This window comes from Ochotona curzoniae, unplaced genomic scaffold, assembly GCF_017591425.1.
Source record: "Ochotona curzoniae isolate NIBS_2020 unplaced genomic scaffold, NIBS_Ocur_1.0 contig_64, whole genome shotgun sequence".
In the NCBI taxonomy this organism is placed as follows: Eukaryota; Metazoa; Chordata; class Mammalia; order Lagomorpha; family Ochotonidae; genus Ochotona; species Ochotona curzoniae.
The window spans coordinates 49,443,818-49,732,175 of record NW_024466502.1 but is presented as its reverse complement, the minus strand read 5'-3'; the positions used below and the strand labels follow the sequence as shown (position 1 = coordinate 49,732,175).

General features: G+C 39.3%; 2 protein-coding genes across 2 annotated transcripts; one reads left to right on the top strand and one right to left on the bottom strand.

The window, feature by feature from the left end:
* Window positions 1-112,658: 112,658 nt before the first annotated feature.
* On the top strand, window positions 112,659-256,293 carry FREM2 (FRAS1 related extracellular matrix 2). The gene is made up of 24 exons (XM_040991061.1): window positions 112,659-117,837; window positions 120,812-120,901; window positions 175,800-175,946; window positions 181,259-181,489; window positions 189,279-189,404; window positions 191,241-191,492; window positions 223,925-224,074; window positions 226,382-226,591; window positions 228,024-228,221; window positions 229,222-229,386; window positions 229,982-230,164; window positions 233,246-233,376; window positions 235,625-235,783; window positions 237,695-237,998; window positions 239,049-239,180; window positions 241,492-241,823; window positions 247,422-247,614; window positions 249,077-249,181; window positions 250,516-250,643; window positions 250,748-250,882; window positions 251,570-251,696; window positions 252,472-252,659; window positions 252,862-253,008; window positions 255,793-256,293. The coding sequence occupies exons 1-24, from the start codon at window positions 112,659-112,661 to the stop codon at window positions 256,291-256,293; spliced, it is 9,513 nt and encodes a 3,170-aa protein (XP_040846995.1).
* Window positions 256,294-266,828: 10,535 nt separating this feature from the next.
* On the bottom strand, window positions 266,829-285,730 carry STOML3 (stomatin like 3). The gene is made up of 7 exons (XM_040991060.1): window positions 285,679-285,730; window positions 277,543-277,646; window positions 277,390-277,462; window positions 272,113-272,195; window positions 270,411-270,614; window positions 268,577-268,711; window positions 266,829-267,053 (listed from the first exon to the last, which is right to left on the bottom strand). The coding sequence occupies exons 1-7, from the start codon at window positions 285,728-285,730 to the stop codon at window positions 266,829-266,831; spliced, it is 876 nt and encodes a 291-aa protein (XP_040846994.1).
* Window positions 285,731-288,358: the final 2,628 nt, after the last annotated feature.

The window sequence follows — 288,358 nt, the reverse complement described above, 5'->3', positions numbered from 1 at the left end:
CTCTTTAGTTTTAATCTCATATTGTTCATCTTAGACAGTGCTGTCTAAACTAGAAACATCCCAAGATTCCCAATGTTATTTACTCTGTACAGAAAATTTTGCCTGTTGTATCTCCTGATTATCTCCACTGCAGCACAGAATGCCTCTTTAAGATCAGTTAGGATGGCTGAATGCAGGATGATAAAAATCCTCTTATAGTTATTTGATATTTGCCAATAACTGTGATAGGAGCCACGACTTGGAAATGCAAGTGTTATTTGAACACTGCCAACCTAGTGGCTCCAGTCATCAATCACTGAGCAGATAAGAACTCAGTCTTTTCTGGAAAATAAGTTCAATTTCTCGGGAAAGAGAAATGATGTTCTAGGCAAGTAACAAGGGTATTTATTTTGAACCCTGATTAAATGAACAGAAGCTCCAAATACAAGTGCAGTGCAAAATTAAGACTAAGAGTACAAGAAAACACTTCAATTCTGCTTATAAGGGAACCAGTTAAACCGTCTTGCATTGCTAAGGAAGAATCCCAGACAAAAAGCATACTGCACACTTCTTGACAGATGCAACACTGTGAACAAGGGGATGAATACACTGAGGGGTATGTACTGGGAAAAGAAAGTACACACTTCTCTGAGATTCCTCCTTAAGAATCCACAGAGAGGGCCTGGCACAATAGTTTAGCAGCTAAAGTCCTCAACTTCAACTCACCAGGATCCCATATGGACACTGGTTCTAGTCCTGGCCGAACCACTTCCCATCCAATTCCATGCTTGTGGCCTGGGAAAGCAGTCAAGCATGGCCCAACGCCTTGGGACCCTGCTCCCATGTGGGAGACCTGGAAGAGCTCCTGGCTTCTGGCTTCAAATTGGCTCAACTCTGGCCATTGTGGCCACTTGGGGATTGAATTATCGGATGGAAGATCTTGCTCTCTGTCTCTCCTCCTCTCTGTATATCTTCCTTTCCAATTAAAAAAAAAAAAAAAGAAAGAATCCACAGAGAACGATAACTTTGTATTACTATAGTATTCATTATTTTTCCCTGTATTTATCTCTATTCTTTGTTTCTCCTCTCTCTCCCCCTTCCTCCCTTCTTTTCATCCTTGCTTTCTTTCTTTTATTTTCTTTATCTATTTGTGTGCTTGTTTGCAGAAAACACAATGTTAATAGAATCTACATACACCAATGAGAACTATGTTTATTATTATACTTAATTTATTTTTTTAAATTGTATATAATCATGGGGGATATTGATATGAACATTACTATTTCAATCAAACAATAATTGAAAAGAAAATGCTTGTTCATTAATATTTCTTTTATCTCATTCTTATGTGTATATGTTGACCATTGTTGACCACTGTTTTCTTGTTTAAGGATCTCTCCTCTCAGCTCTGCTCAGGAACTTGTTTTAAGCTCACTTACGAGTCCAATGCAGAAATTTGTATTGTAGAATCCCATCCAACATTAGCCGCCCATTTGAATCATGGCTTGCCTAAGTTTTGTTGCTTGGTGCTTGGAGCAGTATCTCTTTTGACAAGTTGGGGTTGTTTAGGCTGATCTTCATTTTTCAATTCACTATAATTCAATATCCTAGAATGAAAAAAAAAAAGAGTAACTAGAAATTCCTTTGTTGAGAAGCACCACTTCAACATGACAAGTATATTATCAAATGAGTTATGGTCTAGCAACAGAGTTTGACTTTGATTGATGTAGTGGAAAAAAACAAACATTTTACAGAATCAACAGAGCTGTAGAATCATGCTTTAATGTTACACACCCAGAAACCATGGCCTGATTTGTACACATACCTGAGCTGGTGAGAAAATAGCTTTACCCTGGAACATTATGTGCTATGGTTTCCACTGTGGACTAGGCTCTTCCTTGGAGAACATAGATTTAGAGCTGTTTCATTGGGCCCAGGGACCCAATTCCCAAAATGTCACAATTTCAATGCCCATTAATAAGATGGAGAAATAAGCATGTGGCATTTCTAGCTAGCATAAAGTTTATTCTGGACCTGGCACAATAGCCCAGTGGCTGAAAATCCTCACCTTGCATCAATTGGGATCACCTACGGGTGCTAGTTCATATTTGGCTGTTCCACTTCTCTTCCAGGTCCTTGTTTGAGGCCTGGGAAAGCAGTAGAGGATGACCCAAAGCCTTGAGACCCTGTTCACACATGGGAGACCCGGAAGAAGCCGCTGGCTTCTGGATTGAAGCGGCTCAACTTCCGTTTTTGTGACCACCTGGGGAGTGAATCGTCCAATGAAAGACTTTTCTTTTAATCTCCTCCTTTCTGTAAATCTCCCTTTCCAATAAATAAATAATAGATAAATAAATGAATGAAACTTTTTAAAAAAATAGTTGATTCTGCTTCCTCTAACACACAGAGGAACTCACAATATTATTCTACAAATACGCAGAAGATTCATAGACGGAGCAGCCAACACAATGACAAATGTCTACAATGGAATCTGAGCCAAAAACTGCCAACAGTCACTGCCAGGCTACCAAGATCCTCAAGTAGCCTAAATACACATTGGTATTTATCCAAGTCTATTGCCAGCTTCTCATTTTTCACATGTGCACATCCACTACAAAGAAAATAAAGTCATCTTTGCTTTTACTAGACTCCAAAGAGTTCATTAATCTAAATGCTGAATTAGTCCATAAAAAAAAACAGAAGCAATGTAATTAACCTTCAAAGTATTTTCTGAATTTCTCCTACCTAAGTTTTTGTTTCTGATTGCAGTTTTCTTTTGCCAATTTTGACAAATAAATGCTGAATTCAACACACTGTGCTCTTATATCATTAGGGAGGATTTTATTACTATTGGAATAAAGTAAAAATAAGTATGGAAAGTTCAAACTTATGAAATACATGATATTTTTTAGTCTTGGAAGCTTAAGATATGTAAATAAATTTATATAGCTTTTGTATAGTCAGAGCTTAATACATACAAATCATTAAGAGTTTTAATTTTACATACACACAAAATTTCATAGGTAGAATGCAGAATTGCAAATACAAATAAAATGGAAACACAATTACATCCATTTTCCTCTTACTTTAAATATTCACATTGCACCTGTTCATATATTAAATAGCATACAAGTGGGTGACCATTTGATTTGTTTTATTTTCTTTAGGGAATATCATCTTTCTCCTTTGAGTTATTTCAAACAAACCAAATACTTAAAATAAATCTGATTACTACCAATGCCTGAAATTGTTGCTTCACAATGGGACACCAGCACACTCTGTTGGACACACGGAATAGTGAATGTGGTCTCCAAAGCAATGTTTTAATGTTGTTTAATTCTTCTGTTTATTAACAAGTCATTCCTTTTCCATTTTCTTTAGAGACTAAAATAGTAGTCACAGAGAAAAAGAAACATTAAAATCATGGCCACTTTACACATGATCCCATTTTTTAAATCAGCATCTGCTATTTTTAAAACAAGCAAATTATGGATGCAAAAATGGCTGAGCAACACTAGGAGAAGAACCTGTGATATTGAGAGAAGTCAAATATTTTGATGATAAAAGACAGGAAAGAGTCCCATGATTGAAACCAAAGATTAGGGTCACTTTTGTTTACTTACATCTGCTCATCATTTCTTTTGTTGCCTTCTATAGAATGTTTCTAAGCCCCTTTGCTTGTATATAAACTGTAGTGTTACTGAAGGCAATAATAAAATGACACTTAGTACCTGCAATATGTTGAATTCTTTTCTAAGGGCTTGAAATATATGATCCATATAATATCCAAAACAACCTTATTATAATTATAACTACTTTTTTCCACTTTACCAAGGAAGAAACTGAAAAGCCAAGACTATTTATGTATGTACATGTATGTATAGATACACATGCAAACATCATGCAAGTTTATGATGGAGCCACGGTTCAAACACATGACATGTGACCCGAGAAGTCTTCCTCTCATCATATATCACGGAATAGTTCTGTGATAAACACATTTCATTACAATATTGATCAGAGAGCAAGGGCTCCCCAGCAAGCTTTGGACCTTTAAAATACTGGTGATCGAGACAGAAAGACTGTATCTGATTGTCTGTGGCTGATGTTTATTAACCAAAACTTGCAATTATTTCCCTTATTCTCTGATACTATATCAAACTAACATCCCTTTAATGATCCACAGATATGGCGTAGTCTGTGATGACCACACTGTCTCTATGGGAACTAAGTATACGGCATATTTTATGTAGACCACATGAGAGCCATACACAGATTTTTCATAAAACGTGTTTTCTCCGAACTTGTCTAAAGTTCTTCACTTGCATGAATATAATAAAATGGTCTTTAGTCTCATTTTCTCATTTAATAGAAGCAGCAAAACAGTTGATAGTGTCATATTTAAAAAGAAGGAAAGGCATTATTTTTGTATTTTTCATAGTAAGCAACCTCCAATTCAGCATCAGCACAGAATGAGATGCACTGATTCATCAATATTGTGAAAATGATTTCTTCTCTTTTTTGGGAAAAGCATAATTAAAGAGAGAGAGTGACAGATAGACAGACAGACAGAGAGCAAAAGATCTCCCACCTTGCTTTACTCCCTAAAGGGCCAGAATGGTTTGAGCTGAGCCAGGCTGAAGACAGGATTCTGGATTTCATCTACATCTGTTGCATGCACATCAAGAGCCCAGGCGCTTGAGTCATTGTCCTTCCAGGCACATTTAACGCAGAGCTAGACTGGAAGTGGGACAGCCAGAATTTGACAGCATTCCTATGAGGTGCTGCCATTCCACATGGCAGCTTAATTTTCTATGCCACACCACCAGTCCCTCTTTGGCTCTTTCCTTCTTAAATATGTATGTATGTATGTATTTGGCTAAGTTAGAGACATTTTCAGAGAGAGAAAGAGACAGAGACAAGAGAGAGAACTTTCACCTGCTGGTTCACTTTCTAAACGGCCACCACAGCCTGTGTGGGCCACACAAAAGCTGGGAGCCTGGAACGCCATCTGAGGTTCCCACATAGGTGTGAGAGAGGCTTTGAAACTTGGTCCATGTTGCTGCTTTCCCAGACACTTATCAGAGAGTCGGGTTGGAAGCAGGGTGGTTAGGACGCAGCCTAGCATTCTGTTATGCAATGTCAGCAACACAAAGGATGATTTAAACCACTATATCATAAGGCTAGCCACAAGTATGAGCATTATTTAATGAAAAACTTGCTTCTTATACAGCTTTCATTCCTGTATCATTAGAGCCAAAATGATTATGATTGGACTGATGAGTGTATGTTTGTAGTACTGTACACATATAGATTATCAGTGATGGTTTAATCCATAAACTTTCTGAATCCATGAACCTATTGAAATGCTTTCAATAAAAAAGGTACAAATGGGTCAAGAATCAGCAGAAAAGTAATTATGTAACAGACATGTTTTCATGTGACTATAGTATGACTAAGACTAAATATAAAGTATTGATTTATTTTTGTAACATATTTTGGTTAGAATTATTAAGAAACATGTTGAAGCAGCATTTCCAGATGACGAGAAAGTAGTATCTATGGTTTAAACACAAACTCAGTTACAATTATCATTTTTGCCTTTATTTGCGAGAGAAGATTAATTTCATGTAAGTATAATGATGAAATGTCTTCCAGGCCTATTCTCATGTCCAGTCCTATAGTTGCCAAATTGGAATCAGTATTATTCAAAATACAGATAAGTAGTTGCACAAGCTAATCAATACCATGATTGGAAGAGTTTTAAAGCAGCAAACATCTTAAGACTCATTCATCCTTCAGAAAGCTCTTGGTGGTTCTATGGTTTGGAAACAATCTGTAATTAGTGAAGTAGTTAATTTGAATGTTGCGTATTTCCTCTTTTCCCGATTAAAAATAAAGGACTTTGCATGATTTTATTTAGGTCATGGCAGATACAACAAATCAAACTATTGCTTCTGGTGTTATTATTGGAGAAAAATATATGGAGAATATACAAAAATAACAGCTTAACACAAACTCAGGGAAGTAGTTTCTTCTCAGGTACAGACAAAGGGAGAGGCATGTGTCATGAAGAAACACAGAGGGCTCTGAAATACGGCACTGTCTGTTCCAGATGGACCTGAAGATGCGCATTTTATCGCATTACTCTAAATACACATTTTGTATCCTTTATTCCTGTATGGTAGTTCACAGTGAATTAAATTTTGTATACTTTCATAAGTTTCCAAATGAGCTATTTGATAATTATATTATGCTAATTCTTTCTCCCGTTGGCACAAGATATGCTTTAAATCTATTGACATTTTAGGCTTTGTTTAATTAGGATTAAGTTCTGCTTGAAATAAAATGAGAAACAAACCACAAATAACAACGAATGGAGGAAAAAGAAAGCAAGAGTTGGAAGCTACAAAATACTTTTATTCACATTCCATTGACCACATCTTGGTCACATGACCATATGTTCCTGCAAAGAAGGTATTTCATTTTCTATGGACTCTTTAAGTATCCTCTTTAAGATTCTCTTTAAGATTCAAACTGAATCTACTAATACTGTGTTGTCAAATCTTCAGTTAAGTTTTGCTTACAAACTCTCACGCTTGGATACTTCAGTGTCCTTCTAATGACAGATTCGGAGATTTCTAGTCTGAATGCTAACATGCTTTGTCTATTGTGAACAGTGCTGTTATAAACATAATGATACAGCTATCTCTCTGACACTCTCATGTTGAATTCAGCTAAAGAAGTTTTGGTGGGTGCTTATCAAAGTGTGTGTCACTACATCCGTATTTTGTGATTTCACATCTCCCCCCAAGATAAGCCCCTACATGGATGGTTTCAACCTGAAAATGTTGTCTACAGCCTCAAGGGGTGACAAAGCTGCTCAGCACTTCACCAAGTGCTTTAAGAGTAAATTGTAGCCTGCTTCTTGAGTCGAGTGGCTTGGATTCAAATCCTAGCTGTTTCCGTTAGGAATTTGGTGGACTTCATTTACCTGTCATTGCTTCTCTAAGTATTGCTCCATGAGTAAATTTGTAGAGCTGATGTATAGAACCAGGCAATATTTGTAAAGTGCTTTGTATGTGCCAAGTGCTTACAAATACGTACCATATGACATATGATGACACATAATGGGTTTCAACATACAGGCATCAAGTTGATATTTTAAGGAGAGAATGCAGTAGAGCTATTGGAAATTGAAAATGGCCCTGCCAAATTGTTAAATAGGAGAAAAAGAGTGATTGCAATGCTAATTAATTTATTGAAAACTAATACTGCACTGTTTATTCTTTGCTCCAATCTTTATATATATATATATATTTATTTTTATTGGAAAGTCAGATGTACAGAGAGGAGGATCTTCCATCCGATGATTCACTCCCCAAGTGGCCATAACAGCCGAAGCTGAGCCAATCTGAGGCCAGGAGCCAGGAACTTCTTTCCAGGTCTCCCACGCAGGTGCAGGATCCTAAGACTTTGGCCACCCTCAACTGCTTTCCCAGGCCACAAGCAGGGAGCTCGATGGGAAGTGAAGCTGCTGGGATTAGAACCGGCGCCCATATGGGATCCCAGGCATGCAATGCGAGGACCTTAACCACTACACTATCACGCTGGGCCCTGCTCCATTCTTGATGATTCTGATCACCAGTTCTAACAGAAGGCCTTAGAGAGAGAGAGAGAGAGAGAGAGAGAGAGAAGGCCTTAGATCTAAACATAGTGCTTAGTTTCCTGCGTGGCAACACATGATCAACTTGGAAATGCCTGGATCAGAACATTTTTATCAACAATCAGTATTCTGGCTCTACTACACCCTTTATATTTTCTCTTTCCCACTGCCTTTCCATGTTATCTGACTACTAGCTGTTCTCACATCCATCAATCCTTCATTTATTGTGAGTTTGCATGAAACATAACTTCTACTTATATATTATCTTTCCCCCAACTGCCCGTTCCACAGGTAAAATCCTGTCAATTCTTCCAGCCCTTCCTGCATGTCTTCTGCAACCCCCACCTCACTTTGTTTGGTTGTTTTTCAGCCCTTACTATACTGTGAGTGCTTCAATGGCAACGGCTTACTCATTTTCCCCAATATCCAGCTCACTCCTCACACAAAGTGATACTAAAGGAAAAAATTCAATGATAGAGAAAAGTCAAATTGCTTAAAGAAAAGTAAGATGTATGCAAGTTATTTTCATAAAAGGTCTGAACCATGAGAATAAAATGATAAATAAAGGTGAATGTTACAGAAACTTGGGGAAAAGAGAAGCAAATGTTGCTCTATTAGCACATGAGGAAAACCAAGACGTTTCACACAGAGACACACCATGGAACACCACAAAGGAACTAGGATAATTCTTCTCCCATAAATTTGTCATGAAAATGGGAAAACAAAATCAGTTGGACTCAATTAAGGAATGAAATCAAGACATTTATAAAAGTCTAGAAATGAAAAAAATCATGTAAATCTAAGTTAGCATAAGCAAGGATAAAAAGGATAAGTGTCTTGAAGAGGTGAGATAAGCTTTTGATATCAAAAACGGCAGTGTTTGCACAGAATAGAGGAAAAACAGATGGTTTTCTAGATGTGTGAAGTAGGGGGAGGAGAATGGAGCCTGACATGTTAGAAACTGCTGACAAAAAGCCCGAGTTTGTGTGGTAGGAAGTGTGGGAATCATGGTGGATCAGTAGGTTACGCCAGATTATAATGAAGCTTTTGAGTTAACTATCTGCCAAGTAAACTTTGAGATTTTTATGGTAACTGAATCAAATGATTGATTGGTGAAGGGAAGAAAAACATTGTGTTGATTAAATGTTGACCATTATAATTTTCAGTGCAGCAGCTGCTACTGAAATTGCAGTAATTCAAAATGAAAAATAGACACTGTTGTTTAAAATAGCTTGGACTATTTGGAACCCTGTCGCATGAGTTTATGCTGTGTAGTTTTGCTAAGAACATGATGGGGTGCATGTTCCTTTTTTTCATTTCATCATAATGACTGCTCAATGAGTGGATAATTCAAACTGAACAACAATCTCACAGTTACGGTTTAGTGTGGGTTGTACAAAGTAGCCGAAACATTTTTCAAAGATATGAAAATTCCTTCCAACTACCTAATTACAATTTTCCCATAAAATGATATTTGAAACACATATATAGCCTAAATTATTCATCTGACTATAACAGTATATTTAGTATTAACTTATTATTTAACTTGTATTGTTTATAGTTAATTTCTGAAAAAAAAATTAAACCCTATAGTTTGACAATTTTTACCATTAAAATAAATATTTGCAAATTCAAACATGTTCACAGAAATCACTGAGGTCAGAATAGTGTACAAATATAATTTACAGTTAAATTTTACAGTTAAACTCATCTTCACTGTGTTATGTAAGCAATTTATCTCAGTACATTGTATAAATTTGTTTGGGATTCATATCTATGATGAGAACTAAATAGTTGAACCCCAGCATGAATGTGCTGTGAATGCTTGTTTATGTTTACCCACCATGCTCAGTACCTGTACCTTAAGTTAGGGCATTTTGTCCAACATTAATGAGCTTTGAATCCTTGTTAATTATCAACCCATCACACTCAGTACCTGGTACTATGTGTTAGAAAAATGATGGAGGTAGTTGAACTGAAATGAATTAGAGACCAAGGGGGGAGAATTGAAAGCAAAGTACGGAGCTGTAAGAGAAATGGGCTGACACTGTGGTACAGTGGGTTACACTACTTTCTGCAGTATTAGCATTTCATATGGGCACCAGTTCTGCTGTCCCACTCCCCATCCAGCTCCCTGATAATGGTCTGGAAAACAAAGGAATGTGGTTCAAATGCTTTGGCCTTTGCATACCCAAGGGAAAAATACCTGGATCCTGACTTTAGCCTGTCCCATCCCTCTTCATTATGGTCATTTAGGGAATGAACCAGTGGATGGAAGATAATCTCTCTCTCTCTCTTTCTCTCTCCACTTTCTCTTTTCCTCTGTCTTCCTAAATCTCCCTTACAAAGAATAAATTAATGCTTTAAAAATGTAAATGAATACAAAGAGTAGACAGTATGGGGAATGGAAGAAATAAAAATAAGCAATCACTTTAGTGCTGAATATATAGCACTATATATAGAGTGACCTACAAGTGACATAGTCCCAAACAAGGTTAGTTAGAGTGAAAAGGGAGCTTTGGTTACCATAAAGAAAGAATGGCAGAGGCTTCACAGACTAGCAGGTTGCTATAGCAACTGTGGCTTATCAAAAGCAAATTGCCCATTGTCTCTGCCAGTGACCAATGGAGGTTTGCAGAGGGTCAAAAATGTATTAACATTCTGGAAAATCTGTTCTTTTGTTGCAGAAAAGTGATCATCAAGTGAATACCATAAACAGGGTAAAGATTTGCACCACAGCAAGACCTCATCTATTCAAATGTTAATGGCCCAGAAATAAGAGAGTTTTAAATAAAAGTGAGTTATTAACCATTCCACATTCGAAGAAAACAGTTATTTAACAGAATGCTGAAATGCTGAAATGCATTTCCTTGTTTTAAGACAAAATAAAAGCTGTGTAACTTATGATGTGATAATTTAAGTTGCTTAGAAAGTTAGCACTGCACACATTAAGAAAAATGTTCATATTAACCTTGTTATTATTATCTTCATGTGAAAGCAGGTAACTTAATATCATGATGGGCATGAGTTCTGGAAACTATGTGTGCATTGTGTTTCAAATTTTTTATGTATTTATGATATTTACTTGAAAGGCAGACATGCACACAGAACAAGAGGGAGGACAAGAAGAGGAGAAAAGGAAGAGGAAGAAGAGAAGGGGAGGGAGAGGAAGAAAGAGAGATGGGGGGGCATCATCGTCTTGCTGGATCACTTCCTAAATGCCTGCAGTAGTTCAGGCTTGGCCAGGCCAGTTCCAGAGCGAGAAACCAACTATGTTGTCTCTTACTTGAGCAACAAGAGCCCGGTCACTGCTTCACCACAGCCACCCAGAGTGCGTATTAGTAGGAACTGAACTGGGGACAGAGACTGGACTTCAACTGAGGCACTTCAGCAAGGCAGGCAGCCATCCCAACTGGCTGCCTAACCCCTACGACAAATGCTCACTCTATTTTCTTGCACCTAAACTCTTTCAGTCCTATGAGCTCAGGGAAAATTACCCAACTTTCCTACAATTCAATTTCCTCACTTTTCAAGTGGAAAGCAGGGACAGCATTGGGAAATTGCCTTTCAAATAAATAAAAATAGTAATTGTAAAAAATTGTTTTAATGGGAAATAATAACTGTACTTACATCCAAGAGCTTCTGTGTAGCTTAAGTGCACTGGAACTTGTATCTGGATCAGTGTCTGGCAGAAAGGGAAGATTAAACAAGCGTTCCTGAAGTTGCCAGCAAATGTAAACGTTTTTGTCGGTTTCCTCCTGCAGTTTGATATCTCCATTTTTGTTGGTCTTTTTTAGTAACTTAAAAATCCAAATTTGCTTTTATACTCTTCCTAGGCTTTTGGATCTGAAGGCAGCACCTAGAAAGATAAAATGCTGACTTAAAACATTGCTCATATTTCTACTTTGTTCTAGGTTCTTTCAGAAGCATTATCTCATTTAATTCTCAAAAAAATTGTATGTTAAGCTCTACAGATGAGAAAGGGGGAATAACTCAGTGTTAAAACTGGAACTAAAATTCATGAGTCATTAACTCTAAACATTAATAGTCTTTATTATGACATGAAATGTTTAGGCAGTTTGGAATAAATAACAGTCATTAGAAAATTCATAGTCATTGATCATAATAATGTAATTATTATCACTTTATTATTGTCAAACTCATATTTTTAGTAGTTCACATTTTCTACACACTTTAATATAGTATACAACAAATCATGAACTTGTTATGTCCCTCAAGGGTGAGTCCTCTTCAAGCTGAGGGCTAATTCATGGTTGATTATCTAATTACTGATGTGTTCAAAGGTGTGGTTTATAGACTAACCTATTAACTTAAGAGCCCCCTACAGTGTTTAAATAGGCCTAATTCTCTATCATGATCTGTCATTAGCTTTTTTTAGACTATAGCACAGTAACTCTTTATTATATGCAAAAATTTTTAAGATTTATTTATTCCTTTCCAAGGCAGAGTTGCAGAGAGAGCATGTGAGAGCTTCCATGGTCTGGTTCAACCCCTGATGGCAGCAATAGCCGGAGCTGGGCTGGTCTGAAGCCAACAGCCAGAAGTTTCTTCTGGGTAACCCATGCCTTATCAGTACAGACACCCTAGCCCTTGAACCATTTGTTTGCCCAGATACATGAGCAGAGAACTGGGTTGGAAGTGGGGCAGCTGGGAGTGTAACTTACATGCCTGAGACTCAGGAGGCAGCTTTAGCTGCTATGGTGCCCACCGCTACACACATTCTTTGAAACATTTTACAACTAGTAACTTGGGTAGATTTTGAGATGATAGTAAGATTCTTTTCTTCCCATTAGGCAAGGGAAACACTAAAAATGTTTTCACAAAGTTGATGCATAGCCCAAACTTACAAATTCATCATACATGTGATTAAAAAGTAGATTCCTTCATGGAGTTAAGCTAAGTAAGGTACATGATTCATCATTGCGTTTTTTCATTCTCATTGAATTCAGATTTAATACAATTGAACACATGTGTTATTTTCTAGTTGATTCTCAGTTCAATGTTTTGCCAAACTTCATGACAACTGCTTAGAAGCGATAGTTCTAATCTCAAAGTTAAAAGGGAAAATATACATTTGCAGATAGCAGTGAAAGAAATTAATTGCTACTATTAGTCACTCCTCAAGGACCAAGCAAAAAATGGAACTGACTTTAGATACAAAGGAAAAGGTAAAATGATATTTCATTTTATCACTGCCATGTGTTACAATGCAAGCTAAGGAATTAGAATGACATTGCAGAGAATATACAAGGATATCATAGCATGTCAGATGATTCATCATTTTCATATCTTAACTTACAAAATATCCAACTAAGATTTTTTTTACAAATTCATTATAACGGTTACCTATTTCCTGTTCATATTATCTGAATATGTTCTTAAATTGGAAGCAATGTGTCATCAACTTTTTACAGCCAAATATAACAGCAACTTCGAAAAACAGTAATTAGTCTTTTGAACTCATGTCAACCAATGTATTACTCAATGTACATAGGTTTGTGTTTTACCTATCATTCTGTAAAACTGAACCATCTTTTAGTACCCTTAAAAATGATCTATTTGCCATAAGAAGAGATGGTGAGTATGTTTTGGAAAAATAATAGAAAAACGAGTAAACTAGTATCTAGATTCATGGCTTAGTTATTATTTTATGCCATGAAATGCCATCAAGTATGTGACACTAGGAACTTTTCTTTAAAATGATTTTTTGGGGATATTCAGTGCAAATTTAGTATTACCTCTTTATATAGTAAAATATAGAAATACTTGTAAGCAAAGAGGGGAAAGCTATAAACATAGTTAAAATAGTCAGCCTGAACAGAAGTTATGTGACTTCAACCATGACAGTATTTTTTTCTTAAGAGGAAATGTGCTTCGGAAAGGAGTTTTAATTTGTTTCCAGGTGAAATGGTTTTTAACAAAGGGAATATTAAGTGTGCAAGAGATTTCCCCTTGTCCCTCCATCATTGTCATGCTACTGCTCTGTATGCTGCTTTGTGCCCTGGAGTGAGGGAGAGGGCGAACTCTGTGAAGTACAAAGACTCTGTTTGACTCCAACTTGGGTTGGGCCCTTGAACAATCTTATTAGGACACACACACTAGAATCAGATGAAGTATCTGCAAATTGGATAACCCTTGCCAGGCTGCAGGTGAGCAGTGTTTGTGTCACACTGGTAAAAGACAGATCACCTGTATGGCAGCTCTCCTTTTTGACTTCCAACTATATTTAAAGGAATAGCAACATCTTCTCAGGTCTTTTTTCTCTGTATGTGATTTTATTTTTAACATTGTTCACATAGTTGAAAGGGCTGCAAGCTCATGTGGGAGGGGCTCAAGATATGGAGAAAAGTGTGTGGGACAGATGTTTCATTTTTTTTCTCCTGTATCCAAAGGGAGGGAAGAGAAGTGGGGCACTCCTTGCTGGCTATCAAATTATAGCAGCACCCAGGGATGGGTGATGGCCATGTGATGATTCTTTAGAGACCCCGATGTGGGGAAGGGTATTCCAAGGGTGTCATTTGAGTGATTTTTGATAGTTCTGAGACACTGCCAGCTTCATTGCACCACGCTTTATTGGCTGTACATCTTAGTACACATTAGCTCATCCACGGACCCAGGAGCATGTTCCAAAACTTAGCCAGGAGAGTGGTCAAGCCTTTTCTGTTTTCCATACTCTGACGAGGCACTCAACATCCTCTGCTGGCCTGGATGAGCTGGCTGTCATTTATTTCACATGCATTTAGGCATGTTCTTTATTGCACAGTCAATCATCAGCAAGTAAGGAAGGCCAGGCCTGACACCTGCACTCCAATGTCAGACCACATTTATTGAGATTTTCCCTGTGGCCAGAGTTACAGTCCAGCTATCTAACTGGGGAGTCTCTCAAGAAACCTTACCAGTGAAAGCTACAGCTTAGTAGTGGGAGGGCCCATAGTTTCTCTCTCAGGCCTGCTCCCAGCCTAGGTTCTTGATTTGCCCAGGAGTATTGTGCTCCAACCTAACTCACCCCCAGTGCTGGAACTTGCCAGTGAGTGTTGTGGTCTAGCCCAGCTGGCTCTCATTCATTCTGATCCTCATGTGTACTACCAGGTGTAACAGTGTAGGCCAGCCCAGCCCAGCTCAGTCCCAGCTCTAATGTTCACCAATAGAAGCAGCAACCCAACAAGTTCCCCTACCAGGTCTGCTCCCAGTCCCTGGTCTTGCACATGCCAGAGAGTGCAAAGAACCCAGTCTGTGATGACCCACCCCCAGTCCCAGCTCTTGCCAACTGGTGCAGCAGTCTAGTCCAGTCTGACTCACCCCTAGTTCTCATGTTGTGGTCCTCACCACTACAATGGTGGTATTGTGATCCAGCCCAGCCTGTCCTGTACCCCATTCTGGCTCTACATTGTGCCATTATATGCTGTGGGCAAGCTCTACTCAGCCCAACTCCAGAACCAGATCACACATATGCTGATGGGCACTGCAGCTTTTCATGGACTAACCTGCCTCCAGCCCCCGCTGTTGTGCTCCCCAGTGGGAGCTATGCCCTACCAGGTCTAGGATCTTGGTGGGTGCTGCAAACTTCCTTGGCATGGTTTTCCCTCAGTGCTGGCTTTGCATGTGCCAGCAGGTTCTGTAGCTTGGCCCAGTCCAGCCTCCTTCTAGCTCTGACTGCCATGAATGTCAGACGGGTTCCTATCAGGTAAGTTCCATGGTCCAGCCTAGCTCAGCTTATCACCACTCCCAGCTCTACATGTAAAAATGTGGATACTGCAGTCCCATAGAGGTAAGCCTACAAGTCCCCCACAGAATCTGCTCCCAGATATGGTCCTTCCACGTTCCTGTGGGTGATATAGCCCAGCCGGGTATGGCCCAACCCCTGTTCCAACACTCAACAGGTAGGTGCTGTGGCCTCGCCCAGGCAGGCATGCCCCCTAGCCTCAGCTTTTGCATGCACCAGTGAGTAGTGGGCAATGCTATTTAGCCCAGCCCCAGTCTCCTACATGATGGATGCCTTGGCCTGACCTAGATATGCCTTCTGGTTCCCCTCTATAAACCAATCCATCTCAGCCCCCTTACCTACCTGAAAATGTGGTGACCTGGTCTGTGGAAACCCCAGAATTCATTCTTTGTTCAAACATTCCCTCAGCCTTTTCCACTCCAGTATGACCCTGGACCCCTTTTCCTGAGGCAATCTGCAGCCACCTCTTGGGGAGTGGCATGCTGTATCCTGGCCTGATGGTCCCTGCCTTCCTCACATATCTTTCAAAAAACCAATAGAATAAGCATCTATGGTGGCACACTGTTATAGTTAGCACAAATTTGGCATTAACTAGGCCCACAATATGTGCTAGCTATTGGCTGCTTCTTTTCTGTCAGCAGTGTAACTCTTGACTAGGTACAAGGCAACTTGGGCAGTTGCCTGCAGCTGGAGTCCTTCTGGGTCAGAAACTAATTTCTGTTAGATTTTGGATGATAAAGGGCTTCTTACTGCTGCAAATCCTGAGATGTGTCATCCCTAACCGGCTTCCTCAGCATAGCACACACCGGGTAAACAATTTATTTGTCAACTTATCCTTAATGATTGTGTTTATCTTGCTTATGACAAGCACATGGAACAAATGAATGAGTTGCCATTACTTCTGAGCCCATTTGAACTAAAAACAGAATTTAAAATATGTATGCACATATTTACACACATACCTATATATACTCAGGAGAGTGTGACTATAATCCCACAGTATCACTACTTATACAGTCTAAATTTCCCATATTTGGGGAAAATGTTGTAAGCAGCATGTAATAAAGAAATCAAAAGTCTCTAGAGCTGTTCAGATGTTTTTGCTTGCTCCTAGATCATAGACCATTTCATCATGTTGCATATGGTTGGCAAATTGATGAGAATTTAGTGTTATATTTAAAGTTGGTGGCTTAAAGCTCACCCTGCGAGAAGAGAAATATGGTTCCACAATCCAGTAACTTAAGTCAAGAAAAAGAAATGTAGATGATTATGTGGAACTTCAGTCCAAGAATGACGCCGTTCTCTTTATTCTCCTTTGGGGTGCTTTCTGATCAGATTATTTCCTATTTCTATCTATTTCAAGTATTCTGATACCACCTTTCCCCCAAGTTTTAAGCACATTATTTGCTTAACACATCATCTTTTAAACAACAGCAAAATTTATACTAAAAAATTTGAGGGCTTTCATCCATATGTTGATGTTCACATAGATATCAAAGAATTTTACTTTCAGATCAATAGCAGCTAAGTGTCAAATACAGTATAGTTCAAGCTCTGGAGAGACAAAATTTTGTTCTTCAGTCTATTTATGTTCTTTTGTTCTTTTTTTTTTTTTTTTGCATTTGAGAGGTGGAGAGACAGAGCTGGCTCCCCAGATTCTCAAAGTAATCCCTGATGGAGGCCAAAGTCAGGAGCCAGGAATAAATCCTGGAATCCTTTGTAGTGGCAGGTAGTCAGGCACCTGAGCAATAACCACTGCCTCACAGGGTGTGTGTTGGCAGAGCGCTGGAGTCAGGAATGAAGCCAGGTGTTACAGCTGGACACGCCAGTGAGGGATGCAGCATTCTGCGTGCCGTGACCTCATCCAAGCACTCTGAGACAATATGCAGCCTCTAAGGAGCGGGCTTGCAGCAGGTGTCATCCATATGTGACAGTTACTGACCAAGTACTCTAAAAAGGCTTCTACCACTGCGTGAATAATGTAAAATATTACACAACTTGTTATTACTTGTTATTTTGTTATTGTACCACTTACTTCATTTGTAGATACTCATTCCAAAAGATAATGTTTCAAAATTGCATTTGTGTGGTTTTTTTTTTTTTTATTTTTCTCTTTGGGTTCTCAGGAGATAACCTACACAAGCAGCATTTGAAGTAATAATTCTTTTTCTAAATCAACCCACAAGATTTTACTGAGCTCCATCTTTTACAAGAGGGTGACAAATATTTTCATAAGACTACATGTTCAATGAGCAGATCTAGGCTGAATTACCTGAGATGTGCTATTTGACCGTGTGTGGGTGCTTGTTGATTTGTGCAGCTGATATCTGTGGAGACCTCCTGTCTGTCCACCACATGCCAGAACTTTCAGAACAAAGAGAACCTTTGTAGGGTGCATTCACTGAAGAGCTGAACGACCAGCAGGACAGGCTGAGGTATGAGTGGTAACAGCGGTCCAGCTTGAACACAACTGCTACCACATTTACATAAACACTGCAAATCTTAGTGCTTGGCATCCCACCACTTGAGAGCAGGACCTGCTGCTTTCTCTCAAGGAGTCCTAGCAATGGCAAATAGCTTTTTGTTACCCTACCACCTCTGTCTTTGCTCCTCAACTTACATCATCCCATAGGGTTTCAGGTTCCATTGTTTACACTTACTCCTTCTTAAGGCTCCAGTAGACTGTGTCGCTGTCATTATTCTGTCTTGGGGATCCAGAGCTGGTTTCATAGATATGTGACCAACACAGCTAACACAGGGTCCATTTTCTTTGGCATCCATACCTTTGTTCAATGCTCCGTGGTCAACATCTTGAATTGTTCAAATTATTTTTGAATTTATGGTCTGTAATACAACCCAATAGAACAAAGAAATGTGAAGCAGGGACTAGTAGCCTCAGCCCACATCATCTCAGCTCCAAGGTGCTGACTCCTGTGCCACTTTGTCACTGCGTGCAAATAGCTCTGGGCAGCCTGCCTCGATCTGTAGCCATATATATTGCTCTGCCTTTTCTGCTTGCCTGTCCCCTGCAACAACCACAGTGGACAAAATCACATCAGTAAGGAGAGGCCTTCATCCTCCTGTTGCCCTCTGCCCTATGGGTAACCATTGTAAGGGTCGCTGAGTCTCTTGCATATATCTGGTAATGTCCGGAACAGGCGTGAGTTGCTAATCATCATGTCCTTGGGATGTTCCAGCCACAGCACATTAGAAGTGAACAAACTTCTGTTCTATACCTGATCCAGGTATAGAATGTACAGCAGTTACTGGTCCATTATTTATTAATAAGTACATTTGTAGTTAATGTTGAGATATAGTGGTTCATTCTATGTTGTGTTCATTATGTCTTTGGTTTTAAGGGTTTATTGGCTTATTTAAAAGGCAGTTACAGAGAAAGAGCGAGAGGGAGACAGAAAGGGGGAAGGAAGGAGGGAGAGAGGGAAAGAGAAAGCGAGGAAGAGAGAAAAAATGAGAGAGAAACTTCTGTCCTCTGACTTACTCCCCAAATGACCACAATGCCAGGAGCCAGAAACTCCATCCAGGTATCCCATGAGGGTGGCAGGACACAAGTAAAGGTCTTATCTGTTGATGCTTTCCCAGGTACATTAGCTGCGAGCTGGATGGAACACAGGGAAGCTGGGTGAGACTCCAACCAACACTAACATAAGGGATGCCAGTGTCACGTTGGTTTAACCTTCTACATCACAGCACTGGGCACCTAGCATGCATTTCACATTAAAGATTTATTTATTTTTATTAGAAAGAGAGAAGGAAATATAGGGGAAAAGGTCTTCCATCTGCTGGTTCACTCCCCAAGCGATCACAATGGCCGGAACTAAGTCGATCCGAAGCCAGAAGCCCAGAGACCTTTCTGGGTCTTCCATGTGGATGCAGGGTCCCAAGTTTTGGGGCCATCCTTGACTGCTTTCCCAGGCCACAAACAGGGAGCTGGATGGGAAGCAGGGCCGCCGGGATTAGAACCAGTGCCCATATGAGATCCTGTCACATACAAGGTGAGGACTTTAGCCGCTAGGCTACAACACCAGGCCCAAGTTCTTCGATTTCTCTACAAAGCTTGATAGTCACATCCTTTCACTGGTTAATAATATTCCGTAACTCAGATGTACCATATTTATGTACTTATTGAAGAATTTCTTGATTGCCTCTGATTTTTAGGTGTTTAAAAATAGGGATCAAGGGAGAGTATTCGGCTTGGTGATTAAGATGTGGCTGGGAACACCTGCTTCCCATATCATAACACATATGTTCGAGTCTCAGCTCACTTCCAATTCTAACTTTGGAAGCAGCAGGTGATTAACTGAAAGAAGTTGGATCCCTGCCACTCACATGGAAGATTCAGATGGATTTTTTGGTGGAGCTCAGGTGTTTGGAGAGTGTTGTAAGGGAAAAAAATTACATATATACACACACATATATGTAATCATATGTTATATGTTGTATGTTGTATATATAATATGTGTGTACATACATACATGTAATTATATGTAAATATATATATTTAATTTGAGAAAATTATAAAGTGCTGTAAACATATGTGTTCAGGGGTTTTACGTTTTGTTTTTTTAATTCAGTGGGTAAACAAGAACACACCACTGGCTAGTGTGTTAAGACAGCATTTAACTTTTTGTAAGGATCTGCCGATCTAGCTTCCAGAGTACCATTGCACCTCCTCACTCGCAGTAGATGAGAATCGCTGTGGCTCTGCATGCTTTAACGAGCTTGGCACTGACAGTTTTTCAGATTCTAACATAACAGGTGAATAGCGGCATTTCATTATGGTTTCACTTGTCACACGTTCCCCACTACCATTAATGATGTCTTTTTGCATGCTTACCTGCCAGCTGATATTGTCTTTAACAAAGATAAGATCTGCCTATTTTAAAATTTGGGTTGCTTGTTTTTCTAATTCTTGGGCTTTAGGAAGAATTCTTTGTAAATTTTGGATAGAAACAACTGTTTATGAAGATTTTCTCCCAGTCTGTGGTTTGTCTTGTCATTCTCTTAGCAGTCTCATTTACAGCATGAATTTTTTAACAATTCCCCAACATCTTGCGTTTTCTTTCTTAAACTGTTTCTGTTGTTATGTTTTAAAAATCCACTATGAAGGAAGGATTATTTAGATTTTATCCATCAGTTCTGTTGTTTATATTTAGATCTATGATCTATAACTTATTTTGAGATTTTGTATGTATATGTGTGTATGTATGTGTGTGTGTGTGCTTATGTTTGCATAAAGATAGCCAATTGGCCTTACCTCTTTTGCCGAAGACTATACTTTATTGGCTTAATTCTCTTTGTTCTTTTGTCAAAAATCAGTTGAAATGATTTGTGTAGGCTCATTTCCGGAGTCAATGTTCTGTTGTGTTGATCTAGTATTTAGTCAATAGTAAATATGATACTATTCATTTTGCTGCTGCTTGATAACAATTCTTAAAGTCAGAAAGCATCTGTCCTCAAACTCTGTTCTTCCCTTCAACCTTGAGTTGCCGTGTCTGGAGACAATGCCAACATTTTAGGGGAGCTTATAATCATTTCTTATAGGCCAGTGTCAGTGAGCAGAAATAGCATTGTAAAAAATTGTAGACCCCCAACAACATTGAGGATGCAAGTATTCCATCATAACATGAGTTGAGGTTTCGTGTAGCATTTCCTCTCTGGTCTTTCTACTTTTACATATTTTGGTCTCTTTATCAATTGCTATTGTATTTCTAACATTTGTGCTTTATCCAATATGAACTCTTAGTTTCCAGGCTCCCAAGAGACAAATTACCAGTGGTTTGATGCTTTGCTCCATACTGTTTTTGTTTTTGTTTTTTTGTTTTTGGTTTTTTTTTTTTTTTGGTATCCTACCCTCTTGATTGGGAGAATAGTTTAGATCTATAAATTCTCTACTATCTGACTTTACATTTTTGAACCTCGTTGACACTTTGGGCAGGATCATCTCTCTTGTGCTGGCTCCTGTGCTCTCCAGGATATTTAGCAGCATTCTGCAACACCATCCACGTGGTGCTTGTTGCAATCTCCCCACCACCTCAAGAACTGTCTACAGACATGACCAAATGTCCTGTGGGGAGTCAGACAGTGATTATCACATCATTGAGACTTGAAGTAGCTCATGCAGGACGCACTATTATTTTAGCAATAGTGTTGCTGGACTATAACAGGCATTGCTCACTTCCCACTGTTGCCCGTGAGGCTATCCTCATTACCAAAGGGCAAGAGATTACTCAGTTCCAAATACCTATATTAGATCTTTTGGGAAGATATTATTTATTTTACTCAAAAGTCAGAATTACACTCACCAAATGGATGTCACAGCCAAAGCTGGACCAGTCCAAAGCTAGGAACCAGAAGGTGCTTCCAGGTCTGCCACGTGTGTTCAAAGCTCTAAGGTCTTGATTCATCCACTGTTACCCTCTATGGATAAACAGGGAGCTGGGTTGGAAATGGAGCAGCCAGGATTTGAACCATTGCCCATATGGGATGCCAGAGACAAAGGCAAAGGATTAGCCTGCTACGTCACCATGCCAGTCCCAGATTATTTTTTAAAGATTTATTTTCTTTTTATTGGAAAAGCAGATTTATAGAAAGAAGGAGAAGCAAAGAGAAAGATCTTCCATTCTCTGATCCATTCCCCAAATTTCTACAATGGCCAGAACTGAGCCATACTGAACCCAGAAACTGGGAGCCAGGAGTTTCTTCTGGGTCTCCCAAGATACTGGCAGGTCCCAAAGCTTTGGGCAATCCTCCACTGCTTTCCCAAGCCACAAGCAGGCAGCTGGATGTGAAGCTGAATAGTGAAGATGCAAACCGGTGCCCACATAGGATGCCTGTACTTGCAGGTAGAGGGTTAGCCAGTTGAGCCATAGAGCCAATTCTCCAGATGATTTTTAAATGAAAAGATGTCCATCTTGAGACCATCTTAGGTCTTTGCAACAGGCACCATTGAAGACGGGTTGACCCCAGTTTTATTAGACTGAGGTTTACTTTTAGGAGTTTCTCAGCTATGAGCCATCAGTAGCTACCATTCCTGCCACCTGGAGAAATGAATGCTTCACTCTGTCCACCAACACACCCCTGAAAGGATTAGAAGATAAAACCTTGCAAACAGTTACTCAGAGGAGTTGGCAAATGACTTAATTTCTGCTGTTAAAGAGAACCTGAAATGCCATGACATCCAGTGACCATCAATTAAGTTGACAAATGACGACTGAGTGCCAGACATGACCCTGAATGCTGAGCAGTGCACTTGCCCTTGAGGAGTAAAGCAGGTTTATGATAACAGAAATTAACCCCATGAGCAAGAATCACAATGAGGTGTCATGCCATGAAATGCATCTTACATCACTGATGGTTTATTTTTACACATACTACCGATGAAAAGAAGCAAGTAAATGTGACTCAGATCAGTGCTTCTCCAGGGTTTTGTATGACTGTTATGACAGTCTGTGGGTTTGTTGATCGCGTTCATGGGTGAACATAACAATATCTCTGGTGTATTGCTTGATTGATTTGTTTACTTACAGAAAAATCAAGTTTCACTAACAGTTCATCCTCTCAATAGGTCTGTAAGGTTTCTTTGTTCTCTGTCAGTTATTTGACGTGTTCAGTGATGGGGTATAAAGACGAATTCGGTTAAGAGCATCCACAGCAGTGGTGGTGACTATTAAAGCATTTCCCACTGAAAAGGTTTGACGACATCTTGAAATTCCTTCAGTATCCAAGCAAGCAAGCTGTTGTTCAGGAAAGGATTTATTAAATGTTTCAGGGTATGTTTTAAAGAGCAAATAATGAAATATTATTAGCCAAACTCTAAATATATGGCAGTGGTTCTTAATGAGCTGTGATCTTTCCAATGTCTACACATATTTTCTTTTGAGGATTTGTTCACTTCAGTCACAGAGCCAGAAGAAAAAACAGAGAGGAAAAGAGAGAAAGTGACATAGAGAGGAAGAATGAAAAAAGAGAAAGAAATCATCTATCTGCTGACTCACTCCCCAAATGCCCACAACAGCTGGGTCTGGGCTAGGCCAAAACCGGAACCTAAATCTTGCACATGCGTTGCAGAGATTCATCATCATCTGTTGCCTTCCAGGCACATTGGCAGGAAAATGGATCAAGAAACAGAGACAATATGAGATGTGGGTAATAGCTTAACCATCTGTACACACAGGTCATCCCATGGGAATACTTTTTTATTGGACTGAGTTGGGATTGTTTAGCAGGGTTCATAGTATCCAGTAGGTAGCAGCCAGAGAGGCTCCTGAACAATTTACAATGCCCAAGTTGGTCCTTCACACCAAGGAAATGCAGTTCCTCACAACACAATATTAGTAGTGCTAAGATTAAGAAGCTTCATTATAAATGCTGCTGAACACTGAAACTGGATCCACCTGCCTGACATGCAGAAGACCAACTGCTGACATCAAGTTGGTGGAAAAAAGAGGTCTTTATTGCAAAGCACAGAGCCAGGAAGCTACTGCTTTATTTCCAAGGATTCCCAAGAAGTTAGGCATACAGATTGAAATTGGGGCTGGAAGTATGTGATCAGCTCTTGTCAAAATTCCTGAGTGGGCATTAAAGCATGATTGGTTAATGATGCTGTGCTCTTTAAGAGAATTTAAGATGGTCATGTGGGCTCTAGTTGGTCTGGGTTACATGATGTGGCAGTATCATTCTGCCCAGATCTGATATTTCCCTCCCCAAGTCCCTCCAGGATAATACAGCTGGCCAATGAGATTCCTCTAAGTCCGCCTGGATCACACTCTTATGTCAAGGACACCTTGTGGTAGGGGTAGCAGCTGGGTCTGGGTCCTGCTTTTACATTACGGGGCTTCATCTTACAAAAGGACAATACTGTGTACTGAGCAAGTTGATCACTTTTGAGTTCTTTATGAAAATTCAATATAGTATACTTATTCCCTCCAGACTCACGGAGTATAATAATCATATCACAGATGTTTAACGAATATTTAACCTAAATATTTTAAAGATAAATGCTAGAGTTAAAACAAAAGCAAGTATGATTTTTAAAATGTATTCAGGCCATCTTCATAACTTTCTCAGGCACATTAATAGAGGGATGGATCAGAAGTGGAGCAGCTGGTACTCTGATTGGTATTCATATGGAATGATGAATACCACAGGTAGCACCTTAATCTGTGGCATCACAATGCCAGCCTCTCGTGCATTCTCTCATAATAATAATTAATCATGATCCCCAAGTGACAGCCCAATAGCTAAATCCTCACCTTACTAAGTGTTGGGGTCCTATGTGGGTGTCAGTTCATGTCCCAGCTGCTCTGCTTGCCATTCAGCTTCTTTCTTGTGGCCTAGGAAGGCAGTAGAGAATGGCCCAAAACCTTGGGACCCTGCACACACGTAAGAGATCTGGAGGAAGCTCCTGGCTCCTGGCTTCGGATCTATCAATTGTGACTGCTTGGAGAGTGAACCAGAGAATGCAAGATCTTTCTCTCTGTCTCTCCTTCTCTCTGTATATCTGTCTTTCCAATTAAAAATATAATAAATCCTTAAAAAATAATAATTAAACCTCTGTGAGACTCAGTCTTATTTCCTTCCCACTTGCATATCTAGCTCCTAATTAGGACTCAATTGGCACCTGGAGTTTCAGGTAGCAGTCACATCTTTACAAACTACTAAGGAATGAAGTCAATCTGCCCTCGGAAATCTGAGATCTATGAGACAACCATGACTTCCAGATTCTAGCCTTGCCTTTCTCCACTTGTGATTGGTACATGGGACCCTGAGGCACTAAGAACTGTCCTGTATGCACACTCTTGGCAGTGCTAAAGGATTGCCTCTTTCTGTGCACCTTGGCTTTCAGTCCTGTCTATCTCTGTGGTCAGTTATCATCCATGATACAAAGACAGCACTGGAACTGAAGTCTGCTCTTGATCCTAGTTTCGAGATGGATGGTCTTTACATTCATTTTACAACTGCTTTTTCCAGAATTAGAGTCAATCTCTGACTACTGTTGACAGCATAACAGTTCTTGACACATTAAAGACCTTCCAAGTTGCTGACTAGTGGCCACTGTCTAAATTTAGAAAACCTCTTCCACTTACGACTGTCTTTTTCCAATCATATTGAAGTCATCTCCACAGGAGAGAAGACGTCCTTCTCTACAGTAGTACATCTGGAATATAACTGGTTAAGAATATGTTACCACCCTTGGTCTTTGACCGATTGCTACCCTTTTTTACTTTCCAGTTTTAAGTTAGCCATGGTCCTGTTCCACCTTTGTTCTGCCAAAGAGTTGGACTCTGGCTGTCTGACACTCCTGTGTTAAGTGTGAGCAGCCACTATGATCTTGCCTATGAGTCATACAGAAATAAGTCGCTGCTTGCAATTCAAAATAAATGTTTAACAGGATGTTTTTAATGAACATCTAAAGAACTAGTAATTAATTTAATCACAGACATTTCTTTGGCTGTTGCAATTGGAGCATTAACACTGAAAGACCTCAGGTACATATACTGGTTTAGAGGGAACAGAGCTTTCTCTAACCAGAGGTCCCAAATTTGACACTAGGACTGTAGAGATTTGACCAAATATTATGAAACCTTTTACATTAAATAACACACCATTGAAGAATGTCAATTAAAAAATAAGGAATCGATTAACAGTTATGTGGATAAAACATCAGTTAAGTAAGTGCAAATGGCAGAAATGGTAAAAAAGAGTGTGGAACTCTCCATACTAAGCTTATAGCACAAATAGAAATAAGCAAGAAAAGAAATATTTCTTACTCCCAAATCGTATACTGAATGGATGAAGAGATTTGTAGCTAAAGCTCTAAAGTGGAGCAATACAACAGGGATTATACTTTAACACCATGACTTAATATAAGATAAAGATTGGAATGTCCATGAATACTCTTTTGGAAAGATCTTGATCTAATTATCCAGATCAGCATGTGAAGATTAACCAATGATATTTACAACTGGTATGTCTTCTTTTTGCTACAGAATTTGCAAGGATTTTTGAGAATCAGGTTGTGACAACAGAATTTTAAAGTGTGACTTAGAGAGTCTAAGATCACTCTATATGTCAACCGATCTTTAAAATGAAGATCACAAGCAGGAAATAGGGTTATCTTTCTGCAAAGATCCAGGGATTTTTAAATAAAATATATATCACACAAAAATGATTATCACATAATGAATCTAGTCTTTAAGGATTCGGCAGCGAAGGTTTACTTCAGCTTAAAATTACAGATCTCATGTGAAATCATTTGCATGTGCATATAGTTGATGCATTACTTTATTTGTTTTTGTAAATACATAATTCAGCCTAGCATATAGTTCTGCATGAAGAGACAATTTCCAAGTGAGGAATGAAGAGGCTGAATTCTCCCTTCAAGTCTGAAGATCATTCTCTTTCCACTGATTTACCTTAATAACTGTGATGTGGCCTGCAACACCGCGGGTACCCAGAACTGATTTGCTGAGAATGGACTGGTATGACTTTACAATCCTTGTCATCACCTCATCCTTTCCCCTCTTATCAAAATAGCCATCAGAAACAGAATAAGGGGTTTTGTCAGTGTGGAAACTGGCAAAGGGTGATATTTACTATAAAGGAAGGTATTTCTGCTAAGATGGTACTGTTGACACTAGAGAGAAAAAAAAATAGGAAGCTGAACTAACCCTGTAGGAAAGCATAGCCTGCTAATAAGTAAACAGATGATCGCCCTATGGCTTTGAATGGTTTGGACTGGAAAGGACTCTTCAGTCAGAAGCATGTCTTCTTTTGTTTTTGACTTTGCTTTTGCTATTTCCATCTATCTCTGTGAAAAATATCAAATTCCAAAGATCACTCATCTGGACAAAACATGGAGTCACATTTTATTAAAGACTTATTTATATTGGAAAGTCAGATATGTATAGCGAGTAGAAGAGACAGTGAGAAATATCTTCCATCTGATGGTTCACTCCCCAAGTGACTGCAGCAACTGGTGCTGTGCCAATCTGAAGCCAGGAGCCAGAAACTTCCTCTAGGTCTCTCTCACGGGTGCAGGATCCCAAAGCATTGGGCTGTCCTCAACTGCTTTCACAAGTAGGGAGCTGGATGGGAAATGGAGCTGCCGGGATTAGAACCGGCACCTATATGGGATCCCAGAGCGTTCAAGGCGAGGACTTCAGCCTCTAGGCCCAACAAATTTTATAAATGTGCTAAAATAAATTTATAGAGAACTGTGCAGGATCTAAATAGAGTTATCTATACAAATTTATTAGAACACACCAAAAAAAGACTGGCACATGAATACATATACTGTAACATGGAAGCAGAACTAATTTAAGACATTCAAAATTAATATTGCGGTGCTAGCATTTGGCACACTTAAGGTGGAACTCAGGATAACTGTATCTCACAGTGCCTAAATTCACACTTCACCTCTTCTCCCTGTTTCAGCTTCCTTCCAAGGCACAGCCTGGGGGGCAGCAAGTGATGGCTGTGGCAGATATCTGTAGATGGAATGAGCAAGTAGGAAATCTCTATCTCTCTGTCTCTGCCTCTATTCTAACTTTCAAATAAAAACGTAAATATAACTTAAAAATAAATTGTAAGGATCTATTCATTATTATTTTCCATGCACTAAAGTGTTTCAACAGCTAGGATAAAATAGTTCAATCTGATTGCAAGAAATTCTGAAACAGGAGGCAGGAGGAATGCCCCAGGAACAAAGATATAAACAGAATCAATGTATTTACATATAAAATCAAACAAGTCTAGAGGCAGACAGGTAAGAGTTGGCAAGGTCACTCACACCATTGTATCATCAAAACCTGAAACTTTGCCCACAGATGTTCTCAGCATGTGACTTCTAGTTTCAGGCTATGTCACAGTCTAACATATTTTCAGGGATATCATCCATCACTTCCACACTGCAGACTGGAAGAAAAAGAGAAAGAAAAATGAGCAAAAAATATGGTTTTCCTTCAATGAGTAGTTTGCTTCGATCTCCTGGAAGGCTGATAGAGTAACCAGAGCCTCTCGTATGATCACATTTCACAGCAGGGGAGCTGGAAAATTCCATTTTAATGGTAATTTGGCTAAAAATTAAAATTGTGCTCCCAAGTATGATGACCTCTAGCCTCTAATGAATAAGAGGAAGTTAGAATATAATCAAGGTTGCATTTTATATTAATAGAGAAATAGATTTTTCCCCAAGATGATGATAGGAAAATAGTAACTGTTCAGAAAATCCTAAATTTAATCTCTTCAAGGTACACACAAAATTTCAAATTGTTTATCAAAACCTTTAAGCTGTTACTTTTCTGATGAAATAAAATGCTTGATTGAAAATATTTCTTAGGATTTATTTATTTGAAAGTCAATGTTTCAGAGAAGGACAAAGAGAGAGCTCGCCCATCTGTTGATTCACTCTCCAGATGGCCACAACGGCCAGTGATAAGCCAGGTGGAAGCCAGGAGCCAGGATGTTCGTCTGGTTTTCAACATGGGTGGGAGAGATGCAAACACTTTAGCCATTTGCTGCTCATAGAGACAACTTTTTAAACTTTTTATATTTTATTTGAAATACAGAATGATCCTAAATAATAAAAAAAATTTAAAAAGAATTACAGAGTGACAGAGAGAGAGAGAAACTGATGTTAGGAGCCAGGAACTCCACTTCAACCTCCCACAAGAATGACAAAAATGCACATAATTGACCCTGTCAGCTGCATTAGCAAGAAATTTTTATCAGAATTGAGTAGCTGATAATCAAACCAGAACTCTGATGTAGGATGCTGTCATTCCAAGCCATGCTGCATCAATAAAGTATTTGAAAACATAAAATAGGACGCCAAGATGTGCCAAGATGAACTAGTGAAATCATGAACAGAGATTTACAACTTGTGTTTTTCTATGTATGTACATATCTGTATATTTATATTTAAGTAAAAGTATCATGCATATAATACATATGTATGTATGTAAATAAATGGGTATGATATTTATCCATAAACATATGTGTGAGTATATATGCATAAAATTTACAAATATAAATGTATACTACCCACATATGCACATATACTATATGTATAAACACACACATTTTCAAATGAATCATAATGTGCATGGTTCAAATAATGTGGATGAAAAATATCCGAAATTGGGTCCAGCGCCATAGACTAGTGTCTAAAACCTTGCCTTACATTCTCCAGGATCCCATTTGGGCACCAGTTCACATCCTGGCTATTCCACTTCCCATCCAGCGCCCTGCCTGTGGCCTGGGAAAGCAGTGGAGAATGGCCCAAAGCCTTGGGACCCTGCACCTGCACGGGAGACCTGGAGGAGACTCCTGGCTTCTGCTCAGCTTGGCTTTGGTCATTGTGGCCACTTGGGGAGTAAACCAGCAGATGGATGATGATGATTCTTTCTGTTTCCATTTCTATATATCTGCCTTTCCAGTGAAAATAAATCTTTGAAAATATTTCAGAAACCATATCTAACACAAAAAGCATGATGTGAAGATAACACCAATGTTTTCAAAAGCTACAAAAACAAACACAAATGCGAAAGACATAGCAAAATGCTATGTTACAACAAACTATCAAATCCTTCTAAAGTTTCACAGAGCAGATAAATGTCTCTATGCTGTGCAGAAATGTAATCAATTGTGTGATCCACAAAATCCATCCGATAAGAACAAACTCTTGAAGAGTGGACAGAAATTTCAAACTCAGGTCCTGATATACATAAGTCATGCAATATAATGCATGACAATTCTAATAACACGCACACAACCAAAACAAGCCTGCTCCCTCTCTGTCTGTGTAAACCAGTGTAATCTTGGTGATATGAAATCCAATCAAAGTTGTTGGACAGAAAGTCACAGCAATTCTGTCCAGCTCTGCAGTGGTCTGCTTTGCTGAATAAACCAAAGGCAAGACTGAGAATTGCACTAGCAAGGGTTTTCACAACGTAATCTTCTGGAAGATCTTGGGTCCCAGCTGGAAAGCAATTGGCTTCTAACCTATAGAGTTCTACATTAGATTTGCTTTAAAACAAGCTTTATTGTAAAAACTATAAGCTTTTTAGAAGATAACTTTAGAAGCATGTGTGTTTTACTTATTCTTCAGTCTTTCATAAACACTGATTAGATTAAGCAAAAGCATCTTGAACGTCAAATGCCATGAAAATTGGCGTAAGTAAAACTATCATAGATCGCTGCTTAAGCTTCAGTTACATCTCTCAACAGCCAGAAGAGCTGGGAATAATATTTAATATCTTTCCCAAAGCTTGAATAGCCTAAGAAAGACATGTACCTAACAAGAAAGCTATCCGGGCAAGGCTCGTAGTGGGAGAGCATCCACAGGCAGGTCATGATTGCTTTCAAATATTGTTGTGATCTGAACTAATGTTAATAGTAAGATACTATGATGCCTCTAAACTGTAAGTTCATTATATAATGCTGCAGTAAGCTTAGTAAATTATGGCTCCTAAGACACTCACACTCTGGGAAAGAAGGGAGGTATTCAAAGCATTTCTATGAGCCTACCAGATACCAGGGAATGTGTTAACCTGCCCTACCATTTTTCATAATAAAATGAGAATAGAACAAAGAAATGCTATTGTGATAGTGGCAAGAGAATAGGGAATCTGAGATATTCGCAATCACTCATACAATCACTTACTCAAAAACATTGTAGGCATACATGATAAAGGGAATTAAAGTAGTTTTTGTGAAAAGCTAAACTTCATCATCACATGCGTAACTGCAGTAAATTTAAAAACTGACAAGTAGAAAGAGCACTGTTTCTTAGAACAAGGGCCATACACAATAATCAAATCTCAAGATGTCAAGTTCACTAACATAATTTACATTTTTATAGTCTATGTTTGCTACCAATCAGAGCAAATATGTTTGTCTTTTGTGGCCTGGTTTATTCCACTAAGCATAATCACCTCTTGGAGCATCTATTTTGTTGTGAAAGAATGGATTTCATTATTTTCTATGATCAAGCAGTATTCCATATACACACATAGATCACATTTTCTATCCAGTTAACAGATGATGGACATCTGGAAATATAGGGGTAAAGATAAGTCGTTCATATGCTGATTTCATTTCCTTCAGGTAGATTCCCAGAGACGTTGGGTCAATGGTAGATTTGCTTTCAGATTTCTGACCAATGTCCATATTGTCTTTCACATTTCTACCAATAGTGTGTTAGGGCAACTTTTTCTCCATATTATTGCCAAAATTTTTTTTAAATGATAGCCATTCTGCCTGGAGTGAGATAAAACTCTACTGTGGTTTTGATTCACACTTCACCAAAGGCTGGTGATCATGAACAACTTTTCCTGTGTCTGTTGTATTTCATCCTTCAAATAATAATGATGATAAAAAAAAATCTGTTCATCTCTTAGCACATTTCTTAATTGAGTTGTTTTCATCTTGTCGAGTTTCTTGGACTCTGCATATATTCTGCATATTAATCCACCTTTAAATTCATCATGTGCAAATATTCTCTCTCTTCTTCTGTCAGTCGCCTCTTCATTGAGTACTTTCTTTGCTGCAGAGCAGCCTCTTAGCTTGATATAACATGTTTGTCTAGTTTTGCTTTTATTACCTTTGCTTTTGGAGTCTTATCCAGGAAATCTGGCATTTTCAAATGTCTGGCAATGTTTTCCTTTGATTTTTCCTATAGCAATCTGACGATTTCAGGTTTTAGATCTAAATCCTTGATTCAATGTGAATTAATTCTTAAATAGATAATAAAGCAAGGGACTTGTTACATACTCCTGTATGTGGTGATCCAGTTTCCAAGGGAATTTTAGCTCACTTGCAAAAGATGATCTGGTTGTAGATACCTGGATAAATTTCTGGAGTTTCTAAACTGTTCAATTATTCTGCATGTCTACTTTTGTACCCATGGTGCTCCCATAATCTGGTATTATGATGCCTCTTGCTTTATATTTTTGTTAAAAGCTATTTTACCTATTCAGAGACTTTTTAAGGGTCATTTATTCCAGATGTGAAAAATTGTCCTTGATATTATGTTTGGGATCACCTTGAATCCTTGAATTGCTTTGGGTAATATGGACATTTTGCTATTAATCCTTCCAATTCATAAACATGAAATATTTTTAAGTTATGTCTTTTATTTTCTTCTTTAATGTTTCATATTTCTCATTGTAACAATTCTTCACATCCTTCATTAAATTTATCCCTTTCAAGTTGGGCCTGGTGCAGTGGCCTAGCAGCTAAAATTCTTGCCTTGAACATGCCAGGATTCCGTATGGGTATCTGCTTGTAGCCTGGGAAAGCAGTCGAACATGGCCCAAAGCCTTGGGACCCTGCATCCCCGTGGGCTTCTGGCTTTGGATTGGCTCCACTGGGGGAGTAGTTGTGGAGGGGGGAAATTCCAGTGCCTATAAAACTGTGTCACATAATGCAATGTAATCAATAAAAAAAATGTACATATAAAAAAAAATGAACATCCTTGTCTCCTGCCAGCTATCAGTGGAAATACTTCCAACTTCACCCCATTCAATATGATGTTTGTGTGTTTGTCATAATTTGCCTTGCTTAAGTTGAGGTGTGTCTCTACTATACCCAATTTTCTTAAGGACTTTTATGATCAGAAGTTATTATTTTTTATCAAATGTTTTCTCCACATCTATTGAGATAATCATATGGTTACTATTTATCAATTTGTTAATGTGATGTATCATGTTTCTCGGTTTCCATGTGTTGAATGATCCCTGCGTATTAGGGACAAATCCCATTTAGCAAAGTGGATGATGTTTTTGATGTATTATTGAACATAATTTGTTATGGCTTTGTTGGTGATTTTTGGAGCTACGTGAATCGGGACTATTGATCTGCAGTTCTTATTGTTTTATCCTTTTCTGGTTTGGGAATTAAGACAGTGGTGACCTCACAGAAATATTTACTAATTTCTATTAGAAAGTAAGATATACAGAGAGGAGGAGATACAGAAGGAAAGATTTTCCTTTGGCTGGTTCACTCCTTAACTGGTTGCAACAGCTTGAACTGAACCAATCTGAAGCCTTCACTGCTGACTTTACTACAAAACAACCATCTAGAATAGTCAAGGGTCCCCAAACGTGTTACAGAAAAGTACTGTCAAAAAAAAAAGAAACGTATCGGGAGATTAGATCTTGTTAATGTTATTCTCTGACTACATGAGAAATTCCAGTTTTAGAATTTTTACCTTCTACATATCAAACATCAGACATAAAATATCCCATTACTATACAAATTTTATCATTATAATATTGCTAACTTAGTTGTGTTCCTCATTTCTAAGTTAACATATGGACTGAGGTACAGTATAGAGAGAATATATTATAGTGCCCAAGCACATGATTTGGAGCTGATTTGTAAGAGGCTAATGTTAAATCTCAATAGTTTATAAACTAGAACCTCAATGCCTATCCCCAGAAATGCAGCAATATTTAATAGAATTACATTAAAAGCATTTGACTTACGCATGAGCCACACTTTGCATGGTGAGAACCTGACGGATCTATAGGGAACCATACACTTGTCTCCTAAGAAAGTGTAGTCTGAAAGAGATATACCATTTGATCTAGCCATCTCACTTTTGCAAATACATCCAAACAAAATGAAATTAGCATATAAGAGAATCACCTGTAACCCCACGTTTGCAACAATGCAAATTCTCAGCAGCTAAGATAGGAAATCAACCCAGATGCCCATCAACTGATGACTGGACGAATATGTGTATATGTACACTATGAAATACTACTTAACCATAGGGAAGAAATCTTGTCTGTTGCAATTGAATAGATGTGGCTGAAAACCATTGTTTTTAGTAAAATAAGCCAGTCACTGAAACAACATATGTCATGTTTTCTCTGATTTGTAACAAATAATTCACAGAGCACCAAAAAAAAAAAAAAAACAAGTAATGTTCATTAGCAAAAATAAAATTGTGGGACTTGATTATTGTTTGTAGGTTGTGTCTATACTCATGAGGAATAGGAATAGTACGATTTCCTTTTATTTTCTTGTACTTGCTATATCTTAATATCGTTATCTATTAGAGTGTTAAGCTTGTACTTGTAAAACAAATTATAAAAAAGGGGGTGAGACAAAGGAGAAGAGGGTAGCAAGGAATCTCTATGTTTCCAAATGTAAATACAGTAAAATATGTGAAATCCATTTATTTTATACAAATAAAATTACTACTAATAAAAAAGAAGTTGTAGTCTAAAAATAAGAAAGAAAGGAAATATAGCTTGAGAGTTTCAAGAAGCATTGAGATGACTTAGGCATCGTTAAATCCTAAAGATATGCAAATTCTCAATGTGGAGTGCAAAATGGGAACTACTAAAAATATTTCTGAGTAATAATACAAAAATTTGAAAGCATTTTTAGATAATGAAAGCCTTAGAAAGTGTATTCAGTGCTTTTCACAATGCTATGTGGGTTAATGGGAAATTATGTCAGTTTCTTTACTTCTGTATATGTGTACCAACGTAGTACTGAGTAGTGTGTGTCAGTGACGACTCTATCCTGTGTGAGGGAAATAATTATAAATTTATTAAATGAATGCAGAGCTTTCACTAAATTCTATAAGGACAGGTTATGCACCTTGAGCTAGATGGTTGCCTGTAATGCTGGCATTCCATGTCAGAACACCAGTTGCAATCCAGAGGCTTAGCTTCATTCAGTTTCTTGATAATATGTCTGGGAATGCTGAAGAGGAAGTTTCGAGTTACCCCATGGAGGAGACATGGTTGGCACACCATTCTATTAGCTTCAACCCAGGCCAGCTCTGGAGTTGTAGTCATTTGACGAATGAACACGTTGATTAAAAAGAAAAGTTTTCTCTCACCCTCTCTGCCTCCCTGTCTCTCCCTGTCTCTCCCTTTCTCTGCCTTTCAAATATCTGCATGAATCTTTAAAAACTGACAATAAATGTAAAAATTCTATTACCTAGCAATGCAGCTGCCTCGCAGTTTGAGCCACATGAATCATTTTCAACAAACCTAATTTTAACTCACTCGCAAATTTTGTTGATAGATTAGATCAGGTAAAACCTATAGCATGCGTATCTATGCATATATGCACTTTTGCACCCTCTAAATCATTGAGTTTTATAATGTGAGGTGAAAGTAGCATTTCCACACCAATCCTCAATTAAATTGAATTTCTTTATTTTTTTTTGTTTGTTTTTTGTGTGTAAACCAGTGTGCTTACTGCATTTGTGTTTGGCTGAGATAAATCTTTCACAAAATGTAGTATATTTCAGTCACTTTATGGGACTAGAACTTAGGGATGTTAGTTCATCATGTGTAATTAACATCTGTTCATCTTGGAACTGGAGCCCGTTCATTAAGTGTGAAGATTCACAAAGTACATAGAAGTTTAAGGAAAATAAAATGAGATTGGCTTATTTCACTTAAGTCTAATGAACTCCCATTGCATCCATCTTGCTACAAAAGACAAGATTTTATTCATTTTTATGGCTGAGTCCCAAGAAGACAATATGTTTTCCCTGATTTGTGATAAATAATATGCTGAGTGCAAAAAAAAGAGGTAATATATATAAATGGAATTCATATTTTAAGATTTAATTATTATTTATAGTCTTTGTCTATACCCTGGAGAAGCAGCATTTTTTAATTTAATAATTGTTGAATTATTGATTTAGTGGAGGAATAAGTTTGTGATTATAAGAAAAATGGAAAGTATGCCATTTTAAAAATTAATATGAAAAGAAGGATAGAGAATGGGAACTGGGTAGGGAGTAAGGATAGGGTATAAAGTACAGAACTATATACATGAAATGTGTGAAATTCGCTCCTTTATATAAACAGATTTTCATAAAAAGAAGTGAAATATCTCTAGCTTTTATACTGAAGACATAGTGCCATCTGGTGGGAGAAAGAAATGCTGGGGAAAATACAAAGCACAAGATCCTCATAGACTGATGACAGTGAGGCAAAAAACCAAAGGTCGATGTAAAAAACAGAAAGAAAATGTTGATTCCCAACCTTCCAGTTTTACTTTGTTAATGAGACCACAAAGTCACAGAAAGAGTTAATTTACTGCAGAAATATCTCAAGTCATGCAGTAATGACGGTATCTTAAATGCACAAAATGATCTTAATCACCACACTTTATCTCATTCATTTCCCTTCATCTGTTTTTCTCTACAATTCATAAGCACCTGCTAGTCACTGTTTCAAAAGCTGAGGAGCCAGCTATGAATAAAGCAGGGTACCTACTTAATGCCCTGAAATATTCAATCAGGTGGAATGACATGGAGTATTAGCCAAATGTACTATGAATTTAAAATGTCGGAAAAAAAATAAACAGGTTGGGACTCCTGGGTGTTTGTTGGAGGGTGGAGAGGAGACATGTAAAGTGGCAGAGGAGGACCTCTCTGAGAAACAGAAGAGCCATGACTCAAACTGACACTCTGATGTGGGACGCGGGCACTGCAGGGTGTGGTTTAGCAAACTGCTGCACCATAGCGTCATCCCCTAGAGGGTATATTTTTTAAAGATGTATCCATTTAAAAGAGTTACAGAGAAAGAAGGAGAGAAAGAGAAATGTCGTTCACTTCCAGATGGCCACAATGACAATGGACCAGGAAGACAGCAAAAGATTCTTTCAGTCTCCCATGTGGTTGACAGCGACCCAAATACTTAGACAATCTTCTACTAACTTCCCGGGCTAATAATAGGGAAATAAGTTGTAAATGGAGTACCCAGGTAGTCCTGCAGGGCCAGGGTCACTTGGCCTAGACCTTGGACCTGCATGCTTGGTGGATGCCTGGTCTGTGACCCCCGGGGATGGGGAGCCTGGTGAGAACTGGTGCTCCTCAATGGAAAAGACAAAGCAATGGATGGCAGGCCATGCTGACATGAAAGATGTGGCAGCCCACTAGGGCTGCAGATGACATCTGATACCAGAGCAGAGGAAGGAGGGGAGAACAAATTGGACAACTACCTCAGCCAAATGATGACAGCAAAAATCTGGGCGAATGGAGACTGTAAGGTTGACTATGTCAGCCAATGGACATTGGAAGAGCTTCCTCAACCTTTGATAGGTGAGATCGACAGCATTTCAGAACTATTGAAACCACAAGGGCTGAACCCTCAGAGTGTGTACCACATCAGGACCGTGGGTTTGACACTGGGTGGCCATGCCCCATCCTGCGTGATGAGGCAGTTGGGAGGCTGGGTAAGGCTTCTCCCTTTATCTCCCCCTTTCCTCAAGAAACAGGAAGAAGCAATATTTTGAAATAATGATCAAACTCTCTTTTCCTTAACCCTCTATCCTTCTCACCTTGATTAACTGTGTAAACATCATCTAAAATTAGAATTTTTTAAAAAGGAGCACACAGGACATGAATTAGCACTCGTGTAGGATTCCAATATCACAGACAGCAAATTAACCCACTGCATCATGACACTAGCTCCAAGAGGACTTTCAAAAACAGATTAGCATCAAGGGTCTGCATTCCAAAACCTACTAACAATGCCTCCTAGCATGGATGTGGGAATAAAGCTACCCTAGTCCACTCTTGGTCAGAGTGTGGTCTAGAGCATTCATTGTGGAAGTCAGTATGAAGAGTGCTAAGACAACTGAAAATGTATCTACCCTGTGATCCAGCCATCCCACTCCTAGGAATATATGCAAAGGAAGTGAAATCTGCGTATAAGTCACCTGCAATCCTATATTTACACAGCAACACAAGTCACATGAACAAAAACATAGAAAAAGATTGTCCTGCCATTGTTCATACCTACCATGACAGGATACACTTAAATAGCAGAATGATGGACTTACAACTGTTTATGAAGGACTATACTACTGTAATGATATAAGGGAAATCAGTGGGGAAAAGGGGCATGGGGGGAGAGAAATCTTGGATCACAGGTACAGTGAACAATAATCAATCTTCCCGTTTAAAACAGCTCTGCAGGCCATCAGTGACGCAACAATATCTACTAATGAATGTGATAGAATACTACCCAGCCATAGAAAAGATAAAGTCCTCTTCTTTAAAGCAAAATGGTGCAACTGGAAAACATGATGCTTAGTGAAGGGAACCAATCCCAAAAATATATGTATATAAGTTTTCCTGGTATGTAGTAGGTGATACAGAATGTAACAAATGGATAAGAATGAAACTTGTATCTTATGCTTTGATTATTATGTAAAGCCCTTGTCTATAATCCTGTGAAAGAGTGATATTTCTACTCTCTTGTTTTTACACATTATGGTTAGTGGTGCCTTGGCCTATCATTTTAAAGTCAATTGGAAGTATGTTGTTGGAAGCATTAAAAAAAAAATGAAACAGAAACAAAGACGGAAAGAAATTTGATATATGGTTATCTTAGAATTGTCTGTGAAATACGTGAAGTTCTGTATTTTTAATTGTAAAATTTCATTACAAAGTTGAGGAGGTTACAACCCATGTGGGCCTCCAAGTAGGAGAGAGCCTGTCCTACTTGCCATCCTTTGATGTGGCACCTGTCTTCTGCATGCTTAGATGAGCTTGCTGTCTTGTATTTTGTATTCATCTGGATATGCATGCATTCTTGTATGAGGTTCAGCAACTGAGGTGACCCAGATCTTCAACATGTACTCTGGGGGCAGATCACGTGTTTATGTGATTTCCTCTGAGGTCAGGGGTTAAACACAGTAGTCTAGTTGGGGAGCCTCCTAAGAAACCTCACTTGGATTGTGCTCAGACCTTGCTTATGTGCTCAGACCTTGCTGGTGTAGGGTCAGAACAACGTGTTAAGCTTGCAACACCCACTTTTCACATGGAAGTGCTTGGGATTAGACTCCCACCTCCACCTCTGTCCCATGGGTTTCTATCATCCCAGAAGAAGACTCAGATTGTGGTCCAGCACCCTGGCTTCAGCCTGGCCCATTCTTCAAAATCACAAGCTTTGGGGTGGACCAGAAACAATACCAGTACTTACTTTTTACCTCTTACATTTTTTCTCTTAATGAGAATTTTAATAATATATATTGAATTTTGTCATGACTATAAAGAGATATAACAGAATATAACATGAAAGACATTTTTAAAGAAATTAAATATGGGGGACATGTGTTTAACCTAGCAGTTAAACACCTGTTGGGACACCTGCATCCTATTTGCAAGGGCCTTGGCTCAAATTAGGGCGCTATATTCAGGAGTGAGCCAGCAGATGGAAGATATCTCTCTTTTTTTCTCTCAAACTCTCTCTTCCCAGCTCACTCCTTTCCTTTCTTTCTCCATGTCTCTGAAATAAGTTAAAAAGAATACCTTAAAAAAAAGGTTACCTATGGATAAGAAAATAAATATATAGATGGAATTTGTAGTAAGATTTTGCTGGAATGCACTTCATGTGGGACTTGCACTCAGTGATTTGAGACTTATTCCCAACTTCAAAGCCCTGATGTTGGAAGACGGCTAAGTGAATTAACCTCAGTTTTGCAAATGTGATGCACTGCCTTCAGTCATGGTCATCTGTGTGAGGACTGTGCTCTTCAAAGGAACCGGAAGCACAGAGAGGCTTCAGATATCATCACTCACCACAAAGATAATGATGCCTTGGCAAGGCTGTGTCATTTGATCACTAGTTCTTTCATAGTGCCGTTAAGTATCTCTTTGGCCAAGTGTCTGGCTAAGCAATGTGTAATTCAAATCTCCAGCGAGATTGGGCAGGAATGAACACTGACTGATCAGAGCAGTGCAGAATGAGAAAGTGAAGCACCTTAGACGGCCATTTGCTTCCACCTCCTATGAAACACACTGCGTGTGAGGCTCATTTGGGTTACTGCTGCTGCATGTCCTACAGCCAAAGTCAGGAAGTAGCAGGTTTCTATTCATGATGTGATCACTGTTGGTGATCTTTCCCAACAGAAAACTGATCATGTTTAAAATATGTCAGAATAAAATAAGAACAACAATGACATTAGAGAACTCTGTGGGGAAGGAAAACATTACAGAATACTTCCAATGTATCAGCATCTTTAGACAGACACTTATTTTGAGTTTTTGCAATATCCTATTCATTAAGTACCAGTGCACTGCCTTCATAGGTGAGAAAACTGAGACCCAAGGAAGTCACAAGCCTTTTGTTTCAAGATTCATGTTTTAAAAGTTCCGAAAGTCAAGATTTGAATTCCAGTCCTCAATAAAAACACATATCTACTTATTTGTGGCCTTAATATTTCTAAGTCTTAGAAATCATTTTTTCTTAATCTAACTACTCTTTTGTCTTCTTTCCATTTCTTTTCTCCATACACTTTTTAAATCCTTAAGAAGAATAATTCTGCACTGCATACATCCCAGTATTTTGGCCATCACCCGCACATAATTCTAAATTCTGAATTTCTGTTCCCAAATCTGCACACATTATCTTATGATAAGAATTCAATTTCCAAAAATTAAACCCGTGTTTCAGGGAAATCATTATGGTTCAAATTGACTCCAAGCAAAGAAAAACTGTTGGAATCTATACAAGCTTTCCTTGTTTGAATGATCAAAGAGATGGGAGGCATGAGATGGAGTGCTTAAGCCACTTTGGGGGTTAGGCATGAATTCAACCCCTGGCTTCTCTGAGTTCCAGTTTCCTGCTAATGCAGACCCTTCATGGTGGGCCAACAGATTAAGCCACTCTGCAATCAACAACACCTCCCATAGCGTAGCACAGCAGCTCTACTTCTTATCCAGCTCCCTATTAAAGAGTCTGGAAAAGCAGAGCAAGATATCCCAATCCTTGGGCCCCTGCCATGTACATGGAGGACAAAAGAGTTCTAGACTCCTGCCTTTGACTTGCCCCTGTCTTGACCATTGCGGCCATTTAGGGAATGATTTTGAACACGGAAGATCCCTTTCAATCAAGTTAGAATCTCAGAGCACTCAGTTGCTTCACTGGCCTGCAACGTTCCCCAACTATCTTTCTCTAACGCCATCCACAGATGTTTGTGAAATCCCAATGACCATTCTTCAGGTTACTAGAAGCAGCAAAATCATCCCAGCACCTGTTCTGAGAGGTCGGCATCTCCTTGCTACCCAGTCATCTTTCCCACACATGCATTTTTCTTTTCATTTATTTACTTACCTACATGAACAATACATGTTGGACATCTGTTCTTTCCCTAACCCTCACTTCACTAGATGGTCTCAACCAGATGGTCAAGGAAAATGGAATTCTTTTTTTTTTAAGTAAGATTTATTTTGTTATAGTTTTAACTGGAAAGTCAGATATACAGAGAGGAGAGACAGAGAAGAAGATCTTCCATCTGCTGATTTACTCCCCAAGTAGTCCTAATGGCTGGTGCTGCGTTGATCTGAAGCCAGGAGCCTGGAGCCTCTTCCAGTCTCCCACACGGATGCAAGGTCCCAAGGCTTTGACTCATCCTCGACTGCTTTCCCATATCCTAAGCAGGGAGCTGGATGGGAAGCGGGGCCACCATGATTAGAACTGGGACAAACTGGGTACTGTTGTGTGCAAGGCGAGAGCTTTAGCCACTAAGCTACCATACTTGTTTTTCGTGTTATTTCCTCAAGGTCTTGTGTGATCCCACATTCTCTCTGTCCTGCACGATCAACTTAAAGCACAAACTGAGGAAGAGGATGCGACAGCCCTTTAAAGCCATCGGTTTTGCCTTTCCCAGGGCCTTCTGACCTCCCCACCTTTGTAACACAATTTCAGTTTGTTTCTCCCCAGTACCTTCCCTTCTTACTCCTATCTCTGAAGGTCCGCTCACAACCATCACCTCTAGAAATCTTCGTTTTGCCATAACCCTGATACACTGCAGTGTTTCCTGTATATGAGGAACTCCCTGGAGTTAATAGTTATGAGGAAAACAAGAAATATCTTCAGTAAAACATCTAGAAATGAGCTGCCCGATGCAGTTGATTCTGGAGTTGACATCTTTTCTTACACACCCCACTCAAAGTGTCCTTGATATTCTCTTTACCCAAAAGTTACTTCAAGTTACATGCACTAACACTTCAAGATGTTCACGAAATGTGACTTTACAGATATTTTTATGCAACAAATGGAAATTCTTGCAGTTTTCTCATATTATATATTACCTATGAACTTCTTAGAGATATCTTATACTTAATGCTCAGGCATTAAATACTTGCTCTCCTCAACATAGAGTTTTGTAGGCACCTACTGTAATTTCAAAGTGGTTTAGTTTGTCGTAATACCATCAGCCGATAAGAAAATGTCAATCTAGACTGGAGATCTATTGTGATAATAAATCCTGGTTTAATTCAAGTTTTATCTCAAGTTTATAGAAGTCAATTACAAAATATCACAAATGTTGTCATCAGTCAAGGGTTGCACAAGGACAAATGCATAGGACAATGGAGCAAAAGGAAAATTCTATCATCCAAGTTCATACAGACAGTATATTAGTTTTCTAGTGCTTCTATAATGAACATGCACAGACCGAGTCATAACTCAGTCTCCTGGAGAATCCAACCACATGCAGGGCTACCATTCTCTTGGGTAGAAGCACTGTGGAAAGACACACTTCCTTAGTCCTCAGCACTAATATGCCTTCTTCACTATTTAAAGCAAGTAACATGGCATGTCTCTGATCTTTTTCCCATGATTATGCCGATGTTGCCGACTACAGCCAAATAAGGTTCTAAGGTTTTAAGAAATCACACACTAGGTGTATCCATTCAGATCCCTTGACACGGTCTTTTATTATGCATAATGGTAAGATCACAACACACTAGTTAAAAGATGGAATGCTTAGCAAATGGTATTATATCAACTATATGATCTTAAAAGAGATAAATTATATCTAAATCTCATACCTTTCATAAGAATACAATTTTTTACATTTATTTTTATTTGAAAGACTAATTTATAGAGAGAAGGAGAAGCAGAAAGATCTTCGGTCGGCTGGTTCAGTTCCCCACAAATGGCTGCAATAGCCAGAGTTGAGCTGATTCAGAGCCTAGAACCTCTTCTGGGTCTCCCACATATACACAGGGTCCCAAAGTTTTGGGTCATCCTCAATTGCTTTCCAAGGCCACAAGCAGGGAGCTGGACTGGAAGTGGAGCTGCCAGGATACAAGCCAGTGCCCATAATGGGATGATGGCTCTTGAATCTGGATTTTTAGCCAAATGAGCCATGAAGCGGTCCCTGGCTTTATTTGATAATTCTACAGGTTAAAATGCAAAATCATACGCATTCAAATCTGAAGACATAAAAAGATTGATCAACTTGATAGTGTCATGAAGGATCAAAACTCAAAAAAAAAATTAAGAGAATATAGGGAAAGACCTCGAGCATAACAGGTTAAGGCCACCACATTGAATAGACATTGAGAGAGAATATGTGTTTATTATGTTATTTCATTTTTTGAAAATTTTTATGGTAAACGTTTGTGACAAAAAGACAATCTCAAGGATTCCAATCAAAATAAACTTAAGTCACACTTGAAGAGTTTGGCTGGCTAAGATGCTAGCACCCCGTCTCAGCCTTAGCTTTGACTTCAGATGCTGGCTGCCATTTCTAGCTTCCCTGCAATGCCCACCCTAGAGGCAGAAGGTCAAACACTTTGGAGCCTGGTATCTACGTGGGAAACTTGGATGCTGTTCCAAACTCCAGGACCAGTGTCCAACTGTTGTGGGCATGTCAGAACAAATCAACGGATTGGAGCTTCTTCTGCCTCTCTCTCCCTTAGTTTCTTTCTTCATATGAAAATTACAGAGTTTAGCAGATATGGCTTTTCTGGCCAATAAAAAACCCAACTTGCCAGGAGTTTGGCTTTTAGAAATCTAATACTTTAAGGAATACTTAGTATCATCTTGTTCCATCATATATTTTATTTCTGTTTCACTTGCATACACCTTCATGATGAGAACAATCATAAAATCCAGCTTGAACAAGAAATTATTCACTGTAGTTAAAAAAAAAATGGATATCATTTTTTTAAAAAAACCAACATAAACCACGATTATTTTTACAATGTTTTCAATCGTTGTATGACAACTTTCACAGGCTCAAGAATGACGTTTCTAGAAGATAAATTAAGCAGCTCAAAGTGCAGGAACTTGATGTCTAAACCTTTGAACAGTTGCTGGATTTCAACTTAAGCAGTTTGCTTAACCTGCATGACCCAGACTCCTCTCACTCTAATAAAAGTAACATAAGGGCCTTCTGGAAGAATGATCACCCAGATTATTCTAAAGCATCATTTCACATCTTCGCTGTGCATTTGTTATGCGAATAAGACGGATGCCTCCCAAAGCACATACTACAACAGCCGTATAGATGGGAAAGGAACCTAGCTTATTTATTACTTGAAGATTTGAGAGTTTATACAATGAGAAGTAAGTTTAAATAAGTTTAATCTGAAGTTGCTTCATTCTATGAAAAGTGTATAACTAATGTAATCATTACATGAGTAAGCTCCTTCATCTTCGTGATCTGAAAATAATACTTACTTGTATGGACTTTGCATTAGTGACAAAATGCCTTATTGGATTTATGAGGCAAGATTTTTGTCATCATATTTCTGGATGATTTCTTTCCTCAGGTCAATTTTTATGGCTTCAAGGAAGGCATGGCCTTTATCAAAGTCTCCTTGTTTAACAGAATCTGGCAGTACCAGCTTCTCCAAAGGTGTCAAGATGAGGTCAACTCCCAAGATAATAACATAACACAAAACTCAAACAAAATTCCTTTTGTTTTGCATTACTCTCCTTTTTGAAGGTTCCTAAATTATGAGCATAGTTTCAAACAAGAAATACATTCAAAAACATACTTGCACTAGTAGCATATTCTGAAGTCCTAGGAGGATGTATAGGGAGTAATTTCTTATCATGAATTAGCAATATATATCAGAATATATTTCTAATATTCTGAACACATAGTTCATTCCACATTAAAAGTAAACTAAAAGCCACTGGCTAGAGTTGTTAGTTAGATCAGCGTTAGCCTCACCAAATAAATCATTGACTATTGTTAAAACACTGCAAAGTTTAAGAAATATGGAGAAATTAAAGACATGAAACATCTTTCTGGAAGCCTCAGACTAAATGTTTCAACAGTTTCTAGACATTTCTTTATAAAACAGTAGAGTGCCCATAACTGTAAATCAGCTATGGACCCTGCCGCCCAGATGTTTATGTCTTATAAAAGTGAAAAGGCCAATTGCAAAATAGCTATAGAGCTGAGATAGCTAAGGTAAATGCTTAAGAAAGATATTAAAGTATGTTGTGAGAATCTGGAAAACTTAAGGAGAAAGAAGTTCCACATGGATGGATCTCAAACACAAACTGTACCTTTGTTTCCTTTCCTCAAACATTTATTCACTGATTTGCTAAAACAAACAAAAAGAATAACATTTGGCTGGCACTTGCCTGTATTATGATAAAACAGTGAATAAAACGCAACCCCTGATGACAAACTTGCTCTCATAGCATGTGCATTGTTAATATATGGCACTGCATGGATCACTTTCATCAAGTATAGAACCTCACTGTCATCTTTGATTCTTTTCTAATGTTCATTTGGATCCCCAGATCCAGTCAATTTCACATGGCACATTGGCACACTGCAAAGTCAGATACTTGTTAATCTTCACTGTACCTGTACTGTCTCCCATTATGGCACTAGCCCCGTCAGGATCCATGCACACTGCCAAACAAAAAACAAAACAAACAAACAAAAACCAGATTCAATGAAGAGTTTGGGCCTTTCCAGTTAGCAAACAGTCCTAGATGATAAATGTCTCAAAAAAAATTGTGATGGTCATATACTGATGATCAGACGCAATACCCCACCGCCCACCTCATTTCCTGAATCCTACAAAGGCTCCAGCCACTATTGACTACTCTGTTTTCTGGAATACACCCTGAACTTCCCTGTGGTGATCAGAGAAGTTGTTCTTCACAGATTACCTTTTCTCTGCCTTTCCTCCTTCAAAGTTATATTTGATTCTTCAAGTGCAACTTCTTGTGTAAGCATTCTTCAATTTTTCTTGTCATAATTATTACTCGATTCCTCTGCATAGTCACAGTTGTTCCATTATAGCACTCTTACGTACATTGTGATTTTTACATGACCATATCAAACACTTTGAAAAGTACCTTCACAAATAGCTGATATTGACAACTGTGATGTAAGAAGCCAGGTAAGGTCACGAGATTTCTGCCTAAATAGCCACTCCACATGCACCATTTTCCTTAGATGATGGAACTCAACCCTTTGAGTGAACTCAAGGAGACAAAAGTAAACTATGGGCATTGGATTAAATCTGCCTTCCTCATACTTTTAGCCCCAGGTGGAAAAAAAACTGTGCTATTTTTTTTCTATTTCTGAAACAAATTAGCAAAGGTATTCTACAGTTCTGATGCCCTTATTTCAGACAACCCAAGACCTTGACTTGAAAATATCCCCACTGAAGGGGAAACATGGTTTTTCTAAAAAATTTTTTCATTTATCACAATAAAAGATCTTCAACTCAAAAATCGTAGTTTATAAAAATTTATTCAACTTGGAAGTCATGGTGATAAACAATTCTAAGTGTTTAGCTGCTGATTTCAAATAATTCATAATTTTTGCTAAAGTATGCTTTCTAAATACTTTTTTATTTTTCAATCTTAATAGCCAGTTTGACACTAAGAGTCCTTCAATAAATACCCACAATTTAGCAGAAAATCAGAAGGAAGGAAAAATATGAACAGCCTTTGTATGGCATGAATTATTGAAGACTCTGTAGCCTGCGGGGATAAGCTCCTGGCCTGAGCTTTCTGATCTATTCAGTAAGATTTCAGACCAAAATCATTGCCAGAGTTACTTCACACTCTTCACACTGGGAAAATAAAAAGATGTCTTATGATATATTAATAAATGGCACTGGCACTCGAGTTCTCACTTTCATGATCAAAACACAATTTTCCCACTCCCATTCTGCTCTATCTGACAGAATCCAGATTTAGAGCAAGAAGTATTACACTACCTTCTTCCTCCTTCCAGCAAAATTAAAGAAATACAATGCATCAAAACATTTGACTGCTTAATATCTTCCACTCACATTTTAATGTCCCCTCTGATGTTGGAAGAAAAGCAGACGATTCTGCACCCGAAACCAAGAGTGGAGCCTGTATGTTTATGTTTCTACTCTCACCATGGCCCCATGTGATCACTTCACCTGAATTTGTTGGCTGCTTCTAAACTAGCAGTTCCTCCTTGTCAAAAAATAATGTCTGCAGGCCAATGCTATGGCATTTTGGATAGAACATCTGCCTATAGCACAGGCATCCCATATATATGCCAATTCAAGTCTCTACTAATTGATTTTCAATCTAGCTCCCTATGAATGGCTTGGGCAAAGCTGTAAAAATGGCCCAAGTAGTTTGGACCCTGCCACTTACCCGGCAGATCTGGATGAAACCCCTGGATTCCATCTGTCTCAGCTCTGCTGTTCGCAACCATTTGGAGACTGAGTCAAATATTTGGAAACTTCTCTCTCTCTCCCCCAGCCCTCTTTCTTCTGACTCTCCATCTCTTTCTGTAACTGTGACATTCCAATTGATAAGTCAATCTTTTTTTTTTAAGAGGGGAATGTCATTAAACTAATACTTGTATTGGAAAAGGAGCAATTTTAACTTTCTTCACATGCTCATAATATTTGTAATTCCAATAACTTCATGTTACATTAAAAGTTATTTTTAAAATAATTAAAAATAAAGCTAACAGATGAACAATATTTGTTCAATGTCTGATAATGATGAATGCATTTCACTACAGATGTGTCCAAACAATAATGTTATTCTTCTGACAGAGTTCTAACTTACTCATGAATTAATTTAGCATTATGTTCTACACAAAAGGCTTATTAAGTTCAGATTAAAAAGATATGAAAAGGAAGACAAAACACTATTCCTGATCTCATGAAGCTTCTGATAAAAGAATGACAAGAATCTTGACTTTTTTTTAAAGACTTATTTTTATTGGGAGGACAGATTACAGAGAGAGAAAGAGAGCGAAAGATCTTCCATTTGCTGGTGTACTCCTCAAGTGGCTGCAACAGCCAGAGTTGAGCCAACCTAAGCCAGGAGCAAAGAGCTTCCTTTGGGTTTCCCATGCAAATGCTGAGTCCCAAGGCCTTGGGACATCCTCCACTGCTTTCATAGATCGCAAATAGGGAGCTGGACAGGAAGTTGAGCAGCCAGGATGCCAACCAGCACCCTTATCAGATCCCAGCACATTCAAGGAGAGAATTTAGCCACTGATTCACATCGTTGGGCACGCTCATGTAATTTTCATTAACACTTGCAGTGAAGGACAAGGAAAGAGGTTGAATGAACACATGATACCTTTGTAGAGTTTGCAGTAAAGGGTGAATTAGATGGCTTAATTTAGTGAAGACATGTTTGCAATATTTGTCCTTCTTCACAGTGGTAGATGAAGCACAGCGATATGGTGGGAACATCAGAATTCTAGACTTGGGATTCTAACCGTGATGCGTCTTCACATCAAAGTGTGCACAGTGATCGTCACAACACACACACACACACACACTCACACACACACACATCATATTTAACTCTCCAAACAATTCTAGGAAAGCAAACTTAGCTTTATTTTTGAAAAAATAAGTTCAGAGACTTTAAATAACGATCCAGTGTAAGACAGAAATTCGTAGCATAACCAAATTTTGAACTCTAACTCCCGCATGCGTACATGGGTCTGGCAATGCTGCATCTGCTGCAAGCACTGGGCAGAGAATTCAAATTCATGAATGAATGTACCAACCACCACTTTCCCCTCAGCCACTTGTACGACCGATTCCAACACACTGGGCTCCCTTTTTTGCTGTACCTCCCACTTTGGAAATTGTTAGCTGTTCTCTTTGCCTCCCACACAGACCCACATAGACACTACCCTGCATTGTAGTTGTTGCTTTAGGCCATTGGACCACGTAACTCTCCACAAGACTTGCACCAGGAAGCCCATAGCTTTGAGCTGATGCCCTCAACTCGTAGAAACTTATTCCAGTGCTCCAACCCTATTTCCTGAATCCTGTGCATTCAAATCCTTTCCTAGTCTTAAGAAAGGCTAACCCATTTGTGTCTCATAAAACAAACGATCTACTGACTACCCTGTCCTACTTTATGATGCTTTGTGAAAACTATCTGAGCTCCAGTATTCTATGCTGAATGGATTTCAGGATTGGAAAATAAAACATTTCCTCTTGTAACAAAGTCTCATTTTTGTAAATCAAAGACACTTGTTTTTAGACTACGTTTTTTTCCTAAGATCTCAGAAAACTGTACTTACTTTAAGACTCAATTTCTTCTTTGTCAAGGGTTTTCTGGAAGAATGAATGCACCATTTTCACAGAACAAGGATACAGGATCCTTCAGAGACAAAAAGGAGTAACTCAGAAAATAATGGTGTTATTTGGATATTACCAAAAAAAAAAACTTGTCTGATATTCTGACTTTTTCTTTGATTTCTTTAAATGTAATTCAGCATTCTAAAGATAAAACTCAAATGTATTAAAGGTAATTTTGTTTTTTGTTTCATCTGGTTTGAAAAGTCATAAAAACTAGGACTATCTAAAGTAATAACTGCTTGGCATTATCTCATAACCTTTGGTACAATTTTGGAGTTGATATGAAAAAATATAAGTTTAAGGATGAAGAAGCCATGATAGATCCCAAAATATCTCAATTTAGGTCATGGGAAGCTATAAGGTGTTTTTTTTTTTCATGTAATTTTAATCTTCTTAAAGTTCAAGATAAAGTTAAATTACAAGGCTTAGGCCTTTAGCAAGAATTATATAGGCATGCCAGTTAAGCTCACTCTATAAAACATCCCCAGTTCTATCTGTATAGTCATTAGCTAAGCCATTAAAGATCCGTATCTCACTTTTCAAAAAGCTGTTTAGAAGAATTTATGTTCTTCTAAAGTTGAGGTGGTGGTTGCAAATAACTAGATACACAAATAGTAAAAACTGTTAAATTGTACTATTAAATGGGTAAATTGTGTGATGTGTGATCACATATGCTTTAGAAATATTTGATATGTCTGATATTACATTTTGAAATATCGTCTACTATTCAGGAATTTAGTTTTTTTACTCTACTGCTCTTCAAACCATTACTGTATTTTTTTTTTGCAAATATGTTCCATATAATAGGCACTTATTCTTTCAGTCATATTTGATACCTGCTCTACATCAAAATGGAATTACAGTCATGAATAAAACAGATAAAATCTCTCGGCCAATGGAATGTGCATGTAGTGAAGGATGGAAGTGAGCAAATAAGTAAGGAAATATATTGCAGCACAGATAATCACTGCAGCCTTAGACCTGGGCAGTCAGCTTCCTGCCCTGGGTTCAAAGTTTTATAGCTACCCTTCCTCTTTCCTAACTGACCATGCTCCTCCTGTCATGCAGGTAGTTGAAATATGTCCTTGTGTGCAGCTCTCAGGATCACCCGTGCGTTTCTACAGCAGGGAGCACACATCGTGAGGACGCAAGTCTCAAGTTTTCCTCCGTTCTCAACTCCTGTAAAATTTTGTGCTTTTGAATGATTTTTGTTGGCTCGAGCAGTGTATTTGTCTGCAGGGGTAAAAGTGAATGTGTAGAAGAAAGGAAGAAAGGGAGGCGCCAGAGGAAGGAGGCAAGAAAGCACTATTGTATCCTTACCATTTTTTCTATGCACTACACGGAATCTGTTCTCTGTATTATTATAACCTTAGCACAAGAACTCATGAGGAAAAGAAGCTTTAGAAACCATATATTGTGAAAAAAGAAACTTATTCATGTATATGAAATTTTGCACCGAATAAACTTATGTTTTAATTGTAAGAAACACACACACACACACACACACACACACGCAAACTTATAGAAAAACCACACCAATGAAAATTATTGTTGCCATGGCTACACAAATGATTTTTTGTGGTAGAGTTTCAAATGATTTTTGTCCTGCAAAACAGACAACCCTAAGCTCCTCTTTTAAAAAAGATCTGTTTATTTAAAGGGCAGAGTCACAGAGAAAAACAGAGAAACTAAAGCGAAAGATTTTTTTAAAAGATTTATTTATTTTTATTGAAAAGTCAGATATATAAAGAGGAAGAGAGTCAGAGAGGAAGATCTTCCATCCAATGATTCACTCCATAAATGAGCGCAACAGCCAGTGCTGTGCCGATCCAAAGCCAGGATTCAGGAACTTCTTCCAGGTCTCACACATAGGTGCAGGGTGGGTTCCCTGGCTTTGGGCCGTCCTCCACTGCTTTCCCAGGCCACAAGCAGGAAGCTGGATTGGAAGTGGAGCTGCCGGGATTAGAACCGGCGACCACATGGGATCCCTGGCGCGCTCAAGTCGAGAACTCTAGCCGCTAGGCCACGCCGCTGAGCCCAGCAAAAGATATTTTAACCACTGAATCACACTCCAAATGGCCTCAACTGCCAGGGTTGGAGCAAGCAAAGCCAGAAACTTCATCTGGTCTCCAAAGTGGGTGAAGAGACTCAAGGTATACTCAGCAGGAAGTTAGGTCAAGAAGTGGAGCAATCAGGACTATATGGCTGTCTGGCACCCCAGGAGGCAGCTTAACCTCCTATTTCACAATGCTGGCATCAACCCAAAATATTTATTTGTGTAATAGGATATTTACTAGCTTGTCCATCTATTCCTACCTTCATTTCAGCATCCCTTATCATCTGTGTGGATCTGTAGGAATACATACATTTTTACATATCTTTAGATTTTGCTAAGTTTCTTATTAACTGGTCTAAACGTAATTTTAATTAATTCCATCTTGATAATAGCAGCTTTCATTAAATAATGGGTTAAGTAAATTTTCTATGTTCATTTTACCTTTGAGAAAATTAGCATTTAGAAAGAGCCTAAATTTAAAATAAAATGATGAGGGCAAGTCTCGCAGAGAAGAGGATATTTGGCCAATAACTGAGAGAGATGAGAGAGCAAGCCATTTAGCTATCTGAAATATGAATGGTCCAAGCAGGAAGAAAAAAACAAGTACAAACAGCCAAAGACAGGGACCCAACACTTTAGCCTTGCACACTGTGGGATCCCACATGGGTACCGGTTCGTGTCCTGGCCACCCCGCTTCCCATCCAGCTCTCTAGTGGTAGCCTGGGAAAGCAGTCAAGCACGGCTCATGGTCTTGAAACCCTGGACCTGAGTGGGAGTCCCGGAAAAGGCTCTGGGTGCCTGGCTTCAGATTAGCGCAGTTCTGGTCACTGCAGCCACCTGGGGAGTGTATCATCAGATTGAAAGTCTTCCTATCTGTCTCTCCTTCTCTCTACATATCTGACTTTTCAATTAAATAAATAAATAAATAAATCTTTTTTTTAAAAAAAATCTAAAGACAGAAGATGGGAGCAATGGGGGAAAAAATGGATTTCTTTAATCTCTTACAAAATACTGCTTTAACATTCCCTTTCAAGGCTGTCCAACCTAGGGAGCTTGAGCTGCTTAGCCAACTCCTGCTTCCCATCCCTTCTAGTGATTATTTTCACAAGCTGCAGGTGTGTCTCACTTGTGGGATGATGACTCAACTACTAAAGGAGAACATCCTAGGTTTGATCATCTTCAGGTCCAGGAGACAGTAGGGGAAATCAACATTCAACCAAGGGAGTGGGAACCCTAAGGTGAGAGAGAAGGGGACAGGAATCAGTGACCTCCTAACACCTTCTGCTGAGTTGCAGCTGGAGGTGTCGCACAGACATTTGCATCTATCAGTGTAGAATTTGGTCCAAGTTCTGCACTGGGATAACACATTTGGAAGTCCACGGTGTAGCTGTTTATATTTTAAGGGTTTTCAATATACAGAATTTAGGAGAATACTGAGAAAGGAGCAGAGGAGTACAAAAAAAAATCCCAGATACTAAGAAAAGTGAGTGACCAACACTATCGGAAGTGAAAGGATGATCAATGATTGGATATAGCAAAAGTAAAATATTGTTCACGTTGATAAGAATTGTATTAGGGAACGTTGGGACAAAAATCTGACTAAGTGCATCCAAGAGACTAGAACGAAGGAAGTGAAACCACAGACAGTACTTCAGCTGGATTCTTTTTTTAGCATAGTAAATTGACATAGAAACAACACGTTACACCACAGCAATGGAACTTGAGACCAGAAAATTTACTGTACTCATAGAATAAATACAGGTCAATTATCCAATCTTTTTTTTATATGATCCCAAATGGTGATCATTGTACTTAAGTGCATATTTCCACATTCTAATGCAAACTTTCTTGCTGGCATCTCTAATTATGTTCTGTAAATGCTAATAATTGAATAATCTGAGGTTATGCTAGTTCAAGCAATGAAATACTTCTAAACATCCTCAAAATTTACTTCATGCTTGTCAAAATTTCAGCATGTCTTGCTTTTCACTTCTCAAAATTAGCATGCCATAGTTTTATTCTAGTCATGCTCTAATAACAGCTCAATTTAACATAACAGCACAAAGGACCTCAGTCAGCCAAGTAACGTCCATCATCAAATGTTTGGTCCGATGTCAAGAGGAGCACATTGCGGTCGTTTGGAAGTTCCTGTCTACAGTTTTACCAACAGGTTGCTGTATTCCCTTGTGAAAGCACTTGTCCCTGGAAACTAAGACACCAAGATTAGGTAAGGCCAAAGTTTTGAAGAAAGCGAATAAACATTTGTTAATTCTCATGGGAGCCTTAGAAAAAGTCACTGGTGGTGTAAATGTTTACAGTGATTGCTCTTTCAATGAAACAGTAAATAAAAGTGTCATCATTGTTATGTGCAATACCGTAAAAACAAAGTAATCCATCACTGTTGAAATTTCTAGTGTAGTAAACTGTCCGCTTCAATAATCTGTGATACAATTCCAACTAAAGTTTTCAACAAATAATTCCTTCCATCTGAACCTTAAATCCTGTATGAATGAGGCAGGATGTAAAAATACTAAAACTAAATATTAAGTGCTGTCACATTTTCTTATCAGATTTCAACATAGAAACAAATATAACATAGATTATAATCTTTCCATATAATAAAAATAGACTTCAAATACACACTTATATATAACTCAAGGACATGATATTGGGAAATAGGTAATAAATGGCGGCTTCTTATATTTTTATAAGTGCCTAAGGTTTTCATGTAGATCTTTTGCCTTGATATTTTAAAAATATCTGTAGTTAACTTCTGTGTCAAAATGTTGTGGAGTAGATAACACTTCAGGAAATGCAGCATGGTCCAAGGCCTGTCAAAGCAAATGAGTGCTTCATTTCCTCGTCCCCCAACCCCAATCCCAAGAGACTGCCTCACACCTGTTTGAAATTTTTGGTCCTTTGGACTAATTCCATGGACTTGGCTCACTAGTTTTGTTTTCTTGGTTTGGGTTTTTCCCCATTTTTTAGGTCTTTCTGAGTCAGGTATACATCCTAAACCTAGGTGGTCTAGAAATATTTATCATCACTGAAATGTGATTGACCCTCGTGGGTGGTGCTAGACAATCTGTTTAACAAAATACACCACCCACCACCTTCTTTAATTATGCAGACTACACAGTTCTGGTTTCTTCCTTTATGTAATTGCCTAATGAGATGTATAAATAAATTTGGCTTCTTCAAAAAGAAAAAGATATAGCAACGTTCAACACAAACATGAACTGTTAGGCTCCAAGGAAAACAGGTGGTAATAAATCTCTTCTGGTGGTTTTGAAATCTGACTAAAGACAACCTGAAAAAAAAGTGCTAGACAGTTGGAAGAATTTATCCCTATAAAGCGATGGAGATTTATTTTTGTTTAAGTAGTGAATGTTTTTCGCTTGATTGAAAGCCATGGATGCAGAGATGAACTAGATTTTGGATTCATTCATGCATGCAGGAAGAAAAATCCAGGCAGAGCTTATTACAAAAAATAGAATCTGTGCCCTTATACAGTCATAACGAAGTGAAGAAAGCAGCTAAAACCGCCACAGGAAACATGCAAGCTTTTAGAGTTTGCAGGGAGAGTGTGCTAATGAATTTCAGTGAGGAAGGACTTCAATCAGCCTTTTGAGGGAAGCAGAAATTACAATGGATATTCCAGGAGACTTAATATAAGCTGAGCCTTGAGACAGCAGGAGAGAGTCAAGAGTAAACTAGAAAGCTACCCATTTTGCATATGAAAGGTCAATAACAGGGATACATCCAGGAAACATCCGGCAGCTCCAAGGAGCTGCCAGAGAGGTAGTGGCAAGTGGCAGAAGATGCCAGGAGATGGATTGACAGGTGTTGAATTATGAAGTCATTGTAACTACACTTTACTGCATAGATTTTGAATGAACTGAGTGTGGAATATCATATGAACTAGTTAGATATTACAATATACCAAATAGATGACTCCCTTGGTTAACATCTAGCCAAGTTTGACAAACCTTAGGCAACACTATTAAAGCAAAACATCTTGTGCATTTTTTAAAGTTTTCATTTTATTTTTCATTGAAAAGGCAGATATACAGAGAGAATGTGCATTTTTAAATGGAATTATGTTGACAATTTATAACTTATTTATTGGTACAAATGATACAATAATTTGTGAAAATAATTTGAAACAATTTATCAAGTTGACATATCCATGATTTCAATTACTTACTTCTTGTTCTGAGAGCATCTGAACTTTATTTTTCCAGCAATTTTGAAACATGAACCTCCATTACTGTATTCACTACGCTGAGTAAATATTTTTGCGATTAGAGTCATATTGACGAATGCCAGAATAACAGAATTTTTGCCTCTTATGACTAATCATCTTTAAAGTGCTAAAACGTAGGTTCAGCCTGTGATTCTGGTCTGGCATGAAAAGTGGCGGTTGCACAAAAAAGTGATCCACTAATTCCCTCTCTCGAAGTATTCTTTGGAAGTGGTGAGAGGCGTGCCTTGATTTCAGGGAAATGAAAGTATTAGTTTACAAGGCACGCTTCCTTGCATGTCTCCACGAGACATTCTTCCCCACTTTGGTCCCTGGAGATGTTGAAAGTGTAATGCGTGATGACTTCCTTGAGAGTCAATTATGAAGAGACCTGTTAGTGCAAGACCAGAGCCTCCTGAGAGCACCCTGTAGTCCTAGGATGTCAGTTCAGCTGAATCTGACAGGAGTGCTGCATTCCTCTGATCTATACCACATTCCATTCAGAGATATGAGACAGCCCTGTGGTTACTCCATTTCACCGCAAATGTAAAACTTGACCCAGATTAAAAGTGTTAGCTCATCGTAGACAGTGCCAAAGAATGTGAGAATAATGACATTTTAACTAGTTCTTAAGGGTACATGGGTTTGTATAAGGAAACACTTTGACTTTGTAATTAAACCATGAAAATCATAACATTTGTGAACGTGGGTGATGTGGCACACTCGTTAAAGCCTCTGCTTGCAATGTTTATACCCTGTGTTTGAGTGTTGGTTTTAATCCCCCCCGCCCTGTTTGCTTCTGATTATCCCCCCATGAAAGCACCTAGAAAAAGAAAATATGGCTCAAGTACTTGGAATTTTGCTGTTCACATGGGAGAGCCAGGTAATGTCCTATGTTCCCATACTGACCCAGTCCCAGCCATTGTAAGCATTTGGAATGAACCAGCAGTTAGCAGATCTCTCTGTCTCTGCCATTTTGCCTTTCTAATAAAAACGAATAAATGGTTAAACAAACAAATAAGATGTTTGAGTTTATGGAGATTTTTTCAAGTTGCTGCAATATACGCAAGGTCTTAGTTTAACAGATCAACATAAAAATATCAAACCATGTTATGCTCCAGATTGAATAAAAATTATGATCCACCTTGTGCAACCATTCAAAAAAAGTTTTTTAATCATAAAATAAAAACAAAAAATGAAAAGATGCCTGTGAATATTGCTGCAACTATAGCTTTGTTGAACTTTGCTTTACATCAAAAACCTATTAAGAATAGTATCATAGTATAATTTTAATGATAGTGACAATTTTAAAATTTAGTGTATATGGGTAAATAGACATCTTTTCATTTGGTTTTTGTGTACAGGCCTTGCTTATATCCCTGACTAACTGTAGTTACTTCACTGTTTCACTTGTTGACCTCATTATTTTTCAGAATATTAAGCCTTTAACTATAATGTAAATTAAAAGTGCTACCTAAAGAATATATATATGCATATATATATATGAAAGTATAAAAGACTCCATTTCCTTCATAATAACAATAGTTAATAAATTTTGCCTTGGGCACCACTTTGAGTAGTGAGCTTATGCATATTTGATTTTACACACTCTAGTCTCACAACAATGATATGCATTATTTTTACAATATCATATGTTACAGTGAGGAATGGGTCTGTTATTTTAGGAACTTTTTCATACTTACAAAAAGAATCAGTGATGAAACAGAGCTGGACTTCTCGCAATCTGACTTCTGAATAAATGATCTTAACTACCAAACATGACACAAATGCACGGGAACACACAGCAGACGCACAGAGATACTGAAGGGGAACCCAAGAAGGGAGGTCTATGTGGAGAGAATCCCAGTCGGAAAGATAGATTGATATTACAGCAGTCAATATGAAAATTAAAAAGGATGCCTTTCTTATTCAGAATAACAGGAATTATGAAATCATTACATGTGAACAGCAGAGGCTATGTAAACATCAAATGTTATGAGTTGTTTCTAACTTTCACAACTGGGAGAAGAGTAATTTCACTTATGCATACACACACACACACACACACACACACACACACACACACACACACATTTGTGTGTTTCTTAAACTGTGAGAAAAATAAAGAGGGTGGACCCAGAGAGGGAGAAAAGCAAGAGGAAAGAGAGGAATCCCTATGCTTTTAAATCTGTACTGTAAAAAATGCACAATCTACTAATTTTATATAGGTTTCAGAAATGCACAAAAGAAAGAGGTTCATGGCTATGGCCAATGCTCTTTCTAGTTTTATTTCTTAACACTGCTAAGATTCAAGCTGTGAGAAGACACCATTTCTGATACAGAAATTAATTTCCTTGATTGAGAGTAAAGGAGAGATAAACACACTTCTTACCTGACCTGATACCTTTGTTTCTCAAGCAACAAAATATTGTTGAGATGTGGAATAATGTAATAATAACCTATATCATAACTAAACTGTTGAATTAACTTGACCAGTTCAAACATTTCACAATCAATATATGAGAAATTCAAAGAAAATCTAATATCAGTAACATGTCAATAGTTTGCAAAGTATTAACTCTTCTTCAATTTCTTTGCTTCTTTTTTATGGTACATAATTTTGCAAGTAGACAAAGCTCTTCTTTCATAATTTTTTAGCACTTTTATTAAAAGATTTTTTTTTCATTTCAAAGGCAGAATTACAGAGAAAGAGAGACAGGGAGATGTACCATCTGCCGATTCAATCCCCAAATGGTCGCAACATGCCAGATCTGAAGCAAACTAGAACCTGCACTTATTTGTGACATCAGCACTGCAGATCAAGGGTTAGCCTGCTTTGGCATGGCATGGCATGGCATGGCCATGCTGATGCCATCATAATAAATGGCTGTTTCATTTTGATGAATACTTTTTCAGCCTCTAATCATATGATTTTGTGGTTTCTTTATTCTGTCCTATAATGAATTTCATTAATTTGTTTACTAACTTTGAACCAGTATTATAACTCTTGTAATAAATTCCTATTGGTTCTGGTAATTCATTTTACATACTGTCAAAAATGCTCTGCTAATATCTGCTAAGAATTTTGGGAACTGTTTTCATTAGAATATTGTTCTTTACACTTTTATTTCCATGTAACATTGCTATTTGTTTTGGTAGGTAAGTGATACTGAATGTACAACATGGACATTTCTTCTGCTTTTATTTTCTTACATAGATTGTTGAGAATTTCTATCATTTTTCCTTTAAATGTTTCGTTGAATTCTGCAGTGATATTATCCCTAATTGGCATGTCTCAGATGATTTTAATAACTGATTCAATAACTTTGGTAGATTTAGTCCTCTTTATATGTTTCCACTTGGCAATTTGGTAGTTTGGGTTTTTTCCATGGACTGGTCAATATCATCTTAGTTATTAAATTTATAGAAATAGTTTTGCACATGGGTATATTTTTTTCTACATCCATTATCTAAAGGAAGATTAAACTTTGGCCTAAGGATAGAATACTTTTTATTTGCTTGTTTATTTAATTCAAATGTTCATACTGATGAGTTTCTAGGTTTAATAATAGGTAAAATGTAAGAAATAGTTTTAATTAATTGCTTGAGTTGAAATAACCAGTCCTGTGTCTTTCCTGAAGGCTTATCTTCTAATAGAGATGATAATCTTCAAAGACAACAAAGTGTTAACTTAAGGAAACAACTATTAGTAATTACTCCCCTGGCCAGAGTCTCTACAGAAGCTCATGCTTCATTCTAAGGTAATTGAGGTATTTTCAGTTAAAGCTTCAGATGTAAAAGTCCATTGTATGTAAGATGTTTTATTTCACATGGAGAACACATAAGATTATCCACATGGAAATAGATTTGTCTTAAAAGATTAGTAGAATTTTCTACTAGTTTTCATCTTAATTTTCTACTCATTTTCATCTTAAATGAATGCATCGTTACATACAGAAATGTGTGTTTGTGCATCCATAGCACATAAATGATTAAAGACTTCATAAATGGAGACAGGACAGGTGTCCCATGCAGGCGATGCCCACGGGTATTCCGTTCTCAAGAAGGTAGAATATAACTCCCTACTCCTTATGCGGAGGCTAATTCCAAAGACTACAATAGAGAAAAAGGGGAAATTCACTTTCCATTAGAAAAATCTGAAAAAAGAATCTTAGCCAGCTGGTTAACAGCCACAGGAATAAATCATGTTAATCGCCTAAAATTGGTGAACTATGTTATTTAATTTCACTGGTCTTCCTGTTATGATTACATGGCTCAAATTTAATCATAAGGAAAGCATGAGCTGAATTTCAAATGAGAAATTTCTTCACCATCTTTGGCCAATACACTTGAACACAGACAAGGCCATCAAAAACAACACATTTTTGAGAAACTGTCAGAGCCAAGTGGAGTGTGTAAGAATGAGAGCTGAATGTAACAGGGAACACTGATTGGAAACCTGCAGTGGGTTTGGAAAAATGGTGGAGATCTGAATGAAGTAGAGCCTTTAGTTAACAGCAATGTGTTGGTACTGGTGCATTGATTGTACTGAATGAACCAAATTAACATTCTAACGTTAGAGGTTAGTAACACGGGAATCTCAGTGGAGGTATGAGCAGTCTATCATCTCTGTGATATTTCTGTAACCATTAAATTTTTCTGAAGTAAAAAGTGTTTGTGTGTATATATACTGTACATATCCATATCCTATTATTAAAGATTTGAGAACCACTGAACTATTTATACCCTATATAAAATATTTATGAAAGCACAAGAACTATTCCTTGTTTGTTATTATTTCTGTAAGCATCAATCAGTGCCTGACATATAATAAAAATTCTTAGACTTTTCATGAATATAAAACAAACATGTATTTCAGAGTTGAAATTCTAAGACAATTGTATTTCCAACATGCTTCTCTCCATTAATCTCCCTCTTTCATTTCACAAAATTCACTTTGTGTGATGTCCAATCAGGGTGAATATATCTATAGCCATACTAGCAAAATATGCAGTACGTTAACATTAGATGTAACGTCACTTTGATGTAAAAAACAAACATAGAACTTCTCATTTCTAGGTACCTTTATCTTAGTAACTGTTAACCAACATTTTCTCAATCAACCTGCTCCCTTCATTTCCCAGAGCTATTCAACATTTTTGAGATCATATGAATTTTAGCTGAATGAGATAATGTGATCCACTTCTTTCTGTGCTTGGTTTCTTTGACGTAGCATAATGACTGTGAATACTGTTGTGAATTAATTAAAAGATTCTATCTATGCTTAAAGCATTTATACACCTATATATGTACACACACACTTTTTATCCAACCAAAAGTGGATAGATACGCAGATTGTTTCCATCTCTTAGCTATTATGAGTAGAGCTACGGTATAAACATGGGAGCATATTTTGGTTATCTGAGGAACCCGCATACGGTTTTCCACACGGTTTTTCTGATTTACCATAAGGGAATTCACCAACATGCAAGGAATTCCGTTTCCATTTCCCACATCCTCAACACTTATTGTCTTTCATCTCTTGATTATGGCCAGGGCAACTAGATTGAGATGATATGTCCCTTCAGTTTCTATTTGCAAATCCCTGATAACTGGTGATGTTGAGCAATTTTTTCATATATCCACTGCCCATTTTTATATCTTTTTTTGAGAAATTCTTGTTTAGATAAACTGTTAATTTTCAATTGTATTTGTTTGTTTGGGTTTTTTGGTTTGGTTTGGTTTCTTTTGTTTGTGCTATTAGCTTATTTAAGGGGTTTATATATATGATGAATATTAATTCCTTGCAGTTCTAGCATGTGTAAATTTAGTTTCCATCATGCATATTGTATTTTCACTTGGTTGACTGTTTTCTTTGCTATGTAGAAACAGTGTGGCAAAATTCTGTTTGTCTACATTAGTCTTTATTTCTTTTGCTTTGTGAGATGTATTCATACATATGTATATATACATATATGCATATATTCCCCCCCATTTTAATGAGCTAAAGTGTTTTACAAAAAAATGTTTTACAAAAAAAAAAGTTTTCCTTTGGTAGTTTTGCATATCCATTCTAAAGTAGGAATTTAATCTATTTTCATTTGAATTCTATACATGATAAGATGGGGATCTAATTTCATTCTTCTCCATATGTATACCCAATTTTCCCAGGACCTTTCATTGAAAGGAAGGTTTTCCATACATGATTTCAATATTTGATCCGTTGGTTTGAAATGCAATCGTTTCTATACCAATACCATACTGTTCCAATTACCTTGGCATTGTATTAGTATATTTTTAGGCCAGGGAGTATAAGACTCCTGCTCTGTATTTTTGGCTTAGGCCATTTGGGATCTTTCATGATTCATTAAAATGTCAGCAGTGTTTTTCCTAGTTCTATGAAAATATCAATGCTTTTTGATAAACATTAAGTTAGATCTGTAAATTGCTTTGGGTTGAATGCACGTTTTAGTGACATTAATCCTTTCCCATCAATAAACATGGACATATTTCAATTTCTTTATGTTGTCTTCAGTTTCTTCCATCAATAACTTGCAGCTTTCACTGCAAAGATAATTTATCTCCCTGGTTAAACATACCCCACAGTGTTTTGTTTTCTGTAGCCATTTCTTTCTCAAATAATTTGTGCTGAAGTTGACAATGCTACTTATATTTGCATGTAGACTTTGTATTTTCAAATGTACTGAATGTGTCACTTCTGGTAGATTTCTCATAGAAGCTGAGATTTTCTATAGGTAAATAAGATTATGTCATCCTACACAGTTGGACTTACACAATTTGATTTATCTTTTCTATTTTAGATGTCCTGTATTATTTTTTTCATGACTGCTTTTGACCACAACTTCTACGTACCATAACGAATAAAAGTGGTCACATTCTTATGCCACATTTTAGAAAGTTTTCAGCTTTCCCATTCAGTATGGCATTATTTATTATAATTAGCCTTTGTTAGCTTAAGGTATATTCTTTTATATTTAATTATTCAGAAGGGTTTTTTTTAGTCGTGAGGGTATATAGAGTTTAGTCAAACTCCTTCTAGGAATTTATTGAAGGGATATTAACAAAAGTAAAAACTATGATCAGGTGGGGCGAATATCTGGATGCAAAAGCAGTTGTTTCATATGCAAACCAATAAACATGGTACATCACTCCAATAGAAAAAAAGATGAAAAAATTATTGGCTTAATTTTAGCTGAAGTATTACTTTTAAAATACATTTTTTATATTTTTATTTGAGACAAAAGAAACACAAAGAAAATAAGAATAATAGATGCCAGTTAACCCTTCCTGCATCCCTACACTAATCAAGATTGTGCATGAGGTTGGAGAAGAAACAAGGAGTGCTACCTGGAGGAAAATAGAAATTCAATTCCTTGTGCCACCAACTCAGCTTTACAAGGTTTGTATTGGCAGGAAGCCAGCACTGGGACCTAGAGCCTTATCTCAAATGAGCATAGGCACTGCCAAGTTGGATGCAGGTTAAACACTTGCTCCGTGAAGAATTTCACAATAATTTAAAGATTTGGCCTGAAATACTTTATGCCTGTGCATGCTTGGTGTCGCTTTCATTCCTATGTTCTTTATGATCAGCACTGATATTGGCAAGTGTGCTAGTCCATGCGTACAATAACTTCCATTTTCTGGAAGACAACCATCTTGAAATGTTACCTGTTGATATATAGTCAAGGAGACATTCCTGGCAGGCACTGAGAGTTTGGATACAAGTAAACTTATCTGTAAACTCTTGATGAGAGGTAGTAATGCACAGATTCTAGCTGGATGCCCCAGTAGTATAAAACCCTTATCACACCTCATCTCTGCTTCCTTTTTCTTTTCCAGGGGACAAGCCAGGGCCTTTGCCTCTCCCTCTTTCTTTCTTCTACTCCTACCAATCCTACCGGCATACCTGGACCTCTCATACTGTGTTTGAGTCTTCATTCTGGGATAATTTAACAAATCCAGGGTATTAGTCATTGAGAGTTGACTACTTTCAGTTTTGAATTCACAGTTATATTTACGATTTCATAATATACACAAACAAAATGTTTCTCTGCATTTCTACGTTAACTAAATCAGTTGAAAGAATTAGCCATGGTGTAATGATATTACCATGTTCAGTTTAGTTCTATATCATGTAAATAGCTTACAGATGTTTATTTTCACAAATATTTTATTGGGCAGGATTATGAGATAAAAATATAAACTGCCATGGACAGTGTCTCTAATATATTCAGACCCAAAATACAAGAGGCAGCCTGCTCCCACATGCTTGTATTTAATAGCATCTACCAGCCTTCTGAACGCTTGAAATTTAGACCTATTTCCAAATAACAGAGGAAAGGTTCATTGTGTCTTAACATATATCTTTTGGGAAGACTCACTTAATATTCATTAATTCATTAATAAACTCAACATTCATTGAATATCTAAAGTATGTAGTACATTATCATTAGAACTGTTGACAGAAATGTAGAAGACAGAGTGTCATTTTAGTCTTTCTATCAGAACAGTTAAGTCTTCTGTTCACATGCATTAATGAAATAATCATGAATCAAGAACATCTTGTGTACACTTTATTCTAATGCCTGCTAAGGGTTGAATCATAGTCATCCTACCTGTTAGAGATAACGGGACACAGTCTCTGACACTACACTTGAGCACTCCGGGATGATTTTATACACCATAGCTTAATTTCTACCAAATGAATGGTTGATGGTGAGGGAGATAAGAGAGTTAAGAAAAAAAAAAAAAAGCATTACCTCTAAGCCATGTTGCACATAAGGGAGACAATATCCCAGGCCAATTTAGGGTCTCAATCCATATGCAACCTAAAGTAGAACAGACTGCAGCATTAAGATCCAAATCTGAATTTAACATTTATATGTTAAATATATGTTTAACATATATATATATATGTTAAAAATATGTTAAGTCTTATCCCCATATGGGGTAGAATTGCATTGCATTTGGGAACACTAAGAAGTAGGAATGAATCATAAGTTCAATCCAAGGCAAGAGACTGGCAAAAACAAGGTACATATTGCAGGCCCTGGCCTGTCAAGTGAATAATCAGATCATTCCTTGAATACAAGCTAATGGGCCAAGAAGAGTCTGCTGGGTGGATCCTGTTGCATAAGCCCTTTAAGGACACTCTCATCATTTGATATAAATTGAAAAGCAGATGTTCATAAAAACACCTATGCAAAGGCTGTGAGCAGCTTTCTAAGATAATATTCAAAGCATGAAAAGAGCTATGACATTTATCATTGTAAGAATAGATAAACAAAAAGCTGCATATCCAGACAGCTGAATTCAATTTGGAGATCAAAAGCCGTAAACTACTGATCCAGGCATCAGCAAGGTGAATCACAGCAATACTGAGAGCTGTGCATGAAACCAAATTCAAATGCTTCACACAGTAGGGTCACATTTCCACCAAGTCTCAGAATGTGCAAAACTAATCTCAGATGGAGAAAAGTCAAGAGTGTTGGTTATTTTTACAGAGGGGATGACAGGAATGGACCAGAAAACAGGAACAAAAAAACTACAAAGTCCTGGACATGTTCTGCTCTTTTGTTTATTTTAATTGGCATACACAGTGTTATGCATTTATCATAGATAATACGATGTTTGGAAGTATACATACATATATAATAGAATAATTACATATGCGCCATTTCATAGCTATTTCTTTATGCTAAGAATACTTTACATTTACTCTGTTAGCATTTGTTCAAGAATATATTTTTAAAGATAGTTAATGAATACAAATTATCACCTAAAAAGCAGCTATGTTCTACTCTTAGTAAGAATTTTAGTTCCATATATGCATACATATATCAACACTCAACAAATGCAAGGGTAAATTTTTATACATAAATTTCAGATCAAAATAATCTTCAAAACGATTTATTTCTTTTTATTTGAAAGACATATTTTACAGACAGAGCTCTCCTATTTACTGCTTTACTCCCCAAATGACCGCAAAGGCCAGAGTTGAGCTAATCAAAAGCTGAGAGCCAGGAGCTTCTTCTGGTTCTCCCATATGGGTGCTGGGTCCCAAGGACTTGGGTCATCCTGCTATACTTTCCAAGGCCAAAAAGCAGAGAACTGAATTGGAAGTGGGGCAGCCAGAACACAAACCAGGATCTTTATGGGATGCCAGCATCACAGGGCAGAGGACTAGCCTGCACCACACCAACTCGCCAAACTATTTTTTGAAAAGTAAGTTCTTATTGATAATATATATGGAAAAGTAAGAATGTATATACTGATTTCTAGTGACATATTACAGCAAGGTAAGTATAAAAGACAAATGGTAAAAACTATGTGGAGGATATGCAGATGCGTATTCTGGCTTTGAATTTTTTTTTTTCTTATCAGAGAGATAGACAGAGCCAGGCATACAGATTTCCCAGAGATTGATTTACTCCCTAAACATCCATAATGCCAAAGGCTGGTCCAAGGGTAAAGCTGGTAGTTTAGACTTCAGTCAGGGCTCCCCCATGGATGGCCAGAACTCAGCTACTTGAGCTGTCATTCTTGTCGCCCAGGGACTGCATTAATAAGAAGCTGGAATCAGGAACTGAGCTGAGAATGAACGCAAGAATGAGACAAAAATATCTTAAATGTTGAGCCAAATGATGTCCCTATTTTCTGTTTTAGTTCATGTCCTAAAATCATATCAGAGATTATTAACAGGATGAGTTAATTTTCATGCCTAGCTATATATAAAGTTAAGTCTGAATGAAGCACGTGGATTGTGCAGCATATTTATAATTACCAAAGGAAATTATTTTTTGTATTTACTTTCTAAAATTGTTCTCTTAGAACTAGAATATTAGTCCAATTCACAATTAACCAAAAAGAATCTGCGTCTACCAAAACATGAAAACTTGTACATGATTCAGAGAAGAAAATCAAAATAAAATTGCTACTTGATCCAGAAAATTAGCTTCTTGATATTAACTTAGAAGAATTTAAAAGAGGGCCCAAAACAATGGCTCAGTGGCTAAATCCTCATCTTGCAAGTACTGGGATCCCATACAGGTGTCGGTTTATAGTCCACCTGTTCCATTTCCCTTCTAGCTCCCTAGGAATGCAATATAGGATAGCCCAAGCTTTGGAACCCTGCATCCATTTGGGAGACCTGAGAGAAGCTCCTGGCTCCTGGCTTCAGATCGGTTCAGCTCTGGCCATTGTGAACTAGAGGATGGAAGATCTTTCTGTGTCCCTCTTTCTCTCTGTAAGTCTAACTTTCCAATAAAAATAACTTTTTATTTAAAAAAAAAACTAAAAGCATGAACTCCAACATGTGTATTTACATTCATAGTAGCATTATTTATAACATTGAAAAGATCCAAATTAACTCAATGTATTCGTCGATGGAAGAATGGTTACACCAATTGTGGCATATACGTACAAGGAAATTTTATTCAGCTGTAAAATGGAAGAATATTCTGACACATTATACAACATGGATGAGCCTTAATGAGAAGCTGAGTGAAATAAGCTAGTCAATAAAGGGAAAATGCTAAATATTTCTACCTAGGCGAGTTCCCAGGAAGCAGAAAATCCATAGACATAAAATGTTGTGTTAGTTTCAAGGGACTGAAGAATATAAAATATCAGGTTTGTAGAATTCTTGTTGTGTAAGATCAAAACAGTTGTGGATAAGGACTATGGTGAAGCCATACTTCAGGGTTTTTTTTTTTTAAGTATATCTATTAAAATTTTGGAACTGTTGTTGTGGATTCACTCAACATACTTACCAGATCTCCTTCTAGTGGAGAAATAACATGGTTTTATCTCTTTATTTGAAGCAGAGTTAGAGAGGGAGGGAGGGAAACAGAGGAAGAGAGAAGAAAGGGATCTCCTGTTCATGGCCCAAGTGGCCTCAATGGCCACGACTGAGCACACCGAAGTTGGGAATGAGTTGCGTCTAGGTCTCCCTCATGGAAGGAAGGGCCCCATGCACTTGGACCACACTCTGCTGGTTTTTCTAGGCCAATGACATGGACCTGGGTCAAAAGTGGAGCAGCTGGGCCTGGAACCAGCATCCATATGAGACACTAGCCTTGCAAGTGGCAGCTTTTTCTACTATCCAACACACTGAGCCCAGAAAAATCACACCATAACTAAATAAAGAAAGGAAGGCTTGAAGGAGAGAAATAATCCTAAGAGCTCAGGCCTGTGCAGAAGGTCTTCAGCATTGTCAACCATTGATGAAGAGCCACCTTTAAAAAATCTCTGGATTTAAAATATTTAATAAACATTCACTCTTCACTGCAACAAAATAAAATTCAAATGGGGGAAGCTTGGGCTTCAGAGACGGATCCTGAGATGCAGGATTCTGTTTCTACTACTGTTCTTCTTTCTTTGTCTGTTCTGTATCACTGTATCCTGTTCCTTTGTTCTGTATTTAAAACATTGTAAACATGAACCTGCATGAAGACTTCATTCTTAGTGGTTTATCTCAGCCCACTTTCTCCAGGCTCTCTATTTAAAATATTATACCAACACACAGGACTGGTATGGTAGCCTAGTGGCTAAAGTCCTCACCTTGAATGTGCTGGGATCCCATATGGGCACCAGATCTAGTCCCGACAGCCCCACTTCCCATCCAGCTCTCTGCCTGTGGCCTGGGAAAGCAGTCAAGGATGGCCCAAAGCCTTGGGACCCTGCACCCGCATGGGAGACCTGGAGTGTGTCTGACTTTCCAATAAAAAAATAAATAAATCTTTGAAAGAAATGAAATGGATGAGAACGCATATTTCACCTCGTGGTTAAGACACCTCCAATGTACATTGGAATGCCTGGGTTTTGTTTGCAGCTCCAACTCCTGACTCCAGCTTCCTGTCAATTACCTTAGGAAGCTGTCATGGTGGCTCCATCATCTGCTTCCTATTACTTCCATGGGACACTTGGATTGAGTTACTAGTTGCTGACTCAAATTCTGGCCATCTGTGGCTATAAGGGGCATGTGAGGAGGAAATTAACAGATAGCCACACTCTTTTGCCACTCACCTATCAATAAACAATACATTCAACTTACATAAAAATTAAGTATTTAAAACAGAAACACAGAGGACTGCATGGAAGTGTACATGTTACAAGTGTCAGAACATTTCACATATCAAAAAAGTAGAATGATCATGTAAGAACTTTGGAATGTTTTTGAAAGAGCTTTATTCTCATGTGCTAGGAATAGAGATTACACGGTACTTAAGGTTGACATCTAATCCTAATTATAGAGGCTCAGTGTCTCAGGATGATTCTTTCTTTAGACACTCCCATTGAAAGAAAAGACACTCACTCAAGTTGGTTTGGGTTTTTATTTTTTTTAAAAATGTGCTCGAAGCCATGTATTAAATGGGGGTTTAGGGGGTGAGGGATAGAAAAGAATACCATGGGGAGGCCACAGCCCTAAACTTAACTTTCTTTCTACTATAGAACCCCTATTTGTCTTTAGTGCAGTGTGCAAAAATAAATCTTTTGTCTCAATTACTGAAAATTAGCAGAAAATGAAAACCAGTTTTCTGGAATAATACTATCTCCTGTCATGTTTCTAACATGTAATTTTTCTATTTAGTTTTTGTGTAAATTGGATAGCTGTTTTAGAAGAAGTTTCTGAATTGGCAAATCTTTAGGAATACAGCACATGGTTATGCAAAATAAGCAGTGAACATGCTAACTGTGTGGCCACATGTCCAACACTAAACATGAGTGACATCTGAGAGCAGTCAAGCAATTAAGATATCTGTGTACCTCAGTGGGCTCCTGGACTCCATTCTGGCCTCCAGGTTCATTTTCTAAGCATGCGTACTGTGATTATAACTATACATTAAAAATTACATAGGAGGGCCCAGCACCATGGCCTAGTGGCCAAAGTCGTCGCCTTGAACATACCAAGATCCCATATGGGCACCGGTTCTAATCCCGGCAGCTCCTCTTCCCATCCAGCTCCCTGCCTGTGGCCTGGGAAAACAGTCAAGGATGGCCCAAAGCCTTGGGATCCATATGGGAGACCTGGAGGAGGTTCCTGGTTCCTGGCTCCAGATAGGCGCAGCACCAGCCATCGCGGTCACTTGGGGAGTGAATCATCGAACAGAAGATCTTCCTCTCTGTCTCTCCTCCTCTCTGTATATCTGACTTTGTAAAAAATAAATAAATCTTTTTTAAAAAATTACATAGGAAAAAAATTAAAAGGAAATATTCCAAATTGCAAATCATTTTACAGCAAAACAAGATTATAGTTTTGACTTTTATTATATTTAGCTTTTGATTTTTTTCAGAATTTTTATACATATTGATTACATTTTTTATTGGTTGCATTTTTCATGATCAGGCCTCCAGCTTTTGACTCCATCTTCCTGCTTAGGCCGACCCTGGAAGGCATCGGTGATGGTTCAAGCATTGATGTCGTGTCGTTTCTATAGGAGACCTATCTAGTTTCCCTTACTCCCACCCAGGCCCAGTTGCAGCCCATTATCATCATCACCAGTATTAGGAAGCTTTCAGGCAAATGAGATCTCTCCCCCGCCCTTCCTGCAAGGTCCTCTCAAATAAAAATCTTCTTTTTCAAGTTAGAGATTATTTGGCAATCATATTCGAATTAATGCTGATTCAAAAAAATATTAAAATTACAATTACAAATTGTTGAGGTAAGCATTTTTGTACTTGATTCTGATTTATGTAGTTACCTGAAAATATGGGAGCTGATTCATCAAATGATAACCAAACCTTATTCCATTAGCAAAGAGGAGTTTTTAGAATATACTTGAGACACTCATTTAACACTAAAGGAAACTGTTGTGTTATCCACACCCCATATCAGAGTGTCTAAGACTGAATCCTGGCCTGGCATTCACCCTGGCTTCTGGGAAGGCAGCTTACGACAGTTCATATAATTAAGTCCTTGCTGCCCATGGTGAAGACCAGATTGAGCTTTGGGCTCATGGTTTTTGTTTGTTGCATAGGTTTCCTGTCATGAATAGGAGTGACAGCTGCCAAATAGCATCACTGGGGCCCTTACAAGCTGTACCCATTATCTAGAGAATCCTTAAAAACTGTTATGAATGAGTGTGGGGACACTTTTAGAAATTCTAAAGTAGATGGCTGCTTACTGGTCCCTTGGAAAGAGACCAACTAGCAAGAATGCACAAGAAGCTCACTATAAAGAACTCACTGTGAACTAGGAGTTTACAGTGGACAAATATCACACACACAATGCTCGGTATTAGGCAAAGTGTCCTAAGGATTTCTGGGTATTCTACACTCCATTACCCAGTCCGATCCAAGGGGAGAGGTTTATCAGATTGGTACTTCCAGCCAGAGTAAATCAAGCATGTCCTTCCTTCTCCTTTGGAGTCCAAACCTAAAAAAATGAGGGTCGGATGGACTCTTTGAGACCTCGCTCTTGCTCTGTGCAGAGGCACGATGAGAAAGGTGATGCAGAACACTTCAGAAATGTTTGTGGTAAATACAAGTAAAAGAAAAGTTTATTTTGGTGCAAAACAAACTGAAATCCACACATTTTAAAAATTATATGCATTTCCTGTCAATTTCCTAAAGGCTTATGATGGGCATAGATTTCAAATATTTTAAAGCAAAAATGAGATTATCTTTTCTTTCCATTACTGTTTGGAAGTGTGGTGCATTTCTGGGTTTCCCTGAGAGACCTGCCACCTGGTACAAGCAGCGCTTCCATATGCAGCCCTTCGTGCCATTGATTCATGATGTACACGTGTCGTTACAATGAGAAAATCCCTCGGAGAGATCGACATTCACAAAGAATCCATACAGGAAGGAGGCTCTGACGTAATTTCGTTTGTGGGAACCTTTAAAACTGTGGCAGATAGGTGCCCCCTTTTTTAAACTTAAGGCAATCTTATGCTAAGTTAGCCATGAGGGAGCGGGTCTTTAACCTTGCAGTTAAGTCCCCCACTGGGAGGATGGGGTTTGACGCCCTGCTTTAGTGCCTGACCCTAGTTTGCTAACACTTTCATCTTTGGAAGGCAACAGCGAAAGCTAAAGTAAACGCACTTCTAGTCTCAGCGTGAGGCTTGAGTGGCGTTCTTTGATTCACCCGCAGCAGCCATAAGCTTTTGGAAATGGGAGTCTCTCTCTCTCTCTCTCTCTGTCTCTCTCTCTCTCTCTCTCTCTCTCTCTCTCTCTCTGTGTGTGTGTGTGGAGTGTGTGTGCGTGTGTGTCACAACAATAAACATTTAAGAGAGAATAATAATGAGAAAAAGATAATCAATGGCCACCTGCTTAGACAGCATTGACTAAAAAAAAAAAAAAAAAAAAAAAAAAAACTTTCTAGAATTTGTGCAAATCAAGAAACAATTCTAACGAATAGCCAAAATCTTTAAATTCACTTATGCTTGTTACACAGTTATGTGTTCTCTTGTGGTTGTTTCTTTTTTTCTCAGCATTTATTAGTCAGGATTATTTTACTCCGAGTTTAGAAGGTTGTCAAAAATCGTGACAAATAAGATGAATTAGTCTAACAAATTTAATTTTTCTCAAGCATAACAGTTGAAATACACCTAATTGAACCGCAAAGCATAGGCTGTATAAGAATGCATAAATATAGTTTCCAACTTTGAAATATGCATGATTAGTGTAGACCTTACAAATATCAAATCACAAAGACTTTGCTAAGAGGGTTTAAACACTGCTCTGATGGAAGCCCTCGCGAGCTCAGTGGTGAGCAAGCACAGCATGCCAGTGTGCATCCAGCAGTCTGGGAGACTCTGGGTGTCTGGCTGAAATGAAGCCTGTTCTGAATGGTGTGTCATTAAGAACAGGTTGAGCAGGTCAGACCACTCCCCATCAATGCCTGTTATCAACAGACACTGATTAAACTTTAACTGCACGTTGGGAGACTGCTGGAGGTTTGTGGCTCAGAACGCTGGGGGAATGTGCAACGCAGGAAATGTGCTTTCAGGAGTTACTGCCACATGCTTCCTCGATAACATGCCCGTTGAACAAGAGTACTTTTATCAGAAAAGAGTCTTATTATTCATAAAATATTTTTGACTATTTGAGAAAAGTTTAAAACCAATGTTATATGCAGTAAAGTCTACACAGAAAAAAAATGTTGACTATCTGTAGACCTCGGCTGATATCTGAATATTCTGCCTGTGAAGAATGGTTTGAGTACAACAGGTTTGAGCTCAGACGATAGGTCAAGCTTCAGATTATGGTAACACTGTCCTGACAATTACACACAGCATTTTCACACATGATCTGAATGTGTGAGTCTCAATGTGAATACAAAATTAAGCAAAAGATAGACATTTCAGCAAATTTGAACCATTTCTTCAAAGCATTTAGTTGCCACTAAATCTGTGTCGTTTCTACTAAGTATAATAGGCAATAGAAATCATTTATTCTATAGCTCTAGTTTCATAAAAAAGAAATCTGACTTCTTAAATGAGACCAGCCTTTGCTTAGCCATCCAATAGGGAGGAAACATTACCAAGGTACAGATTACAGAAAAGCGTGTTGCATTTGGACATAGATATTATGTGACAAAGATGACGAGAAAAGTTGATGCTGAGGCCACAAACTTCCCCAAACCCTTCTAGCCCTTGCAGTGTAGGACTAACAGAGAGAATCATATTTTTAGGTGATTTGGGAACCCCTGTAGACACCCTGAGAGGAGCAGCCTATTCCAAACAACACTTGAGAAGGCAGCTTATGAAAGTTGAAACAAGAGAAACCAAATGCTACTGAGTTAACCGGGTAAATGATTATGAAAAGTGCAGCCACAACACTGATAAAGCCCTGACAGGCCTTCTTGATGGCGCAATGCGGGGATTGAGTGAATGATAATGAGAAATAAGTGGAAAAAACATGGTAGATTGAACAGGTGCTTGCCTCTATTCCCTTCAAAAACTCCACTGAAATGATGGTGAAAGTGTACTTGTATACCTATGCTCGCCCTCCACACGCACATACATATGCAGAGAGAGAGAGACAGATTGCAAGATTTCTGAATCACTGATACAGCCTAAAATAATTAGGGGAAAACAGAAAGTGCCAGGAGCGGAAGAAATTCTCTCAAACTCTGATCAGCACATTAGGGATATAAAATGCTATATTGTAACACTAGAATTAGATTTTGTAGTATTTTTAAAGAAACATTTTGGTAAGATGAAACAACACAAAGAATTCAAAAAGGTCATAGCATAATAGAATGTCTAAAAGTTGGGGGAAAAAAACAAGACATTCCCCCAGAAAGCAGAATAAAAGGAAAATGTGTAAACTACAAAATAAAATGAGGAGACAATATCTAGGTAGAGAACTTGCAAAGAAAAAAAAACTAAGGAAAAAAAATGAGTAAACAAGAGAAAATAGCCGAGATCTGGGCACAAGCTTCTGGCTTGTAAAGCTGTCCTGAATCGTAAAGGACATTCATGAAAATGCAGCATCAGAAACACTCCAGAAGTCTGTGAATAAGGAGAGAATTACCAAAATTCCTGCGACAAAAAAAAAAAAAGATCATCAAAATCAAAGGAACAAGGATCAAATAATTTTTTTTAAATCGAATGTTTACTTGAGGAAGTGGTGAGTTGGAAATCCAGAACTCTTGTTCAAATGCCTGCCTGTGCCTCCTGACATGTTACTAGAATAAAATTCTTGTAGTCTGCATCTACATTTAGCCCACAATGTCTGTGCAGCTAGTATGCTTTATTAATGATTCCTTTTAACTTTATGTGATTAAACCAGTATGGATGTAACCTAGTTATGGAGTGAACTACCTCCTATCATACCAAGAATCTCTGAGGTCAAATCTATTCTCATTGCAATGTTTAGAATTTTGCTCTCCTCCTTCTTGGAGAATAGCAGAAAACTTTTGCATGAAAGAATAAAAGACTTCTATCAAAAGGGCAATGTTAGAAAAATCCTTTGCTGTAATTATTTTCTCTCCTGATAAGACCTATGGCATAAAGTATGACAGTATGTACATTTCTCCCAATAAGAACATTTAATTCCTCGTGTGTCTGCTAAAAGAACACATGGAGTAGAGTTTAAAAAAAAACAGTTAACAGATACCTAGTTAGCTTAATGTAAACTTGAACATGAAAAAACTTTATTAAAAAATCCCCATTTGCTATGTTAATCCTTTCATCTCTCCAGTGTTGAAAAAATTTTCTCTTCTGGTATTATAAGTCCTGGATGGTTTCCAAAAATTCTGTAATACAAGAAAAATGTCTCAGGGCCCTAACCTATTTGTCAAGATTTATGAACATTAAAAAAAATTAAGATTTAAGAATTAAACATGGGTCCCCTGCTAATTAACTACTTCCTTAGGCAATTTCACATGGTAGTCTTTTATTAGATCCAGCATGTTGGGAATTCCCAAGTTTGTTTATCTGAAACAATAGTTGCCGACATACTGAAAACATCCTGTGGTTGTATGTACAAGCCCATTTAGGATGCATTTGGAGGAGAAATATTTCTTTAGTTATAAGGAGGAGGAAAATCACTGCTATGAGTTAAGTGATCGAGTAACAGTAGGTACCAAAAAACTGGAAGGAGCCATAGGAAGTGGTCATGATTGAAAGCTAGGAAGTACAACAATGAAGAACACTTAATAAACTGATATAGTCACAGTTCCTGCAAAGTTATCTCACTGGTGCAAGTATCCATTCAGCTAATCAGTAATTTAAGCAATTTACATTTCTATTTTATAAATGAAGGAACTGATAAAATAAAAGAGTAAAATAATTGGTCCCGTAATATTAGCATAAGGTAATGGGGTATTCCAGTTCAAGTTCAAGTTTTCCTACTCCAGTGTTCACTGTATCATACCATGTTACACCAGCTAAGTTGAATTGTACACCAGTATCTACCATCTGAGTTACATCTCAGCAAGTTGTCAGTGATTCCTAACAAAGCAGTGAAAGTGTCATCCTAACCAGCATCCCCATTGCTCATGCGATCTTGACCCAGTGCTAGGTGAAGACCCCTCCCACTTTCCTGTATTGTTTTGTTCTGTTTTCAGTTTCACTTCTGCCTGTTCTCATAAAAATGAATAAGCCTGTAAAGAAATCACTTCTCACGTTTGTTTAATCTCATGGTCCCTTCACAGTTTTTAAAGGTATTAAGAATCCCAAGTTCTTTTGCTAATTGGATTATATATCTGTTACATTCGAAATTAGTTTCGAGAAATATTTAAAGGACATCCTCAATAATATACTTTTGAAAAGAATGATCCATTGCTGTTACTATGGATAGCATATTTTATATAAAACTATTTTACAGAAAAGTAATCAGAAAATGGTCATTACTTCCTTTGGCAACTCTTAGAATAATTAGCATAATGCAAGACAGCTGAACATGCCACATGTGTTTGCACATCTGATCTGTTGTTGTGACTACTTGTTGAGTTGATAAATGCAAGTACAGCCTAGCCTTCCATGGTCATGGAGCTGTGAATGATAACATTATCTTATCAATCTGATTCAAACCATAGTGGACACGCCTTTTAATATGACCCCAAGACTCAGTAAAGTATAGGCTCCTAAAGATTGGTTACAATGAGGAGTCAAATTGTATTAAAAGAGATTTTATACCCTATCTAATTACAACCCATTAGTCTAACTTCAAAAGTAGATACATTTTTATTTATGAATGATTGTGCAATAGTGTGCACCTATCACTGGTAAAATCCACCTCATTGAGTGACAAGGATCTGACAAGTGTTGACACACTTTACCCCCAATATCAAACTATTACCATTATTAGCTGCAAGTTTTTAGCAACTGTATTTTTTTTAAAAATATATTTATTTTTACTGAAAAGTTAGATATACAGAGAGGAGGAGAGAAAGAGAGGAAGATCTTCCATCCGCTGATTCACTTCCCAAGCAGCTGCAACGGCCGGAGCTGTGCTGATCCAAAGAAGGAGCCAGGATGGTTTTCCGGGTCTCCCACGCAGGTGCAGGGTCCCAAGGCTTTGGGCTGTCCTTGACTGCTTTCCCAGGCCACAAGCAGGGAACTGGATGGGAAGCGGGGCTGCCAGGATTAGAACCAGCACCCATACGGGATCCCAATGCTTGCAAGGCGAGAACATAGCTGCTAGGCTACAGCACCTGGCCCAGCAACTCTATTTTATATTCAACCATCCAATTTTATCATTTGCAAAAAGCACTGTCAGTTGTTTTGCTCAACGCAACAGTCTCATTTAACTTCTCACGTTCAAGAAAAAGCCTGTCAAATATCCAGGTCTGAATAAGCACACGTTTTGCTATTGTTTCCATTAGAAAATGGTGCTCCTAAACGAAGTGGCTCACCCAGCTTCCAGCACAAACATATTTTGTTATGAGCAGGAGGCGTTTACGCACACTTCCCTTTTGCCTCTGACTATAAATAAGTCCCAAGAGTAAGGACTGAACAGAATCAGTTTTCTTGTAGTGATACGGCTTCACCAGGCTGTTTCTGACTGTGCCTGTGGTAAGTAGTAGAATACCCACTGGCTGGTGTTCAGCAGTTATATGTACTAAGCCACCAAGATGTTTCCATTTATTATTGTTCTCAAAAGGATAGAAACTAACGCACAACCAGAGGCAAAGAATGTCTCAGTGTTTGGTATGAAAGTCATTTGTAGCTTGTAAATACCTCAGAGCGGTGTCAAGAAGCCCCAAACATTTACAGACCACAGCTTTAGAATCACTGCCTTGGAGGCATAAAAATGCTTTTAATCTGTTTTAAATTATGAATGTTCCTTTCCTGACTTTGTAGATGTGATTGTCCCTTGTAAAAACCTAATACAGTATATGAGGAGAAACCCCAATCATCAGTAATGCTTGACAGGGAAAAAAAAAGCCAGCGCTTGGTACAGCAGTCAAGTTGCCTCTCGGGATACACACATCATGCATCACATTGCTTCATGCAGGTGCCAGCTTCGCTTCTGATCTGCCCTCCTGCCGATGCACGTTTTGAGGCAGCGGGAGAATGGGTCAGGTGCTTCAGACCCTGCCACCCACCCGGAAGACCTGAATTGAGTTTCGGGTCTCTGGCTTCAGGCTGGTTCAGCCCTGAGAGTTGCCAGTGTTTGGAGGGTAAGATAATGGATGGAATCTCTCTCTCATAAAGTGAAAAGTAAATAAATTTTTACAGAGGGAAAAAAAAATACAGGTAACATTGTCCAAATAAAATGTTGTCAGACTTCTTCCAGCAGACTGAAAGAAACCATGCTTTCTCATCCAGTGTGTTCTAGCTTTCCTCTTTAGCTCAGTGAGGGAAGTGGTTGGGCAAAGAAGGGGGAACCATGATCTGAGAGGGCAGAGCAGCGAGAGCTCCTGCTTTTGCATTGCCAGCTGTTTCTTGTAACCAAGACACACGTTTTGTTTGCGAAAATGATTGTGGGGACTAAGCAGTGGCTACAGATGCCTTTTGTAAAATTAGCATAGTTGTGTTTTTATTTGGTGTGGGAAGCTTGACCAAAAAAAAAAAAAAAAAAAGAAAGAAAAAGAAAAAGAGATCAAACAGCGCTTAAAGGGATTGTTTGAAGTCCATGGAGAAAAAGGTCAGAAAGTATTTTTATGATGTTTGGGCTTCTCTTTGATGCATACTACATAAAACTCTGGCCGACATTTACGTCTGGCTATGGAGATTGATGAGTGACTGTGTGATCAAAATAGCATGCATTGGTGGTGGTTTATCAACCTCTCTGGAAATAATTAGCACCTTGGTTACACACAAAACAGTCAGCAATCCAAACGTCTGTTATGGCAATATTGTTGAAAGACTATTAACTTGGCACAACTATAATGGACAGAAAAAAAAAAAGAAACCCTTAAAATAATCAAGTGGAGCAATAAAACTAAGTTCTCCATTTATTATTCAGGGGGAAAACTTTAAACACAATCAAATAAAGACTGGACTTATTCAGAGAAATTGAACTAATACTGTCCAATGGGAAAAAAAACAACACGAGTCCTAAAATGATGTTCTAACATCATCTTAGACTATAGGGATGTTTGCCACCCATCGTACTTGATTTTGCAAGTCCCCAGATGGAAACATTTTCTGGATTATGACAAGCTTTCTTTGTAATGTTTACATGGTATTGATGTACTTGATTCTATAATAAGACCTTCTCAAAAGCAAAACACACATACACTTACACACACACGTATATTATAAAAATGGAATCGAAGTAGAAGAATGTCTTATAAATTATATGTTACAGGTAATGGTATCACTTTATTTTCTATTTATTTGAAGAGGAGGAGAGGAGAGGGGAGGAGAGGAGAGAGAATGGTGGGGAATGGAAGGAGGAAGGGAGGAAAGAGGAGAGGGGAGGGGAAGGGACGAGGAAAGAGGAGGACGGGGAGGAAGCGAGAGGAGAGGAGAAGGGTGGAAAGTGGAACAGAGGAGAGGAGAGGTGAGGCCTGGGCTAAAACCAGGGGCTGGAACCTCAATCCGGGTCTCCCACCAAGGTGGCAGGAACCTGATTCCTCAGCTATGTCCTGTGTTCCCCAAAGTATGTCAAGAAGCTAGATTCAGAAAAGAGCTGGGAGTCAAGTACCTACACATCAGTGTGGACAGGGGTGTCTTAATCTACATCGGAGTCATAATTGCTGTAAATGACACTCAACTAAAATTCTGCTATTTCATTTGATGAAAATTGAGAATCTGAAGGAACATCCTCCAGGCTCACCTTATGTCAGCCTGACCTACAGACCTGATCCAAGGGCCCTGGCAGTCTCACCAGGAAAGGCACCTCCACAGGTTCCACACCTGGGTGGCAATGCTTCAGGCCTTGCAGCTGAAACTGGAGTGGGGATACTCAAAAACACAATAGCGCCAATTGGGTAAACATGGCTTGCAATGATGATTACGTTAAGACTTCTTTGAGACAGTTCCATCTATTTATACTCTGAAGAGCTCTAAGGAAAAGGACTTTGAGTATCACGGAGAAGTCAAAACTTGCACACTGGCTCTCAGCCTTCTTATGATCGGGGATTATTGCATGTTTAAGTTTAACTAGTCTGTAGTAGCTCCTTTCTCATTGACAGCCCTGGTGACCCCAAAGATATAAATCATTCTCTGTTAAACCCAGTAATTGGTATTCATCAGTCTGTGTGATGCCACTGAACTGTTTCATTTGTTCTCCTGTTTCTGATCGGATATTCTCAATATGCTTCTCCTTTTCTTTTTAAAAGATGCATTTATTTATTTGAAGTACACAGTGAGAGAGAAGGAAGAGAGATTTCCCATCCATAGGTGCAGTCCCTAAATGGTTACAATGTCTAGGACAAAGCCAAGCTGAAGTCAGGTGGCTGGAGCTTCATCTGGGTCTCTGACGAGAAGTACTTGTCAAGGATACAGGTGCTGGATTATCCTCCTCTGCTTTCCCATCACACCAGCAAGCAGCCGGATTCCAATCACTAGGACGAGAACCAGCACTTAGACATGGAATGACAGTGTGTTAGGAGTCAGCTTGGCTCACTGTGCCAGCCCCTACCACCTTCACATTTAAATTTGGCCTTGAACCTTATTATTTTGTTATCCTGTATCGTCCTGTCCTCAGAGATCTTGTTTGTTTTCTGGGCTTTAATGAACCTCTTATTTTATGATGGATTTTCAAATCCGTATTGCTATCCTTGGTAGACCTCCAGTTCCACTTCTTTTACTGCAATGTACATTTCCACTTGTCACTTCAAACAAAGTATATCTCAAATTGAACTTTTCTTCATTCACCACTTGATTTCCCATCCCTAGCTTCTCTCATTTTTGTTTCTGGCAACAGTTTTCTCAAGATCACTGACACACATTTGGTCCAAGTTTGGATTATAGCAACTTTCTATCTATAGAATTTAAAATGTCACATATCAGCAATTTCATTATGTCTATCTCAAAACTTCAAGTCCTTTTATTTGAGATTTTCTTGAGAGGTAGAAACAGAGAAAAAGTTTCTTTCTGCTGGTTTGCTTCCCAAGTGCCTGCGGTGGCCAGGACTGGGCCATGCTGACGTCAGAAGCTTAAAAGTAAACCAGGTTTCCCATGTGACAGGGACTCAGGTGCTTGAGCTTTCACGTTACCTTACGGGATCTTTGCCAGTTGCATTCAGGAACTAGAGCCAGGAAATGATCTCAGGCTCTTTGATCAGTGCCAGATCAATGCCTGCCTAGCCAGTCCTGATCATGAACTATTGCTAAAGCCTCTTACTTCCTGCGCTTTCATGTCCCTACCAATAGTTCATCTTGAAGATCATCAAATATATCAACCTTTTCAAAACATACACTGTTGGCAATTATTTTCTAAAGTTAAAAAAGATACTAAACAATGTCCTTACTCTTTATACTTTTTATACCTTGGTTTGTTGTCTCCTGGTCATCTCCTCAATCATGTATTCCATTCCAACTGGTGTCAACACAGCTTCCATCCCCTCCTTAGGCACTCAAGTCTCTTCTTTGCTTTCAAAATCTCTCTCCTTGTAGACTAACTTCAAATTTAGCTTTCTCCACTATAGTGACATTTCCACTATCATTTATCTTATCTCTACCAGTTCTTGCTCATAAATTGCCATTCATACTGTTTAAATGCTTTGAGAGCATAAAGAGATGCCTTTTGCTTATCTTGACTTCATCATTAAGCAAACTATGCAACCTGCAACCTTATCAAGAGAATGTGATCGAAAAGAGGGGCTGTGGTTTCACTGGTTTTTCTTCAGTGTTCCATCTCCGGGCCCAGATAGCATCACTTTCCCATTCTTCTGAAAACAGCCCTCCTGCCCAGAGATGAAATTTCCTTTAAAGTCCCTTTTAGGCAGTGTTTGGTTTGCTGTCAGTGTCATTTCCGCTTGTGCTATTCCATACTCATGAGCCCTGAGAAGATGCCTAGATTTCATCAGAATGAGAAGTGATGAAGGATTACAGATTTTCCAGATTTCTTTTTTTCAATTTTTGACCTGGATTTGAATTTCCTAGCATTTCTAGCCATGAAATCTTAGCATGATATGTAACAATGCACCCCAGAATCAACTCAATCTAAACAGTTCATTGACCACAGAGCAACTGAGAAGCTGTGGTAGATGAATCCTGTCTTCATGAAACCTCATAATCCATTATCCAAATATCCAGGCAAGAAAATGCTTCTTTTGTCACTAAATCATAATTGCCTGGTTCTCTCACTGCATGCTTGACTCATTTTAAAATACCCCTGAACTTGGCTTCTCACAGGTATATATAAAAAAAAAAAAATTCTTCCAAGATCTATTGGTCCCATAGTGTGTCTACCCATATGTAATCTTTGCTTCCAATCAGTGCAACTACTCCAAGATAATTTAAAAACAAATTAGACTTTTTTTTAGACTAGGTTTTTAAATTTTATTCGAAGAAACAATTTAACATCTCTAAGTTGTATATCCAGAAAGGTGTCTATCACATTATGTTTTCACAAAGGAAAAAAAAAGCCCAAAAGTGCATGCATTGTATTTACTTTAAATAATTTTGATATTAATAAGTAAAGGTAAAAATAAAAAATAACTTGTATAAAATAACATAATCCTTCTGGTTCTTTAGGTGATTTTTCAAAGGGTTGTCAAAAGAAGTCAACAGAATTAAACAAGAATTAAATGATGGTTTAAACCATTGAGCTCTGGCAAGGAAAAATTAGTTCAAAACAGAAGTATATGAATAGGCAGAAAATTAAGTTAAACCAGGGTTATTTTATCTTTGAGCAAATGATAACACCCAAGGTCATTTGGTTTAAATTTCTAGTTAAAGGAATAAACGGTATTACATTTGCTTAAATCTACGATATTCATTAATTATCCAGCCATTTAACTGAGTTACTGGTTTAACTGTAGTTACAGATTAATTTTGGTTGTTCTTAAACTTTCCTTAAGGCTTCTAACTTTGTAATTAAGTGGACAAATTATAGTCAGAATTAATTTCTGTGCCAAATTAGGACAGAAGAAAAATTGATCGCATCAAACAGAAGCATTTTTTCTGACTCAATCACAATCATCTAAAAATTAGGGTCAAATGAAAGCCAAGATTCTGAGTTCTTGTTTTAAGTTACACTCTGTTTCTCTTTCATTTACATTGGACTACACTACAAACTTTCTTACTAAACCTTGTCCTGTATATAATGTAATATATGGATTGTAGTTAAAAGAACTTTTATCTTTTCACTAGAAATTCACATTTTCATTATTCCTTTTTAAAATAATGTTTCCTGTGAAGTAAGTGGAATTAATGAGGACTTTAACAACAACATAATTCATTTCTACATATTAAAATATAATTCAGCTTGTGATATTTTAACTTATAGGAGCAAATATTACTGGTCACTTGCAATATGAAATAGTTTTATAATTCTGATACTATTTTGATTTAGTATGGAGGATAATAATAAACAATATTTTAAAAGAAAATTATTATATGTGTATATATTAAAATATCTCATAATAAGATCAATAAAAAGAAGAAATATTGTCATTTTGTTTACATATGGTATGGTAGGCTCCCAGCAATCTCTGCTTCTTCATCTTTGTGTCTTTGCATAATTCTTCCTGTACTATGCCAAGGTTTCCAAGATTAAAATAGGATGTGGCATAAGCATGGCCTTTTATAATAAAGAGCTTGACTATTTTTTAATATTTGTCTTGGGAAGCACCTTGTAAACCCTTGCAATTTCTTAAGACATTAAAATTGGGTCCACTATTCCAGACGGGCACATCAGATGACAACTAAGCCAGTACTAACAAGGAGGCATGTTTCCTTAGATAGTTTCATGCTGGGGACTGGCTATACCATAAAAGTCAGCCCTGTCTTTGGAGGGTGTGGGTGTGAGCTGCAGAGCCAGCTGACCTCGTGAAAGGAAAAGGAGGGCTGATATGCAGTTAATGCAAGTAGCCAGTGGTGTGCTTAATTCCCTGCATACATGTAATGACAACACTGAACCTCTAACACAGATGGGCTCCCTTGGTTTAGACAAGCAATGATGTACTTCTAAGGTGATGCAGTCTGAGGATACAGTGGCTTTATTCCTAAACACTCACCTCCCTGTGTGTCTTCTTCATTTGACTGGTCCAAACTGCATTCTTCAAAATAAAACTGTAATCAGAGATATATGCTTTCTTAGTTCTATGATAATGATAGAGAATCATTGAATCTTAGGAGGTACTGAGAACCCTCACTTTGTTAGTTTATCACTCAGAAATGTCACTGGCCTGGGATCCTCAGTATTTGCAGCTTGTATCTGAGATTCAAGGCGTTATTCTAGAAAGCTGTGTCCTTAATCTGTGAAATTAACCACACTTGGGAAGAGTCAGAATTGCATATGGCATGTTACTTCCCAGAGGAGATTATAAAGACATTGTGACTTTACCTGTTTCTCTTGGATTCCTCTGTTATGAACAACCCTAGGGAAAATTCCTTAGGAGCTAAATTAAGACCTGTACCAATAGCTTTGGGAGTGAAAATTCCATGGCGTTAGATGCTTCGAGCCTCAGAGAAGGCCATAGATGACTGCAGTCTTGACTGACATTTTGATTGTAATCTTATCCGATCTATAAGCCCAATTAAGCCATACTCAGATTTTGTCTCACATAACCAGAGATGGCAAATGTTTGTTTTTAAGCACTAAAGTAAGGGTAACTTCTTAAATAAAATGTAAATAACAAACAATTAGCAAAGGTGAAATTATTTACACTTGGCTTAGAGATTAATATCTCTTGGTTTATTGTCGTTCTCAAACAAGGTGTTTACCCCTTCCTGTCGTTAAGTTTGTGTTGAGCTGATTTCATTCAGTGGGCACAGCTCCCTCATCAACCAGTGACAAGTGCCTCCTAACTTCAGTGTTGACTTATACAATACTCAAATCTTAGTGGTTTAGTCTGCCTGTGTGTTAAGTATTGCCACAGTCTCAACCGGCATCTTTTCCTCAAAACTGGAAACCATGCAATCACTTCTGCCCACATCCTATGGCCAAACTCCGTCACATGGTATGTTATAAAATGTACTTTTCCTATCTGAGAGAAAACGAAATTTGTTTACAATTGTAGGCTCTTGCCTTAGAACAGAGTTATTTTCTTTGGCATATTCTGGTTGGTACTCTCAAAAAAATATATGACTACATCGCAAACAAAAAATAAAGGAATCTTCATTGCCAGAAGAGCCAGGGCTGATGCAATAAGAGTAAACAAAGATGCATGCATACTCAGTTAGTGATTTTTAGCTTCTGTCTTGATGCAAAATCTATGCTGTGCACAAGTTTTCCATTTCATGCTATATCACGTTTTATGTTACATCTTTCACATCGGGGTATAGGTTTATATTTATGTAGATGTCTTGCATGAAGAGTTTTGAAAGATGTTAAAACTCATAATGAAAAAGAAAAACTTATACATGCCCAGAGACACTCATCTCTAGTTCCCATATTCTGATCTAAGTTGCTTGCAAAGTAGGCCAGTTAGTGCCTAACTTCTCTGGAGCCTTTCATCGGGAGGCGTAACCTTTACTGAACTTTCAGGCTTTGCTGAGCTCAGATCCTGAGACAGTCCTCACGGAGGCAGTCTGCATTCCAACAGGCTTAAGCACACCGATGTGTAGCAGCAGGGTATAATTAAATCCTGCTTCCTAAGTAGATGCGTGTCTCTTACAGGCACCATTTCTCACCCATTCACTCCCCTGCCAACACACGCACACACAAATACACATACACACTTTCCATACCAACCTAGTCCACAAGCCCTGGCTTCTGCTTGATTACATTTCTCACTTTAGAACTGAGTGAATTCCTAAACTGAAATCTCACATTAAGTCCTAATATCCAGCTTGATTCTTATTAAACTTGAATGAAACTTGCTGATTGCTCAGAAGTCTTAATTTGAGCACTAGAGAAAAAAAAATCTGCAGCATATAGATTTCCACTGCCTCTGGAACTGTGCATTCTAAATTGCTCATTGCACTAGCAGGCCACAGCATTGTCAGTGCCAAGTGGCAACGGAAATTTCATTACACAGACTTGCTATTATTGAGATATTTGAGGGGCTGGGTTAGATAGAGCCAAAAGAGAAACATAAAATGACTTATTTTTGTAAGACTTATTTTTACTTATTTCCTTGGCAGATAGAAATGGATAGGAAACAAGAGGGAGAAAGAGAAAGATTAGCCATCCACTGGCTCACTCTGCAAATGACCACAATGGTTGGGGCTGCAGTACAGGGATTCCATTCAGATCTCCCACACAAGTAGCAGAGTCTCAAAGCACTTGAGCCATCTTCTGCTACTTTCCCAAATGCATGGGCATGGAGCTGGGTCAGAAAACAAATCAAAACAAAACAATAAAACACAAACCAGAATCAACTCGGGGGTGTGTGTGTGTGTATTGTGGGCCTCACCCAGAAGCTAAAATTTAAGCCCAAACATTAAGTTAAAAGTCATTATTGGCATATACCCTATAACGAGATTATCCAAAAACCCAGACTTTTCTTTTTATAAAAATCTATCCACAGAGCTACCTTGAATTTTTATGATAGTAGCAAGATTGAGGTTTTCTTATGTTTTATTACTTTAGTGAAAAACAGTTGAAGACAAAGGTAGCATGTGGAAAAATTGCACACCAAGCACCTCTTTAATTGTCTTTCTTTAAATCTTGATTCATCTCTTCTTTCCAAATCGGGAAACAGTAACTTCTTAGTAGTTCTGCTTTTTATCAGCGGGTAGATTAGAGAAAGAACTGTTAAAATAGTCTCTTATGTTAGACACTCTTCTGTAAGGGGCTCTCAAAATATGCTTCAAAAATATAGGCATGCAATATTTCTCTTTCTACTCTCTGGAAAAGAGAACAGGGGTGGAAGTTTCTATTGCCCTCTTTTCGAAGCATTCTATTTTTGCTGTCAGCCATGCACAGGGAAAAAAAGAGGGTTGATTTCAAAATCAGTTCCAATCCCTCTTCTTACTATGAGAATTGGTGTGAATCACTGAACTGAAGAGCTGGGCAGGACCCCAGCTGTTAACAGCTAGTAACACTTAGGCCTGGAGATTTAAAATAAAAGCAAACTGGCACAGGAAAACAAGCAAAGAAGCAAATTTAACCTTTTCCCTCTTTGGAAATGATAAGAAAATCAATTTTGTCTCCATGTTAAAGCTTAAATGTGAAAATTCTTTGATGAGAATATACAAAAATGTATTATTTTCATTGTAACTGTCGAGTCTGGATGAAAGATCCTAACCATTTTTGGCAACTTGCGTTGTAGAGGAAGTCCTGTCTCACCAACACAATACAGTGGGCTTTCCACATCTACAGATCCTACTGTCACAGACTGAACCAGCAGCAGATCCAACACCTTCAAAACATATCTTAAATATTGCATTTGCGTTGAACATGTTTGGAATGTTCAATACTATTTTCTGATCAATGCAATACAATGCTGTTTAGATAGATTTTACATTGTGTTCAGTGTTGTAATTTGCACATAGTTTAAGCTACACAGAAAGCTGTACACAGTTTATATGCAAATGTTGCACCATTTTTCGCATAAGGGACTTGAGCTTCCACGAATTTTATTGTCCACGGGGTATCCTGGAATCAAGGCCAAATGCATACTCTTTTGCTTTGCATCATTTGCTCGTGATTTTACCTGGGTAGCATGAAACATAATACACCCCACCATAAGTCAAACACTCAAGTGAGAACTACAGAGTGAAAATAATTCATTCAAAATTTTTGAACACTAACTGGACATTAGACATGATTTGAGGCTCTTGGAGCAGAAAGGTTAACAAGAGGGACAAAATGAACTTGCTCACAGAAAAAGTTTCATTTTTTTTTTAATTCAAAACATGAATTCCCATATAGATATCCTTGAGAAGGATTACCATTCCCTTGAAGAGTTTCAGTTTCTTCATTATGCACTGGGTTTAGAAAAATTTCCTTTGGGATTTTTCCATCCCAGAATGCATGTAGGATAAAACCCTGGTAAGGGGGGAAGAAGGTTGGCTTTTCAACTTCTAAAATGATGCAAAAATGATTCCAAAACTCCTATTAGGAAAGTTTCTGAGAAACAGCTGAGCTCTTGTATGCTTGGTCCAAAAACATGAGGTAGGCATAGATTCTTTCCATTTGAAACTGTTCTGTATCCTTGGATAGTTGGAATCCTTCTTCTGCATCATGCTCCCCATTGCATTTTGCACACTCATGTATCTGCTTTCCCTTACCTCATATCCCATGTCTTTATATAATACACATCCAAGAAGAATTTCTCTGTCAGCACTTTTCTGCTGTGGATGTTGTACAGCTTCACTGAATTAGAGAACTTAGCAAGTTTCGGCTACAATGAGATGGTATTGTCTTTTCTCACTTTCAGTATCAATGGGCTTTTTTTTTTCTTGGTTTGTGTTTATTAATTTGTTTAGATTAGTTCAGGATGTGTTAAATAAATAAAAAGAGTCAGTTAATTAAAAATGAATGTAATTCTTTAATTTAAAAAATACTTATTAGAATCCATGGCTAGTGCAATAGCTTAAATGGCTAATCCTCCATGTTGCAGTGACAGCATCCCATATCAGCGCTGGTTAGTGTCCCAGCTGCTCCACTTCCTATTCAGCTCCCCGCTTGTGTCCTGGGAAAGCAGTGGATGAGAACACAATAGCTTGGGATCATGTACTTGCCTGGGAAACCTGGAAGAGGCTCCTAGCTTTGGCCCTGGCTGTTGTCGCCATTTGGAGAATGAACCAGCAGATGGAAGATCTTTCTGTCTCTCCTTCTCTCTGTAAATCCTACCTTTCCAGCAAAATAAATAGATAGTTTAAAAGATGTATGTATTGGCATCCACTTGATGCCAGGTACTTTCATGGAATGAATGGAAAAAAATAGACATATCTCTTTTCTTGGTAGAATTTACATCTGTTTATTGTGCACACACATGCACACATATACCACCAACATAGGCAGTGTCATTCTTCTATTGAACAAATAATGTGTGCATGAAATCTGTAACAAGAAAGGAGGGAATAGGAGAAAAGCAATACTTAGCTAGTCTGTACTCCATTTCAGGCACTTTAATGATCACCCCCTTTTATTTACACAACCATCTAGGAGATTTATATGAGCAGATTAGGAATTTAAGAAGTAAAAGTGTTACGTGGTAGACAATTGAAGTTCTTCCAATTCCCTTTAAATGCCTTCACTTAAATACCTTGTTCTGGATAATTCTATCTTTGATAGCCATCTCTTAGTTGACCCACTTGCAATTTTCACTTTGAGAATTGAAATCTCCACCAAAATATCATTCAAAGGAACTGATTCTGGTCTTCAACCCCAAAACAATCTATCACTAATCTTCAATTAAATGTAAATCAAAAGCACAATGAGTTATCACCTCACATCAATCTTAACGATTACTATAAAAAAATTCCAAGTGTAAGCAAGGTTGCAGAAAAAGGCAATCCTGATACACTGCTAGTGAGAATTCAAATTATATATATTTATATATTTAACTATATTATATAAAACACTCTGAGGAACCTCAAATAACTGTGAATAAATCTAACATGTAACACATTTATCCCCCTTCTGGCACTATATCAAAGGGAATTCAACTTGGCATATAAATGGCATACCTACACTCTTAGGATTATTATAGCACTGCTTGCAATAGCAATGATTTGAAGTCAAACTAAATATCCTTCGATGGATGGTTGGATAAAGAAATGTCTTACATGGAGGCCAGTGCAGTGGAGTTTCAGGCTGATTCTCCATGTGTGGTGATGGCATCCCCATATGGTTGCTGCCAGTTCATGTCTCTGCTTCTCTACCTCCAATCTGGCTTCTTGCTAACGGCCTGAGAAAGCCGGGGAAGACGGCTCAAGCACTTGTGCTCACCTATCCACATGGAAGACCTGGAAGAATGTTTTTTCCTAGCTTCAGACAGACTCTGGCCATTGTGGTCATTTGTGGAGTGAGCTAATAGACTCCAATCTCTCTGTCTCTCCTCTCTCAGTAAAATACACATTTTAATAAAAATAAATTAAATCTTGACTAAAAAGGAAAATAGCTATAAATACACAACATAATCTTTTTCAGTCATAAAAAGATGGAACCCCATCATTTCAACCAAATCGATGAAATTGGAGATCAACATACAATGCAAAATAAATAAGAAACAGAAACAAATATCATGTGCTTTCTTTCATATGTGGACAAGTATACATACATAGTTTTGAAAGGTGGGTACCATGTTAGTTTTGTACATACATGTTTGTAAATACTATCTTTACTAAATTTTTATATCCATTATATAATATACTCTTCTTCACCCATTGTGTACTCTTTGACATGAATCTCATGTGACCTGATTAATTTATCCACCCCTGCTTTTTAAAAATATTCATTGTCATTAAGTCATAAATAAACTCAGCATTTGGACTCAATGGAAAGAACAATTTCTTCATATTCTAGACTAGCAAAAACTGAAGACTGACAACACAGAGAAATGATTATGGTTTTAGGAGATTGAAATTACATTATTTTTCATTTCATCATAACATTACGTATAGCTATCTGGTTACCATAAGATATTGCACAAATATGCACAAATATTATGCTAACAAGAAGCTATTACAAAAAGTAGATATTTTATCAATCCTGTGAATAAACCAGTGTCTAAAAATGTTTTTCTTTGTGTGAAACTTATAGCATCAGTCCTTAAAAATCTATCACTGAGTCATCTCATTTGAGTTAAAGGTGAAAGAACTATTAATGAAGTCATGAACATTAGGCCAATAAGAACAACCTATAGTTCTTTTATATTACTGATAAAATTAGTGATTATATATGTATATATATTTCTTATTAATTGCATTGCATTATGTGACACAGTGTTATATAGCTTGCATTTAGAAACATGTGTCTCCTTTGCAAGCTGTCAACATCGCTTTTCCTCCAACTAAGGTTGAAAAAGACTTGCAGTGAGTGGACAAGCAATTACTTCACTCTGCATGTTCAAACGTGATGTGGTATCACTGTGATGTTTGCATAATAAAATCTAAGGCTGAATTATGTCAAATATGTATGAACGGCATTTTGCCTGCAGTAGTACCAGAAAGAGTTGCTTCTTCAAACCCCTGAAATTCAAAGTCATATACTACCACCCACGAAGTTTCCTAATTTTGTGGGGTAATAACAGATCTAAAGCTAAAATTTACTAGCATCAAGAGGGAAAAGAAATACGTACGGCTAAATTTATCCAAAGAGGTGAAAGATGTAAAAACTGGAAATTAGGAAACATTCATGAATGAAATTAAAGACACAAATAACATGAAAAATATCCTTATCTTTTGGAAGAATCAAGATTGTTAAAATGACTGTTCTACCCAAAGTGACCACAACCTTTGTAGGCACTTGACTGGTCAATCAACAAATAAGAGATTGCTGCTTCTGTCTCCTTCCTTTCAAATAAGTAACATAAATTAATACAATTAATTCCAAAAGTAAAGAAGTTTTAGAGCTAAGAAATCAAAAAAGGCAACTTGAACCTTTTAATGCAAATTGGGTAGCAAAAATCAAGACACAGGAAGCAAACAAACAAAAATTGGAAAGGGGTAGCAAAGCAATGCAATCCATTGTGGGATAATTGTCATGCAGGATTTTTAAAATCCACATTCCCAAAGAAATATTAACTGTCCTGTAGCCATGATAATGAGTGTCCACTTGAGCTTAAGTTTGGTTTAATCAATGACAACTTGCCTCAAGGAACACTCTTGCAAGGCAGCAATCAATAACAGCTCCTTACCAATCAGGAACCAAACAGGCAAGAACAGGCTCAAACTAAGTCCTCTAAACCTGCCTTTTAAATGTCAACCAATCCAAAGTAGTTGCTTCTGAATAACTCTGTCTCTACAGATGATGTCAACCAACTCTTGAAAATCTGCCAAACTCTAAATGCTGTTCTCCAAACTACACCAACAATCTGCTCTCCTCAGACAGCGTCTAAGCAAGCCTATTCCCCATTAATGCAGCAAACAACAAACTCGTCTATGTGCTTTGTCTCATTTACTGAGATCTTGCCTCATAGTCCTTTGACAGTCTACATAGCAATAGATATTTTTCCCATATCAACACTGCATAATAGATTTCTTGTGGCCAAAAGCTGAATTGGCATTTGTTACAGTTGCAAAGTCTTTATTTGATCCAAAAACTACACTCATCACACTTGTTGAGCAAAAATATGAATTTGTACAGGAAAGGGTGGGGATGGATAGGTGAATGCGTGAAGTGTGACAAGGGTAAATGGATAAATGTGTTGGTAAAATGACAGGAGCATACTAGTACCAAGAAATTTCCTGGGAGATGACACCCCAGTTAGAGTCAGAGTTTTACAGAAGACACAAATAGCAAAGGCAATGAAAAGATCTGTTCTGAAGCAACAATGATTATATGTGACATATTGGCAAAGATCCTCAAAATAGCTGGGGATGGATTTTGATGGCGTTTTTGCCTAGATCCCTAGAGGATGAGAGAGGGTTGATAGAGAGTTAATAGTACAATGAAATACAATCTGCTTTTCAACTTTACTCAGGTATATTCTAAAGAAATTCAGGTTCCTATTAAAATCAACAAGCCATCACCAGCAGGAGAGTTGAGTTTGAAAGTAATACCTCAATGTTTGATTGTATTCAAGTTAGGTTGTGTTAGGTTGAATTTTATGAAAACAACCCAAGGTAGAGATTCTTGTTTAAATAATCTGTTGAAAAAGAGTTCAGGAAACTGGGAGTGACATAAAAAAGATAAGTGCATGAGAAAAAGGCTAAGCAAGGATGTAATCTTCGCTAGAGATTAGCTTCAATGTAAACAGATGGGAAGCTCTGAAGTATAAATCACCATAAGCCTTGGTCACAGCTAGAAGCAAGAAGCTGAGAATTTGGTTTTAATCGAATGGTGATTGGGTAGAGGGAAATGTCATCCTGTACATTCAGGTAGCTCCTCTTAGAAGAGAGAAATTCTATGAGAAGAGAGAAAGCATGAATGGTACCAAGCAATGTTCACACCCCCGGGGAGATACATGTACCTTCAAGATCTGTTCAGGACACCAATAGTATCTTCCATGCAAGAGTGGAGCCAAGCTCAATTGTGCCAGTATTGTATTCTGTTACCGAGGCAATGTCTGTACATGGCAGTTCAGAGGCAGCTCTGGCCTTGACTCTTAGATATCAATAAGCAACTTTCCAACTTCCTGCTCCCAAGTTGTGATGCCAAAAGTGTCTCCAAGCATTCCCACCATTTATTGGGAGTCAAGTTGCCCCTCGTTCAGAATAACTCATCCAATTCAAGAAGCACACATGAGAGTCAATTCAGCAACTATTTTGTTTGTACATATAATGGTATATTACACTGGAAAGTCACTAACCAGAGTCTATGAATAATTTCCCAAACTGTGAGATAAGGTAAAAAGGATTCTTTTTTTTTTTTAAAAGATTTATTTATTTTATTGGAAAGGCAGATGTACAGAGAGGAGGAGAGATAAAGAGGCAGATCTTCCGTCCGATGATTCATTCCCCAAGCGGCCGCAACAGCCTGTGCTGCGCCAGTCTGAAGCCAGGAGCCAGAAGCTTCTTCTCCCACACAGGTACAGGGTCCCAAAGCTTTGGGCCGTCCTCGACTGCTTTCCCAGACCACAAGCAGGGAGCTTGATGGGAAGTGGGGCCGCTGGGATTAGAACTGGCACCCATATGGGATCCCAGTGTGTTCAAGGCGAGGACCATAACCATTATGCTATCGCATCGGGCCCAGGTAAGAAGGATTCTGAAAGGACAAACCCATAGTTGAATCTCCAGTAAGAATCACATAAGTGGTGTAACACTTTCATTGTACAAAAACATGCACATATTCATTATTTTAAATGCATAGGTGAATGCTTCTAACTCAATGTAATTCAATTACTCCAAAACCTAAGTGTTGGTTTTTTGTTTTTTTTTTTTTTCTTCGAGTCATGGTGAATCTACTATCATGGGGACACGAGGACTTTGTAGCAGTAACAATTACCATAAGCTTTTCTACTTAGCGTTGGAAAAGTGAAAAGAAATAACACCAAAATGACTCAAAAACAGGGAATAAGGCTTGATAGAAATTGAACAAAATTCAGCAAGAAGTTGAGAACTGCAATCAAAACTTAAAGCAGAACCTCAGTATATAAGAAAGATAGAGAAAAAGGCCACAGCTGCATTTATCTAAGTAGGACCCAAGGACATTCTCTAAGATATTTCTGCGTTTAGGAGCTGAGAAGGGCAACTTTCTGCATCAGTCAGGCAGGGTTAGCCGCATCAATGACAAGCCCTGTAACATGTCTACTTAATGAACATCTGTGAATCGCTGCTTTAAGGCTCGGCTGACTTAGCACCCTGACTATTACATTTTCTTGCCCAGTTCTTCCAACAAGCAGCGGTGAAGTTTGCAAGTACCTTTCCCTCATGCACTTAGGGCATAGTCCTTTTAGATGACTTATCACAGTTTTCTCACTGCTGTTTGGCTCTCCAGTAAAATGCTGTGCTTGTTAAATTGGGCTTTTAAATTGTGTATTTGTGTTTTTCTTTGCATTTGTGCCTTAACCATCTAAAACACTTGTGCAATAATTGCTGGACAACTTTTTGTGTGTTTGCTATGAATCAGAGCAAATGAGTACTTGCAGAATACTGAGAAGTACAGTGTTAGGAAAAACACACTATTTGCCTCAACTCTGATATTTTCTTCTAGCCTCACATGTTATAATGAGAAATGATACTGCCCCCCAAAAAGCAAGGATTGCTTCTCATTTTCTTTAGAAAATTAAGTCATCCTATAACTCTCTGGGTTTCTATACCCCCATATAGGCTCTGGTTCATTCTTCCCAAGAAAAGCTGAACCATGATGAAGTTTGCGTCTTATGAAGTCAATTCTCCCTAAATACTCTCTGCAATTTAATCTAGCCTGGGGGAGGACAAGGACAGTGTTCAGTCCTGCCCCTGCTGATCTCCCTTATTTATGCAATGTAAAGCTCTGTTGATTAGTTACCTCCATGGAGACCCACCGTAAAGTGGAACTGGGCTCAATGCAACTCTACTACACCGACCTCTCTTAATAATTTATAAGAACTCATTGAGAATTCAGGACCATTACTTTGAAAAAACATCATTGGAGTCTAGATTTTTCTGTTTGAAAAACATAATGTTTCATTTCAGTGACATTTGTAAAAGAAATGATTGTTCTGTTTTACAGAAGTAAAATTCATTCTGCTGGTCTAATAGTTGTTTAACTTTAGGCACACTACTAATAAAACAAACATAAAACACATTCTGGGAAAGAAGCTATGTTTAGAATCTTCTTTCATTTGGAGACAAGAATCAGTTCTTTTAATATTCTGGTTTTCCCCATCTAATATTATCTAGAACTCTTGTGAAATACATTGATATTTATAGCTATCACACACCAGCAGCTTCAGTGACATGAAATCTCTTATGACAACATAGCAATAAAAAAGTTTTATAAAAGTTTTAAATATTTTATTTATTGTGAATTGTTTTATTATTTTCAAGCTTTCTCATCTACAGGGGCCAGCAGTTGTGACATCTAGAATATTATTTGAATGCAAAGTACTTACCTAAGAACATCATAATACTGAGAATGTAGTGGACTGGACAACACCGAGAATGAACAGCTAAAGTCAGCTCTTCTACCACCACTGAGGCAAAAATCAACCTTTCCATTAGATTGAATGTTTATAACAATGTAATTCTAAAAGAATGTATTTCTGGATAAAACATATAATTCAAGAACATATTTTCTTTACTGACTTAAGACTCATACAGACAGGTATAAACCCATCCACCCAGACTGTAAAACTGTACTCAAATATGCAGAAACAGAAATCAACATGTACAGATCTCAACGCAATAAGAAGAATGCCCATCAGTATGCCCCCCAGAATACTTTTGTTGGCTACATAATTAAAAGAAGGTTACCTCTAGTTTGATAAAATACATATTTTAAAATGTGACCACATTGTTTCCAAGTCTACAACAGTAGTGCAAAGTTCTCTAAGAAAATTGCTCTCAGGAACTTGGAGGCACTTCAGCAACCATCTGTAACCAGAGGTCAGTTTGAGCACCTATGAATACAATAATTTCATACTAACTGTTCCCCAGAAATACATCAAGAAACTTAACAGCATTGTGTATAACAGTATCGCTTTCTTCCCTTTGATAGAAAATGTGGGTGTATACATGTTTACATTAATGCATGTTCTTTGGGGGAAATAATGGGACAAATTTCTCTACATCATATGAAATTGAAATCTTCTCAGGCCATGGTTCTCAAATACTAGAGTTCTGACAATTTCATCTATGTTCCTTGTGAGACAATTTTCTGTTCTTCAGGTTAAAAACCATAAAGTTCAGACTCCGCACAATGGCTCAGCAGCTAAGTCCTAGCCTTGCAAGCACTGAGATCCCATTTGGGTGCCAGTTCATTCTCTACTTCCCATTCAGGTTCTTGTGTATGACCTAGGAGAGCAATAAAGGACAACACAAAATCCTGGGACTCTGCACCAGTTTGGGAGACCCAGAACAGGCTCCTGGCTCTGACTTCAAATTGGTTCAGCTCCAGCCATTGCAGCCATTTGTGGAGTGAATGTAAGATTTTACTCCCTGTTTCTCCTTTTCTGTTTTGCCTTTCCAATAATAATAATAATAATAGTTGTTGTTGTTGTTATTATTAAACCACAAAGTTTTGGGCCAGCACAGTGATACAAAGGCTTGGTGCCAATTTGGCTACTCCACTTCCAGTTCTGCACCCTATTAAAACATCTGGGGAAATAGTAGAAGACACTCCAAGTGCTGGGGCCCTGGCACCTTCAGCACCTATGTAGGAAACCCTGATGAAGATTCTGCTTCCAGGATTCAGGCCAGTCATTGAATCCATTTGAATAGTGAGCCAGCAAATGAAAGCTGTTGATCTACCTCTCTTTACTCTCTATATAACTTTTGCCTTTCAAATAACCAAAAAATCTTTCCCCCAAAAATAAAGCTGTGTCTTTACATCATACAGAGTATCTTATTTTTAATTAACAAATCGTAATTGTATATGTATGTATATATATATGAGATGTGATACAAATTTTGGTGAATGTATACAATCTGAAATGATTAAATCCAATCAGTTAATGTCCTGATTACTTTAAGCAATGGTCATTTCTTTGTATTGAAGACATTTAAAAATCTTTTTTTGTAGTTAACTTCAAAATATGTGTCTTTATTAACTATAGTCACTGTGCTCAACAACAGATTGCTGTTTCTCCTTTTTCTACTTGCACTCTCCTCCAAACCATCGCAGACTGATAGTCATTTCCAGTGACAGTATGGAGGCTCTCAAAACACTTAGGGTGAAGATTGACATAGTGAGTTAGGCCACAATTTATATTGCCAGCATACCATATCAAAGTGCTAGTTTGAGTCCCAATTGCTCCACTTACAATCCAGCTCCCTGCTAATGCACTTGGAAAAGCCAACAAAGACAACACAAGCTCTTGGGTCCCTGTCATGCATGTGGATAGAGTTATCTGGATAGAGTCACTGGATCTTCACTTCAGCTGGATCCACTCTAGCTTTTACAGCCATTTGGGGAATCATTCAGCAATAGGAAAATCTCCACATATATCATTCTCCTCCCAAATTAATAAACAATTCTTGAGAGATAGAATTTCCATGATTCACCAATTCTCTTGAGATACATCTGTGGTTTTGTCATATGCTTTGAAATCATTCATTATTATGCTTTCAGATTTAGTTTTTCTTTCTCAGAATTACTTTGGCTATCCTAGATCTTTTGCAGTTCCTGAAAGATTTTAGAATTGTTTTTTTTCTAATTCTGTAAAGAATATACTTTGAATTTTGTAAGAATTTTATTGCATATTTGCTTTACGTAGTCTGAACCTGTTAAGAAAACTAGCTCTTCCACTGCATCAATAGGGAAAATATTTTCCTATTTTCGTGTCCTTGATGAATTCATTTTGTAAATAACAGGAAATTCTGCCATCTGTGGCAGTGTGAATGAAACTGGAAAACACAATGTTAATCAGAATAAGCCAGACACAGAGAGGCAAGCACTCTGCTATGTCACTGATACATAGAATCTGAGAAAGTTGAACCCATGGAAGCAGAGAGTGGAATGGTGGCTATCATATGAGTGGCTGGTTTTTCTGGCTTCTTGGTTTGCTCTGTTTCTATTTTTCACACAATTCCTAGACTAGAGTAAGAATTCAACATTTATTTCTTCAAAGTATGCACTGTGGACATATTTTTATTTCCAAGTGCTCTATCTATTCATTTCATACTTACTTGTGACTGGCCCTGCTCATCCCACCCTAATCATTCCATTTTGATGAATTTCTAGGTGCTACATTCTCACTTGCCCTACAAAGAATTAACTACCATATTAACCTCCTTAAAATATTCTATTCTTTTCAATAATTTAAAAAAAAAAACCTTCCATGGCTACTGATAATTTGGCTTTCAAAACATAATACTTGTAGGAAAGTCTTTAAATGGAGCAGTATGAGCCTACATGCACCAACCCATTCTTTTACATCAATAAGCAGCCAATTCTTACCATAACTTTACCACTAAAGTGCAGGTTTAACCACTCTTACACATTCTCTCTCACATATTCCTTAGGCTGAGGGCTTTTCTTCCTTTGTTCAGTTATCCCAAGTAACCCTTCCATTTTTAATTAAAGCCTTCTATATCCTATTTCAAGTGCATCTCTTTTTTCTGAGAAATCACAGTCTTCATATATTATATTATGTTGTATTATATTACATTACATATAATCCTCATCTAATTATTTGACATAATAGTTTATTAGTCTGGTTTATCTGGTTTGATAGTCAAATCCTTAAAAGCATGGGTAAGGTTTAAATCAACACCAAAACGAGGCATGGAAAACCACGTATCTATCTTATCAATGCCACACACTGGCTTTGGTGTAAAAAACAATAGAAGACATTAGGGAAGCTTTTGAAATCAAACAAAAAGGTACATTTTCCTCCTACAAAAGCAGTTTGAATAAGATCATCTTATGCAAGTTACATATAACTATGAATCCATTATGTTAAAACTGCACAAATTCTGCATTCCCAGAAGAAATTAGAATGGCCTCTCAGAACTCTCTCCACTACTTCTATTTTGTCCACATTTTTAACTAGACTCAAGTTCTAACAGGCTCCTGAAGATGATGTAAAAAGATGTTGTTATTCCATAAGATGTCACCTATGGTATCACTATATACCAAAAGAACTACTTAAACTTTGTCTTCTATGCAGATCAGAGATCCAGAAGTGTGTGGGATATATGAATGAACACAATGGGAACTGGATTATGGTGAATGGATCATAAAATAAATGTAGAGCTTCATTGATGGTGTTCACATGCCACATCAGATTAGTAATGTGGTCTGTAGTGGACAGCAGGATCAAAGCTGTAGTCAAACAGTTTGATTGATGCAATTATATAAATGGGCAAGTTGACTATGATGTGAAGTGGGAAAATGGGGGGAGGGGGGAAGCTCACTAAATTATTCTATTATCTGTGTACGCTGAGAAGTTCCAGATCAAGCGTGTAAACATCTCATCTGAAACACAGAGGAAAAGACACAGCTCCTCAGTCATTTTGCAGAGTTGAACCTTCTTAAAGACCTAGACCCTTTTGAGTGAAGGGAAAAAAACACAACCCCTTGAGGAGGAGCACCAGCACAGTATTGTTAAATAATAGCTCAGCCTTCTCTGATGGAACTATGCCCTTTTATGAGGGAACCTGTGCACTTGGGGAAAGCGAATAGACACTTGGGCCATCTCAGGCAATTGCTCTGAACTGATGTTAATCCCAGGAAACAATCCAGCATAGTCAAAATGGCACTAGTATCCACCAGTTAGAGTAGAGGCTTAGGGAAGTGAGGTGATCAACGGATTATTAACTCAAGTGCATCTCCCAGTGAGTCTAATTTTTACCTGAGCACATCCTGTCATGATTGGCTTTGTCTTAAAATGCATGATTAAACTAGGTGTACATTTCATTCTTAAATGGCACAGGGATCTTGGTCATGAACCTGATGATGGTTAGAATTCTATATGTTACTTGTTTAAATGTTAGAGAAGTAGAGACAGAGAGTCCTATCTATTGGTTCCCTTCCCCAAATGCCTAGGAGCTGGTAACTCAGGTTACTAACATGGATGGAGGAGCCCAATTCATTGAGCTATTACTTGCTGCCTCATGTCATATGAATCAACAGGAACCTAGAATAGGGCATGCAGCCAAGTCTCAAAGTCAGGCACTGTGACATGGCATGTCTTTGTCCCAACAGGTGCCTCACAGCACCAAATGCTCACCTTAGACAAACAGCTTTACACATACCCTACACATAATCACTAAGAGGCTACTGGTGATCAGAAGCCTTACCAATAGCATGATAGTAAACTAACACATATGTTGTATGTTATATGTAAAGCATAGAAATGTAGGCAAAGCATGACATTGCCTTCTACTGTGATATGCAATTTGCCATATTCATGAATAAATTGACCACTGAGGCAAAATGAAGATTATGCATGGGCTTAGCAGCATGACTTTCTACTCACCAAGACCTATTTAGATGCAACCCCCTAAGTGTCCGATCAGCCAGCAGCAGAGACATAGAATCAACCTAGTACCATGCCATGGTAGATTACATGATGGAAGATTAAGTACATTGAGCTGCTTCTGTCCTGGAAGGAATAGCTGTTTCTCTTAATCAAGATAACCTTCTATTTCCTGATACACAATGCTCCACTTCCCATCCAGCTTGCCTCTCTGGCCTGGGAAAGCAGCAGAGGACGAATCATGTCCTTAGGCCTCTGCACCCATGTCTGACACATGGAACAAGCTTCTGTCTCCTGGCTTCAGATCAAATCAGTTCAGCTCTGGCCATTGCAGTCATTTGGGGAGGGAACCAAGAGGTGGAAAATCTCTCTCTCTCTCTATCTCTCTCTCTCTCTCTCTATCTCTTTCAACTAAAAAATAAAGTAAATCTTTAAAAAGCATGTAACATGAAAGTGGTGCTTTCATTCGATTTCCTCTTTCTTTTTCTAAAGTTTTTGAATACATAAAGAGGAAATGCGTCATGTTATCCATGTATACAATTGTAAGCCCATGGAAAACTGGTGCAGTTTTTTAGTTGTTTATTTATTTATTTTATTTTATGTGAAAGACAACCAGCAGAAATAAATCGTGCATCTGCTATTTCATTCTTCAAATGTCCACAATGACTAGAACTGGAAGAGGAATATATTAAGGGGTAGATCTCAATCCAGATCTTCTACATGGGTTGCAGGGACTCATGACCAGGGTCATGATTTGCGGCCTCACAAAGTGCATAACACCAGGAAGATGAAAGGAGAGCAGAGCCTACATCAAACTTGTCAAACTCAACATCCAATAAGGAATGCAAACGCACCAAGAAATTCTTAAGTGCGGGATGAAACACAATATGTACACATTTTTTTAATCAAAAACTTCATTTGTTAAAAAAAAGTCTTGTCTTTCATTGTAAGCCAAAAATGATTTTTTTGCTTTCACTATTCCTCCAGTGTTTTACTATTCCTCATGTGTTTTATTTCAGTGAGTATGTATTAAAATCATAACATATTTATGTAATATTAAGAATCTTCCTTGTTATTATTTAAATGATGAAAGAATAAGTCAATACATTGTTATTTTATGTTTCTATTTTCTTTTAGACACTAGGATTTTCTTTTTTTTTTTTTTTTTGGTTTTTAGTCAATGTTGTCATATTTTTATTATAGCATTCATTTTAATTTGAATTAGTTCCTAGGATAAATTCTTAAAACTGCAGTAACTATTTCAAAGGAATAGAAATATTATTTCCCCCAGGAGCTAACTAATGTACAAAGTAATTTCTTTTCAACAAGTCTGCTAACAGTCTATAGTCCCTGTAACTTAGCGATGCTACCATTTATTTTCTTTTCCCTTTTAGTTTTGGCAGTTCTGTTTTCTGAAAGCTTGAGAGATGAAATGAATCTGGAGATTTTTCCAATTGGTTTTCTCGTCTTAGTTTGACAGGGCGGTGCAGCTAGTTTTACATCAATGTAAACGCGGAGCACTGTGCTGCCAGAGAGAAGCATCTAGGATAGCAGAATTGAATCACAGAATCTAACCCACTGGGGTTCACTTACACAATCTCAAGGAAGCTAGCATGCTTAGTCCTTGGTGCCACCTTTTAAAGAGACACTAAGAAACAGAGCAAACAGAGTGGCAACTATTCTGAGAAATACATTTCAAGGAACCATTGAGTAAAGCAGCAAGGTTTTGTCTGGAGAAATGACAACCCGGTGGGGATATGATCAGTGACCTCAAATACCTGAAGAGCTGTCACTTGGAAGAGAAATTCGGCAGAATCCGTGCACGCTGGAGAAGAGCATAGCTGGAAATCACAGCAGGCAGTGGCTGGGCTTTATGGTATGACAAACTTCCTAAGGAGCGTAGGTTTTCAGCATCTTTACTGAAAGCAGAAATCATTGAGTATCATACTGAGACTGACCACGCAAAGCAAAGTGTCTGTCATTGGAAGATTTCTGGCAGGAGCCAAATGGCCATTTATTCTGGATTCTGAGAGTTGTGTGTTGAGATCAAGACAGGAAAACAGGACATGGGGAACTGGAATTTGGGATGCTTTCCAAAAGATCAGAGTGAAGCCTCATGGAAAAATCATGGGGCATTTCTTGAGATCCCGTGTAGGGGGCCAGCACCCACAGAGCTGGCATCCTCCCAGGCTGGACTCGGAAAACTACTGAGACTTCAGACTAGAGATTAGTTCGTAAATAAACAGGAATATGTGCTGTGTAGGGGAACGTCAAGTGAACTAGCAATAAAACCATTCTTAAAGATAGATTTATCTTAAGCATTAATTCCTAAAAAAAATAAATTTGTGGATGTGTCTTTATGTTGTGTCTTGATAACGACATTTGAAGCTAGTAAAAGAGGGTCTCTCCCCCTCATAACAAGTATGTGCACTGCCAATCTCACATTAACTTACATACATTGAAAACATTTCCATTACTTCTTACATCACTCTACACAATTTCATTCATATGAGAAGACATTGGGAGAGACCATTCTGCTTTAGAGGCTTTTTTTTTTTAAAGACTTATTCATTTTTACTTGAGAGGCACATTTGGAGAGAGAAGGAGAAAAAACATATCTTCCATCCTCTGTTTCTCTCCCAAATGGCTGTTAACAGCCAGATCAGGGCTGGTCCATGGCTGGAGGTCAGAAGCTTCTTCCAAGTCTCCCACTTTGGGCCAGCTTCCACTGCTTCTCCAGGCCATAAGCAAGGAACTGTATGGAAAGTGGAGCAGCTGGTTACAATTGGCAACCATAGGGATGCTGACACTTACAGATGGACATTTAGCCAATTGAGCCATTATTATGACCCACATGAAAAAAACTGTTGAAAAAACCACATGAAAAACTGTTGAAAACAGGGGTTTTTTGTAACTACAAGTGACGCTGTGGGTCCTTTAAAATAAACTCAAACAATGAAAAGTGGAATTTCTCTAAAATTAACAGAAGTATTTCAATAAAATTAGGGGTTGGAAGGTGAGCATTTGATGCTGTAGGTAAGATATTACTTAGGACACACACATCTCATTTCTACATGCCTGGGTTCAAGTCCCTGCTCTAACCCATATTCCAGCTTCCATATGCATCCTGAAAGTCTGCAAGTGATGGCTCTAGTGTACAGTCCCTGCCAGTGATTGGGCCACCCATGTTGCATTTTCAGTTAACAACTTCAACTTGGCCCCCTCTCAACTGAGGCCAGAACTCGAAGGAGTGAATGAAGGAAAGTCTCCCCTTCTGTGCATGTGTATCTGTACCTTTCAAAGAAATGAACTTCATCAGTATTTTTATTTTTTTAACTTTAAATCGCATGAAATGAAGAGGGTCCTCCCCATTTGTTCTCAATCTAGCTTTTCTGGATTCAGTTGTGCAGTGTTCTACCTAAACCGCTTTTAAAACTTGCCTACAGGTGTTGTTAGAAAAACTACAGCTGGATAATCTGTGAATATCAATGCTCCCAGAATCATTGATTCTAAAGTTTTGGAAAAATTAAACAATTTTAAACTGTTCCAGATCACTTGGATTGATGCTGGAGACCAGGTTGAATTTTTATTGCCAGCTCTGTCCAGGTTTCTGAAGGCACAGTGATCTGACTTCAATTTCTTCCTCTCATTACAACTTTCCTCAGTGAGAAAGATTTCAACACTGGCTGGAGTAGGTTCCCAACTGTGCACACCCAAACCCCACTACCAAAGCCTGCTGTAACAGGCTGCCAAAGAACCCCATCCTCCTCTCTGTGCCTGAGGAAGAAAAAAGTAGAACATTTTTGCCAAATGATGTTGAAAGTAAAAGCATATTCCGGGATATACAGGAGTAGAACAATAACCAAATAGCACTAGTTCAGAACCCAAAAATCTAAAACCTGAAATGCTCCTTAATGTAACATTATTTTAGAACAGATGTAACACGAGTGGGAAATCTCACACCTTATTTCATGTGACAAATCAGTCAAAACACACGTGCACTAAAATTAGTGCTGGGGCAGCAAGTTGATGCAGCGGTGAGGATATCAGTATCCACATCCCATACCAGAATGTGAATCCTGACTCCACTTAAGATTCCGGTTTCCAGTTAATGCACACCCGGAAATGCTGCAAATATTGACTGTGGTGATTGGGTATCTTGATTGAGTTCCTGTCTTCAGCTTGAGCCTAGCCGGGCGTGACTCCTCTACATATTTGGAGAATGAAACAACTGATGGGAGATTTAGATCTATCTCTTTGACTTTCAAATAAACAGTTCAAATCAGTTAATAAAATATTTTAAAATTGTGTATAAAATTGCTTTCAGACTATGCATATATATATTTATATGAAACATCAGTGATTATGTTTTGACATAGTTCCAGCCCCAAGCAATCTATCTCATTGAGCAAATATCCTAAAATTGGAGTTTGGATAACCCCATCACATCCAGACCTCTGAATCGACAAATTCAAAGCGAGAGCATAATCCATTCAGTTGGCAATATCCCTGATCTCCCATACCCATGAGCTGCATAACTAGTGAGTGGAGAGTCTGAATGCATTGCGGGTGCCAGCCATGGTGCTGGGTTACCTGCAGGACCCAGGATCTTGCAGTGCCCAGCATACCACCATTCACTAGAAGTGTCTTTGCTTGTGGTGGCCTCAACGTTTATTTCTGAATGTTACCAGAAAGTATGGAATGATGTAACACCTTATCATTTCATTTTTCTTAATTCAGCAAAAGCCAGTTTCTAGTAAAAAGAACTGAAACTATGTTCAGCTACCATGCAAGGCTGTTGTGAAATGTGGCTGAGTCATTACCAGGAAAGATAATAATGTGCCTAATCTCCTGAGCATTCAGTAATGCTTTCGTGGAAGTGAAGGATGAGCAAAGTTCAGGCTGTGAGCTCAGGATGCTTCCTAAAGTGTAAAAGACACAGATCACAGATGAGCATGAGTAGTCTCATAGGAGAAATACAAGCAAAGATGTAGGTGCAGGAAGAAAATAATGAAAAAGGAATTTGAAGAAGCATAATTCACATTAAGCTGTGTAGGTGAGCAAAGGTTCTGTGAAGGAAGTATCTTAAAGTGTCCGATGCATAGCATAGACACAGACTTTGGGATTAGCCAAAACAAAAAAATAGCCAAAAAAAAAAAATTCTCTGTCATTTCAGCTCAATTCTCTTCTTGATTTAGCTTCCTTACATATGAAACCAAAAGTTACAATGAACAGCCTATAAGGATCTTAGAATTGTAAACTTTTTCATTCATTAACCAGGGTCAGTTTGAACACATTGCCAATAGGGGAATTAAGGTAAACTATGAAATAAAACTGAAAACACAGGAGCTAAAAAATAGGTCTGGAAACAAGACAGCAGGCTTGGTCACTTAGCAACATGGAGCCTAGTGTGGAATCTAAAGATGAAGATAATGCATTTCATCAGACCAGTGGAAGCCGACAAGATTCCCACAAACTTTTGTGACAGAATAAAAACTAACAAAAAATGGACTTACATTTTCATGTTTTATCTAGGGTGATGTGGAGGATAGAAGCCTCTGGGCTGAAGTCAGGATCTAAAGAAACCTCTGTGAAAAATAATGATAAATGGAAGGATGATGATGCTACATGAATGAAGAGAGAAGACCGTTGTGAAAGACAGTGTGGGGATGAGGGAAAGTTCCCCACTACTTGATGGGGGATTATAGAGTGGAGTTGTGGTTGAAATAACCTGTGGGGTGAGTATCACCTTTTTACAATGTTCATAAGTTAGTTGGATGAGAAAGATGAAGAAGCACATAGGAATGATTCTGGAAGATTCAGAAAGAACAAGATAGGTGTCTAGGTTGCAACTAATGAGGGAAATGTGTTCCAAAGAATAGAAAAATTAAGCAACTACAACCCTGGGAATACAAATTGGAGAATAATTAATAGATGCAATTGATAGATATAGTATCATGTTTTATGAATACAATTAGATATTCCAATTTTTCATTAATAAGAAACTAGGATGCAAAAATTCAAAAGCTGCATGAGGAGAATCAAAAAGAAGATAAATAATTTGCCGCTCTTGTTTAATAACTACTTGGAATTTACAGGTAGAAAAACAAAACAAAGACAAAGGTAGAGAATAAATTATTTGAAAACATTGACCATTTCTTTTTGTTTCCAGTTATAGTTATATAACTATGTATATAAATAATGTATATGATGTATACAAACTATATATACAAATACATATTACAAATATGCTTCACGTTTGGGTGTATATTCCCCTTCCCTGATAACACATTTTCAGAGATGGATAGAATGTGTAGTCTTGGGCTCCAAACAAGGAAACAGAAACATCAGCTTGAACACTTTCTGGCTCACATCCCAGTGTTCTTTCTTCTAACCCAGGAGAAGACTGCCATCCACACACTGCTTAGTCTTGGAGCTCTGGGTGTCTGTGAAACCATCTGCATGACTTAACAATAGAGCCATCCTGAAAAATCTCATTTAGTTGTATGTCACAGACATTCTAATTTTGTTTTGATTTAAAAATAACAACCCAGAGGGTGGTCGGGAGGAAGCACTGTAAGTATCCTTATGTTCTTAAAACTGTATGTATGTATGAAACATATGAAATCTCTTCTTTTTATGTAAATAAACAAATAAGTAAAATAATGAAATATCTGGGGAAAGGAATTTAAGATGTCCATATCAATGAATATAATAAGTGTTGCTTCTTGCATTATATTTTTTAAGCATTTATTTGCAGGGGAGTAAGGGGAATATACCTATCCAAAATCCATTCCCCAAATGCCTGGGACATAACTGAACCATCACAGCTACCTGCCCAGGCTCTGTGTTGGCAAGAAAGTTGGAAGGGGGAGCTGGAGTTGAACCTGGGCACTCTCATATAGAATGTAATTGTATTTATGGGTATATTAGCCTCAATGCGAATTCCTAATTAAAAATATGTATGTTCAAATATTAAATCTAAAATATGGCACTATGGTCCATTAAAAACAAGAAACAATAAACATATCCATTTGCAAATGGCATGAGTTTTGACTTCTATGCCTTTCTGACTACGCAGAAATGTCATGTTCTTTATTATTAGAGTCAGTCTTTCTGGAAACAATGGTAACTACCAACCACAATCACGGAACTTGGGAAAGCAAAACAGCAGCTCTTTCATAAATTGGGTCTTAACACATTAGCATATCAGAACTCAGAAAATGACTTGTCCATGAAAAGATCAGTTTCATTTTTGTAGAGCTGAGGATCCTATAGTTGCAAACCTTGCAAAAATTTTCTTTTTTTTTTTTTATTAATTACATTGCACTATGTGGCACAGTTCCATAGGCACTGGGATTCCCCACATCCCTTCCCAAGCCCTCCCCCCATGGTGGATTCCTCCTCATTGCTGCATTGCCACCGTTCAAGTTCAGTTGAGATTCTTTCATTGCAAGCATATACCAAGCACAGAGACCAGTAACTTATTGTCCAGATAAGTTCAATGTCTTCTTGGGGAGACCATCTCTGGTCTGAAGGTAGAGCCGACAGAGTATCAATCAATTAGTTAATGGATATCAGAACCCAGGCTGGAATCAGCGGCCAGTTAATTGGTTCAGAGCTGTTTGTCCTCATCCCTTCTATCCTTCTCTGAATTCAACAAAGTTGTGTGTTTTTAGGAGACCCATGGATTTGAAGCTATGAAAGAACAAAAATATATTAAAACCAGTAGAGACACTTGACATCAATATTCAATCACCTCTCTCACTACATATATATATATTATATACATTATTATGCCCTAAAGATTGCAGTGTTAACAATTATCTACACAGCACTAACCTTATCTTATGTAATATTCATCATCTGGAGATGGCTGAATGTGGAAACATATACAGGTTGTATTCAAGTACTGCACCTTTTTATATAAAGGAATTGAGTATCCTTGGATTTTGGTATCCAAGGTGTGTGTGTGTGTGTGTGTAGGTGGGGGATGTGACCTTAGCACCAATCCTTTCTTGATATTGAGGGATGACTTAGATATTTTTAAAGAGCTTTTGAAGAAATCTCCTCTGGCTGTCTTCAGAACCAGCACAGGAACATAACCAAAGTGAAATAGTTTCAGTAATGAAAATTTTAACAGCCCAAATTTAACTGGCTAGAGAAAATCCAAGTGCCAATCTCCCTACAAGTGGCAAATAAATTCAGGCTTCTTGACACAAGTAAATGCTATGTTGTCGTGAAAATATTAAACTAATGGCTATATCTAACAGTATGAGTAAACAGGAAAAAATAAGACAAAAGAACACAGATAGCATATTCCTATTTGAACAGAGTTTGGACAGAAACAACAGTAAATCATATTAAGGATGCATACCCAGGTAACAAAATTGTAAAGATAAGCGAGGAAACCAGTATCCCAAAATTCAGCAGAAACAGGGTGGTTAGATGCAAGACCAAGCAGGGATGGGAGATCCTGTGTGTCTGATGAGGAGGGCAATCAGAGAACCCAGGTCATGTTGACCTGGGTTATTGTGGAGTGTTTTTTCATTAACTGATGTGCTTCTTCATTGCATGGTTTATACACATGGAGGAAACCCTAAGTATCTTCAGCAGCAGCTGTCCAGCAGAAACTAACACCCAGTGCCCATCTGCATGTTTTACCTCACACTGACATTCACCACCTCAGCTAAGTCAGAAACAACTTGCATTTTACCTGTAAGTAATTTTACCATTAACTTCTTTTGGGGAGATATTTTTATGTGAATTTTTTAAAATACTAAGCAGATTTATAAGTTTAAAGAGTATTTTGTTCTGAGGATGTATAGGGAGTGTTATAAACTTTGAATGAGACCTAAAGTTCGTATTTTTTTAAGGACACACTTGCTAAATTACTTTATCCTTGAAGATATCAAGCAGGTTGACCATATTTTCTTGTTAATTTAAAGATACAGATCTTTTATATAGAGCTTTTCATCATAGGGCTGTTAAAAATGATCTTCATCCATATTTGTTCTTTTAAATGCAAAATAAATTTAAGAAAATTCTGATATGCATTATCTTACATCTGAAAAAAATAGCTAAGACATTTGCAAAAAAAAAAAAAGGAAAAAAATGCCTAAGATTCCTTTTTATCACTTCAATCAAGGCAAGCTAAACTAAAAAGTCAAAAAGATTAGTTTATTGATTTCCCTGGGCTACATAAAAATAAATGTGGGCTTGTATTCTTCTTACCATGAAACAAAATATTGAACTCTGCCCTTCAGGCCTAAGACCATACTTCAAATGCTGATCTTATCATAGCTGGCAAGTCAAACAGAACCGGACTTTAAAGGAAGGAAGGAAAGCCCTGGAGCCACTGAGAAGCACCAGGGCTTGTGTTGTGGGCCTGGCCTTGGTCAAAACTCACCCAGGGTCACAGGGCTTCAGGAAAGGCCACTTGCCTTCCAGCACACATTTTTCAGGAAAGCACGTAACCAAAATTTGAAACATGAAAAGAAGCATGTAGATAAATGAGCATTCTCCAACGAATGGTCTGAAATTAGTTTTCTATTCCACTTGGTTTCTTCCTGTTCATGGACAGGACATGGTTAGATTTTGCCTGGCGTCTAAAAAGTTTTGAATTGGGAATGCAGTAATAAAGTCATGACAAACTGTAAAATAATAGTTCTCAAGACAGAAAATGATGAAGAACTGAATGGGAAATTTTCTCACGTTTCTGTTCAAGTCCTGGAGGTTCATCCAATAATAAATGGAGAGATGCGTCCAGCACAGCCCCCAATCGGGGCAGAGGACGTGGAATCAGCTCAATTAACACTTCATGAACTAAGCGCTGTCGGCAGAGTTGCTTGGTCTAGTCGGTCCTTGAATCTCTTGTTTCCAGTGGAAGATGGTAGAAAGTTGCCTGGTGGACTCCCAGAAACAGTCTCTGCCCGGTGGACTTCCTGTTGCAGAATTCCAATTGCACCTACGGAATTTGTACTGTGGCGTGAAAAACGGATCTATAAATATCAGGCAAGAATGAGCATCCTAGGCCAGAGGAGCTCAGTCTAAAAGCACACCGGGTTAAAAGGATAGGCACTTCCATGTGGAGACAAAGTGCTGCATGTCTCTATGCATAGACGAACTCCCAGCGAAAGAACTGATTGCATCCTAACTGTAAGATGGACTCTCCGACACTGTTCATGCCCACATTGTCGGGGAACACTTCAATAACAGCGTGATGGACTTGTGACTGTTTGTGAAGGGCACCCACTGCAAAACTAGAGGGGAAATCAATGGGGGGGGGGGGGTGGAGAGGGGCACAGGTAACCCCAAAGTCTATGGAACTGTAGCATAAAACAAAATAAAATCTTTTAAATGTGAATAAAAAAGGCATTTCTTACTGAGAAGTCCACAGATGCACCTTCTACCCTCAACTTAGATGTCCATGGGATAGGGCATTAGCAGGTTTCCTACATTCTTTTCCAAACTGAAAAAATATATACATATCTTTAATCAAGAAAATAGCGACTAGGATGATTCCAGTTCAGTGTTCCTGAAAATCAAAGAACATTATCTAAAATAAAACTTGTTGGCTCCAATAAGCAAGACTGTTCAAGACACCAGCCCGACTTGGTTGGTTTATAACTAGAAGGGGGTTTGCGGAATGTGGAGGGGAGGGAATCCACACACCATTAAAACCCTGCAAACACCAGGGGGCGGGAAGAGCTCAAACTCCGACCTAAGTCCGCTGACCGAAACGGGACCTGAACTCTTTTTTCCTTCGCCTTGGGGGATATTTATCAGCTCTCCCGGCACGCAGAGAAATGTGACGCTGACAAGTGGGTTTAGTTCGTACTTTGTATAATTACTGTGAAGAGAACAGTAACGTTCCTCCTGACAGCTCCAGGACCGACAGCGGATCCGGGAGAGCCTGGGGCTACACTAGGCGGTTCAAGACTCGCGATTCCTATCCGACGACATTTCTCCTGCATTCCGAATGTGCTCCGTCCCTGGCTTTTTTTTTTTTTTTTTTTTTTTTTTTTTTTTTTTTTTTTTTTTTACTGTGTACTTTGATTGCAAAGGGGAAGCTTCTTTAAAACGCACCAATCCTAGGACTACGTCCATTGTAAATGACGAGATGGCTGTGTGGGGTCGGGGAGTGACACCTGCTCTAGCTTTAGCTGTGCGTTGCAGCTGTCCTGCTTTTCCTAAACATGTTCCCCTCCCCTCGCCCAAGTTTATGTTCAAACATCTCTGGATTCCAATTCAGACTCCAGGAACTTTGTAACTTTCTTATTTGTAGCTAACTTGCCTCTCCAGTTTGCAAGTGAGAAAAGACTGGCCTGCGCGTATTGTCATTGAATGGGGCCGGCGGTGGGTGGGTGGGTGGGTGGCAACGTAGTTGATCGCCGCTGCTCCGGAGCCCCACATCCCGCAGCGCGGAGTCCAGCGCTTGCGAGCGTGGACAGCCCAGGCCGCCGTGCGCAGCACTTGGAGACAACCTGCTGCACTTCGCGTCTCCTCCCCTCTCGGCGGTTTCCCCGCCTTGGCCCCTCCGACCTGATTGGCAGAAATCACTATCCAACCCCTTGAGCCCGGACCTCCTCCCGGGACCAACGATTGGCTTCCTGGGAAGCCTGGAGGATAGGGGGGTACGAGGGGAGGGATTTCCCTCAAAGCCCGGGGTCCCGGGACCTGGGAGGGAGGAGTGGAGGGGCTCAGTTCCCCGGGCCGCTAATCCGAGAGCGGCGGAGCAGGACCGACCAGGAGGGCTTCGGTCCGCGGCTGTGGTTCCCATCCTTGCGGCCCAACCCCGGCTCCTGGTGCACCTCGCAGGCAGCGCGCGGAGTTCCTGGCACTTTTCCGGAGGTGCCCTGTGAACCCCTGCTGGAGACAGATTTGCACGCTTTCAGGCTGCTCTGCCCGAACCCTAACACCTGGACCATGCAAGCCGCTGGAACCCCAGGAATCTGGTACGGGGCAAGCCGGACACCCAGTTGTGCCAGCTTTCAGCCGAGACCCTCGTCGACGCCCCGACTGCGACGGCTGCTACTGCTTCTCCTGTCACTGGTAAGCGGCGTCCTGGCACAGCCCGCTGACCCTGGCCGGGCGTTCCTGTCCCGGGGTCTTTCAGGGGCTGCAGGGGTTCCTGCCGAGGAGGCCATAGTACTGCAGAACCGCGAACTCCGCGTGCCTTTCGGTCGTGAAGTCTGGCTGGATCCGCTGCAGGACCTGGTGTTGCAGGTGCAGCCGGGAGACCGCTGCTCGGTGACTGTGCTGGACAACGACGCGCTGGCCCAGCGGCCGGGCCGCCTGAATCCTAAGCGCTTCCCTTGCGACTTCGGCCCCCGCGAGGTGCGCTACTCACACCTAGGTGCGCGCAGCCCTTCTCGGGATCGCGTCAGGCTGCAGCTACGCTACGACGCGCCGGGAGGGACGCTCGTGCTGCCGCTAGTGCTGCAGGTGGAAGTGGTCTTCAGCCAGCTGGAGGTTGTGACTCGGAATTTGCCCTTGGTCGTGGAAGAATTGCTGGGGACCAGCAATGCCCTGGACGCACGGAGCCTGGAGTTTGCCTACGAGCCCGAGACAGAGGAGTGCCGCGTGGGCATCCTCTCCGGCCTGAGTGCGCTACCTCGCTATGGAGAACTCCTGCACTTTCCGCAGGTCCCCCGAGAAGCCACAGGGGGAGGCGCTCCGGAGCCGCTCCTGATGGACTGCAGACTTTTCCTGGAGCTTGGCGTGCGCTACCGCCACACAGCCCCGAGTCGCTCACCCAACAGAGACTGGGTACCCATGGTCGTGGAGCTACGTTCGCGAGGGGCTCCTGTGGGCAGCCCTGCTTTGAAACGCGAGCATTTCCAGGTACTGGTGAGGATTCGAGGAGGGGCTGAGAACAGCGCCCCCAAGCCCAGTTTCGTGGCCATGATGATGATGGAGGTGGATCAATTCGTGCTTACCGCCCTAACCCCAGACATGCTGGCAGCTGAGGATGCGGAGTCTGCACCTGACCTGCTCATCTTCAACCTCACCTCTCCGTTTCAGCCCGGCCAGGGCTACTTGGTGAGCACTGATGACCGGAGCCTGCCGCTCTCCTCCTTCACGCAGAGGGACTTGCGCCTCTTGAAGATTGCCTACCAGCCCCCTCATGAGGACTCAGACCAGGAACGTCTCTTTGAGCTGGAACTGGAGGTAGTGGACCCAGAAGGAGCAGCCTCAGACCCGTTCGCCTTCATGGTGGTGGTGAAGCCCATGAACACGCTGGCTCCAGTGGTCACCCGGAACACTGGTCTTATTCTCTATGAAGGTCAGTCTCGGCCCCTCACGGGCCCTGCAGACAGCGGGTCACAAAACTTGGTCCTCAGTGATGAGGATGACCTGGAAGCAGTGCAGCTGGAGGTGGTGGCCGGACTGCGACATGGTCACCTTGTCATTCTGGGTGCTACCAGTGGCAGTGTTGCTCCCAAGACCTTCTCAGCTGCCCAGCTGGCCGCTGGTCAAGTGGTCTACCAGCATGACGACAGAGATGGCTCACTGAGTGACAACCTGGTGCTTCGTATGGTGGATGGAGGAGGCAGGCACCAGGTACAGTTCCTGTTCCCCATCACCTTAGTGCCTGTCGATGACCAACCCCCAGTCCTCAATGCCAATACAGGCCTGACTCTGGCAGAAGGAGACACAGTGCCCATCCCACCCCTTGCTCTGAGTGCAACTGACATGGATTCTGATGACGCTTTCCTGCTTTTTGTGTTGGAGTCACCCTTCTCGAGCACCGGGCATCTGCTTCTCCGCCAAACTCAGCCTCCCATCAAGGAAGACGAGCTTACCAGGGGCCAGTGGAAGAAGCAGGGAGCATTTTATGAGCGAATCGTGACAGAGTGGCACCAACAGGACATAACAGAAGGGCGGCTGTTCTACAGGCACTCTGGGCCCCATAGCCCTGGACCAATCATGGACCAGTTCACATTTAGAGTGCAAGATAACAGTGACCCCCCTAATCAGTCTGGGCTGCAGAAGTTTATGATACGCATCCATCCCGTGGATCGCCTACCTCCAGAGCTGGGCAGTGGCTGCCCCCTGCGGATGGTAGTGCAGGAATCCCAGCTCACACCCCTGAGGAAGAAATGGTTGCGCTACACAGACCTCGACACAGACGACCGAGAACTCCGTTATACAGTTACCAGGCCGCCGATGGACACAGATGAGAACCACTCACCAGCCCCACTGGGCACCTTGGTCCTGACTGACAATCCCTCCATTGTGGTGATGCAATTTACTCAAGCTCAAATCAACCATCATAAAATTGCCTACAGACCTCCCAGTGAGGAACTGGGAGTGGCTGCCAGAGTGGCCCAGTTCCAGTTTCAGGTGGAAGACCAAGCTGGGAATGTGGCTCCGGGCACCTTCACCCTTTACCTACAGCCAGTGGACAATCAGCCTCCTGAAATCCTCAACACTGGCTTTACCATTCAGGGGAAGGGCCACCACGTTCTGAGTGAGACTGAGTTGCATGTCAGTGATGTGGACACTGATGCGTCTCACATCTCCTTCACTCTCACACAGGCACCCAGGCATGGCCAGGTGCAAGTGTCTGGACAGATCCTGCATGTTGGAGGAACCTTCCATCTACAGGACATAAAACAGGGTCGGATTTCCTACGCACATAATGGGGATGACTCCTTGATGGATAGCTGCTCCTTGGAAGTCAGCGACAGGCACCACGTGCTGCCCATCACTCTGAGAGTGAACATCCGGCCAGTGGATGAAGAGGTGCCCACGTTAAGCCTTCCTGCTGGCACTCTGGAGTCCTATCTTGATGTCCTAGAGAATGGGGCTACTGAAATCACTGCCAATGTTATTAAGGGGACCAATGAGGTCACTGATGATTTGATGTTGACTTTCCTTATAGAAGATCCACCCTTGTATGGAGAAATTCTCGTTAATGGAGCTCCGGCAGAGCAGTTTACACAACGAGATATTTTGGAAGGCTCTGTTGTCTATGCCCACACTAGTGGGGAGATAGGTCTATTGCCCAAAGCAGATTCGTTTAACTTGAGCCTATCAGATGTGTCTCAAGAATGGAGAATCAGTGGTAACAAGATCCAGGGAGTTACTGTGTGGGTAACCATCCTTCCAGTGGACAACCAGGCTCCACAAATTTCTGTAGGTGAACAATTTGTGGTGATGGAAGGTGATAAAAATGTTATTTCCTCAACACATGTAAGTGCTGAAGATCTTGACTCTTTAAATGATGACATTTTATGCACAATACTTATGCAGCCTACTTCAGGTTATGTTGAAAACATTTCTCCAGCTCCAGGCTCTGAGAAATCAAGAGCGGGGATTGCTATAAGTGCTTTTACTCTAAAAGACCTCAGGCAGGGTCACATTAACTATGTCCAGAGTGTCCACCAGGGTGTGGAGCCTGTGGAGGATCGATTTGTATTTCGATGCTCTGATGGCATTAATTTCTCAGAGAGACATTTTTTTCCCATCGTGATCATGCCTGCCAATGATGAGCAGCCAGAAATGTTTATGAGAGAATTCATGGTCATGGAAGGCATGAGTCTGGTCATTGACACGCCCATCCTCAACGCTGCCGATGCTGACGTGCCCCCTGATGAGTTAACTTTCACTATTACCCAATTTCCTACTCACGGTCACATCATGAACCAGCTGATAAATGGTACAGTTTTGGTGGAAAGCTTCACCTTGGATCAGATCATAGAGAGTTCCAGCATTATTTACGAGCATGATGACTCTGAGACACGGGAGGACAGTTTTGTGATTAAACTAACGGATGGCAAGTATTCCGTGGAAAAGATGGTGCTTGTCATGGTAATCCCTGTTGATGATGAGACTCCCAGAATGACCATCAATAATGGGCTAGAAATAGAAATCGGGGAAACAAAAATAATCAACAACAAGATATTAATGGCAACTGATTTGGATTCTGATGACAGATACTTGGTTTATGTTATTCGTTATGGCCCTGGACATGGGTTACTACAAAGACGGAGACTCACAGGGGCCCTTGAAAACATCACCCTGGGCATGAATTTTACCCAAGATGAAGTGGACAGAAACTTAATCCAGTATGTCCACACGGGGCGAGAGGGGATTCGGGACCTAATTAAGTTTGATGTAACGGATGGAATAAATGCCCTCATAGATCGCTATTTTTATGTGTCCATTGGGAGCATTGATATTGTTTTCCCTGATGTTATAAGTAAGGGAGTGTCCTTGAAAGAAGGTGGCAAAGTAACTCTCACGACGGACCTACTAAGCACTAGTGACTTGAACAGCCCTGACGAATATTTAGTTTTTACCATCACCAGGGCTCCCATAAGAGGTCACTTGGAGTGCACGGATCAACCAGGGGTGTCCATCACATCCTTCACTCAACTCCAACTGGCTGGCAACAAAATCTACTACATCCACACAGCCGATGATGAGGTGAAGATGGACAGTTTTGAGTTCCAGGTCACCGATGGACATAACCCCGTCTTCCGGACCTTCCGTATCTCCATCAGTGATGTGGACAACAAGAAGCCAGTGGTCACCATCCATCATCTGGTTGTCAGTGAGACTGAAAACAAGCTGATCACTCCCTTCGAACTCACAGTGGAAGACCGAGATACACCTGACAGACTCCTGAAATTCACTGTCACCCGGGTACCTGTTCATGGACATCTTCTTTTCAACAACACCAGACCAGTCACGGTTTTCACAAAGCAAGACTTGAATGAAAACTTGATCAGCTACAAACACGATGGCACTGAATCAAGTGAAGACAGCTTCTCCTTCACAGTAACAGATGGCACACATACAGATTTCTATGTTTTTCCTGATACAGTATTTGAAACAAGGAGGCCCCAAGTAATGAAGATCCAGGTCTTAGCTGTTGACAATAGTGTCCCCCAAATTGCAGTGAATAAGGGGGCCTCGACGCTTCGCACACTGGCCACAGGCCATTTGGGGTTCGTGATCACAAGCAAAATATTGAAAGCAGAGGACAAAGACAGCTTACACTTTTCTCTCAGGTTCATTGTGACAGAAGCCCCTCAACATGGTTATCTCCTCAACCTGGGCAGAGGCAACCATAGTATCACTCAGTTCACCCAAGGTATGTCTCATTTTTCTTATACCAGTGGGCGTTTTGTTTTGTTTTGTTTTGTTTTTCTAGAGAAGATGGCTTCCACTGAAAGCCATGTGTGGAGAGTATCAAATTAGAGAGCAAGGAAAGGGTAACAGGGAAGGAAGGGGAAAGCATGCTTACAGACTAAGACCCCTTGCAGAATGGACTCCTTTTCGCTCAATGTCCAACTGCAAGGCTTTCATTGGAGGGGATCAGTGTGTTTGGAGGGTGACGGGGTACACTGTCAAGGCAGGAGCCAGACTTTGGTAATTAAGACCAACCCTGCTATGAATGTCACATAGGTGAACCCTACTCTCAGCTGGGATTTCTGAGCATCTTTTGTTGTTACTGTTATGATTCTTAGGAACTTTGTAACTAAAGAGAAGATTTACTTATATTTACGTTGGGCTTTTTAAAAATTTTTTTCTGTGTGTTCTGTAGGGTTGACAAACACCTGCCTAAATACAGAAATAAGAGATGAATACTTATCTAGCATTATAACAATGATGTCAACAGGGCATGCTTTCCTAATATTAACTAAAAAGGAGAAAATTCTTCAGGAGGGATAAGAAAACAATATTGTAAACACTGAAATTGCAGCTCGAGTATGTTAAGAGCTTGAAGGTGTGTAAACAAGGTTAGTAGCAGAAGGAGTAAATTCTTTCATGATTTCCAACCTTTTTTCTGTCGTGTTGCAAGCCCGGTAACACACACCACTTGCCTCAAGCATCAAGCACCTGTGTTCTTGAGAGAACAGGGTTTTTCTACCCTGAATTCCCTTTGTGTGCTAACACAGTCTGAGACAGGAAGGGCAGGTGACCTGTGCAGAGTTATTCAGTGGTGGAAGGGAGAAGTCCATTCAGTGTATTGGCTCGGGAGTTTGAGCTGTGATTCTTGAACGTGCAACTTTCATCACAAAGGGATTTGGTTGCTTCCATGAAAATCTCACCACGTCAGAATGGAAACTAGATCTTTGCTATGTGGGCTCTGTGGGTAGGGATGGAGCTCCAGCCGGGGCATCCCTGTGGGGGTGTTCTCTTCCTGCGATGGTGGTGTATTCTTAGATAACAAATGCTTTCATAAACATGAATGCAGCAAAATGTAGTGTTAAAGAGAACCGCTTCTCTGTTTAGATGCTGGCAAATAGCCCCACACCCAGCCTCTTGATTCTTGGCTGCAAGCCTGAATACATCCCAAGGCCTGCAGGGACAGGAAAACCTGAGTGCCAAGTGTCATGCCAGGCCAGCAGGAAACTTTTGTGTGAAGGTTTCTGAGGATACAGATGCCATGCAATCTCAGACTGGCTTATTTTCGTGGAAACTAAAGAGGGGGAAAGGACTATATCAGGGATAGAAAAGCGTGCTTCAGACTGCTCCTCTGACCTGACACAGGAATCTAAGCTTGGAGATTCTAGAAGAATGTTTGGATAAGAAAAGACAATTTAATTTAAATTGTATGTCTTAAATCCAACTACTCAAAACATCAGAGTGTTGTATTTTTTAATTAACTCTTAAATTATGCTATTTGATTATATGTTATTTTTCAGAATGACTTTGAGTCACATTTTTTTTTATGATCTTGGCAAATGCATAGTAGCTATAAGTCCATTAAAGAAGATGACAACACCTTTTCAAATTTTCTTTTATGGTAATTGTCACATTCTAATATGAACCAAAATACTGAAAAACGGTTGCCATTTAATTGTACACAACTCACTTGAACAAGTTCAGACTAGAGTTTGGTTCAGAGAAGTTATTTACGGAGATTGGATAAGTGATTAACAGTGGAGAAAGCTTCATCAAGGAGCTGTTGTGGCTGATCTGGAAGGAAAAATGGAAGCAGTGTTTAGAATAAGGAACGTGCAGCATTTCTTGTTCTGTTTTTTTTTAATCTTGTTTTTTGCTGTATATACTAAGCTATTTTGGTGGATTCTCAATGCTCTGAATTAAATTGATAGAAAGTTCTTGCTAAATTGAATGACTAAATGATCCCTCTGAGAGAAAAAAAACCACTTCATTTTAAACATTATTAAATTTCATTGTAGTGAAAATACTGTAGACTTAGGAAAGCTATTTGGTTATTCTTAATTTCATCTCTGAGATGTCCAAACCCTGGGTCTATGTCACTTTTCTCAAGTGCTTGGATGATTTTTCTGTTCGGTGATACCTTTGGTGACATAATTTAGAAAATCACTTTCAGGGGAGCAAATATTCCCACCAAAGAATATGAACCAGGGAGGTAGTCACCAGGGAGGGGTGGGGAAGGAAGGGAAGGGGAGGGAAGGAGAGGGGAAGGGAGGGGAGGGGAGGGGAGGAGAGGGGAGAGGAGGGGAAGGGAAGGGAAAGGAAGAGAAGGGAAGGAAAGGGGAAGGGAGGGGAAAGGAGGGGAAGGGAAGGGGAGGGGAGGGGAGTGGAAGGGAAGGAGAGGGGAGGTGGGAAGGGGACAGGAGGGGAAGGGAGGAGAGGGGAGGGGAGTGGAAAGGGAGGGGAGGGGAGTTGGGAAGGGGAGAGGAAACGAGCCAGAGGGGAGAGGCAGAGTGTCTCTGCTCTGAGGATCAGTCCCCCAGGGCAGCAGAGGGTGTGATTTCAAAAGTGCCAGGAAACCTGCCATGCCTCAAAATATCTTCCTTTTCCACCTGTCATGGTGTCTAACATTCCTCATTTAGACAGTCATTTCTTTGGTGTATGAGCATGCAAATACCACTGGGAGGGGTAACACCTTGCTATTATTATAACCTAACTCTTGCACTATGTCTGTATGAAGGATCACATTTCCATGGGACAGCTGAAATCTAAGAGCTTAGATATCTAAGACATATGATACCACTATTCCTCTTAGGTGGAGGAAAGGATCTAAACATGTTAACAGAAAAGTCATAACCAGTAGGATTTCCCACAAAAAATGAGTCACCAATTTTGCTCTATCAACTGTGGGTTTTTTTTTTTTTTTTGTTATTTTCTAGCTGACATTGATGACATGAAAATATGCTATGTGTTAAGAGAAGGAGCTAACGCCTCAAGTGACATGTTCCAGTTTACAGTTGAAGATGGTGGTAAGTATTCTACTCTCCTGGTAGTGATGACCAGAAGAGGGACATTTCTTGGCTATTCTTTGACAAGCATACGACAAGAAATCCTTCCCAAATCTCATTTCATGTTCACTTGTGCAAACACTCAGTAGTTGGCCCAGAGGCTGGTACAGAAAAGGTATCCAAAAAGAATGGTTGAATATATTTGTCAATTGCGTCTTCCAAGCTCTGCAGCAGCTACAGCTGTGGTCATTTATGGATTAGCTTTCTAGCACATCACATCTGGGGCTTCATATGGAGTGAATTTAGTATTTGCTATAGAAGATTCTACAGTCTCAGATTGGCATAGTCACACTTTGTAATGACTGTAGAAAATGATCTAGTTACATTAATTGAGTTTTATGCTTTGCAAAGTGAGAAAGAGTGGGGGGGTGGGGTGGAGAATCTGTTTAAATAGGATCTCTATGTTCAGATTACAACCTGTTTGAGGTTGTCTACTTGTTATTGGAAGCCAGCCAAGCTCCAGTCACAACCATGTACCCAAAGTGGTTGTGTCTTTCGAAAGGCTGATTTTTAAATTATTTTTCTAATTTGTACACATGTGTCATGTGGAATAATGCTGCTGGAAAATGACTTACATTCACTAGGAAATTAAGATTGAATAAGTATCTGTTTTATCTCATCGTTCTCATGTTATCTGATGATTTTGTTGTTTGAGTTTTTAGTGACCTAGTCTAAAATCATTTCATGACAAGACCTGAAGGCCAAAGCAGACAATGCTATATAAGATGCTGTGAGTTTCCTCGGCAATATTATTGTCCTTGCTCCCACAAACTACTACATTCTTTTAAAATTCCCTGGCCACTCTTTATGTAACACTGCAGTCTAGAAGAAAACCTGATCTCTAATAGATTAATAATAAAGCTGTTTCCATTTGGGGGACTTCATTCGACACAAAAGAATCTCACCATGTATGTATGTTGTGTGAACATGACACAAGAAGTGAAGACATATTCAACAAAGAGGGAGAAGAGAAATTAGACGGTTAACTGTTTATTTCTGAAGATTTTAAAAATGGCACAATAGTATGTGATCCATCTGAAAAAGATCACATTCTTTCCCTATGTGGGTTTTGTTGTTGTTGTTGTTGTTGTTGTTGATATTTCAGCACCAAACAGCTTTGTTCAAAATTTCACTGGGCACACACCATGTTTAGAGTTCTAAGAAATGTCCACTGAACTGGGTGCATTCCAGAAAAGCAAAAATGTGTGTAAACCGATTCAACTAGTTGATTTCTTTTATACATCAGAAGTTTAACTAAGCTAATTTGTTTATTTTAGAGGAACCAAATTATAGCTTAGTATTCTACATATTGAAAAAACTAGCACAAAGCAAAGTTTTAATTAGTGAAACCAACACATATAAAAGATATAAAAGTTATACTTGCTAAATCTTGCTGCTGAAACAGGAAATTCTACTATAAGTATACTTAAGCATGAGACCTTGAATTCATCCAAATATTGTTTCAAGACATTGTATTTATTTCTCTGAAGGACCAAATAAGGCCAAATGCCAAAAAAAAATTGTCTTTAAATTTATTTTTTTACAGTTTAAAATGCGATAGCTACAATTATTCTAAGATGGTATAGTCTCTGCTTTTATTTTACATTTGCTTTTTCATACATACACATACACACACACACCTGTGGTTGTGCCACACATTCTTAGCTGGGTGGAATGACAGAATCTACTTTAACAATCTGATCTATATTTGAACTTTGGAAAGCATTAGGCATAATAGTACTTCAGAATATTAAGTAAAGAATGACTAAAGAGGTTTATTTTGGGGTTTGCTGAAAGTGTGCTGAGGCCTCTAAACACCGTCTTTGTTTTCCTGGAAATAAGAATGAAGTCATTTCAGAAGACTTCAGGGCTAGAGTTTCAGAAGAGAAAGAAATTCCAGAGATAATCTTTACCCTCTCCACGAGCACAGCTTCACTCAAGGGGGGCAGGTCTTGGCACACTGTTCCACAGAATTTCCCTTAATTCCTTCAATAGAAGAAAACTTCATTTGACAGAATAAACACAGAAAATCACAAGATTAGAGAAAGAGAAGTCACATGTATATCTCAAAATTGTCTTGAGCTGATTCCTAGGTCTTTTGAAAACATGTTTGCATCGCCGTATCAGTATTTAACCTTTAACTAAGCAGGACAGTAATACAGAAACTGATGTGATCTATTATCATCTGCTCCACAGAGTGACAGGAAGCCATCCATAAAAACTTCCCCATTAAATATACTGAAGGCCTCCAATGCTTATAACTCCATCCTCCAAATTCTCTTTCTAATGCACTAAATTCACTTTCTTCAAATCAAGAAGATTGGCTTTAGGACCATACAAAGAAAATCATTAAGGGAAATGTAATCCTTGAAAAACCTTAAAAATAAAATTGGAACTTGATTTCAGAGACCATGATTTGGAAGAGAAATTGAGAACAAAAGCCTAAGGCCTTTGGTTTCCAGTTAGTTATACGATCAAAAGAACCTGGTAGGGGTGATGGCTTGGCACACCAGTTGTCATGCTGCTTGAAACACTAACATCCCATGTTGGAGGGCCTGTGTCTGAGCCATGTCTGTGCTCCACCTCTGGCTTACTGCTAATACACTGCTGAGCAGTAATGTGTGTCCCTGCCATGACATGGGAAACCCAGATCAAGTTCCAGGTTTTTGGTTTCAACGTGATTCAGCCCTATTTTTTGTGGGCATTTGGGGGCATGGAAGTAATTTGAAGGTTATCCATTTGTCTCTATATCTAATGCTCCATCTCTTTGCCTTTCAAATAGATAAAACCAATGACTCTTAAAAGATTAAAAAAAAAAAACTGGCTAGCTGCAGGATTCTTCTGATGTATTAATGAAACTGAAACTAGCCACTGTCATCAAATACCTGCCAGGTGTTCTTAGCAGGATTGGAATCAGAGGAGCTGGTACTCAACCAGCATGCAGAGCACCGTCCCAAAAGGTTTCATAACAATGCTTGCTCCTCGATTAGACTTTACAACCTCCATATGACTTCCACAATTTTATTTTCTTAGCATCTCAATGAGTTTGTTAAAGCAACTATAACACAAGCCATTTCGTAGTATTTCTATTTGCCATATGAGGAAACTCAGTCAAAGGAGTAATTTTCTAAAATATTTTTAAGTTTTTTTTTTTTTATTGGAAAATCAGATATGTAGAGGAGGACAGACAGAGAGGAAGATCTTTCATCCTTTGATTCACTCCCCAGGTGGCCGTAATAGCCAAAGCTGAGCTGATCCAAAGCCAGGAGCTCAGAGCCTCTTCCAGGTCTCCCACACGGGTGCAGGGTCCCAAGGCTTTGGACCATTCCCAATTGCTTTCCCAGGCCACAAGCAGGGGGCTGGATGGGAAGCAGGGCCACTGGGAGGCTACAGCTCTGGGCCCATCATTTTTAAATTTTCTGCTACATTTCCATAAACTTAGAGATTTCCTTTCTTCTGCCCCCCATTCTTGCTTCCCCACCAATGATTCCCACTATATTATTTAACAGTGTAGTCCTTTAACAACAGCCACAAGTCCACCATTCTGCTATTTAACAGTATCCTGGTATTGTATGTTCAGCGAAATACGCCAATCCCAAAAGGACAAATACATATGCTCTCTTTGACATAAAGCAGTTCTTACAATGACCAGCCTATCAAGGAATAGGTTTGGCTTAATGGTCAGAAAAATATTCGTGTTCACAGTGGCTTCTTCTTATCAGGCTCCTTCAAAAAATTAATGGGAAAATAAACTTGACACCCAAGTTTGTTTTGGTGCAAAAACTGTGGAACCCAAGTATTGTATTTTTATAACAAACATTGTCCATGATCTTTTAAAATTTTCCCAGTGGTGTGGCAGTCATCCAGGCTTTAGCTAAACTCCCTTCCTTTTATTCTTGCTTTCAATTTTTGTAACAGGTAACTCACAACGTAATAGTCCTACAGACTTTGGAGTTATAGCTTGCTTTGATGATGACTTGATTGAATCCTTATTGCACATCTATTACTCTGTCATTTTGTGGGCGAAGAAAGCATGTGTTCTTTTAGCCCTTGCATAGATGAACATATTCTTATCTGATCCCTGCTCGGTGTTCTCCTCTCCATAATTTTTCTGTATCTTTCAGTCCCCTTTTTGTCCCTTCATTCTTTACTGTGAAATGAAAGCTGATCTCATATAATTATTCCCCATATGTTTCATCTTCAGCCCTCTGGCTGCTACTCACTCTTGAACACCTCCTCTCCAGAGTCTTCTTATACCATGATGACAGCTAGCCATGCCCTTCTCTGCCTTTTACCCTTACCTTCATCTACAGCAAGAAGACCTTTGTCTCATTATTAACTAATAGGAAGACTCTTGTGAGTAGAGAGGGCAGCATTTCCATTGTAACAGACATCACTCTCTTGATACCTACCTGCCATCTCAGGGTTCAGCATGTGATCAATACTTAGCAGTTAGTAATTGAATGAAAGGGAACAGGCAATTAGCCTAGCAGTGAAGACACCCATGTCTCGTTTCAGAGCATTTCAGCTTCAGCTGTTAGCCCTGGCTCCTGGTCTCAGCTTTTTTCTATTGCAGATTCTGGGAGGCCATTATGATTCAAGTAATTGGGTTCTTGCCACTTACCTAGGAGACATCTATTGCATTCCTGGCTCTCTACTTTGGCCTGGCCCAGAACTGGCTGTCATAGGCATTTGGGGAGAGAATCAGAAGATGGGGCTTCTGTGTCTGTCTCTCTACCTTTCATAAAAAGAAAAAAAAAAAGTTAAATGGGTGAAAAGATGCTCCATTTTCGTATAAAGATCAATTAAGCAGCATTCTAGAGAGAGCTCGTATAATTTACAGTATACCTTTTGTATACTTTTAGAGTGTGTGATTATTTAGCCTTAATTTAAACCCTTGTGGCACTGAACAAGATTTTTAGTAAATCTAAAGACATGAACCAATGGCTATGAATTCTTTTAGTATCTCCAGTAAACTATATTTAAGATTGAAAAGATTCAGTGCAACTGCAAGGTAAGGACTCATTTTAATTTTTTTATTATTATTGTTATTTCTAATGATATAGTTTTGTGAGCATGGGAATTGCCCCCTCCACTTTCCCTTCCTTACCTCTCCATTCTTCCCTCTATTTCTTTCCCCCTTTTTATTACTATGGTATACTCCTTCGAAAACAATCACAAGTCCAACATTCTGCTATTTAAGTGTACCCTGATATTGTAGGTATAGGTAATGGTAGAAAGTCCAGCACCCCATTGTCAAGATATTTTTAACAGTTTCATTAGAAATCTAGCTTTTACTTGGGAGTAAAGATGCATTCAGTAACCTATATTTACTTCCCAGTACCCTTGTCTCCATTATACAGCTCATCTTTGAGAATATATGTAAATACATGTCTAGCTATATATCTATTGATGTTATATTTTGCATAAAGTTTGCCTTATATCAGAGAGAGCATATGACAATCTGTCATTTGAGGATTGAATTATTTCATTGATCGCGATGGTCTCTGATTGGAACCTTTTTGTTGAAAATGGCAGAATTTCATCCTTTCTATAGAGTAGATGCACCCATGCTTTATCCATTCCTCTTTCAATTGGCATCTGGGTTGTTTCCATGTCTTTGCTATTATAGCTTGTGCTGCTGTAATACAGGCTTACGGGTTGCTTTTTCATATGCAGATTTCATTTTATTTGAATGTATTCTCAGAAGTGGGATAGCTGGATCATACAGCAGGTCAATTTTCCATTGTCTGAGCTCTCTGGATAACTGACTCCCTACAGGCTGCACTAGCCTTCACTCCCACCATCAGTGAAGTAGGGTACCTTTTTCTCCACATCCACACCAGCAGGTGTTGTTAGGTGAGCTCTGAATGTAGGCCAGTCTTGCTGGAGTTAGGTGGAACCTCAATGTGATTTTGATTTGTATCAGCCTGATTGCTAATGAACCTGAGCATTTTTTCATATGTCTATTAGCCATTTGAATTTGTTCTTTTGAAAAATGCCTGTCTATCTCCTTTGCCTATTTCTTCACTGGGTTGTTTGGGTGTTTTTGTTTGTTTGCTCATTTGTTTATTTTTGCTGTCATTGAGTTTCTGAAGCTGTTTGTAAACCTGGATATAAGTCCTCTATCAGTTACGCAAAGAATTTCTACCATTCTGTTGGTTATTTCTTCACTCTGTTGATTGTTTCCTTTGTTCTATTGAAGCTTCTTATTTTGATGTAGTCCCATTTGTTTATTTTGACTTTGATTTCCTGTGACTTTTCTAAGGAGTCTTTGCCGATTCCTGTCCCTTGTAGAGTGTTTCCTATGTTTTCCTCATATTAATCTTAAAGAATTTATTTTCAGAAAAAAAAATCAGGATTTTATATAAGAGCTATATAATTTTTTTAAAGATTTACTCATTTTTATTACAAAGTCAGATACGCAGAGAGGAGGAGAGACAGAGAGGAAGATTTTCCATCCGATGATTCACACCCCAAGTGAGCACAACAGCCTGTGCTGCGCCAATCCGAAGCCGGGAACCAGGAACCTCTTCCGGCTCTCCCACGCAGGTGCAGAGTCCCAAGGCTTTGGGCCATCCTTGACTGCTTTCCCAGGCCACAAGCAGGGAACTGGATGGGAAGTAGAGCTGCTGGGATTAGAACCAGCGCCCATATGGGATCCCTGGCGCATTCAAGGCGAGGACTTTAGCTGCTAGGCCACGCTGCTGGGCCCAAGAAATATATAATTGAAACCTGGTAGGAAATAGAAATTTTCTACAATTCACTAAAATTATGAGGTCAGCACATAATTTCCCAGTTTGTTTTCTCTTATAGTGATGTGTTCAAATACCACAACAGGTAGAAAAATGGAAAGCTAGAATCATAGGAACTATTCCTACTCAAAACTGTCAAAAAGGCACTCTGTAAGCATTTACTGAATTTGAGGAGGGAGTTGTTTTGTTTTGTTTTGTTTTGTTTCTTGTGGGTTTTTTTTTTTTTTTGTAAGTCTTGAGGCCTCAGCATGAGATCCAAGATATAAAAAGAATTAGGATATGTGATCACTTGGCTTGAATCATTCAGTGGGAAGGGCCTTACTTTTCCTCTTCATTATGAAAACTGACTTGCTGCTTCCTCCTTTGAACTCTCAAGTGACTTGGGCATGCCCTTTGAATTCTGCCTGCTCCTCCTGGCTTTGGAACTGGCAGAGTAGACATACTATCTGTAGTGGCCATTGCAGAGTGTCTGGCCTGATCAGAAATCATTTACTGCTGCCTCCGAGTGTGCCTTTTGGTGTCTGGTTTTCTGTCTGCCGAGAGTCTCATTCATATGCAATTGGCTGATATAAATAGCACCTTGACATAATAGAAAAAGCTGCAAAGTCATTTATATCTACGAAATGTCAGGTAAGGTGAAGGCTTTTCAATTTGGATTTCATATTTGACAGTTGAATATTCAGACACAAACAGACCACTGGAAGATCTGCATTTAGATACAAGTACAAGTTTTTGCTTGAAGATTACTAATAACTTTAGGACTTAAGGCAAAGTAATTACTGATAATTAGCTAGAATTTGAAGCAAGGTCTGTAAAAATATATAAATAAGAACATTAAGAGGAAAAATGAGGTCTGAGAACAAGCATTATAAGATCATGCCGACATTCACTGGAGAGGAAAAGAAGCAAACATTCTTGGCAATAAAATTAATTGCTAGTGACATGAGAACTAGAGGAAAGCTACTAGTGCCGTAGGGAGTTAAAATAAGATGGGGAAATCATGCCAGGCGCTGATACAAATATTTCTAATCTGTAAGAGTGTACATACTGCCAGGATGCAGAACCTGGGAAAGGATTTTGGAATCTATGGCCAAATGCTTGTAAGCTTTTCTTTGTTCATTGAGCAGTACTAAGCCTTTCTCTCTCTTTTTTTTTAAGATTTATTTATTTTGATTGGAAAGGCGGATATACAGAGGAGGAGAGACAGAGAAGAAGATCTTCCATCCGATGGTTCACTCCCCAAGCGGCCACAACAGCTGGAGCTGAGCCAATCTGAAGCGAGTAGCCAGGAGTTCTTCCGGGTCTCCCACATGAGTGCAGGGTCTCAAGGCTTTGAGCCGTCCTCGACTGCTTTCCCAGGCCACAAGCAGGGAGCTAGATGGGAAATGGGGCCGCCAGGATTAGAACCAGCACCCATATGGAATCCTGGTGCATGCAAGGTAAGGACTTTAACCATTATGCCGTTGCGCCGGGCCCCAAGTCTTTCTATGTCATAGCTCTGCCTTTAAAAATTTGTCAGGCTCGGTATGATAGCCTAGTGGCTAAAGTCCTCAACCTTGCATGTGCCAGGATCTCATATGGGCACTGGTTTGTGTTCCGGCTGCTCCACTTTCCATCAAGCTCCTTGCTTGTGGCCTGGAAAAGCAATTGAGCTTAGAACAAGCTTTGGGATTCTGTACTTGCATGGGAGATCTGGAGAAGATCCTGGCTCCTGGCTTCAGATCAGTGTAGCTCCGGCCATTGCAGCCATTTGGGGAGTGAAGCAGTAACTAGAAGCTCTTTCTGTCTCTCCTTCTCTCTTTCAATCTGCCTTCCCAAAGCAAATAAATAAGTCTTAAAAAGAATTATTAAAAAGTTGTCATTACCAGGGCAACTAAACTATGTCCAAGAAATGAGAGATTCTAAGCTACAGTTTGTTTAGTATTAAATTCTTTAGTTTCTTTCCAAAATTACTTAAGATATGAACATGTTATTTTAATTTTATTTTTATTGGCCTTGTTTCAAATGGAACTTTATTGAAGTTGTTAAATAAATATCTGTAATTCTTTGGTGAGCACATGGGTAGAGATTCAACATTATTCAATATTTATACTCAGAACAAATGACATTTTAAAAACTAATTGAAATCCTCTACAAGTAATTAAAATAACATACTCTTCAATCAAGTATGATTTGCAATGCATTTTATTTAATTTAATATTAGCATATTCTGTAAGTTTTCTGTGAGTGATTTGCAGATACAGAATGTTTCAAAAACTAAATACGGCTTTGTAATTAGTATTCTTCTATAAAAGGATACTTTTAAAGGGCTGTGGAAAATCAAAAAATAAATTTGAGTGCAAAATTTTGTAATCCCTGCATAGTTTTTCATAGTATTCAACTCCATGAGCTTTTTGAAGACTCTTTCCACCCATAGCTCTTTATATTTTTGTGCCAAAATAAACCTATCCTTCCACGCTATTTTCCATAAACCTTTTAAGTCCTTTTATATTTGCTAGAGTCCATGAAAATGCAAGTAAAACCCAGAATTTGATAAGAGAGAAGGACCAGAGTTTGTAGGCTAAAACTTAATCTGCCAAAACGGGGTTCCCTCTTTATGAGTTGAATTATTCCCCAAATATTCTTGGAGAACCCACTCCTTGTGTTGTCTCTTGGCACCTGGGAAAACGACGACGACGAACCTTCCAGCATGAGCTCTGACCTCAGATTCATCCTCAGGATAAAGAGGTAGACAAACATGCATACCTTGTGGAAAGATTTTTCAGAGTGATAATTAAAAGCAAGCTAGAAGCGCAGCTGTCGGGAAAGGCTTCTAAAAGGTGATACTTAAGCTTAGACTTAAGAGATGAAACTACTGCCGGAAGAAGGGATGAAGAGACATTCCGCACGGAAGGAAATCCATGCGTGGAGGTACTGAGCTTTGCGTGTCCGTGTCAGCCCCAGGCCAGGGCTTCAGGGACCAACCAGAGAGAAGTACAATAGGTGAACCTGCAGAGGGAGAGTGGGACCAGATGGTGCAAGACCCTATGTGCAGAAGCACGTCATATCGATCTTGTTCTAGGGGAAAGGGAAAACTCCACCATCCGCTGAAAGCAAGGAAATAGCATGTTTCAATTTGAGTCTCAGGAAGATGACTCTTGTAGCAGAAGGGACCATGAAGAGCAGATGTAGGGTGCAAAGGACCAGCTAGACGTGATGCAAGTTTAGATGTAGGTTGCCACAGCTTTTTGACGGATTAAAGCTCCGTGTAAGTAAAAAGGACAACATAAGTGTGAATCTGGGCTTCCTGACCAGCAGAGAACAGTGGTGCCAGTTACTGAGATAGAAGATTCTGGAGCACCTGGAACAGGCTTAAGGAAGGATAGAGAAATCATTTTTAATATGTTCATCATGTGGCATCTAAGCTGTTTGAGTTGTGTGTCGAAGAAGGCCAGCCTCCTGACTGAGTTCATCTGTTCTGGCATCACACAGTGGGAGCACAGGGTTTGATACTCCAGCAGCACACGCCAGCGCTGCCCTTTGCCATCGGCGATGGTGTGACCCTGAGCTGAGTGACTGCGGCTTTCTTGTTCTGTTTCATTTGTACACTGAGGGGGATGATGCAGTGCCTAGCTCATGGGTTATTTGAAGATTTAGCAAGATAAGTCGTGAAAATAGGATGCTTCATGCAGCACAGTTCCTGCCACATGGCAATGACCGTGCAGGCAGCCGCAGCAGCGCCACTGTGGTTTCCAATCTGGGGCTTCCAGACCTTTCCTTTCTGGTGTTCTTTGTCCTTTTTATTTCCCCCTCATTCCTTCGCATTTTTCCTTTCTTCTTCTTTTCTCATCTTTCCCATCACAGCTATTTGTGCAGGAGACCATTTGTTTTTTGCTAGAGTGATGGGGGATATACAGGGATAAAAAAAGGTGGGAAGAGAATGAACCCTTCTGGTAAGGCAGAGTTCAAAGGTCAAGGTAGCTTCCAAAGACATATCACTGTTGCTAAGTAGCTTTGCTTAGTTATAAGGAGCCTTCCCTAGGAACACATGCCAGAACTATACAACTCTACCTCTTGAGCTCCAATTCCATGTCTTTATTTCTCCTTTTTGATGACTCTAAGAACAAATTCTATAGGCTTGAAGGTTAACTAATTTAGCAAGTTGTCAGCACCACGTGGATTTAGTAAATGTAACTTTGAAAGCAGAGTTTTATTTGCAAACTTCTGATATACCAAGCCACAACAGGCTGAAGTTACTGATACAATATCTTGGAGTTTCAGGCCTTAGAATCACTGCAGTATTCTTCATAGATAGATAGATAGACACATAGATACATAGATAAACAGTGGACATATATCCTATTTAGTCAATATTGCAAAGAAAAGACAAGTGAATGGATGTGCACTAGGGAAAGCCATTGAATTTAAGCACTTAGAAACTCCATATTGAAGTCATCATAAAATTCGTTGTGTATATGTAACACATTAAACATGTTCATTAAAAGATTGTTTCTCACAGAAATGACTTATCATTACTACATACTTCTTGATCCCACATAATGAAAAAGTAAAATCTTATCTTTTTATGACATCAGAGGGAAATTCTTTTTAAATCATGTAATTTTTATGTTCTTATAAAAAAATGACTAGATAGCAATGAATTTTACTTAACAGCTGCAAGAACAAATTCCATGTTTCATAAGCAATGAAGAAGTACATTTTTCTGCAGAAGTCCAGGGATGCCATCTTCCATCTTCATTGCAGATAAAGAAAAAATACACTTTTGGAAGTTTAAATTTGTGAAAAGTGATAAATGAGTGAACTCTACAGTAAAGTGTAACTATTTTTTTGTTCTTGACTCACAAATGTAAATTCATTTCATAGCATATATTCATTTCCAAGGGCAAAAATGTTTATATACATAAGCAAAAAAAAAATACTTTCTTAGTATTCTGTTTTAGTGAAGTTACTGTAAATTTACTGAGATTCACAATATCTGTGATTCTGTCCCCTGCTAATGCAAACTATCAGTTGCCAAGGGGTTGTGTGTCAGCAGTTTTTCACTGAGGAATAAGTGGCATGTTAAGGAAGCCTTCACATGGTTGACATTCAGAACTTCACTGTGGCTTTCAGTGGAGAAACCTCCAACACGTGTTACTTAGCTATCGCTTATGAAGATTCATTTTTTTTGCAAGAAGCATTAGTATTCATGAAACAAAAAAAAATCAAGGGAAAAGATTAAAAGAATAATTATATAGCTATGTCTGAGTTTCAACTTAGCCCTGTGTTTTATTCTTCATGTTGGGCTAGGCTCAGAAAATAACATCCTTCATGGGCCCTTTTAATGAAAGAACCCAGGACATAGCTCTCTTCTTTTTGTCCCAACAGAGCTCTGACTACATTCTTCCCGACTGAGAGCAGCAGTGTCTGCTCTCCATTCCTTTGCTGAATTCTTCAGCGCAGAAAGGTTTAATCATTTTTTTTCTTGGTAATGTGCCACCTGCTACCTTTCACTCCACTTAGATAGCTATTAGAGGTATGACTTGGGAACACTGAAAACAGTGTTTTCAGGTATCGTTCAAGAGAGCCACTTCAAACATTGAAAATAAAGTGGTGAAACTGGTTGGTAGACTTCAGACACCCAGGAGACAGAGAAGAACTATTTAATGTTCCAGTAATTCCTTTCTTGTTTAATTTAAATACAGAAATATATAAAAATTGAGTGCATTGTCATTCTGTAAAATTAGCAAAGTGAGGCCTGTATTGAACCATTTAAAATTACTTTCTCAAGATGATAGTTATTTTTGCTGTCCAAACTTCGAAGTTACTTTGTTTTACCATCTAGATTCACCCAGGTACTAGATTCATTCAGTTTCACCTGCTTCCTAAACCTCTACTGGTCAGATTCTTTCCAAGTAACTCCATTGCTGTTTGTGCTGTTAGAACTACATTGAGATGGATGCGTAAATGATTCCATGTATATAAACGGTTTGAAACAATTATTGGCATAAAGTTAATGCTATATAGTATTAACCACTCCAACCGTCATGAGACTGTGATATGTAAAAAAGCCAGAACTTTTATTTGCTTTTCTTTTAGTGGCTGGCATCTGTATGTGCTTAATATAGGTTTATTCAGTGATTGAGACTGTCTTCTACTGCAATTTTCCCAATGGTTTATTCTGCTTCTCTCTCTTCTCTTATGCAAATATGCCTACCTTCCATAGCGACCTAAAAATGCAACTGTGATTTTCAAATTATCTTTAAAAAAAAAATCTTTCAAGGCTGCTGTTCGGCATGTAGTGCAGTGGGTTAAGCTACCACCTTGCCTATGCATGCATCCTAATTGATGACTGCTTCAAGTCCTGACTGCTCTATTTCCTATCCAGCTCCCTGGTAATGGCCTGGTGGAGCAGCAAAAGATGACACATGCTTATAAGGGACCCAGATGAAGTTCCTGACTCTTAGCTCCCGGCTCTGGCCGGGCCCAGCTCTGGATAGTGTGCCCATTTGGGAAGTGAACCAGCAGACAGAGGACCTTTCTCTATTTCTCTGTCCCTAGATGAAAGAATTCTGCTTTGCATCTTAGAAAAACAAAACAAAATGAAGTAAAAGCTTTCTTCCCTCTACTCTGTGGTTCAAGTTAATTTTCTAACCACTAATCTGGTGGGATCTTTACTTTCCCTATGTCCAGGGTTTCTTCTTAGGCACAGTATAAAATCAGGATAAAATTCTGACTCACCTGTTTGAGGCACAAAGTCTGCCCTGTGCAGCTGTAGTGCTAACACAGGAGGCCTCTTTGTCCCCCCTTCTATTTCTTGCATGCCTATTTTTACTTTCTTCTAGCATTTTCTCCAGTCCTCTGCATAATATTCAGTCCGGAGATCAAATATCCTCTGTGACGGCTTCCTCCCCTGGTCTTAGGATCAGGCATTCCCGTCTCTGTGTTTCCATAACTGTCTGCATTTGCTACTAGAAGCTGTATTCAAAATATTTACTTGTATAGTAATTATTCATTTCATATAATTTAAATCATTATGCCCGCTTAATGCACATGGGCCCCTTGCAATATGCTTCATAACTGATTTATATATTCGTTAGAGCATAGAAAGTATGCTGTGTACATCTCAATGTTTATCCCACCAGTTGCTCTGAAGGAGGCAGGGTACACACACATACTCACACAGACCTTTCTTATGGGGTCCCAGTAGTTCACAAATTTGTCCTTCTAGCTCACTGGTTTTAGTAAGTTAATAATATCTTCTGAGTATAATACCAAAATTAGTCTCTTAAACAACATTATCTTTTTTTTAAAAAAAAAGGTCTGAGAGTATTTTATGACATTGGTAATAACTTCTACTTGGTAGATTGGTTCAATATTTGATTCTTGTAATAGTTAGATGACTATGTCAGATGCGATTTCATGCCATTCTCATTTGTTCCAATCACCTGCCTGGCCTTTAAGTCATCCAAGCATCATTTAATTATTCTTTTCTACCCCTTATGTTACTGATCTTCACAATGTTTTTCTTCAGTATAATATATCTCTTCCATGGCTTCTGTGAGCACCACCTTAATATCCTGACTCACCCAAATATTTTCCTAATTTTCTGAGTAATCTCCCCTCTTCTGGCTTTCCAACTTCAAAATCCTCCCGAACAAAGTTCTTCACAGAGGAACTCTGCATTTTAACTTGTTAGGTAGAGACCAGATTTGAAGTTTAAAATCCTGGGTCTAACTCAGCATTCCCACTTTTTTTTTTTGCTTATTTTTATTTGGAATGGAACAAGAGAAGAGAGAAGTGTTATGAGAACTATATGACACAAAAGAATGTCAACACCCAATCTAAAGAACTGGTAATGTGTATTATTCCTGGGAATATGTCTTTCCTTGATTCTTTGAAATTATTTTTTATCTGCTTCACTTGCTCAAATCTTCCTTTTTTTTTTTTGTTTTTTGCTTTTTTGTTTATGTAAAAGTCAAGGTAACAGGATTTGGGCATTGGATTCATAATGAAAAAGAGAGAGGGGGAAGAGAGAAGGAATCTTCCATCTACTAGCTCACTTCCCAGATGCCTAGGTCAGGGCTAGGCTAAAGCCAGAAACAGGGGCCAAGAACTGTATCTGGGGCTCCCTCATGGATTAAAGGAACCCAAGCATTCAGTGAATTATCTTCTGTCTCTCAGTTGAATCAGAAATAGAAATGTGAGTTAGTCCCTGTATGTGATTCCTGTATGTGATACGGGCCTTCAGTCTTCCTCCTTCATCTACTGATTGGATTGTGCCATGTATGCATTAACCTGGTTTACATAATTATGGTCTGATATTCTAGGATGCCATCCAATCTCCAATTATTTATCTCCCTCTGTTTATCTATGTTCTCCCTTCAGTAAAGTTTCACCATTACATCAGCAGGCCTATAATTTCTCAAGTCAACACATATAAGCATGTTAGTCCTTCTTTAGAGTTCCATACATCTCTAAATTATTTATATTTTTATGATTTACTTAGTTGAAAAGGAAAGTGACAAATTAAGGGAAAGGAGAGGCTTATTACACCTGCTCATTTACCCCCAAATTCCCATAACCAAGATGGCAAGACTAAGCTAGAGCCAGGAGCCAGGACCTCCACTCCGGTTCCCCTATTGATCATCAGCTGCTGCCTCCACAGCACATGAGGAAGCCGGAGAAGTGCTGAAAAGCCAGGATTCACTCCAGACACTCTGCTATGGGGCGCCAGTGCCCCTGAACCACACCTGCCCCTCTATTTTTAAAGAACCATCCATGCCCCTTCAATTCCATAAAACCTTGTCATTATTTCTCCATCTTCTGCTAGATCCTGATTAGGTGTTTACGCTGCCCAGCAATTGCTTTTCATAACACCCAGTTGTGGTTTGCTTTTTAATAAAAGGTTCTCATTTTTCACAAAATAGTACTGTATAAATGAATAGTCCTTTGAGGCATTTCTACTTCAAGGCTATTTTGTCATAGAAAAAATTCAGAGCATAATACACAAACAATGTTTTTAAATCCTGCTTGGGCCATTTATTGCTTTATTCCTTTGGTAAATCCTTTGATTTTTAATCTGCAGTTTCCCATTGATGAATGAATATACTTTTTCTCATTAAAGTAAAATTGATTTGTCTTACTCCAAATGTAAAAATATAAATTAATAATGCTGTAAACTACAAAGTGCTTTATGAACACAAATTCTTGTTTGAAATAATTTGTGATTAGAATTTCTGAGTTCCAAACTTAGGATGTAAACAACAGGAGAAAATCTTGGCTGTTTTAAAATCATTTAAGGGGATGTTTAGGAAGTATGGCCCTTTTCTCCTTCCTTTTTCTGCTTCCCTGGGATGAATAAATCCCTAAGAAATTTAGAAAAGAGTTATTCCCCATGCATAAGATATCTGTATCGTTCATGTCTCAACTATGACAAAGGTTTTGCCAAAAACAATTTCTTCACTAACAACCTTGACTAGTTTCCTGTGATGTCTCCCCTACTGGTTTGATTGCCATTTTCCATTAAAATGGGTATGGAATCCGTCTGCATCAATCCCACTGCCATGACCTTCAGGATACATCTTTGTGGATCTGGAACACGCACAGAGTTGATCTTTTTGGTCTTTCTTTCCCGTCTCCTTCACGTGAACCTGCCTCTACCTTGTTGACCCAGAAATCATCTTGCTGGGTTTTTTCCTCCCACCACACACAGGTATGCGGGCACACATTCATACTTAGGTGTGTTTGAGTACAAATGAGTGTGCATCCAAAAGTTTATGGAAAATGGCATTAAAAACAGTTTGAATAGAAAGCATTTGAAATCCATGTACAAGAGAATTTCTTCAGAAAGTTCATGAAAAATATTCATGATAAAATAAACCACGTGTGGATTTTCAATATTTTTGCTCCAAAATAAGCTTGGTTCTTAATTCTATTTCCCAAAAACTTTTTGAAATATTCCTGTACATAAACACAAGTTTGAGTCAGATACCCTTTTCATTTTTTCCCAATATGACACGTCTAGGTAAAGGAAACACCCAGAACAACTTCTTTGGAACCAGATAGATATGATTTGAATCGCTACAGAGTATGAACCTTTTACCAACTGCTGCCTGAAATGAAAGAGCTATCAAGTGACACTCATCTCTGTTACTAGCTATTACTGGAAACAATGAAGTCAGGATTGATACCTATTGTCAAGGGGACTAAGATGAATTGTTAAAGAGGGGTACCACAGTGGGCTAGATAGTAATTCTCATTTCTGGGATTTAACTTTCACTTGAGAAAAATTACTTTTAAGGTAAAAATGGTTAAGGCCCCATCTTGATGCAAACTGATGTTTTCATGAAAAACCTTGTCATCATATTACCTAAAAACTGAAACAGTTTTCTTTGATGATATTTAAATTTTCTTTTTATGCCGGTGTACAAGTTCATTTTAAGGCAATTTTAGCACATCTAAAACTAAAGATTGACTGACCGTGCAGAATTAAAATTAGCACTTTGTTGTATCTTCTGTATTATGCATTTTATATACAAAACCAATCACCCACTCAAACAGCAACAACAACAAAAATCTTCAGGCATAACATAATGTATAGTAGTCTGAAGCCTATATTTCACCATTCATAGAAGGTTTTCAACCACGAATTTAGGTCCACTGTTGTTTGTAATGATTTCTTTTGTGTTCTGTAATGATTATAAGTAATTGCATATGTTTTAAGAAGTCTATATTTTTAAGAAACAGGTGATTAAATTACTTTAGTCCAGGTAGCATTACTAATTATGGCATTCTTAATCATAATACTTGGAGTATGTTAACAGGAGGAATGAAGCTGCATTCTTATAGCTTTTAAGAGTTAAGGATGCCAAGACTCCCCTTACCATTCCTTCTCCCTTTTATTAATAATGGAAAGAAACTATGGTTTATAATAATCTTATGAACTTGGAATTCCTGGCATGCTTATTCAACACATCTATTAGCTCAGAAGTCATTTTATATCCTTCAGTGATAAGCTATATATAAACATTTCTTTAGTATTTGCTAATAGCTCTTCTCCTACCAGTTTTTTTTCTCTTTCAGAGTGAAAATTATAGTAAAGTTTTAGACATAATTTCACAGTATTTATTAAATAATTATCTGTTAATTGCATGTCCCAAATTTTGAATGTAGACAGAATGTGCAAGATTTATGGTGGCAAGTTGGTTGTAGGCCAGTAAATGGGTTGAAGACTTCCCGTGTGTTCAGCACTTCATGCAAGCCATACAAGCATTGTCAGTGGTTTCTACTGTCCACATATTACTCAGATAGAAATTGGTACTCATAAAAATCAAATAAATTGCTCAGAACAATTGTATTTATTTTGTATAGTTGCAGCAATAAATTATCACAAACGTGGCTTACAACAAAGCATATTTATGTTTCAGCTTGAGTGTCACAATTGCAAATTAGGAGTGGAAATTTTATATACTGGTTAGAACATTGCTTGGGTGCATATTGAACTGCTTTGGTTCAAGTTTTTGATCCTTACTCCATACCTAGTTTTAGTTTTCTGTTAATGTGCACCCTGGTGTTGACTCAAATATTTGAGCCATTCTCACAGATGTGAATGAACTGATGGAGTTCCAGATGCCTGGCTTCAGCGTGGCCCCTCTCTTGCTGCTATAGGCGTTTGGGAAGCAAACCAGTGGCAATAAGAGCTCTCTTCCACTGCTTGTGTATGTCTGTGTCTCTGTCTTTCAAATAAATAAAAATGAATAAGCACGTCTGAATATTTAGGAAAGACAGATACATGATTCTAACCAAGCTATAGCGAAGATGTAAGCAGAACCACCGTTATCGAGAGCCTTAACAAGAATCTATCTGAAGTTTTAAATTTATCTGTCTTCATTCATAAATACTATTTTTGTGTATTTATGAAGTACTAAGTGGTGTTTTATTCTTCCTATCCATTAAAGAAAGAATTCTATCAAGCTAATTAATGTATATATCACCTCAGGAAGTTATCATTGTGAAGAATATCGAGAATTTGTTTCAGGACAAGTATTTGGTCTTGGTAGCCATCAGTTAACTTCCCATACACAAGGCCTGAGTTCGAATCCTGGCCATGCACTCAATTCCAACTTCTTGCTAACATAGACACAATGAAACAGCAATTGTCGGCTTAATTGGTGCAACTTCCTAACCTCTAGTTTTTATGAATAAAATGTAATTCCTATCAAAACTCTACTGTCACTATTCACAGAAATAGAAAAAAAAACACAGAAGACATCCATTCGTCAAAATAATCTTGAAGAATAACAACAAAACAGGAGGCATGACAATTCCTGATTTCAAAATTATTGTGGATATTGTGCTTCAAATTGTTAGGTTGCCACTTGGTCGGCTTCATCCCATGTTAAAGTGCTAGCTCAAGTCCTGACCGCTCCAGTTCTGATCTATCTTCTTGTTTATGCATCCTGGGACGCATCAAGCATGGAATTCTGGGTTCCTAGTTTCAATCTGAACCTGCCCTGACTACTGCAGGCATTTGAGGAGTGACATCTATCAGTGAAAATTTTCATTGACTTTTCTTTCTCTCTTTCTCAGATGAAAAACTCAAATACATAAAATTTTAAGCTACGTATAATATTTATAGAATCACTCCAAACAAAAAACAGCCTAATACTAACATCGGGCAAAAAAACAGACACATTGGTTTTGGTCTCAGCTCTAGTCAGTTGTTGGAGCTAGGCCCAGTCAGGCATGGCTCAGCTCATGTGGTTGCCAGTGGGTCTTGCCACTTGGCCCAGCATGGTCTATCCTCATACTCAGCCCACATGCACGACAGTGGGTGCAGAAGCCCAACATTCCCCCAGCCCTAACCTGGCCTGCCACCATGCTTGGTTCTTATGCTCCCCAACAGGAGCTACAGCTTAGCAGGGGAGTTCTCCAAGTCCCCCATCCTGTCTGCTAATGGATGCAATAGCCTGGTTTGGCCTAGTCTGCCCAGAGTCTTGGCCCTTGCATTTTCCTGCAGGTGCTGCAGCCAGCCCCGCCTGTCTTCCTCCCAACCCTAACTCCCATGAATGTCAGGTGGGTTCCTATCAGTTGAGTTCTGTGCTTGGCCAGTCACCACCCCCAGCTCTCCAGATAACTGGGTACTACAATGCCACAGAGGTCAGTCCACAAGTCCCCTACAGAATCTTTCACCTAATCTAGTCCTTTAACCCTCCAGTGGGTACCACAGCCCAGGATAATATGGCCCAACCCTGCCCAGATACTAACAGGTGGACAGTACAGCCTAGCCCAGCCAGGCATGCCTCTCAGCCCCAAGTTTTACATGTGCCAGCAGGCCACAGGTAATGCTACGCAGTTGCCTACCACTGGGGCTAATACTCAAATTATGAAAGGAATACAAACAACTAGATAACAAAGATCTATTGTTTCATTGATCCAGTCAGCGAAAGTTCTTAGACTTTTCCTATATTCCTTAGCCTATGGTCCTTTTCTCCATCTTCAAAGAGAGTGGAAGTGATGCAACACCTTTAGATATTTCTGTAATGCTAAAACTCTGCCTCCCTATTTCATTTAAAAGGACTCGTGATTATGTTTGGCTCATCAGATAATTCAGGATACTCTCCCAACTACACAGTGAACTAATTAGTATTCTTCCATCTTCAGATTTAATTTCTTTTTGTCATATAAACAAACTTATTCACACCTGGTAAAGCTTAAGATATAGACATCATTGGGGAACCATCACACTGTCTACTGAAGTCATCTACACATAGGAAATGACCCATGTGTTATATTGAATCTAAGTCCATCAATCTATTGATGGAAATTAAGGGGGCACAAGACAAATCTCTTATGCAAAAAAATATCTAACCCCGCAGTCTGTGATGATGCCTGGAATTGCATCATCACAAGTAGGGTTTTTTTGACGTTTATAAGCAACTATATCTAAGTATCCACAACCAAAATTCTGCTGTTACAGGTTTTGGGAAGATTTATCAGGAGCTTACTAAGTACCCAAGAAACATTTCCAGAAGAGAAATTGAGGGGGAGTGAAGTGGAAAAAATAAGAATTGCATAGAACATCATTTGGCCCAAGGCTAAACTTCTTTCTTTCCCCTTTACTTTGGCTTATAAGCACACATAAATCACACTGCAATCACTCCCCTATGTATTCATACTGATCTGTTCATCCTTACTGCTGTCTTATTGATAGTTAAAACCTTAAAGAAAATTGAATGGTATTCTATTAATTAGAATGGAGGTGGAAGCTTGTTTGTAATGATTGACACCTGGTATAGTCAAATGAGTTGGACAAATTTTCAAAGATTTCTTAGCCACATTGCTTAAAGCAATCAAGCTTATGCATGACCTGGCATATTCTAATTGTGTCAGTCCCTTTGGGTAAATTCTGACATATAAATGCTTGGGTTTACAAATTCAGATCCGAGTGATAGAAATGAGTTGAAGAAAAGTGGTCTGACTCATACCCTTTTAGTAAGATGTCAGGCAGGACTTCTGAGAACCTGAGTGGGAGCAGGGAAACAGGCAGGTTTCTGGCCCCCAGCCAAAAGGACAGAGACTGAAGTCTTCAAGCTGGCTGAACTATCACTTGAAAATGCCAAAACGTGTTCGAGAAATACTTTATGAAACCAAGTGGCAGCAGTCAGAGTAAAGCAGTGATCTTCCAACAGGAAGGGACAATACTGAGAGTAAACACAAGTCTTCTTGACCTCAGTGGGATGAAGAGGGAAGTGTGACATTGACCAGAGGGTGATGGAGGAGTCCTGTTTCTGAGATATGTTCCGTTCTCCTCGATGCGGAGTCTGTACTATCCAGGATTTTCTCAAAAGTGGAAGTAGGTAGAGATATCTCTGATGGAAAGAAGTGCTATAAAAATTAAAGTAACTGTGTTCGGCAGAGCCAGAAGAGGTTGGGAATCTTTTTTACTGGCAATGACACTGACTCTCAGTTTAGACGTCACTTGAACTTGGGGAGATTGAGATAAAGTGATAAGATACCAGAGAAAGTGGTAGTCAGCAGATGTGAAGAGAGAGTTGGAAACAGAGAGTATTTGCCTACTAAAGTCGCACGCTGGGGTTGGATGAGGAAACCGAAAGAGCCGTCGGAGGGAGTTCAACATCAACACGAGTGCGTGTAGTCAGTAGGTACATTTGATGTGCAGTGATAAACTGACCCTTAATACAAAACAGTTGCATAACCTACACTTGACCAAAGCTGTACGTATAAGACAGGCTACCTGCTGATACTGACCGGAAAAAAAAAAGTTTAATAAGAGGTTAGTGAGAAAGAGAGGTTAACTAGAGCATGCATACTCAAATGAGCTAATTGTGAAACTATGGGCAAAAACTGTTAGCTGTTTTTTGTTTTAAGATTTATTTTTTATTGAGAAGGCAGATATACAGAAAGCAGATACAGAAAGGTTCACTCCCCTTTCTCTCTGTATCTCCATCTGTTGATTCACTGCCCAAGCAGCCACAGAGGCCAGAGCTGAGCTGATCAGAAATCAGGAGTCCGGAGCCTCCTCTGGGTCTCCCACACAGGTGCATGCTCCCAAAGTTTGGGTTGTCTTCAACTGCTTTCCCAGGCCACAAGCGGGGAACTGGAAGAGAAGTGGACCAGATGAAATACAAATCGGTGCCTGCATGGGATCCCAGCACATGCAAGACGAGGGCTTTAGTCACTAGGCTACTGTGCTGGGTCCAGTTGTTTTAACGTTCTTCTTTATCAGGCTAGATTAACCCTTGGCAAATATTTTAACGCTGATGAATACAATCATATTGATCGAATTTGTCAAATTTTACAGCAGTAACAGTAAACAACATAGTATTTCTCCCTGTGTTCTAGTAAATTAAATGTAGTCTCATTATCTCTTAATTGCTAAATTTCTAAATTATGAAATTAAGGGTATTTGCATTTCTTCATCTGCACTACCTACCCATAGAAAGGAAGTTTCCTTATTTAAGCTAGCAACTAAGCTTTTGAGGAACTAGAGCGTAGAGAGCAGGAACTTTTAGTTGAGAAATATGAAGAAAAAAATTTGAGGATATTTTCTGTGTGTGTTGTGTAATTATCCATTCATTGTCTTTTAAAGTGAACCCAATAATTGCCAATATTTATAGAGCTCTTTCTGTATTTTATCCTTCAACAAAGTTCCATGAGAGAATTAATCCATTGCATGAAATAAACGTACTCCCTGAATGTGTATCTGAAATGGCACTAACACATGCTACTCCTGAAAATAATAGTGAAATCATTTCTTATATGGTTGGAACCTAGATTTTGCTTCAAGTGCTCTGTGGGTTGTAGATTATTTAACTCACACAAATGTCACAGTAGGTATCATCACTCACTTGTGCAGCTCAGATTCTTTCTGTTTAATCCAAATTTTGTTCAAATAAAACATAAACTCATTTGTGACCAGAGAAAGCTGACTTCTAGAGTCGCTAGGACCCAGATGATGAGAACTTGGGTTCTTTCTGCTTTTTGCTTTGGTTCAGCTCACCTGTTTTCATTGCCCTTGTCTTTGTGTCAGTACAGTAACAAGGTGGTTTCAGCACTCCAGCCACATACAAACAAAAGTTAAGTCCAATGACACAAACCTTTGTTGCATAGCTCTCACAGAAAAATCTGAGATTTAAGATGATGCTATGCCCATCCATGAGTAGAAGATTCTTCAATGGACATATTTGGGTTATAGGCTCCATATCTTGAGCCCAGAATAGTGCTAAGGGAAAAGAAAATATGTTCTGGAGTGGAAATTATTATATATGAATGTGATTTGTTTTGAAATGTGCTTGATGGAAGGATGGGATGAATTGATAGCTAAGACTCTAGGAATTATATATACGCATGAGGCGATCTTATATAAGCTATAGGCAGTAACCTGTAATACAAAGAGGAGTGCATATGTATAGATTTGTTTGTCATTCATTTATTGATTAGTGATTCATTATCTGTCAGTTTTTTATTAAACACAATATGATGTCTGGGACTTACAGCCTTGAAGAAAACATATACATGAGGAAAAAATAGTAGACAAATAAACTTTCCTTTTAATAGTTATAAAACTTGATGGATATTTTAAAACACAGAGCAAATGAGTGGGAAAAGATGATTCACTACAGAAAGAATTTAACTTTATCAAAGCCTGACCAACTTGTGTCCAAGCTGAGCCCTGTTGAATGAGCTCGGAGAAAACAAGCCACTCCGAGAGCAGTGCAAAAGTCTCAGGTAGAACAGAACAATCAGGAAGAGCAGTGTAGCTGCAGCAAAACAACAAAGAGGGAAAGTGGAGGAATGGAGCAGAGACCCAGTGACTCAAAACGCTTGGAATTGCCAAGGTTGATGGGTTCCTGGAAATCCCATGGAATAGCAGGGAAGGTCTTCAAGCAAGGGAAGAAAGTAATCTGTGGAGAAATGAATCTGAAAATTCAGGCTCGAGTAACTAAATCATTACAAGGTTTCTTGCTGCCACAGGGTGTGTGGTTGGGTATTAGCTCTGTGAGGATCCAAGTGCCTATGAACGAAATGATAAGCATGTCATTTTCTATAGGGGTAAGCTCCAAAGAGTCTGGATCTTTTCTAAAATGTCAGTTTTAGTGTGTTCAGAAATGATGAGGCTGCCAACTGTCAATGAAAAGAGGTTTGTTATGTCCTCAAGAGGAGAGGGCCAGCAATACAGAGTTCCATAGGGAGCTACTAGTATAAGTTTGCAAGCAGAGAGAGCAAGAGGAAAGCATGGACAGGCGGGGTCATTGTTGTTTCTGTGGGAAAGCTAAGGCAGGGTAACCAGGTTCAGGGTGAGTGAGTTTGAGAAATTGCCAGCAGGTTCTGGGATCAAAAGCTTCCTGTAGTTGACAGGTATCTGACCCTGAGCTAATGAGGACAGAAGATTATGAGGCCTCCTGGAAAAGTAGAGCCGGACAGAGTAGACAATTGGGAATATGTGGTATGAATTCCGGGGTTTGCTGATAAGCATCATACTCCCAAAAACTATGTTCCATCTCTAGAAATATCGGTTTATACTGAGTCAGCAAGACTCCAGATACAAGAGCATCAAAAATCCAAAAAGTAGGGGCAGGCATGTTGTTCAGGTTAAGCCACTGCATCCCCTTATGGAGTGTTTGGGTTCAAATTCTCACTCCACTTCCAATCCAGTATCCTGCTAAGTAACACACATTCTCAGAGACAGCAGATGATGGCAAAAGGACTTCAGTCTCTGCCATCCATGTGGGAGTCTTGGATTGTGTTCCTGAGTCTTGGTTTAGGCATGGTTTGGACTTTGCTCTTGTAGGCATTGGGAGAATAAGCTAACAAATGAAATATATTCTCTTTCTGTCTCTCTTTTTCTCTCCCTTTTCCCTCCCTTTCTTCTTTCTTTCTGCTTGTCTCCATCCTGTTCTTCCCGCCCCCCCCTTCTCTATCCTACTTCTCTTTCAAACAAATAAAGCAACGCAGAAAGAATATGGGAAATAATAGATAGGCACATTTCATACAGGGTCAGATTATGAATTTGCACACATTCTTTACTCAGTTTATAGCATGGGGAAGGGGAGGGGAGGCTGTAGGGGAATGAAAAGGCAGAGAAGGAATCACTGCCCCAGGGAGCCTTGAGCAGCTGACAAGTGCATCCACAAGATTTGGGAAATATTCTTTCTTCATGTTGTGTTTTGTTTCCTCTTCTACTGAAAATTGTGGCCAGAGAGAACTTACTGACGAAATAGTGGTTACTCTTCTCTCACACCCTCCCCAGTGCCCAAATTTTTCCGTGATGTTTTAGCCTAGGCATATTATTGTAGAAGGAAGAAATAAAAATATTTACCTATTATGCATATAATGAAATTATACTGTTGGTGAACCTTAATTTGGAATCTGATAGATGTTTCTAAAAGAGTTAAGTGGTGGTTCGGTTAATCAGTAAAACGTCTGCCAAGTTGCTAGGTATTTTAATTAAGACGGTTGAAATGAAAGGTGGTGATTGTTGGGCCTGACAGAGTCAGATTCCTTCTTGACTTTAATTAAGGTGCAAAGAAAGTATTGTTTTAATTCCCCCAAAGCTTGTTGCACATGGTTGTTATGTCTTTGATGCAACTGCAGCTGTACCAAACCAAAAATTTTCATCTATTTCAACAAAATACCTCTAAATCATAGGTGTTAGATTTTAGATATGAGTCTGGGATATGGAAATCTTGTCATCTGTGTAACTTTAAAGAAGTATTTTGGGTATGATTTGATTTTTTATTTGCCTAGAATGCCATAAAATGCAAGTGAACTATTCTTCCAATGTCTTTGAGATGTTTGTTTTATAGCTAAATTATTATAAGATGTATGAGGGGGTTATTTTTTCTCACCATTTTATCTGGCATCTGGCACAAGGCTTGAGGAAAGTAAGCTCTCCATACACATGTAAAGAACAGATAAATGAATGTAAAATAAATAAATCGGATCAGTGGTTGCCATCTTCTCATGCTTTGTATAATGTGTTACTTTACAACAGCTTGCTTTCTCATTTGCTTTGGCAACAATCAATCATACTTTCATTGTGTTCTTTTAGTGACAGCAAAAGTGGTGGGAACAAGACCCAACTGTAGTATTAATTACGTTCTTTGTTGATTATAATTACAAGTTAATCCAAGCATGGCTAAGATGTCAGCTAGTTTTACAACCGTAGCGTCATCCGGACTTTCTTTTCAGTATATTTAAACTCAAAAAACATATTGGATATAGGCTGACCCATTTCTGGGTTGATGAAAATGGGGCAAAGAGCATTTGGGAATGTAATTCTATGCATGCTGTTAGCTACTAGTACGTTCACAGCACCAGTTCTTGAATGAGCCACTTGCTGGTGAGTACCCCCTGCTATAAACAATGAAGAGAGCTGTATCCATTTTTCCTTTGCCTGGTATTTTTCCAAAATTTTTATAAATATCAGATCACCTTTTATTAACAACTGGATTACCATTGTTTTTCACAAATCAGGAGTGACACTACGCGAGTAAGCATAGGAGTTTGCTTCCAAAAGTAAAACACCTCCCCCCCAAAATATAATTGAAGTGTTGAGTTTATTTGGATGCCAAAAGTTGAAATCTATGTGTAGGTTTTTCGTGATGTGCATTTTCTATATATTGAGGGACAGATCACACCCAAATGTATGATTTTTCTTCATTTAAGTTTCTACAGATTTTTTTTGATGGTAAGTGTGAGATTTGCTTTGATTTGAGTGTGCTTTGTGGTAAGTGTGAGATTTGGTGTAGTTCATTCAGTTCACAACAAACATAACAGAAAACTAAGGTTTTGTTTAAGAAGAAATAACCAAAAGGTCACCATTCTCCATTATTTCCTTAAGTATGAGGGTACTTCAAAATTTCATAAAAATTTTGAATTAAAAGATGTCATTTTCATATAAAAATCAATTGAAATTGTTGTAGCTTTAATAATGCACATTTTCCGTGAACTGCTTGAAGCCTTACCCCAGATAATTGACAAGTACCAGGCTTATGAACTATACTGTAAGAAAAGGGTTCTGTGTATCCTTCTCCTGAATCCACAGGAGTGAGTGTCTTAAAAACAAGAAGGCTCTAATCCTGTACTGCCCATTTTTTATTTGATCAGACAGATTTTTTTTCAAGCACTACCAGATAGTGTACACAGAGTGTAAGTCTCTAAAAACCTGGAATTTATTTGTCAGTGATACAATACAAAGGACACAACACAGGCAAAACACATACTGAGGCTTATCAATTCAGTGTACTTGATTAAACTGTAGTAAATTGTTCAAAAATAATTATAGAATGTAAGCAGCTGCCCTATGTAATGAATTGACATTGCCAAAAAATTCATGCCTTCATATGGGATTCTGTTGAAATTATAATGAGATATCATTATGCTGGCTAAGTGAATTTTAGCCATATTTGTTCTAAACAAAATAGACAACTGACTGATTAAAATATAATCTATGAAATGGATAATGAGGAATAATTTTTGTTGTTGTTTTTCATTCAACTGTTTATAACCATTGCCTATATTTCCATTAAACTAGGATCTTTTGCCTTTTACTTGTCAAACTTATTGTCTGGTGAAGTAATAAGTTACTTTACTCTAGTGTAAATTTAAAATATGCTAGTTCAAAAGCTAAGTAAGAAATGTAAGTAGAAAGGAAGAGACGTAGGCAGGAAGGGTGAGGGAGAGAGAGAAGAAGGAAGGAAGAGACAACAAAGAAGAAAAGGGGAGAAAGAAGGGGATACCGTGTTTTTAGATTCAGACTTATAGACTATGTTCAATCAGTTAAAATCTGCTTTAAATTCTCAAAATAAGAAATAATAAAAATAATGAGGTAGTTGTCAAAGTACTTACAGAGAATGAACTTGTGGTTAAAAATATAGAAACAATATTATAACACTGCATTTATCTAGTAGTAAATAAAGATTCCATTGTCACTCCATCTCATGATAGCCTAGAGATTAGTTGAAATGTAAAAAGCACTTCACTGTAACTGGAATTTTCTTTTGAAGTGCCTCACTATGCTTATGGTACATGTAATTCCAACAAGGTGGAGTGGGAGGATTTGTTATACATTGAATTTCTCTATAAATGATGCTTCTTCTCACATATAAAGTGCTTCTGTCAACTATCACTCAGTGATAAACACAAATGGAATCCAAGCACTTGATGTAAGGAATATGCACAGGGAACACGAACATGGCACCCTGGGCAGCTCCTGAAGGAACAAAATGCTTGATGAAAGGGTCTTTATGAGAGTGTTCTGTTACATTACTGTGAATCCATATCCCCTTCTGGAAGAAAGGAATGCTGATGACTGGACAATCTCATTAAAACTTGGCACTTTCTTGGAAAGAGTTGCAAGAAGAAAGTAAAAGAATTACATTTGACCTCCTCCTTGGGCAGCTCACTTACTCTCCTCCTTCCCCCAAACCTATTATTTACACCTAGGTATTTGGAAATGTGTTCATAACTTTATACTTGTGAGACTAAAATGCTTTTTATTGAACTATGATTTGTCATGTAGACAAGGTTCATTGCCTTCTTATCATAGGTGCAGATAGGATGAGGCAGCCAGAATTGCTGTTGTTTGTGTATTGAGGAAAATTTAGAGCTAACATTTCATCTCCCAGCATTTGAAGTATGGAAAACTTACTCTCAGAGACACCAAATAGCTTTCAAAAGATTTGCATGCAACTCAGTTTTCTATAATTTTTTTATCACTATAGTTTTTCACCTATGTATTTACTGAGAAAAGTTCATTCCCCTGTGGATATTATCAAAATTAAATGGGTAAGTTTGTTTAGTGGATTTAAATCAAAAGCAAAGTTTGATGCACAGTAATCTAGGTCTCTCTTTTTCTTTTCAGAATGCTGCTTAACTTAAAATTTTATATATAAAAATTGTTCCATAAGGATTACAAAAATATACTGAAGACTTTGAAGGCTTTTGGTTGATTTCTAGGAAATTTAGAGAAATAAGGAATATTTAATTACCTGACTTTACTTAGTAGCTATTTATTAATTTAAAAAATCACAATGGTTAGAACATTTAAAATACCAACTATAAATTATTCACAGATAAATTTGGGTTTTAACACAGTATATAAATGTAACTGGGGATTTCCTAATAGACAAGTCAGCTGTTCATTGGCTTGGCAAATAGGTCTTATAGTTTACTATCTCGAAGAGTCAGGTTGACAATATAACTTATTTTTAAGCCAGGATACGTTTGAGAGAGGAAGAGGGTTACTGGGTTACTAGCCACACTGGCTGTGAAGCCAACCTGTACTGACTAGGGAAGTCCTGGACAAGTCAGGAAAAATGACTGCTTTATGGGTTTTCATAAGAGTAATTGTGGACTCTTCTCAAAATCCGTCCATATCCACATCTTATCAACCTTTATTGTGTTCAAATACTCCTTTAAGCAGTGAGAAAGAACTGTGCAATGGACACAGAAGGCTGCCTGCCTGGGGTGTATCTGCATCATCAGCTTAAAAATAAACATCTGTCCAAAAGAGTGATTTACGAAGAAATGTCCTCAGTTAGCCAGCTAAGCAGCTCCTGCTCAGGCCCATAAAAACTACAAATAATAAAAAATTACAGATCTAGATAATCTTTAGAGTATACTAAAAATGAATTAAATAATTACACTGGAAAAAAATTCACTGGTAGAAGTATTTTATATCTGGCCTCAATCAGGTGATTTTGAATTTTCATCTTTCAGATATGTAACAAAGAGTTCTGAAATACTGGAATATTTCATATCACCAGTTATTTACTTCATGTGCAAACTGGAGAATGTAAAAGTATGCATTTTCTCTTTACATTTTTAAAAATATTTTATTTATTTTGGTTGGAAAGACAGATTTGCAAAAAGAAGGATACACAAAGATTTTCTTTTCTTTTTTTTTATTACATTGTATTATGTGACACAGTTGTAGGTACTGGGATTCCCCCCACCCCTCCCTACCCCTCCCCCCATGGTGGATTCCTCCACCTTGCTGCATTGCCACAGTTCAAGTTCAGTTGGGGTTCTTTCATTGCAAGCTTATATCAAGCATAGGGTCCAGCATCTTATTGTCCAGATAAGTTCAATGGCTTCTTGTGGAGACCACCTCTGGTCTGAAGGTAGAGCCGGCAGAGTGTCATCCCGACCAAACACCCCAACATAGCATCAGCAACAATCCACAACATTATGGAATTAGTGGACATATTATTGCGTAACACATATGTTAAAATAAAGTAAAATAAAATTTTAAAACATTACATTTTACAGGTACTATTTTTCATATTGACATCATTTCATCTTAAATTCTTAAATTAAGGCAAACATGTGATATCTAACCTTTTGGGATTGGCTCATTTCTCTTAGCATTATGGCTTCCAGCTAGGCCCATTTGGCCACAAAGAGCTGCATTTTGTTTTTTTAATAGCTGAGTAGTATTCCATGGAGCAGATGAACCATAGCTTTCTTATCCTGTCTTCTGTTGATGGGCATTTCAGTTGCTTCCAAGTTTTTGCAATTATTGATTTTCCATCTGCTGGTTAATTCCCCAATTGGCTGGAATGGCTGGAGCTGAGCCAATCCAAAGCCAGGTGTCAGGAGCCAGGAGCTTCTTCCAGGTCTCCCATACAGGTGCAAGGTCCCAAGGCTTTAGATCATCCTCTACTGCTTTCCCAGGCCATAAACAGGGAGCTGAATCAGAAATGGAGCAGCCTGGACATAAACTGGAATGCCAGTGCTGGCATGCAGAGTATAAGTCAGTTGAGCCATCACACTCACCCTTTCTCTTTACAGTTTGAAGAATGTAATAGGAAAGGTACATGATCTATGCTTTATGAAAAATCTTCTTAAATAATCTGTTGAAGATGAAATGCTAAGGATCATTCAAATTTAAATATTAAAAATGTACTTGTTTTATTTGAAAGACAGAAACACCACCCATCTGCTGGTCACTTCCCAAGTGCCCACAGTGGTCCCCAACTGAGGCCAAAGATAGAAACTATAATTCAATCCAGGATTTCCATATGGATGCCAGGGACTCAAGCATGTGATCATCACTGCTGTCTTCCAGGATGTGCCCAAGGTGATAAAGGGTTCTCTACGCTTGACAGTAGGATTCAGAGGAGCCCACTGCCTTCTCCTCATCTTGGGAAGGGTAGAGAAGGTGGAGAACAAGTTTTGTTTGGGAGACATTTGGGGCAGGGCATGTTCTGATAACAGAAAGATTCCACAAAGATCAAAATGGAGAGGATCACAGAAAAGCAAACGTTAGTGAGAATAAGCAATCGCTTGCATTATAAACTACTTCAAAATAGTTGTATCTTCCATATCCTTATGGTGGTTTCCAGCAAATAATCACATAAAGCCAATCAGTCCTAAAGAGGTATGACTTGTGAGAAACAATCAGAAAAAAAAAGTATGTGCATCCCCATCTCAATTTTTTTCAATAGTTACATATCATATTAAGGTTTATGTGTCCGCACATCTTTACAAAAAAAAATGGTCAAAGGCATCATCGGAAAAAAAAAATGGGAGGCTCTGCTGAGTCTTTGGGAAGCTATTTCTTTCCTTTCAGCTAAACACATACACACACACCATTTCTTCACACTGTAGACTTTCATGACTAGCTCGTTGCTTGTTTTCATGATGCCACTGTATTTCTTTCACATTTTGCACACAGAATTTTTTCACTACTACAAAATTCTTAAAATACTTATTTTTTCGGTTAATCTATTGATATACACCATGATTTAAATTGAGAAAATTCAAAGTATTCATTTCTTGTTCACAAATATAAAAATGAAGGACTCATAGCATACAAAATAGCGTTTTCATTAACAGTAAGTACCTAAGAAGTATTCTTAGCAGAGTGACAATGTTGTACATTTTTAGAAATAGCTAAAATGCTTAGCTTAATGGAAGATAGCTGGGTTCTCATGTTTGATTCTGCATTAATCTGTATAGCTGTGTCAGGTCAGCTGATAAATATTAACAAAATCTTATCTCACTGTGCTCTTCTGTTGGTGAGGAATTCTATCTCCCTAATACATTTAGATGTAGGTTCACTCTTGATGTTAAATTATTCCAATTTACAACAATCCTCACATTCCAAATGATAAATGCTTCCCTTTGCTGAGAAATTAGGAGGTTTGATTTTAAAAAGTAGAGACCCGTGGGCAACATATACATCTCATAATGTCTGTGTTTACAAGTGAAGTTCATTTAAAAAAAGAAATTATCTCTTCTCTTTGATGCTTCTCTCTGATTACATCTTTCAGTTTTCGTTTTTAGAAAAAAAAAATCATTTATCAAAATAGTAATTACTGGTCATCATCACAGAAGGAGACTGTAGCAAGAGCTTTTCTAAAAGCGCTTGCTCAGGAACTACTTAGGAAACTTAAATCATTGTGGCCAGGAAAAAAAAAAAAAAAGCTTAACGTACAATAATAGAGACTCTCCAAGTGTTTTGGTTAATCAGAGGTTGAAGTGGCTTGTTTGGTAGGCACACAAGCCAAGAATCTGTTCTCCAAAACCTTGCTCCGAGCCAGTGAGCATGTGAGGAGCCCTGAGAGCTCCCAGGATTAGATAACAATGACTGCTTCCCCCAGTTTCCTATCTGAGGAGTCATCTCCAGCTCTATTTTCTGTAATTAGGGTAGGGTTCATTCTTATGACCCCTGGCAGTCATTAAAGATGCTATTCTTGTGAAAGCTGGTGTACCCACTTCTTCAGGAAACAGCTGAAGAGTAATCAGTGGCACAAAGTGGGACAGTATCCTCTGATGGGAGGCAGGTGCAGAGCAGGGCTCCCTTTGGGATGTTAAAAACGCTTCAAAGTACCCTAATCTCCCCCAGGCGCAGTTGCTCAGTACCAGGCCAGATTGCTCTGTTTACTCAGTCAAGCTTTTCTCTGCCTCAGAGGCTCACTTAATGATACAAGCTATCTCAAGCCTTGAGGGATAATTTTTAACTAGAAAGTAAGCTATTTATAAGAATGATTTTTAGAAAGTGATTCTGACTGGTATTCGTTTTCCAGCCTTAAGGAACTACAGAATTATTTCAAGAGTGTAAAAGCAGAGAATTGGAAATTGGAGTTGAGAGACCATTCTAGCAAGGAACTTGTTTAGAAGTGTCATGATTTTATGAACCAAGATTTCATCAAAACTTCTCTTTAACTGGAGAATGGGCATTGTTGATGAAAAGCTAGAGAAAAAGTACTTCCATTTTGTGAATGCAAAATTTTATCTTACATCAACATTTGAAAACGTATTGATGGTATACAATGATATGTTTCTACTTTTTGTATGCACTTTCTAAATGTTTGTTTAGGATGATATATGTTCTATCTATTCTTTGTCAGGTAAAAGAAATGACATTATATAGTCAGGCTGTTGCACTTGAGGCATATTAAAGAAACATATCAGCAAGTTCATGGCTAAACCTCATGTATTAGGCAGACAAAGCAAAGAATTCAAAGATACCTTAATTAAATAAACTAAAGAAATTTGAAAACATCATACTGGTGTTCTGCCTTTGATAGAAATTTCATTAAACAGTAGCTAATGTTCACTTTCAGTAAATGATGCATGGATATGGAATTCATATAGGAACTGCGTACTCTTAATTCTACTTCCTTAATTCTTTTTTACTTGTTTTCTCCTATACAGCTGTCTTTTTAGTGGTTTCTTCACTTAATACTTCCTCTTATCCAAATGTTCTTGCTCTCTTTCCATATTTCAAAAAAAAAATATTCTTAGTTTATTAGGATTGAACTTCAGTGTGGTTTTCTCTTGGAAACCAACACTGACAATGAAACCAATTCCCTGTGCTGTTGCTCTTCTGTCCACCAGAAAGTTTGTGTGTGTGTGTGTGTGTGTGTGTGTGTGTGCAGAATACCAACTATTTCAATAGTTGGTTCTTCTGTATTAATGGGGAGAATTGTATCCCCTTCATTTTTTTTTGTTTGTTTCCACGTTATTATTATTGCTTTTTTTTTTTTCTGTATCTGGGACAAAGGGAAAGAAAAAGGGAGAAGCCACACCCATTATCGAGCGAAGCAGAAGATGGTTGGGGGTCCCAAGATGTGAAACACCAGGTAAAAAGCCACAGAAATACCAGTTCTCTAGCCCTAAGCAAGGTAACTGATTTCTGTAAAGCACGAATGTTTTATTTGAAAACTGATGAGGACTAGTGATATCAAAATGTGGCACACATGACAATGCCTAGTTCAAAATTAATACATAATAAGTACTACTGATGAACAAAATATCAGTAATAATGGAAGTGGTAGAGTTGTAATAGTGGCAGTAATGATGATCACTGGTTTATTATTGATAAGAAACTTTTGAAAATAATTTATTTTAAATCGTCAAACATCCATCATTCAATCTGGCTGATGGATTTGACAACCTAGACTTAACTGGCAGTCTTGATAAATGTAATTTTAATGGGGAGTGGAGGTGTACTGACATGTGGAAAAGGCATTCATGGGAAATGAAGGAACTGGGACCACTTGTGGGTAACTCCTCTTTTCCCTTTTTCTCAAAGGGAAAAACAGGGCAACATTCAAGTGTGCCATCCTATGCCTATTCCATCATGGTCTTTCATGAAAGCAAATTGTTCCGCCTATATAGCCTTCTTTTGTCCCTGTTGGTCCCCTCACTGGAAAGCTTCAACTGGTCCTAATCCACCTTGTCTCTAAAATGCATGCAAGCTCCTGACTTTTCCTGGAGATGTCCTTGCAGCTTCCAGCCTTCACTAGCTCCTCTGCTTGGGATGGACACATTTCTTGCTGCTCTTCTATTTTGCTCTGCAAGCAGGGATCACGTTCCTAGTCTTATTTGGTTGTGTAGCATATAACTGGAATTTGTTTTATTTAAAGTGATAAAGTGGGTAGAGCATATTATAATCATTCTTTCCATTAACTAAGAAAATGAAATAGTGACATCAGAATCTAAACTTATATACACATAGTTACGACCTGAGAGCACTCACAGAAGTATGTTATCTACTAATGCTAGCAAACCTGTATCTTTCAGTTTACAGAGGTGTAGACTTAATTTTCTTTAAAATAACAAAATAGAACACAGTTCTTTAACTGTTCCTTCTTACAATTTAACTATTTGACTCTGGGTGCCAATTCAAAAGAAATAATCATATATTTGCATAGAACCTTTTAACTGTATTATATAAACTGTAAGGAAACTTCAGTTAAGATTTACAGTCTAGTCCAGAATGTTCTTAATCAGGTTTTATATAAGTAAATGTGTAGCTGTAACATAAGCAGTAGAATATGGTTTATGTGGTTTCTTAAATACCTAATAAGGTATAGACAAAAATATTTAAATGACATTTCATTTTATACTTTACTTTCATCTCGAAATATGTTACCTCAACTTATAAATATTAAGACTTGGAGTGAAGGAGAGAGATGAGCATTGAGTGCAAAGTGGGATTTTGAACACTCATCTTTTACAATGGCCTTAACAATGTGTGTACTATTAGGAAATACCACTTCTGAAATGAACTTGAACATGCATTATTGTTGAAATAGTTAATTGGGGCCAATAGATGAATCTAATGATCATGTTGTGCTCCCTGTCTTATTCTTTCTTTGAAGAACAAGAGACAAAGAAAATTATAGTGCCCTATTTGCAATCATTACTTCTTCATAAGGAAACAAACGGATCATTCTTTATTTTTTTCCTTGATTTCATTACAACACCTGTCAGGATGAAAAATTTAGTAGAGTACTGTTAGCTCTGCAGGCATTAATAAATATGGATGATCATTAAAATTCTAATTACAAACAGGAATATGACTACATGCTATTGCTTTTAAAAAAGCAATTGTGCTCTTGTACATTAAAGCTATAGGAAAGTTTTATTCATGGCATTAATTTGGAAGCTTGTCCTATGTTTCTGTTAAAGAAACATAGGTAGGAAGACTTGGCTTGCAGCTCTCAACATCATTCCCTCTCTAATAGTGATGAGTACAAGAGTTTCTCTGGGAAGTGAAAAGGCTTCAGTGTTACATAATACAGCCTTCTGTGTACATTCAAGTCACACACACAATCGTAGCATCAGTACAATTATCATTCCTTATAAAAATAATGTTTCTTTATACCAGTTGACTCTGAATCCTTGCCCTGTATATATCCCTATGTTGCAAGATGGGAACTAAGGCACAGAGAGTTTAAATATGATATCTTGAGTCACACAGATTCTTTGGCAAGGCTGGGATTCCAACCCTGGTTTGATGTCACTCCACAGCACAGGTTTCTTCCACTAAATCATGCTGCCAAAACAAGAGGTGAGGTTCTAGCTGATTCAACCCTGAGAGGAGACTGTAGAAGAAGCAGTATTACACTTCAAAAATGTAAAGATAATGAGTGCCAGCACTACCCTGTACTCTTTTTAACATAGTTTAAGTCATGGAAGGAGTATTATATTCACCAAGTTACAGACAAGCAGACTTCCTTCCCAATGGAGACTTCCTCTACCACCCTGAAGTGAAGGCCTGAATTAACACAGAGTCTCAACGGCTGTTTCTCAAAATCCACAAACGGAGGTATTTCTAATGAGATCAGTTCTTCAGTGTGTAAAATATGTGGCAAATGATTTAAACTGCATTGCTATTGTCCCAGTTAAATCATTGTCCCAGTTGAATTAAGATACTGGAGATACTTGATTTTATTCTTTCCTAGGAAGTCTTACTAATGTTGATAACACTTCAGATAATGGGTTTCTTGTCTCCACCTCTTAAAGAGCTTGTTTTCACTGCCATACTTAGGCTGAAGCAGCTGTGCTCCTCAGTCATAGAAGGCAACACTTACGCCTGCATTGCTCCAGGCATGCGTTTTTATGATGATGGGAAAGTGGTAATCATTTCATCAATATATCAGTTGAACATTTTCCAAGTCCCAGGTCTATAAATCTAGGGCTTAAGACTATTATACTTGTCTAGAAATAGAAATGGCACAGAAATATTTCAGACTATTAATGTTGATGTTCATCTGATTAGCACTTGTCCTGACAATGGAAAAAATACATGTTGAACAGAGACCAGAAATATAAGTAAAGCTATAAACATGCATTTTGAATTACTGAACTAAAGTAAGCACAGTGACATGCAATTTATAACAATTACAGTCATTCTTCTATTTCTCAACATTGCTTCTTTTAAGTGTTCTTCAAAACCATTCAGATTTCAAGTACCTTTACCAGTTATTGAGTCTATGTTTAGAGGTTCCAATTCAAGAACTATTTAGAGCAGAGGAGTAGAGATGAATATAACTGTGAGAGTTCTATAGAAATGTGCACTTCAAAATCAAATAATAAATATTTCTGTTATATCCCAGGACACAAGATTTTGTAATTTATATAGAAGTGGACCAAGAAAGTAAGAGATGATATTATAGCCTTCATGGTAAAAAGTATATGGACTAAAAGGCTATAGGGCTGTGAATGTAACATGAGGGGCAAACCAAAATTTGTCACCATGTATGTCCTACTGTCATTATTTCCAAGCAAGATTTTGGCCTGACTCAATTATTTTTAAATATTGATGAAGTGTAACTTTGAATGGCGTGATTTTATCAAAAGAAAAATTTTCCTGAGCATGCTGTTTGCAGTCATCTCCATAGAGACATTCCAAATTATACTGCAAGAACAACCCAGAGACACATCCCATTTCAATAAACCTATTTGGATATCTATCCCATATTAAATAAAACCAAGGGCAGATTCCTTAACATTTTATGATACCATTCCTTGTTATTTATTCTGATGTGATTATGCCGAACAGACACATCCCTAAAAAGTCAATCTTCTTCATATCTTTTGTGCATTATTTTAACTGATATCAAAATTGTATGTACTTACTCAGTTCCACATGATGTTACCATATGTTTGCACACTATGTATTGTCCGTTTCACAATAATATATCCGTAGCCTCAAGCATTTTTAAATTTTCTTCATGGTGAAAACCTTCAAAACCCTTTCTTCAAATTCTTTTTAAGAAAAATAGAAGTACATTATCATTATCAATAGTCAGGCTACTGGACAACAGGACCCCAGACAACTATAAACAAAAACTTATTAGTCGAGCTTCCTTCATTCTCTCTCTCTCTTATTCTCTCCTTATCCTCTGGTGATCAACTTTCCACCCTCAACTTCTATCCCTTCTTTAAGATTATGTTTCTTCCTTCCCTGTACGCACTTAAGAATTCAAGGTTGGCATACCAACACAGTCACTGTTGTCAGGGATTGAACAAACCTGTTATCTGTGGAATGAATCTTGCTTGACAATCTTTTGTTGGTTCAATGAACTAGTATCTTGTTGAAGATTTTTACATCTGTATTCAACAGAGATTTTGGTGTATAATTCCATTTGTTTGAAGTAACTGATTTTCTGATTTTGGAATCAAGGTGATGCTGACCTTGTACAAGGAATTTGGGAGAACTACTTCCCTTTTACTGTTTTGAATCGTGTAAGAAGAATCACAATTAGTTCTTTAAAATTCCAGTAGAATTTATCAGGGACGTTATCCTATCCTGGGCTTTTGTTGGAGAATAGTTATGACTGATTCAATCTCTGTGTTGGCTGTTGTTCTTTTTAGGCTTTCATTTCTTCATGCCTCAATTTTCTTAAAATGTATGTAGCTAGAAATCTATCCATTTTATCTAGATTTTCTAATTTGTTTGCGTAACACTGTCTGTAATAATTCCTAATGATTCTTATTCTTTCATTTACACCAGTTGTAATATCTCTTTTTTTATATTTGATTTTATTGAGTCTTCCACTTTTTGTTTTGGTTAGTTGAGCCAATAGTTTATTTTTTCAAAGAAACAGCTCGTCATTTCACTTAACTTCTGAGTCATTTTTGTTTCAATATTGTTTCTTCTCTGATTCTTGTTATTTTTTTAGTTCATGAGTATTTTAAGTATGTTATTAATTAAGCTGTTGTGTCTGTTTTTTGAAAACAATGTTCAGGTAAATGGTTGTAATTGAGAATGGAAGAGGGACAATTGTTGTGGCATGAAAGGAGTGAGGGATTTAAATGACCGAATGGAATTTTAACTACTGCAGAGAGCAAATGGAGCTGTGGAAGTGGCATTTACTAAAACAAGAGGTGCCTGTTTGGCAGCGATTCCTGGATCCTCAGTAGAAATCAGTGCTACAGCACTGGATTGGGCACAGCCTTCAAACAAATTCACATGTCATAATTAAGACCTGATTATAAACTAAAGCAGTTAGTCCAGTCCCCCTTGTCCAGATTCATTTAGTCCTACTTTTGTAAATTTGATCAGACTGTTTCTTTGTTTGTGTCCCCTCCCCCACCTATCTTTTTCCCCTTGTTGAAGCAAGAGAAAGAAAAGAATGCAGGTGCTCCCCACAGTTCCATCACTTGGCTACTAATAAGGCACACAAAGATATTGATGAGGTTTTTAGCTCTTAAAAACATTCTTAGAATCTTCAATGTTCCTAAAATATAGATTTCCTTGTTTGTTTAAAATGCACTCATGATCTGGATTTTGGTTCTGTATGTTTTCTCTTATGATGATAATTTTCAGTCTCAGTCTCTAGAAGACACAAAGTCGGCATATTTGTGTATGTGCATGAATCTTTAGTAATGTTTCACAAAGTTCATGGAATGAAAGGGTAAAATTATTCCAGAGTATAAGGTTTCAAAATTCATTCATGTGAAGAGTTTTCAAAAATTCGTGAAAATCCATATTATGAAAAAGTACGCGTATGTTTGAAAAGGATACCAATGGCAATTTATCTTTTAATTCCATTTCCCCCCCATGGACTTTTACAAGTATCCTTATATTTACAGATGTATATACTAATCTGTTTCACTAGACCTCCAGATCACCTCCTAGGTGTATGTGTTACGTGTGTGTGTGTGTGTGTGTGTGTGTGTGTGTGTGTGTTTATTCTTAAACACATATACAACGTGAGAATAGATTTATGCATCAATTTTCATTTTCTAGCCCATTTGGTTTTCCAGTGAAAGGTATTGGCTATTAAAACTTTTTAATACCATTACAGCAGCCAGTTGAGATGTGGATGGGTGGCTCAAAAATGTCTTCCTGCTTTCTTCTAAAACTAATGAGTTCTGACCTGTTCTCATGGGAAGCAGTTGTAGATCAGGGTGAGGAAGAAGTACAGACAAGAGAACAATATGCTTTCAGAATTTTTATCTGTCTATCAGCCTTAAAGTTTATGTAGCATTATCCTTTTTCCAAAACCCAGCTTAGTCAATGCTTCCCGTACTGGTTGTTTTAATGGGTTCAGAAGCATTCTTCTCAGTAAGCCTTTAAATCCCTTATCTGAATTGAGCAGTTCAGAGGGTTCAAATATCCACAGGGAGTGAGATCCAGTTGAAATCAGGAGGCTAACATACAGCATTGTACATTGTTGCTGGTTTTAACTTTGCATTTTGGAAGTTATGAATATCCTAACTTTTGTCTGTTCTGAGATCTAATCCCACATCTGACTAATTAAAAAAGCAAGACTGGGTCACTATCCTGGTACTTCTTATATATTTTGAAAATAAAAGCAGAGGAAATGTCTCCAACAATACTAGCAGTCACAATGGAGCAGTGTATCAGTAGTCAGTAGTATTTACTTGAACTTGGTTTAATATTCTTGGAATTACAAGCTAACACACTTCCGTTGAACCAAAAAAAAAAAAAAAAAAGGAGATACCTTGAATCAGAATTTGTAAATCTGTTATGGAGACAATCCCTTCATTTTATTGGATTTTTCTTCCAAGACTATGAAATTTAGCCTCAACTGTTACTGAGAAACATGGCAAGTGGAAGTTATGTACTCTAGATATGATTAGTATAACATAAATTTCTCCATTCATTTCATATTCCATGCTATTTAAAGCATCAGAACGGTTTTATGTGGTACAGTGAGAAGCGGGTCCCTAGTGAAATGAGATCAAGAAATGTGTGCTCTCATCCCTTCATTGCACATGCTCAGTGAACAATCTCATAGGAAAACCCCTAAGAATGTTGTAGTGAGGAACTGTGTTTAGGCAGCTTAGTAGAGTAGCTTTCTATCCTGGTTGATGCAGAATGATTTTCTAATGCCCATTAACATCCACTAACAATTAGATTCCAAAAAATAGATTTTTTGAAAATGCCTCAAGTTGTCCCATGAAAAACAACATCAAGGGATCGTTGTGTGTTTGGAGGATGTTCCTGAAAGGATGTTCATTCTTTGCAAATGTACATGTAAGGGTTCTCATGCACGTGTTTGCATATATTGACACACACATGACACACATGTACATGAGCAGTAATAGCATTTCTCCTTTCAGCTACAAGATAGTCATGGCAAACTGGACAACATATGTTCAGCTCACAACTTTGTTTATCTACCATGGCTGTAGGAAGACTTTGCTTCACACGCTCAATCTTAAAGTGCCCTGGTAAATCTCCTGAAAGGATCAAGAATAGACTCATGGTCCACATAGTCGATTTCATACTAAGTTTTAAGTCCTGCCAAGAGCGTCCTTCTGACACAAAGGGCATGCATTTCTCAAGATCTTTTCTAACCACTAACTTCTCATAGGGTTATCCATAAATTTTGACATGATAGGAAAACTACTGGCTCAACCATTTCCTATACAAATAAAGGAGTAAAAAATTCATCTGGAAATGTCTCCATCAGTGACAAATTTGCAAATTTCTGCATGTTGTAAAAGTGGGCCACTAGCTCTACCACTTGTTCCTACATGTTATCAATTCAATTTATTTTTTAAAAATGTGAGAAGTCAGATATTATGTTTTATTTATATCAACATATATACCTCGATTGAATTAGGTTAGAACAGTTTGTCCACAGCGACGCTATTGACATCTGTGTCGAGACAATTCTAAACTTTGTATGTGTGTTAGAGGGAAAGTGAGCAGCTAGCTACCCTAAACATTAGAGTCTGCCTGGCCTCTAGCCATTACCTGCCAGTAGCAACCTCCCAGTCCCCCATGCTAGCTGTAACAACCAAAACTGTTTCAACATTTCCAATGTCTATCCTCCCAAAGGCAAAATTTTTGCCACTCCCTAGTCTGCTCTGTTCTGTATTGTGATTTGTAAAGTCAGTGTATTTTCTGTCTGCATATGTATTTTAAAAAATGTTTGTGTGCAATTAGTACAAATTCTTTACAGTAATCATTGTCCCAAGTCCTTAGCATATTTGAAAAATGACATCTATATTGTAAGTCAGTTACACAAAGAAAAATGTGGGTTATTGCCACAAAAGAATTGTTACATGTATCCTCATTTGCACTTTTAGTTGAGGTAGAATGATTCATCAATGCATACCTGTGGTATACATTTGGATTTTGACCAAATAGACACTTAGGTCGAAAACTCCTCCAAGAAATCCAGCAATAGTTTTGTTTTACTGTTACCTTCTTTTTTATCACCTCCCCAAGTATTTAAACTTTGTTAGAAACTCTAAATTTTTGTACATTTAAATAAGACCTGATTTTGAAACTCCTGCGTACACAGAATGGCTACATTTAAATTCGTATATTTAAGGACTTAATTTACCTTCTTAGTTGATTACCATTTTTACTAATGACAATTCCTTCTAAGGTTTGCTGACAGTGATTATTTAAAGTTTTAACTAGAGATGCCTTTGAAAGACTGCTGGAGAAGACAGCATGTGGAATAGTAGGAAAATCTATCGTCTGCAAAAACCAGTAATCTAACATGGGCATCAGTGTCCCCAGTGCTCCATTTCCAAAACAGCTCCCTGCTAATGGCTTTTTTTTAAAAAAAGATCAACCAAGTTCTTGGGCTCATGTACTCACATGAGAGAGCTGAATAAAACTTCTGGCTCATGGCTTCAGCCCGGCCCAGCGTTACCTGGCCATTGCAGACATTTGGGAAGTAAAACCAGTAGATGAAATATCTCATATCTCATTCCATCTCGTTCTCTCCTTGCCTTTCAAATGAATAAATAAATAAATCTGTTTTTGGAAAAGACTAATTTGTTGAGATAGGAGTAAGATAGAAACAATTTAATTTGAAAGCAAGTGTATACAGCAGTATCTTCCTAAAACTTACTTAGAAAAATACATAGACTGTGGATCCTTGCTGCAAGTGGAGGCTAGAGATCTTTGTACTTGGGTTCCATCACCAAGATGAATGGCCAAATCATCTCCCTTAGAAAGAGTTCTTTGCTATAGTGTATGCCACAAGATTGCATCTGATCTACTAATTCAAGTATGTATAATATTGGTTGCTTAGGGGAGGACATTTTTAGTTAGTCATTTTTATTCCTGAGTACATTTTTTTTTTTCAAGTGGAAAAGACTATTTTAGGGAAGAAAGGATGAAAGGGGAGGGAGAGTTACCAAAGGGCAGAGAGTTTAAACCTAAACTTCATTCCTCATGAGTACATCTTAATAATCCAAGGAGTCCCATGTTTTAGGCACAAAGTTTTGAATCTTCTTTTGTTGATATTTATATTTTACTTTTTATATTTTATAGTTTACTGTAATAGTTTTCCCTTCCATAGTAAGAACACTTAATTGGCTGTGTTACAGTCAGATATCTTGAACTCCTAGTCCATATTTGTCTAATGAATCCGTGAATTATTCTACAAAAATCCAATCAATATTTGATTTTTCTCATCTTTGCTGAGATGTAATTGATAATAACAGTGTCGTATTTAAAGTGCACCATGTGATGCTTCAGTGTGCATATCTACCAGCTAACACAGTTATGCCAGTTTACACGTGTGTGGTGAGAACTAGCACGGGCTCCTCTCTCAATGAACTTCAAGCATGCGGTGTGATATTATCCACTACAGTCATTATGCTACACCTTGGATTTCCAGAGCTGATTCATTCCCCCATGCTTGGCAGCCATCTGTTCTCTCTGTCTTGATAAGTTATGCTTTCTTTTAAAGCTTCACACAAGTGACATCATGTTGTATTTGTTGTTCTGTGTCTGACTTTTTAAAATTCGACTTAATAGCTTCAAGGCTCAATCATATTTTCACAAGTGACAGGATTTTCTTCTTTTTAAATGCTGAATACTATTCCATTATGTAGATGCATCACATTTTCTTGATTCATTCATCCATTGATTGATATTTATGTTCCTTCCCTAGCATGGCTGTTATGAATAACACCACACATGTAAAATATCTCGTCAAGATCCTGATTTCAGTTCTTTTAGCTATGCATGCGGAAGTGCAATTGCTGAATCGTTTGGTAGTTTTATTTTTTTAAGTTGTGTCCATGCTATTGTTCATAATGTTATGCCAATTTAAATTTCCACCAAGAGTGCACAAGGGTTGGCGTTTTCTCTACATCCTTGCTACCACTTGTTATATCCAAATCAACATTTCTTAATGTAAAACACAGAAAATGTTTCCACCTTCCCAAGCTTCCTTTATAGGCAACCCAGCTTTTCCAGCCTCCTGGCCCCTTTCACAAATCCTCCAGAACTGAAGTATGTCACTCCTGCCCAACAGATGCCTCCATCTTCTCTCACATCTGTTGTTCTGCAGCTCCTTTCCCTAGAGTAGCACTATCCTTTGGTTCCTCTACGGTAACTTTGTGCTAAGCCTTTAGTCTCAGTCCCAGTATCAGTGCCAGAACTCTAAGCTCATTTTGTTCACCATCTTACCTTGCCTTCAAAATTACCATTTTATGTATGGGTTTATGTTACCCTACTCACTGTGTCGGGTCTAAGTTTTACCAAAGGGATTCTGTGTGAATTATCCTTATAATTGTTCATATCTTTGCACAGCACTCCCTTCGAAAATATGCGTTGAATTACACTGCTGTGTATCATCTAAATATTTTTCAACAAGATTTCAAGCTTTAAGACCAAACAAACTTGACTGTACTTGCTTCTTTTTCTCCAATTTTTTTGGCAGCAAAATATGGACAGGAAAAGTTTATATATTAATCTGAGATAGTGAAATCACCAAAGGACAGCTGCATTTGTAGCTCTGGCATGGTTTTAAAGGAATCAGTGCTGTTGCCAAAGCACTTAACTAATTAGATAATATTGAAAGTTAAATACACAAGTTAGCTTTGCAAAAATTAAACTAGGTGAAACAAAAAATGTAAAAAACATATGTGACGTTGATCCCATACTACCTCATTTTCTATCCCTATCACTGTGAATACCACTTCTCTCTTTCTCTCTCTCTTTCTCTCTCTCTCTTTCTCTTATTTCTCTCTCTCTCTCTCTCCCTTCCAAACCTTATCCTGTCCATTTGCTCTGTCTCTCATTTCTTCCCTTTCAGAAATCAATGAGAAGGTTCTTTTTGCCTTGGGAGCAGTAGCCAAGAAATTATGTATGATTCCATGTAGTCTTTTTTTAAGTTTAGAAATCGAAACCATTTAAATCCTCATTTCTGAGAAAAAAAAAACTAAAAACATGTCACCAACTCAGATTTTAAAGTAATAAGAATCACAAATTAGACTAAAATCATCAAAAAGTTTCCCGTAAGTTCTAACCTCCTTGAGTTCTGAGTTAAAAAGCATTCTCAATATTTTAACTCATAGAATAGCTTTGTGTCTCTCACCCACCCCTTACTTCCCTCCAACCCAAACATGAACTCTTTTCTGGTAATAATGGAAACAAGTTAGAATGAAGCTTTCTTTTCTTTTTAACAAACTAAAGTACTTTTTGTTTTTCCCTCTTCTGTAATTTTGTCTGTCAATTTGGGTGTGCACATTTTCAGAAGATAATCCAAAATACAGTTCTGCCTGCAATGCATGTTAATTACAATGGTGGTGTCTTATAGTAATGTGCTTGGCATTGTTGTACAAACAGAAAGAACTTCACTTCACAGGGAATTCTTTAAATGGTGCAAAACCGGTTACCCAAAGTCGTGAAGTGTGGAACCAGTGACTTCTTTTCACTCCTTGGGGTGGGGGAGATGTCTGGCGCCACAAAAGGAATTAAGCTCTGGTTTGAACAGAGACCTGAAGGCTATTAAGTTTATTTTAAGAATGTGTTGCCAGAGATCTAATAAATTTATTTGTAGCTGCAGGCAGTGTGCGCATGAAGTCTTGCTGTACCAGGTGTTGTTTTGTATTTTTGCCTTTCCCCAGAGGGAGACAAGGGTGTGTATCTTTCTGACAAACTTAGCTCTTGGTACAGCAGTTACTGTGTCTAAAAGTAGGGTGGGTTTTATTTTCTGATTTTTTTTTTACTTCTGCCTGTAAATGGGAGAAAAAGAGAAAATTATTTCTAGGCTGCTGCAAAACTAAATCCCCCCAAATCACTCAATTAAAAAAAATGTAAGTAAATATCATATTAAACACAATTTTTTCTGACCTTACCTGTTAGAACAATATTTGAGGTAGTTCTCAAGCTGTTACGTGGAAAGATCAGGAGTGAGAAATCCTTAGGAATTTATTTCTCTTCAGTAAATTGTGCTTTTTTATTCTAATTAGTCTTTCTAGATTTTAGTATAGTGGAAATGTGAGAAGAAATTCAACCCAATTAGATTTAGATTTGCACTACTGTCCAACATCATTTCCTGGAACAGCTTGTGCTGATTAAAAAGGCAGTGTTACATTTGCTTTATCAGGGAAAAAAAAAAGATTCCTTGACAGTTTAAGGTGACTAAGTTAACTTTTGATTTAAACTCCCAAGTACAGTGCAGTCATGTGTATTGTGTAAATGAGCATTCACTTTATAATCACATGTTGGCTTGCCCTTGTCCTCTGAAGATGTTCACCTGAACTTTTAATCCTGGGCATCCACACCACGAGTAAAGATCCACTCAGTGTGGCATCTCATTAAGAATGTGAAGTGGTTCACAATGGCATCAGAGTTGATTCAGGAAATATGCTTAAACCAAGGTTAGGTGTCCAAACTTCTGGCTTTTCTTTCTTTGGGTGTAGAGGGTGAAAATAAAGGAAATCTCCTTAGACTGGAGTTGGGAGCAGGGGAGGCTGTGCTTGGAGCAACATGGAGGGTCCCTGCAGGCTCAGGCTTGCAAGACCCTGACCCAGATGTATCTTGATGCAGCCTGAAAGAAGAGCATTCCCCACCTCCCTGCTTCCCTGGCTCGAGCTGGAAGCTCATGGATAAGGCAAGAGAGGGTTAGCCCTTAGTTTGTGTTACTTTTCAAAGAACGCTGTCTCAAATATCGACCTACATGTCCTTTCTTTTTCATTTGGTTCTTTCACTTAGTTCTTAATTAGATGGCCTCACTTTATTAGCCAAAAGGCACTCCCTTAGAGTGAAAGGAAAATCACTCGGATAATCACTTCTGCTTTTATTCAATAGTATCAGTACATAAATTAAGCAAATTGAAAATAGATTAAAGCTGTGTAAAAATAGAATTTGACCTAAATAAAATCATCTTGTTAATCACAGGAAGCCTGGAAGGAATACTGGCAAGCTTAATTTGAATCTTAGTCTGCCACACACTAGTAGGAATTTGAATTGACCCATTTAACCTGACAGTCATTTACCTCATCCATAGAATGTCAATGTGCTTCTCTTAAGAAAATATAGATGTTATCAAAATCATGTTGACTTTGGTCCCCAATCTGTTCAGTCTTCTTAGTGCATTTACAAGCTAACAAAACTGAACAGAATTCAACCAGCTCATGCCTACACTCCAGTTGCAGTTGCTTGTTGAGGGACTATTTGGATGACCAAGCTCAGCATAGGCCATGCTTTGGCTGGTGAAGATTACCTTCAACATGGCTTCTGCCCAGTCATGGATATTGCTTCAATGAACCCAGTACCTCAATGTCAGCACAGACCTGCCAGGATGCTATAGCTGAACCATGCTCCCTCTTAGCATATGTGAGCTGTTTCTTGAACCAAGATTCTAGAATAAATGACCCTAAGATTCTCTAGCAAGTGTGGGAATAATTCTCCATTAGAATTCATTCCATTATATTGGTGTGTCAGCCTGTAGCCTAGCAACGACACCTTGATTTCTCCTAGTACACTGTCCTCTTCCAACTGATAGGCATGCAGGCGCTGGAACATCCTTCATAAAGGAGCCACAATTGTGTTTGCATCCCGCTGATACCAGAGCCAGGAACCAATGGCTGGAGAGAGATGGGCTGCTCATAGGAGACCACAGTGCAGGTTCCTTTCTCATCAAAAGATTGATTCAAGGGAGCAGAAATGTGTGTTGAACAGAAGCGTCTTCCACTCCTGTAATGCATTTCTTGATATGCCAAAAGAAGACTTCATTTTCATTCATCACAGTATAAATCATGACATCACTTTGGAAATTGAAATCACAAATTCTGAACGTTTCCTTCTGAAAACAAATGCAGGGTTACTTCTTGGGGGCATCAGGTCTCAATGCTTTCATTAAGCCTTCCTTGATGCTTGTTTCTCTTTAAGTACTAAATACTCCTTCCTCCCTATGATTATGTGACTTGTTATATAGTCTATTGAACACTAAAGAAATTTAAAAAAAGAGATCTCATTTTTATGCGGTTGGTTCATTAGGATTGTGTTATTAGCCAGCAGCACTGTAACTCACATGTGAAAGCTTAGTGAGCACATAGATCCTCTCCTAAGAGGTGCTGCAACCTTCAGTATGTAGAAACACCAGGTAGTACTAGCCATTTTAAACAGTGGACCCCCCCAGAAAATACACAACAAATGTGAACACCGCGGAACTAAATAGACCATGGAAATGGTACAAGGGCTGAAAATAAAACGATGATGTGTCAAATGGTCCAGAAATGATAACACCACTCTGCTACATCCAAGAATGACTGTAAAACACTGCTAGGATTGATGTGGAAGGTTACAAATACATTTTCAAAAGTAGACAACTTTTTAAATATAAAATGCAAGAATAATGAAACTCAACTTCATATCAAACTTTAATATAGTAAATGAATAGGAATTTAAGTCTTTGGAGCTTTATATGCAATTACCAATTATATGTCCCCAGCATACATAGATATATATGTACTCAAATTTCCTCCCCAAGAGTGAACGAGCTGTTGGAAGATTCTCTCTCTCTCTTGCTCTCGCTCTCTCTTGTGTGTGTGTAAGGAACCAGAGATGATGGGGTTAGGGCAAACAGAGCAGAAACATTAAAATGATCTGTCGATCATCAAAAACTACATATGTCAGCAATGTTTGAGTACCGTATTATTTACTGAAAAAATGAAATTATTAAATGCTGCAATAATTATTAAATTATTAAAGTCTGCAAAATGTGTAAAAGCTATTGATGACTTTTAGTGTCTGCCTTCTGCTTGTCCTCCAGGAGCCCCTGTGTCATGCACAGGCAGTACTACTGTTAGGTCAGGGTTCATTATCTCTGGGTATTTAGATGATCTCAGATGAATAATATTCTTTCCCTTCCCCAGGGCAGATGTAGGATGCATCTTGACCACGCCTTTGTTGTGCCTAATATCTAGCCATAAATAGGAAAAGGAGAATGAAATAAATATTCAGTAGATGTCCTAGCTCCTACCAAACTAGGTTCTTTGAAGTTCCCTTACAGAATTTCTTATCTCTGTCCTATACTTAATCTTCCAGGAATGCCTTCCCTTCCATCCACCGAATGCCCAAATACCACCCTGTACTTAAGGCCCCATTTAAACACTATCTTTTCCATGAATGTGTCTTTGATCCCTCAGGTTAAAGTAATCCCTCACTCTTGTGAACTCGACAGCTCATTATCAGTGTCTAACAGCACTTGCCAATCTCTGGTTTGTGCACGCTATCTGTGCGCCTGAGCCATCTCCCTTTAGCCAACTCCTGGGTGCTGTTAGAGCCAAGTTGGCATCTTCTTCGCACCAGGTGGTGGTCAGTAAATAGTGAATCCAATCTGACTTCAAGAGCCAGAGGACCATATTCTACAAACTTGCAAAGATTCTCCTATGGAAGATTCTAATGCAATGAAAAGCTTAAGACCATCCAATCATAGAAATACTGATGTCTTCTTTAGTTTTAGTTCTAGGTTTTCACTGTAAATACTTTGATCCTGCTGGTGGTTGTAGGTAGCCAATCATGGTACTTACTAAAGGGACAAGATTTCTTAAACATCTGCATAAAGATCAAGTTACTCTTCATCCTTTCCTAGTATTCCAGAATTCTACAATCTTTCTGCACATTAAAGGATGATACCCAGTTTTTGAAAGTAGTTGTGTATTTGAATCACAGCTTAGCTAATTCCCATGCTGAACTTCATTTTGAGTAAATAAAAGTTTACAAGCTAAGTGGTACCAAGAACCTTCTCTGCTAGTTTCAAACTTTCCTCAAACAAGAAAGGTGTCCTCAAAGCTAAAGGGACACCCACCATTATCAAGCACAAGTTCCAGCTGTGACCCGCACTGGTTTCAAGCTTTGTCTTTAAGAGAAGCAGCCCTGTGCATTTAAGGAGGGCTAATTGAAGATGGGATTCTTTGTTATCCTAGGGGAAAGAAAACTTATTGAATAGAAAAAGAAAATGAAGAAGCTTAAAGGCCAGCTGGAAAAGTTCAAAAGAGGTCTTTTCATCAAAACTCTAATGGCTTTAGTGTCAGGGCACAGAGACAAAGCACTTAGGAGTGTGGTTGTCAGCTGTCTGGCACCTGTTATGTGGATTTATGACACAATTTATGGACTTTCACTTGTTTCCAATGAGACATTGAGAACAGATCCTCAGGCATTATGCATGGCAGGATCTCTTTTAGAAAAGTGACAAATATCATTTTAAGTAAAAATATGTCAGGTTTGTAAATTGTTAAACTTAATAAAAAATGTAACATTCAGTTAGCCATAGTTTTTGTCGAAGTGTCAGCATTTAGTGTTCACAGTTCAGGGGAATTTACATGGCATATGATGAATCCATTTTTCATAGTAACTACAGAGTTCAAGGGTGACAGATGACATTTTTAATAAAGGGAATTACAATAAGCTACAGCTTAGTTGCTCAAATCTACACATCACTCCTGCATAATAAATGAGTACCTGAGATTTTGCAACTCCTGAAACTCAATATGATTCAGAAGAATTATGTTGCATTTAATTTTATTCAGAGTTAAGCATGATAGATTTAACTTCCTATCCTCTAGTTAAATATCTACTTTACAATTCCGGTTTTAGAGTTAATCCTAAGTTTCTGTAACCTGGACCATCTCATTGTCTTAAGTTTCTCAATATTGTTTCTGAGGTTTATTTCACATGAAATCTCATGGTGATGGTTGGACATGTTCAACACTGGTAAACTTGTTCTCCATTGTGTCATTCAACACCTCTAATTAACCAGTAACCTGTCACCTTCTTTTCTGAGACCCTCATCCTACCAGATAATAGCCACCAACTGGAAAAGTTAGTTTTTACCAATTTATAAATACAGATGAAATTGTCTATTTCAAAATCACCCATGTATTTCAAAAAGGAGTAGAAGGGTTAGATAGTTTTGTTTGGTCATCAGAACTCCTTAGAGGTGTCATTTAGATGAACAAATTCCATCAAGTAACATTTGCTGTTAATCACTTAAAATCATTATACAGTGCCTCTCTATCTCTTCTCCCCTCTGTATATCTGACTCTCTAATATTTTTTTAAAAATCATTACACAGTGTTAATGTACACTGGATATTTCAGCAAGAGTGTCATTTAAAACAACTGTTCTTTTTCATTAAAAAAAAGAGATAAAATAGAAAAGGTGATAAGTTACATTAACCCAGGAAATTTATATTGCCCAAAAAATGACCTACTGAACTTGTTTCAACCAAGAGTTACAAGTTTCTAAGTCATTTAGTACACTTTGTTGTAGTAATAAGCAAAATGAACTCCCTGCCCTCCCATGTCATATGTCAAGTGGGAGAGACAGAAAATGAGCAAACAAGAGTAGCTATTTATAGACGATGAGCTTGTGGAAAGCGCTGTGGAGAAAATTAGAATTATGGGACTTGAATAACTGTACTTTCACTGGGGCTGGTTATTTGTAGAATAGAGGAAAATCGCTCTCTCTGAGACTCCATATTGTTAAAAAATGTAATATTTTGAATGTAATAATAGTTTCTAGAATATTTCAGCTCTAAAATTCAAAATTTAGAAAAACAGATTGTCTAGAGGAATAAAATTAAGTGTATACTTGTAGTAGATACAGTTCTTACAAAAGTCCTATATTCATACAGAAAACAGTGAGAGGCTGGGGCTGGCTTTGTATTTCTCTAGGAGAGGAAATGACAGACTATAAAGCCACAGATGTGAAGGACAAGGAATGGTTTGGGGTACTGTGACAACAAGTTTGAAGTAAAAGCTAAACATGCTAGGAACCAGAATCAAAATGGGACATATATGTGGCGTAAAGTTGTTTGACGTAAATAATCATTTATAAATCAGAGCTGATTGTGTACCAATTTATTTGATTAAATGCTATTCTGTGATTTTGTTTTTATTTGTAGAAAGTGTACCAGCAGTACAATATAAACACAAGAATTGTTAAAGTGTTTTTAAATACATGAAGACTAAGGGTTGGCAATAGTAACAGAGAGGTCATCTTCATTTCTAATGTAAATTAGCACAGTTTAATACGATTGCTAAATCAGTACCACTAAACTGTATGAGAAGATATATGATGGCATGCACAATTTTACAGAATGAGTGATTGGTGAGCAGCTGGAGAATCACAAAGAGGTGAGGGGGCTGTGGGAGGTTGAGAAAGGGAGCCTTAAGAAGTGCAAAGTGAGCAGAAGAACCACAGGGGTCATCCTTTAGGCAAGAGGACAAGTGACAGGTGACAGGTGGACTAAGTGCTGCTGAAATCTCAGCTTGACTTCTCAGTTGAGATTAGAGTCCATTTGCATCAACCTGAAAGTCTGCAAAGAAAGGTTGACTTGCTGTGGGCAACAGCTGCAAGGAAAAAGGGGAAAGCAGCAGAGGAGAATCTGCATCAGAGGAAGAGTGGCCTGGCCGTGCACCTGCAGGGTGGATCTGAGGTTTCCCAGTGTGGCAGGGCAGAGTGGGCTGGCACTTGTTGAATGATGCTATCCACACAACACATGTGGAGTGGATTATCTCACTTGATATTCCAAATATTCATGGGAAATAATTGCATCATTCTCCTGTGATTCTCCAATGGTGGAGATGAAGGTCAAGAGAAATCATCTCTGAGCAGACAGCAGGTACAAGGACCTGGAGCCTGGGTCTAGGAGCCTCCCAGCCATCACCTCTCCTCTCCGGGGCTGACTTCAAAGCTTACAAGGACAAAATCTGCAACAAATTCCATTCTTTAACAAACACAAAATTTCTGTTGTCAAATTTCTTTTTATGTTTAAAAAGCCCATCAATTGAAAACACAAAGGGTTTCACAGCGTGGATGCCTTGTTTTGTGACTCTGTAGTCCCAGCATCATTGCTATTTGTTTCTGTATTTCTCAGTGTCTCCAGGAGAACTTCACACTTGCTGTGTAGCAGCTCCATAACATTTATTGACATAATAAATGTTGAGTTCTGTTTATTGGAGGCACTGAAGAAAACACTGTAGCGAATAGCTCTTTACGGATGTATTTTTGCTTCTACAGAACTTACAACACCAAGTTGTTTGTTCTCTTGTAGACATTGTTTCCCAGCTCTCTAACCATATTACACTGATTTACAATTCAAACAACAATAAACGGGGAAAAAAATCTCCTTACATAATCTCAGCTGTTCTCTTTCGTTTTTAATATATACCAATTAAGAACTCTAAGTCCTTGTACTTTTTTAAAGGCTCTAGCAAAAAAAAAAAAAAACAACTCAGTGTATTTGGGGGTTTCTTCACTCACTTCTCCTCTTACATCGAATTCTTAGTATCTTCTTGTCTCTTTTCTTTTTCACAGGAGACAAGAGCCAGAAATAAAATTGTGCCCCTAGCTGCACTTAACTATTGGGACCTTTTTTCTTAGCAGGAAAAAAAAAATTTCTTCAAGAAAAAAAAATCCAAAATGATTCACGAGGAATTACCAACGCCTTTGTTTATAAACCTCACTTACTCAGAAATAACTGGTGTCGATCAAAGGAAGTAGAGGGGACAGAGTGCAGGGACAGAGATCAGCTGATGGCCGTTTTCTCTTTCACTTGCCCAACAGAATAGCTTTTACAATAGAGAGATCTGTTTTCTCGGATGGGCAAATAACTTCATTTTGGTGAGAGATGGGAGGAGAAAACTTTATCTTCAGAGTTGAATGGCAATCGATGGGGGAAAAAAAGAGCTGTTTGCTTTAAGGAAAGGAGGAAGAATCTACTAGAGAAAGGAGGCGGGGAGGGGGTATTTGTTTTTCCTTAAGCAACTATAATTAAAGCCTTCCCTCCAATTGCTCTGTGAACCAGAAAAAGGTATTTGTAAAGCTGTGTGCTTTTAGGAAAACTTCACAGAGAAAAGTTTGTACGCCTCTAAAAACACTTGCTTTCTGGCGGCACCTTGTGGTTAGGGAGGCATCCTGCAGCTTGCATACTGGTTTTTTTATAACCCTAAAATTGGGTAATTGTGCAGCATCTCTGTGGACAAGTCAAGAGTTGGGGAGCAAACCAAGCTGTGTTGGTGCTGAATATTACATCATCCGCGTAGTCTGTAGAATTTCCAAGGCCATTCATTCCACACAGCACTGAATTGAAGCTTTATTTGTTTTCCAGGTGGAAACAAGTTAACCAAGCAGCATTTTCGTCTGAACTGGGCATGGATCTCTTTTGAAAAGGAGTATTACCTGATCAACGAGGAATCCAAATTTCTCGACGTTGTCATTAAACGTAGAGGCTACTTGGGAGAAACATCCTTCATAAGTAAGCTTAGTTTCCATTTCTGTCTCAACATCTTTTTCCAGCCAAGGTTTTTAACGTTTTTACCAGGATCAAAATCCCAGTAGGACTACTGATTTAGTTTTAAGAGTTTGGGGAGATTTCAGTGCTTATAGGTTCTTAAACTGCTAAAGAAACAGGTGGGCAGATTGGCATAATAATACAGATCTTCTCAGCCTCCTACCTAAAAGTATTCTCTGATACAAAGCAATTATCAAATTGCCAGTAACCATTCATCTATTACAACATAAAAATAAATGAATAAGGGGAATAAAGGGACCTGTAACTTACCTATTACAATCTGTTAAAATATCAGTGTACAGCATCTATACCGAAAAGGAAAAAGTCATTCAACAATTGATCAGGAGTTTGAGTGTAATTTACTATTATATTTCAATGTTAGCTCACTGAAAGCTTCAGGAATGCCAATTCAATGTGAGCTGTATGTTGTAAAATTTTTGTAGCCAACAGTGTTAAATAGTCATCATTTTCCTCTGCATTGCTTCTTTTAATTAAAACTGAGTCTAAAACACATGAATAAGCCTTTATTTCACACTCACATTTCATTTAATATAGGCATAGACAAAGGAAAGCAAACCAGTTTGCTCATTTTAAACAATAATCTAATTGGTACAAAATGTTTGGTGTTCAGCAGAAAAACAGCAGAGATGCGAGGAATTATATTATTTTTGATGCCATATGTTTTACAGTTAGGCCAGTTGAATTTGTGTGGGCTGAAACAGGATGAGACTATCAATTAAATTAGACAACTAGGAGAACACTCACAAAAAGCTACTAAGCCTTTGTCTTCAAAATGATGACTACCCTGACATTTCACTGATACAGAAGTTTAAAAAACATTTAACTCTCTCTCTCTCTCTCTCTCTCTCTCTCTCTCTCTCTCTCTCTCTCTCTCTTTGTCTCCCTCCCTCCCTCTCTTCAACTCCAACTTTCCTTGCCCAGGACACAACCTTTGCCATTTCTATAATTTTGCATGATATGTTTGGATTATAGAAATGAATTGCTTTTGGCTTTAAAAATGTTATTTTTATTGAGCAGAGTGACTTTCAGCCCCCTCTGGCCCCGTAGGTTTAGTCTAGCTGCAGACCCGGTGAGCACCCCTGCTCCTCTGCTGCCAACCTTGTGCGCCTGGCATCTGGGTCCTATTCATTATCTACATTTAACCTGGTGGGGCGAAGCAGAGGCTTTTCCTGCTCTGCCTTAGGGGCTGGTTCTTGGCCCACACAAAACTCGGCAGCATCTGACTTACCTGCTACTGCTGGGATCTCAGTCCTGATGTGCTTTGTGCTTGAAAATAAAGCAAACAAAAGGAAAGCCGTGACCATAGAGCACCTTAGCGATTATTATTAAAGTTGTTTGCCTCTATTTGTGTTTTGTTCTCAGTCTTAAGAAGTCAATTTCAAAGCTCACCCTCACAACTAAACTGTGGATATCACTGGGAAAGATAATAGTTGAAAAGGACTTTTTAACTGTCTTTTCGGATTTTTCTCTTTGGTCCATTTTTTGTTTCCTAAGCTGAACGCTGAAATGTCAAATGAGAGCTCGTTTGCTTGAAGTGTGTTTTTTCTTTTCAGTAAACCATGACTTCCTCCAAATGTGGAAATAGTAGCGGTTCTAGAAAGGCTCTCTAGGTTTTAACTTGCTTGGTTAACTTCCAATGGCTACTTAGTAACCTGGGGAAGAAGACAATTAGGAAGACTGCAGTATGTGACCCATATATCTCTGGCATTGAAGATGGTGATAGAAACCTCTCCGGCACTTGGCAGGGGAGTCACATGAAAGTGGAGAATGGCCTCAGAGAAGTTCCACAGTGAATATGTTTCCATACAAACTCTGATTTTCACTTCCCGGCAGTTAGAATGAGAGCATTTGCATCACATTTGAAGAAACATCACTTATACTGAATGGCCTATCACATGAACACAGTTATACAGTACATGAAATTTAAGATGTATTTCGCAAAGATGATTATTCATTTTACAACCAGTGTTATTCTACAGTAAGCTTCATATATGTTTGTATTTCACAAAAATATTTGCATTTAAAAGATCTAATTGCTACTGGGTATCAAATATTTCCATCTATGAAAGATAAAATGTTCCATTAAGCATAGTCAGCGTGTTTCCTGTCTCGCTTATTCCTTACAACAAGCCTTATTCCCTGAAATTACTGGTATTTTCTGAAGCACTTACTGTGTGCCAGGCACTGTGTTGAGTGATGACTATGACGTGATAATGACAGCTAACAATTACTAAGTTCTTACTATATGCAAAACTTACTTACCAACACCGTACACGGGTCAGAGCACTGTTCAATTCCCCCGGTCACAGGTGAGGTAGCAGAGACATGATACGTCCAAAGCTACACAGCCAGACTGGCCTGTACGTAGGGGTTACGTTGCCAATTCAGACAGCCAGATGCCATGTGGGGAAACCTGGATTCAAACCCCAATTCCAACTACTGTCTCTTGTTAATGCAAACCCAGGCAGCAGTGGTGTCTCCAGTGACCAGACCTTGTCACCCACGTGGGAGACCTGGCCTTAAGACCCTGGCTCCCGGTTTCAGCTCACTGGAGGATTCCCAGCTATTGCAGGCATTCGAGATAAGAGTCAATGGATCAGAGAACGCTCTCAATCTCTCATCTTCTCACTCGCTCGCTCTCTTTTTTATATGTGTTATACTGTGTGTGGTGTTTTATGGTGTGGTGTGTGGTGTGGTGTGTGTTGGTGTGTGTGTGTGCACGCACACGCACCTCTGAAATACATGTTTTTTAAAAATATGTTCAAAGTTACATACACATGTAAACTGGGCAGAGCTGGGATCCTGCTTCAGCACCCACACCATGAGCCAAAGAAACATACTCCTCCTTGAAATTTCATCAACTGAGAGAATATGAGAGCTTGTCTGAAATGCTGTAGCTGTTAAATGGTCAAACGAGTATGGAATAGTCATCTCATTTCAGAGATATTGTCCATTTTTCATTTCATTTTCACAGAAACTTTCTTATAAAATCCACCAAAAAGTTAGAGGCGCATTTAGCAGCAACCATGGTGATTTGTGATTGTAGCTAATCGTTCACAGGCTGGGTGGATTGGCTGTTGTATTGTAAGGATGACTGGTTGGAATGAATGGACATTCCCTATGTGATACTGCTACTATTTTATTCTTCGCTGCCCTTTGAATTCCTATAAATGAATACATCTCCAATGCAAGGAAATGGAGTGAAACAGAAAGGCAGGCAATAGCTACCAAAGAGAGGCCGACCAACAGATGGGTCAAGGAACAGCGAGAGTGAATCCTTCCATCATCACCTGGTGGTAAACTGTGGTGGACCCGAGAGGTGCTGACCTCCACTCTGAGTACAGTAAGAACCAGGGCGGCAACAGCAAGCCTGCAACATTCAGCAGGACCTCGTCTTCCCTACTTGCATGCAACATGTTACTGGCATTCCAGTAAGTTCTCTAAGATAAATATGGCAGAAATATTCCTAATACAGCTGTTATCTCCCCCCTCATGTAAAGATTAAATAGTCAGTGATATATATTCAAATCAAGAGTATTGACGTTATTGCTATATGTAAGCAGTACGAGACCAGGGTTTTTGTAGTTTCAGATACAAACCCGCAACGTAGGACAAAGCCTGTTGTGCCAACAGTACCTGGTATGCTTCAGTACGCAGTAAATTTATGTAAAATAAGTCATCATTTGGTATAGGTTAAGCTCTTTTAAATTGTTTGGAAGATTTATTTTATTTTTACTTGATAGGCAGAGTTGTAGAAAGGAGGGAGGGAAAGAAAGAGAGAACTTCATCCACTGGTTCATTCCCCAAATGGCCACAATGGCCAGAGCTGGGCTGTTCCAAAGCCAGCTCTCAGTTCCAAACACGGTCACAGGGGCCCAATGATGTATGCCATCCTACGCTGCTTTTTCCAGGCCATAAGCAGGGAGCCAAATGGGAACTGGAGCAGCCAGGACACAAGCTGTCACCCAGAATGGATGCTGGCACCACAGAGAGAGGATTCGTGTGCTATGCTATTGCACCAGCCCCTGATTTAGTTTCATTTCTACTTTGAAAGAACTAAAGCAGTTTTCCAAAACTACAGTTTCCTCAGCCGAAAAATGTTACAAATCTATTTTATTATTTTAAAAAGCTAACAGTCACAAATATTTTTTATTCTTTTCTTTAATCTGCCTTGTCTCTTCTCTAAAAATACCAATAGACAGTGTACTTGAGAATCATTCTGTAACCTTGACTGGCTAAGTTTTGGTTCCTACATAAAGATATAAAGTATCAGTATTATTACAGTTGTATCATTTTCCTATGACTGTGAGTTTGCACCCTGATTTTTGGATAATCTGGGGGTGCTTCAAAAAGTCCATGACAATGAAATACTGTTTTACAACATGTCATAGCAACACTTAGCGCAAAGAAATATAGCAAAACCGAGATTGCGGCTAGAGTAGAAATTATTCTGCTCTAGTAGAACACGCTTTTCATCATCAGACCCGTAGTCAGTTATCCACTTCACAAAATCAAATCATAGTTTCCTTGACTTTGCAGGATGAAACGATACATTAAAAAATAACAAGAAAGGGAGTGTTCCAACCATCAGTCAAGATTGCCCACAACTTAAATCAGACTACCTGAGTTTAATTCTTAAAAATGTATATATTTATTTTTCTTGGAAAGGCAGATTTACAGAAACAAGATACAGAGAAAAAGATCTACCATGTGCTGGTTCACTCCATAAGTGGCTGCAATGGCCGAAGGTGAGCCTATCCAAAGCCAGGAGCCAGGAGACTCCTCTGGGTCTCTCACACAAGTGCAGGGTCGCAAGGCCTTGGACGATCCTCTACTGCCTTCCCAGGCCACAAGCAGGGAGCTGGAAGGGAAGTCGAGCAGCTGTGGCATGAACCAGCACCCATATGGGACCCCAGCATGTGCAAGACAAGGATTTAGCTACTGAACCATCATGCGGGTCCCTGGATTCAATTCTAAGCTCTAACTCCGGATTCCAGCTTTCTGCTAAATCAGAGCCTGGAGGCAGAGGGGATGACACCAATCATTGGGTCTCTACCAACCACACGGGAGGTGCAGCTTGAGTTCCTGCTTCCAGCTGTGGCCTCAGCCTAGCTGGAACACTCATTTCTCTTTCTCTGTTTCTCTGTCTCTCTTCTTGTCTCTCTCTCTCCTGGTCATTTTTTTTTTTTTATGTTGAACAAGGAATGTCTAATCCAGTGAAGATGGAACTAAGAAAATTATATGTTTCTTTGAAGGCATTAGCACAAGAGATGGGACTGCACAAAAAGACAAAGACTTCAAGGACAAAGCACAGAAGCAGGTGCAATTCAACCCAGGCCAGACGAGGGCCACGTGGCGAGTGCGGATCCTGAGTGATGGGGAACATGAGCACTCGGAGACCTTCCAGGTGTTGCTCTCAGAGCCTGTGCTGGCCGCTCTGGAGTTCCCCGCAGCCACCACCGTGGAGATTGTGGACCCTGGAGATGGTAAGTACCACTGGCAGTATGTTTATATTGCTACGATTAGGACGAAATAACTCACAGAAGTGTTAGAACTTTGTAGATGAATGATTGGATACTTTCATAAATTCTGATGGGAAAAGGAAAACCAGAAAGAAATGATGGGAAGTTATATTTTTCAAGGACTAACTTCACACCTTTTAGTTATATTTCTGTGCTCTGGCCTTGGTCCAGTGTTGCTCATCTGATTTTTCTTTAATCATTTCTAGAAGCTTTCTTTCTTAATGTCTTATAACAAATAATGTCTTTAAACAAATGGTTTAAGAATTTGACCATTTTTAAATGAACTGTTTCCTATGCAACAATTAATTACCCAAATTTCCTCCATACCTTTGACAAGCCAAAATTTTTCAGTGGGCTGTGTGTTTACAGGATTGTTACATGTCATCCAGTCCTTCTGCTACTCACCCCCAAAGCACTCCCATTCTGTATTGCACAGAGTGTTTTAAATCATGGCTCTGAATTGCTATATTACTTTTTCTTGTCAATGCACAGCCTTGGCTGGTGTGAGTAAAAGCAAATTTTCTTGCTTTTGTATGTAATCTGACCATTTTCCTCCCTTTGCCATACTTCTACAGTTTTGGCTTGTCTTGATTAGTTAAGGGGGAAAAGGTTGAATAGCCTTTTGAGGGCTGTTATTTATACAAATCATACAGAGACTCCTGAAGCTGTCAGAAGCCAGACACAGCTTTCTTTTCAACAGCGAACGTACTTACTTTGTCAGAAAACTCTTAAATGGTCTGCAAAGATACAATCTACTGAGTACGTGAAATGGAGACTCATGTGGAAATCCCTGTGTTAAAAGACTGCGTGTAATTAAAGGGAGAGGATAGGAAACCTGGAGTTCCTGTATCATTTCCTTAGCCGACATCTCTTGCCTTTACTTAAATATGAAATTTAATTATCTTTTAATTTCTGTTACATGACATTTCCATTAAACGTAATCATATGTGCTGTATTCTACATTATCTAGATATAAGTGAGTAAGCTTTATTTCAGTCTTGTTTTTTGGGTGCATACTAAATAATAAAGCTCTTTTCTTTAAATTTGTCATGGTAACTGTATTATGTTTGATCCATGAGTTACAGCTATGAGTCATCTATTGATATTTTATCGGTCAATTGGTGCAGTTGTTGTTTGTCACTTTAAGGAATAAATTCTTACAACTCATTTCTGCCTTCCTGTTCATGAGCCCAGAGTAAGATTCTTGACCCCTATGGACTTCAACAAGATATTGTATATCCTGGGATTATGAAATACTCATCAGTTATCTAAAGAGGATCATAACAGATTAAGTGGGGCTCAACATGATTAGACAATTCTAAGATAAATTAGATGATTATTGCAAGAAACGAACTAGATTAAGTATTTGACTTCTCTGGTTATAATGAAACCATATGACATCAATGGTATATGGTATTGAATAATGAATAAACATTATTACAAGAAATATAGAATTTAGTGTAGTTCAAAAAAATCCTAACATTAACAAATACAAAAAAGACAAACATGGGTGCTCTGAGTTAACCAAACCCTTGCTACAAAATATCTTACAGATGTAAGAGTACTGCTGAGTGAAATCCAATGACTCACTCCTGTTTTTGGGATTTCACACCGTCCGTGCTGATAGAGATCACTGCATAGCTGAAACTTCTCTCTGAGTGTGCCAAAACTCAATGTCCAGAATTCATGAAATGATAGTAAAATACAGCATAAAATAGGTAAATAACAAAGAAAGCACACAAGGTCTTCGATTTCAGTGAAATTTGAAACTTTTTATATTTTTTTACTCTATCAGTAGGAAGCATTAGTCATTATTTTAAACAGAAAATGGCAGCCATTTGTTAGTACAGCGTATCATTTCTGGCACTGAACGGTGGATAGGGAAAAAGTGCAAAGGAAAATAACTTTACTTATGAAACTTCTGAAAATACCTACATTCAGCAAAAAAAGACATTTAGCAACAGAAGCAAAAATTTCCCAAAGATTACCTCTGACTCCCACGTTTGCATTGTACCCCAAGATCACTTCTGGTCTTCATGATATCTTAATGTGAATTTGTAACATGTATTATTATGTGGTTTAGGCGTGTTTGCATTTGTTTCTTTTTCAAGCCTCTACTAAAATTAATCTATGTTATTTTGCCTGTTTTGGAGGTTAAAAAAAATCTTATAAATGTGTAAAGAACTATCCAGGTTTGAGCACATCAGTGACAGACTCTTCCACATTCACTTCTATTTGTTAACCAAGCTACAGGCACCACAGTAGCCTGAATAAGTTGCAAAACAACTTCTGAATTGGTTTTCAATGTGCCCAACTTTTTAAAGGCAGTGAGCATTTAATTTCCTAATTCGTGCACTGCACTCTTCCTTCCCTCCCTTACTCTATTGTAGTAAATTTTTAAAAGATATTTTGTCCCATCACGTGCTTCGTTGTTGGAGCTTTTTCATGTGCCTAGAGCAGCTGAGTCAAGGAGCGGCATGAATGTTCTCTTTCAAATGTAACCATGCTTGCTTTATTTCAGAGAGTAGAAGTCATTTTTCACAAAAGTTACAGCAGTCAAAATCTAACAGCTAAAACACACAAAGTATTCATTTCAAAGCAGTCAAATTGATGAATGATGTTATTCAGTGTTCTCTTGCAAAGTAAAGAAGACTCCAGTCTGAAATGATAAAAGCAATGCATGTTCCATGTCAAAACGATCAATACAGGCGTGGATGGGTGGTTAAAATGTCAGCTTCTCATATTGGAGTGTCTGGGTTCAATTCCCAACTCTGCTACTGATGACAGCTTTCTGCCATTGCGAACTGGGAGGTGGTGATGATGCTTTAAATGATGGGGTCCCTGCCTTCCATGGGGAAACCCTCTTCCCTCTCCAGGAAACATTTTTCAAAAAGCTTTTAAAAGGGGACAGCTGCGAGGTACAGCACTTAACATGACGCGTGGGACACCTGCAGACCACGTAGGAAGCCCTGGTTTCTGTGATAACAGCTGAGGTGACTGCGTCTCTCCCACTCACGAGAGATACCCAGGCTGAATTCTGGGTTCCTGGATTTTTTCCTGGTCCAGTCCCGCTTTTTGAAGGCATTTGGAGAATGAGCTAGCAGAGGAACACTCCCCGCCCCCACTCCTTTCTCCTTTACAAGTAAGATGAAAATTAGTAAACATAGTTTTTTAAAAAGAAATAATTGTTTAAAGATGTCAATGAAAGCAGAAGAGATGGCAAACTCTCTAGCTTTCTACTCATTTTCCTATAAACCTAAAATGCTCAGAAAAATACAGTGTATTAATTCCTTTTAAAAGTTCTTTGCAATTCTCTCACATAGAATAACCGTTGTTACTATTTTAAGGGATGGCCCTGCAGCCACTGTTCCCTGCTACAGGATACTGCCTACATAGTGCGAGTTCACAGTTTCTGTACCATGACCCTTTCTTGCTCAGTAAACACCTTCATGGAAGCTCTTGCCTTTCACTCTACCATGTTAGAAAGAATTGGCATACAAACTTTGGCTATGATGAATATGTATTATATTTTATCTGTCTGCTAATATATGACTACATGTTTTGCATATGACATACCTTCACAACTTGGCCAGTTGATATTTATCATCTACTATTGAGTTGACGTCTTATTTCATTGTTTTGCCTACATACCACTTGATTGATTGATTGATTGATTCATCAATTTGACATAAATATTGGATCTTTAAAGAAATTCTCAAAACTACGTCTTTGTGGTGTGGCTAGCTCCTTTGCGGTTGCCCATGCACTTGGCACCTGCTCAATAGGACTTGGTATCTGTCTTATAACCTGTGCTTAACTTTTCGTTTCCTGTGATGAGAGTGACCCTACCCACTGCCCTGGTAGTGCTTCCTACAACACGAGAGCTCAAGGATCGTGAGCCTGACCCCTAAGATGGCATTTCTGGGTTCACATCCCAGCATAAACACCTCCCAGCCTCACCTTCGGCTGCTTGTTTAACCTCCACATGCCCCAGGTTCTCAACAGTAAAATGACAGTCATCACTGTTCTTATCGCCAACGTTTCTGCAGGGAGAAAACCAGTTGTTACATGTACAAGTATTTGGACTAGTGCTTAGCAAATAGTAATAACCCTGCATGGATTAGCTAATCATTTTTAAGGACAATAAAGAAATGCCACTTTAAGAATTCTGCACTGAAAGAGCTGGCCTCCTTCAGGAACTCTACATGTGCACTTCTATTGTAGATATAAAGTGCAGTTAAAAACAACGTCAACTGAAAAATCTACCAGGGAAGGCTTTCTTTGTCTCTTTGATACCCTTTTCTAATTTCTCCCACAGTGAGAAGTTCGGTCAACAGAAGGCCTAAACCTGACACTAGGCCTGTTTGCCTTCTGCCAGATCAGTTGTCAGAATAAATTCCAGAGCTAAGGGCATGGGCTAGACAACCAGGGCTCCTCTTTATTCAGCATTCAAGTCTGCTAGCACTGGCAGGAGGTCCCAGCCTGTTGAATCAACCATGCAAGTATTACAGAGCATAGGAAGAACCAATTCTCAGGTTTTCAAGGTTTACATTCCCAAGACATCTATTAAGTTAAACATTTATGTCTGGTACTTCTATGAATAACTTACAAATAATCAGGATAATTCAGCAATGTAGAAGGAACATTATCGATGCTCAATCTTAACTAAGTCAGTCTGGCTACTATAAAACAATATCATGGCTGGAGACTAGTTTAGCAATAAATATTTAATGTTCACAGTTTGAGAAGGTGAGGAAGCCAAGATCAAGATGCCAATGGATTTGTTCTTGATAGAGTTTACTTTATGGCTGTTAAATGGCTGCCTTCTCTCTGTACTCTCACACGGCCTTTCCTAGCTGCTTGCTCACAGAGAGAAATCTTTATCCTCCTCTTCCTACCAGGGCACTAGCACCATGATGGTTTCTCCCCCTTCATAACCTTGTTTAAACCTTACCACCTTACAAAGGCCTCCATCTCCTCATGTCATCATATTGGGAATTCATGCTCCAACACAAATATTCATTCTATAATGAACTCTAAGAAGTAAATAAATAAATATCCCTATAGTTTTCTATAATGCCATGCAGTACATGATCTGAAAACTGATAAATTCTAGTGACACTAATGAAAATAAACTCATGGGATTTTGATAATTCCATGGCACTTTGTCTGCTTTTTGTTAAAGTCTTATGAGAATTTACATGTGGTAATTCTATTTTTTTAAGATTTATTTGTTTTTATTAGAAAGTCAGAATTTCCACCTGAGTTTGAGTCTTCCACAGTTTTCCCTCTTCACTGTCACAATCATGTTTTTTTTTTTTTCAGTTTGACTACATTTTTTTCAGTTGATCAAAAAAACAGAACTTGGAAATATCCAAGCATCTTCTCATTTCCTCTCTCATTTCCCATTTGATACATCAGAAGCATCTTCTCCTGTTCCTTTGTAGTACATCCTATACTCAACCATATCGTGTCACCCTTACTTCTGCCTCCTGATCCAGAGAATGCATTTAAGTGTCTGTCTGATTCACAACCTAGAGCAACCCAGAAGCAAAGCCAAAGCTTCTATGGGTGATCAGCATGAATAGGCAGGATTTGCTCTTGTAGTGATCTCAGATCAGCTTGAGACAGGCAAACACACCCCACTAATGAATTCCATAGCATGCCCCAGCCTAGCTAACCAACTTCAAGTTGCTCACCCCCTCAGCCTCCAACAAGAGCACACCGCAAACATTCCTCCTTTTCCATTACTCAATACTGACACATCTCTCCCTGCCTTTAAGTCTTTGTTAAATCACAAGTGATATCAATGCCTTATTCGTTCGCTGCAGCAAGCTCTGAACAAATAACACCTTGTTCTCATCGTATTTGGATGTCTCTGTTTATTTCTGCATGTGAAGAGTACAGAACAACATCTTAACCAAATTTCTGATGGTTCTGTAATTTGGTTGCCGTCACCATCACCACTGTTCTGGACTCCATTAGGCTCAGTGTATCGTGTTGGCTTCCTAGCATTTTCTTGTACACACTTGGCGCAATCTGGTAACCTGACCTGATGCTCTTTTGTTTCTGTATTCTTATTTGTTTTACTTGAAAGTCAGAGCTTAAGAGAGGGACAAAGAGAGAGAGAGAGATCCTCCATTCACCAGTACACTCTCCAAATGGCTACAATGGCCAGAGGTGGACCAAGTCAAAGCTTGGAACCAGGAGCCCCCTCCAGGACTCTCACATGGGTGCAGGGCCCCAAAGCCCAGGCAGTCCATCCTCCCTGCCCTTCCAAGCCACCAGACAGGGAGCTTGATCAGAAATAGAGCAGTTAAGACCAGAAATGATGTTTGTATGGAATCCTGGAACCATAGGCAGACAAGCTGCCCACCAAGCCCTTGCTCTGGCCCCTAGGCCATTTTCACTTGCTTGTCCTTTTTCCTGAAATTTTCTCCTCTTGCATATTCAAATAGGACATCTTATTGTGCCTTCTAATCTCAGTTTGAATAAGCCTCCATCAGAGACGCTTGCTTAATTTTATGTATTATAGCCCTATGTGCCCAGCCCCAGCACTGTCTGTCACCTTGCCACAGCTTATTTTCTCTATACCATGGGTTGCCCCTAATTTGGGTTGTGCCTTATACATTTCCTTGTTAATTGATTTATCTTCTTCTTTCTCCTAACCTCACATCTATCATAATGATTCCAGAAAGATGAAGAATTTGTTGACATCTGTGTCACTTGTACCTATTACAATTAAGACACTCACAAAATGTTTTCTAAATGAATATGTCTAAAATCTTATATTTACAGGTGTTTTTTTTTAATAGGAACTTTTTAAAAATTAGTGTATCCATCTTCCAGGAGAAAACAAGTGGCACAGTCAAAATGAGTGATTTGTGGCTATTTTATAAAGGTGTCAGCAACAATCTGTAACTTCCAAGGAACAACAGAGTGCCCCGTGACTAGTGAGGATGGGAACCTGCACCACCTCCGGGCCTGTGGAGGTCTGGGGAAGAGGGACTGGTTGAGCTTCCAGCATGAGCTGGGAAGTGTGGCCAGCTCTGGACATCTCAGAGAGCCAAGAAATAATTGCCCAACCTCCCTCTGCTCTCACCCTCCATACTCCTTCCTGTATTCTGTTTGGCTCCCCCAGGCAGAGGCCAGAGTACAACAGAAACTTTTGATGTCGTTCCCAATAGTCTGCTCCTAGAGCAAAGAGCAGGGTGGAGTGTGACCTATGGGAACTGTATCCGCTGCTTCAGCATCTTTTATTATTATCCTAAACAGTGGAGCTAACTGTTTAAAAACTAATCATATAAAGTGCTTTCTGTGTGGATGTGGGACTTTCTGAGAAACAAACTTCCGAAAAGCAGAATATCTGGGGTTTTCAGTGTCAAACTATTGAGCTACATGGATCTTTTAGAAATCCAATTAGGGCATTTTTGTTAAATAGCATGCCTTTCAAAGAACTTAAAAATAAATTGTTGAAACATATAGCATTATATTACCATAATGTTATATGTGTACTGTTATTGTTATTCCACCTATCGATGAAGAAGTTGAGTTTTATTTCTAGTTTTGGCAATTGACTGTCCCAGGGCCTGGCATACTTTAAACCTACTTCCCCCCAGCCCCTTGCCTTCACACTATTAGTCTAGGAAAATATGCATTAACTATCACTAGGGGATTTAATTTTAAAGGATTAGATCAGATAAGAAGCTCAAACGAAGGTTACAATAACAATGTGTGTATGTCCTCTTCTTAGAATCAACTGTGTTTATTCCCCACTCTGAATACTCTGTTGAAGAAGATGTTGGTGAACTGTTTATTCCCATCAGGAGAACTGGAGATGTCAGCCGGGAGTTAATGGTGATCTGTTATACCCAACAAGGTAACTCAAGTTCATAAATAACTAAAGCTCTCCCTCAAAAGATATAAGTAAACCTCTTTAATATGTTGAAATCATAATATGCTCCTACAAGATGCATTTATTAGATTTTTGTAAATATATAGGACATTTATCCAGAAGGCTTCGTTTAGTGTTGCAACTTTGAGTACTTTTCTGAAAGATCCTTGGCCTTTGATTACTTCATTTGGTCAAGTTGCAATCCAAAAAGAACTGAAACCAGCTCAGGCTGATCAAGCAGGAAGGAGTGACTGGCTTCCTAAAAAGAGAGAGAAAGAAAGAGCGAGAGAGAAGAGAAAAAGGAAGTAAGGAAAAGAGGAAGGATGGAGGGAATGAAAGGGAAAGGGAAAAAGACTGTATATCTAAAGAAATCGAGTTTGGAGGATTTTGTTTTTTGGGAGAGATTTTGTTTTTTGTTGTTTGGTATATTTATCATCTATGATGTTGATTAATGTTGATGTTTATCAACTGCTGATGCTGCTGCTCCTTTTCCTCCTCTTTAAAAGACAGATATATATAGAGAGAGAGGAAGAGACAAAGAAACAGAGAGAGGGGGGTCCGGCTCACTCACCAGATGGCTACATTGGCCAAGGCTGGGCCAGGCTTAAGCCAGAAGCCAGGAGCCTCTTCTGGTTTTCCACTGGGTACAGGGATTGGCTGACCTCCAGGCTTTTTCCAAGTACATAGAAGGGAACTGGATTGAAAGTGGAGCAGCCAGGGAGTTGAGGGGAATATTGCCTACATGGAATGGCTGTGTTTCAGGCGTAGGCTAAACCCACAATGATACAATGATTGTTCAGGAACTGGTACATTGTGTTGCAGTGAACACACTGCTTGGTGCACCTCCCAGACAAGGTGCTCTGAGGTTCTGAGTCCCAAATCTATTTACAATCCCAGCTTCCATCCTTAGACACAGGGTGACTAGCCACCAGGTTAGATCCTTGCCTTCTATGTCCATGGGAGATCTGGATTGGTTTCTGGGATCTAGATTCAGCCTGGCTCAGCCGTAGGCATTTTGGGAGTGAACCAGTAGATGGAAAGTCTGTCTTTGACTGTCTGTGTCTCTCTCTACCTTCTGCCTTTTAGATAAAGTTAAAATAGATAAAATAATAAACTGGTATACAATTAGTTTGACTCTCATTTGAAACAAATTTCAAAATATTTACATTGTTCCTGGATAAACATGAAAAGTACAAGTTAATGCAAATTAAAATGAATATGTAATAATAATATACTAAATGTATGTTCAGGAAATAAGCAGAATTTTGAAGAATATACACACAAGAAAGCTGTATGTGCTGTTAACCTCTGAGCTGACTTTTGCTAAAATTTCCACATCTATATGATTTCAAACATTGTACAGCCTAGTGATTTAAAATAGAATAGTTTTGGACTCTGAATCCCATAGTGTATGGCCTTTAACTTCTGCAACCTTCAGTTACCAAGCATGTAAAACTCAATGTAGCGGTTAACAGAAGATTAATGATGCAAGTATATAAAGCACTTGGCATGTTGCCTATACACAGCAAGCCCTTGAGTAGTAGGAGGTAGTATTTTATACTATTGTGTTGATCTGAAGGTTGATTGACAAGAAAGTCCAGAGGAAGCACTTGAAATGTGTTATTCATTGTAGGCCTGAGGACGCGGTGCAGTTGACTCCCAGTACTAGAACAGCCTGTATGTAGCTGCTGTTGCAATTCCAGAGTGTGCCTATACTCTAGAAGACCAAGAATATGCTGCCTGTGCACACGATCCTTTCCGGACATGCTTCATAGTGTTACATTTTACATTTAAAACCTTTTGTCTTCTTACCACCTTCAGGGACAGCAACTGGAACTGTGCCAACTTCCGTGCTGTCTTACTCGGATTACATATCCAGGCCTGAGGACCACACCAGCGTTGTTCGCTTTGACAAAGATGAGCAGGAGAAGATGTGCCGGATTGTTGTTATTGACGACTCTTTATATGAAGAGGAGGAAACGTTCCATGTCCTTCTGAGTATGCCAATGGGTGGGAGACTGGGAGCTGAGTTCCCAGGGGCTCAAATTACAATTGTCCCTGACAAAGATGACGGTGAGTACTGTTACATGAAAATTCTTCTTGCTGGAAAGATTAATGTCAGACGCACTTTCTAGACAGTAAAATGGAAGTCTTAAGGAATTAGAGCATTCACGTTTATTTTATGCTTGATTTTTATAGTCTGATCAAGTTTCAAAGTTTGTAATATCAACCAATTTGTCTTTCTTAATTTAACATTTTTGCAAGACAAAAGTCACACCTGTGTGTGTCTCTTGGTTCGTTACATTTCTTTTCACAATGTCATTTGTCAGTAGGTGATTAAATTCTTAAAAATTTCTGAAGAAGCTATTTTAATAAACCTAATGCATTTTCTTTTTTCTGCTTCCTTTTAAAATAACTTACATTTTAACCACAGTGTTTGACCTCTTCAAAAAAAAAAAAATAAAAATAAGGAGCACCGGATGAAGCTGTTTAATGAATAACTGGCAAGGTTTTACATGTATTTATAGATATATAGATATATATGGAAAATGAGTTCACAGGCTCCCGGGCAGTGGATGAACAAGGCCACTGTTCCCCAAGGAAGCTAAATGACCATGAAATAACTCATTCCCTATCAAATAAATAATCTTGTGAGCAAACCAGAGAGCAGAGAAGGGAGATCAGAAATCTCCCCATCCATCACCTCCTCTCCGAACACTGGTCTGTTTCTATTTCCCCCTGGAAAATTTCCTTGTGGAAAATGAAAGAGGAGGTGAAGGTTGTTCAATAAGAACTCACTAATGTGCTTTGTCTACCTTATCCTAAAGCTATTCCAGTAGCTAAATGATTAGTTAGGGCACTTCAGAAGATCTCTTAATATTTGAGCAATCAGCGATGACCCAGAGATGAGTAGGTATTAGATGAATAGAAGCTACTCTATATAAAATTGACAATATTGACCTCTAATCCTCGGGACTTGGACTTGGCACTATCCAGCCTTTGCATTCACTCATCACGGTGTGGCTTTTCTTCGTTATTTTTCAACATTATGGGATCTTTAGACTAGTCATCCTCAGCTTTCTCCTAACTTAAAAAAGTGTTTCACCCTTCAAAATGATATGTCATGAGTTTCCAGTAACATTTAGTTGTTATAGAAGTATGTGGTTTGGGCCTGGCTTGGTAGCCTACTGGCTAAATCCTTACTTTGCATGTGCCAGGATCCTGTATGTGTGCCAGTTTGTGTCCCAGCAGCCCCTCTTCCCATCCAGCTCCCGGCTTGTCACCTGAAAAAGTAGTTGAGAATTGCCCAAAGCCTTGGGACTCTGCACCCACATGGGAGACCTGGAAGAAGCTACAGGCTCCTGGCTTCAGATGAGCTCAACTCTAACCGTTGTGGCCACCTGGGACATAAACCAGCAGATGGAAGATCTTTCTCTCTGTCTCTCCTTCTCTCTGTAAATCTGCCTTTCTAATAAAAATAAGGAAACCTTTAAGAAAAAAAAAAGCCATCTTTCCACTCTCTTAATATTCTCAGAAGTTTCTACAATATCTATGTTTATGTCACTGCTACTAGCAACGTTTCTCTGATCTCTCATTTTTTTTCTCTTAGTGTACTAAGAAATTTGACATTTGATTAGTTTGATCATCCCAGCTGTTTTTAGCTCTGGTTTTCCTTGGGAACTTCTACTTCTTTTGTTTCCTATTTCATGAATTTCTATTCTTTAAAGAAAAAGTTTTATTTTTATTGCAAAGTCAGGTATATAGAGAGGAGGAGAGACAGAGGGAAAAATCTTCCGTCCGATGATTCACTCCCCAAGTTGCCACAGTGGCTGGTACGGCGCTGATCTGGAGCCAGGAGTCTGGAATCTCTTCTGGGTCCCCCACATGGTGCGGAATCCCAAGGCTTTGGGCCGTCCTCAACTGCTTTCCCAGGCCACAAGCAGGGAGCTGGATGGGAAGCGGGGCTGCTGGGATTAGAACCGGCGTCCATATGGGATCCCAGCGTGTTCAAGGAGAGGACTTTAGCTGCTAGGCCATGCCGCCAGGCCCTACTACTTTTATTTTAAAGTCAATAGCTTGGGTATTCTTGTACATACACATCAGCTATGTCTCAGAACTCTGCGATATTTCACTATAACTGCACAATAAAGCATCTATACATGTTGGTGTACTACTGACTTTTGAAATCTATTGATGACATGATTTATGTTTAATTTTTATTAAAATTTTTATTAAAGAATAGATTTTATGTACTTTTATGTATCTCATAAATATTCAGAATATTCAGCAAGTAAAATGTGTAAAGACTACTGTTTATAGACATATAGACAAGGATTAAGACCAATAATCAAATTATAAACTGTCAGTTTCATTCTTATTCATTAGGAGTTTAATTTGTAGTCTATATTAACTACCACATAAGAAATAAAACATGTAATATTTATATTTTGAAGACTGACTTATTTTACTAAGGATCATAATCTGTGGCTGTACCCATTTTTGCTGTTACATATAAGATTTCACTTTTGTATAACTAGCTAATATTCAATGCTTATGCATTCATCAGTTGATGAATATTTGGGTTGACTTTGTGTCTTAGCTCTTGTGAATTGAGCTGGTGTAGAGATAAAGGAACATGCAGCTCTCACATGCTAATTTCATGTCTTTTGGATAAATTCCCAGGAGCGGTATAGTTGGGTCATATGGCAGAACAGTTTTCAGACTTTTGAGGAAGTTTCATATTGTCCTTCATAATAGTTGTACTAGTTTTACATTACTACCATTCTTGTCAGAATTTATATGTTTGTTGGTGGATTTTTCGATTGTGTGTGTGTGTGTGTGTGTGTGTTGAATGATAGCCATAGTGACTTGGGAGAGATAAAACCTCATTGTAGCTTTTACTTTCATTTCGCTGACGGATAGTGGCACTGAGTATTTCTTCCTGTGTCTGCTGGCCATTTGCATTTATGCTTCGAAGCATGCTTATTGGCGTCCCTTGTCCATTTCTTAACTGGAGTGTTTGAGTCATTGTTGTTGGGTTTCTTCAACTCCTAATATATTCCAGATGTTGTGAGCTCCTTCTGTATTTCAGATATGAAGTTTTTATCAGATGAGTAGTTTATAAACAGTTTCTCTCATTCTAAGATTGACTCTTTACTTTTACGAGTGTTTGCTTTTTGGCACCGAAGCATCATAGCCTGGTGGGGTGGGCAGGGGGAGATGTTATTTTCCCACATATAAATATTTTAGTAATAGTTTATAATTTTTAAAAGGTTTTATTTATTTATTTCAAAGGTAGAGTTACAGTTATCTGAAAGGAGATAGACACAGGGGAAATCTTCTAAATGACTGAAGCCAGGAGCTTTGTCTAGGCCTTCCAGGTGAATGGAAGAGGCCCAATCCCATGAGCCCTCTTTCGCTGCTTTCCCAGGTGAATTAGCAGGGAGCTAGCTCTGAAATGGAGCAGCTGGAACATGAAACGAGACTCACATGGCATACTGGCATCACAGGGGGAGGTTTGCTTGGCCTGTAATGCCACAGTGATGTCCTTCAGCAATATTTTAATTAAAGGTACACTTAACTTTATAAGAATTTACATGCTGTTATCTTGGTTGGAATATAAAATACCAAACTTACTTTCAAGCCAATTTTTAACAGTATCTCCAAAAAAATGATTTTCATGAGTTTAAATCGAGGATACTAATTTATATAACTTTTTCATTTTAGACATCAACACATACGTAGTTTGGAAGTAGAAAAGTCGCTGCCACCTGTAAAATGCCATAGTCTTTGTGGCTTCCCCATTTCATCATAGAGAAAAAAGCAATGTCAGGTTTTATAGAAAGTCAAATTTCATTCATACATATTAACATACATGCAGTGAAAATGTCATATTTCAAGTACTAAGTATAAAGACATTACATGAATAATCCAATTAAATCTCAAAGCAATTATATGAAACAAATACACATAACTTTTCCATTAGATAGATTTAAAAAAACAGAATAGGCTAAGAAAATTACTCAAGATCATAGAATGGTGAATCTAAACCTATTTAACTCAAACATACTATTTCTTACAACTTGGTTTTAATGAATCCTAAATACATGAAAATATAATAACGAATGATATACTGGAGGAGAGAAAGTATCTAGCAAAGTGTAATTAAGATGTAGGTAATATTTTTTCACAGAACATAGAACTTCTTGCTGGCCAATTTTTCAATCACTAAAATTTAAGCAACTGTAGAAAATGTTGAAGCCTGTTAATGCGATTCACTGCACAGCTCTCCAACACCTGTTGCTTTGTTGTGTTCATTTCTGTGATAATAGATACACCAGATGAAGAATCAACCAATCCAGCATCCCCTTACTAAACAATAGTTCTCATAATTCAGAGGTAGCTGATTGTACCAAAGCGAACACATTCTTCAACTTAGAAAATGTGAAAGGATTTTCTGTACCTGCACTGCAGAAAAGCAAATCCCTGTGCTGCTAGTGAATTCTCTTACATGCAGAATCTGGAAATCTGAGCTGTGGACATGATTTTCTCTGTGCAGATTAACTAAAAATTTGGGAAAATCTTAATAAAATCTGCACTACCTTTTTTGGAGATCGATAGAATTTGCCTTGTGCTTGGAAGAGAGTCAAATCTGCACATCAGCAGCAAACATCAGGATCATCAGCATCCTGAACACCCCACATCCCTGTCTTTAGTAAGATCAGCTTTACAGCACTTCACAACTTGTCTGTAGGTTGTGACGTAATGCCACAATACTGACTCATTAAGAGTCCCCAGTCAGTGCTAAGAATATCTCACTGATTTTTTCTGTCAATCTTCTGGAGTTAATTAAAGAATATTCAAGTTGAAGCATCCTTTGCCTTTGTCTGACAATGTGCAGGAGTTTTAAATAAATTGTGTGACTCCCTGATCTCCCTGGAAAAAAATCACCCTGCAAGATAGAAATCAGAGACATCTGAAAGGCAGCATAGTAAGCTCCATAGGAAGGGCAATTCAATTCACTGCCATTCAAAGCATAACGACATCAAAAAAGCTTTCTCAGCAGCAGGAGTACGTTAGAAAACAAAGCATTTCTAGTGCTAGAAAAATACATTGTGTTATGGTGTGTGGGTGCAATGTTTTTCTAGTTCATATGTGCGGTCTGAAAGACCTACTCACTATCCTTTTTCATCTTGAATGCAATTATTTGCATTAGTTTAAGCTGAAATTAAATAATGCCATGCCATCATGATAGGGAATGTCCAGATTTAACTAAAGGAGCAACTTGACAAAGTTACAGTCTGCATTTAGTATAATCGAGTTCAGCAATATTAAATTCAAGAAATGAAAAAGGCAAACAGTTTCTAACCACTCAACATATCACTTCATTGCAGCCGTTGATAAACATTAAGATACAAGAATTCAGGAAGTGCCAGTGTTGAGTGAATCCCTGTTTTGTGATGAACATTTTAGAAATGTACTAACATGTGAATTGTTTTACCAGCCTTACCATTTGAGAATGAAACTAGATATAGTGATACAGAAATTAAAACCTTTGAGAGCAAAAATAAGACACTTTAAATGAAATATCTTTCCACTTAAATATCTAATCCGTGATGCCATATGCATGCAATAAATATTTATTTGTGCAAGTGCTAAGTATAATATATGAGGACTAGAAAGACATCTAGGATATAGGCCAGGATTCCACACTACTTAAAATCTGTTCCAGACGGAAAAGTAAGTATACAGTATACAGTATAAATAATCAAATAATACACCTAAGCTTGCTATTTTCCATACATTTTTGTTGTTCTTTTTATACGGCATGCAGTATGTTCTACTAAATCATAGTTTCTCTACCGTCCCATGGTGTACTAGAATGTGGCACTTCTTTGTCATTGTGCTTTTGTAGGCATTGTCCAGCTTTCCCATCCATCCTCTTCCCATCATTCCCTCTAATAACTCTAACAGTTGGTTTCTTAAGTTCAGGTAAGCTGTTTGCTTTGAACTTCCACATACGAGACTGAATGCAGAGTATTTGTCTTTCTGTGTCTGTCATGTTTTACGTAACCTAAAATAGACTATCCACTTTGCAAATGTCAGTATTTTATTCTTCCACATGCTAAGTAATATTGCATGGTGTGCATATACCCCATTTTCTTTACCCCTTCATCCATCAGTGCTCACTTACGCTGGTCCCGTATCTTGTCCGTTTTAGATCATCTGTAAAAAACATGGGCATACTGACAATTATGTTTCCTCGAGATAAACACTCACGTGTGACATAACTGAGTCTCTGGAATATCTGTTGCAGGTTTTTTTTCTTTTTTTGAGGAAGCTCCACAATGTTTTCCATTAGGGACTGTATTAATTTACACCCGATGACAGTGTAAAACAGTTCTCCTTTCCCATAGCCTTGTCAGCATTTGTTATCTTTCTGATGATAGCCATTTTCACTGGAGTGAAATTATGCCTTACTGTGGTTTTAATTTCTCTGATATCTAATGAACATCTGTTGAATATCTGTTGAACATCACTTCCACATCTGTTCTGGCCATTTGTATTCCTTCTTTTTTTTTTCCTTTTTTTCGAGAAATGTCTGTTTAAATCTTTGCCTATGTTTTGACTAGTGGTTGTGGTTGTTGTTGATTTCCTTGTATATTGTCGATAGTAATCTTTTCTGAGATGCATAGTTTCCAAGTATTGTTTTCCATTCTGTCAGTTGTCTCTTCACTCTTGATTGTTTACTGTGTCAAAGTTTCTTCGTTTGCTATATAGTTTGATATAATCCTATTTGTCTAGGTTTGCTTTGTTGCCCATATTTTTAGGGTCTTCTCTTAAAAAAAAAAAAAAAAAGAACAGTTGCCTAGACAATGTCTGTCCCTGAGTTTTCTTTAAGCCGTTTTGTAGTTTCAGGTTTTAGAGTAATCCATTTTTATTCGATTTTGGAGTAGAGTAGTGGAGAATGCAGACTCCTGTACATAAGTATTCAGTTTTCTTTGTGCCATTTATTGAGCAGGCTGTGCTTTCTCCAGTGGATGATTTGCATCTTTGTCAGAGTTCAGTTGTGTGCAGACGCGAGGGCTCATTTCTGGAATCTCTCCTCTCTTGTCTGTGTGTCTGCTTTGATGTCAGCATCACGCTGTTTTGGTTACAGTAACTGCAGTATGCCTTGACACACGGCACTGTCCATGCCTCCAATTTTGTTCCTGTTGTGCAATATCACGTTGTCAATTTGAGCTCTTTCAGGCTTCTGTATGAATTTTATTTTGTCTTGCTCTGTAGGAAATGCCATGGGCTTTTTGATGCTAACTAGATTCATCTGTTAAATTTCAGTAATATAGAGATTTTAATACTTTTAATTCTCAGAAACAGTAAAAAATATTTCCAGTTTTTGGTCTTCTATAAATTTGTTCATCAGTGTTTTTTGATCCTCATTCTAAAGGGCTTTCACATTGTTTTATTTCCAAATATTTTATATTTATCATAATTATTATGAGTGCATTATAATATTTCTTAGTGAGTTCATGCTTTGTATACAAAATGCTGCTGATTTTTTCATGTTCATTTCGTACCTACAAGTTCACTAAATTTGTTCATTAATTCTTATAGCCTCTTACTGGTCTTTGGGTTTCTTTATGTATAGGCATAGTTGTCATATAGGAATAAATTGTCTTCCTAAGTTTGTGGCTTTTATTTCTTTCCCTTGTGTAATCTCTCAGGCTAACATTTCTAACACTATACTGAAGAGCTAAGAGGGTGGACATCCTTCTCAGATTGCAGATCTTAGAGTAAAAGGTTTCAGTTTTTCCCCATTGAATACATTGTTGTTTGTGGGTTTGTCTAATCATGTCCTTTGTTATGTTGAGGGATGTTCCTTCTCTACATACTTTGACTTAGTTACATATTTTTATCATAGATACATGTTGAGTTCTAATGAATGTTTTATGTATGTGTTGAAATGATCATATGATTTTTCTTCTGCATCCTACTGATATGATGTGTCCGCTTATTGACTTGTGTATGTTGAACCAATCCTGCATCCTCGGGGAAAACTCACTTGATAACAATGAATGATCCTTTTTTCTGTTCTGAGAATTGATTTACTAATATTTCACTGAGAATTTTTGTATCCATTTCCATCAATGACATTAGTCTTCAATTTTTTCATTGTTGTAGCCTTATCTGGTTTTGAAATCAAGGTAATACTGGCTTTGGAAGGATTCTTCCATTTTTTGTGTGTGGCAATGGGGTGGGTTTGAGAAAATTGACTAAAAATTGATGTTAATTATTTCTTCAGGGTTGATAGAATTAAAAAAAAACCACCTGTGTTTTTCTTTATTGGGCGATTTGATCACTGATTCAATCTCAGTATTCCTTATCATTCTATTCAACTTTTTTGCATCTTTACAGTTCAGTTTGGGTAAGTTACGTGTGTGTGTGTGTGTGTGTGTGTGTGTGTGTGTGTGTGTGCAGAATCCTTTTAGGTTTTCTAATTTGTTGGTGAACAGCTATTTATGATAGTCTCCAGCGAAGTTTTACATTTCTGTGGTGTAACATGTAATATTGCCAGTTTCATCTTGTTTTGTTTGATTTTGCGTTTCTTTTTTCTTTCTTATTCTAACTTAAGATTAAAATCCACTTTATTTAGCTTTTTGAAAGAACAACTCGTGTTTGGTCTTTGAAATTGCTTGTTTAGATTCTGTCTCATTCATTCATACTCTGATCTTTTTATTTCTTTCCTTCTACTAATTTGAGATGTAGTTTGTTTTCCTAGATTCATGGGCTGTATTTGTATGTTCATTGTTAGACATATTTTAGATATTTTTCAAAATATTTAACTGTAGGCACTTATTGCTATAAAATTTTTTGTTATTACTCATTTCACTGGATCCCATAAGATTTGGTAAACTGTGTTTCCACTTTTACTAATTTCAAGAAATTGATCCATTTTGCTTGATTTTTTTTCAGTAACCCATTGTTAATTCAGGAATTTGCTGTTCAGACTCTATGTGGTTACATAATTTTTAGTGTTTCCATTTTTGATTTTCAAGTTTATTCCATTGTGTAAAACAAAAATCCATGTTATGATTTTGATTTTAACTTGTTGCAACTTATGTGGCCACCAGTTAATCTGTCTAACAGAAAATTTCATGGGTTGATGAAAAGAATGCATTTCATCTGAAAATATTTGTCCTTTTCGACCCGTAGTATAATCTAACTGTGTTTCCTTGTTGGTATTGTTCTTTGAATGATCTGTTGATTTTTTCAATAGAATGTTGATGCTTCCCACTATTATTGTATTACATTTTATCTCTTCCTTAGTATACATTTTTGTGTCCACATGTAATTTTTCCTTGTGGCTGTTTTGTGTAATTTAAGTCGAGAAATTGATCCTCCCTTGGGTTTTAGTTTGCATGGAATATCTTTTCCTGTCCTTTCACTTTCAGTCTGCCTTTCATTTTAGTTGTGAACTAAAATTCTTATAGAAACCATGTTATTGAAGCTTTGGTTTTTTGTTTTAAAAATTATTTTACTTGAAAGTGAAAGAGAGAAAGATAGAAAAGGAGGAAGACACAGAGTGAGACAGAGAGAGATCATTCACCTGCTGGTTCACTCCCCAAACGGCTGCCTTGGCCAGATCTGAGCCAGTCCAAAGCCTGGAGCCAGGAGCTGCTTCCAGGTCTCCCAAAGGCCCAAAGGCACATTTCCTATTTTATTTTAAAATATTTTTATTTTAAAATATTTTCTATTTTATTTTATGATACTTTTAAAATTAATCATGTATCCTACATTTCTTGTTTTGACACAATCTTTTTTATTGTAAGATTTTTTTATTGTTATTATTATTACAATTCCCCTTTTACTTCTCCTTGCTCCTTGTCCATTCTCCCACTCCACCTTTCCCCTCGTATTATTACATTAATACAGTTCCTTCATCAAGAGCCATGAGTCCCGCAGTCTACTGTTTAAGTGTATCATGGCATTGTAGGTACTGGCAGTGGTGGAAAAACTAGTGTCATATTGTCAAAGTACATTGCAAAGTGTCATTGGAAGCCCTCTTTTTATTCAGAAGAGTTGCATTTCACAATGTGTCTTCACTTCCTGATGTGCTGGTCTCCACATTTTTTAAAGCTTTATTTATTTTTATTGGAAAGGCAGAAAGGAGAGACAGAGAGGAAGATCTTCTGTCCAATGATTCACTCCCTAAGCGGCCGCCAAGGTATGAATTGAACCAATCTGAAGCCAGGAGTCAGGAGCCTCTTCCAGGTCTCCCACGTGGTTGCAGAGTCCCAAGGCTCTGAGCTGTCCTTGATTTCTTTCCCAGGCCACAAGCAGGGAGCTGGATAGGAAGTGGGGCAGCCAGGATTAGAATCGATGCCCACGTGGGATCCCAGCGTGTGCAGGGTGAGGAAGTACCTTAACCACTAGGCTACTGCGCTGGGCTCTACACATTTTTTCATTAATTTTTAACATATGACTTAATTTTAAATATATATATATATGACTTTCAACATTTTTGCATGCAAAGTAACCTACCTTTTCATTTCATTTCCCCCATACTTTGTAAAATCCAAGAAAAAAGGTACCACTGTAGATTAGAAGGTAATCAATCTAGGAAAAGAAAGTTGGGAGGAGATGAGAAATTGTGTTTAAACACACGAATTTGAGTTCGCTGTAGTTGTTGGCAGCTGGAACTGGGGAGTAGGGCTAGATAAACAGTGAAATAACTAAGATTCCATGTGGAAGTTGTAGGTTACTCTTGTAATGCTAATGGCTGAAACAAGAAGGGGAAGTGAGAAGCGCGAGGAAGAAAGAATGAAAAGTATAAAATTATTGTGCAATAGAGTTTACATGTATTCATACAAATCAATTATGTCCAATGGAATAATGAAAGATTTTAGAGTATATTTCTACTAATTATTGACGTATTTTTGGCCAGTAGTTGCAAATAGAAATTATTGCTTATTCTATCATGAGCAAATTGTGTACAGGATTAGGTAACTGATTGTACTTGTCAAAAAATAAATACACACTTAGGCCTTTTAAAGAAACTGAGTTTAAGCATTACCTGCTTTAAAATACTGTGTGTTACTTTGGTCATTTTAAAAACCTTTTCAGTTTAATTTATACCAATTTTTGATCAAGTCTTTTCGCTTGTTTGTTTTCATTGTGACGGCTTCAGAGGAGCTGCAAAATTGCACTATCCATTTTGCACCTGCACATGTGTGGAAGTGGATAGGAAGACAAAAGCCTTTGGGAATAGGAATCATTCACTCGGAGTAGGAGGGGCCAGAGAAGTAAGTTTTCTCCAGGTTTAGCCCAAAGGGTCCGTGGTCCTAGTCCTCCCTGCTTAATTTTGAGCTGGATAATTGTTAAGGGCAACAGTCCCACAAGGATGGGAGTGGGGAGGACAAGGAACAATAAAGGGAAATATATTGACTTATCATAGTAGACTGCATAACTAAGTACATAGGTTGCATATCAGTTATTTTTATTTTAAGCAATATAAAGGCAAGTGAGCAAGAACCAGAGGTTCCTGGAGTGGGTTTAAAGGAGTGCGCTTGACTAAACCTGCTTTGGGCCGTTTCAGCAAAGGAGCCTGCTGCTGTGCTGTGGTGGGCTCCCTTTGTCCTTGTGAAACTGTTGATACAATGGCCGGCTCACCACAGGAAAGGCTTTAAAGAGCTTTGTTCCACAGCATACACAGGAGCTTGGCAGGCAGCCACTTGAATCTGTCCTGCCAGTGGCGTGAAAACATTGCATCGCCATTACCAGAAAAGGCAAAAGCTCTGGGGTTCTTGATGAGAACAGCTAACTCTTTTGTATAATTTACACTGAAAAATGACCTTCTGGCCCACAAGAAACTGGGCACAGGGAACCACGCCAAGACCCACGGCCAGTTCAGCCAGAAATGAGCTCTCAGATCTGTGGATTACACATTTACAGGTTATGCAGCCAGTTGGCCTGGATCTAGGATATTAAAGTTGTGAGATTGAATAAGATTATACCATTTGCAATATTAAATTAACTCATGTCTTTATTTTTCAAGGCTTCATACGTATATATGTTTCAGAGAATGCTAGCTAACAAGAGGACCTTCTTAGGTGTGTTAGATCTTTTCCTGGAATTATTTAACACACACCTGTGAGCAAGGTTCTATTTTTAAGTTTTTTTTTGAGATAATATTTTTGATTCACATTATAGTTAAAAGCTTAATGCTGCGCTAAATCAAGTGTTCCACAAATAAGAAGTAAAGAGACCATAATTCAGCAGGAAAGTAGCCAAGGACTATCACCAATATTCAAATGAAAAAAAGCCTGTTTTACTCATATACAGCAAATTTTAAATTTCAGTTCATTAAAACTATATAATTCTTAGCAGTTTGTCTGACAGCAGTTTATAACAAAGTTTGACAAAACACTACATTTGTGCGGAAAATACACATAAGCATTTCTTTCTTTCTCTTTTTCTTTTTTTTTTTTTTTTTTTTTTTTTTTTTGCTTTTTGTTTTTATTGAGTGAAATAAGCCAGACACAGAAACACAAATAATGCATGCTTTCCCTTATTTGTGGGAGCTAAAGTTAAGCAGGAGTAAGGTTCTGGTAGTCCTTTGTTTTATGTGTGAGAGGTTAGCTAAGTCGTGCAAGATCAGGGAGCTAGCAAGCATTCGGCCAGTGTGACTCTGGCATCTGTGGTGGTAATTGCTATGTCAATCACCTGAGATTATCCCGCCAGTATGTGTGTTTAACATACACAGCTGCCTTCTGATTCTACACAGTAATAACAGAAGACATAATTAGGGAGCCTAGAGAAGAACTCTACAAGAGCGAGCAAGCTATAGATACTTCACATATAGCATCCCTAGGAGAGCACGTTAATGCAGTCCTGTTCTCCAGCGGACAGGGAAGACTGTTGTCTTGTCTGCATCCATCAGTGAACCGCCAAGCGAGCAAGTGGAAACGCGGCTCTTTCTGGAGGATTGGATTTCAAGTCGTTTGTCAAGTCCGTATGGACAAATATCGTCTCACATGGGTTAGATTGATTGCTTTTGTAGCAATACTATCTGCCTGAGCCCCATCTTTTCCAAACCTAAGAGTGAATGCTGAACAATATAAACAATCTTTTAGAAACTAAAGGGCAAATGTTGCTGGTTTATTGTCATCAAAACCATGGCAGATCACCAACCTTTATTTAAAAACCTCAAGAATTAAGTCTCCCATAAATTTTAGTGCTAAAAATCACATAAATCTGAGGAACTACTTGTGAGAATCTCTAAATTTAGTACTATTAAAACAGATATTAAAATAAGTCTATTATTGACATCAAGTAGACATTTCCCATCCCTAGGTCCTGATGTAGTTTGGCAGCTGGGAGCAGCCCTCTCTTCCCTCAACCCCCATCACAGACACAGGGAAAAAGATAAGAAAAGGGAAGTTGGAAGCATCTGTCCCACACCTTCCCATATCCCTCAACCCTCTCCACCCTAATCTGCAGTTCTCATGAGCATGCATCCTTGTGAACAACATCAAAAATAAAATTTTTAAAATAATAAAAAATAAACCTCATAAAATAAATGATTGACTAAACTGAAAAGAGCTCTTGATAAATGTAGTGGTATGAGAAAGCCCTAATTATTTGCTAGCAACAAGCAGGCTGGCATATCCTTTTGTTGAAATCATAAAACAGAGAAAGCATGCTGCCTAGTCAAAACCTACAGCATGACTGAAAGCAGATACACTGCTTGCACTACGCAAGAGGGGAGGAAGAAATACACAATTGTATACCCCCTTCCCAGGGGAATCCAGCAAGCATAGTTCTTTGACAATAATCCAGACCAAAAGAGTATTTTAACAAGTACATGAAAAATAGAATAAAAAAGAAAAGAGGCATGCATTTATCCTGAGGGTTAAGACATCAGTTAAAAAGCCCATGTTCCACAGGGAGTGCTAGGTTCCATGCTTGTTTCTGTCTCCTAATTCTAGCATCGTGCTAGTTGAATACACTGAGAGGCAGGGCTGATGGCTTAGGTGGCTTGGTTCCTACCACTCACATGGCAGACACGGAAGGAGTTCCCCACCCCAAAGCTTTGGCCTTGGCCTGACTAAAGGCCATTCGGCATTTGGGGAGTGTATCAGTTGATGGGAGCTCTCTTTTTCTGTTTGCCTTTGTGCCTCTCAAATAAATAATCTTTAAATAAAGGTTTATTTTTATGCAAGCATTTTGAAATTTATTCATATAGGGCTTCTTCATAATGTATGTAGAAAATATGTATTATGATATCTGTACTTCAATTAAAAAAATTTTACAGCAAAATAAATTGATTGAGAGGATAAATCCATCATTAGCAGTGAATGTGTTTGATGAATTCTCTAAGGAAGTTCATTACCTTGTTCAAAGCATTAGTCCCTTGACATTTCAGTGAAAAGAAAAACTCCATCAAATCTTTGCTTTGTTCTTATGGAAGACCCAATAATTTAATTGTGTATGCAAACTGTTTCTTCATTTTAACCAATGGAAAAAGTAATATGGAGGCCTGGCGTGATAGTGTAGTGGTTAAGGTCCTCACCTTGAACGCGCAGGGATCCAATATGGCCGTTGGTTCTAATCCTGGTGGCCCCGCTTCCCATCCAGCTCCCTGTCTGTGGCCTGGGAAAGCAGTCGAGGACGGCCCAAAGCTTTGGGACCCTGCACCCACGTGGGAGACCCAGAAGTGGCTCCTGGCTTCAGTTTGGCTCAGCTCCAGCCGTTGTGGCTGCTTGGGGAGTGAACCATTGGATGGAAGATCATCCTCTCTGTCTCTCCTTTCTGTATCTCTACCTTTCAGATAAAAATAAATAAATCTTAAAAATAAAAAGTAACGTGGACCCACAAATTACTAGAGCATACCCCGTAGATCCTGAAATAAATCAAAACAAATCTGGAACACACTGGATGGGTGAGTGCAGTGCGTACTTGTTTACTCTGGTGATTCTGATGTTTTCCTAATTTTGAGAATAGTTCTAAGAGTCCAAAGTAACTTCCTTTCATTTCCAACATCTAACCCTTAATTCTGCCTTTCTAATATTTCCAAATACTTCTAGCTTAGTGTCTTCCCCCAACTCAACTATCATAACATTTTCCAAGCCAGCACCAGGTCGGGCTTAGATTATTGGTGCTTGCTGTCTGATCTGTTTCCAGTTTGATCCAGTCCTCTTCCTGCCATGCATCCTGCAGATCACTAAATGCATAGGTCATCCTGTCCCTGAACAACGCACACACCTGTCACCTGATAGTTCTTGGGCAAGAACTCAACCTCAAGGTGCCACATGCTGCCCTTGATGAAACCATCTCCCGACCCAAGCAGCTGCTGACATCACAGCAAACACTGCAGTCCCCACATCTGTTAGGCTGTCTACTCATCCTGTTTCTCTGGGTTGTTTTCTTCGGTATGGAAAATCGTCCCTTTCAATCCTCTGGTCCTTCTCCTGACTCACTCATATTTCAGCTGCTGACAACTTCTGCTAACAACACTTTTATATGCCAGTAGTGTGCTAAGTACAACACAATTAAGGGGCAAGCAGGGAAAGAGAGAAATGTGAGAAGAACTAGAGGTGAGTGGTTTCACGGGAGGAAAGGATAAATACCCATGAAAGAAGGAAGGTATAGCTCACAGTGTGAAGTTCTGCAGAGGTAGAGATGGACAGAAATTCTCATCATACATTGGCTGTGGAAAGAGTATTTCTGGTGTTTTAAAGAATGCAAACTTTCTAAATGAGCCTCAAAGTTAATGGAATCTGAGAATGTGGAGATAAGCACGGAGTCTCTCAAGGAATTATTTAGTTGAAGCGAAGACAGGAGAAACCAAGATCAAATAGTGGTGTTTGAGGTGATGGGGCTGGCGTGGGGTAGAACTAAGGAAGACTCCCTTGTTGATTGTAAGTTCAGAAGGATATGAAATGGGTGAATGCTTGCCATTGCAGTTAAGATATTGCTTGTTATTAATAGTTGCTATGAAGTAAGCCATTGTATGTAAAGCACTCAAAACAGTCATCAGTGTTATGGCTAACGGTCCTCCGGAGGGAAGCCAGTGTTTGTTTTCTGTTTGTACTGCTGGACCTAGAACTCATGAGAGACAAGAGCTGTGTCTCCATCAGTATCCCTTGCATAGGGATCAGTGCCTGACCCAAAGCAAGCAATTATTAAATAGGTAACAAAGGGATGTATGCATGCGTGAAGCAAGTGGGCTGGTCAATGCTACCTACCTTATCTTCTTGCTATTGATTTCTGGTTTCATAAGAATATATTCAGGCAGAAGTATACAACCTTATGTTTCAAACAATAACTTAATATCCTTATAAGCTTTCAGTCCTCAAAAATAAATGCTCTCTAGCTTACTGGAAATTCCTGAGAGCTTCCTCTGAGATTCCGTGATGAGGCCCCCACCTTCAGACCGAAGTGGGGCATTGCCATGTCTGTGGAGCATACTGCCTGCTCCAGCTTTTATTCAGCTACTGGAGTAGAAATGCTAAACAGTCTGTTAGTGACATATTCATCTGAGTACTGACAGCCTTAAATTGACTTTTAAGTTTCTCCCCATGAGACATTTATTTGGTGCCTTATGTTATTGTTGGGGCCTCCCTTTAACCACGTAGTTCCCAAGACTGCCATGTGCATTGCTCACCCTGACTCAGGATACTCTTTTCAACATATGGCTTCATTTTTGAATTTTGTGTTTAAAAACTAGATAATTTTTCATTCTCTGTTCATTAAAATAAAACATAAGTTTAAGTGATGATATAAGAGCTAATGAATACATTTTACCCAAATATGAAAAATGAAATGAAATTGTAATGCTTACATTTTTACCATCTTGGTTTATGTTTTCCCCTTATCATAAGCCATTTATGTATGAGTTAAGAATAGTTAGAATGCTTTTCTAACTCCTGCTTCACATGGCAGAAGGTAACCATTTTCCTTGCAATGAAGATTGAGAAAAACAAGGATGGTATTGTGGTTCCACAGGGTGACACCGCCTGTAATACTAGTGGTCCCTGTGAGAGTCAGGCCAAGTCCCTGTTGCTGCACTTCCTGTCCCGCTCCCACTAATGGGCCTGGGAAGGTACTGGAAGACGACCTAAGTGCTTAGACACCTGCCATTCACAAAGCCTGAAGATCCTGGCTCATGGCTTCAGTTTGGCACAGTCCTAGTCATTGGATCCGTTTGGGGAATGAACCCAAGATATCTCTCTCTCTCTCTCTCTCTCTCTCTCTCTCTCTCTCTCTCCTTCCTTTCTCTGTAACTCTACCTTTCAAATACGTAATTTTCAACAAATGAACATCACAGAAAGTAAACACAAATGGTCAATATGGACATCCAAAAGAGTTGCATACTAGTATCATGTTAACAAGAAAAGCTCAGATCTCCAAGAACATCAGGAAAAATGTGCACAGATCTGAAGTTTGGGATCTGACTTCATTTGGACCCAAGGAAAACGTCTCCATTTTTCAGAGCAGAAATCAAAAGATTTAGAATTTTATTTCCCAAATATTAAGCATTGCATAAGTGACTGGAAGGAAATTAGCACACATGGCTTGTGTTTGAACAGTGGTCCTGCCCCCCATATAAAGCAAGAGAGTAGAAGGATGGCAGCTATGGAGAAACACATGGAGGGTACCCAAGGGGGAAGGGTTCTAACAAAAGAAGGGCAAGTTCTTTTCAACTAAACATTGAGCAGCTTTTGCTTTTCATTCTGAAATCCCACTTTGATGCCTGAAGGCATGGTTCAAGTGTCAATGGTTAAGCACTGTATGTCCAGGAGTATTTGTTTTTCCAGTGTCAACCACATCCTTTTGTTCCTGAGACCTCACACAGGTTGTGTATAACACCTTGTTAGTCAGAGTCCTTCTTCCTTCAGCTGTTGAAATTCCCAAATAAATCACCCAGATGACAAAGTCTTTATTGATTCCAAAAGCTTGTTTATCAAATTCACATTTGTCAGCAGGAATTTAAAAAAAATATATATTCAGGTGTCACTTCTGGCTAGTGATCATTTAGAGCAGGACCCGTGGCAAGCCTGTAAAAAACTATGCAAATAATGTGAAATCTCATTTTTCTTTCCTTGCTCCTACGAAGGTATTTCCTTGCGTGTTAATAAGAAACACCTTCGTAATTGGGTAATATTGGTCTATAGAAGATGTTCTAAGTTTTTCTTATAAGGAATATTGTATTCCTCCCTTTTCTCTAAAGCCAACTCTCATTACCCATCTTAAAATAAACTAGCCTAAAACTCTGAGCATCTAAAATGTTCACTGGCCCAGCTATTTAACTATTTTTAGGGAAATTAGTATTTAATTGGAAAAAGTTCAGATTTTGCAGCATTGCCATGTTATCTTTGAGTCCTCCTTCCACCACATGCTAGCTGTCTGACCTTCAGCAAGTTATTTAATCTGAGTCTCAATGTTGGTAACAGTAGATAAGAATAATGACTTTGAATGGCTATTGCAAGCACTAAAGGCAATATATTAAGAAAAATTCTAGAAATCCTACCATGAATGACTTTTGAGGTTAACCCTCATTAACTGTCTCCATTATATTATGTTGAAATGTTAATATTGGTTCAGTGAAGATTTGAATTAGTGTGTCCCAACATAGAGCATCAGCTTTACAGCCAATATGATTACTTTTCACTAGACACCTTGGAAGCAGTCTTCTGTCTTGGCTCTGCCTCTATATGTTTTTGATGACCTCCATCAGCCAGCCTCCATGCTCCTCACTGGAGTCTATATATAAAACAATTCATTTTGCCTGCCTTTGAGTTGCTGTCTGTCTAAAGGGGGAGAAAGATGTATGAATGGGTCATTTGAATATAACATGCAAAGCACAATGTTAGAAGTGTAAAGAGCCAGGAATGAATTGACAATTGTCAATTGGAAGTTAGGTTTTAATGCAGGAGTGGAAATCACAACTTTGCAAGACCTTGGCACTCTTAGATAATGATTTTTTAAAAATACAATAGCTACTCAACTGCCTGTGGAGTGCATTCCTCCACAACACTGAGAAATACTGCCAAGTTGGCAAGAGTTCCAGAACCTGTTCAGAGCAACAAAAACCGTTTTCAAAATCTTGACAAGAAAGGAATGTTTCCTAAAATCTAATATTTTGAGACTGATTAAAGGAAATATGTTATGCACATTAATATTAAAAACTAACATTCATAGTAGTAACTTATTATCTGTGCTAATGCAAAAGTGGTAAACAAAAGTTTCTCAGTTAAATGGCAATAGTGAAGCTATAAACCTTGCCAAAGATGCAACCCCTCTGGGAGTCACTTTAGTTTGATGTGAATCTTTGCATGCATTCAGGTATGTACACTTCTTTGTTTTCACATGAGTTAGAGGTAATTACTGCTAGCACAGAGTGGCAACTGACGCATTTCCTAGAGGCAGACCATTAGACTCATTCCATATTTATTAGCCATTGACCTTGAACTTCTAGAACACAGCTGCCTCATCTGTAAAGTGATTCTTACAGTACCTGCCTCAAACCATTGTCAGAGGGTGTTGGCTTTTTGGCAAAGTGGATTAAGCCTGCACCTACGGGCATCCCATATGTGTGCCGGTTTGTGTTCCAGCTGCTCCACTTTCTACCCAGTTCCCTGGAAAGAAGGCCCGAGTCCCTTGCCTCTAGCACCCACATGGGAGATCTGCATGTAGTTGTAGGATCCTGACTGACCCAGCCTGCTGCTTCCGTTTGGGGGTTGAAGCCATAGTGGAGGTGCTCTCTCTCTCTCTCTCTCTCTCTCTCTCTCTCTCTCTCTCTCCCCCTCTTCCTGAACTCTTTCACATAAACACATCTTTTTAAAAAAAATTGTTAGAAAAATTAAGTGGGTCTTATATAAATATAAAGTGTACTTAGAATAGTTGAGGCATTCAGTAATGAAAGTAGTCAATAAATGATGGTGTTTATGATTGCTTCTTTTACATATTATTTATGATTATTTATTTCACATAATATATTAAGAATAGCTATCATGTTAATACATACAATCCATAATCATTCTTTTAATGGCTATCTAATATTCTGCAGTGTGGTATCACATATTTATCTCCTGTTGATAGACATTTATCTCATTTTCAGATCTTATATCTAATTAAATACATGTAGAGAATTACTCTTTTCACATAAGCAAGTCATCTTTCTTTGCATAGTGTCTATTGTTACATTCAGTTCTACAAATTACATTCAGCTGTGACAAAATACATAATGAAATTAGGGAGGGCCTGCATTTCATGATGACAGTGATTACAAATGCCAGTTGAGAGCTTGTGACCCAGCCAGCACTGATCCAAGCATTGGCTACATAATTCAGTCTTAACATAAGGCAAGTTTTATCACTAGCCTCAGTTCTGCAAATGAAGCATTGAGGCACAGACACATTAGGCGACAAGACCACAGTATTAAAAAGTAGTTTAGTGGGGATAGGACAGAGGTTGCCTTTCCAAGAAAAGCAAAGCTAATTTATTGTGAAAGGAGTTCCATAGTACAATTCACTGTGCGAAAGCTTATTCCACCTTACCTTGGGTAGTGGAGTTTCTGACACATACATGTTGTGTCCCTTAGTACTCAGCATCTGATGACATGGAGAAGTCTAAAATGGAGCCCATGCAGGCCAAGATGGCAAAATGACCCTAGGATTCTTTCTAATTGAATTTTGTAACAAATGTATCACATGTTTTTATTAACTTATGGAGAACTTATCTATCATTCCTCATTTTTTAATCTAATGCAAGAGTGAAGTGTGACTAGCGTGACTGTTATGTCATTTGCAGTATAGTACTTTGGTACTGTAGTACTTTGGTACTGTAGTACTTTGGTACTGTAGTATCAAAGAAATGGAGTCATTAGTAGAACAGACTCATCATTCTTCTCTACTTTTGATACTCAATGTGGTACTCTCCCCCAATGAGTATAGAGTTCAATATTTTTTATCAGTGACTTTATTTATTGATGATTTTTATTGCAAAGGCAGGTTGACAGAGAGAAGGATCTTTCGTCTGCTGGTTCACTCCCTCATACAGCTGCAACGGCTGGAACTGGGCTGATCTGGAGCTGGAGCGACGAACTTCTTGCAAATCTCCTACACAAATGCAGGGTCCAAAGGATTTGCATCATTCTCTGCTGCATTCCCAGCCACAAGCAGGGAGCTGGATGGGAAGTCGAGCAGCCAGAAGCACAACCTGGTGCCCATAGGGATGTCTGCGCTTGTAGGCAGAGGATTAGCCAGCTAAGCCATAGTGTCACCCCAGTTTAATCATTTTTTGATTATGTGAATCAAGACCACAGGATCTAGAACTTGAAGCATACAATTGGAATACACAGATGCACCGTTTGGAAAATATTTATTTTACCCATATCGAACAATCTGACTACCTTCCATCTGCGATTCATTACCAACCATTGTGTCTCTGGAACTATTGTTTTCTTCATTTGCCCCTTGAAATATGTACACTCTCATCCTCCACCTGTAACGGATCAAAAAGCATCATCACCTTGTTTCCAAAGCACTTCTCAAATCTGGATTTTCAGCCTTCTCTCTCCTACTACCCTCATTCAAGACCTTACTCACTGCTTCCCTAAGCAACATTTTCCCAGGAAACATTCCCTAGCAGCTAGCTCCGCCCTGCTTCCAGCAGTTGCAACCTGCTGCTGAAGTTCTCTTTGCCAAACCAACTTGTGCTTGTGTCACAGCTAGCTTAAAAACCCTCAGTGCTTCTTTTTTTCTCTAGTGTGGCATGGACTGAGAGGACTTGCACAGCCTGCCTGTCAACATCCCCCCCTCCTACGTTTTACCCTCTCCCAGAGATCTTAGTTTCTCAGACACATGACTTCACAATCCACTGTCACTCAGAACTTTCTTCTTGTCTCTTCATCTCTTTTTCTGAAATGCTCTTTTCCCTCACTGTTGCCCGTCATTCTCAGCTCCTTTTGCAAGGCCCAACTCAGCTTTTTTTTGCTCTGGGCCTCTGTCCTCTGGCAGCATCATGTCTGGAACCATAGCAACACAGCCGCTATTCCCTGGTGCAACCAGTGATCTCTGAGCTCCGGAACAAACTGAAGGAGAGCACGGCTGATTCCTGGACTCCAGCATGCTTGTGGTTGGCCTAAGAAAATGTTGACTCTCAGAACTTTTTATTTTTAATTTGAGGAGGAACTCTAGAAATATGCATTGTTAAAGAATCCTTCAGGACTTGTAGTGTAGATCTGAGACAGCATTTGGGGATCTTTGCCATTAAAAACAAGTTTTTAGGGAAATCAAGTTCCATCCCATTAGGTTGAGAAACCAATTAGTAGATAATGACCCGTTTTTCCTTTCTCTCCCTGCTCCCCACCATGCCACTGTATGGTATGAGAAGTTCAAAAAACACTCTCCTCAAAGGCTGACAATGCGACAATATTTGGTGAACATGGAACCCTCTGCATCTGAGACTGGATGGTAGAAAATGTTGATGACTGTGACATTTAAATTTTATTTTTAAACTTGTGTGGCCCCTCCAAAAAAAAAAGAAAGAAAAGGGAGACTTTTAGAATGATATGAAATTGACAGTGGAATCCCTGGGAACATTGTCTTTTTTGGAACAAGGCTTTCCATGTATTCTCAACTAAAGTCCCGGGACAGTCCTGTAGTGAAATTATCAGTATTCTAAGCATGCACTGACTTTTCTTTATTCTCTTTGGCAAAACCGTAGCTGGCACGGAAAAGAAATGTCAAAACATGCCTGTAAAACGATGCAGACATTTAAAATACCCCTTTAAATATACATTTGAACTTTAATTTTGCAGCAAGAATTTTGCAAAAGTTTTTAGAAGGCCAAATATGGAGTCTTCGTTAAGGGATGCATAAAGACTTTTCAAAAAGTTTGTGGAAAATATGTATTCCGAGGAAAACATGCATAGACTTCAATTTTTTTAACTAAAATAAGCATCTTTAAATTCCAGGTTTTTTTTAAGTTTTCCTGTATGTTTACAGGTTTGTTTTGTTTTGTTTTGTTTTTAAGGAAAGACCCCATTTCAGTTCTTTAAAACTATTTTTAACATGGTACTTAAAGGAGGGAGTTCATCTGAATTTTTCTTTGTGTTTGTTTTTCTTGCTATATAGAAAAGAACGGTTAAATTGCTACAAGTAATGTAAATCAAAATGTCTCACAAAGAAGGCAAAATCTCTTGGTAATTCTTCCCCTCTGAAATAAGTAGTTAGTTAGCAATATGCTTTTGTCATTGCCTCAGTAATAAATGCACACATTTTAATAAAATTGAATCATTTATCCATGCTATTCTTTAACAATAATGTAAAAAATATCACCAAGATGTAGAAATAACTGCATTTCATATGTGCTGTATGTATAATCAATCCACATTATTCCTTTCCCTAATTGCTTCAGATCTTCTACAGAACTCAAACACTATACATTAAATGAAAGTCCCCGTTAAGATTTATTTCTATATTTGAAAATCAGAGTCACGGGGAGCAAGGTGGGAGACAAAGAGCCAGAGAAAGAGTGACATCAGTCTTCTATGCACTGGTTCATTCCCCAAATGGCTACATAGCCAAGGTTGGACCGAGCCAAAGCCAGGAGCCAAGAACTTCCTCCATGTCATTCATATGGTTGGAAGAGGCCTAAATACTTAGTATCTCTTCTGCTGCTTTTCCCAGCCCATCAGCAGGCAGTTGGATCGGAGCAGGAGCAGCTGAGACACAAAGACATGCCCATAGTTGATGCTGGTGTCTCCAGTAGCAGCTTTACACTCTGTTACAATAACAAGCCTGAAAGTCTGCTCTAATACTGTAGGACTATCATAGTCCTCAAAAACATCAATAATCATAAATTAGGTATGTGTTTATTTCTTTATTTAAAAAAGCATTATACTTGCATGTTCTGGTTATTTTGACACATTTAAACAAATTTTACTCTTCCACTTTGCTGTGTAAATATCAATAAATAATTTATAATAGATGTTTTGGGTACATATATATGGAACTTCTCTAAAACATTAAATATAGAATTTCTAGGTCACATTAGGTGAACAAGCTCAATTTTTGTAGATATTTCCAGACCTGACCCCACCGAATTGTTTGAATTTATGTTTTCACAGGCAGCATCTGAGATGAGCTCTGGTTCCATATTATTGAACTCTCCAAGGTTTTAAATATTGTATTACATGGTATTCCACCGTTGTTTTAATTTTCATTTCTCTATAAAGATGTATAGAATGATGTACGTTTTTCTTCTGAGATCTGCTTATGCATCTCTAGTTTTTCGATTTACTATTAAGTTTTTGATCTGTGGGAGTTGTCACTTACTTTGTATCCTAATCTTTGATTGTAGTGGGGCAGTGGAGCTATAAGAACACATATATGCGTTAGACAATGTTAAAGTTGTTCTTTTGATTTCTACTAAATTTCTCTGCTTGCTGTGTGATTTCAAGAGGTCTCTACAATAGGAAATCCACTAGAGCTGCATGTTAGTCAGTATTTTCCAGTAATTTTGTATATTTCAGCATAAACTTTCTTTGTATATTTCAGCATAAACTCCAGATTATTATACAATATTATTAGATGGCACTTTTTTATTGTTCAGAGTTCCCCTTTGTTAGACTTCCTGTAAGTTATGTTTAACTATTAATATGGCAACATCATGTTGCTTTTGTTTCTGTTTAGCTAATAGATACTTTTCATATCTTTGAGCTTTTCGTGTTTTTGTGTAGTTTTGTTTTCCATTGTCTTTTTTTTTTACTACATTTATTTCGTTTTATGACACAGTTTCATGGGCTCTGCGATTCCCCCAACTCCTCCCCAAACCCTCCCCCCACATTGAATTCCTCCACATTGTTGCAGTAGTATAGATCATAACCACTCATGATTCCTTCATTGTGGGCATGGACCTTGCAGGGAGTCCAGCATCTTATTGTCCAGATAAATTCAATAGTTTCATTGGGAAACCATCCCTGGTCTGAAAGTAGTGCTGGCAGAATGTCATCCCCTCCAATGAAAAGCCACTACACAAATTCAACAACAATTTACAACATCATGGAGTTAATTGACATGGTATCAAGTGACCAGTATGTTAGAAAATGCAAGTTCTTAACTACATCCTGTGACTACACTGAAATAGACAAGATCATATCTCTCTGGCAGATTTTTTTTTTAGTTCTTTGTATATAAAGAAACCAAGTTTCATATATTTCACAATGCAAATGTAAGAACACAGTGATATATCTCACGTGGCAATCCTCTCTCCTGCCTGCATTCAACATCCACTATCCTCCTTCCTTTTTTTTCTAATTTTTACAATCATATACATCCATTTTTCTTCACAATCATAGGCTTAATGCTAAATCAAGCCAAAATGTCATCATATAGCACATATTTTTTAAATGTTTTTCTTTAGGCATATAGACAAAGGGTGTAATCAATTACCAAAATATAAGTCACCCTTATATAAATTTCATTTTTTGGTAGTTTGTGTTAGTTATCAATGATCAGGGAAAACGTATGTCATTGGTATTTGCTTCACCAAGCTCTAATGGTTTCCAATTGCATTCATTTTGTTGAAATGAAAAAGATTTTTTTTCTTTTTTATAGATGAGCTGTATTTCATAGTATACACACATTACTTTTTTTTTTACCCAGCCATCAAATGATGATCATCTAGGTTGATTCCAAATCTTAGCTATTGTGAGTTGGGCTGACATAAGCAAGGAGAACAGATAATTCCCTCAGGGGCAGATTTCCTTTAGTTTGGATAAATACCCAGAAGCAGGATGGCTGAGTCGTGTGGTAGATCAATTTTCAAATTCCTGAAGAATGACTATTCTAGGTTACTTTCCCATTAACAGTGGATTAGGGCTGCTTTCCCCTTAGATTCTTGCCAGCATTTATTGTTTACTGATTTCTACAAAGCAGCTCTTTCAACTGTTGGTCATTTGAATTTCATCCTTTGGGATATGCTTAGGCATGTCCTTGACCCATTTCTTAACTGGATTTTTGCTTTGTTGTTAGTTTCTTGAGCTGTTTATAGATCCTAGATGTTAAGCCTGTATTAGTTGCAGAGTTTGCAAATATTTTCTCACATTCTTTGGGCTGCTTCTTCACTTTGTTGACAGTTTCCTTTGCAGAATAGAAGCTTTTTACTTAACTGTAATCACATTTGTTTATTTTTGCTTTGATTGCCTATAATTTAGGGATCTTTTCCTAGAAAGCTTTGCCTATTCATGTCTTGCAGTTTCCCCAAAGTTTTCCTCTACTGTTTGATGGTATCAAGTCTCAGACTTAGACTTCCAATGCATTTAGAGCCTATTTTGCATAAGGGATTGATATAGTGCTCTTGTTTCACATTTCTGCATATGTAGAGCCCAGTCTGTTCAAGAGACTGTCCTTTCTGTCTGGATTTGTTTCAGTTCACTTGTCAAATATTAGTGAGCTGTAGATGTGTGCTAGGATTTCCATTCTGTTTCATCGATCTTAATGGCAGGCTGCTTTGTTCTTAACCGCTCATCCGGTGTTGTGTTGGCCTCCAGCTTTGCTTTTGTTGTTTAAGATTGCTTTAGGTATTCAGAGTCTCTTGTGTTTTCATATGAATATTAGCATCATTTTATTGAGATCTGAGAAGAATGTCATAGGTATTTTGACTAGGTTTGTATTGGCTCTAAAATTCTTTTGATAGTGTGGACATTTTGATGATATTAACTCTACCAATCCAAGACCCCAGCATATTTTTTTTTCATGAATTGCTGTCTTCTACTTCTTTCTTTAATGTTTTTTAGCTTTCATCATTGAAATCCTTCACAGCCTTGGTTGCATTTATTCCAGGGTATCAAAATTTTATGCAGCTATCTTGAATGAGATTGATCTTACAATTTCTTTTTCAACCACAAAATGGTTTATGTATACAAAAACTGTTGATTATTGTGTGCTGACTTTATATCCTGTATCTGTCCTAATCTCTCTATGAGCTCCAATAGCCTTTTAGTAGAGTCTTTTGATTCTCCTATATAGAGGATTATGTCATCTGTAAGCAGGAATAGCTGGACTTCTTCCTTTCCAATTTGTACCCTTTTGGTCTCTTTTTCTTAACAATTGGATCTGTATAAAATTTCCCAGACTATACTGAATAGCAATGGTGAGAGGGGCATTCTAGAGTGGTTCCAGATTTTACTAGAAGTGCTTCCTACTTTTCTCATTCTGTATGATGGGTTTTCACATATTGCCTTGATTGTATTGAGGAATGTTCCTTCTCTGTCCAAATTTGCTTATTTTTTTTTAATCATGAAAAGATTTTGCATTTTATTAGATACTTTCTCTACAGATATTTATATAATCATGCTTTTTATTCTTCATGCTATTAATGTGATATGTCACATGTATTGACTTACGTATGTTGAACCATCCCTGCACACCAAGGATAAATATCATTTGGTTCAGGTGAATGATCAATCGGAACCATTATTGCATTCATTCAACTAAGATTTTGTTGTGAATTTTTACATCTGTATTTATCAGGGATATTGGCCTAAAGTTCTCTTTGTTGTATCTATCTGTGGTTTTGGAATTCAGGCAATGCTAGCCTAATAAAAGGAAATTGGGAGGATTCATTCCCTTCCAGTTGTTTCGAATAGTGTGCATAGAATTGAAATTAGTTTTTTTGAAAAGCAAAATGCCAATAGGGAAACTACCTGGTCCTGAGATTTTCTTCCTGGGTCTTTTTTACTGATCAATCTCCATCATAGTTATTGATCTATTTAGGTTGTCTATGTCATCATGACTCAGTTTAGGTTGGAAACCTAAATCTAGTGGCCATTGTTGTGGTACAGTGGGGTAATAAGCATATGCTTGCAATGACAGCAACCCATGTAGGACAGCAAATTCAAGTCCTGACTGCCCCACTGTCTATATAGTTTCCTGCTAATATCCTGGGAAGACAGTGGGAGATGGCCGAAGCACTTGTGTATCATTCACCCATGTGGAGGACGCAGAGAGAGTTTCAGGACCACGGCTTTCATCTAGCTTAGCTCTGACCACTGTGGCATGGCCATTCAGGAAGTGAATCAGTAGATGAGAGATCTCCTCCTCCCCCCACCCCAGCTTCTTTCTGAAAAATCCATCTTACCTTCTTTTCTGGGAAATTTTCTCTTCTCTTGTGGTTCCTCTGCTCTTTTTAGTAAACTCTTGTTTGATCACCTTCTCTGATTGTTTATCTGCCACATACTGCATCATAATGTAAGTCCTTTTTCCTCCTCCTCCTCCTCCTTCTCCTTTTTCTCTCTCTCTCTTTCAACTGAATAAACAAATGTTTAAAAGGAAAACATCTAGGGGCCAGCTCTGTAATGCAGCAGGTATAGCTGCCACCTGCAGTCTTGTAAGTATACCACATGGGCACTGGTTTAAGTACCAGCTGCTCCACTTCTTATCCAGCTCCCTGATAATGTACATGGAAAAGCAGCAGAGGATGGCCTGAGTGCTTGGGCCCATGTATCCACATGGAAGTCCCAGAAGCTCCTGGTTTCTGGCTTCAGATCGGCCCAGCTCCAGCCATTGCACTCCCTTGGGAAGAGAACCAACAGATGAAAGATCTCACACTGTCTTTCCTTCGGACCCTCTGCAAACTATGCCTTTTAAATAAATAACCTTTTTTAAAAAAATGATTAAACAACCAAACCTGGTAGTTGGACTTACCTGTTGCATGTTCAGATTCATAAAGTTTTAGGTAAGACTGCAGTATCTGTATGTTTAGTTCTCCTTGGGTAATTCTAAGATATGTCTAACTTGACAATCATTAGGGAAAAAGTATTTTAAAAGAAAATGAGGGGAAAAAATGCTTTTCCTCAAGTTTATTGCATTCACTTCCCTTTCCTCTGTGAAATGGTTCCAGCATCAAAAGGTACCCTTTCAAGGCCATTTTATCTCTAAGTCATCCACTTGGCCCCTCTTGTAATCCACCCACCACAGAGACAGCCATATTTATCCCTTTCCTGTATCAAATAAATAATCCTAATCTACCTGATGTTAGCTCACTCTAAAAACAATGCTAAATATTAACTAAGATAGACATTAGAGAAACATCAATGAATAAAAGTTTACTTCCTCCTCTTAGCTCAGAAACTGAAGGGAATTTAGCACAAACAGGCCATGACTGTGGGAGAGGAGTTAAGGATCCCATGCAGAAGGAAGCACTGTGTCAGGGAGCAGGAGGTGCCCACATGAAGACAGCAGGAAAGGCTGAAGAACTGTCAGCCACATAGCAAAGCCTCAGAGTGGCACCCTCTAATGGATCACTGAGTAGAAACAGGATCAATGTGAGATTGGAAAGTCAAACTGAGACCAGGTAGTGCAATGTCTTAACATCACAACAAGGAGTTGGTGAACAATCCTGAAATCCTAAAAGAGACTCTACAGGAAAAAGCCTGAAATCCTGGAAGATTTTCAGTAAAGGAATTACTTTGCAATTCGTTTTGGTGCTGGACATCTTGCTTAAAAGTCTGGTTAAGTGGCTGTTGGGGGAATTCAAGTAACACGTGATGCTGACCCCCAGGTAGGCTAACAGTAGTGATGGAAGACCAACTGCAGGATGAAGGGTGGGTATGACTATGTCAGCTCTGGTTTGGAGTTTACCTTGAGGTGCCCTTGCAAAGTGGCTTAAGTAAACAGAGTTAATCAAGATCCTAAATTCAGAAAACAGATCTGAGTTGAAAACAATTTTAGAGGGTTCCTTTATGTTATTTTCATCACTGAACCAAAAGACAACATAAGAAGCTCTTATTTCATCCAGTTCTAAGCAAACATGTTGGTACATTCTACAAAGCTTGTTTGACTGATGGTCCACATTCATGTGAGTAAATAAGATTTGGCTCCACAGAGCGGTCACCTCTCCCTTTCATCTCACAAGATGAAATGTGATTGTAAACATCAATCTAGACACACAGAGTTCACTTTTTCCCCCAAGGGGAAACAAACATAAAGTGAGTTTCCTTTTGTCTCATTTACAGGTGTGTATGCCATGTAACTTGCCAAACTTTCTTGTTTCTTACGTTTGTAGGAAACAAGTGAGAGCGTATCTGTGCCAGATGTAAATCAACCCCAGCCTTGAAAAGCGCATTAAGGTTTAATGAGCTTGAATAGGCTCTGCTGTAGTCAGTGTCTTGATCTTTGCCTTTCACCTCAAAGTGTGACACCAGAAAAGATAAAGAAAGGACTTCCCCTACCTTATGAAGTCCACGCTCTTTCCCGTGTCCAATGGAGGACGCCCCCGCCCCCAGTGCTGTTCTCACATACACTGGATATGAGTTGGTTTTCCTTTGCTGAGGAATAGACAGGCAGCTGAAGTGCTGTTTGAGGATGGTGGAGTGAAGAGGGAGGACTACTTGATGGTATTATGTGGTGTAATTGCGGCAGAATGTGTTGCTTTACTAAACTATCCTTTATGCTCTAATTCCAGCTAATAATACCTATCACTGATGTTTGCCCCAGCAAGCCTGAACTTCAGCCATACAAGTGGCACAGTAGATGCTTTGGAGCTCCACGACAGGATTCAATAAGCTTGCTCTAATTTATTTGAAGTTACAGTAACTAACCAGTATTTCTTTTTATAAATGTTTTTAAAATTTTTATTTTGATTGGTTCTTGGCCTTTTGGCCAAGATCAAGAGTAAAAAATTTATTTTGAAATTCAAAGTGACAGAGTGAGAACTTTCATCCACTGAAACATTCCCCAAATGCACTTAATGATCACGGCAGAGACAGGCTGAAGCCAGGAGCCTAGAACTCCACTGGAGCTTTCCACAGAGGTGGCAGGGACCCAAGTGCTTGCACCATCTTCCACTGTTTTCCCAGGAGTGTTAGTAGAGAACAAGATCCGAACTGAGTCAGCCAGGACACGAACTAACATTTGTTCTGGATTTTACACAGACATGCTCTAACCATTGACGTTCTCCATTCACTGCTTCGCAACCATTAAACTCATCCAAGAATATCTTACCATTTTTTCTTAAGAGACATCTGTAACTCAATTCACTGCTTGCTGCATCTTTGGCTCATTTATAAGGCACACAGCTTTATCACCAGAGTAACAATTATAATAATATTCAAAGTTTAGAGATTTTGAAATGAAAATGAGAAACTGAAATAAAAATAATAGCTGTATTGAGTTCTTATTCCTCAATGCTGAATGCTTATAGATATAGATATAGATATAGATATAGATATAGATATAGATATAGATATCAGCTCATTTATTGGAGGGCCTTCCTTAATGCATTGTACAACCCACTCTCACAAGTCAGAAACTTAATTTCTATGATAACATGGTTTGCCAAGAATGTGAAGAGAGTCAGAGAGCTCACTTGTTGGAAGCAGATGATCCAGGGTCGATGATAATTATGAAAGCTTTGTAGATGACAGGCAGGCATGCCTGGTTTGGCCATCTGGTCAGAGTAGCATTTCCCGGGCTCTCTGTCTTCACCTTTGCCCTGTGCTTAGGCATGAGAAATGTAAGGAATGTAACGGGCGTAGGTGAGGTCTGCTCTGACTGAGGTTGTACGATAACACCTTCATCTATACACATTCACTCGCGTACCCTAACACTGTCCAGGTTGAAAGGATGGGAAGGGGGTGAACTGTGCTGTGGACAGATTTATCACTCCTTGACCCACAAAGTATGCAAACAAAAATTCCCAGGGCTGGTTTCATATTCAAGAGTTCTTGGCAGCTACTTATCATAACCCCACATGAGGAGACAAAACAAACTTTTGCAGTTTTAGTAAAGGTAGTTTCTTTAAGACAGGAAAACTTTTTAAGAATGCGTCCTTAACTTAAGCAGTGTTCAAAATGGACTTCCTTGGCTTTGTGACCTTTGTAGGTTTTTGTAGGGAATTCCATTACATTTTCTGAAATGCAATGTCATCTTTCTAATGGCCTTGTGTTTTAAGAAATACTGCTGGGTAACATTCAGTCTTTTGGATCTTTTAAAGATTTGTTCTATTTATTTGAAAGATGATTTAAAGTAAACTTAGTTCCATTTTTTCAGGTTTTTTTTTAAGTGCTTTATTGTTGTTCTCTGTTCCACAGTGATAGGAGATGATTAAACGAATGGCAGGATCAAACCTAAACATAATCAGTCTTATGTGATTTTGCTCATTTGGTTCTATTTTTACAGCAAAACTTCAAGGAAATGCATGTAAAGGTCATTTATAATTCTACATTTGAGGGACAGACTTTCTCATGCCTCAGGATGGGAAAACAGTCTACTTTATGCATTTTTATTTTCAAAAAAGGATACTTTTGACCTAACAACTACAGAAAACCTGTGCAATAGAAAGATTTTACCTTACTAAAAGAAAAAAAAAAGACCAATATGGCAAAATAAGTAAATCCATAAGACACAGCTAACTCTCGTTTGGAATCCTAGCAAAGGAGTTTCATATAAAAAACAAACAAACCCACGTGATGAGTTCTCTCGCATTCCTAACAGAACCTGTCTTCCACTTCGGGGACGTCAAGTACGCTGCGGATGAGAGCGCCGGCTACGTGGAGGTGCGAGTGTGGAGGTCAGGCACCGACCTTTCCAAGGCTTCCAGTGTCACGGTGAGGTCTCGGAAAACAGACCCTCCTTCCGCAGAGGGTGAGCAGCTTCCTGATAGCTCTTTGGACTACTCTGCGCCCTTCAGCTACCAGGACATTGAACGCCTTAAAGCTCAAATCCTCCAATCCTCTTAAAGCAAGTCTAGCTGAATGACATTTTTACCCGCGACAAACATGGAATTAATTTACTACTTTTTATAGCTAAGGGTCATGAAGCAGAGACAAGGGAGAAATGTTAGACACAAAGGCTTAATTCTAATGCCCTCGTTTCACCAACTTGTTCTCAACTCTGGCCAAACCTCACATTGTTGAATGTGATGACGTGTGCGTGAGAATCGTCATACTGACCACTCTCACAGAAATCTAATGATAGGTACCATAAAAGTAAGCATTTTTAATTGGCTCCCTTTATATTTTAATCAAGTATCCTCAGAAATTTCTTTGGTTTGTTACATGAACCTTCCAGGCTAGCACACACCTACCTCTTATTCACAGCTCTACAGCTCCAAAATTTATTTATAAAGGTAAGGGCAGGCACAGGAGTCAAGTCTGCCTTTTTCTTCCAAACAACCAACAGTTTTTCCTCATACCTAAACACATATGCATATTATGCACACATCACACATTCATCACACAAAGGAAACAGAAACCCTAGCATTTTAAAACTTGTTCTTATTTCTTGACTTTTAAAATGCATTGGAATCAACACAGAGCTTGAGATGGAGTAGGTACTCAGCCTTTGTGGAACCAAATTAATTCTTCTTACCAGAAAAATTCAAGTCAAAGATGAGGAGGAAAAGAGAATAAAAACAATAAAATGAAAGCATCAATAGAAAAAAATAGAAAACAAATGCTAGGAAATGAAGAAATTTTATAGAATACATTAAAGAAAGTTATTCTCAAGCATATTTGCCTATTCAGAGGCAAAGTTGATAGGAAAATTTAGAGTCAGAAGAACAAAAAAAAATCAAAAACAAGGAAAGAAGTAATAATAATGAACTCCCCGATGTCTCTATGGTTGTAGTGACTGAAGACTAAAAACGTTTTACTCTAAACTGCTTGACAGGTGTACAGTAGCCTGTCCCCATGGAATTTCATTTCAAAGTTCCAATTACCTTCAGCCCACCATAACCTGAGAGTATTAAATAAAACTAAGCAATTCAAGAATTTCTAATTGGTTGACATTCTAGGTAACATGACGGAATTCTGGGCCATTCTATTCTCTCCTGCTCAGGGCCTGACTCAGCCCCTTGTCCAGTGTGTGCAGTGTCAGTGCAGTAGCCATCCCAGCTATGAGATCAGCTGTCACAACATAGCCATTACGTATGCGTCCACCTAACATTGCATCACAAGCCAAGGTCATCTCTTCATCTCATCGCATAGGCAATGTGTATTATCACACCATCCCTAGAGGAGCAGCACAGGACAATAAGATATTTCGAGACAGAGCACAAGAGAGAGGAGACCATCTTCACATAACTTTATTGCCATGTGATTGGTCTATTTTGTTATTATTGTTCTTAGTCTCTTGCTGTCCCTAACTTTTAAATTAAGCTTTATCATAAGTATGCATAGGAAAAAAGCAGCCTATATGTAAGTATAGACTGGTTATATCAATATAATGAGTTTGGCCTGACTCACAGGTTCAAGTATCCATCCACTAGCTGTCTTAGAACTACTAGACATGGAGGTGTCCACACTGTGTTCCCTCTGGTCTGAAAAATATTAAATGAAAGATCAAACACACAGCTTTAAGAACAGAAAGTCCATCTCATTGCCTGAGCAAGTGGAGTGAAGCAGGGGGGATACAAGCTCTCTAGGGAAATGGGTTGCATTAGTCATTGGACACCTAGAAGTGGTGTACTGTGGAAGGCAATATAGATACTGGAATAATGTGAATGAAGTTTTAAACATAAGCTTTTATGGAAAATGTACTTCAAAAAGTTTGTACCGAATAGAATTGAAAGATAAGCTTCATTTGATGCAAAACAATGTTTGAAAGTCAGTTTTTCATAATGTGTGTTTTTCATTAACTTTTTGGAGATCGCCTCATTTAATCTATGATAATCATGTATAAAACTAATGTGCTCATTGTGTCAGTCCTGATTTTGTTAATTCCACTAGAAAGTTTCTGAAACAAAACTGAAAGAACTGTAGCACGGAAAGTTAAGTAACTAACCCGAACTCAGCCCTTAGATAGTAACTTCAGGCCAACCTCTGTTCTAAGTCCTCAATGCTAATGTAGATACTAATCTTGTGCATTTCATTAAACATATACATTTCTGACTGTTTTCACTTTTGAAGAAATATTTATAAATGTATCTCCATCCTTTTGTCTCTTGCGCAGCTGGGACAGACTACGTGGGAATCAGTCGTAGCTTAGATTTTGCCCCTGGAGCCAACATGCAAACTGTTCGTGTTACCATTCTGGATGACCTTGGACAACCAGTGCTGGAGGGAATTGAGAACTTTGAACTGGTGCTTCGTATGCCTACGAACGCAGCCCTTGGCGAGCCCAGCAAAGCCACAGTGTCTATAAATGACTCCATCTCTGATTGTGAGTGTCCATTAGTTTTATTGATGATATGCTACATTTTATTTAAGTGGCACATGAAATGATAATACAACCATATGTACCTCTGTTCGTCTGTTAGGACTGCCGTCACAGAGCACTGAAAATTGGGAGACTTAGGCCACACAGATTTACTGTCTCACAGATATTATTCAAAGTCCAAAATCAAAGTGTTGAGAGTTTATTCCTTCTGAGTGCTGTAAAGAAAGATGTATATGTTCCAGGGCCTGGTGCAGTAGCCTAGTAGCGAAAGTCCTCACCTTGTACATGTCGGGATCCCATATGAGTGCCATTCTAATCCCAGCAACCCTGCTCCCCATCTTGCTGCCTGCTTGTGGCCTGGGAAAGCAATCAAGGATGGCTCAAAACCTTGGCACCCTTGCAAACTCATGGGAGATCCAGAGGAGACTCCAGGGTCCTGGCTTCATATTGGTGAAGCTCTAGCTGTTGCAGACTTGGAGAGTGGGTCAGCAGATGAAAGATCTTCCCCTCTGTCTCTCCTCCTCTTTGTATCCCTCACTTTCCAATAAAAAAATTCTTTAAAAGAAAAAAAAAAAGAAAGGATGTTCCAGGCCTGTTTGTTTGTCCCATAGATGGTCGTCTTGCCCTTGGGTCTCTTAAAATCATTTTCCCTTTATTTGGGTCTTTTTATTCAACTTGTGCCTTTTTGGGGAGAACATGAGTCATATTGCATTAGGGACCATCCTATTGGCCTTATGTTACTTTGACTTAACATACTACAGGAGACATCCACATCCTAAGTCAGTCTGCTGGGTTTGAATCCAGGCTCTGTTCCTGACTCCATCTTCCTCTCAGTGTGCCCCTTGGAGATGATGATGGTCATGCTGACTCACGTGGATGATGACCCGCGTAGTTGTACCACTCACGTGCCACTTGCATGAGAGACTCAGATTGAGAGCCAGACTGCTGACTTCAGCCTGGGATAGCCCATTCCTTTATCAGCATTTAGGGAGTAAATTGGTAAATAAATACTTACAGTCTCTCTGTCTCTCAAATAAGTAAAATTAGTCAACTTTTTAAAAAGTATATACACATGCTGTCAAGTTTCTCAATATTGCTGGATAAACTGAGCATAGTAGTATGCATAATGTGCAGGTTTTTGTGCCAGAAAGTTCTAAATAGCTCATGACTAGGCAATACAAATGGACACAACTATCTTCCAGTCCAATTTTAGCAACTTTTTAGTGTATCTTCATTCTACAAAATTTCAAAGAAAAGGAAATCAAAACCTGATTTTGCTAAGGGTCGAAGTATTAACAAATGACCGAACATTGGGATACTTTTTTTTTTGGCCTCACTTCTTTTTGTTACCCTACTAAACTACAACTTTTGGAATACCCTTTATTTTGAAGAAATTTCTGCATGCCTTGATCCATGTCTTTACTTGATTTCTCAGTGCCTAAGATGCAATTCAAAGAGCGAACGTACACTGGCCGTGAAAGTGACGGGCAGATAGTTGCCGTGATCCACAGGAGTGGAGACATCCAGTACCAGTCTTCAGTAAGATGCTACACACGGCAGGGGTCGGCGCAGGTGATGATGGACTTTGAAGAACGCCCCAACACTGACATCTCCAAGATCACCTTCCTCCCTGGTATGTTTGAGCTGGAAATGATCAAGTGATTCTGAAGCAGCCCGGAGTCTGTTAAGATATACCTGTCAGGATGGACTGTGTAACGCTTATGACATGATTTTATGCGCATTAAATGATGATAAACTGAGGCAGACTTGAACAGGTTTTGTCCTCTTGATATTCTATATTAGCTTATTAATGATAGGCCACATTATTTATTCCAAATGTAATCACTGGATGAAAGCATATCAAGCATAGATTTCATAATGCTTGCAATTAAACATAACATTTAAAAGAACAGAGAAAAGAGTAAAGCATATTTTAATATGTATACAGTGCCTGAAAATGTTCTATTACTTTGATCCAATATTTATACTTATCAGAAAATGCACAGAAAGATCTCCTATATGAGTGTTTATTACAAAGTTATTTATAATAGGGGAAGTTTGAAAATAAATTGAATAACTAATAAATAGCTGGAGAATTATTTATATGAATATCCATTTGATTGTATGTTTTATGACCATTAAAATGTTTTAGAGAAGGGTTGATGAGACAGGAAAGTTCAGAATGCAACATTGGTCTCATTATTGAGGATAAGGACCTGATTGCTCTCAAGTAAATGACTCGTACAATACAACCATATTTATCATCGCTAGCGACTAGTATTACCAAGGTCAACTGGGACCAAATAGTATGAGGACATTAAGTTTGCTTCCTAACTGGAAAGCTGGAAATTTTATAAACTGAACTGGTATTTATGGCATTTTCCTCATTTTCCAATATGAATAGCAGAACCTAGAGAAATAAATTTTGTATACAAATAGGGGTTCAAACCTTTACTCATTTATTCAGCAAATATCTATCCAAGACTCATTTCCCTGCAAACATTATTGTTTGCACCATAACAACAGAAAGAAAAACAGTGTCCTTGTCCCAGGGGTGCTTGCACTCTGATTGCCAGCTCCTCCTTCTTGGACTCCAGGACATGGCTGACTTGCTGTGGTGATTACTATTGCAGGTGAGACTGAAAAGCCTTGTGTTCTTGAGTTGATGGATGACACACTCTATGAGGACATTGAAGAGCTCCGCCTGGTACTGGGCACCCCACAGAGCAACTCTCCCTTCGGAGCTGCGATTGGTGAACAGAATGAGACTCTGATAAGGATCCAAGATGATGCTGATAGTAAGAAATCATTTATCGGGCTCTACTGAAAGTGTGGAACTGAAATCCATCCCTGTTGAGGTTTTAAGTAGTTCAGTCAATAACTTTCTTTTCTGATTAGTGTTGTAAAGCAGTTGAGAAATAAAAAGAAAAGGCTAGGCCACAAGAACAACAACAAAAAAAAACACCTTAAATTTATAAGATTCAGATTGGAGAATATGATTTATGTCTAAATACTGAATCCCAGATATCTACACGTGCCCACCTTCCTAGCTCCCACTACCCCTTTGCCTCAAATACCCTAAGTATAGACAGTTCTAGAATATGTTTTCCCCTTTTCCCTCTTCCTTTCAGTGACCCCCCAACTGAATAATTTAGGGCACATAGAAACAGCCCAGAGCACCTGCTCTTTGGAATCAGGTTAATTCTGAGGTGGGAACCATGTCTTGCATGTAAACTTCTTCCGCACTAACCACTAGTGTTGGGTGATAGCACAAAGAAAAGGCCGAAGTACATTAGTTATCAGGCTCCTCCCACATGGCAAGGAATTGAAGGAATGGAAAAATGTATTCCTCTTGCTAAAGATTTAATTTGCTTATGTTTACTGCAATTCTAGAGGCTATCATTAAATTTGGAGAGACCAAATTTAGCATCACTGAGCCCAAGGAACCAGGAGGGTCAGTGATTATAAAAATTCCAGTGATTCGTCAAGGGGACACCTCAAAGGTTTCCATTGTCAGAGTCCACACCAAGGACGGCTCAGCTACCTCGGGAGAGGATTATCACCCTGTATCAGAAGGTAATGTTTCCCAGTGCCTTCCTCCAGCTGGGATGCAGCAACGATGAATGTTAATATTGGTGCCGATGAGAAGGAGTGGAACATCCAACAGAAAAAAAAAAAAAAAACACTCTTAAATTCATCGCCTTCAGAAATCCAAATACAACAGAATTTTATTTTTAGCCTTTTTCTTTTTGACTCATGGCGTACATGTGTTAGGTTTTAGGAAACTTCTTTTGGTATACTTTAATTTTTCATTGGCTTTCCCTTTGTTTACTAATCAAATATTAGATAATAATTTCCTTGCAATGTCCTGTTACATGATCATATACATATGGTCATCATGATTGCTAATTTTGGCTGAGAGAATTTTTTTTTTAATTAAGTAAAGGGCCTAGCATGGTAGCCTAGCCACTGAAGTCCTCACCTTGCACCCGCTGGGATTTCATATGGGCGCTGGTTCTGATCCTGGCAGCCACGTTTCCCATTCAGCTCACTGGGAAAGCAGTCGAAGATGGCCCAAAGCCTTGGGACCCTGCATCTGCATGGGAGACTGGGCTCTGGGCTCCTGGCTTCGAATCAGTTCAGCTCCTGCTGTTGTGTTGCTTGGGAAGTGAATCAACAGATGGAAAATCTTCCTGTCTCTCCTCCTCTCTGTATATCTGCCTTTCTAATATAAATAAATAAATAGATAAATCTAAGAAAAATTAAAAGCTAGAAAATTTTGCCTGACTATATGACACAAAGGGAGGTGAAATTCCAACCACTGAGACCCATGAATGCTTTTAGACTAAGAGCCTTTATCCCTGTCCTCATGCAACTGTTGAGAGTATATTACCACTTACTTTTATAAGCAATTGAAATGAATCAGGTCTTCTCTCACATGTTCTTTTTGAACTTATGGCCAACATTGAGTGTGAGTCATTGGGCAATGTGTTGACATCCTGTGTTTCTACTTTTCTGGCTCTCATTACCAACAAGCACTAGTTTTTACATCTTTGTTTTTTTTGGGGGGGGGGGGTTGTCTGCTTATTTATTTATTTTGAAGTGCCAGAGTCACAGAAAGAGAGGTGGAGAGAGAGATAAAGAGAGAGCAAGAGAGAGAGGTAGAGAGAGAAAGACAAAGAAACAAAAAGACACAGTATTCTTCCATGCACTGGTTCACTCCCCAAATGACTAATGGCATGGAGCTGGGCCGGCTGAGTCAGCACACTAGAGCTCCATTCAAGTCTCCCATGTCAATGCAAGGATCCGAAGATTAGGGTACTGCTTTCCTTGGCACATCAACAGGGAGCAGGTTGGATTAAGACATCTGACACTCAAGTCAGCACCCATATGAGATGCTCACATCATGGGTGGTGGCTTACCCACTGTGCCAATATGCCAACCCTACACATCCTGTTTGATTTTCTAAAACAATACTCACCCTCAAATTTAGAGAGTAGTTTATTTTGTTACTGAACCAGTATCAAAGATAATGAGAAAAAAATTGCACCACCTGCCAAGAACTTTGTATTTCCTTTGCCTGTATAGTAAAAATCTGGGAAACCACTGTAGTGCTTAATGGGTATCCACACATTATTCTCTATAAAAAGACAGATCATGTATTTGAAACAAATCATAGGCAATCCCAAAAAAAGAGGAAACAATATTCATCAGCTATTAAGATACAAAATAGTGATGCTATGATAAGCACATGCTACATGGAGGAAAAGCCTTCTAACTATAGATAGCATACATTTTAAGAGAAATTTTTTTCTCAGAAATGAAATGTCTCTTTATGTTGGATTAAAATTTTAAAATGAGTGGGCCAGAAACAAATGATCAGCTATTTTCGTTCTCTGAAATAAGAAACCATAAGTTCTCTTTGGGTATGAAAACTGTAAATCTGATGAACTCAAAAAAGAAAGGCTAAGTCTTAGGGGTAAAAAAAAAAAATGGCTGTTGCTAGAAACAGAGCTAATTATACAGATATGTGTGGTTTACTAACTTCACCTTAAAGAGAAAAAAAGCTCTCTTTGTAATCTGTTATAAAAGTGTTGAAATAGAAAAACATGCATTAAAGGTGCATTTTCTTCTGCCAGACTCCAAGATTTATAAGTTAGAATTATAATGGTTAGACTGCAATTACAATAGGAAGCAACATCTGCTATCTCCAGCTGGAATGGCTTTGCTTTTTTTTATATTTTCTCCTCTGAACTTGCCTCTAAAAATAATAAAACCACCAAAATAGTTTTGCACAAGATTAACAATATAATCAGCTGCTTAATCATGCACTTAATAAAAGTCCAGTAATTTTAAAATTATAATCTAATATTTTTATTAGTATTTATCTCAAAATTTTAGAGAAGGTCTTAGTAAAATGACCTTAGTTTTCATAACAACAAAGTAATTTTCTTTAAACGAGAGGTGACTGAGTTTAGGGGAAAACTTGTTAACATTTATCTAAATTACTGTTTCCAAGAATAATAAAAAGATTTTTAAACAGTAATTTATTATCATAACTGAAAAGCAGTACTTTTATATTCAGATGTTCTACACACATAAATAACATAGATGCTATTCACATTAATCAGCATCAGTCATCCTACACATTGACAGGTATGGATTAGAAATTCTGAGGAAATCACAGAATTTATCTGATTAAGTACAAGTATTAGAATGATTGACTATTCTATAATTCAATATTTGTTTCAAGTTTTGACTCCACAAATCACAAATAGTAGTATGATTATGGGATGGTACCATGATGTTGTAGGTAAGCTTCCACCTGCAGTGCCAGCACCTCACACTAGCACTGGTTCATGTCCTGGCTGCTCCACTCCCAATCCAGCTCTTTGCTTATGATCTGGAAAAGCAGCTGAGAACGGCAACAGTGCTTGGGCATCTGGATCTTACTTGGAAGAGCCTGGGACCAGCCTGACTCTGCTCATTGCGACCCTTTGGGGAATGAAGCAACAGAAATAAAATTGTACTTTCTCTCTCTTTTTCTCTCTCTGTGGCTTTGCCTTTCAAATTAAATGGAAAAGAATGATTTAGATACTATAAATTCTAGTGACATTCATATGCAAAAAATTTGACTCTGTGATGTTGCATTTTTAGAAATTGTGTTTAGGGAAGGAGAAACCCAACACATCGTTGAGATTGAAGTTATCTTTGATGGAATAAGAGAGATGCGGGAGGCCTTCACCGTCCATCTGAAACCTGATGAAAATATGATAGCAGAGACACAGGTAAGTGGCACAGTGTGTATACAAAGCCATGACCCATGCTTTACTGAGAAGACACTTGAACTAATCCAATTACACGCAACAAAGTCATGAGACTTTTGTATAAGATTTGCTTACATGAAAGGAATGTGCACAATCCCTCTTCGTTACATGAATACATTTTATTACAGTTGCATCCGAATCAAAAAACTGCAGTCACTTACTTTGGAAAATCACATTTAAGAAACTCAGTCTTGGGGTCACTGAGCACCACATTGTCCCACGTCAGTCAGTAAGGATTGGATCAGTAATCTCATTGCAGCACAAAAATGACATAGTTAATTCTGCACTGCAACTCATTACCACACATAAGAGCACCACAAAATGTCGGTGGAAAAAAAATGGAAGTAAAAGTTAAGTTCGTTTTGGAGTAAAAAATTTTTTGAAAGATGAACATTTTTAAAAAATATGTATCTGAGCATTTTGAAGACCTCTCGTGTAAATGGATTTCAAGTGATTTAAACCAAAATAAACATATCCTTTATTTGCATTTCCCAACAAAAATTTTTTAATAACCTTACGCATTTTAACTTATAAAACGATCTGCTAGCCTTCAAAATCCCCTCGTAGCTGTGGACACTCTGGTACAGTGGGTTAAGCTTCCTCTTGGGGTCCCCGTGTACTCGTGCAGAGCTCGAATATTAATCCCTTCTACTCTAATCTCACTTCCTACTAATGCACTCAAAAGAGAGCCAGTGATGGTTTCTGCATTTGGGTTCCTGCGCCCTTGTGGAAGTGTCTGGATGAAGTTCCAGGTTCCAGGCATCAGTCAGAATCGACTCTCGCTGTTGTAGAGGTTTGAAGAATGAACCAGAGAATCAAAGATCTCTCTCCTCTCTGTCTCTTCCTCTTCCTATGCCCCTCTGCCTATCAAATAAACAAATAAATATTGTAAAACCCCACCTGTTCCTCCTGTCTTTTTCAGAATTTGATGTCCACAATCTTGTGTGAGTCCTAAAATATGTGTTTCTTTAATTAACATATCATCAATCTGGTTTTCCTCAAGAAAAACAAAATATGCATTGAATTTTAGCCTTTACACTAAAAATGATTTTTGAATGTTAAATACATTGCCATGTTAGGAACAGATCAATTTCTATAGAAACTATGTTTAGATTTATCATATTGCTTGCATTTGTTTCAATATTATGAGACAAATTTGCAGCAACATTTTTATCATCTCCAAGACAAAGTTAAAATTTAAGAAAAATGGGAAAAATCTTTATCAAGCATTTTTATGTCTTAATCACATAAATATGAGTCTATGATGATTTTTTATGCAGACATATATGAAATTCAAGGTGAAAGAAGCAGATTCAGTTCAATCATTTCCAATTGTAATAACTTCTTTTGGCCCAGTGGAGATCAGATTTCAGATTTTGAATTTGGATCTTTCTCAGGTTGGGGCAGCAAAATCTGATCATTACGTCTTCATTCTAAGCAGCTGAAGAAGCTGCAGCTCCCAGCCACCCACACGTCCACAGGAGGATGCAGCCAGTATTCCACATGCTGTTGTCCTGCTGAGCCTCATAGCTTAAGTGAGGTGTCCCATAAGTCAGGTGTATTCAGTGCATTTTCAATCTCTGCTATTTTCAATTTTCAGTGATTTCCCAGGACATAACTTACTCCATGTAAAGTCAACACTATCAGTGCATGTCAGTAAAGACTAGAAACTGTGTTAAGTCATCAGATACATGAAGGTTATTGAGAAGCCAGGGATAACTGACAACAGGTATTTTTGCCACCTGCCCAGCAGCAGATGTCCACTGATTCTTCTTCTGTCTGGAGCTTTACTTCCTCGGTACCTGTGCTTCAACGGGTGCTTTCTGGCCTCTGCTCTTCCAAGTTTTGTCACTGGATAAGTTTGATCATGATCCGCATCATCCAGTGTGTTTTTCAGCTTTCCTCTCAATTCCAACGAGCTTTTACATATTTCCATAGGTTCTAGAAAGATTTAGCTATGCCCATCAAAGTTAGAGTATAACATCAAGGCCCTTATTTCTTTCTAAGCCACAGACCAACCTTTGGATTAGCTGTGCCAGGTTCCTCTTCCCTCCCTTGGGGCTGTAAGATATCAGCAAGGTGCCAGCGTCACATGTAACAAACCAAATGAGGCCACTCTGTTGAGGTTCTCAGCATTGAAATATTCACCATGAAAGAAGTAAAAGTTTAATATTTCACCAATTGGTGTTAATTCTCTCCCTTTTTCCAGGCAACCAAAGCCATTGTGTATATAGAAGAAATGAACAGCATGGCAGATGTCACTTTTCCTTCTGTCCCCCAAGTTATGTCCTTGCTGGTATATGACGATAGCTCCAGAGCTAAGGAGGGAGCTGCACCTGTGTCTGGCTATCCAGTCATCTGCATCACAGTGAGTAGGACATTGGCAAAGTGTAAGATAATTGTTTTTAAAAATTATAGAAAAATAATAATAAAAAAAATTATAGACCTTAATCAGTATAATACTTGCCTTGTCAGCAAAATAACATGGGAAAACAGTGAAGGGCTTAAGATTGGATTTTTTAAAAGAAAGATGCAACATTAATTTAATAAACTCCTGTTTTTCTTCCTTTATCTTATCCAACAATGATTAATTGATGTGTATGTAGCATGTAATCTCAGAATCTGTCAGTGGTTAAAACGAAGCAGGGTGTGACTGCTGCACATGAGGAATTCAACAGTAAGGAAGAGGAAACACGCAGGGGTCAGTAACTGTAAGATAGGGCAAGATGTGATCATGGTTCGAACTGGAAACCAGAGCAGCCTCTGCTCCATCTGTGAGTGAAGAATTGCAATGGTCAGGTGAGTCTGAATAGGTTAAGAGTCAGGTAGGGAAAGGTATTGCAGAAAGAAGTGATTGCAGCAACTAGAGGAATAGCAACAGAAATAGCCCATTATCATCACCTTGTAACTTGCCTTCTCTTGACTAAATTTCAAGCTCCTTTTGAGAAAATCAATAATTTACTGACTTTTGAATCTTAATAGTCCTTGTATAATTGCATCATATAATAAAATATATACTAAATTATTATTTCTTAAATTAACAAGGCAGAAGCAATCATTGTGCCAAATTATAAGATTTTTAAGTTTGGACATCTTCTATTGAGCAACAGAGCTCTTGCACAGAAGAAAGGCATAATCAAAAGGTAATGCTGAAGAGTTTACAGAGCAAGAATGCAGTGTGTGTCAAACGGCTTAAGAGACAAGTCCCAGATTAGGAAGGAAGAAGGTGATGAGAAAGAAGCAAATTAGGAAACTGTAATATAGCGACTAAACTCATTAACCCATTGAATATGGAAGGGAGGAGAGAAGAGAAGAGGAAAGACACGGAAAAAAAGGAAGAAAGAGTATAATTTTGCAAATCTGAATATTTAATAGATGATGATGTGGTTAAACATTTTACTCAAATTGGAAATCAAAATGTATAAACTGTTGAAATGCAAGCTTGAAGTTCACATAAACTATCATAGCTTGAAATAAAAATCTGTAAATGATGTGAATAGCATATAAAAATGGGAAGAAAAAACTGCAGTGAAAATATTTTGGGGTGTCTCCCTCTCCTCTCCTTTCGAGTCACCCCATCTCCCAGCTCTCCTCCCCTCTTCTTCCCATGTTCACTTTGCAAATAAAACTTCTCTGTCTGAAATGTACATACATACATACATGCATACACAATGCTTTTGTGGGGACACTGGGTCCAGGCTCCTGTCTCCAACACAAGAAAGCATTTGAGAAAGAAAGGTCAAAATATTTACATGCAAAGAAATATGCACTCCTTGAGTGCAGGAGGCAGCACTCAATGGTGCGTATGCACAGAGGACAATATCTGGGTTAGAGTTTCATTGGCTATTCACAAGGGTTGGGATCTTAGAACAAGGTTTGAGTACCATCATTTCTGTCTCTTTAGTGGAAATCTCAGAAGTGCCGTGGCATCAGGTGCATAATGGCAGTAGGAGTTTCAGCCATGGTAATTTTATTATAATGACAGTAGAGTGAGCTAAAGGTCACAGGGACACAACTGGTAGCCATGGTGGTTATTTTTAAATGCTACTGGTGCTGAACAGGGGTGCATGGGAGCCATACATTTGTTTTTGTTTTTTGTTTTTCATATGGTGAAAGGGATGTTGAGCAATGCAAAAGGGGTCTATTGCACAGAGAGGGCTGTAGGAGGGGTTGTCAATCTGCATACCTGCATAGCGACATCACTGTGATAGAACGTGCTAGGAATAATTTCCACGATGTGCCATACTGTAGTTCTAACATATTTGTTTCTTTTCTGTAGGCTTGCAACCCCAAATATTCAGACTACGAGAAAACAGGATCTATTTGTGCAAGTGAGAACATCAATGACACTTTGACACAATACCGATGGCTGATTAGCGCTCCTGCCGGCCCTGATGGTGTGACCAGCCCCATGAGGGAAGTGGACTCTGACACCTTTTTTACGTCATCAAAGATGATCACCTTGGACTCCATATACTTTCAGCCTGGCTCCAGGGTGCAGTGTGCAGCTCGTGCTGTGAATGCTGACGGCAATGAGGGCCTGGAGTTGATGAGCCCCATCGTTGTCATCAGCAGGGACGAAGGTAAGAGCTGGCTGTTTTCCCAAAAAAGATCGTTGGAATCCCGTGGAATATTAAAAGTATCAAATTCTAGGTTATAAATTTTCCATATGTCCCATATGTCTGATATTTCTCTGTTGACATCTAAAAATGAAAATTGAATGTTACAAAAATGTTTGCTAAAAAAACATATGTATTCATTCCATACTTCTTAGCACCTACAGCTTGCTGACTTAATTGGAAAACCAAGGATAAAGAAATAAGAAAAGGACATAAAAAACATGTGCCTACAAATGAATACATGTCTATTTCCTCTATGAATGCAAATAGAAATTATATATTTCCTGGTTCTTTTGAAATTATAATCCAACAGCTTGTTGGTCCCTTTAATGATGCTAAAATGAAAACATCAAAATTCTTTTAAGACGGATGCTGTTTGGGGAGATTTGCTTCAAAATCTTTGGAATTTCTGAAGTAATGTCTCTTAGATAAATAACAGGAAGAAAGGAGGAAAGAAGAAAAAAACAACTCAAAGGAAACATAATTTATACTATATAATATAGTAATTTGTATACTGTAAAAAAGAGAAAACCCTATTAAGTACAATTTGCTGTGTAATCTTAATGAAACAGAAGTTTCCACTTTTAAAATGCACTTTTAGTTTTACCCAACAATAAATAATGTATATTTTATAAATAATCTTAAATATATTGTTCTAGGGTAAACATCAAGTTCACATAATTAAATTACACTTACATTTTCCTACTGGTTCTTACTCAGTTTCATTGAATCTGCTTATACTTTATGTTAGAATGATTTTGTGGATGTGATTGTAGCCTAGAATGACCGGTGTGTATTTTAAATCACAATAAGGCACAACTATTTTTTCTCAAACATTTTTTTGAAGTCAGTTAAGTATTAAATGGCCACTAAAGGGTCTTCTGGAATGACTTCTACTTTTAACCAAACCATAGAGAATACTAAATGATAGAAAAAAGTAATAGCACCTATTTTTTAAATCTTCTTTAGGTGTCCTGTATTATCTTTTGGCATAAATATTCCTTTTTCCTAAAGGTCTTTGTCAGCCACGTGTGCCAGGGGTGGTGGGAGCAGAACCATTCTCAGCTAAATTGCGCTACACTGGCCCAGAAGACCCCGACCATGCAAACCTCATCAAACTCACTATCACCATGCCGCATATAGATGGTAAGTGATGCCACACATAGACAGAAAATGACTTTTACAATGCCACACATAGATGTGTGATTTGGGAATAAGTGATTTGGGAAGCCAATCCATGGGCACGTTTTGGGTTCCTCATTGTGTGGTTTATTTTGCTTAATCTTCCAAGTAACCAAGTTTAGAGATGTGTTCCATTTGCAACTAGAAACCAAAGTCCTGTGTGTCTACTTTCTTTCTACCCAGTTTTTAAAGTTCTGGCCACGGAGGTAGTTTTTAAAATTGGATAAATTTAGTGCATGTCCAAAGACAACAAAACAGTGGTCAGCAATATGGCGTAACAAGCCATTGCCCACAACTCCAGCATCTCATACAGGTGCAGGTTTGTGTACCAGCTGTTCTACTTCCAGCCCAGCTCCCTGCTAATGTCCTGGGAAAAGCAGCAGAAGATGACCAGAGTGTTAAGGCTTCTGCTACCCATATGGGAAACTTGGAGGAAGCTCCTGGCTTCCGACAGCTGGCTTCCACCTGGCCCCAGCACTGGCTGTTGTGGCAATCCGGAGAATGAACCAATCTGGAAGATTTTGCTCTCCATTTCTCTGTAACGCCGACTTTCAAAATAAATAAATCCTTAGAAGAAGAAAAAAGACAACAAAGCTTTCTTTATCTGCTAGTCTTATTTGAAAGAGCACAGATGTATCTTCAGACTTGGAATTTAGAATATAGAATTTAAGTTTCTCAAGGCTTCAACATGTACTGGCTATTTTATGGCTGGAGTTTCATAAGTCTCTCTCTCGGCATTAATCCCATAACTAAGATATTTCTTAAACCTTAAAATATAATAAAATGTGATATCAATGGGTGTCATGTTTTGTGTTCATTTGCCCTTTATAAAGAATTAACATTTTATAAACATTTCCCTGTGTATCAAAGGGCATTTTCAAGTTCTTTTCCACTCAAATCACTTTATACTTGAAGTAAATGGTTAATATTGATTGTATTACTTGGCATGTTAGTCAAGAGAAAATATGAGGCAACATTAGGAAGTGCAAGGCGGAATCCACTTCCCTAAGCACGAGGCATCATCCTAGTCTGCTCAGTAGCAAACCAGAGCACCTGTTTGCATTTCTGAGAGGGGATGGGCACATAGGTCATTGAATTCCACATCTCTTTATAGCGTAACATTGCTTCTGTATCTGACTGTCCCATCCCAAGGCCCAGGAGGAGGCATGCCTCAATGCTTCAAAGGGCAGGAAAGGAATCCATGAGGGGAAACAGGCTTGAAACAGTTCTTGCCTCCCAGAAAGAAGGGTCTCTTTTGCTGCACCTGTAGCTTGACTCTGCAGGAATGTCCTGTAGCCACAGCTCTCCACAAGCAAGGTGGAGACTGGTCAGCCATTGGGTGCAGCTACAGCTCTGCTCTGGGAAAATCTGAAACGGAGACTGGGCGTCTCCTGCTGCATTGCTTATTCCCAGAGTGAGCAAACTGTGGGCCTGTGCTTACGTGGTCTGCAAACCAAGAATGAGACGTGTTTTAAACACTCATGAGAGAAAAGGAAAATAAATAAGAAAGGAGGACCACCTCATGGCCCAAGACCCTTACATGAAGTTGTATTTGGTTTTCCATAATCAAGTTTTTTTTTCACAAGTTATGATTCTTTTCCAGTGTAGCTTTCCGTTTACAACAGCAGCAGTTTTGACAGGATCCCAGGGCCCACAAACCCTCAAATAGTCAGTCCTTTAGAAAGCAAGTTTGCCAATGCATACTCTCTGCAGGTAATGTTCAAGTTTTTGATCTCAGGATAATCTTAAAAATTATTGGAAAGCTCAAAGATACTTGGTGTTTGTGGGTTATATAAAATATACTGAATCTGAAGCTAAAGCTAGGAATTGTTAAATATTTACTTTTTTGAAAACAATGAACATTAATTTATGACCTATTGATATAAAACATTTCTATACAAAACATTTCTAAAAAATTAACTTATAAGAGTGGCATCATTTTATATTTTGGAGGTATCTTTTATATCTCAATTAAAGATGCTGGATTCTTATATCTGCCTCTGCATTCAGCCCACTATGATCTATCACTTGGAAAACTCCACATGCATATGTGAGAAATATAGGTGGAAAAGCCAGAACATATCATTATAAAAATACCTTTAATATCATGAATCCTCTAAAGCAATTCCTGGAAAGTCCAGGAGTCCTGTAGCACTGTTTTGCTCATTGCTGCTGTGTGGCTGGAGAAGCCTGTTTTCTCACGAGGTTAAGTCATTCGAATGTGCTCACAGCTCTTGGCTGCCTGAACGGATACAATGCTTCCTCTTCCTCCCAGGCCTGCTCCCTGTGATCTCCACCCGAGAGCTCTCCAATTTTGAGCTCACCCTGAGCCCTGATGGCACAAGAGTTGGGAACCACAAGTGCTCCAACCTCCTGGATTATACTGAAGTGAAAACCCACCACGGTTTCTTGACCGATGCTACCCAAAACCCAGATGTGATTGGAGAGACGTTTCCTTACCAGTACAGCTCATCCGTTCGAGGCTCCAATACCTTGCGCTTCTACAGGAACCTGAACCTAGAGGCCTGCTTGTGGGAGTTTGTCAGCTACTACGACATGTCCGAACTCCTCACCGACTGTGGAGGCTCCATTGGAACAGATGGGCAGGTACAAGTTTTTCCTACCCAGCGGGTCTGTTCTGTTACCTACATTTGTTCTAAATCCTATATCCAGTCTCAGCAATGTAGGTCGCAAAAGGGTCCACCAACATGATTGACGTGATGGGGTGAGAATCCATGTCTATTTCTATCAAAGTATATAATTAGACAGTGGATCAGTAACACTTTCTTTATATCAAGAGGATCAAAGTAATTATTGCCTTAAACTCCAAAACTATGGTGATGTAAAAATCAAAATACTGATTTTTTTAAAATAGATTGTATTATTTCTTCTGTTTAAGCAAAGATGCGTGTGATCATGTGTCAGTAACCAGTGAACGTGGGGATTCAGGAGTGTGAGCATTAGGTCAGCTTTTCTCCCTTCTCACGTTCTTCTGCACCCCGCTCCTCCCCTTATTTCCTTGCTTCTCTCATTTTTCCTTCTAGTTTTCTCCTCTTTTGCTCTGTTATTTCTCCCTCATGAACATCATGGAAAGCATTTTTGCTGGGAGCTTATGTTTTTAAAAAATTATAATTTTTGTATGTACAGAAAAACATTTATTTTCCTTTCTGTGCTATGGTTACTAATTCCTGTTCAAACCTCACGGATACTGACCTACAAATTGCACACACCTACAGCATTGTCCCCTCGCTCTGCCATCATGAAAAAAAATTGTTGAAACGATAAGCAATCATTTGGGGTTTATAATAAAGGATCCACAGCATATTGAGTATAGGAGAAAATGATAATACAAATTTGAACTAAAAGAAAGTCTCTTTCTTGCCTAAACTGAGCAAAGAATTATCTTAGCAGGCTGTTGCATGAACACATTGGGTGGTGTACAGTGACATCATATCTTCTGTGATTTCACCAAGGTGAAGCCAAGCTTGTGTGTGTGTGTGTGTGTGTGTACACGCGTGTGCACAGTTCTGTTTCTGATTCCCTGAAAGGGTTTTAAGTCTTCTCCAATCTCCCAATTCAGGCTTTTGAGCTTATTAGAAACAGCTTTCAGAAGGAAAAAAAAAAATCATCCAGAAAAACCTAGGAGCATTATCTGTTGACAATAATCAGATCTGATGAATATTGATACAGTCTGGTTTTGAGCTTATATGTGCCTCTGCCAGCTCACTCATTTGTATATGGATGCATTTGAGAATTATTTGATTAAAAGCCACTCTGTGCCCAGAATCATACCAGATCCCTAATGTGGATGCCAGACATGAAGAATGTATGCCAACAAGTAGAGTTTTACAAGTCACATTCCTCTTAGCAAAGTTAAGAGCTTTTCTTGCCAAGAAAAAGAAATTTGGAATTTATCCAAATGATATCCAGCTCCAAAAGCATTTTAAATGGTAGGTTTCTAAAATAGAAATGCAGATAAATGGAAGGAAAATAAGATGCTTTTGATACAAAAGTGATTATTGAAGATGAACTAAGTTGTTTAAATCATTGGAGAAAAAAGAATAAAAATCCATTGGGCAGTTTTGGTGTTTTTTTTTTTTTTAATGAAAGCATCTCTAAAAAGTTGCCAGCATGTTCACTCACTGGCTAATACTCTGACTATGATGCCACTATTTCATGTGGGCACTGGTTCATGTCGTGACTACTCCACCGCCGATCCAGCTCCCTGCATGTGGCCTGGGAACACAGTCGAGGATGGCCTAAGTCCCTGGGCCCCTACACTCATATGGGAGTCCCAGAAGAGTCTCCAGGCTCCTGGCTTTGAATCAGCTCAGCTCCTGCCATTGCAATCATTTCAAGGCTAAATCAACAGATGGAAGATGTCTCTGCATCTCATCTGCTTTCAAATAAAAATGAACAAATATTTTATAAAGAAAAAAAAGCTTGCAGTTCATAGCAGCTTTTCAATTTTATCACCCTCATTAGCTGTATTACAATGTCAGAATCTTCTCATTTTGATAAGTAAACAGCAGCTGATAGACTGCAGCAGTGCAGCCCCAGTTGCAGGTTTCACTTGACACAGGAAATTACGGGGCAGACATCACGACTGGTGCTGATGAAGCAGATGAAGATGCCTGCACCCCACAGTGGATGGGCTGGGTTCTATTCCCAACCCTGGCTCCTGACCCTCGCTTTCTGCTAATATCAATCCCAGGAGTCAATAGTGAGAACTCAAAAGATTGATCAAACACGAAATGACTGTGTGTTTGTGAGAAGGCACTGTATGATTTCGCAAAAGTAAACAAATGTTTTGTTATTTTCAATGTGCTTTGAGGAGAAAAATGCCCTCTTTTTACAATTGTTTGCTTAGAAACATGGAAATTTGAGTGTAGAATATACTTTAGATGTCATTATCTTAAACTTACTACACGGATTTGCTTTTAAATTAAGCTGCTCAGAATCGCTCTGCAAGAAATAGTGAAATGAATCCAGTATTTGAAATATGTTGCTTCTTATTTTGTCAAATTTACCAAGAGACTTTTTTGCTTTTTTAAAAAATAAAGATAACATCACTGTGGTATTCAGAAGAACTAAATCAGCGTGAAAAAAAAAAAAAGCAGGTTACTCATTATCCCACTGTCACTGTACGCACATTTTCTCACTCTTGTGAGTCATTCCAGGAGTAGTGGTACAGTACAATTTAAAATTTTTGCTTAGTGCTTTTTAACTTCACATTTGGCCATTTTTCTTGGCTAGGAACAATTGGTCCATCTTATCTGAAAGGCAGAGAGAGAGAGGCAAGCAGAGACAGATCTTCCAGTCACTGGCTCACTCGTCCAGATGTCCACAGCAGCCTGAGCTGGGCCAGGCGGGAGCCAGGACCCAGGTGCTCAGTCAAGTCTCCCGGATGACTGGCAGGTATTTGAGTACTCGGAACATCCATCATCTCCTGCATCTTACACTTCATCTTAGCAGGAAGCTGGAGCCAAAGTGGAGCCAGGACTCATACCCAAGCACTCTGGTCTGGGATGTAGGCATTCCAATTGGCATCTTAAGCAGTGAGCCAAAACTCATCCCAGAGAAAATTCACAAAATACATGATCTGTTTAAAAATAGATATCTTATGGGCCTAGCACTGTAACCTAGTGGTCAAAGTCCTCACCTTGAACGCACCAGGATCCCATATGGGCACCCGTTCTAAACCTGCCAGTTTTTCCCTGCTTCTGGCCTGGAAATGCAGTAGAGGATGGATGACCCAAAGCCTTGGGACCCTGCACCCGCATGAGAGACCTAGAGAGGATTCATGGCTCGTCTTCAGATTGGCGCAGCTCCAGCATTACAGTCTCTTGGGGAGTGAATCAGCAGATAGAACATGTTCCTCTCGGTGTCTCCTCCTTTCTGTGTATCAGACTTTCCAACAAAAATAAATAAATCTTTTTAAAAATAGTTATCTTATTTACTTAAAAGCAAAGCTACAGACAGAGAGGCAGAAACTGGTTCACTTCCCAAATAGCTACAGCAGCCAGAGCTGGGCTGGTCTGAAGCCAGGAACTCCATACAAGTGTCCTATGTGGGTGCAGGTGAGCCATCCTCTACTGCTTTCCCAGGCACTTTAGCGAGAAGCTGGATCAGAACTGGAGTAGCCAGGATTTTGACAGTTGTCCATATGTAATGCTGGTCATTACAAGAGAGGGTAGGGACCCAAAGTCGGAACCAGGCAAGAACCAGAGAAAGCTCCTCTCCCTAGTCCCGAAGGAAGTTTACTGTTCTGTTTCTGCGGACCGCTCAGTGTTGTTCCGGTGACCTTGGATCCTGCAAGGCAGGGTAGAAAATGGGATTAAAAGATAGAAGATGGGGGCTGACACAGTAGCTCAACAAACTAATCCTCTATCTGCAAGTGCCAGCTTGTATGGGCTCCACTTCCAATCTCGCTCCCTGTTTATGGCCTGGGAAAGGAATGGAGGATGACCCAAATCCTTGGGACCCCATACCTAAGTGGGAGACCTGCAAAAGGCTCCTGACTTCAGATCAGCTCAGCTCCGGCCAATAAAGCCATTTTGAAAGTAAACCAGTAGATGGCAGAATCTTTTCCTGTCTCTCAATAAATCTGCCTTCTCAATAAAAGGAAATAAATCTTTATTTTAAAAAGGTTAAAAGATGTAGGTGCACAAAAACAAAGGTGAGGTCTATAAAAAGTTTATGGAAAAAAATATTTCATTATGAAAAAATTATGCATGAATTTTGAAAAATTTTAATTTATTTTTCCATGAATCTTGTGAACCACTCTTGGACCTGTAAGTATAATTTTATAGGAGAGTTAAAATATTAAATGTTTTATTAATAACCTAGCAAAATATCTGAAATGTGATCATTGTTCAGTAAATACATATTGGTTTATCCTCCACTACCCCAATGAATGAATAACTAAAGAAGGAATATATGAAATACAAGATAAGACACTTAGCTGTAACTAGTAATTCCTGAGACTTAAATGTTACAAGTCATTACTGAACATGCTTGTTTTGTAGCGTTCCTCTTATTTTCATCTTCCTCTATATAATAAAAAGTAACAAACATTTTTTCATAATAATCAAAAATTAGAAACAACTCAAAAATCCATCAACTTATAAGTACATAACTTAAATATAATATGCTCAGGCAATGGTTGCTGTTCAGTCAGTAGTAAAATGAGAGGAAGATATTTAAGCATAATATAACTTGTATAACCATTAAAAATATGTCAACTGAAATATTCCATCATAAAAAATTCATGTTTGTCATGCTAATGCCACAAAATATCAAGAATATACAAACACACAGAGTAGTTCCTAAAGATTGGGGAAAATTGGGAGGTGGTGGTGACTGCTAATGCGTATGGAGTTCAATTTTTATGCCTCCCCCCCATACACCCCTCACTGAATATGGAGTTAATTTTAGAGGTGAAAATGATATTCTAAAATTGGTAACAAGAGTACCCTTGTGTGATAGCTTCGTGGCTAAACCCTCACCTTGCATGCACCAGGATCCCATATGAACAACAGTTCGTTGTCCGGCTGCTCTATTTCCCTTACAGCTCCCTGTTTGTGACCTGGGAAGGCAAAAAAGAATGGACCGACACCTTGGGACCCTACACCTGGGTGGGAGACCCACAAGAATCTCCTGGCGTCAGATCAACTCAGTTCTGACCAGTGTGGCCTCTTGGGGTGTGAATCAGCAGATGGAAAAGCTTTCTCTGTCTCTTCTTCTCTCTGAAATCTGCCTTTCCAATAAAAATAAATAAATTTTTTTAAAAATTGATTACAGTAAGGGTTGCACAACTCCTTGAATATGCTAAGAACCTTGAATTGTCCACTTTAGATAAATGAATTATTTGGTATATAAACTATATATGTAGTTTTAGATATAAATAGTTGTACGATTATCATTGTATCTTAATAAAGTTGCAATACCATATAAAGAACTGCGTGGGTACAGCTCCAAATAATATGGTTTATCTTAAAGATTTCTGATTTAAAAAAAAAATCCTCTGTTGCATGAAGGTAATATTTACAACTGTTTAACTGATCAGAAACAGTATAAAATGCTATTCTTTTTCCTCCAGCGATCACTCAAAATCTTCAGTTAAGTCAAAAGAGAAATGGTTTGCACATTAATAGACTCACTTAGCTAATGCGGAGCAGTACTGGTAACTGTGCTGTTTTTTAGGTGCTGAACCTGGTCCAGTCCTACGTGACTCTTCGGGTCCCTCTGTATGTTTCCTATGTGTTCCATTCACCTGTGGGGGTAGGAGGCTGGCAGCATTTCGACCTCAAGTCGGAGCTCCGTCTGACTTTCGTGTACGACACTGCCATCTTGTGGAATGATGGAATTGGCAGCCCACCAGAGGCTGAGCTACAAGGTGGGTTCATCAGACTTGGGGAATGGTAATTTTCTTACCTGTCAAAATTACTTCACAGGACTTCCTTTTTATTTTAGCTAAAAGTAATATAAACGACTTTCAGTCTTTTTGTCTTTCTACCTAATATTATGAGCATTTCAGCTTTGCAATGGGAAAAACTGGTTTAGCAAAATCATATTAGCACATTAAATTTTGCATAATACATGGCTGTGAAATAAAATTCTACGTTCATGATTATTTTTGCCTTATAGTTTATCTTAAATAATTGATCAGATATGTGCCAAGCATCATAAAATATGCATATCTCTGGGTTCTACAAAATGCACAGAGAAAATTCCAATTGAAAATAAGGACTGAATCCAAGAGAAAAACTTTTTTTTAAGTGAGAGATACATCTTACAATCCAAAATAAATTATGTCCTGAATTAAGATTCTAAAACTAACTGGTTGTGTGATCTCCAGCATGTTGCTTAATCTCTCTGGGATTTAATTTCTCCTGAATAGAGGCAAAACTCATGTTTCCTTGCATCTTAGCATTCCATTGACTTACGATGTTGTAGTTGAAAACACTGGAAGGCTGGTAGTGAATGCCATATTGGGTCCGTCAACATCTGCAAAACCTTGTTCCAATTTCCATGTCAGAATCACATGTTCACAGTCCACGAACGCAAAGGTCGCTATCCACTAGCAATATTAGTGCTTTTTGCTTCCTGGCGTACATTACGATCTGATGCTGTAATTGTATAGAGCACTGTTCACTAGCCAGACAGAACACAAAGTTAGTCATACACCTCTGATATAGATCCACTGTCTTAAACAAATGAAAATTATCTTAGCGCGAGGCGATGAGTGATATCATCATCCTGAATAATAATGCCAGCTCGTTTTACATCTTTTAATTGCACACTGTGCCTTAGGAATAAATTTAAGTGAATCGTGAGCTTCCTCTGTGGCCGTCTGTGTTTACAACTTCTGTGTAAGGCCTGGTGGCTTCTTATTTACAGCTGTAGCCAAAATTTGTCAAAGTGTTTTTGTTTGGGGGAAAGGTTTCAGAAATTTTATACACCTATAGAATTTGGAATCTTTATTTATTTTTTTTTTTTTGAGAACTCATTATTTCCACTTCCATGTCCAAATCTCCTCAATTTTGACACCTTTGTCACATCTCTGAATGTACAGTTTTATACTTCTAGATGAAAACTTTCAAAGTAAAAAATGAAAGTTGACCTATTACAATATATCTTTATTTCATAACTCAATTTACCTCTCTTTTACACATCTTTTCTCATTATAAAGAAAGCAAAGGAACTTCTGCCTGTCTTGTTCAAAATGCTTCTGGTAATACTATTGTCCTAGAATAGCTTCAGACAATGCAAATCAAAACTAACTTTTTGGGATGAATCTATACATGAGAAGCCTCTAACCACCGATATGTCCACCTTGTTCGTCTTCCCCAAAATAGGTTCTCTTTATCCAACCAGCATGCGCATAGGCGAGGAGGGGCGTTTGGCGGTGAACTTCAAGACAGAGGCTCAGTTCCATGGGCTGTTTGTGCTGTCACATCCAGGTGAGCTCACAATTCGGATTAATAGCCACCCCACACAGAATAAGGATCTGGTTTTTCCACATTCACACAGGTCTTATCATAGTTCCCTATTAGCTTTGAAGTCTTCAAGTGTGTATATGTAGTTATTGCCCTTAAGGCTCTATCATTGTTCAACTTCATCTCATTACCCATAAAATTATCATTATGAAAACATGCAAAATAATTAGAGCAAAATGATCGAACAGCTTTACAGAGTTCATTTTAAGTGGGGCTTTCTTTGGATTGCTAGAATGGGGATAACAAATCCTTTCCCTGGCTTGCTACCATTGTTCAGGAAAATTTAATTTCAGGTGCACATTCAGTAAGCATGTCTGCATTCGCACATTTGTGGGTACTGTGAAAACCCTTTCTATAATCGAGCCAGAAGTTGCACTTCACTCTCATACTTACATTTCAAATGTTAACTATAATTATGTTTAGTAAGTATTGGCTAGGCAAGTTGTGCTGGGCTGTGCTTTGAATACCAATGAGGCCATGGCCCCTGAGACTCCATGTCAAACTTTCTTTGCTTTTATTATCAAGGATACTTGATTAAATTTAGTCTATTGTTTGACTTTCCATGCTAATAAATTGGTTTCTGCATTTCAGTAGAATGCCAAATTGTCACTCCCTATTTCTGTGTCATTTCTCTTCAGGGTGTGAGTTCTAACAAAGGAAAAGGGGCTGAAGATTCAGGAAGAAAGAGAGGGCTGGTTGTACTTTCCATGGGACTGAGACACAAGGACTAGAGAACCAGAAGAAATTGTTTTGCCTTATTAGAACTGATACTTCTGGATTTCCTGGTCTTTATAGTTCCCTACCACGTGTCTACCTTGCCAGAACACTGGATCGTTGTTCAGCCACAATTTCAGGCAGTCTAATTAAAGTTAGATTTCATTCATAAATGGGGTTTGCCCAGCTGTGTAGATGCTAACAGACTGTTTTAAGTTCAGCAGCTCTGGTACACGATACATGCTTTCACATCAGCCTTTATCGTAGCGCTCTGACTCCCTGAAAGTGAGCTCTGAACAGTAGGAGCATTTTTGCAGTTATATTTTGACAGCATTATAGAATAAAGAGTGTACTGAGTTATCAGAGGTCACACATCCTATCCATGTGATCTTGACAGAATCACTCTCAATCCAGTTTCTTCATCTGTAAAACAGAGGTAACTGTACCAGCCTGCACATTCCGGTAGTAGGCTTACTATAACAAGAAAAGCAAATTTTGTAAAATGGGTTACCTTGAAAACCCTAAGCCATTAGACAGTTTTAAATATAAGCAGCATCCATTTGTTCTGGTTGGTTCTTCCATAGCGTCCTTTACGAACTCCATGATCACGTCAGCTGACCATCCAGGTCTGACCTTCTCTCTGCGCCTCATCAGGAGTGAACCAACCTACAATCAACCCATGCAGCAATGGAGTTTTGTCTCTGACTTTGCAGTAAGTGACAAAGAGTCTGACTTGGGTTTTCTTTCTGCTGCAAACTGACTATACTTCGTAATTTTTTTTTAATATATGCTAAATGTCTCCTGTTCTCCTCCAAGGTACGGGACTACTCAGGGACCTATACAGTAAAGCTGGTACCGTGCACCACGCCATCCAGCCAGGAATACCGCCTGCCCATCACCTGCAATCCCAGAGAGCCAATCACCTTTGATTTTGACATTCGATTCCAACAGGTGTGTCTCACTGAATTATCATCATGTGGCTTGTAGAATCCTAATTTGCTAAAGTTACCGTTTACTTTTATCAAGGAAGGAGGAAAGAACAATAAAAACAGTTTGTCCTTACCACAGTTAATTTTGCAATTCTGCTCAACAAAGCCAGCTGTGGGAAGTGGCGGTGGGGTGGGGGGAGGGAGGTTGGCAATCTAGAATGGCCTCTTATCTGTTGCTAAGTTTATGCAAGTGGTGTTTTCTGATCTGCTGTTGTTTCCTAAAGTTTGAGGCCTTGAGAATTTGGGAATATTTGTTGAAATTCTTCTGTTCTTCATTGTATTGTCCCTCATCAAAAAGAATCTCTACCCTTAAAGTTCCTAACTGCCATTATACATTTTTTAAAAATAGGATAGCACCTTTTCTCCAAGAATTTTCCCTAAGTCAACTTTTTATTGATCATGATATTTACAAGTGCTTAATATATCTTTGAAGTTATTTTACCTGACAAGCTTTACTTCTTCAAGAAAGACAAAACCAATGTTGCAGTTTCTTACATTGATTTCACTGAATATAAATTTATTCTTCCACACATTTGTGTAAAGTGTATATGTGTGTCATGAATGGTGTGTGTGTGTGTGTGTGTGTGTGTGTGTGTGTACCGTCAAAACCATCCACTGTGTGTAACAGAACTTTCACACTTGGTTTTAGGTCAGCGACCCAGTAGCAGCTGAGTTTAGTTTGAACACTCAAATGTACCTGCTCTCCAAGAAGAGTCTGTGGTTGTCTGATGGATCCATGGGATTCGGGCAAGAGAGCGACGTCGCCTTTGCCGAAGGTATCACTTCATCAATGAGTTGCTTTTCATATTTATATGCTGCCCTTTAATAGGGTTGAGTTTGAGGAGCAAAAGCCATAACTGGTTTTGCAACTGTGAGGATGTAACTGAGCATCACTTTGGCAGATATAAAAAAGCCTTGAAATTAGGTATATGTTATTGGACGCTATTTTTTTAATTGTGAATTTTTATCCTCTCTCTCACCTGAATAGCTTTTGGAGTAAGTGTGGATGTTTTTTTTTTTCTTGGATTTTTGTCTTTTTTTAAGTTTGTGTGGACTCCAATGCTACAACTACATGAGACCATAAATTTTTCACGGGCAGATTGCTCCTCTCTGGACCTAGCAGGAAGCTTCAACGTATGTAGCAGAGGTGCCTTAACAGCTATGAAATAATGATGAAGGAGCAGAGGGTTTCATTTTTTGAAAATAAGATTAATTTGGCTTTTTTATTGATTCTTTCTTTCTCAGCAGTGGAAATCAAATTTGAACCCACAATTTAATATTGCAAATACCAACTTAAACCCCAGATCTTGAGACTATTCCCAACAGTGTCTGGGCACCTGAAACTCAACTGGTCCTTCATCACTCATGGTCCATTTTCAAGATCAGCTTCTCTTAGGCTTAGGAGTAGAGCAATTCTTAAAACCAACACCAAAAGGTCTTCAACATTCGAAAGAAATTAGCAGCAGAAATAGTCTGTGTCGCTGTTGTCACTGCTACTTCCAGCGTGTTGATGTGTCATAACTCACAGCAGAAATAACACGTGTGTTTCAGGTGACGTAATCTACGGCCGTGTCATGGTAGACCCTGTCCAGAATCTAGGCGACTCCTTCTACTGCAGCATTGAGAAGGTGTTCCTATGCACTGGGGCCGACGGATATGTTCCCAAATACAGTCCAACGAATGCAGAATATGGCTGCCTAGCCGATTCTCCTTCACTCTTATACAGATTTAAAATTGTGGTGAGTGTCTTTATCCAAGCCACGAACCTGACTGATTTTCAAGCGTAAACCTTCTGTACGATGATGAACACAGTCTCAGCATTTGAAACTAAACCACATGGTGACATTTGACAGTCATGTGGAGCTGCCTAAGAGGAAAATATGGTGCCCTTGTAAGAGCTGCATGATCTACAGTAATCATCATTTTCCTTCTTATTTAAAGGACAAAGCTCAGCCAGAGACACAAGTTACCAGTTTTGGAAATATCCTGTTTAATGCCAAGCTGGCGGTGGATGACCCAGAAGCCATTCTCCTGGTGAATCAGCCGGGATCTGACGGATTTAAAGTAGACTCAGCACCACTCTTTCAGGTAAGCCAAAACAAGCTAGTTTGTCAAAATGTTATACCTCATGCACCTTGTCTACAAACGGCAGTAAGAGTAAAACTGCACATAGTTCATGAAAACATTGAATCCAGCAGGGCCCATAAAGCACAAAGAACCAGACTGGACACCTAGTAAGCAGAGCATAAACTCTAGCTACTATTATTGTTATTATTTTTTAAATATATACACATATAGATCTGAGAGTTGGTTCATTTGTTCTTTTTCTACAATTTTGTACTGACTTTTTATGATTTTTTTAGAGTGATAGTGGATGAACTGCTGGATTTCAGAGAAGCAATTATGCATAGCAGAAGGATTTGATAAACCAAGCCAGAAATTCCTTGGCCCAAAATACAGAAGCAGAGAGGACACGGAAAGCCATGACAACACTGAGCAGCCCACACCACACATGCGAATCCTTGCAGGAGCAAATGAACACATTAGGATACTCGCTGAAAACTATCCTGAGACAGTGGGCTGGAAAAATGTTCTTTTCATTAAAAATAGGGAAGGAATATTTTTAAAGTATCTTTCTCTCTCTCTCTTTTTTTTTTATTTATGCTACTTATTTGAAAGGCAGAATTACAGAGAGACAAAGAGCCAGGGGATGAGAGAGAGGGAAAGAGAGAGATCTTTCATCCACTCAGTCATTCCCCAGATGACTGCAGTGCTCGGACTGTGCCAGAGTGAAGTCAGCAGCCAGGAGCTTCTTCCAGGTCTTTTATGTGGGCGTAGGAGCCCAAGCCCTTGGGCCATCTGCTGCTTTCCCAGACCATTAGTAGGAACTGGACTGGAAATGGAACAGCCGACACACAATCAGGTGCTCATGCAGGATACTGGCATTAGAGGCAGCAGCTTAACATACTATGCTGCAATGCCAGTCTTTAAACTATATTTCTTATTTTGAATATTTTCAAACAGAAAGATTAAGTGCAACATTTGGTGTTTTTCTTTTTACCTTTAACTCTTTGAGTCCTCTATGTTTTCTATGCCCTGAATATTATAAAGAGTCATCAAAAATGACTCCCCCAGGTGAGTGTTGCGGTACTGTGGGTTAAGCCCCTCATTGAGATGCCTGCATCCCATACCTGAGTACCTGGCTCAAGCCCTGGCTGTTTCACACTGTCTCCAAATTCCTTTTAATGTGTCTGAGATGTCAAAGATGATGACCCAAGTACTTAAATTTCTGCCACCTACGTGGGAGACTAAGAACGAGTTTCCAGCTCCTGGCTTTGTCCTGGTTCAGCTGCTACAGGCATTGAGGAGTGAACAAGCAGGAGGGACATCTCTCTTTCTCTGTTCCCTCCATTTCTCTCTATTACTTTGACTTTTCAAATAAATAAATATTTTTTAAAATAGCAAAAGAAAACTCCCTTCGTTTCCCAGACCCTGGAAAATCCTGAAAATGGACCTTTTCTGGGATTTTGTATGTAAATAAACAGTAAGTCTTACCAGAAAAGTCTTAAACTTCAGAAATTTTTGATCTATAATCCTACTTGTTCCATTACCAACTTGGTTGGCATTGTACCAAACACTAAACTGCTGTATGCTCTTCTATTTTTTATTTTAAATTTTAGATTTTATTTTCAGTATTTTTTACATAGTTGGAAAGGATGGGCTTCAGCTTAGGGTGGGTCAGGCTCCCTAGCTGTCAGAGAAATACAAATGAAAGCCACATTGAGGTTCCACCTGCTTCAGTGAGATTGGCCTACATTCAGAATTCTCCTAACAATAACACCTGGCATGGATGTGGGAAGGAAGTTGCCCTCTTTCGCCACTGGAGGAAGTGTAGGATAGTACAACCACTGTGGAAGTCAGAACGGAGAGTGCGAAGAGAACTGGAAATCGACCTACCGTATGACCCGGCTGTCACAAGTCTGGGACTATATCTAAAGGAAATGAAATCTACATTTTGAGAAAGGAATCTGCAATCCTATGTTAATAGCAGCCCCAGTTTTAGTGTGTGCCCGTGGGCAGTCGGTGATGCTACCTAGCCCAGCTGAGGTCTTACACATGAGCAAGTACCTTGGTCTAACCCAGATATGCCCTCCAGCTTTCCCACCCTACATTACCTTGTATCACCTTACTTGCCTGCCTGAGAGCGCAATTGCCTGGTCTGTGGAAGCCCCCAAGAGGTCATTCTTCACCTGTCAAACATGCTTTTGGCATCCACCTCTCCTACACATCCCCCGGTCCCTGTCCCCAAGCAGTCTGCAGCCCCACCCCACACCACCCCCCACCACTCAGCAGCACATGGTATGCCTGGGGTGGGGGTGTCCCACCCCCGTCACTGTGCAGTGTGGTGTGCAGAGTTCCATGCCTGTCTTAACTGTGCTGGGATGATGATATAGTTAACACATATTTGGCATTAACCAGGCCCAGAATACCTGCCAGCTATTGACTGCTTTTTTCCCCAGCCGTGTAATGCTTATGTAGATACAAGGCCACCTAGATAGTTACCTACAAGCAGGAGTGCTATCTGTTCTTATATACATGTTTTTTAATAGGTAAGCTAGATTCTTTGGAGCATTCATGTTCTAGAAGGGCCAGAAATTTACTGGCACCTGCTCCCACAGCAGTTACACAGACTACACATAGAGTGCTTTCTACAAAACTTTGCATATGTTACCTACTCAGATATACTAAGTTCATGACACAGGCTAAGTTGATTTGACATTTGTGATTACCTCTGCCATTAATTGGAGATAGTCATGAACTTGGTTGCCATGGTTTCTCCCTTCCTAACAAATAAAGGTTTTTGTTTTTTAGGTTGCTCTGGGACGAGAATGGTACATACACACGATCTACACAGTAAGATCCAAAGACAATGCCAATCGTGGCATTGGCAAAAGAAGTATAGAGAAGCAATACCACTCCCTGGTGCATCAAGGAAAGCCCACTGGCAGGAAGAAGAGGGAGATCCAGAGCGTTCCGTCACTGGCCTCAGAGATCGGCGCTGGTAACAACCGGGGAACAAACATCCAGCACATTGCCCTAGACCGCACCCACAAGCGGCAGATCCCCCATGGGAGAGTTCCTCCTGATGGTGTCCTCCCACGGGAGCTTAACAGTCCAAGTTCTGAGGTGCACCTGCTCACTGTCGTGGGAGGCATCGGGGTAGGATTACTCACCATCTGTCTCACTGTCATTGCCATGATTATGTGCAAGAGAAAGAAGAGCAGCAGGGAGAAGAAAGACCCAAAGGGCTCCAGCAGCAGAGAGCCCATGATGCCCCCACAGAGCCACCACCACGACAGCTCAGAAGTGTGATGGCCACAGGTGGAATTCAGATTTTACAAGTGCCTCAAAAAAGACAAAAGACTACCTGGTACTTCTGGTAAACCACAGAGATGGGGGAACTTGTGATGAAGCTGCTCAGAGAACTCGTCTGTACTAATATATACTTGGAATTCTGTCTACTCTAACATGCGTCGAAGGACAAATTCAGACCACCTCTTTGCTCTTGTCTAGAGTGTGGCAATGCTGTATTCATGCATTTACAGAGCCATAGAAGGACCGTGAGCAATGGGCCTCCCTTTGTAGGTCCATCCTCTCTCCAGTAGGAAGAACCTATTCCATGGTGCTAAAGACTCAGAGGTGTACGAGGAGGCTACTGTTATCTCAGAATGTTGAAGGTGCAATCATCACACTGTTTATTCACCGTGTGAAGACACTTCAAAAAGTTTATGGAAAAAGAATTTAAAAATAACTAGACTTTGGTGCATAAAAAACTTTGAAATCCATGAGGAGTTTTTCATAATATTCATTTTCCAATAACTTTTTGAAGATTCTTTGTATTGCAGATTGGTACCAGAAAGGCACTGATTGGTAGTTTAGAAGAGTGATGAGCATACTGCTTGTTATAGCAAGTTTTCTCATGAATGAAGACAGCATAGATTTATGACAAGGGGTAGCTCAACCCACAATTTTTTTTTTTCTACTCTTTTGAAGATAATGAAAGGAAAGCCAAAAGAAAGGAAATTCTCACGTCTGGATTTGAATGGCTTCTCGTCCTCACCAAACCTTCCTTGCTTTATTTGTTTATTTAATATTAAGTTAAACCAAAGAGTATCTTAATTCTGGAAGAGAATTTTAAGAGAAACTGTTGTGTTTGGGCACATAGTGAGTAACAATAAGGCTTTTGCATGGTGATATACTTCTTGATATTCAACATTCCTGGGAAATGAGAAAATGGGTAGATAACAAAGAAAAACAGATTCATTGCAAGACAATGTTCTCTGAGAACTGAGCCTAGATGTTTGCAGTATTCAACCTATATTTGACAATGAAAAACATCATTACAGATGGTGAAGGGAGAAAGAGGTATTTATTAATATTACATGTATAACTAGAGTCTTAGAATAAAAGAACATTTTGACATGACAGGTGAGGTTAGCCCTCAGAGTAGCAGTCACACAATAATGTTGAGAACTTAAATTAACAATGGGACATTTTATTATCCGTTTACTTGTCTCTGATCCAAACCATGAGAAGTCTTATAACCATCACTCCAGACATGATCTTGGAGATGGCCAGCATCACTTGTCATCCCTCCCTGGCATTGTTCACTTTATGGACTAGAAAAGTGAAGGACTTCTCAGAATCCAAAACACATGCTTTGTAACATGGCTATTCACTCACCTCACAAAACCAGAGAACTTGCGTGAGCTTGACATCACCATTCTGCAGAAATGTGTCTTTTCCAATGGCAGGAGCTTGGGTTGGAAAGTGGAAATGTTACTAAGTTAATGACCAGTCTTCCAAACACTTGTAAGTGTATAGAAAATCAAAATAAGAGTAGAAGATGTGCAAAGATGAACCTTCCAGTGCTTCCTGGATTGTCCCTTCACTTCCAGACATAATTAGCCAAGGTGGATATTCCAGTGTGATGAAGATATTTTGGAAGGCAAACTGACATCACCTGTGCACATCTTATTTGGTCTAGGAGGACAACCCATTCTAGACTGAGAAAAGGAAGGAAGTGCACAGGCGCTGGGAAAGCGGTCAACAGCGTTTAATGCTTGCCTCTTTTTAGGCAACTCTGCTGTTCTCATTCTAAATATTTTAAAGGAATAAATTGAAGTATCCTTCCTTTTGGAGATTTCATAAATAACATATACATCTCAAAGACCTCCCTAAAGGACTCATATAAAAAGACTCTGTAAGCCAGGAGTTCATTCCTCAAAATAAATGATACTATCTTAATTAGCCTTTCTATTGCTTTACCTTCTGACAAATGCTTAGTTACTTCTTTGGCTACCTCACCACTTGCATGGGATTCAATAAAATTAAGGAATTTCAGGTAGTATATAAGTTTCTTGCTATTTAGAATTGGGTTCAATTTATGTAGATTATTAAAGAAAATGTCTCCATAGATTTTCTGGTGCTTTGGCAGTTACGAACTTCAGCTATGACTGTTGGCCAATGTTTGTGCATCTGTCACTGAACACAACTATTATTGGAGTATCATTACCTTTATCTGTTTCAAGTCTTTAGTCCAGACTGGTTTGATACCAAGTATCACTGTACAATGTGTTGCTCTAATGAAGTTGTTGTCTACAGATTGGAGAGCTTATGAAATTTAAAACAAGTGCATCCTTACCTAATCAAGGGAAACTCTGCCCATCTCTTCTATTTCTTCCCTTTCTCCACTTTCTTCCTGTTATCCTTTAAAATAAGAGAGCATCTGTGGTGAATAAGTGGATATTGCTTTCTTCAGTATAAATCACATGAAATTTTTGTATCATTTCCTTAATGCCTATTTACTGAAGATGAGATTCGATATATATAAACGATTTGAAAACGTTCAGTGGGAAAAACATGTTTAAGTAAAAAAAAAAAAAAGGCTCCTATTTTCGATGCTTTTTTATGAGATCTATTCTGGTATTATCCAAACACACACATAAAATAACTTCCCACAAAAAACAGGATGCGAGCAATAATATTCCCTTTGATACCCAGTGGGCCCTGATTTCAGCCGAGACCTTGCTAATCCTACATAATAAACCCTTCAAAAGTAAACACTGCCACTTATATGAACCATGTAGATTTTAATGATGATCCTATTTATAAACATTTGCTCCCTCGATTAATTTACCAAATATTCATCTAGAATGAGCTGTTTTTGTAATTACATGCAAGCCAGGCTGCTTTTCCTGTCTCTGGCAGATAGCATTTGGATTTTGCTTTTTCTTTGTGTCAGGATGGGGTGAGCATTTTTAGTTTAGTAGTCAAGTTGCTAATTGAGATACCTGTATCACTTGATTCCAGATTACTGCCAAGGCAGACCCTGGAAAGCCTTCAAATAATTGTTCTTGCCGCCCACATGGGGCCTGGTGCCTAGCTTCAGGCAATACAGAGTCCTGGTCCTTGTGGGCATCTGAGGAGTAAATCAGTGGCTGAATGTTTTCTCTCTCTCTCTCTCTTACATTCCTACTCTCTCCCTCTGTAGCTTCCAAATATATCAGTAAAAATATAAAACTAAATAAAGAAAGGGTCAGGATTTGTATTAGGACCCAAAACACACCAGTCATAGCAGTAAATTCTCGTTTTAAAATCTCTCTCAACACCAAAAGTGGCATTTACTCTTTCTATCTAAAGGGCCCTGTATTACAGAGCACTGATATAATACAAAAATATTTCAAACCTGTAATATTTAGTGAACTTCACAAACTCCTAAAGAGAAAGTGTATCATCATGGATGCTACCGTATGTACTTTTTCTTTGTGTGAAAAACTGCTTTATTTCAAGAATGAATACAGTGCACAAACTCTCCTTCCAGCTCTCTAGTGTTCCAGGCACCCCCTCAAGTCCACTTCACCCAGTCATCCACAATGCTTTAACAGTACAAGCAAGACTCAGCCAGATTCGTGCTGCCCCTCCACTCGGGAGCAGATGTGATAAGTATGAACAACTCCAGGCTCAACAAGAGGAGGTTTTGTTCTGTAAACAGCATAAAAGCTTTCTTAAATGGGTCATCTTATCTCTCATTCTTTTCTAGGGTTTGCGCCAACTCCAAGGTTAACATTAAAAATGAAAAAAGATCTGTATGAAGCATGACAAAGCCTTCCCTCACACAAATCAGAGCTAAGAGTTAAAATACTCCTACAGTAACCACAATGTCAACTGTAGAGTTCAATGTAGTGACATTCCTATTTTAAAAGTTGGAATCTCTGTTTTGAAATTTTCTGTTTAATATTGACTTGAAAATCAAGTCAATCCTTTCCGTCCAATAGGAAAATGAAAACACACACACACACATTTAAGACACAAATGTTTTGTCAATTTGAAATTTTTATAATTGTATGAAACAGAAGGCAAGCATGTTACCACTCTTTGAAACTCACCTTTGTAACCATGAAAGGATGCTAGCAAATACCTTCACCAACTATGTGACACATCAATGAGACTCACCTGTCGATTAGAGTAACTTACCAAGGCTCAGAAACGTGTACTTTGTCAGAAAACTCCACACATACACAAATGCATTCAAAAATAAGCAAACATTTCCAGAAAGAAATGATCCTCAAGGCTCGGTTCTAGCTCAAATGACTCAAATGAGGATTTTTTATTTTAAAAATGTCAACAAAAAGGTCAATTACAGAAATATACTGTCATGGAAGTTAGTGTGAAAGTTACTATATTTCCTTAAGATGTTTTCATATTGATGTAAACTTCCAGTAGATGTTAATCATATATCCAAAATATCTTTCTGCTTCTTTCAATCCTTTTCAACATCCTTTCACAATAAGGAACAAAAGGCTTTGAACAGGAGAATCTATTAGGATTTTTTAATTAGAGATTTTAAAAGAGAAAAACTTTATATTTTTGTTCCATTTCTCCCCGAAATATTACATACACACATTTACGCAAGGAAGGAAAGTCAATTCTCTGTCTTGAACAGAAGATGAAACACATGAATGAGTCTCTTTTGATTTAATTTTATTGGAGGAAATATCACAGTATTAAATTTCAGCTTTGCTTTTTTGCTTTCCTGCCTGTCTTGCAGTTAGTTCATTTCCTCACATGGTTCTGTTCCGCAACAGTTTGCTTTGCTGAACGACAGCAAAAATAAAACTCCCGCAATAACATCTACTTTCACTTGCATTCTTTCTGCTAGAGGCTAGTTTCTCTGTCTCTCTCTTTGAAGTTCTTCATTCTTCCAGTTTTCATTCTTCCAGTTATGCTCCCCTCTTCGCTTTGAAGCCATTGCCACTTTCACCAGGCAGTTAGTATTCCCATTCCTCTGAAAGCGAGCCAGTTCACACAGCGTTTGAGCAGTCTCCCTTTTGTATAAACGAGATGAAAGACAACGGAGTTTCCTGTAAAATCAGAGACTGAAGAACATAACAACCCGTGCCTTCACGGATCTTTCAGTGGAGGTTCAACATCGACATTTAAAATATTTTAAAATCCCATGAAGTATCTAATTCACTTAAGAATAAAAAGTTGGTGGAGGGGGGAAGGATAAAAAAATCAAAGATTTTAAATATACTTAAAATTCTTTGGGATGATTACATTCCTTGCAATGAAATAAGAAGGCAAAATGAACGGTCAAAGAGGTAACAACACTAGGGTTTAAAATTGCTCGTTATCGAATGTCCCGCGCCCGTGTACTGTTCGCCAGATGGCACCAGTGCTGATGACTTGCTCTAGCTCTCCGAGGGAATGTCCACCAAGATTTTCTTTTCAAATATTCTTTGCCTTGAAAAAAAAAAAAAACAATGTCAAAGCCTAAAATTAAAAATACAAAAGCAGCACAATAAGATAAATTGAAACACGAAAGGTTGGTAAAAATAAAAGTTGATTTCTAAAAGGGCCAAAACCAAGCGCATTTACAGAAAGCCATACAAAGCACAGTCTTTCCCTGTGGTTTCAGGAATTCAAGCATTTGGCAAGATACTTTCACAGCTGTCTGTGTCTAAAAGAAAACTTTATCCTGGACAAGGAGCTTTGTGTTTTATAAACGCGCTAAGCGCCTGCTTCCTCCCAAGTGTTGTTAACACTTCCCAAGTTTGTGTTTATCAAGCTGTGTGTAATGGAATTATTTGTAGAACTTAATAGCCTTTGCTATTTTCCCATGGGAATTTTGCAGAAATTAACAGTGTCTAGTTTTTTCATGCATTTACTACATAACTGCGTATTTGCTGAATTGAACCATGTACCTGGAAATCTAACTATGCAAATACTTTGAAGCCAGTCAATCTTAAAGCCATGTCTAAAATAACTTTTACTACCACTTATGTTTCATGCTGACACCTTTTGTCCTTCAAAATATATCACATGTTTAATATAAATAAAACCCATATTAGTGTTCAAATAGACAAATTATTATGGTATGTTTTATAAACTTTACTTATAAAATCAGTGTGTGATAAATGTCAGTTATTTTCATCCTGGTTGTAGAACCTTAAGCTAATGCGAGTCTTCAGACTGGGACATATGCTTTTGGCACCAGCTGGTTATAAAACCTCATCACTCCTAAGTACCATTTAACAACAGGACCCAGGTGCCTGCCCACCAGTTATGAAGGGTACAGATATACCCAGGGACCAGTCACAATGCTGGGGACCTTGTGAGCCATATTTAGAGGAACCACTCATTTGGAGGCTGAGCTTTTGGCCAAGGAGCAGGATGATGAGGCCCTGTTACAGTTAGTAACCCCTGTGCAACTGCACTGACATAACTGAATCAACTGATCTTGTCTTTTTGCCAAGACTGACTTGTTCCCCCCCTTATGAAACTTTTACCTAAGTCAATGATTATTTGATTTATTTTAACATTAGATTTGTAACATGAGGCCACCATTATTTAACACCAAAGGGAAAGAAACAACAGCCTGTTACGGATATTGGAAGATAATCTCAAGAAAAGATCAAAATACAGGGGGAAAAAAAGAGTGGGTACTGGTCCCAAGACTTTGGGCCAGCCTCACAGGGCATAAGCATGAGATGGGAAGTGGAGTAGTCAGGACACAAACTGGCACCCATGTGGGATCCCAGCGCTTCCAAAGCGAAGATTTAACCATTGAGCCGTCACACCAGTCCCAACTCCAAAATATTTGAGAACGAGGAGGACACAGTAGTAAGTACGATTCACAGGAGCACACAGGAGAAATGCTGCTCCCCAGCCTCTCATTTCTCATCGAAGATTCTAGAAAGTGTTTACCGCTTGTAGGGCACAGCCATGTATACACAGTGACCACTGTGTGCGAAGCAACAGCAGCTAGGATTCAACAAAGGAGGGTTGATCTTCCTGGCCACTGCTTTACACTTCAGAGGAAATACATCTTGATTCTGTGATCGCCATAAGAGCACCTCACTTCTCTGTCTTCTGGTCTACCACACACAGTGTGGCCCACATAGGCTACAGGTTTCCTAGGAGGCTGAAGGAGGACAGGGATGGGGAGAAGAGGGGAACATGCAGAGAGACCCTCAGGATGCCTCCCATACTACAGCCAGAATTCCATGCTCACCAATTGTGCTTTAAATATTCCTATAAATAGCAAGCTTTAATAGTAACAGTTAAGGGGCCAGTCTGTGGCATAACATACTAAGCCTCAGCTTGAGGCACCTGCATCGCTGTATGGGCTCTACTTTCAGGTTTGGCTGCTCCATTTCTGAGCCAGTTCCTTGTTAATACAACTGAGAAAACAGCACATGATGATTCAAGTCCTTGGAACCCTGCATCCATGTGGAAGACCTGGATAAAGCTCTTAACTCCTGGCTCTGGGTTGGTCCAGCTCTGCCCATTGTGGACATTTGCGGAGAGAACCAGTGGATGGAAGATCTCTCTGTCTCTCTCTCTCTCTCCAAGTAAACAGATACATCTTTAAAAATAAAGAAATAAGTAACAGGGATTGCTATGGTGACGCAACATGTTGTTCCTCTACCCTGTGGCATCTGCATGCCAGATGGAAGCCAGCTTCATGTCCCAAGTACTCTGCTTCCAAACCAGCTTTCTGCTTTTATGCTATGGGAAAGCAGCAGAGGATGGCCCAAGTCTTTGGGACCCTGTGTCTGTGTGGGAGACCCAGAGGAGGCTCCTGGCCCCCTGCTTTGCATCAGCTGGGTTCTGGTCACTATAGACATTTAGGGAGTGAACCAACAGATGGAAAGCTTCTCTCTATCTTTTCTTCTGTGTTTAAAAAAGAAAATATACCTCTCAAATGAAAAATAAATAAATCGTAAAGAGATAGCAAGAATATCTGTTGAAAACCGCTGGATGGGTAGCCTGTGATGTCTATTCTAGATTTCCTCATTTACATGGCTTCCTGTCTGGACTTTCCCTTCAGCAGGCTCCACCTTTCCACACCTGCCTCCCCAAGGACCTTTCATTGTCTTCTGGCAGCTCAGAGCCCCTTGGAGTGTGGGCCATCATCATCAGGGACATTCATGTGCCTGCTGTGGTCCGACCATGAGTGTCCTATCCAAGTGGAACTCTTAACTTCCCAGGTAATGACACTGGACGTGGGGCTTTTGGGAGATGGTTACAGCAGGACACAGCCTTCCTTACTGAGATCAGCAGGGAGAGGTTTCTCACGTCTTCCCCTGTGTACGCACCCAGAGAAGGCAGCCTGTGTGAGCCAGAAGGTCAGCCCTCCCCACGTACCTAGTCTGCAAATGCTCTGATCTTGGCTTCCCCAGCCTCCAGAATGGTGAGAAGTAAGATTTACTGTCCATAAGCTACTCAGTTTGTGGTATTTTGCTATAGCAATTAAATAAACTGAGACACTATCCCCATCACGGTTATTGCCTCCTGGCCAGGCAGCAAGGGGGCAATGCCCGTAACAACTGGGCAAGTGCAGCCTGTCTCCCATACTATGGTCGGGTCAAGCCACACCGGCTGCTTCAGCGACAGGAAGAAGGTACCTTAGGAGGATGTGCACAGTGGCTGAAATATTGATCAGGATGGCCGTGGGCCCTGGAGCTGCAGGGCTGTAGGGCTGTAGGGCCAGGAGGATAAATTTCTCTCTTCCAGGTGGTCTGCTGTTTCCTTGTCTGACTTTTCCCTGGGATGGGGTGACTGTGTTTAGAAAATCAATCTTGACATTTCAATTCCAGAAAAGTCCTAGCTTTTCCAGATTCAGCTAGAGCCTATTTGTCTCCCAGACATACTCACCTCCACAGGTCAGTCTTCAGCAACCAGCATAACAAATGATCTGCTCTCGTTCACACTGAAGAATCCATGAGCCATCATGCTGGATAGTATGCAGTCATCCACAACCCCAAGGGAGCTTGCAGGGAACGTCTCCCACAGACCCAAGGCTCTGTTTTAGCTTTCACACCCCCATTTCCAATCCACAGGAGAGGCAAGTGAGTAGGTATTTTGTAATTGCTTATTTTTGCTGTATGTGTGTATATTCTGTGGATACTTTTTCTTTGCATTTTTTTTCTTTCTTTGGAGGAAGGGGAGATAGGACCGCTGCATTTTGGAAAGGAATTTCTGATGACTGAGAGGATATTTGTCTCCAGCAAATCTCTAGCTTAGAGTTTGCTGGGCACTATCTGAAAAGACTTGGATTTTAAGATGAATCACTGGAACCATAAAAAGAAGGAATAACGGTATATGTGCAAAGCAAATCTAAGAAAAGAGTTTTGCAATGGGCCAGCATCAAGCCCTGGTACAAGCAGGGAGTCCTCACACGGCTGTGGCTACCAGAGCCAGAAGTGTCCCAGCCTGCGTGAATCTTGTGTGGCCGCTCTCAGCAGGCAGGGATACCACTTAAAATCTAAGAGAGCCAAGTTCATGGACTCAGATTGTGGCTGCTGGGGTCATCGGTTACTATCTACTGTACCTATATGCCTAATTCCTTTCAAATGCACATACTTAATCTATAAGGAAAAGTATGTACCTATTAGGTTTCCAATGAGTGCTAGGGCTATAGAATCAGTAGAATATACTACAAGCTCCATAAGCTGTGGATTGTCAAAAAGACATAGAGTTTCAAGGGGGCGTGGGAGGGGGATCGGGAAATCGAGTGGAGGATGGAGTGTGAATGCTTGCGCGTGTTGACAGAGTGCGTGCCCAGGGGACAGGGAGGTGATACACGCAGAGACGGGGACTCCAACAAAGCAAAAGTACCAAATGCATTCACATTCTGCGACTGCTTTATTGCTTCCAGGGTTGGGGATGCTAAGTCAGGGCGCATGGCTGTGGAGGACTAGAGGGAAAGCTCACAAGCCACTCAACACAGCTCTTAAGATGAACAACAGAATTAAGACAGCAGTTGCATAGGATGCTACTCCCTGTGGTTGCGACAATGAGACCTTTAACAAACCTCCCAGACAAAACATCGGGGCACAGCACCCTGCTGCGACTTCTCTCCTGTCACTTACCCCCAAAGAACTGAAAACTGGCCGACACTCCCAGCGGGTCGTCTGACAAGGCCACCGGGATCATCATCAGAGAGTCCCTCCCCCTGTGGGTGTGCAGGCAGAAACCTCCCTGCCTCTTTGGATGCTAATGCTCAACACGGTGGGTTTGAGAACTGTGAAGCCGATGATGTGATCTGTAGGGCTAGAGAGATACAGACGGCCAGTGCCACAAGGTGGCTGAGAGTAAGGCAGGAACTAGATGACTAAGATCATGGCCAAGTGATTGTATTAGCTGCAATATCCGTTGCCCTCTGTCTTACATGTTTGACCTCTGTTCGGAGCCTCTACTGCTTCCTGCTGCTAATGAGTTCTAAGCTTTGCAGCTCCCGCGGCTTGAGTAGTGCTGGAATTCTCTTGCTTTAATGCCAGCTCCCACAGGGGGAGCAAAGACACCTCTTCCAGCAAGGGACTAGCTCCCTCCTCAGGGCCTCAGGCTTTGCCAGGAACCTTCTTGTTTTTCTCGTAGCTGATGCCCCCGATGCCCTCCAGTATATTCATGGGCAGAGGGAACACGATGGTGGAATTCTTCTCGGTGGCCACAGTGGTTAAGGTTTGTAGGTAGCGCAGCTGGAGGGCTATAGGCGACTCGGCCAGCACCATGGAGGCCGACTTCAGAGATTTGGAAGCATTCATCTCTCCTTCAGCTGCAAGGACCTACAAAGACACAAACATCACAGGCTGGGATGGGGGCTTGCTTTTGCTGGACCCGTGCCCCGACGTGGCAACAATTGTATCATCTACTTCTTTGGCAAGAATCAGCTTTTTACATGGTGAGGGAAACTCGAGATTACAGGAAGCAGGGAGAGAGATTTTACAAAGGATAAGTGTCTAGGTTTCATTTCCAATCACAAAGACTCCTTGGCCAGCCACCCTAGGAACATGCTTGAACCTCATTGGAGCAGCCCGACCTGCTGCATTAAGTTTTCAGAGATGCCTGAAATTGAAGGCCTCCAACTGGCTTGTTTGTGGCTTTTGCTTATCATAGGGGAGATTTCCCTTTGCTCTGGTGCCAGTGCAGCCCCATGCTGACAATGCCAGGATTGTTTCCGGGCTTCTCAGCTCTCTCTGGCAGGTAGCTCTGAGTGCCAGCCTGGTCACCCCCACCGAGCTCCACTCTCTTTCTCGTTCTCAGATAGCAAATGAACAACCCAGCTGGCACCCAGTTGCCCCATGGGTAATGCTTCCCTCCTCTGTATGAAAGTGATCCCCACCCATCGCTGCCAAGGGCCTGCTTGAGAGCTGCTGCAACTTTAGAAGACACACCAGCCAAGGGTGGCAGACAAAAGACTTCATCAACTCTCAGGTGAGATTCCAAAAAAGGCTACCGCAAGGGTCCTAATTGCTACATTTTTGATACTTCAGGAAATCAATCCTAGGGGACTTGGCAGCTACAGATGCAAGCATCAGGCACACGCTGGACCAGGGGGCACGTGCGGTTTGTAATCCTAACCTGAATTCTATTGCAATCTAGTAACATTTCACGGACTAGAACAACCATGCTCAAACACAGGCCCTGATGGCTACATACCCAACACTGGCTTTACACAAAGCTAGGATCTTGAAACAATCTGACACTCCGCTTCCTCAGCTCTGGAGTGAAGCCTGCGAGTTGGTGGGGGAGGCGGGGAGAGGCTGGTGTACTCTTGGCTTAGTTGTTCAGCATGCTGCTGAACATGCTCTTACCCGGCACCCTCCAAGTACATGAAGCTGCTAGTCACCTTTTGTTGGAAGGGACTTCTGTAAAAGCTAAATCTTTTTATGATTTCCAAAAAGCACTACTAAGGATTCCAAGGAGCTGGCAGTTTGAGCTATCTGCTCCGCAGGCTCTCATCCCACATCGAGTGCCTGGGTTCGAGTCCTGGCTGCTTCATGCTGTTGTGCATCTGCAAGCTAGCAAGGGGTGCCTTAAGTGGCTGGGTCCCTGTCAGCCCCTTGGGAGATCCCATTGTGGTATGCTGGGACCCTCACTTCATTCTGGTCCAGTCCTGGATGTTATGCACACGTGGGGAGCAAACCAGTGAACGGGAAACTTCTCTCTCTCTCAACTTGCTTTTCAGTTAAAGATGACTAACTACCCTTTACTAAATAGTTGCCAGAGTCTTGTTTTTGAGCTCCGTCCCTGTGTAGCCCGCACCATCAGCTCAGCTGTCCTCGCCGTGTGAGCCGGGTATGCTTACCCTGGCCCGGGCCTCCCGGGTGGCCTCTGCCTCCGCCGCCATGGACCTCTGCAACTGCACAGGAATCCGGACATCTTTGATCTCCACTCGGGCCACGCGGATCCCCCAGAGCTCAGTGGCATCATCCAGCAAGGTCTGGAAGGACAGGGACGGTGACGTGCGATTCTGACACCTTTATTCCATACTGCAGGATAAACCCTCGGCTCCTGCTGCTTTCAGAGTGATGGCATTCACACTGATGCGCTCTCTCAGACCTGGATTCTGCCTGTCACGTGCCACGATCAGTCACTGGGCCACGGTATACCCTCTCTGGTTCTCAGTTTCCCCATCGATGAAAGGTTTCTTTTCAGGACGGCACTGAGGCTTAGAGATAAGACCTCCAACTCTCAGGGCCTAACAATGATTCAATAGATAAGAATGTGGAGATGGTATTTGTCCCATAGCCAGTTTTAAACAAATAGCAAGGCGTGTTTTTTTTTTTTTTTTTGGTTTTTTTTTTTTTGTTTTTTTTTTGGTAGCAGACTCAGGCTGAGGTCAAAATGTAAAACCTTAAAATCCATCCACAGTAGACAACTTGGGAAGAATGTTAAAAAAAAAAAAAAAAGATGAGATCAGAGGGGCTAGCGTCTGGTGTAGCAGGCTAATCCTCTGCCTCTAGTGCTGGCATGCCATGGGGATACCTGTTTATGTCCCAACTGCTCCACTTCCCATCAGCTCCCTGCCTGTGGCCTTGGAAAGCAGTGGAGGATGGCCCCAACCCTTGAGACTCTGTACCCGCTTTGGGAGGCCCGGCTCCTGGCTTCAGACTGGCTTGGCTCCAGCCATTGCAGCCATGTGGGGAGAGTCGGCAGATGGAAGATCTCCCTCTCTCTGTCTATCCTCTCTGCAAAATCTGCCTTTGAAATAAAAATAAACACATCTTTTAGAAAAAGAAAGAAATGGTGCCATCAGAAGGGAAATGGCCCTCGAGGGAGGCATGAAGACCCCCACGGCCGGGTGATCCAGGGACCCCTCATCCTTCTGTGGTCCCTGTAGGACCAGGGAGCAGGACAAACCTCATAAGAACCCCGCAGCCGGACCACATCTGGGAAACGCTGGAGTTGACAAAGGCATCAGGCTCTTAAAAACCACAGGAGGAATTATCAGACAGAGTAGAAATTATCTCATTAAAGTCTCTGGACCTTTGTATAACTTTCAAGATGGGAGAAGATGCTGAGAAGAACAAAGTGGAATTTCCTCGCCCAGCTTACAGAAAGGAACATCAGTATCAAGGCATCACTGACTGAAACAGACATAGAAATGTGATTGTCTATGAACCGGGACGTGAAGCAATAAGGCTAATACCTGATACATCATCCTCGGTGTTCACACTGCTACGACTATTGACAGTATGGTAAGTCTGTGCTCAGCAGACGTATCATCTTCTGACTTTCAAACTGAAACGTAGGAATCAACATGTTCCCTGAGATGTGGGAACCCCTCTGCAGTGGCATAAAATAAACCTTGTTTCTAAGCTCTTCAGAAGGGGCTGCAACAGTCACTCAGTTTGGAATTCCAAAGAAGATGATAAAGGCTTCAATTCCACCTGACTCTTTTCCCGCCCAGATATTCAAATACGTACCTTGTAATGGTAGATAAATAAGTCAAAAGGCAAAGGTTCATCTGTGGAAAAGTGGTGTGTGTGTGTGGGAGAGAGAGAGAGAGAGGGAGGGAGGGAGAGAGAGAGATTGAGAGAGAGAGAGAACATATATGGGGGTGTTTGGGACCACTCGTTGGTAACCACTGATCCTGGGACTGAGCGAAAGCGCCAGCTCTTGGTTCTTGCTGTCCTTACCTGGATGCTGTGGGCGATCTCTTCCCGCCCTGATAGAATCTGGGACAAGGTCTGCGTGCCTAGGACGTTGCGCAGGGTGGTCTGGGCGAGCAGAAACGTGGCTTGGTGGACATCGTGGACATTAGCCACGGCCGACACGGCACTGTAGATCCTGTAATAGACGACCCCGTCCACCTGCGTCGTCACCGAGTCTCGGGTGAGGATCTGTGGAGCGAGGGCAGGGCCAAGTCTGAGCGAGCGATGGAGCGACCGCCAGCCGGCGAGCCCTCCTCCACGGGACTGCATGCGGACAACAACCTTCCCGGCTGAGGCGCAGCATCTTCCCAGCGCACATCAAAACGCCCGCACAGGCGTAATCTCTATCTACCCTGTTACTTCACCTTACAGGAGTCTTCGAACAAGCAGAAGCCCCTGGCTGGCCATAGTGAGAATAGGTACTTCAAGGCTCAGAAGGACAGTAGAACTTCACCTTGTTCTACTTCTAAACAGAGGTAGAACACTTGTTTCCCTGCTAAACTGTTAATGGCTTTTTTTTTTTTAATCAGACTTGACGGTGCAGTACTGCCTATGAAGGCTAGATGGCACCAGAGACCATTTTATAATCAAGTAGCAAGCACCTGATTTCACTTTACAATCTTTAATGACCAAGTACTTTGAAGGAAAAGTCAGGTGACTGACTGCACCTGCCATGGACTCAAACCTAGAACCATCCATAACGGAGCCAGAAAAGCCCTACTTTGGGTAATCACACATACCAAGCACTCCTCTCCCTGGGCCTGGCTGAATCTAAAGTGGGTGCTCTACAGTTTCTAATCAGGATACAGAGATGGCACTGCTGGTCGCTGATTGGATGTCCTGACCAGAAAGAAGGAAATTAACATCCACTCATCAGTGTTGACTTTCTGCCATCTCTCCTTTCCCTCCCACCTTCTAGGTCCCATTCAGATTTTCTTTTCCTCAGGATCACCTGGCTAACACAGGGTGACAGGATTAGAATTACTAGCTCAGTTCCTCTCGCCTACCACTCACTGGTTTGGTCATTCATTTGTAGTTCTACAGATGGAAATCTCTACCTGTGTGGGTCTGGTGCGGCCTCTGTCCCCATATCTGTCCTGCCTGGCCACATCCAAACACACATGCAGTCTAAGCAGGGGGAGTCTTGACTTTAGTGCCAGTGTGAGAAGGTGTGTTGAGGGCACCATTGGGGGCAGACGCTGTCTCCGGCCAGCTGCGCCTCAGCTGCTCTGTCAAAGACCCGGTCTCTCCTCCTCCGCCCCTGCTCACAGCTGCACTGTTCTCTCAGACTTTCATTTCAGTCTCTGGCTGTTCTGTCCTTGCACTTGACCTCCTTCTTATTTTGCAAAAACAAACTCCTGGTGTTTCAGAAACCTCCTGCGTCAATTCAAGGGCTTTTGTTTTGTTTTTTGTTTTGGGGGGAGGAGGGTGGTGAGGTAAGGAGAGCAGACTTCAGTTCATCCTCTGCCTTATATTTTATAAACCTTCTGTAAGATTTCAATTGTCAGTGTAAGAGGGAAGATAGATTTTATTTCTGATAAAAACACGAGGATGCTCAAACATATTCAAAAAAAAAAAGGAAAAACCTACAGATAAGATTTCAAAACGTGTTACATCAAAATAAACTTTCATTTCCATTTTGTTTTGTTTTGTTTTCTAGCTTTTTGGAGACTGTACCCAGCATTACCTCTTGTGGAGGAATGTTGCAAGTGACCGTTCGCAGATCAACCTTGACAAACACGTCTATGCAGGGCAGGACCAGGATCAAACCTACGAGGAAGAAAGGGCTTTTGAATTCCTCCTCTCCTGCACAGAGTGAGGGCCGGTGTCTCCCTGGGTGTTTGGTCCACACGCCCGTGGGCTGCCTGCACACCTCCTTCCCAGCACCAGCATTACCTGCACAAATGGCTTTGAGGGAAATGACTTCCTCCTCTTGGGCAGCAACTAGAGAAAACTAGTTAGCTGACAACTAAGGCGTTTTATCAAGAAGCTAAAGACTCTTGCTATGTTAAACTTTTTTATAAACAAATGCTTCCATCCACGTGTTAACTGACATCATTAGAGACCATGTTTGTCCATTCATTTCTCTCTCTGAAAAAATGCTTTTCAAAGATTCGGGTAATAGACTGTTTGGCCTTGAATTCCCGTGCCCGGCAGCATTCTGAGTCACCTTCCGTAATACTAAAGGAATAGCAGCTGGAATATTCCCAGGGTCCTAGACTCCCTGAAGCCAGGGTATTCCAGGACTAACAGTTTCTCAATAGCCACATTCTAGTTTCAGAACAAGCAGCATTCCTGAGTTAGGAAGCCTTGGAGTTGGGCCAGCTGGAGAAGGATGGGCACAGGAAACCTCATCCTTGGGTCCTTAACATTATCCCAGAGAATGTTCCTTCTTTATTGTAAAATGTAGACAGACGCCAGGGGCTGGTGCTGTGGCATATAAATTAATCCTGTGCCTGAGGGGCCAGCACTGCATTGGAGCACCAGTTCGAGTTCCGGGTGCTCCACTTCCGATCCAGCTTCCTGCTCGTGGCCTGGGAGAGCACAGAGGATGTGCTTGAACTCCAGTACCCACAGGGGAGACCTGCAAGAAGCTCCAGGCTCCTGGCTCTAGATCAGCCCTGTTCAGACCATGGCAGCACGTAAAAGAGTTCTGTGTTTTTCTTTCTCTCTCTGTCAATCTGCCTTTCAAATAATAGTAAATAAATCTTTAAAAAAAAGAAAGTTGCATGCTGGCAAGTTGGGAACACTAATCCATTTCCATTTCCAGGATTATTGCTCAGATTTTCTTCCTTTTTTTTTTTTTTAATAAACTTTTTGTTTACATTTTCAGTATGAATTACAGCTGAGCACACGTTCATGCCAGCCTGGGAGTAAGGCGCGGGACAGGCTCACCGGGCATGAACACTGTGAACGCCAGACACTCATTTAGGATGCAGGGTGGCCCAGCCAACAACTGATTCAGGGCCTCTGGGATGTTGCCAGGGAGATCATGACCCCCCGAGACCGCAGGGTCGGGGTGAGGCAGGGCCCCTTCCGTGGGCCCCAACACTCAGACCTCGCCAATCACCCTCAAGGTGACTCTATTTCTAACGAGATAGATTTTGGTTTGTGTGTCATGGAACAGGCTGATCATTCGGGCAGAAGCAGCTGCTTTCTTTGGGTCTCTAAACTTCTCTGAGACTTGTGGTCAGAACTACCGCCCACTTCACTTTGTTCCTCAGTTCTCCGTCATGGGTTAAGAGCACAGCCCTTGGAAACAGAAACATCAGTCTCACCTCAGCTTTGCAGGGTCACATAATCAGGAACCCTTGCCTAACTCTCCTGAGTTCTGGTTTCCTAATCAATATAAGATGACAGTGAAAACTAAAACGTGATCCAATGTGACAGTGAAATAGCTTACCTTACAATACACCGGGCTAGGTGTATGTTTGGTGCTCTTGTGATTAACACTTTTGCTGTTGAACAGCAGTTTACAGCTTAAAGAGTGCAGAGGTTCTCCATTAGCACTTTGGCTTGCTTCCCTCAGTCGCTGCGATCTCTCGAGCTAACATGTCCACTCTAGAGACACGGATGACGAGAGCAGTTGTCATCCTGGGACGTTTCCTAGTGAGGTCTCCTGGGAAAGCCCGTGGAAGAGAGATGCCTTTTTCTCTAGAGTGTTCCCAGTTACGACTCCTCTGCCTCGCTCAGATCCACTTTTATTTCAGCTTACGGGCTTAGGCCCATCAGATGGAGCATGTTCTGTGATCACTCAGCAGGTGACCCCAACACGTCTGGTTTGAGAAATTCAAGGACATCCACAAGAAGGAATTCGTGTCCTCTTTCTCTTAGGTCCTTCACAAAACCCAGAGGGAAGGCGACTCTACTTGCAATGTTTAAGCTTCCTCCACCGACTGCTTGTGGAATGTCACAGGTTTTCAGGAACGGGCACCCAAGTGCCTACCACGCACTCAGAGCCAAACGCAAGGCACTCAGAGTATTGCCACAGATAACACATACCGGGAGAAAGAGCAATTTTACTCCAACTATAAAAACGAGCCAAAAATGTGTTGCCAGACAGCCATAGCGGATAACCATTGTTTCGTGGCTGCCTTCTAAGATTATGGGCATTAAAAATCCCTAATAATTTAGTTTCAATTTATTTGAAAAGCAGAAAGAGGAAGAGACAGTGACAGTGAGAGATCATCCAGCTGCTGGTTTTCTCCCCATATGTCTACAACAGCCAGACCTGAGCCAGGCTGAACCCAGGAGCTAGGACCTCGTTCTGAGCCTCCCACATGAGTGGCAGGGACCAAGCCACTTGAGCCATTACCTGCTGCCTCCCGGGCTGCAGGTCACTAAGCTGCCACCTAGAATGTTGGCATCCCCTATGGGCATCCCCTATGGGCAATTGTTCATGGCTTGGCTACTCTGCTTTATACCCAGTTCCCTGCTAATGGCCTGGGGAAAGCAGCAGAGGATGGCTCAAGGACTTGGGCCATGGTACCCACAGGGGAGACCCAAATGGGGCTCCTGGCTCCCAGCTTCGCCTGGCCCAGTCATGACTATTACAGCCATCTGGGGAGTGAGCCAGCAGGTGGAAGATCTCTATCTCTCTCTGTCTTCCCTTCCCTCTCCTCTGTAACTCTTTCAAATAAATAAGTAAGTACATAATTTTTATTTAAAAAAAAGTGAAAGCTTGAAGTTGTGAGTAAAGCTGAGATTGAAATCCAGGCCCTTCAATATAATATGTAATTGTCCCAAGCAGCATACTTTGCTTTAGAAAGATTTATTTATTTGGCCTGAAACAATAGCCTAGTGGTTGAGTCCTCACCTTGAATCCACTGGGATCCCATATGGGCAGAGGTTCCTGTTCCTGCCACTCTACTTCCCATCCAGCTCCCTCTTTGTGCCCTGGGTAAGCAGCAGAGGACAGCCCCAAACCTTGGAATCATGAACTTGCACAGGAAACCTAAAGAAGGCTCCTGGCTCCTGGCTTCAGATTGGCTCAGCCCCAGCCGTTGCAGCCACTTGGGGAATGAACCAGAGGTAGAGGATCATTCTCTCTGTATCTCCTTCTTTCTGTATAAATGCTTTTTTTTAATAATAAAAAAAGTAAAATAAATGTTGAATGGTTTATTTATTTATAAAAGCCAGAGTCTCAGAGAAGGAAAGACAGAGTGGAAGATTTTCCAACTACTGCTTCATTCCTAAAATTGCCTCAGGAGTCAGCTGAGCCGAGGCCAGGAGCCAGCAGCTCCTTCTGTGTCTTCCGCAAGGGTGCAGGGGACCAAGAACTTGAGCCTCCCTCCTCTGCTGTGCCAGGCCCTTAGGAGGGAACTGGATCAGAAGTGGAGCAGCTGGGATCCAAACCAGCATCCATATGGAATGTTACTACACCATGGTTAGCACCAGCCGCCTAAGCGGCAAGGTCCTTGCTGTGCCGAATGCGCACTCCTAAGATGATGTTTCATATCCTTTGCTTTCGAGAAGAGTATTAGCTTTTGTGGCACTTTTTCTAACTCAAAACAAATCTTGCAGTTTCATATGGCTTGGCTAAATATACACTATGAAGACTTAGGAGTGTTAAATCAGTATCTCACCATTTCGATATCAACATCCCCAATGTTGGCCAAGGAAAAAAAGCTTCATCCTTTTATGACATGACTAGTTCAGAATGTTTTTTTTTTTCCTTTGCAAGGTTGAAGACAGAAGGAAACATGCAACATTAGGTGTTGCAATGCCTAAAATTTCAATTTCGCCTCCACCTATTCCAAGAAGACAACTGGATAGAAAGACGATGGGGAACCTGCTGGTGTGAAATGAAAACCAGCTATAACCCTGTGAGAGAGCGGCAGGAACTCAGAGCAAAGGTCCTGAAGCAGTTGAAAAAGAAATGCATGGATGCAGCAACTCCCTAGTCCTCAAGCTTTGACAGCAGATCAAAGGGGTGCTTCTTCCAGTGTTTAGTAGCCAGCCAGAAGAAAACATTGTCTACTTTGCCTACTGATTGGACCCCCCTTGCATGCAAGCACGTAACAGCATCCTGTGGCTGGCCCCCCTTCCTTATGTCTACGTGACTGTCAGTCTGTAACAGTCTGTTACTAAACCTTGACTATTGACCACCGTGTGTGATTATCAGCTCCACGCATCAACTCCCTCGCTGCAAGACAGCAATCTATAAAACTAATCTTGGATAAATCAGCAAACCTAAGCTAGCTTCAGGTTCCTTATTTTCAGGACCAGTGTCTCTCTGCACAGGGAGTTGGGAGCTGTCTCCTCGCAGGTTTGTGGTTTGGAGGGTTACCAGTCAGATGGAGCCAGACTTGATGACGTCACGACACCGAGAAGCCATCGAGAAGCTGAAGTACTCTCCAGTTGTCTGAGCTGAGCTACAAGCGTTTGCCCTTCACTGTACTCCATAACCTCCTGCAAGTGTCAGCAGCTGAGTTGATACTGGGCTGCAAGTCTGGAAACAAAACCCGCACCCCAGGACCACTCGGCATTGCTGTGGTGCTGCCCATTAAAGATGGTTGTTTCCTGCCCCATCTCTCAACTGACTTAATTGCCATAGGAAGAAATTGTCTTTTGCTGGTGTCTTAGCCCTTTTCAAAAACAATGTCAGCAACCCGAATACTGCACCTGCGGTTTTCGGTGGTTTACCCTGGCCATTTCCCATTTCCCTTCATACTTGTGAAGTTCTCTTAGCGACCCTGTAGAAGCGACATCCGAACAATCTAACCAGAGTCACTCTTCCTCGGATCTCTCCGAGAGACAGAGCGAGAAAGTGGGTTCAGATTTTCAAAGTCTCAAACCAGAGGCCACACCCACGAAGTGTGCAACAGGTCCAGAGCTCCAGCCTCCGGTTTTTCTTTGCTTCTCCAGAGGTACACACCACCGAGAAAGATAAGGGGGACGCGGGAAAGGAGTAATAGGAGGAGAGGGGCCCAAGGTCATGGCCAGGGCAGTCATGGTGTCATACCTGGCCCTTTGGCTTTGTCAGCTTGGATGCGTCCCAGGCGGAACACCACAGCGCGTTCGTATTCCTTGACAATCTAAGAGATGAAGGGAGAGCATTGGATATGGTACTTGATCAGCTCGTTGGGAGAGCGCTGTTGACCTTACAGGGCATTACCTTCAAGCACATCCAGATGGAGATGGGGAAGGTGATGAGCATCAACAGGAAAGAAAGCGTCCAGAGAATCCAGCCACACACCCCGAGCCGTTTACTGCTGATGCCTAGAGAAAGAGAGGGCAGCAAGCCTGCAGTCAGTGCGATTCCTAGAAAAACCGCTAAGGGGTGTGTGCCTGAGCAACCATGTGGATAGCTCCAAGCCCGCTGGGACTGAGACGGAAGCTTTCACCCAGTCTGACCCTGACTGCTGTTACACACACACACACACGCACACTCAGGCAGGCTTTCAGGAATTTAAATTAACCCGTCCCTTCCAAGAAAATCTCACTGCAATCAATAGCAATAATAATTACTGCATTTACATAGAGCTATATGGTTTAATATTCTCAAAACACATCAGTGTTTCTCAAATGTGATCCATGCACCAGCAGCACCAGAATCCTCAGCTTCCAGTCCTTGGAAATTCTTCAAGTAAAACGCTAAGCCACCTCCGCGCAGGCAGGTCGATGGGTAGGCAGGCAGGTGCAATTCTCCCCAGAGGGAAGCGATGTGGCAGATTGCAACTGCCTTAAATGATATACTTTGTGTCATATCAATTACTTAATTTTTTGAGTCTCAAGTTTTTTTTTTCACAAAACATACAAATCTGATGAACCATTTTGTTTTGGAATTCTTCATAAGTGTTTTACCTCTTTGGTAATTCTTTCTCTTGGCTCTTAGTTGGCAACAACCATTTCCCTCAATCCCACATTCTTTACATGAACACTAGAACTGTTTCTATTGACCATGCCTCCAACTAGGAAAAGCTACCTACACCCATCGTCTCAGCATCTCAGCTAATGCCCTGATCTCCCCTGCCCCAAGGCTCAGGTTAGAGACAAGGGTCATCACAGCTTCCTCCCCATCCAACTACAAAACTCACAAAGTCTAGCAGAAGCTGTCTCAATTCCCATCCCATTGTACTGCCATTCCTTTGGGATCCAAGTCATATTTGTGGTTGTTACAAAAGTTGTAGTTTTTTACTCTGACAAAGTGGGTTTTTTGTTTACCAATATGACATTAATTCCTGATAGTAAATGTGCTAAGTCAAAGGGATTCGTATTTACTGTTTTGATGACAAATGCCCTTCCAAAAGTGTGTACCAACCTCCCAGGAATGGTTTAAACATATGCCTGGCTTTACATGTCCTGTCCTTATTTCAGTAATTTCAATGACTACATTCTACTAGGTGGAACTACCAAACTTTTAGAAAGCTTTCATGTACAGATATTCTTCTCTTAGTTTAAACACACGTGGAGAGAGATGGTGGGAACTAAGGCGTGGCAGTGTACCAAGGTTGAATTCCAAAGGCCATCTTCCACATTGAGACACATCAGACAATTCTGGTAGAAGATCAAAAGAGATTGCACATTCCTATAGGAATTTTTTTATTTCAATTATATTATATACCTATAATATGTTTACGTATCATATGTTATGTATTACTAACACATCCACACATACATATTCTCATTTAAAGAGCCCAACTCCAGCCATCCCGCCCTCTTCTTTATTTTGCTCTCACTTAGAATAGTTTCCATGGTTATTATCTGGTGTGCATAGATTCATTCCTGTGCATTTACACACAGGAAGATACCTGGCTCTGATGTGTAATGCTTGTTCTTTGATAAATAGCATCACACAGTGCCTGAATTTCACATAACTTGGAGGCATTCCTATGTCCTGAAATACTTATCTACCTTAATCTTCTGCATTGTTGCACGTCCCTTTATTTCAAACTTGAGCCTCGGGATATTGCGTCTGAAACCAAACCACTACAATGTAAATCAGGAGAGAGCCTCTTTTCTGTCCCCCAAAATGTTCCTGCCTTTTCGCTGTGAAAAGGAATTCACACACGTAAGGAAGTGATAGGCCTGGTCACACCAGGATCCATTCAGCAGACAAGGAGTCGTTTCCTTCTGCAATATGTGAGAACTGTATGTATTTTTATTGGGAAGGGAGATTTCCAGAGGTAAAGAGACAGAGAGAAAGTTCTTCCATCTGTTGGGTGACTCCCCAAGTGGCTGCAAAGACCAGAGCTGAGCTGATCTGAAGCCAGGAATAAGGAGAATCTTCTGGGTCTCCCACGCAGTTGCAGGGTCCCAGGGCATAGGGCCATCCTCTACCGCTAGCTCAAGCCAGGAATTTGAACATGAGCTGATCACTCACTTCACAGAACCAACTTCAACCTGTAAGAACCTTCACCTCTAACTCCTCAGGAAGCCCAGGAATGAAGCAAGAGCTTCCCATCCCCTTGCTCTGCACTTTGCAATGAACACCTGCTTTCTTCCACTGCTCTAACAGCAAGGACTGGCCTTCTGCACACTGGGCAAACAGACCCAGTGTATGGATCCTACAGCAATGCCTGCAGCTGGTTGGAGTATTGTTCAGCAGTGGCTCACTCTCCTACTGACTGACATTAAGTTTTGCTTTGAAAAATAACACTGCAATAGCAGTGCCTCATGGGACCAATACACTTTTTCACTGATTCTTCATTATATGAATTGTACTTTTTCATTTATCTGAAAGGTGGACCAACAAACAGAGAAGGCAGAAAGAGAGAGATTAATCTTCCATCTGTTGGTTCACTCCCCGAATGGCCACAGGTCACATCAACGACCTGGTTAAAACCAGAAGCCAGGGACCCCCAATGAAGTCTCTCACATGAGAGGCGTGGTTCATGTACTTGGGCCACATCCCACTGCCTTCCCAGACACATGGGCGGGAAGCTGATCAAAAGCTTGCCCAGGCAGGACTCCAACTGGCACTCTGATATCAGATGTCATAGCTGCAGATAGAAGCTTCACGTGCTGTGCTGACACCTTCCATTAATCTTGATGAAAGTGCTAGGGGCAGCAAAGTCTGTCCCCTTGGGTATCACTGTAATGGCTGGTGCCGATAAATCTGAAGGTGCTCTGGAGCTCTGTTGCAGCAATGCAGCACACACAGACAGCTGGAAGAGATACATCCATACTCAGTGTCCAAATCAAACCCTAAAGATCCCCAAAGTAGACTCCTAACACCAGGAGCATGAACAAGTGCTCGTCTCACAGAGAAAATCGCCTTGACCTGCAGGCACCCTCTCAAGCCCCAACAAGCCCTTGCATCATTACACATGTGCTTCAGGAAAGGCTCGATTAGGTGTTAAACAGGCTGAGATGGAAAAAGAAAATGAGACATGATTAAGTTTCCAAGCAATACACCTGAGTATTAGAGCCACCCAAGCCACTGCTTCTGTGAGAATTGGTGGAGCCAAGGGGTGTCATTAGCTGGTTAATGTGGGTGTCTGTGAGCACTGCTCCCTGCTTCCCTGCAGTTGCCCCAGCTCCGCCTGGGCAGCAGGCACAACTTGGGAGGCAGCAAGCAGTGGCGGTGGCCACAGGGCAAGGGCTGCTTTGGTAGCTTCCTGAGGTGTAAATTCTTCAAGTAGCCTTTCTTCTCCCTTAAAAGCTCTTGCTCTGTCCCCATCACAGCCAGCTTAAAGTAGGATGCCATGCCAAGAATTAGACTTGAATGTCAGATTACAAAGTAACTTTAAAAATACCCCTTCCTGCCCTGAATTTAGCCACACAAGGCTCCAGACAGAGCCTTCCCTTGAAGTTGAAAGGATGATGAAAGAAAAAAAGGTGGCACCACCTCTTTGCTAGCCACTAGGTTCCAGCAGGTATACTGTCTGTGAACAACTGTGACCTAACCATAAAACCACTGTCACATGCTTATGTCCTGGTGCACAAATGGATTTCCACCCTCTAAAAATTGCCCTTGATTTCTTTCATTTATTTAACAAATATTTTATCAGAAATGATGTGGCACTTGTCATCAAAGGTTCAAGTGTAGGAGAGGAAAGACACCGTGGAGGCAGAAGGAGTAATGGAGTCAGCACTCCAGATGCATTTTTCCAGGATGTCTACAGCTGGTGAACTGATTGGCAGCTATGTCCAGTGTACGGCTGTGATAAAGAACACCACACTGATAACACCATCCTTTCCATCTGCAAAGCCAGAACCATGACTGGAAACCCAGAGGTGCTGACACGAGGGAGAACTATAGGTGTACTGGAAGAGCTTTGCAGGTAAGCAAAGCCAACCATTCACTTCGCAGAGGCGCAACTTGTGAGTTCCTCCTGTCATCATCCCCTTGCTCTCCCTTTCAGGAAGGATGCAAATTCCAGAAGCTGACGTTCACATTGACCTTTACTGATTTATACAGTCATGTAAAGCTTATTTCCAACTGTACAGGCGCGCCCTAGGGCTTTGTTCCTGGTGTGTGGATTCCCTTCGTACCTCTGGAGAGTTCAACACCCTCTAGGATGGCAAATGCTCCAGGCAATACTGGTGAAGTGTGGGAGAACAGGGAGTGGGGAAGAATCACTGGCATTAGAAGCGGAAATGAAGCACAGCAAATAAAGCAGGCTAGATGAGTTGGCTGCCAATAGTGTTGTTGACTTGGTCATCAGTATTTACATATTAGATCAATCCACAAATAATATTTGACCACAGTTTTGTGTTACCACAATCAGTTCTGTCCTTTCTTTCTTAGCAGATACAACTGTTTAGGTATTCGGAGCTTATTTTCAGATGTCAAGGAGGATTGAGACCCGTCACAGCCAGGGAAGTGGAAGTTACAGCTACAGTGAGACACTAATACATTGCTACCCAGTGTATCAAACATTACAGAAAATGCTGCCACATTCGAGCCAGGTTGTGACACATCTGTAGCTCTCAGGAATGCTGCTGGGAGAGCCAACTGAATTTGAGAGTTCACCAGAACTCCTTGGATGCATCTACACATACTCTAGGACTCCACATTCAACTTCAAAGTAGAATACATGAGATAAATGAGTGTTAAGAACACTGGAAAAACATCTTCAAGAATAGTCAGTACATATAAAACTGTATCACATAATACAATGTTAATAACAATATAAAAAAAAGAATAGTCAGTACAACTCTACTCATGAAAGGCAAAAGAAGGAGAGTCATCTGGAGTTAACAGCAGAATGGATAAATAGGTCTGTGGATAGATTTTTAAAACATATATTTATTTATTTTCATTTTATTTAAAAAGGAGACAGAGAGGGGAAGAGAGAGAGAGAGAGTGCGCGCTATATCTGCTAGTTGACTCCCCCACATGCCTACAACGGTCAGGATCCTAGAACACCATCCAAATCTCCCAGACGGATGGCGAGGACCCTCATCTGTGTGGCCTCTCGGAGCGCATTAACAGGAGCTGGATTGTGGCTGGACGCCTAATAGTTCTCTAACCAGGAACCTCCGTACGCTATGCCAGCATCCCAGCTAAAGCAGCACTTGCTGGGGCTGGCATTGTGGCGCGTCCAGCATCACACACCAGAGTGCTGTGCTAGAAACCCAGATGGAGTTTCAGGCTCCTGGCTTTGGCCTAGCAGAGCCTTGGCAACTGTGACTTCCTGGGGAGTGAGCCAGTGGGACACACGATCTCTCTCTCTTCCTCTCTCTCTCCCTCTTTGCCTCCCTCCTTCCTTCCCTCTGTGTGTGTGTGTGTGTGTGTGTGTGCGCGTCCCCAGCTCTTTGTAACACTATATTTCAAATAAATACCTTAAAAAAAAATAAAGATTTCTCTCTCCCCAAATCCCCCACACTTTTAATCTGTGTCTGAAATAACACCCTGGCAATGAGAAGCGCTGATGCTCTCCCCTTAAGATTGACGCCCAAACATTCTCATGATGGCGCTAGAGACAATAGTGACTAATGAGAATGATCCTGAAAGAACAGCAGCGAAGGGTTAGCTAAGCCAACCATGATAAAACCATACAATATCACAGAACACAAGGCTTTCAGAAGTTCACAAAATCAGGAAAAAATTATAGAACAGTGTTACGAGAAAAAGGAATATGACAAAATGTATAGATGACAGGAAATTTTGGGAAGAAAATTAACCAAAACATTAACAGCAGTTATTCCTGAGTGGTGGGAGTGCTAAGTGATTTGTTATAATTATGAGTATGTTTAATTCTGATTTGCTTATAATCTTAAAAACTAAAGTTGGAAAAATCAAGTCAAAGTGTTTAAAAGTTATTTGTGCTTCCAGAGCAGAAAAAAAAAAAAAAAAACCAAAACCCAACAACCCAGATGTTTCTCGGGGGGCAGAAATAATAGAAGGGTTGTGGGATAGAGACACGCAGCTTACCAAGGCTTGGGGATGAGGCTCTACAATTCTCTGTTTGTGTATATACTTCCACTATGTGGAAACATGGTCAGAAAAACACAGGGCTTTGAAGACCAAACGTAAAATCTACAATAATCCCATAGGGGCTCAGCATTACCTATTCATCACCTGTCATTCATCTTTCTACCTGTCTTTTCCCCCTGAAATATACATAGTTTTTGCCTAGGAACGCTTTCCTAGAAATCGTGAAACTGTTCAAAAGCAAACCTGTGCTTCTCAAAATGTTTCCTGGGTCTGGTAGCTTCACCAGAACCTGGGTGCTTGGTTGGCTGCAAGATCTCATGCCCAACTGATACTGAAATGGCCAGAATTTCTGGGTTTTAGAACCAAGAATCTGTATTTCTAGGAAGCTTCGCAGGAAGAGTCTTTCACTGGTTGATGGTTAGAATATCAAGCACATAAGTAATCTAGATCCCAATGAACTTCAACTTCTTATGAAAAAGAATGGGTCTTGGGAGCAGGTCAGAAGTCACTAAGCAGTGATGTGCTGGTACAAGTTTAAGAACAGCGAGCCTTCTCTGACAATAGCATTTCCTGGTGAAAATCCCCCACTGTCAGCTGAATCTGGTCCATCTGAGGGACTAAAGAACTTGGAGTTAGGCAGAGACACACAGGGGTTTACAAAGTTGACACATGCCAGTTACACAGGACCAATTGCATGAGGCATGTGTTAGGGGTAATGACAAGAACTGGGTCTTCCATTCAGTTCCCTTGCCATTCATGATAGAAATACATGCACTGCTTAAATGACCAGTAATGTAGTCTGGCTAATGTATCTAAGTTGCAGAAGGACAAGGGCAAGCTTTTCCTACAGATCTCAAGGAATGGTCAGTTTTGCACTTCTTGGAATCTGCCGAACACACAGGGAAGCACAAGTTCAAAATATTAACCCTCGCTATTTGTTCTGCAATAGTTTTCCATCATATTAAACAAGCAAACAAACAAAAGCAAGAAAAATCGTGAATACTTATAAATGTCTCTTTGAGTACAATTTCAATCCTGACTTCCACCTAACTGATGCCTGCTAAGAGGGAAGTTAACAGGTGTCCACCAAGCTAAACGACAAAGGGTCAGCTCGGAAGAGAACCCCACCCCAGCCCACCTGCTTGCACTTCCAAGGGGCACTTACTTCCTGAAGCCTGGCAGTGTCTCTGTGCCTACTTCAAGAAAAAAGCTGCTTCTTCAATTCAGGCAAAAGTCTTCAAAAGTATACTGTTGATTACAAAAATTAATAGTAAACATGCCCTCCATTTCTAGCTTTTCTGGGATGTCTTCGGCTACATAACAAATGCAGCAGGATCGGTTCTCTCTCTCTCTCTCTCTCTTTCACACACACACACACACACACACACACACACACACACACACACCATTATCACTTTGGGGACCTTCATGAAGATTTTTTTTTTAATTCTTCAAGACTTTGCTTTCTCCTTTGTATAAGAATTACTATAAGATTTTAAAAGACAATGCAAGCTTTTTAATGCATAAAGGTCCTAATGTTAATCCACGTTCTTAGGATGTATGTTTTTCTCTCAGCTTCATTGTTCAACTATGATACAGCTAAAGGCAAGATTTCTTTTGAATGATATCATCATCAGATGACACATGAGGAGAAACAAAAGCCACTCTCTTCGCATAACTGCCGATTCAATTTAAAAGATACAAAAGTCATCACAAAGCACAAATCCTATCAGAAACCAAAGAAAAAGAGAAAATGCTATGCAAGGAACAATAAAACCAGCCTAAGTGATGAACCCAAGCTGAGTCTGAAGCTAAACGAAACTGAAGCCAGTCTCAGCAAAGTGAGCTCCTGCTTTCTCTCTGTGTATAATGTCACAACTCCTGTCACGTGTTGAAGGCAAGCTGAGCCACGAGAAAGAAACTTACCCACTAAATTCTCTTTATCCTGCTTCTCAGGCGAAGACACGCCAGAATCCATCTCATTCTTCAGATTTTACACTGGGCAGATATGGATGAGTGAGAAGCCAGGTCTGGGGCCCAGGCGACAACCTAGGTATGCCTGGACTGGAGGTGAGGAGTCAGACTCCCGGAGAGGAGTAGCACAAACTCCTTCTCTGTCATCAGCACCCCAAGGAGAAGTTGCCCTGGTGAAGGGAGCCTGACAACATAAACAAAAGCCATTTCTTTCAGGAACTCAGCCTGCTTATATTTGTAGAGAGAATTAAGAAGAATCCGAGCTTCTGGGGGTGTTATTTCCAGTAGAATGTCACAGTGTGCATGTCTGTATCATTTCATTTAGAAAACGCTTCTTCCCACCTGCTGTCATTTGTTCTCCGCAGTGAATTGCCCAACATAAAGGGCGTCTTCTGTGGGTAGCAAGTGAGGAAAGTTAATGCAATTCCTTCTGCAAACTGCAGTGACTGAGGTTTTGAAACATGAATCTGATTATGTGGCCATCTTGCTTAAAACAGTCCAAGATTCCACCAACTGTTGGCATGTGGAAGACTAAATACCCAAGTGTCTTTGCATGATGTTGCTGGACTCTGTACCTGCCATTCCAGCCTCATTCACCTGACAGCCTTCTTATGCATATTTTCAGTTCCTGCAAAGCTGTGTCTTCTTGCCCCCAGGGCCTTTGCACAAGTTAGCATAGGCACAGTTATTTGTTTTGTGCCCATTTCTGTTGGGGTCTGTGCAGTAGATGTGGGGGACACGAAGGCGTGAAGAGTATTGTTCCATTGCAGGCAGGGCCACAAGGAACTTCCTGCTGTTTGGCAGGGCCCACCAGGCGATCGTCTCTACAACCACCTGAATGCAGCTCCACCTTCTTTTGCATGGACACCGGACCACCCTGAGGAAGAAGTTTAATCCATCCAGGCATTGTTTGCTACTGTGAGGTTGGCCTCTCACTCAATGCGAGCTTGGAGGTTAATGTCAATAGTGATGTCTTGCAAAAGGGCCTTCTATTATTCCTACTGTCTTGGCCATCCCCATTGACGTTATGCTAATCAAGGGACCTAAATTTAGGCTTTCATTCTTTCCTCATTCTTTAGATTCCCCTTTTCTTTGAGATACAAGACTGAGTTGTTGTAGGATAAGAATTGTAGCAGGAACTTCTATTGTTTTTAGGTAAAACAAATGGCAGAATTATCCTTAGAAACACCCACTTGACCATGACGTAAAAATCTGGGCCAGAGTTTGACTGGTTCTGTATAAATAAAGCGGACAGCTTTCTCGCATTGTCCATTATAAGATCATGAAACCCTAGTGGCCCGTCTTTCTTTCCTCTTTGCGCCTCATCCACGTACCCTTCGCGAGTTCCGAACTCAGCTGGAGCTGGACACAGGCACATTTCCTCCCTCTAGTGAAGGAATTGGCAAGCATGGCGGGCAACTTCAGTCCACCACCTGTTTTATTTTGTTAGATTCAACCAAGCGCTGCTGGTTTACAGCCATGCCTTTTTTAGAATTAGCTAAGCGCATATTTGCACTACAACTGCAAAGGGGAGTACTTGTGACAGACTCCATAACTCGGGAAGCTTATAGCGTTTACTATTTCCCCTTTTGCAGAAAGCCTTGCTGACCCTACCTTACACTGTAGGTTTCCGTCAGGGAAATGACTGAGTGTGGTACTGTTCCATCTGCAGCATTTTTCACAGCACAAGCCAAAGTAGATTTTCAACAGATACCTGTCAGATCAATGACCAAATGATGTGTCAATGACATCAGCTGATGAAGTTCTTTCTCAAATTTCTTGTCCCAAGCAAATCTGAGCCCACTACAATAATGCCAACATTAATTTTTCTGGTGTTCTTCCTTCTTCTATCAAAATCCCAGTAATATTTTTTCTTCGTATGGAAACTAAACAATACAGAATGAACAGTTTTCTCCACGGTTATCTTCAGCCTCCTGATTTTTCTTCTCTCAATCATCTAATTATTTTCTTTTTGGCAACTACATCTTTAAAAATTTACTAGGTTGGGATGAGCATTTGGCCTAGGAGGTTAGGACACCCAAGTCCCACATTGGAGTACCCGTGTCTGATGACCAGGCTCTGGCTTCTGACCCTTACATCCTGCTCACGAGGACCCTGGGACTCAGTGAACAGATTCCTGCCACCCCGTCATGGCCTGTGGATTGAGTTCTGTCCTCGTCATTTAGGACCCTAGCAATGATGGGCATTTGGGAAGGGAAGTAGCAAAGCTACCCATGTCTACCTCTGTTGCTCTCTAACCCTCATATAAACCAGTAGATAACAAAATTTCTGTTATAGATAAAAAGAAATAATATTTCTTAGAAAAAAATAAAAGCTCCCAGCTTTTGGGTTACTTTTATCAAATACTTGATAATCTTAATTGCCTATTTCACAAACTTAAATTGTTATAATGAGCATAGCAGCTATGTACACTTTGTAATTACAGGGATTCAGTGGAAAAGCAGCAGGGGACTAGAAACACAGAGGAAACATGCGCCTGCTTGCATGTACAGCTGGTCTGCTCGGCAGGGCCTTGCTCTGTTTTCCTTAGCCTCTCTTGCTTGTATACGGTTAAAAATGGAAATGGTGCCACGTGCACAGGATGCAAGAAAGTGGACTACCAAACTCCGTT

Excerpts from the sequence above, each read along its gene's own strand:
- FREM2 (XM_040991061.1), top strand. The coding sequence starts at position 112,659 with ATGCAAGCCGCTGGAACCCCAGGAATCTGGTACGGGGCAAGCCGGACA. Across the intron at positions 175,947-181,258 it reads GGGAGAAACATCCTTCATAA|GCATTAGCACAAGAGATGGG; the intron begins GTAAGCTTAGTT and ends GTTTCTTTGAAG. Across the intron at positions 226,592-228,023 it reads AAATGACTCCATCTCTGATT|TGCCTAAGATGCAATTCAAA; the intron begins GTGAGTGTCCAT and ends TTGATTTCTCAG.
- STOML3 (XM_040991060.1), bottom strand. The coding sequence starts at position 285,730 with ATGGATTCTGGCGTGTCTTCGCCTGAGAAGCAGGATAAAGAGAATTTA. Across the intron at positions 270,615-272,112 it reads GCAACATTCCTCCACAAGAG|ATCCTCACCCGAGACTCGGT; the intron begins GTAATGCTGGGT and ends CTCGCTCCACAG. Across the intron at positions 268,712-270,410 it reads AGATCGCCCACAGCATCCAG|ACCTTGCTGGATGATGCCAC; the intron begins GTAAGGACAGCA and ends CTGTCCTTCCAG.